Raw genomic sequence first — 246,416 nt, 5'->3', positions numbered from 1 at the left:
TGTCTTTTTAAAAACAACATCAGTCGAGTCCCAGTTCGAGCAAATTTAAAATCGATTGGGACGGCGCTCAAACTTTTTAAGTCCAGGAGAAAGTCTTCCAAGAAACCGACCCCTCTTAACAAAAATTCACCGATCGTTCATCAGTGCCAGATCATAAAATGAGTCAGACTGCATTGAGCCAATTCTCGGAATGCTCATTTGACTAGTCGCTAAAAAAAAAACATTATTTTTCCGAGTAATTCGATTACTAGAAATCGTTTTTTAATGAGTGATGATGTCGCATGCTAGATACTTTTATCTATTTACAACAACCTGCAGCGGAACTTTTATTCCTATTTTATGATCGTATGAAAAACCCGATGCACTGACTGACTCTCCTTTTTTTAATAATCCGGCCCGGATGTGAGCGCCATGCCGAGCCCGTCTGCACGTTGCCATGGCGTCGGTTGCTGCTGACGTGATCAACCGAGTATGAAACCAACATGGTGACGGGAGTGGCACTAATTGTTAGCTTTGCCACACGAGGGAGAGCCGAGGCATCATTAGGCGAGGCGTCGCAGACACGCTGGCGAAATGTCAAGGGAGGTGCGGGTGGCGTTGCCGGGTAAACGCGCGCACACTCTTCTGAACTTTTTTTTTTTTTGACGCACGCTCAATTTGCAGCATCGTTTGCAGCTGAGCGTGGCGTCGGAAGCGGAAAAGGTCAAGGGCGCCGGGTTCTTGTTTGTTGGTAACAGAAAAGTATGATGATGCTGCTCAATTTGGGAGGCAAAGACAAATATGGCCATCGGTGGCTTGGCACACGCTCACAGAGGATCCAAAGAGAATCCGGAAAAGGGGGGGGGCTAGATGTTCCACAGCAATGGCGGACACGGGGTGTTTGGCAAAGGTGCCCGAGTGCCCGCTCACTCGCTGCAAGGCCAAACAGGGCAGCTGCGCGAGCTAGCTAACAGCCTGTGACCACGCTAATGATAAGCCATTCTGTGATCATGAGGCTCTACGGTGGTTCTGCACCGGCCACCAAAAACTTTACGCCGGCTAGACTTAAAAAAGACAAAAAGACTTGCTGAGAACTTTTGGAGAAAGTGAGCGAAACAAGAAGCGTCCGTGGGCCGCAGCCCTGTCGGCGCAGAGAAAAGTGCCTGCGAGGTGTCTGTAAATCAGAATCATTACAGCGCTAACCTCCGATCCATCTTCATCCCAGCGCGCCGTGAGAAAGCATGGGCAAACAAGCGGAGGAGCCCGCCGCAAGTCGGCTGTGGAAATGAGGTGGGGCGAGGCCGAGGTCCGCTCGCTGCTCGCCGGCCTCCCACGCCTGAATCCGAGCCCCGCCCAAGGTTGAAGGCTCCCCTTGTGGATGTGTGTTGCGGCGCGGCAATAAGAGGTGACTCGTGGGCCGATTGTGATTTATGTGGTGGTGGGTTCGGGTGAGCGGGACGCGGGCCAGCCAAGGGGAGAAGATGGATCCAAAGTGCGAGCGAAGGAGACAATCTGATTACGGCCTTATACCTCCTTTCATCTTCATCTTCGACACTCACTCTTCCAACAGGCACCTCCTCCCTACACTTAGCCTACGCGCCACATGTTGCCATGGTAACAAGAAGCGCCAAACAGAGATGAATACGTAGGATGTGTCACATTCCAGACATAGTACAAGATATTTTCTTCTTCCCACTTGTAGCTTAATGCTAACAAACAATGCAAAACGCCATCAACGGGCTAACAAATAGCATTTTTGGTGCCGTACGTAAACAGAAAATACAATATTCACTAGCGCATATTCTTTATCCTCTGCAAAGAGGAACGATTTTGATAAATAGCATATTTTTTCCCCTCAATGTTACAATTAAGATTTAATATGCAATACATATTGCATTGATTTTTTTTTTTTACAACCACAATTAATCTTTATTACGACAACAAAAATGATTGTGGTATTATATATCAGGCTTAGCCTAACATAAAGTCTAATGCAAGGTATATCTGGTCGTGAACCAGAAGAATTCAAGAGCACACAATCTTAAGTGCTTTTGAGTTGAATCAACAATAGAAGTCAAGCCTGTGTTTGATATTTGAGGTGAGAACATCCACTATGTGGAGAGAAAAGGCTAACAATGGTTCCATTTGCTTCTGGGCTGTGGAACAACGGCAAAGAGAAAAAAAAATGGTTTGACACGTCTACAATTTACACTGTTCCAGAGTGATGGGCACACCATGTTAAGAAGAGACAACCAACACACCTTCCCTGACTGATATGAGACACATTTCATATGACTTGTATTTTTTTCCACATGTTACAACACTGCCATCAAGTGGCGGTATGAGGTAATGGCAAAAAAAAGCCCTGCTTTTGGTAAATGACTTCATTAAAATAGGGGGGGTTGAATTAAACTTAAATTAAACAGCAAATATGGCAGAGGGGGGGCAACTGAGGAGATAATTTACAAAAATTCACATCCCGAAACAAAATGTAAAGTTGCAGCAAGACTTGTCAAGTCTAATTTTCAACTAATTCCACCAAACTTAATAAGATGGCGAAAAAGGTCCCCGGATAAATTTAGACAATAATGTACGAGTCACATGGGGCAAAATGGGGGGGCGACATAAGTAACAATGTAGAAGTCCCATTAATACGTTCCATTATGTGAGGACAAGCACGCTGACTTGGAATTATTCTCTAATGAATGCAAATTAGCTTAATTAATGACCTCATTAACATAACTTCTTGTGTTCGATACATCACAGAGACACGCGGGACATTAAGCAGCTCAAGTGGCCCCTCGTTTATTCTGGTCCCGGCTAATCTATATTGCATATTTCTATCATCCCCGGACGGTGTCGACCTGTCATCCCGATAAGAAATTGACGGCACATTTGCCTCCCCCGTGGTTAATCTTCGCAGGCTAATGTTAGTGTTTCTAATATTAGCGCCGAGAGGAAAATTATCAGTTAATGGTTGGGGTCAAATGACTTATTCTGGAAAGGTGAAATATTTGAGTTATTTTTAATTGCAGCTATTTTATTATTTGATACTTTGTTGTAAATTATGCAGTGTATTTTGTCATCATTTCATTGTTGCAATGGCTATTCCCCCAATAATCAAAATGCAAATAAATAAAGAGAACTACAATATACTGACTCCCACAGCTCTGAGTAATTACATATTCAGGAGAGTAATTTATACACCAAACAACTCAATTTATAGTTATAAATTTGAAAATAATAGTCAGGTAGCAACAAATATTTGACACAATGGAGCCTTTCCAATACAATTTCAAGGTCCCTTTGCAATGAATAGAAAATCATAGTAAAAGTTTATTTCTTTTGCTTGTTTGTTGATGTTTGAAAGCACCACTCTAGTTATAGATAACGCAAAAAATTATTTACAAAATAAGTGGGCAACTCACCTGGGCTGAACTAATGATGACTTGTACAGCAGTGCACTCCAGTGGCGAGATGTGGTACTGTACGAAAGAAAATGACAGTTCTATTAAGTTATTCTGGGACTAAAATCAACAAATTTGACAGCACTATAGTGATATAATCCGTAAAGAAAAAGCATAATGTATAAAACAAGTGGGAAACTGACCTTTGACTTAGAGTGGCTGAACCGACAAGTCTGCCCTCCTGTGGCAACATGTGGTACTGCAGGGTGAAACAAAAAATTACTTCTATTTTGTTAGCATTCTAAATAAATTAGGAGTCCTGGCATTAACGCAAATAAATTTGATAACATAGACATTTTGGATTAATTAAGACTGAATGGTGTTATGGTTGAGTGTTGTGAATAATAATAAAATTTACACACCTGTTAGCATGTTCGGTGACAGCCACAAAGGACACAGGAAACAAAACATACCTTAAATCCGTTTACTTAAAAAAAAAATGTACATCACATTATGCGTTACAATAAACGTATGTTTTTTTTTGAAAACCCAGCGGTTTTAATTGACGTCACTGTACATTTGTATCCAAATTCAACAAACCACGATAGCGAGTCAAAAAGAAGGAAATGAAGGTAGTCGTGTAAATTAACGTCTGCCTGGCACATAATAGCACACCAGACAGTATCATTTCAGCTCCATAAAACAGAACTGACATTTAATTTTACCTTTTGAGTCACATTGAGGCCATTTGCCACCAAGCGTGGCGTCTCCCAAAGGCTTTGGAGCCTGTCGATGCGTTTCGGTCTAAAGTGCCTAGAATAATTATGAGCGCAAATTACTTTTTTAGTTACTTCAAAAACAGCTCACAGTGTTTCAGTGAGTCATTAAGTAAAGGATATTTCAAATAAAAATCACGTAAAAATGTCAAATCTGACTAGTAAGAAAAAAACACGGTATTGAGCGGTAATTACCTCCTGGCTTCCTATTGGTTAAAAAGCAAATCACGTGATCGAACGAGAATTAAACTACTGCAGTTGTCAAAACTCCCAAAACGGGAAAAGGAATTCAAACTGCAAAGAAAAAGAAATCAAAATAATTTACAAGCTAGTGTAAACATGAGCTTAGGCAGAACATGGCAGATAAAACATTTGGCAAAAAAAAAAAAAAATTAAAAAAAAGAAATAAAACAACATGATACATTCTGTGCTTCTCATATGAAACCAACAACAAAAAGGCTTCTGGTAGAAAGCTTTTAAGACGACATCCAATCACATCGTGCTAACAAGACAAAAAACAACAATAAAAAAATAAAATGTCACTGTACGAACCGGTCAATTGCATGTATGGCAATATCATATCCAGTTTACTCATTTCCAAAATGATTTGTGCAACCTTGACATTTTTGAATGTCCTTTTATGTGGAACCTTGGGGTTTAGCCATGACTTAGCATCATAAATATTCAAATGTCAAGGCCTTTTTTTGTGTGTCTGAATCTGGAGGGGACTAATGACCTCAAAACACTCAACAGAAGCCAAGTTGAGTTTGGCAGTACATTTCCACACCTCGGAGGAGTTAAGACCAGCTTGACTCTTCCGCAAAAATTTCTCTGCTGTTCAATCACCGCATTGAAAATGTCCAGTTGAATGACTGTCATAATAAAGTGCAGGGAGAAATGGAATAAGAGCCTATTTAGTACCACGTTGTGCTGAAATGAGAGATGTTCTCTGTTGTGCTCAGTCAGTCATCAGTCCAAACGGGTAAGAAAAGGCATATCTGGACCAAAAAAAAAAAAAAAAAAAGCGACAAAGTAGTTTGACATTTACACAAAAAACACCAAAGCAAAGCGACCGTGAACTAAGACAAAGGCTTTGTACGGTACACGCTTGAGATCAGATAAAACGCTTCAAAAATGGTCAGTTGAGAATTTTTCCTTAAAGCTCCAGTCATGACGGTGAAGACTCACATTACTGGAAGAAGATTTTAAAACAAAAAAAACAATTTTTGTCACACATGCAACACGCACACAAGAGGAACGACACTGAGGGACGCGGTCAGTTGACCGGGGAGGACCAGCCTCCCCTCGCTAGCATTGTGTTAAATTAAAAAAACAAAATGCGCCCAGGAAGAAGTGGGATGGCAGTCGCAGCTTCGACGGTAGGCGTCTAAATTTCAGCAGAGGCGGCGGCGGCGGCGGCTGCCGGTGGCTTGCTGGTGGTGATCACCTTGGTGTACTGCGTGAAGATGGCCTCGAAGGCTTCATCTCTGTGGATCATGGCGCCGAACACCAGCGGCTGGAGGAGACGGGAGAGTCAAATCTATCATTCGCGAGCGACTCTTTTTTGCTTTGGTATCATCGGCCCAAAACGTTGAAATTAGTTTCTTTAGCATTGTTCATGTATTTTAATGTCTTGGTACCTTCTGAGTGGAAGGAGTTGCGATTGAGATGCCCATTCCACTTCCTGGTAGGACAGAAAGCACCTTGTACTGGAGGAAATAAAAAATAAATTAAAAAAAGGTTAATTTCAACTTTCAACTATTTTTTTTTTCCAAGCAGTCGTCACCTTTTGTATGTCAGTAATGTCCACCAGTTTGATGACTTTATTCTTCTTGGAGGAGCCCGACCTGGAACTGGAGCTCTCAAAGCACAAGTAACTGGAGGACACACAGAGAAGGTAGCATCATTAATGCGTCGTTTCTGTGTGGCACTTTGATGAGAGTGGGGAAGAAAAAAAAAATCCTTGGAGACATGTTCTACTTACTTCTCTGTGACGTACAGCATCCCGTTCCTGATGTAGTCGGTGGGCATTTTTCGGTCTCGGTTTATCAAGCAACACCTCCAGCCGTTCTCGCACACTGCCGAAGCATTCAAAAATTAGAAACCGGCTCATAATCCCGAGATGCCAGTCCGCAGTGGCAGACTCTCACCTGGCAGGGGGCGCTCTGACTCAGACAGGTTGAAGACCTCATGGAAGGCGCCCTTCTTGGTGCTGTGGGAGCGGCCGGCATCCTCCTCGCGGCTCACGCCACACGGCACCGTGGCTAAGCTGCCTCGGGAAGCCACGGGCTGCACCTGAACACGACAAAAAAAAAAACAGGAAACAAGCCCTTTAAAAAGCATCTCCGTCATCTTCATACATGAGCTTTTGTGGTTTATGGAATTATTTAGAAGATACACGTTTTCTTTATATTGCACTGAACTCCCTATATGATTTTTAAAAAACAAAATCAACTAAAACGACAACTAATAAACACTAAACTAAAAGTAGCAAGGGAGGAACTATCGACCACCAATTCCCATTGACCACACTCGGGCAGAGGAACCAAAGGGAGACACAGCAAAGGCCCTACCTTCTCTGTGGCAGAGAGCTGAGAAAGAGAGATAGAGAGAGAAAAAAAAAAGGAGAGGACAACATCCTGTGACTGAGGCCACGACACTCATGCCTGTGATACCCAGAGACGACCACAGGGGGCAGTAACGAGAGGCAGATGATGAAAAATAGAGTAAAACAAATGTGAACATTTCTGACATAACACCTTTTCCACATATGGCACCTGAACTGATTTTTTTTAAGTGCTCATAATTAAAATAATAAAATATTAACACGCTTCTGAATTATGTAACCCAACGCAGCCGGATTGTGACGCAACCACAAAGCCTTTCACAGGTACACACCTGATTAAACGTCAGATATTTTTTTTTTGCATTAGCCGACAGAAATGAGAAATGGGAATAATCCCCGTTGGCGGCATTAGGCATATTTTTTTCCACGGCTAAGCCCTTTCAGATGCTCTGCAAGGTGCAAGGGGGCGTGGCCTACCCTTCGAGACACGGTGGCGTTGGTCCGCTCCTTGAGCTGGGGGTCGGTGGGGAGGCTGTTCCACACGATGTACGGCGTGTCGTACTTGTCGCGCAGCTTGGGGCAGCTCTTGAACAGGAAGTCTATGATGAAGAACTTGATGCCGGCGTAGAGGCCTGAAAAGGAGGATTACAGTGTGAACGCGTCGGAATAAAGCGCCTCTTGCTTTTTTTTTTTACCCATCATGAAGCCCATGAGTTTGTACGGCAACACGCAGGAGGTGATGAAAGCCACCCACAGGCAGATGTACAATTTGCGGGTGCTCTCCGGCTGCACCCACATGAAAAGGCTGCAGGGAAGGGAAAAAAAAAAAAAAAAAAGAAATCACAACAGATGTCGATTTTCACCACGGCTCGGCAGGAAGTCTTAGTAGAACGCGCAACTAGTTCAACTTACTTTTTTATCTTCTCTAAAACGTCCGCCATCTTCCCAAAAAGGTTCTGTGAAAAGAAAAAAAAAACTAGGTCAACAGCTTGCATTTAAAAGTTACAGGAGATTACTTTGCAAATAAGATGCTCGATAAATCTTTCATTATCTACTACACGATATTGCGCAATTGTTTCGTTTGTGGAAGCACCTGTGCTTTTTGCGCAACGTCAAGAACCAGTTGAAACTTCTCGGACACGGTCAGGTCTTCCTTTGGGGGATCCTGAGGGGCACAAACAAACCACGAGGCTCATATTAATAACAACAGCTAGCATGCTAGCTTGTGACATCACACACGAGGAAAACAGCACCTACCATGGGTTCAGAGACCTCAGGCACAATGCTCCACTGTATCCTCCAACCTCTGCAAAAAAAAAAAAAAACATCAGCTTCCAAGTGTCACTTCCAGACGCATCCTTCAGACGTTACCTAGCGATGAGGTAATTTAAGGACAAGCGCAAAATGGCCAGGAAGAGGAACATGGGGAAGGCCCAGCCATGCCAAGCAGCATTCATGTAGATCTGAAACACAATTAGACAAACATATTTTAGGTAATCCAAATAAAAAATAATAAATTGCCAGTGATGCTCACAATGAAGGCGATAGCTGAGGTGTAGACAGAGTGCCAATTGGATAAGGCCGAGAGGTTCCTTAAGAAGTTGGTGACAGGCCGAGCTCCTCGCTCTGAAAGAATAAATATGATTCAACTGAAATCACGATATAGAATATTTTCCAAAGATGGCTGTCGTGAGTACTTACTGAGTCGCCTCATGTTTTCTGTCAACCTGGACGGAGGGGGGGGAGACAAACACGGAAACTTAGAATGCGCAAACAAAACAATTTATCCTCAGAGCGACCATAAATCTGCTTGAAAAATCAATAGTGGACAAAAGCGGAGACATGTTGGCATTACTCGCCGGCTCCTTCCCACCTTTTAGCACTTAGCGGTTCCTCGGCCTCCACGGTGCTCTCCTCGGGTTGGAAGCGGAAATCTTCTATGTAGACGCCGAAGCGCTCGTGCAACCATTTCTGCAGCCGCGAGCTCCACACTTCCTTCTGCTGCTGCTGCTTGTCCGCTACCACCAAGAAAAAAATTCTGTTGTATTTAACTTTTCACACTTAAAGGTGGTCCGTACAGAAGCTAGCTCAAAACATGCTAAAAATAGCAAACGGGATTCTTGCTATTGTGCATGTCCTTCGCTTGATGATGTCAAGAATAACCCGGACTTCCCAAAAAAAAACTTCCCTTTCCTCTCCCGCTTTCTATCTCACACACACCTTGTCATTTCCTGTTTGGATGGACTTTCCCTCCAAAGCTATTTATTTCTCCTCCCTCCCCCCCTCCCTCGGGGGCTTACCTGTTCCATTATTAGATGGTGACTGTTGTTTTCTAGGAGGTTGCGGCGGGGAATCCTCCAGCCTGGGGGAAGTCAAGAAAAAAAAAAATGTGGAAATGGATTTTTTTTTTTAAATATTTCACTTTCAGTTAGCATATATGGCAAAACAGAAACGCTCCCGCTCGTAACATTCCGGAAATCTCCATACGCTGTATCTAGGCCAGCTCAGTCGGCTGACGGCGTTAGTGACTAAATTTAACTAAGACTATTCTCTTCCCACATGGAAACTTCCCCGCGTGACCAGAACGTTCTATTTTTAGCCGTCAAGCTCCTCCGACGCCTCCTTCGCCATGGATGTTTACTACAAGACAATTCCAAACAGGACGGGACAATCTGCTGAACTGTCTTGGACGTTCCACTTTGCGTTTCCGTGCCGAGAACATAAAATCTCCTTTCAATATCTTGGTTGAAGACCTACAATTAGAGTGTTCAATATATTTGGAGCCGATTAAATATTTTCTGCCAACCACTTTGGCTCATCAATTAAACACAGTCGGAGGTTGCTAATGCTAGCGACGTAGCGGTGGCCGATAAATAAGCACCACGAGCGCTAAAGTGGCTTTTAAGTATGTGATAAACATTAGCATTAGCCACAACATAAGAGGCCTTTCATTTTGCGCAATGGTGAGTTTTATTGGCCGGTTAAGAGGCTCGCATTAATATTAGATGCGTTCCATTTGCGGCGTATTTGCAAAACATGGCTAATTCATTGTGCTTTATCGAGTTTTACAATCCAATTTTTTTTTGCTGATCTTGAATAGTAAAAAAAAAAAAAAAAAAAAATCCGGTAAACACGTTAACTCCCATTGACGTCCTTAGTTGCCATTGATTGATGGTTTTTTTACCTGGATTTAAGCACGTCGCCCATCTTCTGCTCCAGGTCGAGGCGCTTGCTTCGCTCCCTCTCCAGTTCCTGCCGCAGGGAGTCCACATTGGTCTCCTCGCGTAGCTTCCTCAACTCCTCCTCTGGAAGACATTAACGAAAATCTCATGATACAAACCCCCGATTTCAAGTCCTTTCCAAACTGTTTTCAATCCAATACAATCATTTTGGAATTGGACGCCACGTTCCTGCAACTCCAAATCACGTGACGCAGAAGCCCGGCTTTCACCTTTAGCTCTGTCCCATTAAGCCAACCCACCGGCCTCCGACAGCGAATGGTCTCGGGTGTCGGGACTTAGGAGAACAGCACGGGCTGCGTTTCCTCTCTGTCCTTTGTCTGCCGACTAAAGGGATGCATGAATATTTAAGGACGGAAGGCAATAAAGTCAGAACAAAAGAGCAAAACCCCCCCAGGGGACAAAGTGCGGGTGCCCTTTATAATATCGCCGACAAATAATAAGGCTTTTGGTTTTCGAAATGAACTTCAAACATTTGATACCGATTTTAATCATGGTGGCTACTTCCTTTGTTGATGCCAATCTATGAGCGTGCCTAGAGTGGAAAGGTCGTCAAAGGGTTCAACGAGCTAAGCAGCTTAGCGGTGGCTAGCTTAGCGGTGGGTAGCTTAGCGGTGCCAGGAGAGCTGCGGTTGTTAGGTAAACCTATTAGGAAATTAGCGAACTGGAGTGAGGGAACCAGGAGTCGAACCTGCTCTAGAACCGAATCCAGATCTTTGTATCAGATGTTTTGCTTCTAAAAATCAAGTCTGGACCATGAAAGCGCCAAACTTACTTTTGTGGCTCTTCAACCTATCGACCGCTCCGGCGTAGAGCAGATCGAAGCTATCAAAGCTGAAGTCGTCCACCTTGCACACCCCCATCCGCCTCTGGAGCCGACCGCTCGTCGGGACGCTGGAGCGGCCCGGCAGGGAGGCCGCTTTGGGTCGATCTTGAAACAGATCCACGGCTGCCCTTTTCGATTAGCACGTCCCAAAGTCCTTAAATGCCATCATCTCGTTGAATCGACGTGATGGAAGACTGCTTGCGCTCAGAAACGGACTGAGGAACTAGAGGAGGGGGGGGCCCACTGGAGGTTGCGAGAGGTGGGGCCTGCACCGTAAGAAGGCCTGGAATTTGTAATCCATTCCAAATATTGTTCTGATAACGAAGCGGACTTTTGCATCGAGCGCTTTTCCAGCAAAGGTTTGGCTGGGCCTCAAAAGAACTGTGAGAACTTTTTGCATTCAGGAACACGGACAAAGGCGCTTTTCATGAGGTGATGCTGGGAGGTCATTAAGGTTCATGGAGACAGAGGGAAGTCTCAGCGCACAACTTGCCGTGGCTATGACGCAATCGGGCTTTATTTTATCTCGTGTCTGTCATTGGCTTCTTACGTTCTCCCAGTGGCCTAAATTCCACTTTGTCTCTTAGTTTCACTTTGTCGCCACAAGCTGCTGACTGCACTCGTGACACGAGCGATGTTGTGCAAGCTTGGAGCTTCACGTCTACTTGTTTCCACCAACAACACAAAAACAAAAGGCCACCCGGGCTTATTGTTTGCCAGAAAAGCATGAGGGAACATTTCCAAGTAAATGATCAAATTTTGAGGAAGGCTGTGCACTGTTGCACATGCAATCGAGCTTAAAAAAAAAAAAAAAAAATGCCGCACTAGTGTACAAACTCGCTTCATCTCTGACCTTCAGTTGCACTATGATGCTCCACGGCAGCAGTGTGTGTGTGTGTTTTCATCCCAGCGTGAAGTGGAACAGCAGCTGGGACACCGCATTGATCGGCCGGGTCAGTATAGAACGGCGTGCTCCGCCGCAATGAGCGCGATCGCTTTCAATCAGCTCTCAGAAAGCAACACTGCTCAAACCAAGCCGATAAAAAAACTAATTTGTGGCTCACATAAAAGGGAGTCATCTTCGACACATTCGTATGCGGCAAGCGTACGCGGCGGCGGCGGCGTTTCGGTCCTATTTCAAATGAAGCTCCGCCCCCTTTTTGTTTACACATAGCTTTTCATCACGGTGGTTAATTCATTCAAGGTTACAGTGAGGCGCCATCGACGTGGCTAATGCAGTTTACGCTTTCCTGTAAGCGCGGCGTGCTACATTGATCCGCCATCGATTGTTTTTCCCATACGGTGCTCGACGCCACGCTAATCTGGTATTATCGTACGCTTTAAAATTCTGATAGTTTCTGTAATTAGCTAATGTCATTGCAAATGGCGGAGGGCGGCTCAAACAGGAAGACACCTTGATCAAAAAATAGAACGCAGCGGTTGGAAAGAGGAAAGTGGGGGTGGGTGGCATGACACCAGGCGTCCGACCCGAGCGGGAGCAATTCAATAGGTGGGCGAGGAAACAGGAAGTAAACGCTAACCCAAGGTCAACAAAAGTCACAGCTGACACCTCCAAGTGTAATGAAATCCTTCCGAGTTAAAATGAAAAAAAAAAAACAGAAGTAGGCAACATTTATGGGATCTCATGTCCACATGGTTACGTATTAACCGATTATAATAGCCCCCGGCCAATGGCGAGCAATGGCAAAGGGAGGGCATGGGTCACCGTGTTCACACACACACACACACACACACACATCGTTTCGAATGGAAACTTATGTGTCCCGGTGTGGGTCAGAACACAATACACCTCGGAGTGGGGTTGTTTGTTTTAGCATGCAGCGTGGGTCCCGGGATTATTTTAGGAAGGAGAGCCAAAAGATGTGTGAAAGAAAGCGAGAACGCGCCAACGCCTACACCTCTGACTCGGAAAAATAATTATTTCGCTTCAATTTAGCCATTGTAGCTTAAAACTTCGTGAAGACAAGTGTGTAATCGCCTGCCGCTTCCACAAGAGGGCGACATAGCACTTTTTATACATTCGACAAGGCTTGGTTCCTTTACCCCTGGATGCCAAACGATGGCACCGAAGCACTATTTTTCTCTCCGCCAGTGCGCAAAACAGCTAATAGGTGAGTTTTCCAGTGAATAATGGCAGCTGTGACATCTCACAGACATAAAGTAGAGCCATTGAAAGCAAAAGCCTGGTGGAGACAGAATACCCGAAAGAGCTGTCAAAGTCAGCGAGAAAGATGAGAAGCGAAAAGAGAAGCCGGCGAGGAAGGAAGACGAGCCCGCAGCGTGCGTCTTGACAATAAATCGGGCTCTTTTGGCTCCGGCAGGAGGCATTATGAGGGGGAGGTGAGGGGAGGACATAGCCTGAGGTGCTCTCTCGCTCTCACATTGGTCCCCTTAATAGATATGAAGTGAAGAAAAGGGAAGAAAGGATGGACGGTCCATTATAGGACGCTATATAGGTGAGACGCTACACTGGATCGACATGTCACAAAATGGCTGCCGGGCTTCAACTCACTTCCACATAGTTTGTGATGACGCCAACTTTTACGCAGAATACTCACGCAGAAAGTGTTTCTCCAGTAAGGCAATTTCCAAGTGTCCTTTCACTTCATTCAGTCGTTCCGACTCGGATCTCTGGAAGTCCTGGATGGCCGCTGCCATGATGGGAGACCCTGAGCCAGCCTGTGGAAACAAACAAAAAAATATCCATGCAGAATATTGAAAAATACATCCCCATCTTGAAATGTAAGGCTTCCATTATAAAACATCTCTCAGGATGGCTTTAGCAGACGCACACCGAGTGACTCACACTAGCGTTTCCTCTTTCCTGGTTCAGATCTAGCCGGGAGGAGAGAAAGAGTAGGATTCCCCGTTTTTTTTTTTTTTTTAGCAACAGCGAGCGATGAGGGAACGTGCAAGGCGGGGAAAGATGGATGCTCGCGCAAGCCACCACTGCAGGGTGATGCGCCGCACGGCTCCTTTAAGAGGAACACACGCTCGCGCACTGCGGAAGCTTCACCCTCGCCGACAAGCAGAGCCAGACAGGCAGCCACCCGCATTTGGGGAGGCACGCTAAACAAGTGAGGGGGGGAAAAAAAAAAAGGAAAAAAAAATCCCCATGCCTGAAATATGGATGAAAAAGCATCACCTAATGAGGTTGCCGCGGCGTTGGGGTATTAATAGCGATTGTAATTTCCCTTTTCAATCAATTGGCTGCTTCTGCATCAGCGGAAAGGTTACGTGAGGTCGAACCTCGCCTCGCCGTCTCCGAGGTGAATATTCTCGACACTTGGCACAATGCTGAGCTGGGTTTTCTGAGAGTGAGTCATCGGCATGGTGGCGTAAATGATGCGCTCCCCGATGGGCAGACACACTGGCGCGGGCAAAACTCAAAATACAATTGTCGGAATTCCGCCATTGATCATCTAAAAATGGGCGTCGCGTTTCGAGGAGCACCTACGGGGTCTCGCGGAGGCTCGTCGTTGGCCGGGCGCTTGGGCGCCACCTCGTCGCTACATTCGTTGTCGGAGGCGGGCGGCGAGTCTCCCAGCTCGGGGAAATCGTCCCGCGTCCTCGGGCCTCGGAAGCGGATCTTGTCCAGGCGCTTGAGCATGGTCAACACCGCGCACCTGGGCTTTAGCTTAACATGGCGGACGGCAACCCTGTTGGGGGGGAAGACGGAGCAGAGTCAGCTTCTTAAAGTCGGCCTGCACAGGATGTGCGCGTGTCGGAACCCGTGACAAGCGTATCCTTTTAACCCGCCTGACACGTCTGTGACCGCAGCGCATCAGTTGGCCTCGTTTCCGTGGCGGGAGAGATTGCAGACATAACGTCTGCGTTGTGCTATCGTGCTCTATTGACTGTTGACAAACTAGTTCAGCCTGTCCATCGGGAACAAAGATATAATACATGAAATAGCCGGGGCACTAAATTTGACCAGAGATAAGTCGTAGCATATTCCACTCCAGTCCTGTAGGTGGCAGTAATGAAACAAGAGCTCCAAGCAGTGAAAAAAATATTAACTACCGGAGCTTACAATTTAACAATGTTCAATTATTATTTTATGTATTTATTTGAGATTGTGTACCTTATTTTAGGATATAATCTCATTTTTAAATGTACACAGCTGGAAAATGGCCACTCCAACAACACCTTACTAACTAAAAAAAAAAAAAAAAAAAAAGGGGTGTCCATTATTTGGTCCCAATCTGATGGACGACAAGAATAGTCCCACTCATTCACGCTTCTGCTGCAACCTCCTCTTGATATGACTTGAACTGACGCTTATCAAACTTTCATGTCCTTATATAATACAGCGGCTCGGAGCAGAATAGAAATATAAACGCGGAGACTTGCCGATAAAACGTGTGTACCGAGACGTACCTGAAAGCAAACAGAGTCTAGTCGAGCATTTCCCTATACGATAGTAGCAACCTGTTCAGTTTTTAGAATTCTGTCAACATTCCGCACCCACGCAGGGGCTGCTGTGACTGCAGCTTCAACTGGTGGGCAGGCTGATGAAGACATCTAAAAATTGACAATTAAGAAATAACTTGTCGCCATTTTTACTCATGATGTGCAAGTCAGGCTGTGTAATCTTCTTCCAATGACCTGTAGTGGCCTTGCAGGTCACAGACGCTGCAGTAGCCAATCACAGCCGCTCGTGGATTACATGCTATAAAAAGGCACACAAGAACTAAACCTGCCCTATATTAAAGTGTTAAAAATAGAATACAGCATATTGTATTTTATTAAAGAAATGGCGGGGCTTCTAATGCAACCCCTCGGGGGGGGCTACGTCAAGATGGCTGAGCAACTACAAAGTGTGAAAAGGCAACACCGGGTCCGTGGGATTATTTTAGTCACTCAGCACGACATTTAGTTTTCATAAATTAATTAGTTCTGCCAACTGGAATGTTGCGATTACATCACCGAGGTTACGTAAACAGCGATGATCAATAGGTTGTGAACAGCTGGTCAATTTCTCAAGTGGAATTTACCAGACTGGACAACCCAAGTTGTGTTCAGATACATATTGCAAAATACAACAAATCTCACAAAATGTTAAGTATGAGTCATCATAGTGATTGAGAGTCGAATTTGGTTTTCTTCCAATGTCAAGTGGGAGTACGTTTTCTCGGAATGCGACAGGGAGGCGTCCTGTCATTTGAACCATCCGACCTTCCCACGTGTACTATTAGGCAGCACAACACTTCAGAACAATCTGCACTTTTATTTATTTATTTTTTTTAAAGAGACTGTAATTGTACAAATTTATATTGCAATTGCATTAATATTTCTTATATTTTTATTATATATTATATTATATTATATTTTATATATATATATAATATATATATATATAATTATATTATAATATAATTAATTTATATAATTATATATGATATTTTTTTATTTTAATATTTCTTTGGAATAATTTTGTTTCAGTTTTTGTTTATATTATATATATATATATATATATATATATATATATATATATATATATATAATAATATAATTAATTATATAATTATATTATATATTATATTTTTTTATTTTAATATTTCTTTGTAATAATTGATTCAGGTTTTTTTTTATAATATTTTGTTCTGTTTTCCATAATTTGCCAATTTTTCCATTTGTTTTGATTCAGATTTTTCAAAATATTTTCCCCAGTTTATTGGAGGTGGGTTATAACACTAAAAAAAATTATACTGTATACCAAAAACAATACCGTCCCACCAAAAAAATATTAAAAAGAATATTCCATATAACATTGTATAAATGTAATTAATTAACTAGGGCGTCTTGGAGGTAGACGATCATTGTTTTGCTGCTTTTAAACCACCACAGAAGGCCAAGATAGCATAAATTATGATACTATTCCCGTAGACGTTTCATTTTTTTGTAAACAATTTCAACAATTATAAATTACTTCATTTTAAGCGCGCATGAAAACACAGAAACTTACCGTCATTTTATCAGGTTCCGTAAACGCACCACGGCACGCGCCACAGATTAACAACCCCCCTAAGTGCGCATTTCCAAATAAAGTGTGAATAAAAAAACATATTTGCTTACCCTGCTCGCAAATCGTAGCAAAGTTTCATGAACACTGAGATTGGCCTTCGTTTATCCGTCAGTACACCTGCTGCTCAGGACGTCCAAATCCACGCCAGTGTTGCGGTGAAAAAAAATAGCTGCTCCCCTCACTCAATACATCACGAGAACGTCAAAAATGGAGCCTCGTCTCTTTTTTTATGTGTCCTAGCAGATGGAGACAACCAGGAAACGGCGGTGTCGTCCCTCCACCCGGGAGCGAGAAGTGCACCGTTAGCCTTAGCCCGGGGCTTGCAGCGGAGACGCTACCTTCTCCTCTTGTTGCTTTCGCACTGGTGACAGTGAGGGAAGGGCCGCGGAAGTGACGTCAGAGGGGTGTCTTAAAGGGGCCTCGCAAGGGAGGGAGGGATACCCCACATGAACAACAAGTCCACAATTTGTCAAATAAATTAAAATTAAATTGATATTAGTCATAAACGCACTCAAGTGGCGTTAATCAAAACCACTGATGTTTTTGAACACTTGTTACATTAAATCCAGGGTTTGTTATGCTCATTAGATCGATCACAATGGAACGGGAAAGGAGATATGATCATTCGGACCCATGGCCGCAAGAGGGCAGCATCCCGCCTTAAAACTGAAGTGTAATGATTTTTCAAATGTTTTCCACAAGAGGGCAGCATTGCATTTAGAATTATAAATTATAATTTTTAAAGCGTCGCTCTGTTTAGTGCGGATAATATAATTTGATACCTGAAACTAATTAACCAAATAAATGCACCAATAACAAACATAAGGTGCACTTATATTTTTTTCCAAACTATGTGGAGATATTGGTCGCCATGGCAACAAACGCCCCAATAGGCTTGCAATTTGACCCAGCCTTCTAACCTTTCACATAATACGCTTTGTGGCAGCAGACAATATGCGTGCATGAACAGTATCTAGTCAAATGTGAATTTTAGGCCAATTTATAAATACTACAGACCTCATTGATAATCTGCTGCGTGAACTCTGGAGAAAAATTCCACTCGTTAACATGCTTGACAATATCTTAGGGCTTACCTCGGAAAGCCGGCGGGCCTCGTGTGAGTGCTCTGAGCTGTGGGAAAAAAAATGCAAATAATGTCGAACAGCCTCATAACCTTGTAAGGTAACGTTCTTATCTGCACTGATATTATTCTTTCATTTCTAGAATGGCACACACACACACTCAAGTACAAATCCAACATATTTAATTTGACCGATTTTGAACTCCAGTGTCATAGAACCATAAAAAATAAATATACATTATGTTACAAAATATTTCCAGTGTCCAAACATTACAAAAATGACGTATTAACAATATTGATCACACAGGCAGAACATAGGCGGAAACAAGACGAAGGCACCTTTGTGAGCGGTAAACATAACTTCAAAATTTAGCTGCGAGGTGGATTTGAACTGGAGAATCCCGGTGAGAACGGGCAAAATCTTCACGACAAGTGTGAGAAACGGCTTTATAGTGCTTCAACATTTCCATCCTTCCATAGTGCTCTCTTTCTTTCAACTTAAAATCCATTTGGAAGGCTTCGGCGTTCATCTCCTGATCGTTCGAGTCATCGTTTCCCCAAACTTTTTCATTTGAGTTCAAAAAGTGAAACAAAAAGGAGCACTTGTTTAGTTGCCTTCCTTGAAATCCTATTGGACTAATGTACCAACGTGTTTCCTACAAGTCACATTTGCAATACATTCCAAGGGGAGGGGGGGGGGGGGGGCGTCTTCATCTTCTTCAGTCTCTTCTCCCCCTTTTAATCCTCTGATGCATTTGGCACTCAGGTTCCATCCTCTTTTGTTCCCTTTATCGTTCCTTCTTTCCTTCTACTGGCTAATACTGATCTCCGGAGAAAGGCCACCGAGAGATGGACGCGGGTCTCCCTGGGTCCCGTCTTCTCTTCTCATAATGGTGGGCTGGTCTGGATGTCCCTAACAGGTCAGATCGAAGTCTCGTTACTGCCACTGTTAACATGCGGGGATTTCAGGAAGGGGAGGGGGGGGGTGCACAAAACATGCGGGGTGAATGCAAAGGGTTGAAGGAAGTGGTTATGCGGGATGTTATGAAAACACGTTAGCATTTAGCTTAGCGTTGGGAAAAGGCTGGGAAGTAACTGGGTGGTTATTCTTTTGCATACCACTAGAGGGCGCTACTCACTCTGAGTCTGTGCCGTTGCCGCCGTTGACCGCCCCCGACTTCAAGTGCATGGCCATCCCGCCGTTAGTGTCCCGATAGACCCCCGCCGGCGATGAGCTGATGGCGATCTGCGGCCGCGACGGCACGGCCGGTTTGACCAGCGAGCCGTTGTTGCCGGGGCGACCGCCGTCGCTGGAGGCCAGCGAGGCCCGGCGGGATGACGGCGCCATGATGTTGACTGACGTTGGAGACGGGGAGGCGGCCGTGTTGTAGTTTGGTGGCGCCGAGGTGATGGTGGGCGAGTTGTAGTCGCTGAGCTTCTCCCGGAGACGGTTCTTCATGTTCTTGTCGGTCAGGGGGGGCGGGTAGCTGATCTTGTTCTTCAGGATCCCTGACGGAAACAGAAAGTTGTCCTTTTAAGTTCTTCACTTAGGACACAAGGTTAAAAAAAAAATCCCAGACCTTTTCTCTGTTCTGGCTGGTGGTTGCTGTTTGTTTGACCGGTCGGCGTCATGACCTCCTGCGCCTGCTTGTCTCGGTCCTGAGATGTCTCCAGCCTGTCCCGCTCTCCGATGTGGTTGATCTTGGTCTCCGGGTGCAGCTCCACGTTCACCTTGGTCTCCACACGCAGCCTCTCCGGAGCGCCGGGTTCCTCGCTGTCGCTAGCCGTGGTGGCGTCCGTCGGCCAGTACGGCGTCACGTGATTGGACACTGAGTCCACTTCAAAATTTAGGAGAACGTACTGCATGTTAAATAGGGCTGTTTAAAAAATAATCCGAAATACTTTATCCTGCATGAAAACACACCTCTACCTTTCGGTGTGCTATGAACCGGCTGCCTCTCGTTATTCCACTTTGGCTTGACGTCGATGTCGTCGTCCTCGCTATCCGACGAGTGAGACGAAGCGTAGGAGGAGCTGTTCTCCTCCAATGACAGCTCGCTATCCGAGTCGGAGTCTAAAGCCAGGAAGGACGGGCGATCAGATGAAACCCTCCGCTTGAATCTTTTCCAATCCCTTGGCACTCACCATCTGCCTTGGAGCCACTTCTTCGGAAGAGAGGTCCATCAAGATCTGTGTGTCCTTTGGCCGTTCCGGATGACACGCTGGGCTTCTGGCCCGACTCCTCCCTGCTTGGACCCAAAAGAAACGAAAAAGGATTTTCTTAAGATTGATGTCTCGCATTCCATCCTCTCCACCTGAAGCTGAGGAGACTCTGGCTGGAGGACAAATACGTTCCTGGCGAACCAACAGACAACTATGCATGCGCGTGTCAGTCATAAATTGCTCCAACCTCATGCCTACATCGACCCCACTAGCTCGCCTCCGGTACCAGGCGGCACGCCACGTACCCCCCCCCCCATCCATTAACCTCTGGGTCATCTCATATTACCCAATGACAGATTTATGAGCACAGCCCTATCTAATACCTGTTAAACCCCCCCAGTAAGGAATCCGAAGCTACTGAACGAGTATCCTGACTCACTTTGATCCAATCGGCAAAAAAAAAGTGAGTTTGTGGTGTGTTAGTGATTGTGAGTCATGCATGCATAAGTAGAAGCGGCCATGCGGTCAGTGTACCTCCTGAGTGCGTAAGCCAGGTAGCTGCTGCGGCTCTTTCCTGACCTGAGCGTGCTGTCCAGGGAAACGTTGGACTCGCCCCCGGCGGCGCGGTACATGAGCCCGTCGTCCGTGTTGTTGCAGTTGAGGGAGCGCTGCAAACCACCGTGACTAGTCAGTAAAAAAAACGTCAACAAAAAAGTCGAGAATGCGAGCGGTTCCTCACTGTGAGCAAAGAAGCCCGTGTGGTGCCCGTCTCATCCGGGAGGTTTTTCTTCCCGGTGAAGATGTTCTTGAGATGCTTTCTCACATCTTTGTTGAAGATGATGTGGAAGAAGAAAATGAAGATACCCTGGAAATAGAAGGGAAGGAGTGAGGTGGTCCCAGAAAAACAACAAAGCCAGAAAACAGTAGGGGACTCGACATTGAACCCTGTGGAACCCCATACTGAGGTAATACACAATTTGGGATACAGTTAGAGTCGGGAGTCACCTGCAGACAACTGAAACCGGCAAACAGGTAGTGGAAGGTAAGGACGTCGCTGTTGACTGCCATCAGGCCGAGCAGCCAGGTGGCGCTGATGAGTAGCAGCAGTAGGAAGGCCATGCGTAGTGCTGGGCTGAAGAGGGATTCACAATTATTTTTAATCAGCAATTTTAAGGCCAGATTGAAATATCAAAACTTACATAGCGCCTGACTTTTCAACCGCCTTCTGCCTGCGACCACAGGAAGCCTTGGCAGCCAAAATAAAGATCACAATGTTCACCTATGGATTAAAAAAAAAACATAAGTAATTCTGAGCTGATGCTTTGCCACCACGTTGATTATTTGAAGGCAAAAAACACACCAAGACCACGACAAAGATGGGTCCCGCGAAGCTCCAAATGAGCGTGTCGTGCACAGACAGCCAACAAAAATCGGGGTTCCCGTAACCTTGAGGGTCCAAGCCGACAGCCAAACCTAAAACCCGAGAAAACCAATGTCGATACACATCCCGGATGCTCGTTCAAGACAAAATTTTACCGGTGATGATCGCCGGGATGCCCCAACCCATGGCGTAGTAGAACCTCATGTGACCATGGTTGATGTTGCGCAACTCTGTGAGCATGCGGTAGATATGCAGACCTTCTACGAACATCCACGCAAAGGTGCACATGTAGAAATAATGCAGGAGGATGGCGATGACTGTACAAACAAACTGCAAAAGAAAGAATTCAAACAGTCAAGCTCTAGATGCATCTGGAAAGTACCAACAATGACCCATTATCCCCTCTGGAGGTACAAAGAGGTCTTATCTCCATTAGGGTGGACTAAAAGCACTTTTAAATCCTACTCTAATACCTCCCCAAGACTAAGTGTCCAACCTGAGAGAAAAAAAAAAAAATAACACGACACATGGGAGAGATTTATCAGGTTGAATTAGAATGCTTGCCTCAGGGTCTACCGCCGAGGCCTCCTTTAAGAGACAGGTACCAGTCGCGGCATGTCTCCAGGGAAGTGTGTGTGCGTGTGTGTGGAGACTTCAAAAGTATTCCGACATCTTATGATCCAACAGTGTGTGTGTGCACGGTGCCTACTGTAAACGTTCCGAGACATTATTTGACTTGAGACCGTTGTTTTTATTCAAAAATGATTTATATTATTATTTATTATATATATTATTTATATATTATTTATATTATTTATATTATTTATATTATATTATATATTTATTATTATATTTATTTATGTTATTTATATATATATAAATATATTATTTTAAGTTTAACCACAAAAATATACTTTACTTGAGACCGTTGTTTTTATTCAAAAATGATTTATATTATATTTATATTATTATTTATTATATATATTATTTATATATTATTTATATTATTTATATTATTTATATTATATTATATATTTATTATTATATTTATTTATGTTATTTATATATATATATATATATATAAATATATTATTTTTAGTTTAACCACAAAAATATGCCAAAGAAGAAGCAGGGGTGGCGCTACATTGGGGCTAAGGGGGGCCTCTACCTCCATTTTTAGAATTTTTTTTTTTTTAATTGTTTCCTCACAACAAATCAACATTTCCTCTCACCGGATTGTCCGTCTGATTGATCCCGAGCAGGAAGACGAGTTCGGAAAAGAAGAGCGCCGCCACCAGGTTCCTGTGAATAACGTGCAGATTGGAGCGCAGTCGGCGGAGCAGGCACAGTAGGATCAAGGTGAGCAGGAGCAGGAACAGGGAGACGGACACTGTGGCGTAGGTGACGATTTTCAGGGGGAGAACATCGCCGTGCTGCGAGAAGAGAGAAGTGAGAAAAACTCGCCGGAATATTCCATTGAAATGACCTCGGTACCTCTCGTTTGGACACGTCCATGAGAACGGCAAAGCTGGTCATGTGGTTACATTGACAGCTAATGTGGCTGTTGTTCCTCTCAAGCACCTCGCAACCTTTGGAGGACCAACCACCCGTCCCTCCGATCCTAAACGCACACACACGTGTTAACTCAGCATACCAACGTGGGATTTTCGGCGTCCAACGCACGCGATGGAGTGGTTCCAGAAGACGCAGACGGGCTTGGTCCTCTCCTCTGTCTCCAGCAGCGAGTACTCCAGAGTGATGGGAGGGTCCAGGACCAACGGGAGAGGGGGACCCTCGCTGTGGACCGTGGCGCTTACAATTGCTGTGTTGATCACCGGGCGGTTCGGGACTCTGAGAGAAAAAAAAAATCCTAAATTATTCTGATCTATACACGGTGAGAAGATCCAGTCTACCTTAGACTTCTGCGATCCGGGTCAAATCTTTCCGGAAGCAGCTTCCCCAGCGATTTGTACACTATCACCACGGCAACCGGGAGATGGATAGCGGACTCCAGATGACGCCGGGTTCTGTCATACGAGGTGTGGCCCTCCACGAGGGGGGTCCCGGTCTGGGCTGCAGGCGCCGTTGTAGGCTCCGCTAATCGATGTGAAGAAGCGACGTAAGCACAAATGACGAATCGAGGTGAGCGTTTTTCGTACCTTTGTGTCGCTGACCGAGTAGATTGAAGTGAGGGAAGTGAATAGAGGATTCGAGTTCTTCTGAATATTCTTCATCGATGTCATGGAAGTGGGGGAATGTCGCCTTCTGGGGGTCCGACACGTCTAGGTAGTCCACGGAAAATACTGGAAGGACAGAAAATGGAAGCGTGGACAAAAGTTGATGAGGTCATAATGTCTTATTATTATTAAAAATAAAAAAATAAAATAAAATAAAATAAAATAAAATATAAGTAAAAATTAATTAGTACTGCTACTCACTCATGTTGTCCGTGACAATGGTGAAGGGTTTTAGGTAGGTTTTCCTCACGTTCCTCGCAAGAGTATTTGCATAATCCTCAAAATTCCGAAGCAGGTGGGCAGTCCCGCCGTCTGTCTTCTGGATTTGCTCCCAGTGCCCTTTCGTGTCCGGGTCCAGGATGGCACTTCCGGCTCGGATCAAATTCTAGTTGAGGGTCAATTATGAAAACATCACTCAAAAAAAAAAATTATTGTATTTTTTTTATTAATTGTCTCCCCTACCTCGTTGAATTCGGCGTCCTTGGAGGCGGTGAGGTCGAATCCCGCCTGGCGACTCTCGAACTGCAACACGTGATTCAGCAGCTGAGCTGCCGTCTTCACGTCGTTTCCGTAGTAACTCCTGGCTTCGTTGGTGGCGCCGTGGAGCAAGCGCACGATGCTCTTCGACCGCTCGCCGTCCATCCTGGAGGTATTTCGACGTAGCTCTTCATTCTGAACAAAAAGCAGATCATTTTTAAATAACAGTAGTCGGAGTTGGATATTGCTTCGGGTATTTAATTCTACATTTTGCGAAGTAATCACCAGTTTCGTGAGCTGAGCGAAAGAAGCGGCAGTGCAGTTGAACAGCTCGGGCGACAACCAGCCTTTTTCGTCGCTACAATGGCGAACGGCCGTTCCTAAAACATAGACGATTTAATAAGCACATTAAATTCCGTGAAAAAAAAAAAGACGCTTTAAGTGTCCTTGTTTTCATTCATGGCTGAATGTCAGGGAACAAAGTCACTCAACAAAAGTGTTGTCATGGCGACGTAGCTCAGCAACTCACCGATAGAACCTTTGGGACAATTCATGGCGGCCGGGCGTCCAAATTTGGTCTTGGGCCACCAAATCCCGGAGTCAAACGCTTTGGGGCAGCCTTCGTACACCACTGTGGGAGGAAGACACCAGAACAAAAATGTCCCAAATTCAAAGTCCCCGCACGTTCGCTAAGGTCAAACACTGAGCTCCAGCGGCATTCTTCTTCTGTCTTCCATTCAGTGCTACTGTATTGTACCCGTTGCCAAGAAAGCCCAAACGGCGAGCTGGCTTCTTCTGCTTGACTGGCCGGCGACAAAAGGCGGAAAGCGAGCTCAAGCGGCAGATGTGAGGGACACTTAATGTTGTGTACCTTCGCATCCGTTGGGTGTGACTTCGGCGAAGGGGTTATCGCAACGGTTGCATTGGCGGCCAATGACCCCGCCCTTGCAGGGGCACTGGCCGGTGAGCGGGTCGCAGGTTCGAAACTCGGAACCGACCGAGAAGCAGTCGCACGGGTAGCAGGTGTCTTCTCCTTCTGGTCGGTAGTGGTTCTCCTGCGGCGGGAAATGTTGACACACAGTCAAAATAATAACTTTTAAATCATAAAAATAAATATAATAATAAAAATAACGAAATTAAAATTATAAAAATAATCAAATAAAAATAATAGAAATAATGAAATAACATAATAAAATAGAAATAATGAAATAACATAATAAAATAGAAATAATGAAATAACAATGAAATCTAAATAATAACTTTTAAATCATAAAAATAAATCTAATAATAAAAATAATCAAATTAAAATGATAAAAATAATCAAACAATCAAATAGAAATAATGAAATAACATAATAAAATAGAAATAATGAAATAACAATGAAATCAAAATAATAACTTTTAAATCATAAAAATAAATCTAATAATAAAAATAATCAAATTAAAATGATAAAAATAATCAAATAATCAAATAGAAATAATGAAATAACATAATAAAATAGAAATAATGTAATAACATAATAAAATAGAAATAATGAAATAACAATGAAATCAAAATAATAACTTTTAAATCATAAAAATAAATATAATAATAAAAATAATGAAATTAAAATGATAAAAAATAATCAAACAATCAAATAGAAATAATGAAATAACATAATAAAATAGAAATAATGAAATAACATAATAAAATAAAAATAATCAAATATAAATAATAAAAAAAAAGTAAAAATATAAATAAAAAATAATAATAATAATAAAAATTAATCGCAGTGATCATACCTTACAGCGACACTCTCCCGTCGTCTTGTTACAGTCGTTATGAAATCCCCGGCTGATGTTGCAACCGCAGGGGCCGCACACGGGACTGCCCCACCAACCTTGAGGACACGATTTCTCCACTCTGGTTTCACACAAATTTTTGCTGTCACGCCATCGCATCAGGTTAACGTATCTCGCGTACTTACTTGTTTTCGCAGTACTGCCCGTAGTAGTTGTGCCCACACTCGCAAGTATAACCATGAGAGGAACTGGGCTTGCGAGCGCAGGTGGAAACATGCTCGCACGGGTTGAGCTGACAGGCGTCCACGCACTCGTTTCCAAAATAGCCTTCAAGACAAAACGCAGATGAGACGAGATATTTTGGTTGGGATGCTTAGTAGCGTACCTGGGTCGCACACACACGTGTGTGTGCTCCAATCATCGCTGCAGTGGCTGTTCTCGGGGCAGATGTTGGCGTCGCACGGGTCGGCCAGGTCGCAGCCCTCCTCCACGCGGATCTTCAAGCCGCGAGACATGATCACGTTGGCCACGTTGGTGGACGTCTCGCCCATGCGGACGCCCTAATACGGCAAAGTGTTATCATCCAACGTCGAGTTAGAAATCTACGTTTACTCACCTGTATGCAGCCGACAAATCCTTCCCTGACGTGGTTCCCCTCTCCAGGCAAACCTCCGACATGAAGAGTTTGAAGCTTCAAACCCGGCAAGTCGTTCCCGATCACCACTGACTTCTGTTTAGGAAAACCACGATTAAAATCCCGTACATTAAAAACCAGATCAGCCCAAATGCTACCTTGTACATTCCGTGGTCCAAAGAAACAGCCGCCACGTATCGGAGCGCCTTGCCATCCTTCACGCTTCTCAGCTCCACCAGTAGGTGGTGCCACTCCCCGTCGTTGACTCGAACTTGCGGAAAGCTCAGCGACGCCACTATCTGTTCCATGAGCAGCACTTCCATTCTCACCTGTTGCTCGCTCACCTGTCCCGATAAAAATGATTAAAAAAAAAAAAGAAACGGAGAATTACGGTTTTAGGATCACCCACCATGAGGTTGATCGTGGAAGAGGTCCCGGCGTTGGCTTGCATCAAGGTCCCGGCTGGTTGCCGCGTCCGGAACATGAGGCCCATGTACCAGGGGATGGCGATGGTGATGTCCGGCTCGCTCCACGACACCAACGCCTTGCCGTCAAAGAACTGAGGCGACGGCATCACTGTTGGCAGTAACGGAAAAATAAGCGATAGCAAAAATGCTAACGTATAAAACTTTTCTGAACCTTGTTCGCAGTTCCTCCCGCCGTAGCCGGTGGGGCAGTCGCAGCTGTACGTGTTCCACTTGCTGACACACACGCCTCCGTTTATACACACACCAGGTGTGCAGAAGTTTCTCTTTGCAGGGCAACCTAAAAAAAAAAATAATAATAAATACCGTAAAGGTTAAATAGCATTCAATCGAGTGTAATTCCACCACGTTAAATGTGACCGACCTGCTGTGGTGCCGTTGTTAGCGATGTAGCTCGCCATGTCTACGGCCCTGCTATCGATGCTCAGGTTCTTCATGCAGCCCACAAAATCTCGATTTCGTACCGGGAAGTCCTCGGGTAAATTGGGGACGCCGCCGAGTAACAGCGGGCCGGTCAAGTCCAGCGATCTGTAAAAATAAAATAAAATAACATAACATAACATAACATAACATAACATAACATAACATAACATAACATAACATAACATAACATAACATAACATAACATAACATAACATAACATAACATAAAATTAAATTAAATTAAATTAAATTAAATTAAAATAAAATAAAATAAAATAAAATAAAATAAAATAAAATAAATAAATCAATCAATAAATCAATAAATCAATAAATCAATAAATAAATAAATATACAGTGTGTGAAACTGCCAGTTGTGTTTTCTTCCCACAAAAAAAAAAAAAAAAGCCAAGTGAGGTAAAGGTCTTAAATTTGTCACAAGGCTAATCTGCTAGCATCACAGCAACAAGAGTCAGATTGAGCATTGTAGGTCAAGTAAGACGGATAGGCCGCTTACTAAACATCAAACGCCGACGGCTTAACGGAGATTTAATGTGATACAATAACCAACAAAGAAAGCTTTAACCTCTGAATACTCAGATGTTTGCATAAACGGTGCATTCTCAGGTCAAGATTGGCTCAGGCAGGATGTATCATGTGTGAGGAAGTAATCAAGTATTTATTTAAGTCACGTCTTTGTGTGTGTATGATTTTACTTTTTCTGTCCGGTTTGCGTTCCTTGAGCGGCGCACGAGTAGTTCCCAATCTGCTTCCCGAATCGGATCGCCATGGAGATGTCGCAGTCGTCAACGGCAACCACTGCCACTTTCTCTCCGGATGGTCCGTGGGGGATCCCCAGGCGCCCGATGTTGGGCTGGAATAAATTAGATTTTTTTTTTTTTCAAAATAAAATAGCTTCATTTTAACCTGTCGCCCAATCCTTCTTCTCTTTGGCCGAGAAAAAAAAGGCCCATTGTTACTCGCTCACACCTACGAGTTACAAACTAGGCTAATACCTCCAGCGGGACTTGGCTAATGTTGATCTGCAAAAAATGTGAATCAGCTTAGAAAATAAGGCTCCCAATCCATTTATTTGTATTATTTTTTTTAAAAATATCAAACATGAGAAGTTTATGAACAACTCTAGGCTTGGGAATTTAATGTTTCCTCTAATTAACGTGCAGGATTTGCCGAATTGCAATAATACAGTGGCTATTTTTTATTTATACGAGAAGTGGCGCTATAAAAAAAATAAAAAAACTCAGCAGTCCTCTACATACATGGGATTAGAGTAATGAGATACAGGCGGGGCTGTAAACAAAAGAGAAGGGTGAAAGAAAAAAAAGGCAAATATAGAAAAGGCCAAAGCGGGCAAGTCTGGAAATGAGAGCCTGAAAGACAAAAGTTACCAACTCCCCAGGGTGTTTTTTTTCCCTCCCAGGAAATGACACACTTTGTGCCGCCAGGAGCAAATAAACCAATCAAAAATCCGACAAATGAGAGGGGGGGGAAAGTTGAGGAGAAAAAAAAAAATACAAGGGTTGTGTGACCACCTGCAGAGAAACATGTCGTGTCAGCGATTAGGATCTCAGCATCCCTCTTGAGCTCAGTCAAGCGAGAAGCAGATGAGATGAAGATGAGAAAAGCAGTAGGAAGGAGGGGCGCACCGTAACCAAGAGCAGGACTGGGGGGGCAAATCAAATGCTGCCTGCTCCCCCCCTCCCTCCCATGAGACTATTGACCCAACGGTTGAAGATTCCCTCTCTCCAAGGTGTCATCTCCAGGGGCGATGCTATGACGACGCACTTGAACCCCCGCAGCGAGCCACAAAAGACCAGCGGGGATAGGGGAGGGGCAGGGGAGGGGCAGGGAGGGAAGGGTGTGAGGACGCTACACGCCGAAATGACATCACAACAAACTGCGGCCAAACCACAGCTACAGCTGCATCTTTGACACCATCAGCTTCCTGTCAACATGATGAACCTGCCAAGTCGCCTGAGGCCAGGATTTATTGAAAAAAAAAAAAGAACACAGATTGGGTTTCATGCAAAAACACTTCCACGGGCTTGTCAAAGAGGCATCAAAATGAGGGACTAACAAGCTGGGAAAGTGTGTGAAGATGAATAAAAGGAAGGAATTTGCAGAAATGTGTGTGTTGAACCAACGGGTGTGTTTACGTCCGAGGAAGGAAGCGAGCGGGCCGCAGACGACCACCAACTCCCGTCTGATAATAAAGGAAGAGTTTTATTTGATTTGGAGCGACCGAAGGAAACGCCATTGTTTGGTGGACTCTTGGAAGATTTTACACAACGTGATAAGGATTTGGCGTCTCGACACACAGGTTAGCGTGTCAGATCTTCGGCAACAAGCTCATGTCCGCATTACCTCACCTGCCCCATGGCTGTGTAAACCTAGAAGTGTGAATAATTCACACGCACAAAGGGCTACAATGTCCTACGTTCAAGACTATACGTTACTTGCTCGAGCTTCTACCCATCAGCGTAACAGATGGATGGCGGCCATTGTCGGCGGGAAGCTTTCAAAGTCGCGAAAGAAATGTTCGGACGGTGCGAAACACAAAGGTGGAGGTAATCGTATCCTCTTTGGAATGGCGAAATAAAAGTTTTACAAACTGTGATGGGCAAGTTCAAAAGATAGCAAGCTAGCTAGCTAGCTAGCATGAAAACTTACATTAATGAAACTCCAATTGTGAATTAGTTTGTCCAGTGACGGGTAAGTTCAAAAGATAGCAAGCTAGCTAGCTAGCATGAAAACTTACAACTGTGAATTAGTTTGGCAAGCAACAATGACTTTTAATCTAGCGACAAGCTATCTGAAAAGTTTTAAAGCCACTGTAAACTGTAAGATAAAACCACATTCCCAATCTCTGTTTATGTTCGACTGCCATAAAAATAGTCTTAATGGCGCTCGTGTCAGAGATAAACAATATAATTGGGATGATTAAAAAACAGATAAGCGTTACTACAAGGTGAAACACCGATTTGAAAGCCAAGTAGCATTCCGAGAAAAGTCCACAAGCAACTTCCAAACCAGAAAACGTCTAAACTACATCCTCTACGACATGCGAGTCACCAGGAGGGGGGGGTGGAAAAAAAAAACACCAGGTCAAGAGGTCAATGGTTACCTCCTTCTGCGTAAGCTCCAGCCAGGCAGTATAGAGCGGGAGCCGCAGAAGCCCGCTGGAGTCCACCAGACTCCCCCCGTCCTAGCGCAAGAAAGAGACACCACATTAGATAGACGTGTGTTTATCTCTGACGAGCCTCCTTGGAAAAAACAAAAAGCTCTCTTCAAAGCCACAACTTGACGTCATCGTCTCTCCTCTTTGTATTTACGTGGAGCTTATAAAGTCGTCACTGGGATGCAGTTAAACCACCAAATAAGGATCATTCTTTTCCTCAGTTTTATTATCCGGCAACTTTTCAACACTCCAAAGAGCACTAACAGAAAGCCACAACTAATAAAGCACATACCGACGGTATACGGCTAGAGCTAGCTTAAGTATGTTACGCCGTATTGTGAAGTCACTTCACATGTACAGCATGTTTTGGGATGATTAAACGCCTCCCTGAAGCAACATGCAAGTGAGAGAGACCGAGAGGCCAGCGAACAGAAGAAGCAGAAACTTCTGGTGATAAGACTCGTCTGGGAATTTTCGTATCGCTGTACTGTATATGGAAATTTGGACACTCCAACTGTTCGGGATGGCGACAACAATGGCAAAATCCTCGTCTGTTTCCACGGCGACCCCTCCTCCCTTAAACGTTTGACCTATTGTTTTCGAGTCGAGGCACCCCGGGGTTTTCTGAAGAGTGGGTCTAATAAAAAAAATTGAAAAAAGAAAGGGAGGGGCGGTCGTGGTGGACTCCCTTGCGCAATCTTTAACCGTCTCATCATCTGACCCACTAAATCACCTTCTGTGCGTGCGAGGGCGCTTTGTGAATCATTATAGGGGTCGTTAACACATGAGTGGACTCGTGGGATAAGCCTCTATTCAAAACTAGCGAGCACTTTTGAGATTTCCATAATCATGAGTATAGTTTTTGGGTCAACTTGCTTGTTTTTCCAGGTAGGTGCCATTTAAAAATGCATCCATCTCAATTTTCCCATTTTAGGCTCCCAGCATTGGAACAAAGTCAGCGTTATCTCCGTGGGGGAGGGGGGGGAGCTTGGCTTACATGAATCTGGCTTACATCATCTTCAGAAGTCGCCTTTAGGGCTTGGCAAGATGATATAAAAATTTCGCGTATCTTTTCGTCAACACTATTGTGAACCTTCTGCTGTATACGTTTACAAAAAAAAAAAGCCCTCAAGGAAGCCATGGCTTCTGATCGTGAAGATGGTCAGCCTCTGGGCGAACGTCGGCGGCTTTGTAAATCACTACGTGACATTGTTACGGATCCACCCGTTGGTACATGTGATTATATACTCTGGAAGAAGAAAAGGAGCAAAATAACAAAGCGAGGAAGATGAGGGGAAAAAGGAAAACCACGCCGAACGGGGGCGGCCACTTTGTTGTTTCCAAAGCTGTAACCATAACACGACGCAGTGCCTGTCTCATTCCACACGTCCCGACAATGAGCGCTAAAGTGACCCCGCAGCTAACACGGGATCGTCGTGTTCGCCACTCATTCGTCACGTGAGATGAATGCCGGCCTGTCATGACCGGTGAAAGCTCCTCTGGTTTGCGACAGGCGTTCGTGAAATGTGAAACCATGGTCAGAAAAAGTTAAAAGAAGAAATATTCGCTCAAAGCCGCTGGCGAACGGGATTAATTCCCCGCCGCAACAATGAGGCACTCTCAAGAAGCCATGTTGTCCTTCTTGTAGATTTTTTTTTTTGTGAGTAGCATATATTGAACTCTGAGTTACCTCTCATTCCCAAAACTTATTTGAGCTGCAGGCTCTGGAAATTTATTAAGAAATTAACACCTGACGTGAAGGAGAAGCTTCTCCGATATATTATTACACCGCAGATACATGACGGCACTTGATTTAAAAAAAAATGGCAAGAGGACCCCCGTGAGAAGAAAACTGAGAAGATCCACACTACCTTGTTGTAATAATGGAGCTGCACCGAGTGCCATCGACCATCACTGACACCACCTGGGATGAAGGGGGACACGGTGGTCTTGGTCTCACCTGGAGATAAAGCAAAGAAATTTTGAAATAGTGGCGCCCCAACTTGACGCCAAATCACTAGTTGGGAATGGGCGGTATTTGTCTGCGCTGTCAGCGTCTCTGACTTAAGCAGAGGGCAAGGCGCAAGGACTGATAAATTACTTTGTTTGTCAAAGGCAGGAGCGGCCCCGGGCAAGAATCCACAACCCTGACAAGTGTGTTATTTCGTGTGTGTGTGTGTGTGTGTGTGCATGTGTGTGTGGTTTCAGAGAGCACATTTGTCAACAGTAAAATCAACTACTAAATATCGGCATTCCACAATAAGGCTAACTCAGGTTTAATCCTGAGTCAAGAAAAAATTTAAATGTAAACAAATAGTTACAATACATAAAATATTTTTTTGTAATTAAGAAAAAAACTGAAAATTACAACATACTACGTTTTAAATTATATTTCATAATTGGGATGTTACCTAAAATATACAATTGTTTGGGGAAAGCGGCCTAACCTCCAGAGAAGGTGAGTTGAATCTGCTCGTCGATAATTTCCAAAGCGATAAAGTCGTGTTTCTCATTGAATCGGCCGTTGTAGAGGAGCAACGCGTTTCGTTCTCGTGTTGCAAACCTGGAAATACACACAAAAAAATCTTATTTTGCTTTAAAAAAAAAAAAAACAGCGCAAAAATGTCAGCGGGTTAGGGTTAGGGTTAGCATGAACGACGCAAAAACTTTGCACTGTAATCTGTCCCAATACTTTTGTCTCTGTCCATCTTCATGATGGAATGTCTCTTGAAGAAAAGTCATTAAGCGAAAGCCGGAAATGTGTAGCATATGGGTTTTGGACAGGAAAGCTGCCCCCTCCCCCTAGTGTTCATTAGATGACGTTTGCCCGTGCGATAAAAAAAAAAAACGGGCGAGCAAAGTTCACGTGCGAGCCGTTTGGGAATGCAAGGTGAGGGCAGAGGAGTCAACCGGCAGATGCCAGCGAGTCAGGAAGTCGGCAGGGCTGCAACCAGACGCTGATAAGGGAAACCCATCACAAAGACTTTCCTGTTTTGAGGGCAGTGCAAGTTTTTTTTTTGGTTTCTCACCGTCACACCACTAATCGACTCCCATTATTATTGCTCCAACTTTCCTACCTTTGTACAGGAAGCAAAACAAGCAAGAATGTTCTATTATGATACCAACAGAGTATGTCTCTTATGTTCTTTGTTCCCATAAAAATAATCGTAAAAAATCAAAACCAGCTTGATCAAAACGACGAGCAACTCACATGAGCGAGATGGTAAAGTGAAACCTTTGCCGCAGACCCCTGAAGGTGACGAAGGACTGTCCGGGGAAGCTCCGCGTGGTCATCTCACAGTACGGTTTCTCGTACTCGCCGGGGAGACACCGGCACGTGAACCCGCCGGCCATTTTGTTGACGCATTCGCCGCCGTTCTTGCAAACACCTGGGACGCAGCTATCCGACGAGGCGTTCACTTCACAATGTTCGCCTATAAAAACAGAGATTAGTTGGACCGAGACCTTCTGAGAAATTTTTGTCGAACAGCCCAGACAAGATCAGGACCCCCAAACCTTCTCCAAGAGCCTGGAACCAGGTAATGGCCCTTCTCTCTACGGTATAATCCCATTTTCCATGGGGTAAATTATAAGGATCTATTTCCTTGTTATGCGGAAACCTGAGAAGAACGCTGTCATCGAGCCAATTATGAGACAGTGATGGTTCCAAGTGTTGAACTGTGACCTCCAAAAGAGGAACCGTCACTTGTTTTTTTGGTACGCAAAACATACTTGGGGGTATGAGTGGGGAGAGGGGGGGCAGTGACAGGTATAATGGGATAATGAAATCAGATAAGATGGAGGAAGAGAAGGAAGGACAGGCCGATGAAGGGTGTCTCTATTAGAGAGAGATACGGGAGAAGAGACTGTCGGGTATCAGGTGAACACGGGGAAATATTCCAGAAGAGTCTCTCACCGGTGAAGTCTTCCCGGCACTCGCAGGTGTAGCCGCCCTCGCGGCTTCGACACCGGCCGTTGTTCTTGCAAGGCCCCGAGTAGCAAAGGTCGATCTCCGTTTCGCAGTAGTTCCCCGTGAAGCCGACGGGGCAGCGGCAACGTAGCCCGTTGATGGGGTGGATGGGTCGGAACAAAACCGTGTTGGAGGCGATGAAGGGCGGAGAGCTGTCGAACTTGAGCACCGATACGCACTTCATGTAGTTCTCGCAGGGCTCCCGCAGGCAAATGTTGTCGTCGAACGGCAGAACCTACAAAAGGACGGAAATTTTTGTCTCTCGTGGTATTTTGTCCGAACGTAAACTTACCTCCTGAGATGATATGAGCCTGAGCAGAGTTCGGTTCAGGTAAATCTGCTCCTGCAGTTCCTCCGAAGGAAAGAAGGTCCCCTTCCCGGGGCCTCCACCAGGCTGCATAGCCGAGAAGGTGACGTTGAGGATGGAACCCTGCACGTCCGTGTCGTTCTGGATGTTGAACACGAAGACGGCGTCGGGCCTGGTGGAGAGAACCGCCGCCACGCCGTCCACGAAGAGACCGAGGAGAGGCGACAGGAAACGTTCCTGGGACATGTTCTCCAAGCGCACCGTGATGCTATTAGTCAACATGTCGTCGGTGATGATGGTGACGCGGAGGGTGCAGAGGGCTGAGGTGGTGTGGAGACCATCTGGAACAAAACCATGACGCTAAATAAAATAGATCTCATTGCCTGCTGGGAAAAAAAAAATGTCTGGATTGAAGGTACAAGGTGTCACGATACAAAACAATCAGCACTTGTGTCTTTCATGTCCAGGTGTGTCTTACATGGATCACATTACATTTGTGATGTTCCCATCTCCAGAACAATACTTTCCACATCAGCTTTATGTATTTCGTGTAATTTGATCCCGTGCATCTGGTCGCATACCAATTACTGAATGTTGGAGGGTTACCAAAAGGCCTCGGTGACAAAAAACGGACAACAGGTGGCGGGGTCGGCATGAAATGGATCAGACTGTTGAGGCGGACGATTGCCGTTATGTCCACACTCTGTCGATGCGTGAAATAAAAATTCTCCAAGGTATTTGGAAGCTTTTAAGCGCATGCCGGGGCAACAGGTGGCGCTGTGGGGGGTTGGTGAGGTTTGGTGCCTTGACACTCTTAGGTCAAGAATTATTATTTTTTCTATTTTTTAGTATTAACAAAAGTTAATACAAACAAAAACAAGCAACAACCCGCTAATTAAAATTAAGTAGATGGATCTTCTCTCATTCCGGGGGGCCACCTGGGCTATTTATAGAGCCCACCAGTTGCTGACATAGCATAACACACACATGCAGAAGGGATGGGCTGAACCATGGAACGCACGGGGTGGAAAAACAGAAAGGTCACTTTTGTAGCATTTAAATAGATATATCTCGAAATGATGTCATTTGTAAGCACACACACATTGAAGGCCGTGAGGCTTCGGTAGCAGCTGTCTGTGAGTGACAAACACACTCCACATGTGCACGCATACATTTTCTATACATAATGCATTCCCTGCATGGTTGTCTTTGACACACATAAATCTTCGCAATTAACCCCGTTGGGATACGGTATTTTCCACGCCCGAGCACCACAGGTGAAAATCCGTGACATACCCGTAACTCTTTAAATGTTCCCGTTTAACATGTAAAATTAATTCATGTATATGTATTTATTTATATTGTATAATATAAAGATATTTTTATGTATATATTTTTAAATGTGAATTTAAATTTGGTGGTCACTGCAGTGTAAAACCACGTAAAATTTTAACACGTAAAATTAATTTATGTATATATATTTATTTATATTGTATAATATAAAGATATATTTTTGTATATATTTTTAAATGTGAATTTAAATTTGGTGGTCACTGCAGTGTTAAACCACGTAAAATTTTCACACGTAAAATTAATTTATGTATATATATTTATTTATATTGTATAATATAAAGATATATTTTTGTATATATTTTTAAATGTGAATTTAAATTTGGTGGTCACTGCTGTGTAAAACCAACAAGAGGTGTTTATTTAGTTTGCGAGCAAGATAGCCGGTAAAAAAAAAAAAAAAAAAAAAATACACAACCACTCTCACATATTTGTACTTGACTATTACCACACACACACATTTAGTTTTACTGTTGACATTTATCACAATAGTAGAAGCGAGCAAAAATGTTAAACCCACAAAAGAGGTCGTGACATTATTAAAGGCAGGAAACGTATTGTGGAAGAAAAAAAAAAAAAAAAAACTCTGTTACAGCACAGTTAATTATTTTACAGAAACTAAACAACAGGATTTTCCTGTTTCAGGTGTTTTAAAACTTTCTCCGCTGGATTCCATTGGTAACATTTAAATCAAAACAAACTGAAGCAGGGAGCTGCTTGCAGCCAATCACAGGAAGGAACTCAAAAGACAGACGTGAGAATGTCAAATTAAATGGTCATAAAGATCAAGCGACTGGAAGAATTATGTCTGCAAGTGTGACCCATATATCAGCACACACAGCTGTTACCGTCCAATTTCCTCTTCAACACCTGCAAGTCTTCGGGGGGGGCAACAAGAACACCCAAGTCCCTTCTCCATTTTTATTTATTTTTTTTACTCTCCAAAAGTGTTGACTGAGATGTCAATGAACGCAGTAGCGGCGTCTCATGGAGTTGATGCCGTACCCAGCCAAACTTTTAACCTTTCACTTGACAGGCGCTTGAATTGGGCGCCCCTCGGCCGGTTCGGCGATATCGAGTGCCAGCTGAATGGGCCTCTCACAAGCAAATCTCAGACAAGCGCACTTTAAAGCGGAGCGCTCGGGAGGAGATCCGACCTGGCTAGAATGTCGATGTGAGCAGAATGGCGGCACTGTTACGACTCAGACCGACCACAAACAGTATGATAATCAATTCCATATTTAAAAAAAAATCCAAAACACTAAACAAAAAACATTTTCTATTTTACATAATACAGCTTTTATTTTAAATATATTTTTTTAATTGATATTTAATTCATAACCTTTTACTGTTATTTTTTTCTATTAATATATCCGCAATTAAATTGGGATTTTTAACTGCAATTTTTTTCTATAAAATGCTCTTTTATATTGTAATTTTAATAATGTCAGTATTTTATTTTAAAATAAATTCATAAGAAGATTTTGTCATCTTTTAAGCTAATTAAAAAAATTCTTTATTAAATACATTAATCAATATATTTATTTTAAGTCTTTTTCCTAAATAAGCTTTTTTTTAAAAAATAACTTATAAATGTGCACAGCCACTTTGCATGTGCAAGTGTGTGGTCAACTCCCCCCCCCCTCCCCCACCCATTATAGCAAGGTGAAGAGTCAAACGCTCCTTCCTGGCCCACAAAGGAAGCCGACCACTCAACTATAACCAAGAACCCGGGCAAACAATGCAAAGACCGCAACGCCTAATCAGTCGTTAGTCACACACCACCGAGCTAAATCACCGCACTGACACGCAAATAAACATGTTCACAACGATACAAATGCACTAATCGGACCTGATCTGGTTCGATAAGCTTAAATAGTAGCTTTGGAGGTGGTGGGGGGGGGGTCTCATGATTAAAAGTTCCCTCCCAGGTTGAACTGAGCCACCCAGCCATGAATGGACTAATCGGAGTCAAGGATCTATTTCACTAACACCAGATCGAGTCTTCCGCCGATTGCTGGATTTTTTTTTTCTTTCGCTCCACTTGCTCAAAATAAGCAAAACTTCATCAGAATTTCTTTTTGTTTTCTACCTCCACCCTTCATTCCAGCTCTTTGTGTTTTCCTCTCCTTTTCTCCAAGGAGGTGTCTGGTTACAGTTATTGTTGGTGCTGGTTACTGATAAATAGGGTGCCTGGTTACCAACTGGCACGCCATTGGCTCCATTCAACAAAGCGCCTGGGAAGGAGGCGGTATGGTCGGGATGAAGGGGGGGTCGTCGTCACGGGAAACGGCGAGACTCGTGTCGAAATGCGCTTCAATAGAAAGTCGAGCGGCTCCTCAACTTGTTTCGGTTGGACAAAGCTGAGGAGACGCTGACCCTTCCGACACCCCCGCAGACACCTGCTGAATAATCCGCCATCTTCCTAGTCAAGTGACGGTAGCTGGGAAGTGTCAATTCAAATATTTGATTTGGGTTATTTCAATTTGAATTGTGAAGGTGAAAAAAAAGCAGTTAGGGATTCCAAATGATGCTAGTGGTATGGGTGATTCATGGCGGCGAACAAGATCAGGCCAGCCCGTGTTGCCTTGTAAATCCGCCATGTCGCTCTTGTAATGTGTGTAGCATGAGACGATGAGTCACCAGTCGGGCGAACTGAATTAAAATCCCAGTCTATGTTTGTCCAAGTGGGATGTGTTGCCACTAGATAAGCTCCGTGCTACATGTGATGTAATAAACTGAACGCTACAAAAAGTGGCTAATTAATCCGAGCTATTTTTGAAGCAAGATTAAAATCACGAGAGCGTGTTTTCTGTTTCTTGGAAGCCTTCGGCTAGAAAGCAAAAGAAAGTCGGTAAAAGCCTTCTAGAACATCACACTTTATGTGTGGTGAGTTTGAATGAGATAGGGTCATTCGGAAAACAGCTAAATCGCTAATTAGAGGGTGTGCACACTTATGCAACTACAAGTTATTATGTTTTGTTGTTTCAATTGAGTTGAAGAAATTATAAGTCAGATAAATAATGGAAAAAAATCAAATATTTCATCTAATTTTTCACAAAATAACGAGAGGTTGATTTTATTCGATTAATTGTTCAGCCCGAAGCTAATCGAACGATAGTTTCTAGCTCCTGCAAAAGGCAAAAAGTTATTTTGAAAAAAAAATTGTCGGGCACGACTGAGATTTCAGAACTCCAAGATGACCCACGCCGCATGTTGAACACCATTTTGGAGATGACACAATTTTAGCTCATGTTGTCAGCTGTTTAGCTGGACCGAGCCAGCTGGTAAATCACGCAAGCATGAGCCCAAACAATGACTCCGACAATCATCCATTCAGTCATTAAGTAAGTTAGCGGGGCGGCCGGTCAAGCGGAAAAAAAAATCCATCGATTTAATCGTGCTTATGAGTCGAGAGTTTTAACGCAAACACACATGTCACAGCGGGAATCGAACTCACGGCCAATCTGCTATGACAAGAAGTCATTTTTTGATGGGGGGGTGTTGAAAAGGTGAAGTGGAGGAGAGAACTACGGCACGCTTGAGTGGAGGGGAATAATTCCCTCTCACCGGGAACGTCTTTGAAGTCCGAGGGGGGGAAAGGGAATGTGAGGGTAAAAATAGAAGCCCCCCTACTTCTTTTCCTTCCTTTTCTTCCCTCCTCGCCTTCAATCACCAGGCTGCTTCTCTCTTATTCACAAAATGCGGTGGCCATCTTGTCACTTGTCGTTTTTATCCGTCAGGGTCACCTAAGTGTCAGCGTTGTGCTCCGTGACACGGCCGGCGAGAACGTGACGTGATAATGAGTCAAGAAAGGACATTGAACAATTATTATCCTGGAAACTATTCCGTGTTACTTCCACCTATAGGGCAGAAGTGAAATTGCAGCGAAAACAAAATGACCATAAACAGTCATCCTTATCATGAAAATTTAGACCAACAAAAAATTTATTACAAATATTTTTTGTCCATAAAACTAAAAACCAATTTTCTTCAACCATATTTTACTGACACCTACAGGCCTGGAGTGGAACAGCAACTAAAACACAGTTAATATCTATTTTTCTAAATATATTTTTTATCTATTTTTACATGTTATATTCATATGCTAAAATGACGTACATCACTCACCATGTACACCACATTATCCTGACACCTACAGGCCTGGAGTGGAACAGCAACTTAAACTTCAGTTAATATCTTTTTTTTTTTTTTTAAATTTCATCTATTTTTACATTTTATATTCAAATGCTAAAATGACGTACATCACTCTTGAATTTACAGATTCGAGCGTGTCACTACACTAATGTTCGTTCCGGCACATAAAGATAAAATTTTAGGACGCCATGTTGAGTCTGAACTGTTTTAAAACCATCCTCAGCATTGTGACAAGAATTTGTCAAAACTAATGTGCGAGTGGACTTGGACCGAGACTTGACAAACTGCAGTGTTCCTCACTGAAGGTAGCAATTACTGTCACCGCATGGCGTGGCTCATCGTAGCATCACAACTTTTCACTCGCACGGTAGAACTTAAGATCTTACCAAGAACTTAAAAAGATGGAAAAACCTCCAAATCCATCAATAAACCAATCATCGCATGATTTCCAGGTGTCTTCCCTATCTCAAAGAGACAGACGGGTATCACCTCAAGCTTTCTTCATCAGCTCCCTAGCTTGATCCTTTCAAAGCGTAGAAGAACGATAAATCTTTCGACTTGCATAGACACGCCCCAAAGACGAGACACGTTTATAGTTCTTCACACCATCCATCAGAAAAAAGTTTTGAAAAAATCAAAAATTAATTGAAGGGGGTGTCATGACATGTCTGAATCCTTTTTCAGAAGAGAAGCAACTTAAATTAAAATGTAAGACCACCAAAAGGTAACTTCCACAAATCGAAGCAACTGAACTCTGAGTTGTTGAAGACATTCCAAAAGGCTTCTTCAGTTCTTAATAGTAGGTGTGGAGTTCCCAAAAACCACAGCTAGAACTGACTTTAGAATTAAATAAACATTTCGGAGAAGAGTCCAATTCCATTGTTTCATCTTTTGCGGATTTCCACGACTAAAAATCTACACGGACCAAAAAGCTTCCACGTTCATCTTGTTGTCTTAGTTCGACCGTGTCCGATTCACCGAATCGTATTTACCACCACAATGAAATTCTCATCCCGGCACATCTTTTTAAAAAAACCAAACAGTTCGTCATAGGAGCATGACAGCACATGCACGCACGTTTTATAGCCGCTTCAATTATAAGGAGGTTTCTTGACATTCCTGTGGTGGAAGGCTTGGTGATCCGCACACAGGCCGCCGAGTCCTCAATGTGGGTGGCTCGACCCGTCCGTAACTCTCCAGCACGATATGTAATTAGAATCGGGCCGCCGTTATATTCTAGTCAAATCCAGAATCAGAATTCAGTTGGAGAAGCTATGATCCATCAGGAAGACAAAGAGCGTATCAGTTACACAGCGTCAAAGGTATGTACCCAAAGATTCTGTCATCGCTTTGGTAATAACAGAGCATTTGAACGCATCAGCCCCTCCCCCCCCAAAAAAAAAGGACATGAGTGACTACCATGTGCAGGAATGGATGGGCATATAACCTAAGAAGAATCATGTGCCTCCAGGCTAAACCGCAACAGCTCGCTTCTTGTGTTACACCGAGCTGACATCAGTGTGCAGGAACAATAACGGAAGTAGGGATGTATTAATGGTACGAACTTCGGGAGTCCTATTTGACTCCTACAGGGATGAACGGATTCAAGAACATGAGTGACGGCATACTTATGACTGTCTGGAAGTTAGCGAGAAGTTATTTTTCTTGAAGGAACCAGCCGCTAACTTGATAAAGAGATGTGGGATGACAGACAGCAGCAGGCAACTCATTTTCAAATTTCTCAAGGAGACAGAGAAGCATTGTGGAGGCTGCTTGAGCCTTGACAATATGTGTCAGGAGAATTGCGGGAATCTAATTTACACCGTCCGTGTCCGGATTTGAGAAGATAAAAACTCAAGCGGGAGGATAAAACCGTATCTGCTTTGATAGATGTGAAACTGAAGACATTTTTGGAAGGGTTGGGCGCTGGATAAAAGATGCAAAGGAATCCGGGTGTGAAATTTGGCCTCAAGGCAAAGACGTTCAACTGCCATCTAAGGTTGACCAGACTCAAAAAACATCTCGAGTCATTCCTGCCGAAATAAAAACGTCACCTCAAAGTTGTCCAAAGCGGAACCTAATACATCTAAACGTGAACTCCATTTTTGAAAAGCTAAAATATGAAGCCTGCAGGGTTGGATAGAGGTTTCAAAAAGCTGCCTGCACACCTGTCACCGACATTTCTCCGTGGAGCTCAACGAGAAGATCAGCATTTAAGCTCCAATTAAAAACGCCGTCATTACACGGTGTCAGCTTTCATCCCGACTTGATCTTTCATTACTGGTCTACACTTAAAAATTAAATCACTGACAGATTAATAGTCTGAAAAACCATTTCAGAAAAATCCAGAACCAATAAACGGTCAGTGAATGTCCCACAAGCTGTTATGGAAACAGTGGTCAGTGACCGAGCTTGTCCAGAGTCTTTCAACTGTATGGGTGCTCCTCCCTTTGAGACAACAATCTCATCACCTCAGGGTAATGTCTGCTCGCTAAGAGTTGAAAGGTCAAACCAGTAGCGCAGATTCTTTAAGGACATTTTTTAATTCCTCATGTCCAATACGAGGATTATTTTTTCTCACACTTGTCATTCAGTCTGCCGACATACTGTAAAGTCAGCCCCCCCTCCCTCCTCCTGCTCCCCTTGCCATTACTTAACATTCCTCCAGCGAGTCATCACGCCACGTTTGTAATGTCACACTCGTGAAGCGCTTACAGACCCTTTTTTTGAAATGTTATCAGCAACAAAGAAGACCACTGTGTCGTTGGAGTGAGGGCAAATATATGTTTCGGGTTACGACCTTTTGGGATCTAAGTGGGGAAATCAGATGATCCAGATAAATTTATGGTAGTTAAAACCAATGAAGGTAGAACCTTCGGAAAACATAACCGCCCTTCCCCACCCTTCACCTTTTCCCCCTTGGCCCTTACGTTTGCAAACAAACAACGCCGCTCTTTGAAATCCCCACTGCAAACACGCTAGCATGACGAGACAACATCTCACTTGAACATCCACTTTCCACCAAAACGAAGATTTCCCGCTGACCCCTTGACCCTTGCACAGAAAATGGATACATCCGGGTTGTGGTGTTTTAATTTCAACCCTGGTCTGTAATTGAGTATTCAGACAAAGTCAAAGAGTGACCAGGTCACTTAGTATTTACACTTCAAACCTGCAGCCTGAAGGCAAACTCACTCTTGGTGTATTTGAAAGAAAAATACTTTAAAATACCAGCGTGTCGAGTTTGGTGAACTTGTTTGAGCAGACAAGCATGCAGGAACATCGGGACGGTTAAACCAAAGGGAGGGGTCGGTAATGGTCCGTGAAGAAATACAGGAATACCCATGACGTTCTGCTGATTCAGAATTTCAAAAATGTCCAGTTCATTCAGGACACACATTAAATTCGGAGTTTTTTGTGAGGTGTTTGGCTTGACATCTGTTGTGGTCAGCCCCCTCATTAGCAGGACCTCCATCGGTTGGAGGTGAGAGGTTGTGTGTAGAGCAGTTCGGGGTCACTTTGATCTCACAGGTGGAACGCCCCGATGTCCGGATGTATTGGGTCAGAACATTTCTCTTGACGTCCAGACAGTAAAGAAAACAGGAACTTTCTGAATACGTGCCAAGAATTGAACAACTGGCAAACCTCACAGCATATCAGCAATCTCAGATACCACCCAAAAAATTTATTTGTTGCTCTAACGTCTTCGTAGATCCCAAACGTAAAGAAGGGAGTGAAAGTGGTAGAGGGGGGGGGGGGGGGGGTGCCTATTGAGACCAGGAAAAAAAAAAAAAGCCGAGCTATGCAACTCCTTGAGAAGGATTAAAAGGCAAACCAGATGCATGGCAGTCAAGCCCCACAGGGGGAAAAGAATGGAAGGGAAGGGGGGGGGGGGGAGGTGGCACATGTAGCAGCACGTCATCTTTCAACAAGGCCATAGAGAAGAAGATCAGAAGACAGTAAAGCATCAATCACTGCTAATTTTTCAAAGTTGACCAAAACTTCCACCAGGTGCATGCAAATATTCCAAATCCATAACTTTACAAACCAAGAGTGGCAAGATGCATTACAGTGAGGAGACCTCACCAGATTGTTATCGCTTCCAGAACCCCTCGGATGTGAAATTCGACGAGCTGAGATAAGGGCTTGAACAAAAAAGAACACAGAAGCCTTGGCTAACGGGGGACTCTTTTGGTCTATCTCACGAGTACAGATGGGGCAGTGTTGTGGCTAGCTCAATGTGTTAAGAGAGTGTATCTCAGGAGAGATAGCAAGGAATTGTTCTGGGGGGGAACATTCCCAGGCCTTATGAGCACCAAAACCACCAATTTCAACTCATTCCTAATATCGAAATTGTGTCTTTACCCTCAGTCACCCAGAAAGATCTAGAAGGAACTGGGAACGACCCTTTGGGACCATCATGAGGTCATCACGGTTGTCAAGGATACACTGTCAGCTGTTATTGACAAACAGGAGGGCAAGGGTGGGGGGGTTGAATCAAGTGGGGGGCTATAAGGTCTGGAACTATTGAGGTCAGCCTCCCTCACCCACCCCCTGGACCCTCGATGGGTTGTCTTTAAGGGTAATAAAAAGGACAGTGTGTCTTTTGTTTGAGACAAAGCCGGGGAGCTAGTCACTTAGCAAAACAACACCACTGCTCAAACAAGGTGAAAGACTTCCACCACCTGATGTGTGCATGATACCACCACCATTGTTTCAGTTCCTTAAGGGTTCTTCTAGGCGGTTTTTGAATCCTGACCCGAAGACCGAGACTGTTTCCCATGCTGGCATTGCTCAGCTTTTGGGAGGAAGTAGATGACAAGAGTGAAGGAGATCTAGCTGGGTTGGGCTGTTTGCCAACTTTAGCAGAGAGTAAGAAAAGGGGAGGGGGTGGGGGGTAACATGAAGGAAGACAAAGGAGGTTGAGCAAGCAGCTGTCAGCAGATGACTGGCTAGTTTATTCTATCGGGGTATTAGATTGATCCCATTTGACTGCCTGATTAATGAGACTTGCTACACTTGTGTGTGCTTGCTGGTTGAATGGAGACGTCCCCATGTTTGCACTTTTGTCTAATCTTTAACTCTTCAAGCGCAAAGTCTGCTTCTGGAGCTAAACAACAACGAGTTTCCCGTGAACTAAAGATTTGACACTCAAAGTCGAACGAGAAATTACGACCGTAACAACAAAGCAGCAATGTGGAAGCCCTCCAAGTAGCGCATTTTACGACCTCAACCATCCACCTCGACACAATACACGCTTCACCCAAAGCAGCTGAACCGGATCACGCAAAGAGCCTGCAGCGCACTTCCTGAACCGTACTGTCAAGACAACAAAAACCTGCCGCTGGATCAGTTAGCCTAACTCGGACCTTCACCACATATTTGACATCAAAAATATCAACAGAAATAACTTAGGGGTCTTACCGGTGACGGAGATGATCATAGGTGCCTCCAGCGGCCTGTCATTGTCCAGGGCCTTGTTGAGACGCAGATCCCCGGTGTCCTCATTTAGCAAGAGCAGATTGAGCTCATTCCCGGATTCAAAGGTGTACCGCAATTTATCCGACACATCCGGGTCATGAGCCGGTACTCTCCCGATTATTCCCGATGGAAAACTGTTGGACTTGTTGGTGATGTAGTTGTTGAAAATGATGTCAAAGTCCTTCAGCACCGGCAGGTTGTCATTCATGTCCATCAGACGAATGTGTACGGTGGCCCGGCTCACGAGCGGAGCCGAGGTGGCCTGGACCACTATGACGTACTCTGTTCTGGTTTCGTAATCAAGATCAATGAGGGAGACGAGGTCGCCGTTGAAAATGTCCAACTCGAAGATCTCTGGAAAGTTCCCTTCGACTATTTGGTACATTATCTGAGCATTTGTGCCATCGTCAGGGTCTGTTGCGGTAATCCGAGCTACAACGGACCCGACGGGAATGTTCTCCTCTACATCAATGAAGAGCTCATCCTTTTCAAACACTGGAGCATTGTCATTGATATCCTGGACTACCACATGTATGGGAACAGCTGCTTTTAAAGGCGGGACTCCCCGGTCCACAGCAAAGGCCTTGAGGTCGTACACAGGAACGTTCTCCCGGTCCAGCTTGCGAGCAGTTCTGATGATACCGGAGTACTGTTCAATGAAGAAATCCCCATCTCCATCGTCTCCACCCTGGAATGTATAGCTCAGTCTGCCATTGGAACCGGAGTCTCTATCAGAAGCAGAAATCTGGAGGACGCTGGTGTAGATAGGTGCATCTTCAAACACGCTCCCCTGGTACATGTCTCGAAGGAACTGAGGAGTATTATCGTTAGCATCCTCGATGATAATCTCCACGTAGGTGGTGTCGGATTTCTGAGGGATGCCATTGTCTTTAGCGATGATGGCTAAGGTGAAGGAAGCCTGGTCTTCGTAGTCTATCTCCATTTGGGTGGTGATGACGCCAGTATCCGGGTCGATTTTAAACTGAGGGACGCTGTCCTCCATGATGTATGTGATGCGAGAATTTTCTCCCGTGTCCTCATCCGTCGCGCTAATCACCACCACGGTGGAACCTACTGGTTGCTCCTCGTTGAGCATCACTTGGTAGTTGGCGCTTTGGAAGACGGGACGATGTGTGTTGGCGTCTGTCACGTTAATAAACACCTGCGCGGAATCCGATCGTGTTCCGTCACTGGCTGTGACTGTCAACACATACTGGCGTTCCTGTTTGTAGTCCAGGGGGAGGGCGAGGGTGATGAGACCACCACCGCTTTGACTAGTGATGGCGAAACGGTTCCTGGTGTTGCCGCTGGAGATCTGATAAGTCACCACACTGTTGACGTCCCGATCGAGAGCAGTCACCGTGAGCACGCTGGTCCCCACGATGGCGTCCTCGTTGATCTTCAGCGAGTAGACTTTCTCCGTGAACGTGGGGACGTTGTCGTTAACGTCAAGTACCGTGATGGTGACGCTGGCAGAGGACGACATCACAGGGACTCCGTGATCTCTCGCCTCCACCCCAAAGCTGTAGAACTCTGTAGTCTCCCGGTCTAGTTCTTCAGCGACTGTAATCCACCCGGTGCTGTTGTTAATGGTGAACGGAAAACCAGGAACGGTGTCTGTCAGACGATATTCCAGCCGGGCGTTCTCCCCCGAATCGCCATCGATCGCTTGAATATGGATGACCGAGTACCCGACGGCGACGTTCTCCAAAACAGTCGCTTGGAAAGGTGTGCTAACAAACATGGGGACGTTGTCATTCACATCCACCACTTGGACTACCACCATCCCAGTCCCGTTGATCAGAGGAGGCCTTCCACCATCTTGTGCCTTAATCCTCAGATTATACTCCCGAACCATTTCATAGTCCAGAGGGTTGATAACGTCAATCACGCCAGTCGGGGAATGAATGTAGAACTGACCTTTAACATTCCCGCTGATGATGCTGTAATGAACTTTAGCGTTGTTCCCTTGGTCTTTGTCCGTCGCCTCCACTTGGATGACTTTGGTGTTGATTGCCACGTTCTCTGGGATCTGCACGACGTACCTCTTTTCACTGAATTGAGGGTAGTTGTCATTTTCGTCCTCCACGATGATATGGACGGTGGCGGTGGCTCGGCGGGGACACGGTTCTTTACCCTGATCGTCTGCCTCGACTGTCAGCTGGTAATACGACCTGGTCTCCCTGTCGGGTCGCTCTCGGATTCTCACCAGGCCGTTCCGTGGGTCGATCTCGAAGATGGAGTTGTCGCCGTTGAGAATTTTATAGATCATATTAGCATTAGCGGGGGCATCCTCGTCGTTAGCTCGGATGGTCATCACTTCGAAACCCACTTCTACGTTCTCCCGTATACGAACTCGATACTCTGCCAGCTCAAACACGGGGCTGTGATCGTTGGTGTCACTCACGGTGACGGTCAGGTAAGAGGTGGCGTATCTTCTCGGCGTGCCGTTATCGCTAACAGTCACTTTAAAGACATGAGTGTCTTTGACTTCTCTGTCCAACGCCTGAATGGTTGTGATGCTGCCCGTCTGAGAGTCGATCGTGAAAAAATCATTGGACCTTCTGTCAAACAAGGCCTCCATGCTGTACTCCAGCCTACCTGCCTCGCCGTCATCCGGGTCGGTGGCTTTGAGGGTGATGACCTGTGTCCCGGCCGGTTCATTTTCAGGCACAGACACTTGGTAGTTGGGAAGCTGGAATTGCGGGGACGTGTTCACCTGCCGCTTACCTCTTCGGGCGGACTCCCCACGAACAGTTTCCAACACAGATCCATGTCTAGGCAATTTTCCAAACCGCAATGTGAGCAGCAGACGGAGCCGGCTGCCGCCAGAGGTGTGCAGGAGACATTCCAAATCCACTTCGGGCTGCGCTCTCATGCTCTCGGGACACAAGTTATCAGCGAGAAACAAAGCTCCATGTCTAAACAGTGCAGCCAAACGTTGTCCCGTGCACATTGTGTCCAAAAAGTCGCTTTTTATTAAAGAAGGAAAAACTTCTGCAGCATTGAACAGCAAATCACCCGCAAGAAGACAAGAAGTTTCCTCCAGGTTTAAATTATGCTTAATATGGATGTCAGGCTTGCTTGGAAATGTCTTTCTCCTGTATTTAATAAAGCAGTCCTGCCCGTGGACGAACACGTTCAAATGTGTTAGGATCACATCTCCAGAAGTCAATGAGGTGCTTCTGAAGTGCACGGGCGCGGGGTTGACACGCGTGCGCGCACACTCCACACTTCGAGACAGTTCAATAATTCCACTGTGCTTGCCGATTTGGAAAAGACTCCGTGTGGATTCGGGAGACCTGTCAAGTTTATGCGTCCATCCCGGTCCAGCGGACAGGTTCGCCAAAACGCTCCCGGGTTGTAAAGACTCCGTGAGGTGAAGCTGCAAGCACGCCACGGGCGGCGCGTTGAGCAGGACCAAAAACCAAATCCACGCGCTCCACAGCACCATACTTGGCAAATAATAAATCCTAGTGAATTGCAGTGAAACTCATCCGAGGAAGCCTTCCCACTCCCGGCGTCGCGTTCGACTCTTATCCTTCATGTTGGAAGTTTCATGGTGGAAAAAGACTGCGTCTCCATAGTGCCGGTGGATCCACGGAGCGCACTCCAGGCTTACGTAGTTTGAAATGAGTACAAAATGGCTCCGCAGCTCACCCTTTTTTCCACACCCTCCTCCTCCTTGAGGAGCAAATTAGCATAAACCTGCTGGGTTCCCCACTGGGATGCTTACAGAGGGGGGTCTTCACCCCTCCCTTCTTCTCATGGAGATTTAGGAAGTGTCTCTGACCGCAATGCGCACAAGTGTATTGTTATGACAATAAGTTGAGGTAGCCTTTCAATTCCTTAATGCACTTTAAAAGAGCTTTGCAGCCTTTGTAACTTGACTGAAATGAAAAAAGTTCTTCAAAGTGTATTGAGGAAAAAGTTTAATCACTTTAAATAACGGCAGTGTTCTTTTTTAGGAAATTTACCGTGTGGATATGTTTGAAAATGCATATTTTTAAAAAATATATATATTTGTTATTGTTCGGAAATTGTAATGTGCAATCTTATGAGGCTCAAAGTGAAATATGACCTTTACAATTTACATTTACCGTGTACAGTATTTGATTTCATCTAATTAAATATGAAGCATGCGACAATTGAGTCCAATTGAGTTTATCTTGTGAAACAGCACCACGCTGTGGACAAAAGCTGCATAACAACTCTTTTTTTTTTTAACAAGTTGCTTTTTATTTGCGTTTTATCTTTTATAATAGCATTACATGCTTTAAATCTGCATTATATTTACAGGAGAACTTGTTTTACATTTTGATGCCGTTTTCTATAAATACATTTATGTATGTTTTTGTCTTTTTAAAATACAAGGCCGTGTCATCTGACAGGTTCCGGCTTCTTCTTTTCTGTACTGACCCGAGCAGCTGTTGAACGCTGACTCCGCTGGATGGTAAAGTCACTGGGCCCCAACTGGGTGATCTTACCACTTCCCAGGCACTCGTCACCTTTGTAGAGCACTGCGAACTGAGAGAGGGAGTTGCTAAACTCTGAAAAGAGTTGAAAAGTTGCATTGATTTATTTTTTTTTACCTGTCCAGGCGTTAAAGCTCTGAGCGGCTGCGCGAGTGAGATCCACACAGAGCCGTCCATGTTAAGAGTCACGGTGCAGGGAGCTGGAAAGCACACAAAATCATGTTAACTAAGTTTTTTTTTTAATTTTTTATCAATAAATATACACACTTAGCGGCATCTGGTGGATGAAGCGGAAATGGCACTCCATCATCTTAGTCCGGACCAGTTGGGGCGGAGGTTCCTCGGCGATCCAGTGGAAGCGATCCGTCCGCAGGATGTCACGGAAAAGAGACGGGTGATTGGTCGACGGCGCCTGAGGCCAAAGGCATTTGAAGGAATGTCGAGGGAGTGAAATTTTAATCTGACCGCCTTACCACCACCACATCGCCAGTATTGATATCCTTGTCCACCACAAACCAGGCATCCCTCTGTCCCCCAATCCGAGCCCGCTGGCCTAGTGTCAAGGTGAACCAGCCGTTATGTGTGCCCATTACACTTCCATCCTCGATGGATACAAAGTTGCCAGGTTTAGGTTCAAGGTACTGGGGGCAAAAAGATTTTCATTATGAAACAAATCTTGAGCATCTTAAGTTGCCAAGGAAACCAGAAACGCTCCCTTACCTCCAAAATAAACTTTTCAAAGTTCCTCTCGCCAATGAAGCAGATGCCCATGCTCTGAAATAACAAATTGGGATGAATGAAACCTAAATTTATGCGTGCTTTTATTTTGACTCACCTCTTTCTTCTTCAGCACATGGTGAAAGCCCGCTTCGGCCGCCATCTTTTTCACAAAGTCTTTGGTGAGACCGGAAAGCGGGAACACGGTTTGCCGTAGGGCATCCTGGGAGATCTGGCTGAGAAAGAAGGTCTGGTCTTTGACCAGGTCGGCCCCCTTGTGGAGTCTCACGGCTGCAAAGGGGGTCAGAGCGATGAGGAGAAATCAGGTGCAAAAAATGGGAATGAAGAGGGAGGGCACGTACGGTTTCGGAAGTCAAATCGATTTCTGAAGAGCACGAGGGGCCCGGTTTTGGGGATCTGCTGGAAAACCTCCTCGTCTTCCTGCGAGGTCCTAGCATAGTGGCCGGTTGCCATTGCGTCAGCACCTACATCCCCAAAAGAAAGGTCAGAAAATGCATTATTATTATTTATTTTTTTACCCACCCATATTGTAAACTAGAACATACCTAGAGTTATGATTGCATACTTGTGGAAATGGTTGAATTTGATATGCTTATTGCAGAGTATATCTGGGTTGGGGGTCCTTCCTTTCTCGTATTCCTTTAATAAATTACTGAAAAGGTGCAGAAGATCATAATTAGACAGGCAGGAAAAGGCAATCATGTATATTGATCTTTTAAATATACCTGAAAACCTCATGCCAGTATTCCTTAACATATGACACTTGATGGAAAGGGATGTCCAGCATTTGGCACACTTTGTCTGCATCCTCGCAGTCTTTCTCTGTGCTGCACACCCCATTTTCATCCAGGGAGTCCCAGTTCTTCATGAAAACCCCGGTCACATTGTAGCCTGGAATGAGAAACATTCAAGTTGGTACTGTTTGGTAATGGTAGTGCTGTACCTAATAAAGTGACCTGTCAATGTGACTTACCTCTTTTCTTTAGCAATAGGGCCGCGACAGAGCTGTCGACGCCGCCCGACATGGCACAAACGACGTGCCGTATAACACCCATCTTATTCGACTAATTGCACTTACAAACTTATTAGAAGTAAAAGAAATTGCCTTAAAAATTAATCAGTCACTCAAGAGCACGGCCATTGTTGTAGTCCGTCGCGGGTAACTGTCCGGCTTGAAACCACAGTCATGGCGGAACCTTTCTTTCAGAGGAGGGGACAAATATTGTAACACCATCGAGTAGCTGCACGTATTGCAGTCTTTATGAATAAGGTGAGTGAAATTTAATGCCTCACTTTTGAGGGTTTTTAAGGTGACCTATTATTTATTAAAAAGTTTTGCACAGATGGGTGAGGTGTCCGCAGAGAGTATCACCCTGGATCTTCTATTAGAAGCCAGGAGACAGTGAGGAGCAGCCCACTGGGTGTCATCAAGACCCCCATGATCCTCTGGAGCCAGACCACCCTGCCTGTCAACAATGCCCAAAGTATCCATATTAAATTAGAGAACATGCAGAGAACAGGTAAGAATGTGCTTTTTTTTTTTTTTTTTTGTTACTAACTTTGATTGAGCAAATCATTTTAAATTACAGGGTCTTTTAAAATTCGAGGTGTGGCCAATCAGTTTGCCAGGAGGCAGACAGGTGGCAATTTTGTCACCATGTCCGCAGGGAATTATGGCAAGTCCTTTGCATATGCGTCAAAGCACTACAAGTCCAAAGGCAAAGTGGTAATGCCGGAAACTGCCCCCATGTCCAGATCGGCCCTCATAGAGGTTAGAGGTCATGCACATGACACGTAAATGAGTAGTTTACTCACTTTTCTTTTTCTTGTCAGAGTTTTGGCGTGGACGTGGAGCGAGTTCCTACTTCCTGTCTGATGAATGTGGTGAACCGTTGCGTCCAGGAGGACGACATGACCTTCTTGCACTCCTACGATGACCTGGATCTCATCGCGGGACATGGAAGGTACACTCGATATAAAACGCATCCAAGTGGATGAAGTTTAACCACATGTGTAGTTTAGGTCTGGAGGTCCTGGAGGTGGTGCCAGAGCCTGATGTGGTGGTGGTATGCTGTGGAGGAGGGGGGCTGCTGGCCGGAGTGGCTGCTGCAGTCAAACTATCGGGATGCGACAAGACCAGAATCTACGGCGTGGAACCAGAAGGAGGTAAGAAGAAAATGTCCTCCAATTCGAAAACGAGTACTGATGGGAATGCTTGACTTCAGCCTGCACCATGTACAAGAGCTTCCTGGAGAAGAAGCCGGTGGGCATGGACACAAGTAGCATTGCGTCAGGGCTGGCGCCGCCATTTGCGGGTAATGTGAACATTTTAATTGCGAAAAAATAACATTGTGCTGCAACGAGGATGTTAAAACGTGGATAATATTCATGAAAATTACTACTTTCCTAGCGATACATAATCTTAATATGACCATCATTAGGTACGCTGCCCTACGAGCTGTGCCGGCGCTATGTGGAGGAAATCATCCTGGTGAGCGACGATGAAATCAAGATGGCCGTGTCCACCCTGTACCGAGCGGGTCTGGTGGTGGAGCCGTCCGGTTCGGCCGCCTTCGCTGCGATCGCTGCGGGGAAAATACCTCGACTTGAAGGAAGCGACGTCGTGTGCATCTTAAGCGGGGGCAATATCGGAAAAGACGAGCTCGGAAACTTCCCAGATTGACAGATGTGTGATTCACTCAGTCGTAGAATCACTTTTTTAAATCAACATTTTATTACAAATAAAGGACAATGGTGACAAGTGTGAGCTACATTATATCCTTAGTGGCCATTCTGCATATGACTGCATCTAGAAGGGTTCCACACTTCTCCTCCTCTGGGTTGATTTTGTAAAGCTAAAAAAAAAAGAGAATTGGAAAGATTAAAACAATAAACAAATGTGTCCATTATCGGACAGTACCTTTTTAATTTTTTCAAGGTCTGACAACGATGATATGTCCTCCACTGGAATCTGGACTCCATCCACTTTGGTCACCATGTCGCTCACAAGGTGGGATTCTTCTTTGGTGTGGACCAAGACCACCAAGACGGTGCCGTCACCGTCCGAGATGCCAAATCTTTTAAAAGCCTCTGAGATCTGCACAAAGAAATATTTGCTCGGATCCAAACAAGTAGTTTGTATGAATGAAGAGCAAACTTACATTATTAGTAGGTGACAGGTTGAAGATGATCTCTGAAAACAAACTTCTTGTCTTCATTTGATTATGTTTGTGTAAGTGCACAGCTTTATTTGCAGCCACCAGCACTTGGAAAGGACTCAACAGCTAATGCAAAGGGAAAATCAAATTTAAAAGCGGAATGGGATGCATATTTTAGCAAAATTTCAACTCACCATAGTTGGCTTGATCAGGGCACCTTTTATTTTCCCCTCCATGGCGTTTTGCCGTAGCTCAGCGGCATTTTGCACGTCTTTAAAAAGAATTTGCGTGACATTAAACTCGGGGTAAAGTTCCAGCGTCTGAGATACATGCATTTTTTTTTTAGATTAATGATGAGCACAATAAAGAGAAATTGACGTCGCACATGAGGGGAAACATAGGGGGACAGAAAATACCGCAACACCGGAAGAACGCATTTCGGTCAATCTAATTTACAAAAATCATTTTGTTAAAATAAAAATTACATTCTGAGCACAATTGTAAAACCTTACTTGAAATTAGAAAGGTATTTTCAGCTTAGTTATATGTTAATACTACGTTAAAACACGTTTGCAAAAAAATATCTCGGATAAAACTTCTACATGTTGTCACATCGAGCCTATTTTTGTGACGGACTACTCGCCGTCAACAACCAAAGCGCTTCCGTTTTGTACCTCCAATCCAAACAATAGGCATCTCCTCTTACTTTTAGGTGCTTTTTCAATCGTGCATATTCTAGTAATGCGGATAAAACGAAAGATTCGCATCATTCACAGATAGTTTCCACTAGCATTTGCATTTTACATCGCGTTTTGGAAAATGGATAAATATGAAGGCTACATCTTCACCGCATTGTGCAGCACCAACTTTCTGGTGTCCTGCTTGCTCTTCTCTAAAATCACCCGAGAGCAACGAGAGCCTTACATGGATGAGATTTTCCATGTGCCCCAAGCTCAAAACTATTGCCACGGGAAATTCAACCAGGTAGGTAATTAATCCTCTTTAATGCTATAGTGACTAGCGGATTACTGAACGGAGCTAATCCGGGGACAACTGAATTAAACCACTTGATTTCCCACACCCCTAATTCGATGGAAAGATAGCCAACTCACCAAATGATTGATGTTCTTCTCTGAAATGCAAACATAATAATTTGAGATAAATAACTGATAATTATGGATACTTTTGATGCAGTGGGACCCGATGATCACCACTCTCCCGGGCCTCTACCTGTTCTCCGTGGGGATCATCAAGCCAGTGGTGCGACTGGCCGACATGACGGGTGACGTGGTGTGCTCCACGGCCATGCTACGCTTCATCAATCTCCTCTTCAACTGCGGCAATCTCTATCTTCTCTACCGGCTCATTTGCAAGCTGCACCCGAAGGAGAAGGTGAGTCGTGAATCTCTAGACTCAAAGTTGATTGTAAAAGGGAAAACCTTCTCTTCCAGACACGAACAGCTGCTAGGCGGATCCTCTCGGCCCTGTCGCTGTCCACCTTCCCGGTGCTGTACTTCTTCAACTTCCTCTACTACACGGACGCCGGCTCCACCTTCTTCATCCTCTTCACGTACCTCATGACGCTGCACGGGTGCCACAAAGCGTCGGCGCTGCTCGGCGTCTGCGCCGTCTTCTTCCGCCAGACCAACATTGTGTGGTTGGCTTTCTGCGCCGGCACCCTGGTGGCCGGCCACATGGACGAGGCGTGGCGGGCGGCGCATTCCAAAAAGTCTGACGACAAGTCGGCCGCCTTTCAGGTCCCGTTTTCCCTCAGCGGCGCCAAACGGGTTGTGCTTTTCAGTCTGGATTTTTTCACTTCCGCCGGGCACCTGAAGGCGGCGCTGCTGGCGGCGTGGCCCTACACCTTGGTGGCCTCCGGATTCTTCTTCTTCGTGTGGCAAAACGGCGGCGTGGTGGTGGGCGACCGCGCCAACCACGAAGCTTGCCTCAACTTCCCGCAGATCTTCTACTTCCTCTCCTTCACCCTCTTCTTCTCCCTGCCCATCACGCTGTGTCGTCACCGCGTGCGGCGCTTCTTGCAAGCCATGAAAAAGCAGCCCGTCCTCTTCCTCGTAGCCACCGTCGTCTCCGTCCTCCTGGTGTGGAAGTTCACCGCCGTGCACAAGTACCTGCTCGCTGACAACCGTCACTTCACCTTCTACGTGTGGAAGAGGTTCTTCCGAAGCCACGAGATGTTGCGCTTCCTCCTGATCCCCGTGTATATTTTTGCCGGCTGGCACTTCCTGGACTCCCTCAAGGCGCGATCGCTCTTCTGGAGCTTGGCGCTCCTGACGTGTCTCCTGGCCGCCACAGTCCCGCAGAAGCTCCTGGAGTTCCGTTACTTCATCGTGCCGTACCTGATGTACCGCCTGCACATGCCGCTGCCGTCCCTGGCCAGGCTGGCGCTGGAGTTGCTGCTGTACACGGCCGTCAACGCCGTCACCATTTACGTCTTTGTGGCCAAGACGTTCCGGTGGCCGGACAGCGCCGCCACGCAGAGGTTCATGTGGTGAACTCAATGGAGGAAGGAGCAATGAGATTGGGCGGGAAGCTCAAATGGTTCAATGTGAGACTGCACGACATCATGTAATTCATTTTTGGTGGCTTTAGTTTTATTATGGAGACCAATTAGATTTTTTTTTTAATGTGTCAATCAAGGAGATATTTTCTATCCACTGTGTTGATTTGAACTTTTTTCCCCAGTATACATTTCATGCAAATTCAGTGTTTGTTTTTTTTCTATTTCATTTTCTTTTTATGTCCAACTAAATGCTTCCTATGATTGCTGTCATAAATAAAAGGAATGAAATACATTTTTAAAATCTGTGTTTGTTTATTAAGTGCTTATATTTGATTAAACTTCAAATAATAGTATTATTGTAGTATTTTAAATATATAATTTATGATGTCAATTACAATATAAAGTAGGTTTAATTTTATGATAAATCAGTACCACAATAAGCCACTGTGAGGTGCTGTTGTACAAGAATTTACAAGAAGTAGTTTAGAAACTGCGGACGGTGTCGTACCAAAGAATCAGTACCAGAATAAGCCGCAGCGGGGTGCTGTTGTACACGAATTTACAAAAAGTAGTAGTTTAGAAACTGCGGACGGCGTTATGCCAAAGTTTCGCGTCACCTACACAACATCGGCCTTCAAATTAGACCTTGAATTAAAATGCTTTTTTTACGATCAGTTAAACATTAGCAACACTCACAAGGTTTAATTTCTGGTTATTAAGTAAAAGTCGGTAATGATGCAGGTAAGTTAAGGACATTCTATAGATATCGTAGTTACGTGTCATCTCAAAGCAAGAAAACAATTAAAGCGGACGAGAAAAAAAAATCTATTTATAAAAGAACCGTGGGAGTGCAGCGGGTGGAAAGGCTAAATGATGTGTTTTGATTTATTTTTCCTTTAATGGCACAGTAATTATAAAAGCTGCCTACGGCCATTTCAGTCGCCTGTCGGGAAAAATCAACTTGGAAAAAGATTTTGGAATCGTACTGGATGTAAATAATAGTATTACGTCACGATTTAAATGAAATCCTTTGTATTTTTTTATTTTTGTTCAAATTCCAACCGAGCTCCAACTCTTCCAGCGTCTCAGCTGCGCGTTGCTAAGCGACAGGCCGTGTCAGGAAGTGACAAGCGCACATAATTGCGCCCCTGTTTGACAGACACAGCGCAGTGTTCATTAGACATCACGTCTTTTTTTTTTTTTTTGGCTCTATGAAAAAAAAAAAATCTTACTTTTGTCTACACTAATCACCATGTAATCATTCCAGTCAAGAGTTGAAACGATTATCAGTCATCGGACAATAATGGTTTGTTTTAATTTCTAACTAATGCTCTTCAGCTCTTCAGTCTCATGTTGCTTCTCAAAAACGCATTCTCCCTCTCGCGTCAGATGTTTGATTGACAGCGATATTAGCACCTTTCTCTGCTTTGCACCCCCCTCCACACCACATCCTCCGCGCTCCTCCATCAATCGAGCCATCTCCTCCCCTGGCTTCAAGGGATGCTGGGAAAATGAAGCTATTTATGGCAACCCGAGGCACTCCAGCTTGGTGTAAATACATTTTTTTTGCTTACGCACATTCTTGATGTCTATGTCCATCACTGTAGCACGGCGCAATATCGATTATCGGCATAATAACGATAACACAAGTCTTGGTTAAATATCAGCTATCGCTTTTAGATCACGATACAAGTATATATAAAAAGAATTAGAAGTTAGCGTCGAAAGAATATCACAATTTGACGATATCACTTTCCAGTATCAAACTATCATCAGATACATGCCTGAGTATCGAAGATATCGTTCAAGACGATATTTAACATCAGCGTGACACAGATACAAGATGCGAGTTATTAATTAGAATGATTTCAGCTGTCCCGATATTTGTCTCCTTGACTGTTTGTCACATGACACATCTCCGTCGCGTGCTATAAGGCTAATTCAGTCCAGGGCTACAAAATTGACGGCCGCCCCGACGACATGTCTTAATATACGCAAGTGGCACGATGGTGACGGATTGGATTACGTGATTAAATCCCGGCGTGACACCAACCCGATGACAGTTTCCCATTTCCCGTCGAGGCATTCGCTCGATGAATAAAGCTCAGAGAATTTACCATGTGGAAATAAATGTAAGTTGAGATGATCGGCAGCTGATCCATATGTTGCCAAAATAGCGGGAATGTAAAAGTGTGACATTGACGGAAGTCTAACGTGGTCAGCATGCTTAAATTCACACATGGTATCGGCACTTGAGTATCGGGTCTGATTAATTTTGCTACCTTGGTGTTGCTTCATCTTTGGATGCCATCTGCTGCCTCTCCAACAATTCTCCTAAAAAACAAAAATACACGTTAGTAATGAAAATCAAATTAAACAAGATCCAACAGTAGTGCTGAGCTCACCTATTTAAGTTTGCGATTTTATGACAATCACGATGGCTCATCTCAAAAGTGCCTGCCGAGTTATTGCCAGCCCAATCAACCTCCGAGGGATAAACGCAGAGTATTTTGGTACTTCATATCTCCCCGTGGGGGTTCACATTCCCTCTAATTGACTCTCCAAGCAGGCGTCGACCTCATTCACAGATTAATAGCACTTTTTCATATGAATATTTATTTAAAAATCCATAGTTCAATACAGAAATAGTCATCTATCATATATAATAAGACAATCAGTATTCAGCCATGCTTTCTCCGATTATTAATCACTGTTTAAAAAAAAAAAAAAAAATTCCACTTCTTCAAAAATAAGTGCAAAGAAATCACAACACTGACGCAAAATCATTTCTCGAGAGAAGGCATCGCACAATTTCCAGAAAAAGATCAGTTAAGGCCATTTTTGTACAATTATTTTTCATATATTTCCGAACACACAGTTGTATTGAAAAAAATAATTGATAACGAACCGGTGCATCCTTTGTCAAAACTGTACATGCAAACGTAGTGCACATTGTTCAGAAGATATGACGAGCATACGATATATTATTTGGATCGCTTTTTAGTAAACAAAAGTCTTTAGTGTGTTAAACACCTCACGTTATCATTTGTAGAAAGGCAACACGCGCACATACACACAAGTTGAGCTCGTATGAAATCGTTTCGATTAACAGGCTTGGAAATTTTTTGTATCCGAGTACATTCTTTTCACAAAATATGAAATTAGGAAGATTTGAAGAAAAATTGGATTTTGGAGCTTATTTTTTGTCAATTTCAAATCGCCGTAAAAATATAAACGACAGCTGGCCGGGTTAAAAAAAAAAAAAAAATGGTGGCCTTCCTGGAAGTGACAGTAAAAATAAAGTCAACTCTGAACCCCCGTGGCAGAGGATCAAAAACAGATCGGATTTTTCCGAGGGCTGTAATGAGCTCCTTTATGCTGACCTGCCGTCCTAATGATGTGGGAACGCAGTGGGCGACCAAATACAAACACACACGTGTCGGCCATGTTGGCACTGCTACAATAGAAAAGTGTCACAATTTGGCAGTTCACACTATTTGCTACCATAATCAATATAAAACAATAACGGGTTAGCAAGATATGTCATATTGGTCCCACAGCTTGAAATTAATATAGAAGGAGGATATCACATTTTGATCATCAACGTTCCATCAGACACCGTTCATTCGCTTCACATTGAAGGACAAAAATGAAAAGACATATTTTTTTTAACAAGATGTGTATATTCTTTGCGTTTTTGACCACTGGGCTCTTTATGCTCAAACAACGTGAGAGGAGATGTTGTGGTTTTGAACATGAGAAGTGAGATTATGATGAAATGATAACACAAAAGTACGTTTATACAAACCCCCGAGCATGTGGGCATTACTGCCAAGGCCGAGAAGAGACAGAAAACAACTGTGTTTCCATTCATTAAGAAAATAATAAATTAAAATCGAAGCAAAAATTGCACGCAAAAAGAAATCCTCAATTTTGATTTTTTTTTTCTTTTTTTTTAAATTTTTAAACAGGACCAATAAGTATAAATGCCAAACTGTATGGATTAAACTTGTATTTCAGAAATTAATGTGTTCTAATACATTTTTAAATTATTAAAAAAAACTTTTTGTATTAATTTTTGTATTAATATTTGGGAAAAAAATACACTTTTTTTTTTTAAATCCTAAAACAAAATCAGAATTTGTTGTTGCACAATTAAAACCTTTTCTCAAAAATAGGCAAATTTTTACAAAACATTTTTTTGTGGCCATAATGTTTAAAAGTGTAAAGCTGCCGATTTTCTGGTGCAATCTCCCGGGTAATCTTCCTAATAATAATTAAAAAAAAATATCAACCGTGGCATTAACCTCAGAGGTATAGTCGTGTTTAAAATGCAAAAAAAAACATTCTGATATGCAAAGTAGAAATGAATGGAAACACAATCGAGCGGGGCGGGACCTTGTCCGAGGAAGACGTCACATTATCGCACACTCAACCCACCTCGGGACAGACGCATGGTTGGAAGAGGTAGTGCAGGGCCGCTTCTATGCATGCACGTGGTCCGGGCTACACTCATGCAAAAAAAAAAAAGCTTCAGAAAACACCAGTAGAGTACGGTACGGCACGGTACGGTACACAAGGGCTACCGGGACCTGCACTGCTGAGACCTGACGCACATGTCAGGACGGATATAAAAAGTATGAACAGTAAAAATTCTTACTGTAAACAGTGGGTTAGTTTGAGAGCAAGACAAACAGGTTATAGTTATTTACAGCTGAAATGAGCTTTCCGTGAGATTCCTTCTTGTCGTCATCCCGTTTTTTTTTTTTTCCAGGAATGCTTGACAGTGGAAGTAAACAGATAGGATTTCTCCCCCCCCCCCCCCCCCTCCGAGTCCAATCTCCCGGCCCGGTAAGCAGCTGTTCCAGAACCACCGCGATAGAGCGACTTGGAAAAACCCGCAGCCCGCAAAATCAAACGGATTTCCTTTTTTTCATATTTGAGTTTGGATGGGTTGTCCCGGAGGTGTGTAGGGAGGCGGGGCGGGCGCCGGTTTGATACCGCGGGTCCTCATGTAGGAGAGGAACTGGTCCGGGATCTCGGCCAAGACGTCTTTGGCTAGACGGGCCATGCTGAGGATGTGGTTCCCCGTCCGGTCGATGTAGTCTCGGAACGGGACGAACTAGAATGAAGAAAGTATTTTGGTATTTTAAAACCATTCATTAATTTTAGAACGCTGAACCGGAGTCGGGTCTCAGGTCTATGTTGGCAATAATTAATTAATTTATTTTTTTTAAATGAGAGAAGAGTTTGATCTATGTGGTAACAATCATAACAAAAATAATAAAAATAAATAAATTAAAAAAAAGCAAATAAAAAATAAATAATCATCATAAAAATAGTACAAATAAATTAAAAAAAATAAAAATAAAATAAATAAAAATAAAATAATTAAAAAATAAACAATAGATACATTTTTAAAAAGCAAATAAAAATAAAATAAATAATTGGATTTGCCCACTCGTCATTTGCTCGTCGCGTTAAGTACAGTAAATAACTCCATTGCGTAACTTCGCTGTCGGTTACGAAGACGGAGCGACGAGACGATTCACTTAATGAGCCGCTGTCACCGACAATTATAAAGATCATAAGGGAGACCAATTTGTGCTGGAAACCTTTCGCCGCCAGATGCCAACTTCGCCGTGTCAGCGGGTCTTATTAGTTTCCCGATAACGAGCGCCGCGATGGTGAAGCTAAAACACATACCTGAACGATATCTCTCTCTGCATATCTTCCTCGGGATGAAATTCGGACCTCGTCGCCGTCTAATTCAATCATGGCTGATGGGAAGAAAAAAAAAGAAGAAATAATCACAGCCTTTGTCAATCAAGGCTTTTCTTACCATCAAATTCGGCTGGTCCAACCCCCACGATGATGATCGACATGGGCAGACAGGAAGCCTGAGGAAAAAAATAATAATATTCATAATAACGAACCCTGAAGTCCACCGATAAAAAAACGTGTTGACCTCAGCCTACAGCGATGATCTTTTTTTTTTCTCTGTAAAAGGTCACATATCAAGCTAGCCGACCTCTAGACTCGGCCATGCGTTTTCAATTTTTTTTTTTCCACCATATATTTCACAAGCACACGGGCTTCCCTCGGGAATACACTCGACAGTGATGGAGGAGATGGATTGAGGGGGCTGCCAAGATTGCAAAACAACATTGCATCATTCCCCAAAAAAAAATTCCAGTTCTAGTTTGAGCTAAACCCTTACGTTGACTATGGACTCCTTAGTCTGGGCCATGTCTGAGATGACGCCGTCGGTGATGATGAGCAGGACGAAGTACTGCGATCCGTCCTTCACGGATGCAGCATATCTAAAAAAAAAACTACACTCAGAATTTCCCAGTGATTTTTTTAGCTCCACCTCATTATTTATAAAAACAGCAATGAAGACCAGCAAGCAGTTGTTTTGTTTTCTTCTTGCCTTCCCCGCTGAGTAAATGTCATGTGATTCCCGCCTCGCCTCCTTCTACTGTGGAGGATGTTAATCTGCCGAGTGTCGATTCGACAGCTCAATAAGGCTTTTCTTTTTCTCCCGTGTTCGAACGACCTTTCGACTCAAGCACTTCAAATTAGGCTCCCTCACTTTTTTTCAGATTGGATTTGTTCGCACGTTACGCAAGAATATTTTGTGTAATTGATATTTACTTATTTGAGAATGCAAAATATGAGGAAATTTGTACCTGGCGACGTGATTAACCACGGGGGAGAAGTTAGTTGGACCGTAAAGTTGGACCGACTTCAAGCTCTGGTAGTAAGCTTCCATCACGCCGTCGATTCCTGCACAGTAAGGATTCTGAGGGTTCCCGTTCTACGTAGAAAAAGAAAAGATGATCAAGGTTTTTCCTTTTTTTTGCTTGATCGATGAGTTGATTTGTTCTCACCAAAGCAAATTCGTGGGAGATCCGTCCGTCAGGAGGCAGTTTGGCTCCAAAACCGAGAGCGGGGAACATCTTGTCGCTGTCGTAGTCTTGAATGATCTCTCCGACCGCTTTCAAGGCCATGGCGTAAGCGTTCAGCTGGTAGGGGCTCATGTAGTGGAGTGAGGTGGGTTGGGCTGGGTTACCTAGACATGACAACCAGGTCAATTAAAATTCATTAAAGCCATCATTTGAAGCTTCAAATTTGCTTCATGAAGCAGTTTTTCAAACAGTGCCATCTAGAGGAGTCAAAAATACAACTGGTTCATGAAGCAAATTTGAAGCTTCATTTTCTCATGATGATCAGGAGTAAAAAAAAAAAAAAATATTTCAATTGAGCTAGTTAATAAGACTCACCGTTAGAAGCTGTGAAGTCAATGGCCACCGTGAAGTTAATCTGCGTCCTTAGAAGACAAGGGCAGGGTAGGGGAATCATTAATCAACAACGACCTCGTTTATCACCATGTAAACAAAAGTCTCGATCTAACGAGCTTGGCCGAGAGTGCAAACCAGAAGGTCCTTCCTGCGGTTTTAGCGGTTAATAGCAAAACTGGGACCTATGGTTTCGAAATTAGTGGAGCGGCTGGATGTGGTCAGCCTGTCATCGTTTTTTTTCACACCAGGCATCAACCCCCACCCCCTCTCCCCTCGCCCAATTCTCTTCTTCTGTTCACTGCCACTCCAACACAACGCTCACATGTCATCTCGCGGTCGGAAGCAGCCGGCAGCTTCATCTTATTTGTCACCTCAGCGGGTCAGAAGAAGTGGCGGCTCTACAAGCCATCAGTCGTGCTGACTGGACACTCATTGGTCCAGAGGGGGGACGTCAGGGATGGACTGATCAATGTTGCCAACTTATTTTTTTTTTAAATTGTACAGAACTCACTCAGAGGCGGCGACGAAGAAGATTAGAAAAACACATGTTCAGGGGAGAAATAAAATTCTGACAATGTCTTCTTGAGGAGCTTTGAGAAGCTCTCCTCAATTATCATGATGGGGACCAGAGGGTCTTTTTTTTTTTTTTTTTTAAGGTCTGTCATAATAAGACACAACAATTCACTGAAGAATAAAGGCTTTGCATGCTCGGAACACCTGCGGCGTCGCTGGACGGGTAGGCCCCACGGCGGTTGCTAGGCAACAACAGTCAGCAAAAGTAGCCAGCGTTTACCTTGGCTGCCGAGCAATGTTGACTTTAATTACGGCTTGCCGTCTTGCTTCGTCACGTCGGGCAGGTGTTTTTTTTTTTAGCGATCCAACTTTGATTTTATTTTTGAGGGAAACATAAAAGATGTCCATGCGTTAAGAAGTTTAACTGTAGCGACAGGAGAATCTAATTTTACTTGACGGGCTTTTCAAATTGCAATTCTACCCCCCCCCCCCCACCGCCCACAAATCTTTGTTCTGCCTCTTCTTCCAAATGACATCTCCTCACAATATGTTCGCTTTCCTCCTCGCTTCTATTCCGGTTTCAATTCAGCTAGCAAAATAAGGGAAGGGGAGGGGGGGGGGGAGGGGGTGACAATATCTGTCACCATGAGTGACAGAGCAACCATCAAAGGCGCAACTCGGAATGAAAGATATGGCCAACAACTGTTCATTATCACCCGAGACCCTGGTGAATAGAAGCTTCTTTGTGAAGAACCATGGGTGGTTCCAAGCGCCTTGAAAAGAATGGCGACTTGCTGCAGATTGAGACGAAGCCTTTTTTTCAAAAATCAGTCATTTATGCTAATGCAGCCAGCCGATCGCGCTCCTAATTAGGTCCAAATGAGCAATTAGCTGATTGGGTTGAAGCACTGTAAAGAGCTGCCAATCAGAGAAGAAGAGAGCAGTAGGGGAGGGGGGGGAGGCGGCACTAAAGGGAGATAGAAGGAAATTTTAAAATAGACACACATTGGGGATTTTAGAAAACGGCTCGAGTGATTTTTCTGTATTTGTGTATGCAAGCGTGGTCATGTTTGTGTGAACAAGTCGGCCTCCATTATGCCAGTGGACCATTACGCTCCATTTAGGTCTCAAGCAGTGATACACCACTTGGCACTTTATTGGGTACTTGCGAAGAGCGAGAAAGAAAAAAAAAAATCTGGTTTGTGGAGAAAGACCACATTTCTCCATTAGGACTTTGGAGGACACACGGTGAAGGTACGCACGTGCCGGGCCGGGAAATGAACAGCGACTTGCTCAGTGACATTCACTGTGTGCATCCCCTGCCATGTGAGTCAATAGCATATTGATTTCTTTTGAGGACCTCCATTGTTGGAAATCAACGGGATTCAATTGAGGTAGAACAAAAGTAATGGGACAGCCCGCAGTGGTTTCGGGTCAATAAAAAAATTGGTCACATTTGGTTGATAGATGAAGATATTAAATGATCTCAGTTGGAAGTCGGCCTGACTTTGGCTGCATGGGAATATTTGCGAGGCGTAATTATATTTGGCCGACAGCAGATGGTGAGGTTATTGACCGGCGGCCGACAGAGCTCATTGCGGTTTTGGAACGGGTCGACAAAATATATTTAGCATTAGTGGATGTCAAATGTAGAGAAAACTGACGAGGACCACACTGAAGTTTTTTATTGTCAATGCCAAAATAAATATCTTATAGGTAATAAAAATATAGCAAATGCATTCACCCAGGAATGCATCCTGTCATGTTTTCAAATTTTAAGGACGGACTTTCGTCTTCTCACGCCTTTCTAGACTTCCCGTTGGTGCCGCGGCGATGTCAAAGTGGATCAGGACTTGCTGGAGTCTGGGAATCCTCCACATTGGACCTGTTTGTGGAAAAGCACTGATTTAACTTCCGTTACTACCTTCATTGTCATTTACACCATCACCGGAGAAGCAAGAGAAAAGAAAAGTTCAATAGTGGTCATTTAAAAAAACAAGAATGAGTTTGAACATTAGCATTGCGCTTAGCATAGCGAAACAAACAGCTGTACATTAAATGTATTGGACTTTAAAGTTAAATACAACTGAACCACTGGGGGAGCTAGAGGGGGGCCAGCAGGGGCACTGCCTCCCCCTGAAATAAGCTTGTATAGGTAATATTCCAATTGCATGCAGATATATGTAAATATCACTTACCGAGCAGCTCAAAATTCGTCCATCTTGAAATTTTCCGGAAAAAATTAAATCGCCGTGAGTCAATACGAGTTTTTCTTTCAGGCTATTTTGCTATGTGCGTTTAGTGGAGCTCTGTCGGCCACCGGAAGACGAGGAGAATGCGGGTCATTAAAGGGATACAACCCCAACCATTTTGCAGGCGGCGTTTTTAAAATAAGACGCGGTCCTTCGCTTACCCGCCCTTAATGTAGTCCAGGAAGGTGACTTCGATATCCACGAGAAACGACAACAGTGTTACCTTGGGAGAAAAAAAAGAGGAAAGGTTAGATCGGTGTCAAAGATAAACTGACGATTTTTTTGTTTTTTTTACCGTTCCAGAGTTGAGGTATTTTTTCTTTTTGTCTTTCTTCTTTTGATTTACCACCTGAAAAATAAAATGTCTTTAAAATACACATGCAAGCGGAAACAACAAAGTCACATTAAGTGTGAAGGCCAGGAGGAAAATATGGCTTGAACACGCAAAGAGAGTTTTTTTTTTTCCCCAATTTAAAAATTGCATTCCGCTACACGGCAATATCGGTTGGAATTCGATTAAGTGTTCAGCCCTAGCGGAAAGCTCATTATCGTTAATGGCCACTCACTCACCTCGTAGACGTTGAATTGGCTCTGCCCTCGGGATAATTCTCTGTAGCTGGTGCTGAAATCTCCAATAAAGTCATGACTGCGGGGGAAAAGAAAAAAAAAAAACACAAGTCACTCCGACAAGACGTGTGCGGGATAATTCATGCGATGTAATACTCGGGGCTGACTAACAATTTGTAAAGCACAAAGAGTTGTATTGAAATTTTCGAAAAATGTCATTGCGCTCTCTCTCAGAGGAGATAAATGGCGGTGCTGAAAAGAGGAGTTTCAATAATAAAATCCAAATGCTTGTTAAGCTTTCAATTTGTGAACAAGCCAGAAAAATGTGACTATAACAAAAAAAATCTGATAGCTTTATATATTAAATTGCAAAAAAAAAATGAAAATTAAACAATAATAATACAAATAAATAAATAAATAAATAAATAAATAAATAAATAAATAAATAAATAAATAAATAAATAATATTAAATTGGAATTGATGATGTGACTTAATTTTTAAAATGACATGGGCAATATTTGTGAAAATTAAATAATAATAATACAAATAAATAAATAGATAAATAAATAGATAAATAAATAGATGAATAAATAAATAAATAAATAAATAAATAAATACATGATATTAAATTGGAATTGATGATGTGACTTAATTTTTAAAATGACATGGGCAATATTTGTGCAGATGGACAGCTCACAATGGCGGAAAATTCTCCTCGAAATGTAATCACCCGTCCCAACCCCTGAGACTTAACTGTGATCACATATTCATTTGACTTCATGATGAACTTTGAAGACACGTATATTACCTCTGTGGTGCAAGATTTACCTTCCGTCTCTATCCCAGTCGTACACCTCAACCTTGATTGTTCTGTGTAAAAAAAAAAAAAAAAAAAAAGAATGAGCACCTGCTTCAAATCTAAATGAGATTTTTTTTTTTTCTGTTGATCCTGATGAAAATCATTCCCGCAGTGCTCCAGGCGCTGCCGAAGCTTTTGTTGTAAAAAGGCGACGCCATTAAATCCTGCCAAATAAAAAACAAAGGCATCTATTTGCTTGCCGCGTGGCGAGCGACGCTCATTAAAACGGGAATCATGTATCATCGCGTGACTCCATTTGATGGAAAAAATGCTAATTTCTTTTAGCGGCGGCGGCACGGCATCCATTCGGCAGTTTATCTCCATCTCCAAACAGCTGCATCTGCCGTCATATACTCGTAATTCATCGATTTCCGGCTTACGAGGATCTACTGTACGCCGTGAGACTCGCCTGCCCGAGGCCGATATTATTATCGTGGTTATCTCTCAATATTTCACGAGGCGAGGAACAGAAACAAACAAGGATGAAGAGAGAGTAGAAGCGAGAGAGTGAGGACGTTTATTAAACGAAAACCGCGGGTGCTTCTAATGAGGCTTGACTTTGTTTTTACTGTAACCGCCGCGCGACTCGGCTCCCTCGAAACAAATTGCATCTAATTGAAAACACCCGAAGCCGAAGCCTTTCTTCATCCTCCTCGTCTTTCAATAAAGGCGAGCGAGTCGAAACCCGAAGCGGAGCTAATGGTCCTGGGAGCTCGGCGTAGGCGGCCGGATGAGCATCATTACGGGGAAAGTAGGTATAATAAAGTTAAGGAGCGGGGTCCTCATAAACCCGCATATTATTTTAAAATAGATATTTCTATGTCACACCCACAACGGCGCATATTTGGAACGATTGAAGTAGTTTCTCGCGCCACACAAGGCGGCTTAGTAGTTTCCCGAGATTAGATGAGTTCTTATCTCACATCACAGACGCGACACAGAGGGAAGGAGTGAGAGTGGGTCCACTTTTGGTTTCCCGAGTAACCCATTGATAAGGCCTAGCTTGACTCCGCCGCGCAAATAATCCTATTGTGCCCACAATTGCACTGTACTAAAGCGCTGCGGTGCACTCCTGGACGAAAAAAAACCGGACATATTTCCCTTTATGTCGCACTTTTCATTTGGAGAAACGGACAATGTGTGAATGCTTCGTTTTTTTTTTTAAAGTTTGTTAAATAGTATCAGCACCAGGGACAGCGACTCTCCAGTTCATCTGATTGGCTGTAAAAAAAGTTCACACCCACCACGGCGCAAAATGCTCGGCTTACCCTGATTAAATAAAATCCTACTTTTCAATATTATTAAGGTTTTTTTTATTTTATTTTCAAAGCCCTCCCACTGTGGATGACATTTTTTCTCCAACAACTACACTCCAGGACAAAAAGAGTCTAGAGGTTAAGAATAATAAAAATATGATGAGCATTTTCACGTCGTAAATGTCATCTGATATCAACTTGAATCAAATAAATAATGCCATTTAATAACTTGACATTTGCCTAATTAAGCAATGCAGATTTTTCAAATAGATGCCGCCGGCATACAAATATGTTTTTTTTTTGCGCTCCGCTGACTAACAATTTCCTTGTTGTCAGAAATAACAAGGTGTTTCCCGACAATGCATCGGATTACATCGAGAATGCGGCCGTACCTGTCGTAATCGCCGTTGCAAAGAGCCCGAACGGGGATTTTAAAAGCCTGCCACACTGGGTTCAATGTGTTCTTCACCACTTCTGTTTTGTGGCAAATGGTGAACCTGCAGAGAGAGAAAGGCTATAAAAGATTAGCGGGGGTGCTAAGTCAGTTAAGTTACACAAGCGAGAATATCGCACAACCAAAATATTTTCATCCTCAACTCACGTGCTGTCCTCGTTGCTCCTGTAGAAAACCAAGAAGGGGTCGGACTTGCCGAAAAAATCCTTCTTGTCCAACTTGTTCCCGCAGAACTGCATCATAACGGACTCCTAGTAAACACGCAACAGGGACAAGGCATAAATTAATTTAATTTCCATCAATTAAGCGAGGAGCATATTCAATCATCATCTCGTCCGCTCACCCTGCAGTTGTTCAGCTCCTCGGCTTTCACGATGATCGTGCCGCATTTCTTGCCGGTAATGCCTCTGTAAACAAACACACCCATTGAAAATAATAATAATAATAATAATAATAAAAATCAAGGTTGCAGGAGATCTTGAATATGCTAACGCTCAAACAAACTTTTACCAAGGACGATTGATACTTGATATAAAAAGTCAACACATATATATTATAAATTAAATAAAATGTTATATTAATTATATTAATTATATATTATATTATATATATAACAATTAAATAAAATTGTATATTAATTATATTAATTATATTAATTATATTAATTATATATTATATTATATTATATTATATTATATTATATTATATTATATTATATTATATTATATTATATTGATGTATATAAAGTGCAGGTTGAAAGCAAGTACTGTCCCTTGAAAAAAATGTGAATGCACTAGTTTACTCGAAACAGGCACACATTCATAGTCAACATTTCGATGTGGTCACAAACGGTGCTCTGTTGTGAGGGCGTGGCGTTTGCGGCTCCGGTGTCCGGTAAAAGGCGAGGCAGACGGTTGAGAGGGAGAATAACGACATGGAAAAGTGCAAATGTGTGCACCCCCACACCCCTCAAGTAAACATCGCCTTGAAGGAGAACTTGACTACTTCATTAAAACACCCAACAGTACACCGCAAGGACGAAAACAGTCTAAAGGTGTCCCCCCCCCCCCTTTCCCCTCCCGTCCCGTCTGCAGTTGAGTAAATAAAATCCCTCTGGCCTTTTTGTGATGAGAGCACAGGATATGACAAGCATGTACGGGTGACAGCAGCTTGTTGTCAACTGTTTTTTTTTTTTTTTTGACAAGCTTTTGTACTGTGGCACCTTTGAGTGCCCACAGCGACATGTCACCCAGAGATTCTTTCACTTGCGGGTTTCAACAACTATCATCTGTTTTGTTTTTGTTGTCGGGTAAAATCTATGTGAGGGGAGGGGGACAACTAAGTTGAAGCAAGCACACTTGACCTCTTTTCGAGAAATGTCTTTTAATAGTGGGAGGTGGAAAACTATCCAATTTTTTTTTTCTATATTGCAGATTTTGCCTTTTTACAAATCTAGCCATTGAAAGTAAAAAAAAAAAAAAAAACGAATAAAAAAAAGAGTCGAGAGTATAAAACGACTTTGTTTGTGCCGCTAAAGACGGATTTAATTAAAAGCAAGGAGCGACTTTGGCTAAGTGAGTAATAATTACAAATATTTCCACTCGGGTCATGTTGACGAAGAAATTTAGTTTCGACACGATAAAGCGCTGCTAAGAATACTTTCCGATTGTGAGCATGCGAGAGGGAGAAGTAGTGAATCCTCTAATCAAGAGACATGGATTTGCAATCAAGGGGGCTAGCTTGAGACAGGTAATTACGTTTTTGGGCTGCGCAAGCACAAGCCAGGACAACGATGCTACCTTGTAATCAGCGAATGGGAGCGTAGAGAATACCAACGTGCTTATTTACAAAAAAAAAAAAATTCTCCGCATACTGCAGGACCTCGCTTGACTTCCAAACCAGACAAATGTGTGCTCTTGCCGGTAATTCTATTTTTACTATATTTTATTTATTTAAGAGACTACACAGACTGCGGGGCCGGGGAGTAGCCCAACCTCGCTGTGGGTGAAAAATAGAAAATAATGTCATCAAATGACAACGGTATAAGGACGTTAGACCGAGTGGGAATGTTTTCGGTGATGAAAATGCAAATTTTCTAAGCCGGTGTCTCGAGAGGCGCTCGCAAAAACACGAGTGCTCTCATGCAAATTTGCCCGAACAATGAGTCGGAGTGACACGTTGGAGTCGTTCAGACGTGAAGAGTCAAAATGGGGCCCTCGCGAGATCTATTAGCGTCGCGTTCAAGGACTGTCGTCTAGCCGCGATAACCACATTAGCATTGACCGGTCAATAAGTTAAGTTTAAAATTTTTGACACCTGTCAACAGTTGTCACCTCATGCCCAACGGAACCAACCGGAAATTGATTGAACAAAGAAATTAGCCCTAATTAGCTCTCATTAAAATACTCAGAGATTCCCCCTGATGTGTTAAGCAGCAGGTGTGCGCATGACAAGCCCCAACACACACACACACACACACACACGGGAAAAACATACAGAATTATTAATAGACCTTGACATTATTGGTTATCCTTCCCTCAAATCAAATGTGGCATTAAAAAACACGGACGGCATATCAAGTCTCACCACCTGTGTGACTTGCTTCATCTAATTTAAGTCAATCATCTCAAGACTAGCACTTTTTTTTTTTTGCGATTAGCTCGACTGTAATTATTTTATTATTTTATTATTTTATTATTCTATTATTTTATTATTTTATTATTATTTTATTATATTATTATAATGATTGTGATTTAGGGCTATACAAATAAACTTGACTTGACTTGACTTGACTTGACTTGACTTGACTATTATTTTATTATTATTTATATTATTATTCATTATTATTTATTATTATTATTATAATACTTAAGTATTGCTGAGGTGGACTCACCCAAGAGGCTTTTCTAAGCGGCTGCCCAAAGATCCGACGGCTTCGCCTAGCGTACAGTAGGCCTGGCCCAGAAAGTCCTGACAAAGAAGAAGCAATTTTTAAAAAGCGCATTTACTCAGTATTCAGGGGCAAAAAGCTACTAAAGAAACCTAAAGGGCTTGCCGCCAGATGGGCCCAAATGGTTTCGTGGACCCCTTTGTGTTCCCTATTGGGAGATAATATTGGCGAGAAGATTGAGTCTTCCTCCCACTAGCCCTCGCAGCTGCCCCGCTCGGCTCCTTTACGGCGAAATTAAATTCCATTTTCGCAGTGCACATGATGAGACTTTGCATTGGAAGAGACAGAAATGCAGGAGAGGACGACAAAAATAACAGAAAAAAAAAAATCACTGCCAACCCATTTCATATCTTTGACGTCTATAATGGCACTGATTGAGGAACGTTTATGTTACGTGACGAAAAACGGACCGTTTGCAAATCTATTTTTAGCTCTGTAGGTTGGTTTTACGTATTTCAGAGCGGTTCTCACCCGGTTCCCCAGGTGCATCCTACACCTTTCACGTTAAAACCTTCTAATGGATTGGCTCCGTGGCTTCTGCTCCCCCCCCTCCCCTTTCGGAGACCCACGCCATCTAAGGAGGGCTACCCGGCGAATGCGCCGCCTCCTCCGAGCCGTCGTGCCTGTCTCTTCTTGTACGGGATTATTGATTTCGAGATGATGTGATGGCGAAGGAGGCGGGGGGGGGGGGGGGGGGGGGAAGACAGATTGAAGGAGTGAGATGGCGAGAAGGAGAAACAGAAAGACATTGATAGAGGAAAGAGACAGAAAAGCCACAGTGGGGAAGAAACGATGGCTCGGAATTTGATTTTCTATCATTACCTTCGTGTTAGGAGAGGTATTACGATGATCTATCAGCGCAAATTAGGTTTAACCGCAGTTGCAGTTAGTAAAAAGAGAGAGAGCGCGGCGAGAATTGTCATTTTCCCAGATAGCAACAGCAAATTGTCATTCATGAAGACGGACGAATTGATTATTGAGATTGCGGCCAAAAACAAAATAGACATATACAAATAAAAATGGCGGCTGATGGACTGAAAACTAGCGAGGTTACTTCATAGGTGTCAAACCTGAGGCCCGGGGGCCAGGTACGGCCCACCATATTATTTTATGTGGCCCGCAAAGACAAATTGTACATCAACTTTTTATTTCTATTCATTTTTTTGAAATATTTTGGAAGAAAACTATGATGCGGCCCGCGACAAAAATGAGTTTGACAGCCATGGTTTCGGCAAAGTCACGTTAATCATGCTAACACAGGCAACATATTGTTCCGCTAATATCTTCTTGTTTACTTAAGAGTCTTCAAATGGTGCAAAGAGTATTTTTCTTGAGTACATAATAAACATACTCAGTGTAATGAGTAGATTACTGTTGTGTGGCTGAAACTAATGGCCGTTATTAGCAAGAGCGGCCCGTCACGAAAAAAAAAAACCCAACATGATTAGATAAGAAACAGAGTACTCACGTGTTTTGATAAGTTAGCGCTCTTGGAGTCGACGTCGTACCTGCGTAGAAAGGAAAGATTACAATATGATGGGGGGGGTGACAAGAGCGCAACATGACGGGAGATTGCAGACGGATAACTGGGTCAAGCAGCTTGTCACCAGCAATGGCACGAAAAGTGGCGGGGATGCACTTGGCGGTATCACTAGCCCACTAAACTGACACTAAACGGACTAATTGGATGTCACACGTATGATTGTTGGGTATCATCTATGTTCTTCTGTGCAACGGGGGGGGATTTTCAATCGGGTATTATCCGCACCTCGATCCGAGTAATACCTGCCAAGAGAAAGATTTGCTGGGAAATAGCTCGCTAAAGTGCAGAGGCTACTTGAAAGGATTGGGCGCAATCAAACAGGCCATTTGCTCGATAATCGGAGATCATTTCACAGCAAGTGAATTCCCGTTTGTTAAAATTTGGCCAACCTAGCACAGACTTGAATATTTTTTTATATCTTAAATAAATATTAAAGAAATTTAATATATAATACTTAATTAAACTAAATAAAAATGTCATTGTTATAAAATATTTAATTAATTTATTTAAAAATATGCAGACAATTTGGTGGCCTTTCCCTTTTTTTTATTTAAATACATAAAAATCTGAAAGCGTCAAATGCTTCTCCCTGTCTACTTTTATATCGCAGCCATCATACTCAGGTCACGGTTGTTATGGTTACCCTCGCCACACTGTGCATATAGCCAGAAACACGACACACACATAAGACCCCCCCCCCCTGAGGCCTCGAGCAACAGAGTGCGACAGCCGAGGTTAGCTGATATATGTACGCTACGCTAATCCATGTATACACAAAACGAGACACGCCCCTGGGACACATCCCCATGCTGTTTTAATTCACGTTTGGACGAAAAACAAGAAGGAGAGGAAAATGGCTCCAATCGATTGACCTTGAACCCGACAATCGTTCCCAACTGCCCCACTTCAATGCTATTACAGGTAACGCGGGATTGCGCGTGACGGCCGCCGAAAACGAGAAGCTATCGGGTCGATGCTCGTAATCGAAAAGATGGATGCTACATAGAACTGTCATTCGCCGCGGAAAATAGTCATTACCTTGACGGGTGAGATGATATTTTCGCCACTCTTATCGAGCGGGCGAAAAAGGCAAGACTTTCAATCAAATCTGAGCGAGGGATAAGTTTATGAATCCCGGCGGGTACGTCGGCACGTCTCCTTAGAATATAATTAGTCTGTGTCTAATAAAATAAACCTGGCCAAATGCTGCCGTAATTCAATGAGGGGTGGAATTGGAGATGGGAGGGGAGGGCGAGGGCGGGGGTACCTGCAGGCAAAGCAGGTATAATTCATTTTCCACAAAGTCCAAATAGCCGGTGGGCTCTGCTCAAACAAAAAAAAAAATCTTGTTGAACCGATACCATCACCGAGAACGTTTACTTACAAGTCAAATCGAAGGTTCTGCCGCTCTTCGAAGAAGTAGTCCAAAATGAATTTCCGCACAAAATCCGGATTAAGCGTGTTGTCGATCACCTCGGTTCTCCCAAACTGAAATCCGAAAAAAATCCAGATTTGAGACACTTGATACCTCAAATGGAACTAATTCAGCCAAATAACATAGCGAGATAAGTGTTTTAACAGGCCATTAACGAGAGTGGCGGTGACTCATGCGCATAATTTCAGGGAGGAAAAGTGGCTGGTGAGACTATTATACCAAGCGTTGGAGTAATCAATGCCGAGCGGCTGACAGATCATGTCAATGAGGGTCAGCCAAGCTCTGGTTTGGCATTTAGCGTAGCTTATTAACAATGCGCGCGGGCGACGGAACTACTCAGAGCCGTGAATAACCGTAAATGATTGCGCCGAGAGATTTAGCCTCTCATTACCATTTATGAATTTGAATACTTATTGTGGGCGCATGTGCGCGGATGGACGGACGTGTCTGGCGTGTTGTGTTGTTGAACAAAATGCTAATGTTGTAATGCTAATTGTAGCTAATGCTAATTGCTCAATTAAACCGTATCGTATTAAAACATTTCTCATGTTTAAGAAAATAAATGTGAGAAAATAACAATTAAAAATATATATTATTAAATGATTATTTAAAAAAAATATTTTGGTAGTTTTTCTTACCCAGAATAAACTTTTTTATATTTTCTAGAAAATAAATGTGAGAATATAATATAATTGTAGCTAATGCTAATTGCTCAATTAAACCATATCGTATTAAAACGATATTATTAAATGATTATTTTAAAAAAAAAATATTTTGGTAGTTTTTCTTACCCAGAATAAACTTTTTTATTTTTTAGAAAATAAAAAAAAAGAAATGTGAGAATATAACACATTTTAAATATATTATTAAATGTATTAAATGATTATTTAAAAAAAATATATTGATATTATTTTGTGAGTTTTTCTTACCCAGAATAAACGTTACAAAAATTACAAAAGTGCACGTGGCCTTATATATATATAAAATTGAAGACCCACCTCTCTCCATTCCTTGTTGCCCATGCCTTGCGTGTAGAGGACGCAGACTGAAAAAAAACACAACGCGACATTAAAACCAAAGATTCAATGCGTGTTGACAAGCGATGGATGTATAACAACCTGCTTCCCGTCGCCATTACTAAGAAAACATCAAAGCCTAACAATCTACATTTTTACACAATGCCGCAATCACACACGCACTTTTCCTGGAAATAATCTAAAAGCGAAAATAATAGCCCTTGCTTTTTGATGTTATTTCATGTGTATTCTATTTGCATATTGGTAAAAAAAAAAAAAAAAATGTCACGGATGGAGTTTCAAGTTGCTCTTTTCCCCGTCGGGCCGTTACGTCGCCACCGTTCCGTTAATCCTAACTGTCAGCGTCATCACCTTGTCATCCGGGTTGCCGCCAACGTGCTGACATGATTGTGCCGTGTTTACTACTCGCTCGCCCCGCCCCTCCCCTTTGTTTACATCTAGTGTAGCACAGAAAAACAAATAATTCAGGCGGGAAAGGACCACTGGAGTTTTCAATCTGCTAAAATAACATATGGCGTCCCTCAGGGGTCAATCCTTGCACCCCTTTTGATTAGCATTTGAGATCTAATAAGTGGGGGAATCAACATCTTATATCTCAGCAAGAAAAACGAAAAAATAGTCTTACTTGGGTCCGATTTGGAGAAGGTGTCTCTGTCCAGCAGGTTTCTGTGGAGATGGAAACAGATGCATGATTCAGTTTCTGCTTGGCTCACGCCAGTGAGTGGATTTTCACACATGGACTATTTATGTATTCCGCTCACCGCGCGCCGCCGTTACCATAGCTCACCGACTACTTTGCCAACTAAATATATTCGTTTGTTTGCACTTGCCGGCGGACAAAAGAGATTTGCAACTGATGGACGAGTAAGAAAGAAGAAGCGGAAGGAGTAAATTAACCGGCTGGTATATGAATGTGGTATGTGAGCTGAAATGATGATTTCTAATTTGAGGAGAGAGTGATGGATGATGGTACTTCATTTGCTGGAGAGGGGGAAAAAAAAAATATTCAAGGATCTTGCAGAGTGGGGTCGCTCCATTGTCAATGAGGTTAAATCAGTGCAGTGCGGAAAAAGCTTTGATGAGAAGTGATAGTTATGTGGAACGGATATTTCAGATTATCTACAAAGGTCCTTTCACACGACCCATCCGAGTTATTTTTTCCAGAAGTGTAATGAGGTCCAAATCTGCAACTTGATAGGCTGAAATAGCGCCCCCTAGAGGCTACCACTGGGAATTTACCAGAAATGACTTTACAGTGTGTTTAATAACGCAAAATTAATTTTCATCTGATTATTGATCAACTGGCCGGGTGTTAGAATATGAGGTTATCGTCCAATCGGTAGTCAGTATCAATCTTGACAAGTTTCCCACGCCAAGTCGGGGGCGGGAGGCGGTTGGGGGGGGGGTTCAGGGACAAGTTAAAATCCACATTCTCCCCCCTGCAGAGCATATTTAAAGCTCCACGGTGTACGAGTGGCTGCTGCTCAAAGCGCATCAGGCGTGGTGGCACTCCAAATGGGCTCCTGGGCTCCCCTTGTCAGTGTGTGCGTGTGTGTGTGTGTGTGTAATACATTTTCAGGATTTCCACCTCAGAGGATAACTTGAATGATTCATCTGGCTCTCTCTCTCTCTCATTCCTTCCCTGTTTTTTATCCCAAGGCAGGGGGCGGAAAACTAAAAGCTGCCATCCGATTCAGACAGGTCTGCAGGGATAAAAGGTGCCCGACTCAAATCGTTGTACGATTTTTTTCGGGGCCTGAAACGTTGACAATCAGGGAAAAAAAAAAAAAAACATGAGCAGTGATAACGTGGGGGTTTAAACTTTCCGATGGTTCTTTCACTTTTTTTATTATCGCTCATGGTCAACAAGCCCGATTTAGAAATCCTGTTTAAATGTCAAATGTTAAAATATTCTGCAATCTGCATGAATGCATGGCATTGCCCTTTTCGAGCACTCGCTTATACAGTCACCAAATAAAAAGGGGCATGATGATTAATCGTACATGGACTTAGCAAAAAAAAAAAAAGACATGAGCTCATTTGTTTGCATTTACGAGAATGTGGAAAGTCATCAACCTCCCCGTTGACGTGTTAGTTACAAGCACTGGATTAGTCGTACCATCGAGACGCACTGGAGCTGAGTCACCCTCCCCAAAAAAATGCTTCACACGCAAAATCCAAGTCTGCATAAATTCCCATCATCATTTTTGTATGATACCTAATGTTTCCCCAAAGGGTCGATGGAGGCCAGTCGGACTAAACTGCACCCGAAAGCGACGTGCCAAAGGCAATTAAGGTAAAAGCCATCGACGCAGATGTGCGGCGAACATGACGGATGTGCAGTTTGCCGTGTGTGCGTGCGCCGAGATGTTCTCTTGGCTCTCCCCGAGCCTTGTCAGGAAGAATTAGGGCAGCCCTCTCGGAGTAGCGGAGAGGAAAAAAAAAAAAAAAAACAAGCTGCTGATGCTCTCCTCCTTTTTTGGGGGGGGCTTGAGTTGCTCATCAAATAGAATGGATCAATAAAAAATGTGTGATGGGAGGGGCAGGTACTTGTGGGGGTGTGCTCGACGGCCTGTTGCGAACATCGAAGCATGCCCAGTTGGGTTCCCTCGTGCACTGCGTCTCCAAGAATATTTCTGCTCTGTTGCTAGGCGCAACTAAGTTATACTGTACAGCCAGCGTCACTATTTTTAAACAGAGGTAGGGAACCTTGATGGCGAAGAAATTAAATGGAGGACAAAGTTCTAGAGCGGCGTATTAGCACCTATCTTATGAGCATTGGCATTTGAAGTTGGCATTTGCCCTTAGCTGTTAATTGTGGAGTTAATAGAGCCGATAAAACAAACAGATCGCGCTTAATGATGACAACGATGCCATTATCGCTTTTGCTGATCTGACATGGTGGAAAGGCGCCCGCTGATAAACACGCGTCGCTAGCTAAGGCGCGCCACGCCATTTATAAATGTTTGGGTATGAAAAAGATGATTAACTATTCCCGATAGTCCTCCAGGCTCCCTCCCGCATGTTTTAATCACACTAAAAACAAATCGGAGATAAAAAAATCGCAAACATTTGTGGGAAACCGTGCTAGCGCTAAATGGAACAGTCCTAAAATATGTTGTTCCTCAGGGGTCAATTCTTGCACCCCTTTTGATTAGCATTATGGAAGCAATTAAAATGAACTCAGTGGATGAATCAAAATGTCCTTCAATTAAACTAAAAAAAATTTGTTTTGAAGAGCAGCAGCCATTTTTTTTGTGAGTTTGACATTCAAAATTGAGTACGTGCTCGCAGTCATACTCACAAGGTGAGCATGAGTGTTGAACTGGATAAGCACTAGACCGTGGACAAAGTGTGTGCATGCTGTCTCTATACTGAATGTGTGGAAGTCTATTTAGTTCCGTCTCCCCAGATCCAACTTTTTTCCAGGTCACGGTCGAATTGCCGGCCGAGAGAAGGAACTAGAAAATCCCTTTTTTCGCCATGAGGTGCGATCAGAGCAAAATATTCTCCTGGAGAAATGTGCCACTTGAAATTGAATGACCTGTCTGCTACATCTAGCTAGCGCTAAGTTCTTCAATGAGAAATATATTTCAATGAGCGCGGTTTTTCAAAAAAGATAAAATAGCTCAAAGTGACGATACTGGTCAGTATGTTGCCATGGTAACCGTCTAGCTGTAAGTCAATATACCTCAATTATTTCACATCAAGTGCCGCTATATCTCTTGAAAATTGTGAAAGGCATGGAGGTTGAAGTCCAGTTCAAAATATTTCTACATGAGGGGCATCATCAGATGATTTATTAACTTCGCTGAAGTTTCGCAATACACACACACAAACACTAGCAAATCAGTCAAAGGAAAAAGAGCAACAGAGGGAAAAGGGTCGATTGTAATTTCCTCCCGGTGCATAAATCTTTACAGCCTTGGGTTTGAAAGGCAAAAACCTGATTACACAACACTATTTGTGCCTAGCAAGACAAACGCACATAGCTCTCCGCTCGCAATCCACCGTAAAACACAATGGACCAATCCAAGAGATCAATTCGTGGCCGCCTTGAAAAGCTTTCTTCGATACGCTGTAACGCTCTCGGACTGATTGCCGCTGCCTTTTGTGTTCTCGGTCAAAACCAAGCGAGCTCCCTGCTGCTAAGGACCACCTGTAAACAGACGTGGAAAAATTTGCCACGCATCCTTTTGTGCGTGGAGCTGGCAACCGACGCAGCTCTCAGCGGGCCGCCTCCCAACGTGACGCTTTTCCCGTATTGTTTTCAAAAAAGACGACCATTAGTGAAGCTCTTGGAGGGCTACAAAAGGTCAATACGATTCTAGAATGAAGTGGGCGAGAGCCACTTTTTAATGATCGCTAACAAAAAAAAAGCCTGAATTTCAAACCTCACAAGATTTTATTGTGTCAACAGCAATACCGGCATGTTTTCTTTTTCAACTGATATTTTTTTCGACACCGTAGAGAATATCTGAGAACCTGCGTGTTATTATTGTCAACAGCTACAAAGTTTGCTGACAGTGCTAAGCCCCTGGCACGAAAGTCAGAGAGAGATGGGGGGGGCGGGCTGACAGAAAAACATTTCCTCAGCGGTGTGAAAGAAAAAAGAAAACTGTCAAGAAGCCAACCAAAGAACAGCCGATATATCTCTTTTTATAAAATGCAACAGTGGGGAGGATAAAAAATATATTTTACCGAACCAGATTTTTCATATCTAACCGTAACGCTAAACCAAGTTAGCTTTAAAACTCATGCGTTTACGCGGACGGCTACAATCGATGATAAAATATTTGTACTCGAGGCCGTTCTCCACAACAGAGTCCCCTCGGCCCTATGAAGCAGACAATAACTCCACCTCGGAGTAATTTAATCTTCACTTTATGAGTGACGAATAGCTTTTGTGCACTGCGCTATTGCAGCAGCTGCAAGTTGTTAGCGGAGGAGCATGCTAGCTTAATTTTCTATTTTTACCCAACAGTACAATTTTTTTTGTGTGTATATAACTTTAAAATGGAGGGCAGGGTCCGGTGAGTGACGTGGGAGTCAGAAAATGCCATTGCGGGATTGGCTGTTGTGCGCTTAGCTTAGCATGGCTAACCATTAGCTTGTGCCCATTTAGTACATTTGTTAGTCTGTTCATTAAAGTGATAAAACCGGCGCCCCGAGTCTATTTTTAAAAACTAATGAAGGCGTTACAACCGGCTCTAACTAGCAATATAAAATTAGCAAAGATAATTAGCAGCAATACAGGAAGTAATATCAACTCATGTTTTTTTTTAATTTATTGGCAGATTACACCGCTGTGTTGTCACAATATAAATCAGATTATTATTCCACCAAAACAACCTGAACTAAAGTATACTTGGTTGTTTTGTCCGTACTTTACAGTCAATTGATTTGAGCTAATGCTACTTCTCGGCTATCGATCGGCATAATTTTCAATCCCCGTAGAATCAGAAACATTATCCAAATGTTTCGGTTGGATTACTCAATATTCCCAGCAGCGGGCCTCGCTCTCTCCACACTCAACCAGGCATTCAGTCCATTAATTTTGAATATGTAATCGATAAATAGAAGTCAAGAGATGATTCATGTCGCTTTTTGCCCAAGGTTTTCTCAAAACGGGCGGAATTTTCTTTGGAAAAGTCCCTCGTGGCACATTTTTCGCACTAATTAGACGCCTCTGTGAAATACAGATATGATCATTTGTGTCACGCTATTAGCCCCATTATATTGATATCTCTCTACTGAATAAGATTTTGTACCCCCTCCCTATTGTCACCTCGCACACAATAACTTCAAAACCTGCGTAACCATGGAGACTTTGTACACTGGCTGGTGTGAAGAAATAAAAAACACGACATTTGTAGAGCGAAGGCATTTCAGCGCTGCCTCAGGTTGGAGGTGGGTGGATGGCCACCAAAACAAATCCGACCCCCCACCCCCCACCCTACCGAAGGGCTGGGAATCCAGGTGACTCAGACATGAGCAAATTCATATAATCTGTCGGAACGTAACATCTTTCTCAGAAAGGCAATGGCTATTATTATTTTTTCTCGTACTTGCTCCAATTCAGGTCGAGAAGAGGAAGCTAGGTGACAACAAGCAGAGGCAGATCGAGGGATTCAACCCCAGATCTGCAGACTGTGAAGCAGAGATTAGACATCCCACGACAGAACTCTCAGATATGACAGAATGACGAGGGTATAAATTGTAAAAGAGATTAAACTCGTAAAATGTGCCCTTTTATTTGATAGGAATAAAATTCTTAATTGGAATTCCATTCGGGAGCCGTCTGGAAATACATGAGACGTAGCAAATTGCTCCAAAAGCATCATTACACATCCAAAGGCAGCACAGTAGATGTTTTAAATATCAACTTTAAAGATATTTAAGGAATATTCTGTTTTGTTTTCCATCCTGGAAAAGCCACTGGGCGTGTGTCCCATTCCCCCCTCACCGTGCCCCAGAGGAAATCCCCACCCAAAGACATGTTTACAACCGAGGTTAAAATCCACACCATTGCATCCTTCTTTCTTTTCAATGTCACAAAACACGCCCACGTTCCTTCTGTCCAACACATGCTCATATTTTGCATTTCAACAGCAGAGCTGCAGCAATGGCAGCCAGAAAACGTCACAAAGACTTCATTGTTTTGACTTTACTTTCGCTTGTCCCGTTTATGACGTCACGAGTGCTAGTTTTGGAAACTTGTTTGCGACATTTTTGTCAACTTTAAAGGAGGTTGAATGACACACGGAAAGTTGACGCCATTGACGAAGAACAGAACGGAAATTGTTATTTACATGGAAATATTCTTACCTGCAGGAAACTGTGATTTCAACTTTGGTGGCAGGTATCGACGCGTTGAGCGGGTCGAACTCGCCTATCGACGCCATGCTCAAGAAACTGTTGTTCATCCTGTCCCAAAATTGAAAGCAAAAAAAGATTTCACGCCACTTTGCTGTTCTGTTGTGGTCCGCCCAGTTTTTCTCTCCTCAGCGGACGGTGGCGAATGAGCTACGCGGTGGAATGTGAGCCGTCCCCGGCGTGAACCAAAACCAGGGAACCGCTGACAGATGACAGCTACAGGCTGGGGAGTTGTGACGTCACGCCACGCCACGCCCACCTTTTTTCCGGCACTTCCTACACACTTAAATTGTCAATTTTTTTTTAAGTAATAAAGTATTATTATGACGATTAATAAGTACGTCCAAGCTGGATACGTAATCTGACATTATGACATTTCTCGGTAACGGGGAGGGAACTACTTGACGCAGCGGCGGAAGCAAACGTCGGCATGCAGCCAAGAATGCGCGCTCAATTAGCTCCTCATCACTTTTTCTTTTATTGATTCATATAATTGAGAATATTTTTTATTAGATATATAAATAGATGAATGTGTTTTCAAGTATGCACAAAATACAGAAATATGCACTGGATTAATGCATATTATCGTTTTCCTGAAACATGTTAGCATAGCAGCTAACACCGAATGTGCAATCCTGTAACTTAATTAGTAATACTTAATTAGTGAACAATATCTTACAATTTTCTATTACTACAAATGCACATAATCTTGTCTTGCCATGCTATTTTTTTTTATTTCTGGAATATTTCTGCTTTTTATTTCAAGACACCAATTACCCATCCTGCCCTTTGTTGTTTACTTTTGCTGTGCATCTGATTTAATGAACTGAAAATACCCTCCCGCTGGCATAGGATAAAAAGACCGTGTGATGAATGCGACAAGACAAGGAGGAGTGTGATATTATGAAGATGTATTTGTTTCCTGAAGAGCTTAATGATGGGAGCACTCGTGTTGCACTAATTAAAACAAAACAAAAACAAATGTATTACACGACAAACAATGCCTGTCGAAACTTTTTCCTCCTTTGGCTAAATTCCCAATACGGAATAAAATGAAGGCATGTAAACATATACCAGCAGACTTTTGAACTCAACAATGATCAAACCACTGAATCATAATTCAGCCGTTGCTTCCACGGACATGCATAATACATGAAGCTATTAGTTGAGAATAAATTGCACAATTATTACACACGACCAGAGCAGGAATTCCATTCATCTTGTGATTTGCCACGGAGGGGCACGTGCACATTTACTCGTAATGTGTTTGAACGTTTGAAGAATGCAGCTTTTTTTTAAAAAGTCCATTAAGATGTCCAGAAAAACGAATGCGTCGGCTGTGAATGTGAGCGCTTCCTTAAGCACACATTTAATTTGACAAAAACTCATTTGTGGTGAAATATTCGGGTAATAACCCGGCAACTCGGCTATTTTAACTACACAGCGATGGAATATAATTAACAATGAAGGTCGCTGGGGCCTCGTTTTAATGCAGGTTACAAATGACGCTTCTTGAACCCTGCAATGAGAATCTCACAAGGTAATGTAATGATTAATAGACCAAAGTTGAGACTCTTGAAAGAAGAACATGGAACAGAAGCTACTGTACCTCTTGAAATTGCTTTTCAATTGAAGGTTGCCTGGACTACGAGGCGTTCGGAAATCCACTGCGACGTTTATTTTTTATTCTCAATCCTCAAGTGCCTGGGCAGATAATTATTTTTGGATATTTTCCCAGGATTTTTTTTTGTTTGTTCCACCCATCTCCTGTAAGAAACACATAATCCCCATTTTTTCATGCATTTCTTTTTCTACAAACAATAAGTCAGACATATATCCTTGAAGACCCCCCCGCCCCCCCATGCCTAGCTCCGCCAATGCTTCTGACCTTGTTTCAAAGCTGTTCTTACAACCACTACTGCACTCACTTACTCTCGGATTCCACCTCGGACATGTCTATTATTGACCTGCTCTTTTATTGAGCGTCAAGTAGATGTTTGCTTGCAGGCAAATCCCAAGAGCATTTATTCCCAAATTGTTTCTTTAAGGGGAACCATTGTGTTATTTTACAGGTAAGAAAACACCCCTCCTTCTGATGATCCGGGGGAACGTGTGATAATCCAAGGAGGGGGTGTTCGGGTGTGCTGCGAGCTACACCATCACGGCTCATCAGTTCTGGTCATAAAGCAGCGTGAGTATTTTTAGCCGCAGGATTCACTCAGTGGGGAGATAGAAACCAAAGGGTGGATATTGACCCAGTCCATCTGAACCTTGCTGCTTGCATCTTTTTTAACTGGCTCTTAATTGGATGTTTGTCTTCTCATTTCACGGCCGCCTTGTGAACGCTTCTCGCTTTGATTTTGTTTTCATACTTGCTGGCATAACACTTCTAACGGTGTTGAAATCTTCATAGATTAAATTGATGGAAGTTAAATTTTTACTGTGCTCTGCTGAAACTTGATCACCGGAACAATGAATGTGTTATTTCTCTTGAGTATGAATAATTGGATTAATAAAAATACCCAAAGCTTTTTTTTATCTTGTAATGGAAGTTGGGTATTAGTTTTGATATGCCTTGTCGCTGCATTTTGCTGCCACCATGTGGCTATCAGACGTTAATACAATTACAAAAAAAATGAGTAATTTGAAATTTATTCTCACGCTGCAGCTTCAGTTAATCAACAGGAAAACATCGACAATGATATTCACACTTAAATGCTACAAAAACAACTCAGCAGTCAGACAAGTGCAAATGAAAAGGCAGCTGATAACTTTTTTTTTTTTTTTACTGACATATCTTCTTTTGACCAGTACCCACCCATATTTAAATTTATATCACATTTTCAGGAAGATAAGAAATGCCTAACTTACCAAGATAAAGACTAGACGGGGGCGGTGAGCTGTAAATTAAAAAAAATAAAACACTCATGACAAGTTACATTGCACGACACAATGCATGAGAACATAACGGATTTTTTTTTTTTTTTTACTGCATTAAGGCTACAGATACTTGATGGACACAGAAACCTCTCGGCCATACAAAGTATATAAAAACTCGTTTACATAATAATAATAATAATAAGACAATGCAGCTTCAGTAGTATTTTGGTCCTTGGATTCACACAGTCAAGACTAGGAAAGAAACACACGGAAAATCCAAAAATGTTGACCATCCAGCATTTGGAAGAAGAAAAAATAAAATCAATGCAAGCGAGTAAAGACTAGGAGGATTTGAACTGAAGCAGAATCATAGCTGTCAATGGACTCCATCCTCGAGAGATCCTTTGGCTTCCCAGATCTTCACTGTTCGATCACTGCGAGCAAAAAAAAAACAATTAAAAATTATTTATGAGTGACAGAAAGACATTTAAGACATGACTTACTCGGAGGCGGTGAATAGATGACTGCTGTTGGTCGCCAGGCCGTTAATAGGGCTGTCATGGCCTTGGATGTCCCCTAGGGGCGCTAGTGAGTCGACGTGCCACAGCCGGAGAAGCCCACCTCTGCATCCGCTGAGTAACGCCAAAGTGCCGGGAACCACGCCCAAAGCGCTAACCCAATCCGTCTGGGAACTGACTGACTGCTAGAAGAAAGACCCGAGACTCAATTTGGAATTTTCAAAATGATTTGATGGGCCGTTTCAATCTTACCTGCAGCAACCGCCTACTGGCTAAGTCCCATTTTTTGATGTAGTGGTCTTTGGAGCCGCTGTAGAGAACGTCCCCATGCAAGGCCAGAGACTCCACGCTCTCCTGATGAGCGGGGTCCAACGTGTGGCAGGAACCGATACTCCCCTGAGCTCCTTCTGTCACCTCGAACATCTGGCAAACATCAATTTGTCATTTGCTTCATTCTAAAATCGTCGTGAGATGGTTTTGAGAGCGTCTCCTACTTTAATGTGATGGTCTTTGGCGCCGGTGAGGACCAGGTCTTGTCCGTTACCTAATTTATCGACCGTGAGACACGTGATGGTTCCTAAATGGCCGGTGAGCTTCCCGGTGGAGGCGAACCTAGCTCACAGACAAAAGTCAACGATTAGCATCAGTGTTTTGACCCGTTTTAATAGTTGATGGTACAAAATTATCCCTTTTAACACCAATGACGTGAATTTCCATCATTTTTTTTATGGGAATAGCTGGAGTATAGTATTTTACAAAATTTGAAAAATTGTTACACTGGTGAATCACTGATGTTCTGTTGTCAAGATGGCGGCGCGTGCACACGCAGCGGCCACTCTCTGTCCCGTTCGGTGTTTTGTGAGTGTTTACTGAGTGTTTGTCTGGCAGTTTTGTGTGTATTCGTCTCGTGTGATACGTCGTGCTACTAGTGCGGCGGGCATGTTCTGCTCAACATCGGCGGAAGTGGGTTTTATGGCGTTCTGGACTTTGGTGTGGAGAGATTTGCTGCTGGTGTTAGCGCTCGGACTGCTTCGTCATGGAGCGACGCCGGACTGGCCTGCTCTTCCTCCCCCGGTTGGACTGCGTCCTGAGCTCGGACTGCTCCGTCCTGGAGCATTGTTGGGATGCGTCGGCAGCGGGTCTGCGAGGCAGCGGAAGAGGGGCCAGCGCGGAGACGTCGGGCCAGGCTTGCGGCCAACCCAGCTCGCCCATTCGTGCCTTCCATTCTCCTGGCGTACGTTCGTTCGCGGGACGACAAGATGGGTTGCGTTCGCCTGATAGGATCCACGAACCGGACAGTGCGTGCCTGCTGTGTGCTCGTGTTCACAGTGGCCTGGTTGACTGTCATCTTACCGGACTCTGCTGTGCATCGGGAGCGGCTAGCGTGCTATCACGCTTATTGTTCATTGATGTTGACTTCTTATGTTATTTTTCCTGTGTTGTTTACTTGTATGTGCGTTGTGAACTCTGTCTTGTCACCCTGGGATAGTGAGAAACGTAATTTCGATCTCTTTGTGTGTCTTGACATGCGGAGGAATTGACAATAAAGGAGACTTTGACTTTGACTTTGACTTTGATTTACCGTAATTTTCTGACTATAAGCCGCACTGGACTATAAGCCGCACCAGCTAAAACTTCTGATTGAGGGTTCAAAATTTGTAAAATATAGTGCGAAATTTACGGTAATGATAGATTTATGTTTTTAAAAAATACATGTTAGACTTACTTGCGGAGATCCCACATGCGGACCGCATTCCCGGCAGCAGCATACAGGAAGGAACCGGCGGGATTGATGGCGATCTGGTTAATCTGACTTTCCCCCGGAGGGATGGAGAAACTCCGGTTTGAGGAACAGGTGTCGCCCGTCGCAACTTGACCCGAAGCCCTAAAGCAAGCGAGATTATTATTATTATGACGAATATCTTGGACAACGACGGCCATAACAGAACTTACGTAAGCGTGCGTATACATTTTGCGCAATCTCTTATATCCCATACTTTGATGTACGCATTGGAAACGGTAAAGACCAGGCTGGAGGTGTACCTGTAATATCAAAACAGACTGTAGTCTTTGAAATAATTGGAAATAAAATACATATTTAATGATTGATACCTGACTGAGACGACGCTGCTAGGATGATCCGCTAAAGACATGATCTCTTGACCGGTCACCAAATTCCACACCTTACACGTTCGATCTAAAGAAAATGGGACGATGGTGTACTTTAATTTAAAAAAATAAAAATAATATTTACCTTTGGATCCTGTAAAGAGGAGATCTTCGGTGACGTCCACACTGAGGACAGGCTTGGTGTGTCCCTCGGCAACGTGGACACATTGAAGTTTGGCCGCCCGGCTGGTCTTGGGCGGCTCTATGGGGCTGATTACACCTCTGGAATGAAAGACAAAAAAATAATTTGCCATTTAAAATAGATATTATGATTTATTTGAATAAATAAATAAATAGCCTACTTACAGTGGCTAACTTAATTTAATTCCAATCGGCGAAAATTTTTTCAAAATGAAATTTTCTACTTTTTCCACTACTACGATACCAAACAAAAGTAAATAAAGAAGAGTACCTATGGCTGTCAAATACAGAAGACTCATCCAATCTGAAAAATAAAACCAAATAAAAGTGTTGTAATTGCCTATGTGAGCCACAAGGGGGCGACAAAGTACAACTTCTTACGCTCGCGTTTTAGCGTTCCCTGATGTAGCCGTTGGAGTTTCTTGCATTTTCCTGCGGGTAAGAGGCGAGCGCTCAAGCTGCTGCCTCTCAGCGCTGCTTATCGGTGACCTCGATCGGAAGCTATCGGAAATCAAAAGTGTGACGAGTCAGCCTGTCTGAAAGGAGCTTTTGCGTTAACGCTTACACGCCGGCCGAGCGAGCCGAGATCGAAGACGGGGATTCGCGGCCCGGATCCGGATCGGCGAGAGGAAGCAAAGGACCCGAGAAGTCGCCGGTAGACGAATCGAAGGGCGAATCTCCCGCGGTGGCGTAGAGAAGCTCCATCTGGGTCGCGGTTCTCCTCCGAGCCTGCGGCAATTCAACATCGATTATTACATAACAAAATATAATTTGGCGTGATCGTGTCGCTGTTCGCCACCTTATTTCTCGGACGGGAGTCGCTACAAAACTTCATCAGATCGGACGGCTGTGCGCTGAAACGATATCAGACTTCGATCAGTAGCTTGATTTCGATTATTTGAATGTCCCCAATATTACCTTCCGTCTGCAGCCGGGCTGGTGTTCGACTCATCGCTGCTGCTTTCGTCCCCATTCTCTAGAAATCGGAAAAAAATAATTGACTTGATTCCTTACAGTGGAAAAAAAATGCGGGTTTAAAGCACAAAAGAGTAAAAAAGGAGATAAAGGTCACACAAAAGGGAAACAAACAACTATTAAGAAGTTGAAGATACTCTAACAAGGGGTCACGATGAATCGCACTTGAAGATTTCTCCCAGCTCATTTGCATATTTGAAATCTTGAAGTTCTCGAAACACTATTACTCACCTGGTGACAGGTAACCTAACTCTTGAGTTCACACCAAAAAAAAAAAAGACAAAAAGAAATCAAATTGAAACCCGAATAAAGCTCACAGCTCAAAGTGAAGCTTCAAACTTGCTTCATGAACCAGTTGCAGTATTTTTTGATTCCTCTAGATGGCACTGTTGTTTTAAATGAAGGGCTTTAAAAATAAAACAAGTGCAACTGGTTCATGAAGCTTCGTTAAAAGTCAAAAGGCGTGCTGACCTTGGAGAGCGCTCCCCAGCAGTGCATCCAGCTCGGGGTTGATCTCAGCTTTCTCCTTCAACATGTGGAACAGCAGCTGGTTCTGCGTGGCGCTGTTGATCTCCGTCTGCTTCAGCCGACCCTCCATCACCTTCAGCTGAGAGTCCTTCTGAGCCGCTTGCAGACCCTGCGAGGAACACAATTTTGGTCCGATGCTCCACTAACATAACAGGAAGTCCTTGTCACCTTATTGATGGCCATGGTCATGAAATGGTCCAGAAGGAAAAGAGCCTCTGATAGATTACACGAGCTGACCACCGCCGTTACGTCCACGGTGTTGCCTTCTTCCTACGACCCAAAAATAATCGAGTATGTAGGTCCGTGAAATAGTGAGATGTTGCACCTCACCTTGGCCTCCTCCATCTGCATGATGTTAGCCTGACAGTCCGCGATGCTGTCGTTGATGTAGTCGATGTTAGCGCTCAAAGATTCCAACTCTTCGTTCAAGGGAGTCAGCGAACGCTCGGCGTCCGGGGCCGCCTCCGCCGCCATCTTGGTTTTCTTCCTGGACACTCGCTCCCGACGCTTGGTTAGCTCCTCTCTTTGCTTGAGTGGTAGCGGGAGTTTAAATATTGGGAGCTTGGATTGATTAAGTTGAAATATCTGACCTTCATGAGTCGATTCATATCGGTTTCCATGTTGGAGATGGTCATCCGTTGCATGATGATGTCACTGACCCGCCGCTCCAATGATTGCCATTTGACCCTGGCGTTCCGGCTCAGGTATCTGCTACCTATAGGCGAACTCCTGAAGGCAAAGAGTTTTTTTCTTTCCCGATTTTTTTTTTTTATGCTAACAAAATAGAGTCGAGTTTCCACACCTGGCGCCGTTGGACGTTCCCGAGGAGTACGGCCTACCCGGGGCGCTCCGATAGAACGGTTCCGAGATTTCGGGTAAGGTGACTTTCCTGCTCGCCTTGCCCGACACCGGCCTCACCTGCCGCCTCAAAGCAGTCACCTGCAGTTCAGAAAAAGCATTTCAGTTCCAATGACGAGGAAAAATAAAAGAATGTTCTTACTTCTTCGTTCTTCCTACGAAGAATTAACTCCTGCTGTCTCTTCTGTGCCTCAAGTTGTTTTACTTGATGCTGTCACACAAAATTCAGAGATTTAGTGAAAATAGCTCCCCCTAAAGGATGATGTCCGCCATTACAATCTCAGGTTAGCATTTAAATGATTTTATGTCCCGACACGAGTTGGGCACCTCAGATCTTCGTTGGTCTTTCTTCAGAGAAGCAATCTCCCTATTCCTCTTGCACTCGGTGGCTCTGTTACGTTCCTGCTGCTCCTTCATCTGACGCATTAGTGCCACCTAGTGGACAAACGTATATTTCAACCAGCTTTTTCTGCATTAACTAGTCTAAAAAAAAAAATTAGCAAACCTTAGTCTTCTTCATCTCTGTGACATCCAGCTGCAGTTTCTTGAGCTGCTTCTCGTACTGCGACTGGTTCTTGAGGAGACGAGCGTGCTCCTTCTGAGCGGACTGGAGCTTCTGCAGCTCCTTGTTCATGGAGCTCAGCTTCCTCTCGTACTCGGCCTTGATCCTCTTGGCCTTCTCTTCCGTGCAGGACTCTACTGAACCTGGATGGTGCAATCAAAATGTATTAGAGATGTGCATTCCGTTTTTTTTTTTTTTTTTCTTCTCACCCATGTTGTGGAGCACTTTGTCCCTCTCCTGCTGCGTGTCTCGGATTTTATTCTGCAGCATGACCAGCTTGTGCTCGTACTGCTGCTTAAGCGTATGGAGCCGCCGCTGGCTGTTCTCCAACTCGTCGATCAGCTTCTGCTTGATGGCGATCTCGCACGTGATGTTGGCCAAGTCGGCCTGGACGTCTTCTACAAAATCCGTCCGTCAGATCACGGCTTGGTCTTATTTTATTTTTTTTACCTTTGTCATCTAGCTCCTCCGCGCCGGACTCCTCGGACGTCTCCTCCCCAGCCGAATCCGAGTCGTCTTCATCGCCGTCCTCGACTTCCTCGTGGTCGCTTCCCTCCTTGTCACGTACAACCAAAATGACACTTTGGAGTGGATAAATATTTTTGTCTTTGAACGTACCACTTCTGCTTCGTTGCCGCCTCGTTCCTGATCATTGTCCGGCGTTTCTTCTTTAATAACGCTGGAGGAGAAAATTGTTTTTTGTTAATTGGTGGCTTGATTGTTTTGACACGAAAAGGTACATGCAAGTTAATCAGGAGCGGATCACGTATCATCACTTTATGACAATCACTAATTTGTGATGCCACAGATTAAAAGTGATGAAAGAGGGATTAGACAGGATTTTCGGGAGTGCAAAACCACCTGTGCGGGAAAAGTCGGAGATTAGCAGTCATTTGTCGGTGATGAGGAAAATCCACTGAAATCCTTCATTTCAATTACTTGGCTTTTTTTTATTGAAAACTGTCTTAAAGGTATTTTTATTTATTTATTTAATATATTTATTCTGCATTAATTTATTTTGCAAAAAAATAAATGTATTTAAATTGACCATTTATTATAAATTTATTTAAATATATTTATTTATTTATTCCAATTTAAAATCAGAGCCTGTAATTGAAAGGAGGTTCAGGTATTTGTCCCCCCCGATTCCCTGGATGGGATGGAGCGAACCTGCCGTCCTGTTGCCGATCGTCCTGCTGGGATTGCCTCAGTCTTCAGGAAGGGGGGGGGGGGGGGGGTGAGGATTGGCGGGGGGCAGACAAGTTTAAGTGAGGGAAGTTTGCAAGAGAGCAAGAGAGGAAGAGAAAGTGAGAAGCAGTTGCAAATATGGAGATATGAAAAAAAAAATATTTGCTCATGGTCCCAGTTGATGAGCTGTTGCTATGGTAACACACATCTAAAACAGATACCTCTTTTTCTTCTTCTTCTCCTTCTTCTTGAGCTTCTCCAGGTCTTTCTTGGCCATCTCAATGACGTCGTTGGCTTCTTTCTCAAGTCCCGGGGAGAAGGAGGCGGGGCCAGCGTACAGCGACGAGCGAGTGGAGGCACGTGCCAGGCTCTTCCGCAGGTTCTCGTTGAGGGCCTCGCTCTCTAGAAGTTTGGCCCTGTCGGCGAGGAGAGGAAGTGATTCTTTGCATGGCGGTCTTTTCAAAATTGTGAGTTGTGGTACCTGAGCTCCTCGATTTCCTTGATGTAGTTGTGGATCATGTTGGCGATTTCCTCGTTGCCTTCACCTGAAAGCGGAAATCAATGGCGGTAAATCAAATTGAGAAATGCCGATTTATATTTCGTAATTCTCACCTGCTTTGGCCAGTGCCTGATTGGCTCCATCACTGAGGATTTGCGTGAGTCTGCTTCGCTGGGCGTCGATGGTCTCCTGCATGGCCTTCACCCTCACCCTCAAATTATTATTGTCCGTTTGGAGCATGGCGTTCTCGTGGACCAAGTCGTTAATGCCCTCCATGCCATCCTCCCCGACCATTCGCTTACCCTAATCGAGACGGATGACTGTAAATTCCATCTGCTCATTTCTTCTATAACCAGGACGTCCCTCACCGTTTTGTACTCCATCAGCTCCATCTGCAGACGGGCCATCTCCGTCCTCAAGGCGCTAATCTGCTGACTAGCGCGATCCTGGTTCACCATCACTTTATTTTTGATGTTCCGTGCCCGGTTGGCGTATTTCAGAGTGTTCAAGGTCTCCATGAAGTCGCGGTCGGACGGGCTGATGCAAGCGATCATCACCGTTTGACTGAAGGAGGTGAAAATGATAATCACGTTGGGGGAACGGAGCTCTGAAAATGGCGGGTGATCGCAAACCTGTTCCCGCCGAGTGAATCTTGCAGAAGACGGGTGAGTTTGGAATCTCGGTAAGGCACGTGGGTGGAACGCTTACTCCTGTCGCCGAGAGCGCTGATTACGTTGCCCAGGGCGAGCTGAGGCAACAAAAAATAAAATGTTATTTGAAGAAAAAATTGATTAAAATATAGATTTTTAAAATAATTTTAAAAATGAGACAAAAATATTTTTTTAGAATTTATAAAACTAATATTTTAGGCTTTTTTGTGTTTTTTTAAATAATTTATAATATAAATATTCATAATCAATACACAAAGTAATTTAGCCAATTAATCAAATGTCTCAAGATGATTTTTCTAACCAGTCCACAGTTGATGGAGATGCCTTCTTTGGCCCGGTCGCCGGTAGCTCCGGTTCTTTTAAGCCTCTCGGAACCGGCCAGGTCTACAAAATGAAACTTGGCCGACAGCGTCTCGAACTCGTCGATGTCGCTCGCCTGACGGTTGTCAGCCGCGTTATCCTGGAAGACAAAATTCACGTGAATCGCTGAGCTAACACGGAAAGCGAAGTTCTGCTCTTACGTTATCGGGTGAGCACATTCGAACTTGGCACAGGTGGATGGTGAAGATAGCGTGGGAGCGTGAACTCTGCACGTTCATCTGAGTGCTGGCCGTGGTTCTGGACAAGGCGCCCAGCTTCAGACACTGGATCATCTACATTTTCCACAAACATCATTATTACCCTAAAAATTTAAATCCCAATTCTACGTCTCACCAACCTCAGCCGCGGAGTTGACGCTTCGCGTGGTGACGCCGACCGTGTAGATGCCGCCGTTGGCGTCCTCGTGGATGCGCACGCTCGACCTCTGCCTCCTGGCCTCCACGTCTCGCGTGGCGTCAAACAGGTCCACCACCTCCTCGTTGTATAGCTACAATGTCAATTTAAAAATTGATCCAAAGTGCAAGCATATATTCTTTATCCTCTGCAATTTTTATATAGCTCCTGTCAACTCAGCAGTTATACTGCCCCCTGGTGGCTGAAGGAATTATGTACCTCCAGGAACTGAGCATTAATCTTGAACTCGGGAACGGGCTTTCCCTGCTCGGTGGCAGCCTGCCTCCGTTCCTCGATGCCCCGGAACAGGTGATTGACGGCCCTGGGAATGATACCCAGCTCGTCCTCGCCGATGTTGACGTCGAAGCCGGTTCCCATGGTGTACGTCTTCCCCGAACCGGTCTTTGGGGAGAACAAAGGGTAGTCAAGGTATGCTGACTCCGCCCCTTGTGGTCATGGATACGGCACTCGCCATGTTTTAAATTGCAAAAAAAAAGCACGATATTTCTCCGTTAAATAAATAAAAGCAGTGGCGGGGAAAGACGGGGGAGGATGGGGTGGTCGTCATGGTGATCTCCATGGAATGCAACATGAGGGGTGCTCCCTGCTGGATCCCCTGAAAGAAGTGTGTGCGTCACCTGTGTGCACGGATCATCTGTCTCGTGTGTGAAAGGACTACTTGACGGGAATTCCGGAAGAATAAAAGGTGAGGCACTTTCTCGTTTGCCTCCCCTACCTGTCCATAAGCGAATACGGTCGCGTTGTAACCCTCGAAGCAACCCTCGATGAGACTCTCCGTGCAGTGGCCGTAAATGGCGTCCTGCTGGGTGTCAATGTCGAAGACAAAGTCGTACGTGAAGGCCTTGTCCTTGCCCAGGACCACCTGCGGCTCCCCGGGCATCACGTAAGTACAAATATGGCAGCCTTCGATCTTCTCTCGGGCCAGCTGAGGACGAATCCTGTTGGGGGAAGACAAATCCAATGAACTGTTTACTATTTTCTACTAACAGAAATATAAAATCACCTCTAATATATATATGTATTATATATATTAAACTCTGAGTGGTCTTGTTAGAGAGGACCCAACGAGTCCAGTTGGACTTCATTCTTTCTTTGAAAGGCCACAAAAACCTGAATAGAAGACTCGCTGTTCACACGAGAGTAAACAGAACCCGCCCTGGATTTCATTAAGAATATGTTCCTTCTTAAATAAATGACATCATTTCCTGCTTGGAAAACTCTCAACCTCTCACGAATGAAGCCACCAAATGAGAAAATAATGATTAATATTTTGGCCGCATTCCAATATGTGTTTGTGTGTATATTTGTTGGCGTTGTGGCCATAAGGGGGCAGTAAAACGCAGACATACAGTCCATTTTTATTTGTGTGTATGGAAGGAATATTTTGATGATGGTTCAACCCAAAACATTTTTTTTCTCCACAGGCGCTAACCGTCCGTCTCGGACACACACACAGAGTCCTTGTCCGATGTTTTTCCTGGGAAATCCAACACCGCTGCACCCTTAACGCTCACTCTGGCCCTCGCGTGCACTATGAAACAAGTCACATACTAACTGAAAAAAAAAACGGTAAAAGTAATCTGACAGATTCACCCAAGTGGAAGAATGAAAAAAAAAATACTTAAAGCCTCATGCGGAGAGGATTAAAGGGATACTTTTACTTCCCATTGTGAATTCCTGAGGAGTGAACTCAATTTGACTGCACTCGATTAGGGCTGGATGATTTTGAAAAATAAACTGCACATTTTAATTGCAATTTTTTTTCTAGGTGTATTTTTTTTTTTTTAACACACACACACTGGCTTTGACTACCCCCCCCCCCCCCTCCAACAACCCATGAAAGTTTCTCAGGCTCATTATTACGATTACAATGACAGCCTCAGAAACAGGACACTTCTCGCCCTCACACGAAAGCCCGGCGGACAAAAAAAGCCACCCAAACTCTCGAAAATGACGAGCAGAGAACCAACGATGACATCATACTTCTGGAAAGAAGTGCTGATCAATTGCAGAGGTGAAGTCACACAATGTAGGTCATCACTTTGCAGCATTGGAATTACGGACAAAAATATTGGGACATTATAAGACTGTGAAATGTGGAGGACACTATTTGAAATGTTGTCCGGAGGGCTCAGTGTAGTTTTGTACATGATGAGACACACCAGTGCATAAAAATAAAAAATAAAAATTGCCTGTAGGTCCACCACAATGTTGCTGTTATGTAATAAGAGCATGAAAATAAAAGGGGTTCTTTCAGCGGCCGTCTGCCACCGGTAGGTGGAAGGATAAAAAAAGGTGAAAAAGATTATTTCGTGACTAAGAGATTACCCCAAAATAAAATTGCTCACTATTAACGCTTACTTTAGTGAATTATTGGCAAAAGATGAAAGGAAGGAAGTATTATGCTGAGTCAGCGTTGTCATTGTTATCCTCGTCTTTAAGGTCATTGGATAGGAAGTAGAAAAGACAAAAAAAGTAAATTATGATGATTATTGTGATCTGCACCATCACATGATAGCAGCTGGCAGATGGTGAGCAGCCTGCTTCGCTTCAGTTCGCTTGGGTTGCTTCATAAAAATTCATTAGGGACACACACACCACACACACAGCGAGAAGGTGCTTAGCCTGGAATTGACAATAGAAAATATGTAGCTAGCTAGCTCTTTATATATATATATTGGTGCTACTATTTGTTAGCACGTCCCACTCCTGCAGAAACGTGATACGTTCTGAATGCTACAAAAGAAGACATTTGACGCAGCCCCGGCACAGGATCAATTATTAAAAGAATGGCGACGGGCAACTTTTGACTGGACTCTGGACGGATTGTTAAATTTCTTCTTGTGGAGCTTCTTTTTCATGAGTAAACATAGTTATGTAACGAGCACGATGACACATTTCCTCAATTTGTATTTTTTTTTCGGATTAGGCCTTTGCAGGTTGAAGCAGGTGCTGACTGTTAACACACCTAACTAAACTATTAAGCTAGGGAGAGGCACTATTAGGTCACCATGGAGATTTATTTGTATGTTTAAAGTAGCTACTTGATGTTCCAGCACAAATCAATTGACTTTTGAAATGTTAATCTTATTTTTTATTTAACCACAAATTTTTTTGGAGTGTGTACTTTTTTTTTTTACAAACCAAAACTTGACCTCATCACACCTTTAGGTTGAATGAAACAGGGTCACATGACTCCTCAACATGGCTGCCATGCTTTCATTGATACTATTGATGACAATCGCCAGCGGGCTTGCTTGTGCGAGTCCCAGCTGATTTGTGTTGTTACTGTTTTGAAAGCAACCTGAAGACGCGCCCTATAGCCCGAAGGTGCGTCTGCGTGGAGAAATCAGTGCAACTTATGCAAATATTATATTTCAGGCATTGTTGTATCTGGTTGCACTGTTGTGTTTTGGGGTTTTTTTTGCAGGTGGGAGTAAGAAGCATCCTTACCTTAGTGCGACACGCACCGAGCTCTCATCCGCCCCACCGCTCATTGTGCCCCGAGGTAGTCCACTAGAGTCCGGTTAAAAATAGCCCCCTTTCCCCTTTATCCTCTTAGAAGAAGAGGGAGCGCCGTCTTCCCCCACCTTCTCCTCCTTCCTCGCGTGTCCGTGGAGCTTCCATTTGTCACTTACTGTGCAGAAAAAAAAAAAAAAAAGATCCAAGTCTTACATTCAGTTTTTAAAGATCATGGAAGGGATGGTCTTCCATTGTCATCTGAACCTGCATGCGCCGGGTCCTGCGAGATCAGCGTGGAAGAGATCCACCAGACGGCGTGCGAGTGGGAGGGAGAAGGATGGAGGGGGAGTTCGGGGAGCGAGTCTGTGACGTCACAATCTCCTCCTCCTTTGTTGGCTCCACAGTCGCGTTTCCCCTTTCAACTTTTCATTACACCTTTATCCTTAATCTTTATCGTCTACAGGGGACAAAAAAAAAAACAATACTGTGTTACCATGAAATAATAAAACGTAATCATTACGTATATCATTATGATGTATTTTTTTTTTTAGGTACAATGGCCATCAAAAATTGCAACAACAAAAAAATAATTCCAAGTCTTTAAAGTGTGATCAATCTGAACAATCAAGCTGTAGACCAAGAATCTTCCGTAAGTATTTTTATTTGGACTAAATGAAAGCGCTGTTTAAAAACCAAAAAAAAAAACAAAGGCGAGCTCTTAGCTGCATAAACCGTTATTTGTAGGGAAACGCTGCCACCTTGTGGACAAACTCGACTATTGCACCCAAACAGCACATCGTCACTAAAGAACTAATTCATGGCCTAAAAATACTTTCTTGCTCAACTCCAGAAAATCTTAAAATGTAATAAATGTGCGAGATGAGCAGTTTTTCAGCAAATTGTTTTATTAACAAGAAAATACATTTTTGCTCTTGTTTAAAATGAAAATACATCAACTCCAATGCATGCACAAGATTAGGTAAACTGGATGTCCGGTCCCAAATAATCTAACACGCTACATGCACGGTTAGTACAGACAATTGTAATAATTCGCAACTTGAACAGAATACATTGAATTCCCAATTTACAAAAAAAAAAGGATGACTTATGTGCCGATTTGTTTTCTGAAGGGATAAAGAGCGACCATGCAATAAAACATCACCTCCTTACAAGTCGAGGCATAACTAAATAAAGTTAGACTTTTGTGTTAATTTTATAGGCACTACTAATTAGATTAGCAGTAATAAAACATTCTTATTCAATCAGCGTCCAACTGTGTCAAGCGCGCCCTCTGTTGGCAGTCTGACAAAGAACGTGTGAATCTTGTTGCCATGACAACCCACGACCTTGTGTGAGACTATCAAATGAGTGGAGTATAGAGCCGCTAATACTAATATTAAGAAGATGACACCCTCATAAAGTCGCATAGTGGCATCAGAAGCTCACAGTGGCATTAAAACGCCAATAAAAGTCACATTGTGTGGGAAAAAACTCAACTAGCAGCGGCCGAAATCCTGAGCAGGGCAGCATTTACAATTCTTGTTTAATTAAAAACTGAATTTGGGATGAGACTGATTGTCCGTCATAACCAGCAATCTGGAATATCTAACTTTTTTTTTTTTTTTTTATTCCTTCCGGGAAATGCGGCTTCCTGGAACAAAAGTCAACTTGACTGTGGGACTCGAACTCAGATTGAAACAAGGGCGGGCTGACTTTAGTTCTCCAGGGGTCACGTTTGAGTTGATAAGGTTTACAAAAAAAACATTTTGGTGCAGAAGTAGGAATTTCCCTTCACGCCTCATTACAACCAGCTTCCACCACCAGAACGAATATTGGATTCTTGAACTGGTGGTCACATGACACGCATGCGAATGAGCTGCCCGCTCAGCAGGAGAGGGGGGCCTCTTTCGTGCATTGTGTTTGTTCGGTAAACCAAAAGGCCCCCCCGTGTAGGGGTCAGGCCCTGCGTCATTATCCGCTACAATAACAGATTGTTGTCGTCGTCAAATGGATTGGGAAACCGGAGTTTAAAAAAAAGAAGTAAAGTGCTATGTTAAAAACAAATGGATCAATTTGTGAAATGAAATGGAACTCTGTGCTCTTCTCTGTTGCCTAAAGCAGTGGTTCTCAAAACAGAATTCAACCCTGGGTCCGTAAAATTGCAATAAAATTCGCGCCATTTAAAAAAAAAAGAAACGCATAGCCATACATATGGGGAGCCGATAAAACAAAAAGAATTTAAAAAATCACTCCTCCCTATTTCAGCCAATTAAAATTCATCATCTGACATCCCTGCCCAAGTTAAATGATTATTTTTAGGTGTATTCAATGACAGTTTTGTTGTTGCAAAAGCAAGGTTGAATATAAAATATTGCTTTTACTGCCACCTTGTGGCGACGACCTTGAAGTGAGGGCAGGAGTGTCAAAAAAAATCAGGCCTTGTTTGGAAAAAAAGTGCATGTGTTTGTTTACTCAACTAAATAAGTTTTTTTTTCTTCTAAAAACATTTGACTAACTATTATAAGGGTGTACGGCTTTTTTTGATCTAAAAACGACTTTGTTCGCGTTTTAAAACGGCGTGGCCGAAAGAGCGGCGACGGTCAAACCCCAAGCGTCACTCGCGGGCGGTTCTGAGCACCGAGTCGTCTCCCAGGATCTTGCAGAGCTCGTGCAGGCGCTGCTGCATCTCGGGGATTCCGGCCAGCTGGCTCTCCAGCCGCTGCTTCTCCTCGGTGAGCGAGAGGCGCGTGGCCGTGTCCAGCTGCTCGAAGCGCCAGCCGCCCTCGCCGTCGAACTGCAGCAGGTGCGTGTGGTACTTCCTGCCGGGGTCAGCGAAAGGGGGTTAACGGACGGACTTGTGGAGAAGGAAAGATGGCGGTTTACCAGAGCGAGGGCCTGTGCGTGATGGACAGCAGGGAGATGCCGGCGTCTTTGGCCGCCTGGAAAATTTTACCCTCCACGTCGATGCTGACGGCGCTGGTGCACTCGTCCAGCAGGGCGTATTTCGGCCTGACGCAAAATATTTATTAGCCGAGTCATCCTTACGAAATCTGCGATGTCCTTACTTGTGGTAAAACATGCGAGCCATGCCCATCCTTTGCTTCTCGCCTCCGGACAGCACGTCCTTCCAATCCAGCTCGGCGTCCCAGCCTGAACACCGACGAGACATTTTGGCGCTCTTCTAACGTTGCGTAACTGATCGAGGAATTTGCTCGTGCGTTTTAAAAAACACTCCGGCGGCCACAATCGGGCTCTTTGTTTAGGGGATAGGCAAGGTTTTGAATTACCTCCTTCCCTGGTGACGATTTGGTTGAGGTTGACGATATCCAAGATGGCCTCCAGGTCCTTATCGTGAAGTCCTCTGGCGGACATGTCCTCCACTGAATCGGGATAGATCACCTGGTCCCGTAGCGAGCCCATAGACATGTAGGGCCTGGAGACAAATATTTAATTAATCCAAAAATATTTTTCTCCTCATCAAAGCTGGCTATGACTAATCTCTCACTATCGGAAAGTCTTTTATTCATTTCCCGTGGGCATAAAAGAAAAAAAACAAGATCAAACAGAAGCTAGCTTTACACAACGCGCGAGCGCAATTTAGCCGCTGACAACCTTTACGCTCAAAGTAGTTCAATATTTATTTGAAAGCTCCTGTTACAATGGATTCGATTACACAAGGGTTCACCACTGGGGGGGGGTTAAACAATGACGATAAGCGGAAGTGTGTGTGTGTGTGTACCTCTGTGGGATGTAGAACATGTGCTGCGGGGAAGGTTTGTGGAGGCGCCCGCCGTACACGGGCCACAAACCGCTGAGGATGCGGAAGAGGGAGCTTTTACCGCAGCCGTTGGGGCCCGTGATCAAGAGGTGCATGCCCTCGTCCACCTGGAAGGCAAAAAAAATTATTTCCCCGAAAAAAATAAATAAATAGGTGATCCCACCTTAACGTTGAGGCTGGAAACAACGACGTCCCCATTGGGTGTTATAATCGGAACGTTTTCGCACACGATGCCGTTGTCCACGTCGATCACTTCGCCTGATATGAGAAGAGGAACGGTCAAGAGTTGAGATCATGGCCGTCATGATGGAGCGTGTACCTTTAATCTCCAGCGGCCCGTCAATGTGCATCCCCGGTTTGCTTTTCTTGTCTTCTCCGCTGTCGGCGGTCAGGGACGAGCGCTTGTAGACGCCCTTTTGGACGTCCTCGAACACCACAAACATGTTGTGGACCCTCGCCGTGTAGCCCGCCAGCTCTGTGACCTGTCCCACAAATAAATATTAGTCTGACCCCGTAGCTCGTAAAGTTCAAATGCATGGAGGTCGGTTAGGTCATGGAAACCCTGTCGAAGAATGTCAATCAAAAATAATCATTTCAGGTCACCTCTTTGTAGGAGGACATGATTCGCTCAATGGCGTCAGCTCCTGAAGCCAGAAGGTTCCGGGCGGTGGTGAACGCCTCGGTCCTTTCGCTCACCATCCGATGCGGGTGGCCGTCAGCTGTTTCTAGAAAAATCCAAAAAGTCTGTGAAGACACTGGAGTGAACACTGATTTTTTTTCTTTTCCTCACCGCTGTCGGCGTAACCGGTGGCGGTGATGATGGGCACGGCCACCATGACGAGGCCGCTGGCACTCCACACGTACTTCATGAGGAACTGCTCGATCATGATGTACCAAAGGCGCTTGGAGAGGATCAGGTTCATCTGTTGGGCTAGCGCGCCGTAGCATTTCTGGAGTTGCCGCATCTCCACCTGTCGCCGAGGAGAAATCAGTCACCAACTTGATTGCATCACCGTAGAACCGATTGGACTTACACCGTGTCCCCGATAGAAGGCGATTTCCTCCGCGTTGGCGATGATTCGAGAGTGCACGTAGCGAAGGTAACCCTTCCGGTGGGCCTCCTCGGCCACCAGCTTCCCGAATTTAGGAGAGCAAGCTCGGAGGACCTTAGCGGTGGCGAAGACGACCAAGCCGGCCAGCAGCGTGGGCCCGCTGGCGTTGGCGTCGCGGGACCGGGCCGTCCGGATGAGCGTGTAGGAGGTGAGTATCACGTCCAGGATTGGCTTGGTGAGGTTGGAGTAGAGATGGGCCACCGACTGAGAGAACATCATCACGTCCTCCGTGAGGGACTGGTCCGGGTTGGCCAGCCTCCCGTCCATGTTGCTGACTCTGTAGTAGGTCTGGTCCGTGAAGTAGGTCCGGTAGGCGTGGTTCACCAGGCGGGTGCGGAAAGCCAGGGCCAGCTTGCATTCCAAAAAACGGATGACGCTGTTGACGAAAGTGGCGGGGATAGCAATGAGGAGCCATTTCATGAGCTGGATCATGAAGCTCCTCGGTTGCTTCTCCACGATGGTCTTCACTATCTTGCCATCCAAGCTGGCCACGTAGATAGACAGGAAGGTCCTGGAGATCAGAGTCACAGAGTGCAGGGAAAGCAAAGCGAGTTCCTTGGACAGTAATTTGGGGAAAAGAATTTTGGCAAGTTCCAGGATCTGCTTGAAGAATTCCGCGTTCACCCCAGGGGACGCCTTTGATGCATAGGCAGCGTCTTTGAACGAACACGCAGATCCGTTTCCAACTCGTCTTTCGGCTTGATTTTTGCAGAGCTGCCTACAGATAACCGGGTAAAGTGTTTTGATGCCGTAGGCAGCAGCCGCAAGAAACACGGCTCGCTTGGCTACAGCCGTACGGTCCCATTTCACTTTGGACGTCGCATTAAGGATGTTGGACATTTTTAGGATATTAGTCGGCTTTTATGGCGGTCCCCCAAACGCCCATCACCTTAAATTTACTCACGGCGTCGACGTGAGAAGAGAGACGGTCCTCAGACGGCCGCGGTGAGGCGAAAAATAAATAAAAAGACGGTCCAAAGACGAACCGCTACATCCTGCTCGTTAGCTTACCCCCGGCATGTAGGCGAAATGTTACACTTCCGGGTTTACTTTTCAAAATAAAGCACAATTCCCCCAAATGACTACAAATGCTTTTATTTTGCAAAGCAATTCTGTGTGGCCTTGGATGGTTTCCGCCTCTTGTGATTGGGTGCAGTAAAATACGTCGTTGTCCGTTTTATAGCGTTTATATAAACTAATATTTCATAATATTGCAAAATACGCATTAAAGTTACATTAATATATGACCACAAGTGTTTATGAACGATTCTAAACTCGCGCAAGTCTCCCGTACTCTACAGTTAGTAGAAATTGACTTAGCAGAGACATTATTTTGATATTTTTTGCTGACTATTTTTTGAAAATGAACTGGGTAGGCGGGTCGAGGTAGGTTAATTAATGTTTAATTAAAACGATAATAGCTTACAAATTGTCGTACTAAGCATACCTGTCCAAATTCCACACAGGAACCGGCTTATGATTAAAAATGATACAAAAAAGCAGCGGGTAAGACAATTAACTTCCTGTCACATTTCCATCTTAATTTTATATTATGTGATTATATCTTTCCTTTTTAGGAATTCTTTGAAAAGAGAAGAATGCAAAATAAATTGAAGAACCTGGAAGTTGCTACACCTTCCTCTAAAGTCAGCTCCATCGCCAGTATGGACCTTGTGACACTGTTTGTGGTCAACCAAATAGCTACAAAAAAAGAGCTTAAAGGTAAAAGGCATTAAGTAATCCATTTTGTCCACTTATTGTGTACTAGTCTACTATACTATGATGTCTTTCAGATCCTGCCCCAGTATCAGTTTTGAGTTCCAAAGGAGGCAGGAAGAAACCAAATGTCAACAACCCCTTGGTGCTACCTATGAGTCCCGGTTCTCCATCCCAATTGATTCTAGTTGAGAGCCAACCTCAATGCAGGTATAAAAAAATGGGATGATAAAGTTGTTTTTATCACAGCGAAGTACTCAGGGAAAGGTTAACAATACGGAAAGCACTGTACATATGCAATCTGGTGTTAGACACCTTTGCCCTGCATTATTTATTTCCCCCAACAGACTGCTAAAATGATGTAATCAGATTATCAGGATGAAATACTGCCCAGTCATGCTGTAAACCTTGACTGCTGCTTTGTTGTTGTTGTTGTAGAGTTCAAGATTACCCCGCAAAACAGATTATCCCACAAAGCTTCAAGATTCGGCAAGTAAGTAGCAAAGCCGTTTTATTACATAAGGGGAAAAGCAGGCATACTTTCAAGGAAAACCACAATTTTAAAAATGCCCCAAAATTTACATATTGCAGCAAAGTAACCAAAATAATCCAGAGAGGATTTTTTTTTTTTCTTCACACCTAAGTATAATTTTTTTGGTAGTGTTTTTATGCTATCTGATATAAAATTACAGTTTGGGCGCCATCTTGTGGCTGATATTGAAGTAAGCTTTGGCGCCATCTTGTGGCATTTACTTGACATTGAGTAAAATAACTTTTTTTTTCTATTTTAAGCCGTCACCAGTTGCAGAGTGCTCCTTCTCAGACAACATAGCATCCGATTACCTGTCCCCCATAGCGGAAACCTTCAACCCCTTCTCATCCTCCTCCTCAGGTGTGTATCTTCAGGAGTTTAACAAAATAAAAAATAAAAATGACACATTGGATTTATCGCTGCAGGGAGAATATTTCCCCAGGAGGAACACAACCAGCCCCTTCCCGGCTGGTCCTTCACACCTTGGGAGACATCGGATCAGAATACGGTAGCTTCAATAGAACATCACAAATGAGATATGAATTAGAATCACGATTTATTTTCCTTTCAGCCGTTCCATGTGCCCGGAGGGTTGGGAGAAGACATCGTCTGGTCTTCAAACCCGGCCACACCATCAGGAGCTTTCTTTGGAACCCCAAAGTAACAATTTGACCACTTAAGGCCCATCTGAAATGAGAGAAACTTTTTTTTTTTGGTGGCTACAGGTCATCCATTCATCACCCGAGATCCGAAGACACCTTCCTTAGCCATTTGTCTCAAATGGAGCCCCCCACCCTGGACTTCACGCTAAACCCGACATGGAGCGAGCAGCCATTTGAAACGGATATCTTTAAAAGCGATACAAATAACGACTATGAAACTGATGGTGAAAATGTTTTTCACAAATCATTTTGTTTTGCAAAGAGATCTTAACAATCCTCCTTAACCCTTTAGCTTTTCTTTTTGGGAGTGAAGCAACAAATATAAGTCCCAAGGATGAAACTTCAATCCAACCTTCAACCCCACAGTAAGTACTTTAATCCAATAACATGAATATTCACGTCTAACACTTTTTCTGTCCAGAACTGTCCCTGAGCCACAGCGAAACGACATTGGAGCCCAGGTAAAGGAAGCAACACTGACACCTAGTGGTGAACCATAATAACAAAATCAGATTACGTGCATTAAAGTGGTACCATAATTTACGTGTGCTCCAAATGATGTATTTTTTTTAATTCCAAAGTGGCAGCAGTGAACTTCACACCATCCCACCACATTTAATTTTCTATTTTTAGCACAGGAATGTATGATAGTACCACTGTAATGAGTCTCATGTCTCATTCCTTCACAGCTCCCCAATTGCAGTTTTAACTTCAGTAAGTCCACCCACCCTCCTATTCAACACATTCCTCCCTTCATCCATTATGCAAAAGTTTCTTCTCCCTCCTTGCAAGCATGCCCGGAATACCTAATGAACGGTCGGGGGGATTCGCCAACTTCCTCTTGCAACAGAGGTTACCTGAGTTCAGCCTCCAGTGACGACCAACCCGCTACGGTTTGCTTGAGCAATAACCGACATATTGTGAGCCAGTCCTCATTTTAAAATTAAATTCTTGCTATTCATTAGAGTGAAGATCATCCTGTGGGATTTCCTCAGAGACGAGCGGCAGGAAGCAACAAAGCACCTAGTGAAAAAAGAGATACGGAAACTCAAACCGTCCACGAGTCCACTTCCGAGAAATTCGACGTTGCCATTCAGTGCAGCTTGCTCTCCGATCCTTCTCCATCTGTTGTGTCACTACAGCGAGAAGCCACCAGGGGGCACCCTAGCTTCATAGAATCTCCTTTCGAGCGAGAAGCAAAGACTTACATGAGGCCAACCCTGTGGGGGAAGAAGAAATCCAACACTTTAGGAAACCTGAATACAAGTCATCAAAGTAGCAGGAGAACGATACCTCTTCGGGACATGTTGGGCAAAATCGATAAAAGTAACAAATCAATTCAAGACCAATAAGTAAAATACTGTTCTACTAAATATGTCATTCTTCTCAATAGGCATGCAGGAGAGCCCCTGGAAAAAGATCCCACCGGATGAAGCAAGGCCGGAGGCCACCACCACGAGGGCGGGGGGGGAAACACGACAGGAAATAGCTGACATTTTGCTCCTGCTCAAGCAGAGACAGGAGGAGTAATGATAATAAGGGCAAAAAAAAAAAACCTTACCTGTTCTGTGCATGCTGTTCTAATTAAACGTTTTGTGTTAACCTCCCGAACCTCCTGAAATAAAACTCCAAAAAGCATTTCCCGATTCACCGCTTTATTTCTTCCGTCTTAGACGCACAGACGATATTTTTTCCTCTTGTAATAGAATAGAAACTCTAGCAAAACATTTTACAGCTCAGACAATTAAATATACTATACATCGCTCTATCCGTCTCGAAAAGTGTAGTCACGTGAAACACTGCAAGATATACGACAAGCGTGTGGACAACTGCGAAAAAAGGCTAACGCAACACAAAGTGCAGCCGATATTGCACAACTTGGAAACGGAACGTAAACCGGTTCTAAATTGAAGTACCATCCTTAATTAATTGCACTCTGGCTCCCTCTAGTGGTACAAGAAATAATTACATAAATATTCGAACTGTGCATAATGTTACCGTAGTTTAAACGTCTATTTTTTTTTTTGCATTAAATCTTTCGGAATTGTTTTCAAACATTAATATAAATACAATCTTGAACATTCACGCGCAATACATTTTACTTGAAATACAACAAGTTCACCATAAAAAAAAAAATGGTGCACTCTCACAACAGAAGACGCCAAATTCTAACTACGGGTCATTATGACACACGGGTCAATTTGATCTGTTTGCACAAAAGGCTGTGGTGGAAGACAGAAAATGAAAAAAAAATAAGATTGTACACAACCGGATGAAATACTGCACTTCCAAAAGCTTTCGAAGCAAATGAAACATCACCAAGGAGAAGAAATGAGTTCCTCATAAATTAGGGGGGGGTGGGAGGGGTGAGCATGTTTAGTGCCACTAGTTTTCAGCTGCCCACTCTCACGACGTAAAAATAGAAACCGGGAGCTACTCCAAATAAAAAGACGGCGAGTGTGCTATGCTACGGAAATGCTCGATATGGATTTGCCACAACTTGATGTGCAATATTTGTTCAAGTGTCCACGAGGGAAGAAATTACAAACATATTTGATACTCGTCTCCAAATTTGGCGTCGATTAGAACATTCACAAGGTCGACCGGAGGCTCCCAACCAAAAATATAACATCTAATCAACGTCGGATGCGTCGTTGTCCGATAAGTGGTAGTTTGACCCCTTGACCCGGATGTATTCCACCTGCCGCCCCTCGTCCGAATCGGACGCGCCGCACGAGCACAGCCGGTTCTCGAAGAGGGCCTCGATCTCCTCCAGACGGCGAGCTTTGGTCTCGGGTAGGCAGCCGTAGATGAAGATGAAGCCCAGGAAGGCCATGCCGGAGTAGAGGAAGAACGCTCCTGCAAGGAGGCACCAGGAGAATCAAATGTCACGGCACGTCAAGGCGAGAACAACACACTGACGGAAGTTTAATGAAGCAGATGCTATCTCTAATTTCCCCGCTGTTTAGCAACAATGACATTTCCCGATATAATTAAACACGTCGTGATCATCAGAGACAGCCAGCGTTCCAGACACAAATGATGTCGGGAACATTTGCCAATTGTCGGTCGAGATATCGGGAAAGAGTCCTGAAAAAGTACCCGGCTTCAGAAACAATATGATCGTATTGATTCATCGTATCTAGCTGACCATAGTAGGTGAAGTACTGCGCCAAATGGAGGAAGGTAAGCGACACCAGCACGTTGAAGGTCCAGTTGACTCCAGCTGCACACGCGTTTCCCGTGCTCCTCGCCCACAATGGGTAGATCTCAGAATTAATAGTCCACGGCATTGGTCCCATTCCTTGAGTGTGGACAAACATCTCAAATGAAACTCCAAAAATGAGCAATTGTAGATTTCCAGTCATGTCTTACCTGGCGCGAAAGCAGCCAGGTAGAACATCAATCCAAGTAAGACCACCCATGAGAAGGAGGTCGGGCAGTAGTTGTAGGCCCAGTAAGTGTGTTCCCTCATCTGGCTGGAATTAGAACACCTAGTAGCATAATGAGAGGAGCTTTATATCCTTTAGGTGAAGGTAATCCTCCGCCCTCCACAGCATACACACCTGCATCCTGTGACTCACCTGCCCCACGCCGCCTGTTCGGTGGAGGCCCTATTGACCGGCACGCAGGAGGAGGTGAGCAGCGCCGAGCCGTTTTCGCGGTAGCAGAAGCCGCAGGCGGGGTCCAGCATGCAAGGCTCGCACAGTCTAAAACATGTGGGAGTCATTGATTCTTTATCCTCTGCGAAGAATCGATTGCTATTTTTGACTCACTGATACTTGAGGCAGGTCGAGTTAGCCATGGAGGGGACTAACGGGTGGAAGGTGACCGCGGGACTGTGCTGGGCCGATAGAAGGAAGCCCACGGCTAGCAGACACAACCCGAGACACGTGCCTGTGCAAAAAGAACACTCAGGGGTGTGCTCACTTTTGCTGCCACTGGTTTTGTCTTACCTACGATGCTGCCTAGGGTGAGCTTCCGCCGGCCCACTCGCTCCACCAGCCAAACGCCCAGAAGAGTGAACAAAAAGTTAGTGAGGGTGGTGAGTCCCGCCAACCAGATGGCCAGACGGTCATCCCGCACTCCCGACATCTGCAGGATGGTGGCGCTGTAGTACCTGCCAGCCACACATACACACAAAAGGAGTCTTAAATGGAGAAAAAATTAAGGTTGTGGAAGCTTCTTGCCTGTTTTGCGACACAGACAAAAAAAAATCTAGACCCGACCAGCCAGGGAAGGAAACTGATGAGAGCGACAAGATGTTGAGACGGAGCGGTGGAAGGAGGGAAAAAAAAAAAAGTGTGAGACAGGTGACGGAGAAGATGCCATCACCTTGTTAGGATCATTCATAGCAATACAGACACATCTCCGGCACATTTTCTCCCCACTGAAAACTCTGCTTCTTCATAAAATGACAAAAGGGGAAGGGCAAATTAATAGCTGGAGGACATTTGGTATCTTTTAAGCAAATAAATTCTTTCCTTTGGAAAGGTAAGAAAGGAAAAATTGCCCGTAATGGATGGAGGTGTCAAAATGGAAAATAAATGGGCTTTTTTTTTTCCGATAGTGGGCCGTCTTGAATATTATCTTGGGAAGTGGTCTACTTTTTTTTTTTTTTTTTAACGCATGCAGAATGCATAATAAATATATATATGTGATAATAAAAAAAAATAGACATCTGAAAATTTGCATGACGCACATTTGAGCACTTCAAATCTGAAACGTGCTTCTTCATTAATGACATCTGCTCGTTGTGTCATAATAATAATCCTCATTAAAATTTTCTATTTGATTCCACTGGAAAATGAAGAGGAAGTGATTAAACCGCTTAAAGAAAAGCTAATAAAAAAAATTTAAAAAAAAGAAGTCCAGCTTGGATTTCGTTTCGGGTCATGTCGACATTTCCAACGTGACATTTGTTTGATGGATCATCTGCGTCAAAGACCAGATTGAAGAAATCACTGCTCTTGATTATTAACTTCCTTTATTTTATTTTATAAGAAACTTTGGAAGATGGAGACTATATTTTTGTTGTGATGTAATGGGCTGACAACCTGATAGATAGTGAAGACCTCAGTTGGAGAAGGTAACAACCAAGCGCTGGGTTCACGCGGGTTTACCTCCCTTCAAATTTGGCGTTAAAAAAAAAAAAAATAGGCGTCAAAAAAGGGAGTCGAATCAAAGCTGAGTCCCGCTAATGAAACCCAGAGGAGATCACACGGCAGAACGTTAAGAAATAACAAGACGCCTGGAAAGCAACTGGTTAATTGTCACACATACAAATGTATGTCTGGCTAGACAGAAAAAAAATCGGCGAATAATTGAAAGATGCATGAATAATTCAATTCACCAGAAGGAAACGAATTATCGAATGTGATAGCTCAACTGTGAACCGTCACGCAGGATTTATTTATGTTCTATTTATTCACAGGATTATTTTGGGGTTACCTAACATGCTCTACATATAAAATATAATAAAATATAATGAAGTAAAATAAAATAAAATCAAGCCAAATCAAATCAATTAAATTAAAATAATACAAAATAAAATGAAATAAAATGAAATGAAATGAAATGAAACAAAATGAAATGAAATGAAATAAAATGAAGCGAAATAAAATGAAATAAAATAAAATGAAATAAAATGAAATAAAATGAAATAAAATGAAATAAAATGAAATAAAATAAAATAAAATAAAATAAAACACATTTTGAACATCCACTACAAACCAAATGAATTCCTTGGCCTCATCTTGATGACGCATCAATATAAATGGATTACCACAGTGGGGCGAATCAATTTAATCCATACGAGAAAGAGAGAGAGAGTGAAGAAGGAGGAGGCTAAGTCTGCTCGCAGTGAGGGTCGAGATGAAGATAAATGTACAATTATAGAAGCACACAGTCCATCGACCGCTATTCAATAGGACACAAACACCATTTGTGACAGGTGCGATGTGTCACTTCTCTTAACAGCAACCTAAATTCTCCTCGGCTAGCTCGTCAGTCACATTCAATATTGCAAGCTTTCTCACACACACACATGCTCATGGCGGTGTGTGTAGACAACAATCCGCAGCGTGAACCACACAGGCGTTAAAAAAAAAAAAAAAAAAAAAAGTACGAGCGCACACGCACTTAGCCCATTGCCTTTGCTCTGGCGGTTGCTAGGCAACAGCACACATCCCCAGATTGTTTACAGAGCCGGGTAATATAGTTCATCTCCAAGGGGCGGCCAGACAGACTTAGATGGGAAGATATAAAGAACAAAACAGCGGATGGAAAAATAAACGTTCGTTTTTTTCCTGCTGCGTTATGAAACACGTTGCGATTTAATAGCGCGCCGCTAAACTATGTGCATCTGTCTCGATGGGCTTATCGACTCAATGACATTTAAACACACTTCAGAGTAAAGTTGCAAAAAAAAAAAAATACCCCAAAGTGCCCGACAGTACTCACATGACCGTGTTGATTCCGGAGAGCTGCTGGAACATCTGGAGGCCGCAGCCCACCAGGAGTGCTCGGCGCGTGGGAGGATAGGTCAACATGCGCCAGATCACCGGGCCATCTGGAGACGTACGAATTTGCAAGATTCAATATAAATAAATAAATAAATAAATAATGGATAATAAGGTTAGCATTGTTCAAATGAAACTAATCAAAAATAGCAATACACAATAGACAGTGACTTTTCCTGAACTGTCCATGGTGCTGATTGCTCTCACTGGGCTATATGGAGACGTACAAATTTGCACAATTAAATATAAATATAAAAATAAATAAATAAATAATGGATAATAAGGTTAGCATTGTTCAAATGAAGCTAATCAAAAATAACAATACACAATAGACAGTGACTTTTCCTGAACTGTCCATGGTGCTGATTGCTCTCACTGGGCCATATGGAGACGTACAAATTTGCACAATTAAATATAAATATAAAAATAAATAAATAAATAATGGATAATAAGGTTAGCATTGTTCAAATGAAGCTAATCAAAAATAACAATACACAATAGACAGTGACTTTTCCTGAACTGTCCATGGTGCTGATTGCTCTCACCGGGCCATATGGAGACGTACAAATTTGCACAATTAAATATAAATAAATAAATAAATAAATAAATAAATAAATAAATAAATAAATAAAAATGGATAATAAGGTAAGCATTGTTCAAATGAAGCTCATCAAAGATAATAATACACAACAGAAAGCGATTTTTCCTGAACTGTCCATGGTGCTGATTGCTACTTTTTCGTCTCATTTTTTTTGTCCCAGCTGCGCTCTTATCTCAAGCGGGTAATTACCACTCCCGCCTCTCAACCTGATCTCCAGACAGCATGCCGACAAGCCCTCTCCTCTGGGGAACCCGAGTCTTAATAAGATGGGAGAGCCACCGGACAAGTATTGCGAGTGGAGGAGTTATGGAGGAGGGAGGGGGGGGGGGAGTTGCAAGAACCCAACACGGACGCATCCGCTCAGTAATGGCGTCAAAAAGGGGAGCAGCTGTGTGTAGGAGGGCTCGCTTTGGAGCAGACGCCTTTCGAAAGGGAAACCCGGACACACAAAGACGTATAAGTTTCATAAAAGCCTTGAAAGTTTTTTTCAAACTAGAACATTAAACTCATAAATCAGCGCCGTCGCCCATTGCTGGTAGAAATATTACCCCAAATTCGTGTAAATATTTCCCATGAGTCTGATACTGTCGTGTGTGTGTTTTTTAAAATTATTATTAACACAATATGAAGAAGCTCTGACTGAGAAATCGGTACGCTCACGAGCCATTTCCTCTGACGCTAACCTGGCGGAGTATGATCGCTTGATTTCCTGCCAAGCCGACCGTTATCGTATTAGCCTCGAGGGATATCAAGATTTATGTACCCGTGATCAGCTATTCACAGCGGACCATCTCATGAAGAAGAGCTTCATTTGCTCACACGAACGCACTTTATCGATCAAACTGTGCTTCTTTTTCCCAAGCCCTAACGAAAACGTGAGCTCGAGGGGCGACATTAAACACACGTGCATCAACTGAAGTTAATTCACACACAGCTTCATTTCCTCCACCCTGCTGTAATTCAATCAGATGAGATATTGAAAGCGGCTGGATGGCGGCGGTGAGATAAAGAAAGAAAATAGAAGCCGCAAGCGTCGTGATTTACGCGGGAAGTACAGCTACATATAATTCATGCTAATTTTTATACACTGGTAGCTGATGCTAACCAATCAAAGCACAGGAGGACCTCGAACATGTCAGAAATCAAAAAGCCATAGGAGGCAACCTGTCACTCTTCCCTCTAATTATTTCTCCCTCTGGTCACCTCTTCTCGTCTCAACTTGTCAGAGTTGGACCAGGTCACCTCATACTCAAAAGCGGGGGGGTCAAGACTCAGGCTAAACTAGGAAGGAATTCTTAATTCCATTATTCCAATTTCAAATTAACCGCAGCCAGAAATAGAAGGTATGTAAAGGCAAGCTGGCTCAATATTCCTTCATCCATGAATGTCATCCTGACAACCACATAGGGAGGAATCATGACCAGATCAGGCTTGCTCAATTATTCACGAGCTGGAGCGTGCCAGAGGAGAGAAGAGTTCGGAGAAAGTCGTTGTTTTCTACGCTGGTTGACTGAGTCTGATTAGCTTGGGGGAAAAAAATTATGATGCCCCTTTACAACAACGCAAGGCGGGAAATGTGAAGTACAAGGTACTTATGCATGACCCCTGAGGCACGCCAGAGAGGAAATTACCATGTCAATCTGTGACTGTTAGTTTTTATATTCTTTTTTTTTAAATCCGCGCCACACAGATTTGTAAACAAAGCCGAGGAAAAACACTCGACCGTAACGAAAATGATAGATGACAAACAATAGTGGGAAATGACTTCAATCACTAAAGCAGATGGCGCACATTCAGAACGGCGACAATCTGTGAGCCAGTCTGTGAGAGGGCGTATTTAAAAAGCATTCTGATTGGCAACATCTGCTTTTTCAAATTTTCAACGAGCGTTGCTCACTAGTGGAAGACGTTTGCGACCCTTGCGGGGAGATAAATTGGATTTGCATTTTATTTTTTTTTGAAAGCCTCAATGTGACCTTGGTGGTGGCTTGAATGAAATCTTGATCAATGACTTCATCATGCATCATTCCTTCCATCGTCTTTGCCTTTGTCGAGGCGGCGGATCAAAAGAGGTCATTCTGTCAAGTCCGTCTCCTCGTCATTTATCATCGAGCAACTCGACTAAATCGGTCAGGACAAAAGGAGTAGTATTGCGATATTATTTTCGTATTGATTACAAGGGCTCCCTCTTGTGGTATGTTAATGAATCGCTGTTACAATTCAGTTTCAGGGTGAAACAATGTAAAAAAAAAATCTATTTTGACTGCTTTTGTAGAAAAGTACCTCTGAAGGTTCCCAAAAGTTTGGAAAACCTCCAATTTGTCACTTTGAATAATCCAATTACTGACTTAACAATAGCACAGAGCGAACAAGGCCGGAATTGAATGTCGGTGCCTTGAACGTGACACAGCTACGTTGAACGCATTTAGTCGAAAGTATTTTTTTCCCTCCAACTCAAAGAAAACAATCGTCTCAATGCGTCGTATTGATTTTTGTTCAACAATATGATAATGAACACTGAGCACCCAGAAGTGCCTGCTAATATCTAAAAGATCAATGTCTATAATGAATAGGCAATTGATGGCGGCTAGCAATAGCGCTAAGCTGCACAAAAGATTCATCGGGAGCGATTAAATCGGGTGTTTATTCACGACAGCGGGAGGTCGCTATGTTTTGTCATCCCGTTATTGAAAACCAAGAGCAGCAGTGGTCTCATTATGATTTCTGTGTGGATTTAAACAGGCTTGAGGTCCACTGTGGAGTTTCATAAAAATGCTCAAAAGCTGTGAATTATTAATAGTCAGAAGCTCCAGCGAAGGGAGACGGTAAAACTCACCGACTGCATAAAGATGAGGCGTGTCCGGAATTATCAAACGTTTGTCAAACGCATTGCTCAATACCCAGAAACAGAAATCAATTGATTAGATTTCAGGATTGATAACTAAAATTTTATTCTAAGCTAACTGGTCACCGACATTAAAAATTTACTTAAAAAAAAAAAAATGCTTTGAAAATTAAAATGATCTCAAAAGATGTCATTTCAAGCTATCCTGAAAACATTTAATAATAATAATAATAATAATAATAATAATAATAATAATAATAGTAATTATTATTATTATAAAATATTAAAATAATAAAATAATAAAATAATAAAATAATAAAATAAAATAATAATAAAATATTATTATTATTATGATCATTCTTGACTCGAGGGGCTTTTGCACCAGCGTGGAATTATTATTTTGGAAGGAAAGGATCAGACGGGGATATGCACTTTAATCATCAGAGGTGAGAAAGAGAGAAAAAGATGGGAGGGGGTGTTGTTGCCACGGTAACGGGCATGGTGAAAACATGCATGCCCGCACGCACTTTATTCATAAATAGACTATTTGGCCAATCAGATAGGAGGATTTTAGTCTGAATGTCTCGAAGGCAGAGGTTAATTGCGAGCTTTTGTGATGTGAAATGTTGAATCTTAACAGCACGAGCCGCGGTAATGAATCAGGAAAAATTCTTCCATTAGAAAAAAAAAAAATCACCAGGTTAGCGTGACGGGGTGTTTTAGACTTCATAAACGCAGAGAAGCATTTCAAAGTCCCCTAAAGCACTTTGAGGGAAGTACACAAAATAAAGTAGGAAATTAAAGCGGCAAATTAGAGAACGCAAAATAGTTCCACCCTGGAATCGATGTACTTTGGAATGTAATTGCTTTTCTTTAATGGCTTCGAGGTGTTTCGGCGGACGAAAAACAATACAAAAAGTTTCTTGTTCAAATAAAGCAAATTACAAGCTAAATGCGTTACACAAAAAAAAAAAAAAGCGACAAGCAAACAAGAACCGTTCCAACACAGTTAACTGTACAGAAATCCAAAATGGCGACGGGAACTACGGGAGGGATGCCGAAATGAAAAAGAACCAGCTGAGTACACAATGAGCCTGCTGCCACTGTGAGTGTGTTGTTGTGTGTGTGTGTGTGTGTGTGAGTGTAATGAAGGTTCCTCTTCACTGCAGGCCACACGGCCCCTAGAGGATGTTTGGATGGCACTCCTGGCAGACACATGGTGTTCTCAGTTGTCAAGGTTGATTAGATACGGGATGAAAGTGATTCCCTCGCCTCTCCTCGGTGACTGGCCACAGCGAGGGGAGTGTGTGTGTGTGTGTGTGCCAAATATAACTAAAATGGCCGGATTACTGATCACATCGTATATTGCACATTAAAAAAAAAGTGAAATACAACTGAACTGAACTCAGAATTGAAGACAGATCCTCACCTCCTCCACCGTCTTTCTCCTCCTCCTCGATGCTGTTCTTGATTCCGTCGTACTCCTCGTCGATGTTCTGGTTGCCTCGTATCTGGCTGAGGACGCGTCGGGCCTTCTGGGTGAGTCCGCGTTGGATCAACCAACGAGGGCTCTCGGGCAGGAAGAGGAAGCCCACAAATTGGAGCACGGCGGGCAGAACCGACAAACCCAGCATGTACCTGGCCGAGCGGAAACAGCGCCTTCAGAATTGTTCTATTGTAATCCCGCGGGAAGCTTTTAACTGGTGGCGAGCAACGGGTGGCTCATTAAAATTAAACCCTGGGGGAGAAATGTCAAGGCTTAATTTAGACCCGGGAAATCGCCTTAACATTGACCCTGCCATTTAACGTACGGAATAACGGATATTATAGGCTACACAACAAACTGATATAACCAATCAGAGACCAGTAAAACTGTTCAAATGTTTTAAAAAGATCAATAGTAATAAAAAAATATTATCTCTATTTTTTAACGTGTAAATTGTAATTTTATTTTTATTTTATATATATTTTATATATTTATATTTTAGATATTTATTTTTTATTTTATTTTATTTTTCATTTTAATAATGAAATTTGCGGCAGGCCGTATCTGGGCCCCCTAGCCTCGAGTTTGACACCAATTAATTAGCCCAATTCACAATTACATTGATGTGGAACCTCAATTTAACGATTTAAAATACCCCCAAAAATTGAAAAACATCTATTGGCCCGGAAGCAAGTCGACTGTGTTCACTCCCACAACGGCGCAGTTCCTAACTGAAAACACCTAGCAAAAAAAAAAATAAAAAGTTTGACTCCATTTGGCGCTGTATATTAAATCCAAACTACAAAGTAACAATTTGCCGTGTCTGGACAGAACAGACGTAACCCAACACACACTCAAAGCTGAATCACTGAACGATTCTCTGAAAACCTCTTGGCGTGCACTTAAGCACACAATCAAAGTTCAACAAAGAGTGTTCTTGGAAATCCCCCAAATTGGTCGACAGTCAAGTACAAGATAGGGAGACTAATTGAAAGGGGCGGGGCGGTCGTGAAAATGAAAAGTAGTGCTGACACGAGCGACTAAATCTCAACACAAAAAAGCTTTTCAACTCTGCAGGAATCAACTTATGATTCAGGAATGACTCTAATCGTCCATATCGGACGTGAAGGGGAAATGACGATTTTTATCTACGCTGACATTTCACAACTGAGAATAAAACATATCAGATAAAAAATATGTGCTGATGTGGCAATTTTCTGCCTCGTGGATACGTTGACATTTGAGTCCCGAGGGAGATCTTCTGGCATTTGATATATCATATATATCGGGGCGCCCCCGGATTGAGAGGATTCGGTTCTGACCTCCATCCGTCACGTTGGACGTAGCTGAAGGCGCCGTCCACCAGACTGGCGGTAAACTGGCCGGCGGTGATGAAGAGGGTGTTGACCGTCACGAGTTGCCCGCGTAGGTGCGGCGGCGAGGCCTCGGCGATGTAGACGGGTACCGTCATGGAGGCGATGCCTGACAAAGAGAGGGGAGAGAGTTGGCCATCTGTTGCTATGGCGACGCCGTCTCTGGAAATCAGCCAGGACTTTTGAAATAACGAATCCAAGAATGGGAAGAGGATTTGAGACCCTCGAGGACCAGATTTGGACACCCCTTGGCTGAGCTAACAATTGGCTAAGCTACTGACTAGCATACCGTGCTAGCAAGCGGAAAGTTTTTGTTAAATCAAAGAATCACCAGAATTTGTATTCTATCTTCTTTCCCGTTTTTCACCTTCACCCTTCTTTTCATTTCGTTCAGATTCCGCGGCGGACCGCCCGTTACCAGCCAGACGTTGACTAATGATGGTGTCCGTTTCGCTTCTTTTCCGAGAGCAAAACACGTACGAGCCAATACCGCTGCCGCCGGTAGAAAGGTCAAAAGTCACTTGACATTTTCAGCGGTGGTAAACAAGAGAGAGTAAAGCTGTCTCTCCGTGGAACAGCACCATTCATCCGTTTTCTGTTTTGATTCTATTAAGTGCTTGCTGGATGCAATTAGGATTCCAAGACAAGGCAGAAAAAACGAGCTGAAACTCTCCGGGATGAAGAAATCGTCAAATCGACAAAGGAGGAGAAAAACGGCCCCTGAGTGGTGATTTAATAAAAATAGGATCTTATGTCCAGTCCTAATCAAATTTGAGAAGAATTTTGTCTCAAACTGAATTTCAATGAAATATATGTCTAGGCTGATAAAGCTCATCAGTACGGCGCTAATATATCGTTCTATGCAGAGGAAAAATAATATATGACTGTGAATATCTTTATGTTGCTACACTTTTGCTTAAAAAGGTCAACATAGATGTGATTAGCATTAAGCTAGCAAACGGAAATGTGTTTTTAGGTGCATTTTTAGCAATTTAAGCTATTAGCAATTAGTGTCACGGTTGTTTTGTTCATTTTCCCAATTTGTGTTCCTCCCCATGCACACCTAATCTTTTATTCAAAGTATGCAAATCTACCGTTAAGATAATCGACTCCTTTCAAGATGGTTATTAATTTCTTGTCAATCACGGGAACATGCGAACGTGCTCGTTGAAAAGGTCATTTAACAATAACTGACCCAGGGGATGACAAACCAGAGGGGAGCAAATCGAGACGAGCAGGACTTGTGACGTTTCCTGGTTGGATAAACAGTTTTGGCTAGTCCAGTTCAGAAATGCTAAGATGTTGCCGTCTAGGTTTTGTCATGTAAATGTGAGAATGCAATGGACAGTCTGGGGTCAGAATAATAGCGCGGCATGAAAAATGTTTCCCTAATAGCATCTCCGGCGGCTAATTGCGGTGGCGGAATGTATTTCCTGTTCCATGCATCTGCAACTGGAAGATGTTGATGAAAAGGAGAACAAAGAAAATGACCCAATAAAGGGCTTGGTGGATTAGCTGGAAATCATTTGGTGAGGAGATTGTAATAATGTTTAATTCCAATCAGTGCATTTGATTAAATATTCTAAGAAATAATAAATATATATTAAAATGCAGTATATATGTATTTGTATTCATTTTATTCCATATTTTTTTTAATTAAACCAATTTTTAAAAAAAATGAATGAAATTGGCTCCGTGATGTGTTTGTATGCAGAATTAGCGCCCCCTTGTGGAGACACTCTAAGTTAGTTAAATGTAATTTGTTGTTATATTTAATGGGGCGGGGGTGCTTTGCACTTCCTACCTGAACCTCTTAAGCAAGAGACATTAAAATGATTTGGGGGGGTCAAAGGGCAAAGATGGGGTGCCATTTGTATTCATAATTAGGAGCGCCACTGCATACATGTTATTCTGAAGTTTCTTGATTGCAAAATGTTTTTAATTGTTTTGTTGTTAACTCTGGATCAACATGTGAATTTGGAATCTATTTGAGCAACTTTTTTTTTTAACTTTGCAACATTTAACAAAAAACTGTTCACGTGCAACAAGGTTCTCACCGAGTCCCAGTCCGACGATAAGCCTCCCCGCCAGGAGCACCTCTTTCCCAGGGGCGGTACTGAGCACGATTCCGCCGACGGTGAAGAAGAAGCTGGCCAGCAGGATGCACACCCGACGCCCGAAGAGCCCGTTGAGGAAGGCGCCGAGGAGGGCGGCGACGGCGGCCGCGGCCACAGTACTTGAGATGAGCACCTCCTGCCACAAGGCGCTCAGCTCCATCTGCCTCTTGAGGAGCAGCATGGCCCCGGAGATCACCCCGGTGTCGTAGCCGAACAGGAACCCGCCCAGAGCGGAGAAGGCGGACAGCACGTAGACGAAACCCGGCGTGACATCCTGCATGAACTGCTTGCGAGCAGCTCTCTCCAGGTCCCCGGTGGAGGCGGCGGAAGAGGAAGAAGCCACCGGGGCGCCACCGCTGGAGGAGGAGGACGCGGCCACCTGCAGGCTACTGATGCTGGCGTTGGATGGAGCCTTGATGAGAGTCCGCTCCCCTCCGTCGCTCGCCTTCCTCCAGCGCTCACCCATGAGGTTGCTCATACTCCGCAGGTTGTAATCATGGTCCGCCTGCTTACGCGACATCAGGGATGCGCAACTCCAAACACTTGACTAAGCGACGCTTTTGCTTCGCTCCACTTTCGAATCTAAACTGAGCGGACGGAGCTGCAGCAAAGTTGCGCGCATCTCCTCCCCTGTGGTCCTGATGAGAGACGGAGAAGACAAGGAGGAGCGGAGCAGAGCACTTCGTCACCATAGCGTCGGCGTGACGCAAGGATGTCTTATTTTCAACCAAGAGTGGGGCGAGGGGGACCAAGTCTTTGTCTGATGCCAAAATAGAAACAGCACGTGGCGTCAAAACTCTAAAAATAGTCTCATTTAGGATTCACCTAGTATTAAGTATACGTTTTTAATAACACAAATCAAAGTGTTAATCATGTTTGTTAATCATTAGTCAAATTCTTTAAAGGAGATTGTGGCGTTATTTTGACGTGTGAGGGCACTGCCCCCTAGCGGACGTGGTAGATTGTTACCAGGATTTCATAGTAATATATATAATTTTATATTGATATTTTTTTATATTCTGACTAAACATGTGCAGCCACTTAGTCATCAACATGCCCCCTAGCGGACGTGGTAAATTGTTACCAGGATTTCATAATAATATACATATATAATTTTATATTTCTATTTTTTTATATTCTGACTAAACATATGCAGCCAGTTAGTCATCAACATGCCCCCTAGCGGACGTGGTAAATTGTTACCAGGATTTAATAATAATTTATATATATATAATTTTATATTTATATTCTGACTAAACATACGCAGCCAGTTAGTCATCAAAATTCATAATAATATATATAATTTTATATATTTTTTATATTCCGACTAAACAGTTAGTCATCAATATTTCCGATTAGGTAACTCTAAATGGCGTCCATGATTCTAGCAAAAAGCCTTTCTGTCCTTCATACTTATCATCATTATTGTCTGCCCACTCTCATATTGATTGGTCCTGACACGCAGTCCGAGTAATCTCTGCGGACATGCGGCGTGGCTAGACGACTACCGCCGAATGACATAAATGCACTCTGGAGCCAAGACAATCAGCGTTCGGACCGCTGAGTGCGAAAATGGAGAATGGGGTTTGATAATGGGCCATGATTGGGCTTGTCGAGGAGTGGCAGGGCTAAAATGGGAAGCGGAACTACAGTAACCTTTTGACGCTGTCGTGTTTAGGATGAGACAAGATTAAATAAGAATAAGTTGGACATGATTAGCTTCGAATGTTTCCAAAAGGTTACTGTAATATCCAAATTTATCAAGCATCAATAAAAAGCTGATGATTTGCATACAGTACGTTCACTGGCGGAGCTAGGATTTTTTTCCATGGGGTGGCCAAGGGGTCTGCAAAATATTTTTGTAGTTTTTACAAACCGAAAAAATTCTGAAAAAATTCTAATAAACATTTAGTGTTGGTACTCTACACAGGACGTGGTAAAATTTGGAAAAAAATTTACAAAAGTGACCCAAAAGTTAAATATGCTGTCTTAAAATTAAAATAGAAGAATTTGGACTTCCCACGACTCTCATTAACTCATTAAAAATAATCCCACTAATTTAATTTATGACTGGAGTTGATCCTACATTATATGTAAGCATGATTGGATTAAGTATGAGAACGCCATTGTTAGGATTGATCAATAGGGCAGGAAGACTTTGATCCGGCACGGGGGGGAAACACCCTGCCTTACAAAAGCGACTCTTCTCCACGAGAGGAAGGCATTTGAGTTTGCGAAAACAGCAAAGTAAAAGACACACGTGGGCTTTGTAAATAAACTTCACGCTGTTGCCGTTTGTTGTGCTGCGTACTTGTGAGTGAAGTTCACAGGGGGGTTGTAAAACCCCGGTTGTTTGCTCCGAGTCTTCCTGGGCTGGACCTTACCCAGGTAGAGCCATCATTTTTTTTTTCCTGTGTGTGAACGAGTACGTCGGAGGGGTTGTTTTTTTTTTTTCTCATCAACAAGCGTGTATGAGTGCTTAGGTTACTGATTATAGGTGATGTTATAGTTTGAGATAAGGTTCGAGTCCAGGCGCAAAGTCCTGCCAGGTACAACCAGTCTGCAGGCAACTCGTTCACATCCTTTCCATCCCTATTTGGAGCGCTGCTGATTCTCAGGGTAAGATTTTTTTTTGCTTTCTAATTACGCAAAAAATTAATGACTCATTAAGAATCGTCACTAGAAATTTTTAATGTTCAGTTGAAAATGTTGGTGCTTAGTTTACGATAGAAGCATGAAGTCATTTTTTGGTTGCACACAGGTTGCGTGAAAACACGGCAGCATCATGAGTGTAGAGTCCACCAAGCCGCGTGATGCTCGCTGCTCCAAGCTCAAGGTTAGTGCAAACAGACTCACGAGCTTGTTTAAATATCAAACTTACACGATTGCATCACTGAGGAAAATCTCATGCGCACTATTGCAAAAAAAAAAAAAACATGATTCGAATTTTTAATGTGATTTTAGATATTTTTGAGATCAAATATTTGAAAATAAAATTATTTTAAATAAATGATTAAAAGAAATGATTATTTTTGTGTATGTTCTTCTGTGTGGTTTTTAGCTCTTTTAATTTTTTAATTTTTTATTTTTTTGCACTGATCGGTTGGCACTTTTTAAATTTCGTCGTACATGTGTGACAATGACGATAAAGATCTATTGTATTCTATTGGTAATTAAAATTGTTAACAATATCTCTATTTTTTTAAAAAGTGAATTGACATCAATATGCGGACCACCTAAAATGACGTGGCGGGCGGTATCTGGCCCCCGGGCCTTAACTTTGACACCTGTGCTTTAAAGAATACACCGTTTACCGTCTTTTTACGTCTCGAATAATATCATGACTGTTCTCCAGCTCTTTCTGGCCTCGATGGCCTTTGCGTACTTCGCCAAAGCTTTTGGTGGCGCCTACATGAAGAGCTCAATCACCCAGATCGAAAGACGCTTTGACATCCCCAGCTCTCTCATCGGGGTGATCGACGGCAGCTTCGAGATGGGTTCGTCCACTCATTTCTTTTTTAAATTGAAAAACGACCACTATCATACTAGCGTCTTCTCTTAAAGGAAACTTATTGGTCATCGCCTTCGTGAGCTACTTCGGCGCTAAGCTCCATCGTCCCAGACTGATTGCGATTGGCTGCTTGATCATGGCTGTTGGCTGCTTCCTCATTAGTCTTCCTCACTTTCTTCAGGGCCCGTCAGTACGCACTTTTGTCTAAAAACGGTTTTATATTCAAAAGACTGACCCCGTCTATTTTTTTTAGGTATAAATACGAGACCAGTATGACTCACGGTACCGATGCTAACAGTACCGAGAGCATCGCGCCATGTTCGTCCAACCGAAGTTTGACCGATGACGACGAACCAGATTTAGCAGCCCGAGCAGGTAAAGCAGATAGCGAGCGATCACTTATAATATCGATAACTTCCTGTTTTTATTATTTAGATTGTGAGAAAGCTGCCGGTTCGTCCATGTGGGTTTATGTGTTCCTTGGGAACATGCTACGAGGGATCGGCGAGACCCCCATCATGCCTCTGGGCGTTTCCTACCTGGATGACTTTTCCAAAGAAGAGAACACACCTTTCTATTTGGGTTCGTTGCTAATATTACGAAATTTCAATGTAATATTCTAATGTATACTTTCTTGGATATGCCAGCCTGCATCCATACGACGGGAATTCTGGGCCCCATGTTTGGCTACATGATGGGGTCCTTCCTGGCCAAGATTTACGTGGACGTTGGATTCGTAAATTTAGGTACTCTTTAACCCACGTTGGTGGGTTTACTTGTCCTTATCATGGTCTTCAGAGTCCACGCCATGCTCAATAAAGAGGCTCAAAAACCAGTTAACCTTTCTCGTTCCCAGATACCGTGACCATCAACTACAAGGACTCCCGCTGGGTCGGGGCATGGTGGTTGGGCTTCATCGCGACTGGCACGATTATTTTACTCTCCAGTATCCCCTTCTGGTTCCTGCCCAAGTCTCTTCCCAAGCAGGGGAAGGAGGACCAGAGCAAAAGTCTAGAACTCAACGCAGATGCAGAGCAGGATCATTTTCTCCCGGATCAGGATCATGAAGAGAAAGAAATGACGTTCACGGAGATGGCTAAAGGTAGCATGCAGTCTTACAAAAAAATTTTAAAGAGGAAATTTGAGATATTTGGAGGATTAGCATGTTCAATTATTAACTGATGGACTTTAAATAACATGCAGTCTGGGCTAAAGTTGAATGACCTTTGAAATTATACCAGAGTTCAGTTGTGGATACTTAGATAAGTCCAAAAAGTGGGGAAAAAAAGTTTCTGGGACAAAATGATGTAACAACCTCAATCTTCTAGAAGATACAATGAGTATATGTTCTTGAGTATCATGGACTGTCGTTCAATTTTCTTTTCAGATTTCATTCCATCTTTGAGAAGACTCTTCAGAAACAGCATTTATTCCTTGATGATCCTCACCTACCTAGTGGCCGTCAACGGTTTCATGGGCATGATCACCTTCAAACCAAAGTTCATGGAGCAAATCTACGGCCAGTCGGCCTCCAAGGCCATTTTCGTCATAGGTAGAGTCCACACAGGATGCAAGCTAAAGGGAACAATGATGTTATTGAAGGGAAGTGTGATTGTGTTTCTCGGTTAAAGACATTGTTGGGTAACACTTATTCGGGTCGGTGGTGAGAAGTTAAGGAAACCCTACAATTCCTTTCTGCAGGTATATTCAACTTGCCAGCAGTGGCCTTGGGGATCATTACCGGAGGTTTCGTTCTGAAGCGTTTCAAACTGGGCGTGATCGGGGCGGCCAGGGTTTCCATAACGGCGTCAGTCGCCTCCTTTTGTCTGCTGGCCGTGCAGGTCTTCCTTCGTTGTGAGAACGCCGAAGTGGCCGGCCTCACCGTTACGTATGAAGGGTGAGTGACAAGGACAAATGTGCCGCCATCTAGTGGTCGATGGTGGGATAACCCCTTCCGGTAAAGGAAAAAATGACAACATAGCTGTTAGCGGCGTCATGAAATCAATTATTTCCAGAATCCCGGATTTATCCTACCAGCCGCAGACATTGTTGTCCCAATGCAACGCCGGCTGTTCTTGCTCGATGAAGCAGTGGGATCCGGTCTGCGCCTACAACGGGATGACGTACGCCTCACCCTGCCTGGCTGGGTGTCAAACGTCCTCGGGCATTGGAAAGGAGATGGTATGAGAGAAAGGGTTGCCATGACAACAGCCAACATCAGTTTACACCTGGGTTCTTCTTAGGTGTTCCATAACTGCTCCTGTGTTAGCCAAATGATCCGTCCGAGTCAAAATACGTCAGCGGTGTTGGGCCAGTGTTCCAGGAAAAGCGACTGCGACCGGATTTTTAAAATCTACATGGCTCTGTCCGTGGTTGGTTCCTTCATATCGGCGTGCGGAGGCACCCCGGGGTACATCGTGCTGCTCAGGTCCATACAACGAGACTTGAAGGCTCTGGCTTTAGGAATGCAGACGCTGATCGTAAGGAGTTTGGGTGAGTCTTTTCGGTTTTGTCGGCTCTGGTGTTGTAAATAAATCGGGAAAGTCAAGGTCTGTGAATCTTTTCCAGGTGGGATACCTCCGCCGATATATTTTGGGGCTCTGATTGACCGGACCTGTTTGAAGTGGGGTACCAAGCAATGCGGGGGCCGTGGCGCATGTCGATTTTATGATGCCGATGCGTTCAGGTACTGTGATATTTTGAGGGAAAATCAAAAACGGATGATTTTTAAAATGAAATATATTCCAGGTGGACGTTCATGGGGTTGATCACTGGATTGTACTTCCTGTCCAACATGATGTGGGGAGGCTTGTACCGGAAACTCGTGCAGAGGCAGAAGAAGTTGGCATTGAGGGAGCAAGCCAAGGAAAAAGAACGAGAGGAGAACAGAGTGAACGGACATGCTAAAATCAACATAGCCCAAAACAAAGACGACACAGAAAAGGAGAGTACCATTTAAAGAATCGAGCTTTGGCGTCATCTGGTGACATTTTGGTGGAAAACCATTTGAAGTGAGTTTATTAGGAAAAGGTGAAAAGATAGAAAATGTAACAAACAGGAAACGGGAGAATGAGGGGGTAAAAAAAAAAAACACCCCAAAGTGTGTCATATTATTTCGTTACAATTTTTGCCTTGTTACGCAACATTATGAAACGAGTGAGTCAAGACTTGAACGTATGAACTTGAATGTATCACTCAGCATTTTTGTAATTACTTTACCGGATATAGATTGAGTCAAATGTATTTGTATAGTGACATCATTTCTTTTTTTGTATGTATGGATTGTTTCCTTCGAAAAAAAATCACGATTGTTTTCCCACATGGTTTGGTTTTTATTTTACTGTAAACAAAACGTTGGCGGTTTTTGTTTGCTTTGACCTCTAATATACTTTAGGATTTGTTAATAGTCATGATAACCCACGTTAATATTTTACAGGAGTGTAGATAAGAACAAATGGGGTTGCAGTGCCATATTTCACCAGCAGTGGGGGCACTTTAGCTTTAAATCTTAAATACTGTAAAAAATAGCAAATAATCAAAATGATTATTAAATGCCAAAAAATAAATCCTATTAATAATGAGTATTTTACAAGGGTTTAAAGTGTAAAGTCCATTCTCATGGGTGAAAACACTTAGGAATGTGAAAATTCTTAATCCTAATCCTGGGATGTTTTTTTTGGGCCAATTTTCTGTGCATAGAAAACAAAAAAGGGTCAAAGCAAAAAAAGTAAATGTTAAATATGAGTCGGTGGATTTACAGTGGAAGTTGTTACTCATCTTCAAATGAAATATAAATAGTTTTTTTTTGAGTAAGAGGGTTTGGTCTGGAGTTCTAAATAATCAGACTGCTCCACCTCTCCTTACTTGTTGCTCTGCCCTCCTGGAGGCACTTGCATGCCTGTGGAATAAAAATGTGCACAGCCTTTTGTCTCGCACCACAAGCGGCAGGAGAGCAACTCTGGCTCGGCAGGTCCAATTTTTTTTTTTTTTTTTTTAAAACCCGACATGGCCGGCAGCCTCGACAGAAGGGAGAGTCTCCCGAGATGAGCCTGAGGATGCACTAGGTACTGGATTCCATTTTTCATGTAAATCATAAGGTTCTAATTCTCTTTTGCCTACTTTTTTATTTATCCTTATGATGTGGATGATGCTTTCAAGTTTTCACTTCACAGCTAGGCATTATCGAAATTAATCGTTTAAATATCTTGGTCTTGATTAAAGACCGTATAAATGCGAATGGGCCTATTTGACTCCTGTTTTAATCTGATTTATAGAAATACTCAACTAAGAAAAGAATTGAAGGTTAGTTAGTCGGAAAAATTTAGGAAGAACACATTTAGTCTTTCAAGAACTTTCAAGTGACAATTAACGAGGCTTTTACGTGGATTGTTCTCTTTGTTACCGAAGAGAAAAACCCAGTTGGAGTTCCATGCAGAACAGCAACCTGAAGTGTTGAAAGCCCAATTTTAAAGATGGCGGAAACATTTGAGGACAGAACCAAAATGACCAGCCAGCAGGCTCTCTACGTCTCCAACGGGGACATTAGCAAAAAACGCCGGCATGGTATCTCAACTCTCAAGGTATCGTTTGAGATTTGTATTCCAAATACGGTTACGTAACCCTAAATGATATCAATTTTTGTCTTTCCAGATGTTTATCGCAGCGTTATCCTTCGCCTATTTCTGCAAGACCCTCGCGGGAACTTTCGTGAAGAGCGCCATCACGCAGCTCGAAAGACGTTTCGATCTCTCCAGCTCCCACGTTGGCCTCGTGGACGGAAGTTTCGAAATGGGTAAAACCAATTGACGAAAAAATACCGCAACTCGTTTCCTAACTGGATGCCATTTTCTTTCCTGGAGGAAGGCAACTTGTTGTTTTTAGCCGTGGTAAGCCATTACGGCGCCAAAATGCATCGTCCGAGACTCATCGCTGGGGGTTCCGTTCTTATGGCCGTCGGGGCGCTTCTCACTGGCTTGACGCACTTCTTCATGGGACCGTAAGAAAATCCCGGGGTAGACACTCATTGAAAACTTGATTGACCCCTTTAAATAATTTAATTATAACCTAAGATATTCCGTTCCAGCTACAAATACGACACAGTCATCGCCGCCTTCCAGAATGACAGCACCATCGCCTGTCTCCGTCCTGAGAACGACGTAACCCACGAAATCGGACGTAACACGTCACAAGGTAAATCTCCGGGGGATTAATTTTCCTTTTAGTCCCACCGAGCAGCAACATTCCAACAGAAGACTCACTTGAAATCTCACTAGAGACGAGTTAACAAATATTTAATTCTGAATGTCAAAGCCTGGGCTTAATATCCGAATACTGGCTACGTTTCAACAATTCCGGGAATGTCCTGGCAGACGTGCTCTCATACAAACACACGCACACGGCGTGATTCCCGAAGGTTTCGACTTGAGGGTCACGTCCATGACACCTTCAGTACGTCAACTGGTCGTTTAACCTTGACGAATCAAATCACTCCTTTAGAGACATGAGCTAGCAAGCGGTCAAGCTAGCTTCTATGCTAATAGCTTCTACTACATGGTCCTTGAAACTGTCTTCTACTAATCGGTTGAGTGTTTAGTGAGTCACAGTTCCACCAAGACCTCCTTTTGAGTTCTTGTGTCTCCATACAGCCTGCGAAAAGGAATCCAGTTCCAATATGTGGATCTATGTGTTCTTGGGGAACGCGTTACGGGGAATCGGAGAGACTCCAGTCACACCTCTGGGCATCTCGTACATCGACGACTTTGCTAAAGCTGAGAACTCTCCCTTCTACATCGGTAGGTGATTTTTTTTTAATCTCTTGATTTGAACCACGTGATCAGAACGTTTTCTCGTTTGGCAGCTTGTATCCAGACTATTGCTCTTCTTGGTCCTGTTTTTGGCTACCTCCTTGGGTCCTACTGTGCCAATATATACGTTGACATTGGGTTTGTTGATTTAGGTGAGTCTGAAATTTGGATACCAAATGGATTGGTGGATTAAGGTGACATCTTTAATACATTTCAGAAAGTGTAACCATCTCTCCTACTGATGCTCGTTGGGTGGGAGCTTGGTGGATGGGGATGCTAGTATCCGCCGGCCTCCTGTTCCTCGCTAGCATTCCGTTCTGGTTCTTCCCACGCTCGCCCGAGCTTGAAGAGGACAAACCCGAGGCAGAGATTCCTAAAACAATGGATTCCCCCAACGACAAGCCTATCATAAAATCAACAGAACTCGCCAAAGGTTTGATGGAATCTCATTTTTCTTACCGCTAATTTATGTAACAGTTTGATCATCTCAATCTAGGGTTCCTTCCCTCGTTGAAGGACCTGCTGGGTAATCCCATCTACTTCCTGCTCATTTGCGGCAGCATGCTTAAATTCAACTCGCTCGTTGGCATGTTCACCTTCAATGCCAAATATATCGAGCAGCAGTTTGGACAATCGGCATCCAGAGCCAACTTCCTCATAGGTAAGACGATATTTCTTGTAGTTGGAGATTTAACTTTTAGGGACACTGAAGATATATAATCTTAATTAGTTTGTCTTTATAAGCGCAGGTAGACAGATTTGTTACCTTTCCGTGCAACCATGGCAGCTCCAAAAAGGTCAAACATTGGCCCGTTCTCACATAGATAATGGATTCTCGGGAAATAAAAAACATTGCGCAATGGAACTCAAGTTAATATTATGCTCCAAATCAGATAAGGAAGTCAAATAACATCCAAAAAAGTTGATCCTTAATTAGCCATGTTTTTATTCCGTTTTTATTTGCAGGGGTTCTGACCTTGCCGGCCGTTGCCATGGGGATCTTTCTGGGAGGCGTGGTGATGAAGCGATACAAGCTCAGCGTCGTGTCAGGGGCTCAGTTCTCATTCGCCGTGTCCCTCGGGGCTTACCTCCTCATGTTTCTCAAATTCGGCACCAAGTGCGACAACATTCCTGTGGCTGGTCTCACCGTGTCTTACAATGGGTCTGTACTTATACAATCATTGGTCCGGTACTCTATAATTAATCGTCACAGTAAACTAAAGGAAATACAATCTGTGCATTTCCGCTGACAGGACGCCAGGAGCGTTACACGGAGGTCAAACTCTCTTCTCGGAGTGCAATAGCAACTGTTCGTGTTCAGCAGAACATTGGGACCCGGTGTGCTCAGATAGCGGCATCACCTACATTTCGCCGTGTATGGCTGGATGCCTGGACTACAGCGGATACGGCAAAAAAACTGTAGGACCTCACATTTTCTTATCAGTAGTTTACAGTCGAAGAATTCCCAAGTTCTAAACAACCATAGATAATGAAATTGAATATCCTCCTACAGGTGTTCCATAACTGTACTTGCGTGTCCGCTTCGTACCCGGCGGGCAGCAGTACTTCGGTGAAACTAGGGCAGTGCCCCCAAGCCAGAAGCTGCAGCCGTAGTTTCAGTTCCTACATGGCCGTGTCGGTTCTCAGCGCTTTTATTAGCTCCCTGGGAATCACGCCTGCTTACATGGTCACTATAAGGTGGGTTTTTGATTAGTGATACGTTGATATTCATTGATATCTACCGGATTTTCCGCACTATAAGGCGCACCTGATTATAAGGCGGCTTTTGAGAAAATTTGAGGTTTTTAGGTGTGCCTTATAGTGCGGAAAATACGGTAATTTTTTTTATTGCTATTACAGATGCATCTCACCGCGTCTTAAATCCCTCGCGCTGGGTATGCAGACTTTGATTATCCGGGTCCTTGGTAAGAATAAAATTAGTTTTATTGATGATTTGGAATGGATGATTGATGATGTGGTTTTTTCTATAGGTGGAATTCCAGCTCCGATTTATTTTGGGGCATTTATTGATATGACGTGCCTGCAGTGGTCGGTTAAAAAGTGCGGTGGTAGAGGGGCGTGTCGTCTTTATAATGCCGATATGTACAGGTATGACATCCTAAATATTATATATATATTTTTTAATAGATGGGTTTATATTATTTTTATTAATTTTATATTTATATTGATATTAATTTCATAATAATAATTATATTATTTATGTTAATTAAAAGTATAGTAGTAGTATAGTATTTTATTTATATGATTTATTTTATATATATATTTATTTATGGGTTTATAGGTCTGATGCCACTGAACATTTTGAGTGGGTGAAATTGAAAAAATATTCACAATTTTTTTGGACAAAATAAGGATATGCGTTCAATATTTTAGTGGAAAAATATCCATGAATTTAACCTCGTCCTATTTGCAGGGTAGTGTTCCTGGGATTGGTTTCGGGTATCGGCGGCGTTTCCTTTTTCTTCACATTCGCCGTAATAATCCTCCTCCGAAAGCAGTTCCAGAAGGACGAGTATGAGCGCTGCAAAAAACAAATCAATGCAAAAGCTTCCAAGGATGTCCAGGGAGTTCCCAACAATGGTTTTGCCATTGAACGCGTCACCAGCGAGGCCGCCGAGGACGACCACAAAGTAGTACAAAAGGTCGAAGCGGAACATCCGGTAAAAAAATCAACGATTGTGAAAGTAACTCATTTGAACACATCCCAATCCAAATGAAGTTTTAGCCTCCCATACGCTAACAGTATTATGTATTGAAATATTTTTTATAGTATTAAAACAAAGTTGTGAAATGTCTTTGTGTCTTTTTTTTTTGCACTAGACCAAAATTTAATGACATCCCCTTTTTTTAATACTTTGTTATATTATTTCTAAACATTACAAATCTTTGTAACATAATGGAAACACTGTTGTTTTGACCCCAATGACCTTAGTTGCGCAATCTCTCTAAATAGGAGCTTTCAGTGGCCGTGTCTGAATTCCACGAGCTCGTTAATGCGCCCAAAGATCTTATATGCAAAATAGATATGGGTATTATATACATTATACGCTGTAAAATGTGCCGTGAAAATGGCATATTTTTGCATATTTATACATCAAACCTTCAACAAAACATCAGCCCACATGAACAAGGTCAGTTTTTTAGCGAAGGGTTCGTTTGAAGCTAAACAGAATTGGTTTGCGAATCTTTTCAAAATAAAAAAAAAATAATATAGTTGAGGGTTCCTGTAATCAATTATTCTTGTTGTGACTTGTCTTAATAAAATAATGAGGCGTTCTTCATTATTGATGATGGTAATAGCACGCTATTCATAATTTATCACCAAGTAAAATCCAGAGGGAAGCAGGAAGGGGCAAAGTTGAGGCGACGGAAAACTTCACAAAGCATCTGGAGGTGCATCAACCTTCCACTGAATTTTTTTTTTTAGTTTCATTCCTCACACGAATGACAATGACGATGGTGAGGTATGACGGATTGCGGCGTGTGGGTTAGGGTGAAAGGTCGTGCCTTACACCCCCGCCAACCTCCACCATCTCATTCATTGTGAATGAATTTTTTTTTTTTTTTTTTACAGCTATATTTGGAGACGTGATGTCACAAGTGGCTTGAGTGCAACGCGTATAAATGTTGGCGCGTCGGGAGACGACGTGGCAAAGCTCTGGACTGCTCCACGAGAAATCCTGCTGCAATTGGCATCACCCGCACGATGTACGTACGTTCATTAGCTTCGTGATATACTATATATATATAAATAGATTATGAATTTACAAATGTTATAATTTCATATTTATTTGTTATTTTGTGTGTATAATTTATGGATATTTTAATAGAGTATGTTTAAATACTTAATTATACTATTGAAAAGTGATATACGGTATATATTTTTACTGTATAATTTTTCTGTAAAATTAGTTTTTGTTAGAAATGGCTAAAAATTACAATTTTAGTTGGACTAAATTGTTCAATTATTACACTGATTTGTTATTATGGTATAAATCTGGACTGTTTAATATTTACTTTTTTTATTTTGATTAATTTTCAATATTCTTGTACCCCATATTAGGACAAAAATATTTCCTTTACATTTTTACTGTGATTAAATATTGAGTAATGTTTATATTTATTTATTTTCTTGACTTTTTCAAATATTCGCTTGTTGGTGTTAGTCCAAAAATATTTTGTCTTCACTTTTAGGGGAAATAATAAATTAATAAAATCTAATTTCTGTCAAATAAGTGGTAGTTGGGTTTTAAATGATATATTAATTTTTCTGTTTGAAAATATTTGACGTTATGAAAGCTTCAGCTGATGATTATTCACGTTTTACATGTTTTAGTCGTAACTGGGACACGCCTCTTTTTTTTTTTTTTTTTTTCCCGCAGATAAGTCATGTATCATCCGAGGGTCCCTGCGCTCGTCTTAATTCTGTTTGGATTGCTGCCATGCATCGCCGCTGCTCCGAGCAACAGGTGAGAAAAACTAATTCCAATATTCTATTTTGCAATAAACGTCATATGAGATGTAGGCGTATAAGCGGAGGTCAACGCGTCGTGGAAATTGACTCAAATTGTGCCGGTCTGAAAAGATGTGAAGTACAAATGGGGCCTTTAAAGTGGCCACTTTTTCTTCTCCCCCTGGGGACGGTCGTTCCAAGAGGCGGCCATCAACTTTCTGAGCGATACCATTTCTCATTTGTGATTCAGGCACTCCAGTTCCAGCTCATTCGGCGAAGAGGATAGTCCTCGGCCTGATGACCGAGAATGGCCCGCGTTCCCCTTCTCCAACCCCTTCCTCGGGATCATGGCCTCACGAGAAGTCCCGGATAAAAACAGGTGGATTATCTCTCGAAGTTGATTTGGTGTTTTAATATGGAAAGGCAATCTTTTTTTTTTTTTTTTAGCCACATCATCCAGAAGAGAAAATGCAACACGGCCACCTGTGTCACCCAAAGACTAGCGGACTTTCTGGTACGTTCCAGTAACACCATCGGGACGGTGTACGCGCCGACCAACGTGGGGTCGGCCACCTACGGCAAGAGGGAGCTACTTCTGCCACCTAACTACTACTTTCCTCTCTAGTACTCGATAACCAGTATATGGTAACTGTACAAAAGTGTTTTCGTGCTTTTCCACAGTGGCATGATGTGAAAATAAAAAGAATAAAAAAGCGGAATCGAGGTAAAAATCTGTGGTAAATATTATTTATGAATATAATTTAAGGAGGGAAATGTCATACTGTTTATATTTCCTCACTTTACTGTAAATATTTTAAAATTCATAATATTAGTCATAACAAGAAGTCCAAATGAATGATGAAATTGATATGTTGTAATATTTCCCCTGGTTTTCTTTAACCTTACATTTGGCAGAGAATGATATCTATATTTTATTTTTTCATAATATCAGCCCGCAAACAATATCTGTAGATATAGCAACAAATCTCGAACGGTTGTCATAACAGTCTACTATTTTAGATGGATGTTTTTATTTGCGCTGGGTTAAAATATAACTTTCATAACACAATGCAGACGACACGGAGAAATATATTGGATGCATAAAAAAAAAAAACGCCACGTCCCTTCGGGGAGCAGTTAATCCAGTTTGTTACGCCACTGTGTGTTTGTATTTGAGTCAAGTGTCTACTTCCTGCAGGCTTTATTTTGGGTAGCATCATGAATATCAAGAGGGGAAATATGATGCACAAAAATATTCAGACTCTAACACCTACATGGTTAAAATGGACATAATCATTTTCTGGAAAAAAAATAATAACATCCAGGTCAGTTGATGACTTCAAGCAAAAAAATAATAAATAAATAAAAAAAAAACACAAATTGCATTGCACTTCAGCCGCCATTCAGTGTGGAGTTGTTTATATCACTATGCTTATGTAGGCTGATGAAAGTGTTATGTCTAATTTTACACTGGTGGCCCCATTAATCTCTGACTTTACAGGTTCACTGTGAATAATGAGAAAAATAACCAAAGGTATGCTTTTTAATCCAGGAGAGTGTGGCTAGAGATAGAAATGGATGATCTTATATATTAATACACTGTGCAATGCCATTTTGAATACACACAGTTAGTCTTTTTACATTTTTAATACTCATTTGTATGTTAAATATGGGGAAAGAATGAATAATATACATTACATGGTAAAATATTAATAAAATAATATTGAAAATGGCAATATTTTAATAGTTTTGACAAACATACAACATTTTTGATATATTCAAACTCCCTTTTACTTGAAACACTACTAGGAAGTTATGTTTATAATCCCAATTTTAAATCGCGTATGAGTCGCTCTTTACCAGTTGCCGTAGTTTTTTAAAACGCTTTTATCGCTTGCCGTAGTTTATGTAAACACGGAAGTAAATATATTTTCGCCCTGCTACCCGCGTGTAGCCTTATAAAAACTCGTCTAATTTACCATAGGACTATTTTAAAACACATTTAGTGAATAATTCCTGTCTGGGAGTTACGTATTATCACCCTGAATGACCTGGAGATATATTTTTGAAGCGCATTCTAGCGCTCGTTTTACTAAATATTAGCTTGTTTTTTACCATGGCAGATAAAATATGCAAAACGTTCAAATTCATCGTCGTCGGAGGTGGCATCGCGGGGGTGACGTGTGTTGAACAGGTGAAATATTAGCACAAAATATCAATATAGCCGTGCTAAGCTTGTACACGAATTTCTAAATATTAGTTTTGTGTGTGTCAACAGTTGTCATACGGTTTACCGTCAGCTGACGTAGCTCTGATTACCGCTGGCCTTCAGATAAAGACAGTCATCAATTATAAACAGGTCAGAAAAACATGGAAAAACTCTGATCTTGCTCCCACACTTTATCTTAAATGTACACACCTCGCCAAGTGACGTTCGTTCCTCATGACGCGTCTGTGTGATTCCAAAGGTGGCGAAAGTTCTGGAAGAGTTTGATGTGGAGGAGAAACCAGCCAGTGTCCTGGAGGAGAAATTCCCCAACTTGACCGTTATTCACTCGGCTGTTAAAACATTGTACACACAATCACATGTAAGGTTTAGTTTTTAGTTTTTGTCAAATATAATATAATGTACGCAGCAAGTGCTTAGCTTCCGATTCTGTAGAACTCCAGCCACGATGCTGATAAAATGTCTCCCTCTTGTGGGAACATGGGTACACTACACCCCAAAAAAACAACATCACTATAATAATAATATATATATATATTTTTTTTTTGCAGTTGGTGGAGACTGCAGATGGAAACATTTATAGCTACGAAAAGCTTTGCATCTGCAGCGGGGCCAGACCGAAGCTGCTAACCCAGGACAGGCCATTCGTGCTGGGCATTCGGGACACGGACAGTGCCCAGGTCGCTACCACCGTTTAGAATCTTAATCAATAAGTGTAACTTTCTAATTCAACACACTTTTGTTTCAGGAGTTTCAAAAGCAGTTAACTCAAGCCAGGAGGATCGTTGTTGTCGGAAATGGCGGGATTGCCTTGGAGTTAGTGTAAGTATGTCTTGATGATGCCACAAGAGGGCGCCAAAGCAGTCTTTTTTGAGTGAAATAAGTTATCAATCGTGTAGGTACGAGGTGGAAGGCTGCGAGGTGATCTGGGCCGTGAAGGACAAGGCTATTGGGAACACCTTTTTTGACGCGGGGGCGGCCCATTTCCTCATCCCGTCGCTGAGCGCCGACAAGCCCGAGCGGGCGGCCCCCTGCAGGAGGGCTCGCTACACCACAGATGACCCGAAAGCCGGCGAGCTTCAGACCTTCACTTCAGGTCTGGATTCTAATGTTTTTCTCATCCCGCCGCTCACATGTGCCGTTGCTTCCAGATCGACACTCACGACGTGGCGCTGGTCCCACAGAGTCCGGCAGCGCACTCGGTCCAGACTGGCACCAAGGACTGGTTCTCAAAGGAACCGAGTGGGTGAGGGAAACGAAACTTTGAGGGATTATTTATGTTGGATGTAAAAACTTCTTGACCCTTTTTTGTCCGTGTTGCGATCAGGCGTCCCGCAGGGTTTCAGTGGAATATCAGTGTGAGGTGGAAACGATCTTCACCTCTGAGGAAATGCTCAACTCCCAATCCCAAACACCAAAACCCGATACTGGTGAGAACTAGATCTTCACTCAATATAGAAAGTCTACACACCCTTGTTCAAATGTCAGCAGTTATAAAAAAAACAAGAACATATCATTAATGTAACTGATAAAATGTACAGCTAAAAATGAACAACTGATCATGTAGTTGCGAAAGTGTGCACACCCTCTTATAAATAGCATTATGGCTGTGTTCCTAGCACCCTAAATAGAGTACGGATGTTCTAGTTGCCTTTTCCTGACATTCTCCTCTTACTCCAGAAGTAACCTGGCCCGTTTACGTCCTGCTGACCAACGGCAAGACATTCGGCTGCGACTTTATCGTGAGCGCCACGGGCGTCACGCCCAACACGGAGCCATTTCTTCACGGCAACAACGTATGAAGACTCATTAAATTTCTTTTTGGAGTCTTTTTAAGTCACTAAAGGACAGAAGCAAGTGCAACCAGTATTTTGTGTAAATGTTGTTAAGTTCGCTCTGGCAGAAGACGGCGGCCTCCGAGTGGACGACCACATGGCGACATCGGAGCCGGACGTCTACGCCGCCGGAGACGTGTGCACGGCATGCTGGGAGCACAGCCCGCTGTGGCAGCAGGTAAGCCAAGGTCCAATATAAGAACCCGGACGCCGTTACGATATATTCCGCTTGCTTTCCAGATGCGCTTGTGGACGCAGGCTCGTCAGATGGGCTGGCACGCCGGCCGCTGCATGGCCGCCTGCGTCCTATCCGAAGCTATCGAGCTGGACTTCTGCTTTGAGCTCTTCTCACACATCACTCAATTCTTTAACTACAAGGTATGTGACATGTTTTTTTATTTTTTGTTGAGTACTTACCGTCATCAAATATTTTTTTGTAGGTGGTTTTATTAGGAAAGTTTAACGCGCAAGGCCTGGGGTCCGACTATGAGCTGCTACTACGCTACACCAAAGGCCAGGAGTATGTCAAGGTGACGTCCCTCAAGCCATTGCAAACTTAAATCAGGAAATGGAACATCTCCTTTTTTGGTTCCAGGTGGTTCTGCAAGGCGGCAGGATGGTCGGGGCGGTGCTGATCGGTGAAACCGACTTAGAGGAGACCTTTGAGAACCTCATCTTGAACCGGATGGATCTCACGCAGTACGGGGAGGATCTGCTCAACCCCAACATCGATATCGAGGACTACTTTGATTGAGCGAAAAGGCAAAAAAAAATAATTCTAAATGTGTACATGAAAAGGACGTTCGAGTTCATGTACTGCAAGTTAATGAGTAATGAGTCTGGTTTAATTAGACTTGCAAAGGGGTGGAGCGTTTTCAGTAAATTTCCATTGCAAGTCGAGATGGAAAATTCAATTTATTTCCACTTTTGAAAACTAGCTGATACTCAGCTCACCTGTCTTTGTGGAATAAAACAAAACCTTTTGTTGCTATGTAGATCACATTTCAATCAAAACAGCTCCCCCTGTATCTCGACAAACCTTTTAACAAACAAGGTTATTATTGTTCGCCGGGACATGTTGCTCTTGGCGATGTGTCTGTTTGAAAATCCCCCTGACGTGCTCGCTTTAAAAATAAAAAAAGACACGTGGAAACATTGACGTATTTAAGCCGTTCAAGTTAAGAGTCGTACTGATTTTTCCACATTTTGTTGTGTTTTGGTTCACATATTTTCCAGGTCAGTGGTTAAGGTTGAGGTTAGCGCTAAGTTGTGACAGTGTTTGGGTTCAAAGTAAGCTAATCAGTGTGACGATAGCGTACACACAGGAATTAGGTTAATCTTGATTTATTTTCAATTGATGATGTCACAAAGGGCCGTTTGACTCCTCTGATGAAAAATCACATGTAAACGTTGTTCTTATCCAGCCTGCGGAACCACAAGGTCTTATTGTGCTGATAAGGGAACAGGACGTATGATTTTGGCCAACGTATGCTGTTTCAGCATATTGACATATTTTAATTTAGGCTGTGCAGAGAAAAATGGGAGGTTATGTCATTTGCAGATGCATCCTGCATTTTTTTTTTTTTTAAGGGTCAGTGGGAACAGTAGTTAAGACAGAGTTAGGAACATGCATCTAGAAATAAAATAATAATTACAGGTATTAATGTCATTGATTGTGTGACGTCATACATAGGTCCAATGTAAATCCACGTTGCCTTATCTCATTTGCCCTCTGTGCATTGAAAAGGAACAATGCACAAAAGGGGAGTGCTGTCGATGCAGACAGTGCGATCCATTTACGTAAAGTGGATTTGCCGTCACTATCCGCCCGCCTACTTGGCTCAGAGCAGCTGACATTTTAAACGTCCAGACTTTGACGCACAGCTCACCCCATTCGAAGTGGCTTGCGGATGTGACGTCATTTGCATAGCGCATTAACGCTTTAACTGGTGTACGCTTGTGTAACAACACTAGGGAGTGCCGTTAATGTTACGTAACTCTCAAGATATCAGTTATCGTTCTTTTTGTCTCCTAAAATACTAAGTGTTATTTTAATAGGCGTATTTAACCCTCGACAACGACGTAAACGTGGTTTTAATCACATACATTATGATATGGATGACAAGTGTGAGTGCTTTGGTCTTTAAATCGGTGTACGCTTGTACACTAATCAAGCGCTTCTTCAAGACTTCAAGACCATAATGCACCGGGAGACCTTTTCCCGGTGGTGGGCGGGGTAATTTAGAGAGGCGTTGCCGCATTCGGTCGCCACTCAGTGACTCTATATGCAGCAGATCTGTCACGCGCTCATCATACCTTACTTGCTTCTCGCACGTATTACTACCTTGTTACGATAATAACATCAAAATACAAATAAAGTATGGCTAACTACATTCACGTACCCGAAGAGGCTCCAGCCGTGCCCAAAATAGACGTGATAGTTGAGGAGAGTGACTACAGAACCGGCGCACTGAAACTGGTCAAGGAGCTGAGACCGAACTGGAAACCCTCCGAGGTCAAAATAAAGGTGCAATTTATGTCTTTTTGTTTTTAATCCCTCTTAAAAAAACCGCCTTCGATGGTTATAACACAGTGACGCTAGCTTAAAGCTCCTTGAAGCGCATCCAAGATAGCGGAGTGGCTCCAAACGACAACCTCCTTATTAAAAATGGCCACTGTAGATTTATAACACCGGAAAATGTATCACCGATGAATTTATAACAAAATGTTACTTGTAATAGTGGGTTTTATTACAGTCGAGATGCGGGCTAATTATTCTTGGCCTATAAGCATCTGCGTCACTTCCAAGTCACGATCGAAACCTTCGCGAGCTTTCGGTGGACAGCTCCAGTCGGTCACTTTATTAGGTACACCCTCTTAACCAGCAACTCGGGTTCTTAAATGTTACAACTTATTATTTACCTATTGCCAACTAGTTTGATGTCATTTAATAATATTCTGTCATTATATGTCGCTGCCATAATTGTTGTCAATTATTTGGGTTATTATGTGTATTTCCAGGACCACAATCAGAATAATAGAGAATAGTAAAAAAAAAAAAAATATATATATATATATATATATATATATATATATATATATATATATATATATATATGTAAGTGGAAAAGTGCCTACAGCACAGAGTCAAGTTTGAATAGATTATTTAAACCGTTGCTCTGTTTATTTGCCTGAGTGTTTTCAATTATATTTACATGATAATATTCCTGAATAAACATGGAGACTGTTTTTCCACCTTCAACCTTGGTGGTTATCCATTAAAGAGGTGGAAGCTGACATGCATTTTTTGCACTGCCCCTCAGACACAGTTTTGTTGTGACTGGGGTGGGTTGTAAGGGATGTCAACACAGGATTGGAACTGGTCACGCGCCCTCACCCTTTTTTTCCCCCTATCTTCATGAATGAGCTAGTGAAGAGCAAAACTCAGCAAATACGTCCACATGAAAATAAAATTCCTGTCATTCCCAGTCGGTGCCTCATAGTGGCAACAATTACAAGGGCTGGTATGTTGACCCCCCCACCCGACGCAGAGCAGCTCTAACAAATGCTCCCCGGCCTCAATGCAAAGAGGCGAGAATGCAGTCCAACTTGTATGTTCTGTCAATATTATGCAACATGCGTGATAAAAAAAAAAAAAAAAAAAATGCAGACATGTTCAGAATTGTTTTCCTGTTCTCCAGTTTTTTACTGATGGCATCACTAATAAGCTTCTGGGCTGCTACGTGGGCGCCGCCATGCAAGACGTGGTGCTGGTTCGTATCTACGGTAACAAGACGGAGCTTTTGATCGACCGCGAGAACGAGGTGAAGAGTTTCCGGGTGTTACACGCTCACCGCTGCGCCCCGCGTCTCTATTGCACCTTCAACAACGGCTTGTGCTACGAGTTCCTCGAAGGCGCCGCTTTGGAGCCGGAGCACATCCGTAGCCAGCCTGTATTCAGGTATCTTTTATATTTTCACCAAAAGCCACACTCCGTTTTTTTTTTTTTTTGGCGTTCATGAACTCGCATTGCTTTTCCAGGCTGATTGCCAGACAGCTCGCCAAATATCACGCTATCCACGCCCACAACGGCTGGGTGCCCCAGTCGGACTTGTGGCTGAAGATGGGCAAATATTTCTCTCTCATCCCAAAGTTCTTCACGGATCCGGAGAAGAATGCCAGGTAAGGCTGCTAGCAAGTCACACGCTAGACCATAATTTAAAAACATTTGTCTGCTAGCTTAATGCTAACATATAATGTAAAACAGCATTGAAGTGCTGCCAGAGATTAGCATTAGCTGAGATAATGATTTGCTTTCCCTCCATGGAACACTAATTAAAACATCGAGTATGTTTTCAGCTCCAACTTTTGAGTTGAGTCACATTTACAAAGGTAATGGCGCCTATTGTTGCTAGGCTATTTTTAGCGCCACGCCAAAGGAGTGTTTAGTGTTTGAGAAGTCTGCTGGCAATAACAAACGATTGTGTGCGTTAGCACCATAGAGGAATCCAAAACAAACACCGACTATCTACTCAGGTGCTCACGTTGCCAAGGAAACAAATAAAACGGATTACTTTCTGTCTCAGGTTGAAGACGGAGGTGCCCAGCCCGCATTGCCTCCGAGACGAGCTGGTGTGGCTGCAGCAGAGCTTGTCGGTGCTGGGCTCGCCCGTGGTCCTGTGCCACAACGACCTGCTGTGCAAGAACATTATCTACAACCAACAGGCCGGTGAGTCATTGGCGCACGAGTGTGCATCTTGTAAAATTTGCTGAGTGGCTGCTTCGAGTGAAGCGTCTTCCCGCCTGCTGCGTTTTTGCTCATTGACCCTTTGCCGTGTAGTCCGAGGTGGTTAAAAAGTGTTAAACTTCGCCATTGACGTCCATTTTGTCGACGAGGGGGCGGGGCCTGTCTCCCAGAAGGAACAGCCGAGACAATGGAGAGTGTCGAACTTCAGGCGCCGATGCTAAAGTATGCTAAAGTGTTTGATATCAAGGAAAGCATCTCAAAAGATGGAAGGGGGGTCGCGTTTGCGAAAAAATGTTGCGTGAAAAGGCAACAAGGCGAATTCTGTCCGCGAGCGAGTGAGCATGTGTGAACGATGTTTGCCCCAACCTTTTCATCTGCTGCGCAGGGGGGGCTATAGCCACTGCCTGGAGGTGTTCAGTTGTGTCCCGCTAGGACCCACTCTCCACCTGGTAACCCACCTCAAAGTGTCTTTCTCTCTAGTCCAGCACCACCTCAAAAAAAAAAAAAAAAAAAAAAAAGGCTGAGGGGGAAAAAAAAAATGTCAGGGCAAAAAAAAAAAATGTTTTCAAAAGTCCCATGCATTTGGTTTCCCTGCAAATTTGAATTGTGTTACAACTGGACATGTCAAAGCAAGGGTTTGTATTTTGAGAGCAAGCTGCTTGTAACCGAATGCTTCCATTCCTCACATTGCATGCAGCAGATTAATAACTCAAAAATACAAATGGCTGACATCTGCATGAGGCCTTCGAAGTCAGTCTTATGTAACTGCACTTGGCCCTGAGGGCTTTTTTGTCTACTCAGTAGATTTTGTGTCTCGAATTCTCTTTTTTTTTTTACTGCTCCACCTTTTAGGGCCTCCTTCTGTCATATTCCCGTCCGACCAGTCTTGGCAGGCGTCCCGGACTTTGCATGCGTCCAAAGCAAACAGCCTCCTCTTTCTGTTCTTTTCCTCTTTGCAGATAACTCAGTTTGAGAACATTGTCCGTCTAAAACCGACTTTAAAAGCTTCTCAAAATGCAAACTCAACGCTTGACTTTTTTTTTTTTTTTGGTAGGGGGGGGGCAAGTAAGAAAACCAATTGACAGTCTGACATTCTGAGTTATCAAAGGGATTAAAAAAAAAAAACATTATCATCTTTTTGCATGAGTCATCACAACTCTTGTGTAAACGACACCGCTTGTCCACGCAGGCAACGTAAAGTTCATCGACTACGAGTACGCCGGCTACAATTACCAAGCCTTCGACATTGGGAATCATTTCAATGAGTTTGCCGGTGAGTCTCGTCGAACAAAATAAAAATTCATTAACAAAGTTAAATTAAAAAAAATTTAAAATTGTGTTTGTCCGCAGGCTTGAACGAAGTGGATTATAGCCACTACCCGGCGAGACCTTTCCAGCTGCAATGGCTGCGTTCATACCTGGAAGCCTACAAGGAGCACAAAGGTCTGAACGATCAGGTGACAGACAGAGAAGTGGAAACGCTTTACGTGCAAGTCAACCGCTTCGCCCTGGTAAGTACGCTCTGATTAACGGACGCCCGATTGCTTTTTATGCACCCGGTTAAAATGCATTTCGTCACTTATTGGGTGAACTCCAATTAATTTTATGGCTCGGGATGACTAAGTATGGCACAAGAAGATGCCGGGGTTGTGGAGGTTGAAAGGAGGACAAGCGTGGAGGATGGGCGAGCGGCGGGATTGTGTTTCAGGTGTTTGTCACGGTTGCCACGGTGACTTTCAACTCCCTCGTGTTTCGGGTGTTAGCAGCAGTCGCCGTGGCGACCCTAATTCTCGCCGCCGTTGTCACCGAGGCGGTTTCCGATGACAGGGACGGCCGACCAAATGGATACAGGAGAACAAAAAAAATGTGTCGGGATGGAAGAAATGAAATAGGAAATTGAGAGATGTTATGATAAAGGCCGCAAGCGCCCAACCCTAATCTTTTTGTTTCATTTCTGGCAGGCATCACATTTCTTCTGGGCTCTTTGGGCTTTGATTCAAGCCAAGTTCTCCACCATTGACTTTGACTTCTTGGAGTAAGTTGCTTTGCACTATTTACTGTAAACCTGACTGACGTTGACACCCCCCCCCCTTTCCGTTCTAGATATGCGGTGCTGCGCTTCAACCAGTACTTCAAGATGAAACCCGAGGTGGCCGTGTTGAGCCTACCCGAATAAAAAAAAAAACACGCCCCCACACAACCCGCCCCTCGCCCGACCCCTCTTGTTCCTTCCGCGCTTCCTCCAGGCCTCCAACGCCCTGCTCAGTGCCTCTCTTACAACGAGCCTAGAGCGCCCTCTGTGGGCGCACGCTGGTAAGACTTTTGCGTTCAGTGCCTGGTTGCGAGGGTGGCGCGTCAATCTTAACGGGTTACGGGAGCTAGCTCACGCGCCATTCGAAAACCCGTTGGAATGTGAAGCGGTTATTTCTGTTATTTTTGGACCAGCATCGTTTCTGATGTGCCCGGAATTGCCATCCAGTCATCCGCCGCGTATGCTAAGGGTCGAAAACGAGTCGGCCAGGTTTTGCATTCCGTGCTCGTTGAAATGGGAGCAATCAGATGAGACCAAAACCGCTTTAGTAGTTGCGATCGAGAAAAGTGCGACGTCATCGGGGAGACAAAATGGCTGCCATTGACACACGGACCAACAGACAGAAAGCATTTAAAGGAGAAGCTTGTTGTTACTTTGCCACAAGCCGGCGCCAAAGGGAGGCTTCTTAAACCTAGAAAAAAAAAAAAATGCACATTTTTGTTTTATTCTCCAAACTACTCGAGAATCTTTTCCAGAGCTGCGTTTCACACGTTGCAGCAATAATTTCAGCTTTTAAAAAATGACTTAGGGCTTCCTGAGCTGCTAAAACACAGAAACGCAATGTATTGATTTGATCACGACTGGATTTTTTTTTTTTTCCCTCCCACTTTCCCATGTTCATTTTGCACTGTTCATCTTCCACAGTTGAGATGTTTAAGTGTTGGTTCGCCACTGTGCTCTTATTTTCTACTCGTCCGGATGGAGAAATAAGGTCCATCATTTATTTATGCCAGTGGCAGAGCAGACATAATGTGAAATCACAAATCCATGCACATACGTTTTTGAAATGTGAAAAAAAATGCGTCAAAAGAAGAAGTTACTGTCACAATTTTGGAACTACGGTCAAACACATCATCTAGTTGCATGAAGTTTTTTTTTCTCATGTTCCGTGGCCATTGTAGTATATTGTTTATAATGTACAGCAAACAAATGTAATATCTTGCTTATTTGAATCTTTCATATTAAAAAAAAGGTTATTAAAAACTGAATAGAAGTGAAAAAGGCTGACTAAATACTGTAAACAAACCTAGAAAAGAAATAAAAGAGTATTTACGCTCATATCTGCTGTGTGCATTTCTTTACATTTATTTTGCATTTTTGCTGACACCTATCGTCTTCTGCAGGAAAATGTCAGCAACGCCTCAAGTCACCACAAGGTGGCAGCAGAGTCATCAAAACAAAATCGGATATCAGGTGCGACAAATGCTAATCAACTTTCACGTACGTTTACGTACGGAATAGAAAACTAAGAATGTAATATACGTTTTTAAGAGAGCGGCCACACCACTTAATATTATTTTTTTAAATGCAATTGCCTGTCTTGAGTTCGATATGAGACATTTTATGCTCTGAAGTTGTCAACAAACATGCAACCATTTTAGGAAAACCGAAAAAAACGAGGAAAACGAGTGATGAATCCGCAGACGAAGCTTCATCAAACGAAGTGCTCTGAACATTGCTAAAAGGTGAGTATTCACATTTTTGGATTTTTAACTAGTTCTTGTGCACAAACTTCGTGGAAAACGCGTTATGTAATCCTGGGAGTCCAATTAAAAAGCAATCAAAACTGTTTTATCGTTCTCCAGTAACAATGTAAGACCTACTTTTTGTCTTCAAGCGAATGTTTTTATTATTATTATATATTCAAACAATTATAAGGGTGCATTGCCAACTCACTGACTATAATTACATTAATTACTGACTTGTTCTCATTTACAAAAAAATCCAGATCTATTTTTGCATGTACAAAATATGCTGAGGTAAAGAGTGAAATTAGTAAGGCCCACCAAATCTTTTTTTTTTTTTTAAGACCAATGCTTTGCTAATTCAGAATGTTTAACTGCTAATTTCTTTGCCTTAAGTTATAATGTGTTAACTTGTATATTAAGGAAAATATATTTATTATAAAAAAAACACTGTGCTATAATTTTCTGATTTTTAAAAGAGCTAATATTTGGTCTGGTTGGACAGTAAAGCTACTAAATAAATCTCAAGTAATATTTCTCTTTCTGATTAATGAATCAAAATGTTTCTCATTTAGGCTGGATGAAGCTTCGGTGCCAATTTTAATCTGCTGGATGACATTGTCTGAAATACCCCACCCTCAACGGGTGTGACACTCCAACCATCACGTCAAAGCCGAAAAGGTAAGCAGAGCTGCATTACGACGTGTCAAATCAGCCTCGGCTAGCGGCGTTAGCTTTTAAATCAGGGTTAAAATAGTTTCCATGAGTTTTTATATGCTTTTCTATAAATCCAAATGACAACGCGGTGTCATTTTCCAAGCCTTTTCATCGGCGCAGAATTCCGACACAGCTTGCCAAGGGCGTCTCGATGAGGAAGCGAAGCATAATGGGAGAGGATCAGAGAGCTAAACGAGGGGGCTGTAAGATACCGAGGCAGATTAACGGCGCTTCCCGCAACGCAGACAGCTGCTCGTAACCACGTCGAGTTTAAAGATTTCCCTCTCAGATTAGCGGCGGGCGCTACAATGCCCGCGCAGCTGCCCATGATACAATAGCGGCAAGTGGGAGGATGAGCCCCCCCAAAAAAAGCAAATCATCACAAAAGGGATTGTCGGCTTCAAACGTTTTCCCCTCAGGATCAAATCGGGCTGTTGTCACGTCGCCGGTTTTGTTTTTCACTTTAGGGCCCGGAAGCTCAAATGGCGCTCATCCTACGGAAGCTATTGTTGTTCCGGGGGGGTGGGGGGGGTGGGGGGGTCTTATTTTCACCAAATATTGTTGACTGGCATTCTCAAAAAAGCGTCGAAGCCCTTTGTTGCTTATTGTCAACTCCCAGACAGCAATTATGAAGCAACAATTAACGAGAATTCGATTGTGCTTTCATCAAAGGTGGCAAAAAATGTCAAAAAAGTTCACCGTTTTGAAAAATAATATAATCATAATTTTTTTCACTTCCTATTTTGAAATTCAGCACTGCAGGTGCACTCAGGCAAAGATGCAAATGAGAGGGAAAAAAAACATTTTTATTTCCAATTCATGCATTACCAAAAAAAATCTTCTCAAGGTGCACCGATCACGATATGATCCCTGCACGTGCGCAACTAAAAAAACCCACGACCCGAAAGTAGCCATTAGCTAAAGTATCCATAATTACCCACATAAAATTAAAGTGTAGGAGTCGGGCTATATTTACGTACAATTGTCATTTAACCGCAACTTATTTTTTGGTGGATTTATTTCTCATAAAAGACCCCCCCCCCCCACCTCACCACCAACACCCCCGCCCCGGCATTTTCACCATACTTAGTGAGTCAGTTGGACTAATTCCTCAACAGACGAGCTGACAGATGAGTTGTCTAAAGCGACAGTTTCTATGGAAGCATTAGTGCCCCCCCCCCCTCTACACACTCCCCTTCGTGTTTTTATTTATTTATTTATTTTTACACCCATTCTGCTTGCTTTTATCTCATTCTGGCGTGCATGTCAGAAGCTTTTTTTTTTTTTTTTTTTTTGACTTGAGACAGAGAGGGATTTATGTATAGCAGCCAGATTTGTCACCGATGCTATGGTCAGTAAACACATCGCACACAAACGTAAAAGTAAATCTCACTTAATGCACGCTGTTTCGCTTCCCGGGAGAAATCAGCATCGGTAAATAAAAATTGTATAGATGAGATGCTCTTTTAATAATTTTTTTTGGCTAAGGGAATCGCAATTTTTGAAGCTTGATTTGTTTTGGGCAGATTTAGATAATAACGCTCAATAGATCACACAAGGAAAGTTTTTTTTTTTAGATTAATGCCCAAAAAAATCTAGTGGTTGTGCCTGCCATTCTCCAACTAACCGATAGATGTCAGCAATGCCCCGTTTAAGAGCATCTTTTGTATTTGGGTGGTGAAACAGTGTGAGAGCATCTCAAGTACTTTGCAGTTGGAGACGGTACAGATGGCAGGCCCTGAACGCAACACTTCTCCACACATTTCACTCTTCGCAGAGTGATATCAAAGTCAACTCAAAATGGAGGCTGTTGCCATCAACTTGAAACAAATTCTCACACTTCCAACAAAATTGTATTGTGAGTGAAGTCGCTGTGGATTTTTTTTTTTTTTTTCTTTTTTGGTCAGCGTTCAAGCACAGATGTCCCCCCCCCCCTTTCCTGTATTTGTATGTGTGTTAAATAAAAACTCACATCCTCTTATAACATTTCAGCTGTGGATTTTGATGGATAAATGCTCACAATTATAAAGATTTAAATCCAGATTGCATTCAGACACTTTTTTTTTTATTTATTCCAGTCTAAATCGTGGATTGAAAAATTAAAGTAAATAACAAATGTCCCAGATTATATCACGAGTGAGCCTGAAACGGCATTATCGACTTGTCCGTTTGCCCACAAAGTGTCAAAATTAATAATGCCGTGTATGTAATAGAATTCAAGTGCCCTTTGTACTCGCACAAGCTTACGTCAAATTTCCCATGTGGACACAAACTGTAAATTAAAGTGTACAGATTACTCCAGTGATGATGACACACTGAAAGATCATAATGTCCCCAACGCTATAGCTGCTCCTCTTCTACATATATATATTTTTTTAAAAATGCACATATGTTTGGATTACTTCAAGTCTTCCAAGATCTTGAGGGAAAAAAAACTATGTCCACATGGGATTGTATGCAATTTAATTTAATTCTCTTTAACTGTCAGTGGATGTTTGAGTTTTCAACTTCGTAAATTTCCAAAATTAATTTTTAAATAAATACAACTGGAACTGTATTTTATAAAACCATGAGGGAATGTCAATGTAATAAATTATTTTTTTATTTAAAGATATAAATTACAGGCATATTATTTAACTGTTATAGAATACTTTTTTGTTTTTTACAAATTTTTCTTTGCAGTTTTTATATGCTCAATATGACGTCTTTTATAAACATATAAATCTACCAAAAAAAAAAGTCCACCTTTCCTTTTTCGCCAATGTTAAAAGCGCTAATATCACTCATCTGTTGGAGATTTCTAAAAGCGAGACTTTCAGTTAGCGAGGAGACCCTGCTCCGTAATTATGTAAAGTGCCTTGAGATAACTTGATAATTGGCGCTGTGGAAATAAAACGGAATTGAACGTTAAGCACACATCCAGTTTTTCAAGGTCGTCAAAGAACTTCAATGTACTTTTCCACGCACAAAACATGTTTACACTCGAGTTTCGGGTAAGTAACAAGAGGTCATGTGTCCCCCCCCCCCCCCCCTCCCCTCGGAGACCTGGCCTTGTCCGATTGGCTTCGAGGAGTTTACTTTAAAGGGTGGCAGTATGCTGCTTTTTTTTTTTTTTACTCTCCCCCCTCCTCCTTCTCACTCCCAATTAAATGCGGTATGCGGCGCTCTCGAAGGCCATTTGAAGTGTGTTGTGTTTGCACGCGGCAAAGTTTGTGTTTGCGTTGCATTCATCGACACATAGAGGTCATTCATTGTGCTAGCGTGCGGGCGGGCGGGCAGGTGAGACCGGCCCCCCTATCTGTTTATTTTCCATTTGTGTTTGACCTCCCCAGCCCAACAACTTTTCCGTGCAACTCGGACCATTTAGATGACTCAAAATAAAAAAAAGTCATAAAAGACCGAAAGAGAGGACGAATGTCATTGACTGTGGGTTTTGTTTTTTCTTTGGAAAGAATGGGAGGGGGGGGAAAACAACAAGACGGATATTAGCACCTGGACTCAAATGTGAAAGGGAGACGTAAATAAAAGCGAGTTTGAACTCAATGAACATGCATTAGTGGCCTAGAAGTGCTTTCATCAGACTTCCTTTTCAAACATGTTTTCACATCCCCTCAGATGCAACATCACAGCCGCAGCGAGGGTGACGCTGCCGAAAGAGAAAGTCTTTATTTGGTCTCAAATGGGTCTCATCTGAAATAATGAAGATGTCCTTGAGAAAAACAAAGAGCCCCAACACAAAACAGGCTTCCATCCCCGGTGATGGAGACGCCTGATAATTGTTTTCTAGTCTGCTGCTGCTCTGGAAATGAGTTTGTTCTTGTTCTGGGGGGGTGATTAAGCCGGACCGACCCGGCCTGCCTGTTCTCATCTTGTTCGCTTACTTTCCCTGACATCGCCATTTTCGACATAAATGAGAGACAGTTTCATTTACTCTTAAAATCTCTCAAATGGCGTTAAAAAGTGTCATTGTTTATTGTGATGGCTAGCATAGTGGTTAGCATGTCTTCCTCGCATTTGGGAAGCTTTGGATTTTAATTATTCCGATTTTTATTTTATTGGGATTTTACGTACCGTATTTTACGCACTATAAGGCACACCTAAAAACCTCTAATTTTCTCAAGAGCCTTATAATCCGGTGCGCCTTATAGTGCGGAAAATACGGTAAGTCCATTTTTATAAAGAATTTATATTTATGTTGTTTAAAATATCCGGCTCCTTAAAAGTTGCTAGCTAATGTTAGCATGTCGATTTTAGCTAGCAAGCAGCTCTCAAGGCAATTTTTTAAAATTATTTGCCAAAATACTGCTTATTTTCAAATGGATTTATTAATTACCCAAAATTAACTGACCCCGAGCTCATCCACTACCAAATAAAACTCGTTTTTGTGGGCGTCATGGCCGTCCACTTCTTCCCTGGCATTGAGCGCTCCCTACTCCCTGGGTTCCACTCCAGGGATCCAACAGTCCCTGGAGAACCCGTCCAAACCTCTACGTAGCTGGCTCCTAATGGCTTCCCCACTGCGTCGCTTATTTAGAAAGATTTTTTTTTTTTCTCCCGGTGAAATCTCAGTGTGTCATTACAGTTCATATTCTTAATTATGCAGCAAATGTCCCCGCGGGAATATCATAGAGGCCACTACTCGGCAATCTGTCCATATGGTACTTCATTAAAAGTTTTCTTAAGAATAAATTGCATTCAATTCAATTAAAATCGTAATGTCATAGCAAAATAATGGTGCCGAGCCTCCTACGACGAGCGGCTTAAAACACACATACCATCTATTCTATGTGTTTTGCAATGGGAAAAGTGGAACCCCCCCCTCCACAAAAAAAAGCCCCCTAGTAGAAAATATGCAAAAAGCAAATATCACCAAAGCCTCCTACATGCCACCAAGCCCCAGGCTGCAACTGCGCTTGAACACTCGAGCTATTTCCAGATTCCACTCTTGGAAATTCACACCATGACAAATGAACCATTGGAGTTTCGGAATTCCTATTTATCTGCCGCGCGCAGAGCCACTTGATTTGGGTGTGAAGAATAAAGGAATTATACGGACACACACACAGAAAAAAAAATAAAAAATAAATCAAGAAAACAGACGACTCAAGGGATAAATGATGGGGAAAATAAATAGACGTCTGCGTTGATCAGATTGAGGGCGTTTTGGGTGGGCGTGTCCTTATCTGGATGTTCTCAGGGAAGAAAAAAAAATAGCATCTGATATTAAGCGTCCTTATCCACAAATGTACTCCCACCAAACCCTGCGGGACGATTTCCAAGAAAAGACATTTCCCTTTGAACGCCGTCCATCGATCGCGCCACCATTACATTGTTTTTTTCCCCAGTGTAGTACCGCGTTGTGCCACCACAGCAGCACTGAGTCCATCATGGAGATTAACAGCATAATTAAGAGGAAGAGGCAGAGAAGGTCCCCAACCAGGTTTATTATTACACCTATGCTAAATACGTTAGCCCATCTATGCAGATTCCCATTATTTATTAGCCGCGAGCTAATGTTTTTTTAAAAAAAAAAAACATATATCATCTTCCCAACCTGCTTCCATGTGACAAAAAAAAAAAAGGACTTTGCGAAGTAATTCTGTCGGCCGCCAGACGTTGACTCCACATGTTGACGGAGGTTGGGAAGGCAGCGATGACGTTTCCCCTCCTTTCACCCTAAAGCGTAAACAAAGTGTTTTTCTTATTCGAAACACACAATCTTGGCTCTGGCGTGGACTTGGCATCGGCACGCGTTGGTGTGTGTGTGTGTGTGTGCTGCTCAGTCAACCTCACTTGACAAGCCCCTTCGACCAGCAGCCTACAGGTGATTAGCGTGCACTTAAAAAAAACACCGGTGGCGTGTTGGTGACACATTTTCGAACCTCATTTTAAAAAACGCACTTCATGTGACCTATAAGACTCACAACTTTCTGCCAACATGCAAACATAAAAGTTTTTCCATATTTTAATCAATTTAAAAGTAAAGTTGCTGCTAAATGCTAACTTAGCATAGCTCGTCTTTATTACCAATGATAGCAAAACAATTATAACAGCGACAAAATGACAATATTCTGACATTTTAGTTCTCATTTTTCGGAGTTCAAATTAATCATCCAGCCCACCCCCACCTACACACACATGCATGTTTTTTTTTTCGTATTGTAAGCGACAACACAAAAAAGAAGTTCGTTTTGCGACCTCGACGTGCTCCCTCGCCTCCGGGGGGTCACCAATATTTCAACTCTCCTTGACATACGTTTGATTCAAGCCCACAGGAAGTACATTCATATTTTTTATTTTTGTCCAACCCACCCAAAAAAAAAATTACTGTGCGTCTTATCTTGACAAGTATGTTTGCGCTAGTTCAGCGGGGTTTAGCCGCCTTCCAAACTTTCACTTGGATGTGATGTTGATTGCATTACCACATGAACACGCATACTTGGACATTATCCCGTTCCCTTGGGCGGACTTTTTTTTTTTTGGGGGATGAACCTGCCTCCGGATCCTCCTGCCGCTGGGAAAGGCATCCGAGGTACCGGGAGGACACCCGGCGGCCCAGTTTAGCCTCCTCGTTTTGGGTTCAGGGCACCTGGATGGCTGCCCCTGACCTCCGACCTGAGGCGTTAGATAAAGACGGTTTCCGCTGCCATCTTTTTTTGCCCCCCCGCTTTCATCCACATAAACTATTTGTCCTTATTTTCGGCATGTTTGAAGATAACATTTTTTTTTTCCAAGTCAAAAGCAAATAAGTTAACCTCAACGGACAAGTTAAAGCTTGCAGCTGTTTATTCGATTTTGACATCAAACAAGCAAACATCCACTTTTTTTTCCGTCCTTTAGAAGTCATCTGTAATCGTACAAAAAATGTTCCAAAGAACCTTGTACAAAGCTGATTTTTTTTTGTACATACATGATTTTTTTTTCAGCACAAATGGTGAAAAAAGTTATTCATTAGGTATTTTTTTATTTCATTATTTAATGACTGAAAAAAAATGGATAAAATGAAATGCTGCTCTTTGAATGGAATCGTTAAAAAAAAAAAATCCAATCTGTCTTGTCGAGAAGACGGAAACTTTTTAGGAAATTGGCACCGATGGCAGACTTGTCACAAACACCAAAAATGATCCATCTGTTGCTCTTAGTTCATTCATTATTGGCACTATTGATCACAGTCGAACCCAAAAAAGTGAGAAAAACAAAAAGTCGACTAAAAAATAAGACGAAATCCTCGCCAATATTTACCGCAAACTTTCCGTTTCTGGAAAAGTTTTCCCTCGAGCGCATTCAACACCATGTCCACTTAACGACACCTCGTTCGTTGCTTCTTCTGACTCATGTCACGTACAAAATGTACCGCTGTCAACTCAACTCGTCAAATTGTCCAAATGTGGAAGTACGGGAAGCTGCAAAAAAAAAAAAAAAAAGACGCACTTGTGTGTACGTGTGTGTGTGTGCATATGCATGACTGATGCACACACACACACTCTTTCTTCTTGTCTCATTGGCAGGCTCATGTCCCATCTGCTCTCCAGGGGAGCTGACAGAGAGATAGTTGTCATTATAGAACATCTCCACACACACACATAACACACACACTTTTGTCACCACGTTTACTTTTAAGCGGCCCAACTTCATTCTTCTCCGCTAATTGACTGTCATAACGGCGACGGAGATTAACTCCCAGCATGGATGATAAAGGGGGGGCGAAACAGGCTGGGATGAGGGTCTCATGCCACATTTATTTGTTATTGATATTTACAGGCAACCTCCCCGTACACTCGCCCCCTCCCTCCCCGGTTCGCTCATCATCGCCCGTGAGGATTAGCGTCGAATGGTAGGCAGGCAGGCTTACGGCGCAAGCGAGCCCCTGTCACCATCTCCCAGATTAGCCGACGCTTTGTGATGGGCTCGCTCGGCGAGACGCAACTTTGTCTACCCAACACTTTGAGCTTGAAGGAGCACGTTTTTATTTTTTGGAGTGCATGCTGGGTGGTTTTAGCTTTGGAGGAAAAAAAAAAGATTTTGTATTCTGATCCCAAATGATTTACTGGGATGTGGGCATTAGTTTTTTAATATATATAAATATATATATTTTTATTAAGTTTAGTTTTTTAATATATGGAGCATTAGTCAAGCGCAAGATTTTTTTTTAATGTATTTGTGCAATAAATTGCAATTTTCAATATCTGTTTAACCTTCTTACAGTAAAATAAATGAATTTAATATTAATTCTGAAAGCCCATGTATAACATTGACAAAGATGAAAACTATCATCATTTATTTAAAGCATTTGTACTTTTATATTATCAACAAAAATGTTTATTTCATTTTATTTTTCTACTGTTTTGCTAGTATAATAACAGATAACCGCTAACATGCTGTCTGATGATCATGTTCTTTCTAATTATCAGCTTTTTTTTGTTTTTTTTTAAATATGTTACATTATTCCAATCATAAATGCATGTTTGGGCAGAAAGTGAGAGTTTTGTGTGCATTAGCGACGTGCGAAGGCTCACATGAGTCATGCGTAGCACCTGGCGCTAACCGAGAGTGGCAACGCAACTCATGAATATTCAGGCCTTTTCGAACTCGCTGCGAAAACGTCCACCTGATTCGAAATGATAATACATTAAAACCTAGCTAGCTAACTTTGCAGGGTTAAGTCAATCCTGTCACGATTTGACTTATTTTTCTTTTTATTCAGGCATTGCACAAGCTCCTAAAGTTGGTCCTCAAGGCAGCTACGGTTTAAGGTAAAATGAAATTTTGACTTTCCTTTCTCTCGGGTTTCATATTTCAGACCATGTATTGTATATTGACAGTTTTTGAAAAAATCTACACACCCTTGTTGAAATGCCAGTATTTTGTGGTTGAAAAACTGTACAGCTCCTTGACAATGAGACTGCCACCTACTGTAGTGGATGTGCAATTACACGTTATTTTAGTACGCCCCCCCCCCGCAAAAAAAAAAATCCCCGCACCTATTCTTTTGAAATGATTTCTTCCCTCCAAACTCGCTCTGGTGGCATCTGTCTGCTTCTCCCCAGCTTGTCTGCGTGTGATCACTTCCTCTCCGACTCTCCTCCGCACTTTATCTCCTTGCCTCCCCCCCCCCCCCCCCCGCCCCCCCAATCCAGACCGGCGCTCGTCTCCCTCGCTGCCAACTCACTGTCGCTGTTAACTCCCATAGCATCTTATTTATTGCCAAAGCAGATTGTGTTTGGAGGGCAAGCAATTAAGGGGGAGGCAAGCTCAAAACTGTAATGTAATTTTGGCCACAATATTTACGGACAAGAGAAAGAAGTGAGGGGTGGTCTTGGGGCGTGGGGGGGCGGGGGGGGGGGGGGTGGAGTCGCTCACTGAGAAGGGCTTAAGCGAGCCGAGTCAACACCGTCGAGAATAATGATCCCCAGCGCAGATTTAGCGGGACGGAATCTGGCACTCGGCTAATTACGAGAGGCCAAATGTCAAGCCTGCTCGCTGTCAGCTTGCTTTCCGTCGCCGTCTCCCGCTTTCACTTTTGCGACCCCCGCTCTCATTTTTGTAACGCCGTAAGTTTTGTCATTTTTTTTAGGAATCTCGTCAAAAAACATTTCATGAGATTTGTATTTGGGTTTGACTTGCAGTACCTGCTGTCACCAGCAGAGGCGCTATATATGTATATATGTGCGTGTATATATATATAAAAAATATATATATAAAATCTCGGCCAAACTTTCCTTTGCATTCTCTCATCTGAGATGCAGAAAAACATTCGCAACAAAAACATTCGCAACAAAGGCAAGACACAATTTTCGAATGAATAGCAGAATGGAGATGAAAAGCATAACCGTCGAGCTAACGTCGTTCCCTCTCCAAGAGGTCGCGGGGCCTGTAAGCGTTTTTCCTTCCACTTAACAAGACGCAAGCGCTCTAATCAAATATCCGCCAACAAACACCTTGGCTGGGTGCTTTTCAGATCATTTCGGCTGTTTGAAAATGAAATTATTCCGCATTTGCGCTACAGCTGCCGGATACAACAACAAGGTGACGGAGTCAAGGTTTTTTCTTTGGCGTACTGCGCGGGATAAAAATGTCACATTCAGTTTGTTTAGACACCCTGCTTTTTTTTTTTTCTTCTCCATCGCTGGGGTCAGGGCGAGGTGAGGCTAAAGGTGCGACCGCTAGCGCTTAGGCGACGTTCTCCGAACGACCTCACGGCTAAGATATCCGCCGCCGAATGGAATGAGCTTGCCTCCGACTCGGAGCGAGCGTTGAATGGCCGGTTCAAAAGGTGAGCGCGGCTCATGGAAAGAAACGAATCCCCCTGATGAAAAAGGTGAACGGATGGCGGTCCCAAACGCCAATAGCAATCGTTGCGGCGTGTCGGTCGTGCTCCCAATTACTCCGGTTCAATAGACTAGTTCAAACCCCCCCCCCCGCTACTGTACTTACGAAAACCTCCTCATAAAAGCGTACACCAAATCTTTCGATGTAAACAAACTTTGTCCTTTGGCAAGTCACGAGCTTTTAAATTTCCCGTCTTCGCTTGACTTTATCGTTCTTATCGTTGTGTATCAGAGATGAAGGAGTTGCAAGTCATCCCCCCCCCCCCCTCGAGTGACGGCGATAGACGGAGGTGATCTCGGAAAGTGGGGAACAGTACGGGGCGTGGGGGGGGTGGGGTGGACCCCTAATGGGCACAAAGACACGTATATTCTCACACACACACACGTGTGTGTGTCAGACAGAGCCCTGCGGTCCCACCTTTGACACTAAGCTTCCAGAAGCAGCAACTCTGGCTCATCCCGGCTAACACAGACTGGCAGGTGAGGCTAAGCAGCCCCTCTCTTCTCCTCCACTCTCCTCTCTCCTTTTCTTTCCTTGACTTTCACCTCTATTTCGGATTCCCCATCTGTTCATTCTCTCGCGCACAAACCGACGCCAACTGAACCCGCTCCCCCCCTCCCTCGGTGGCTGCGGGCTGCAGGTTGAACTCATCTGTCAGGATCAGAAAGGGGCTGGAGTGACGGGAGACTCCTGTTCCGGCAAGATAAACAGCCAGCGCAGATCAAAAATATTCTCTCCGAGAACACACACGTGTATACGGGAACACACACACACGCACGTACAAAAGGCGTCGAGATGCGGGGTGTTAGCGCCTTGTCAGCTTAGAAAAAAAAGGTGCAGCATTCCAAATTCAGGAGGCACCTTGTTATTTATGGGAGGGCGGGGGGGGGGAGGAAAAAAAAAAAAAAAAAGTTTGAATCGGACCAAAACATTTGGCGGGAGAACCGAAACCGAAGTGACAAACACATTTTTGGAAGCGCCTCAGAGACGTTGAGTGAATATCGCGACGAGAACATTATTTTGCGAGTTTGGGACTTTTTTTTTTTTTTTTTTTTTAAATGTGTTGATTCGCTACCATCTGGCTGGAAGGTACACGAGAAACGGTTTCCAAATTATTTCTTTTTTTACATTTAAAAAATGACACACCTCCCTCACGGTGTGAAATCTGAGATGGGTGGAACGATTAATCGATTACAAACCGATTATCAACTTCATTTGTTTTTGATTTACATATTTTAATTTATCCAAATGCATTTCAGTTCAGAATATAAATCAAAACATTAGCTTTTGCTAAGGAAAACATTTTTTTTACCGATTTACCGATAGTCGGAAGCGACAAGGACGTTATTCTTCTGCCGTTCGCTTGAACTGAACATCCGAGCGAGATGCCAAGATTCCCAAATGTTCCATTTGATGTTTGAAGCCTCGAGTGGGAAGAAATACGGAGAAAAAAAAAAAAAGAATGAGACGGGAGGGAAAAGAACATTTGCGAAGGCCATGCCAAGTTCGAGATCTGCCAGCCCGCGAGGTGAGCGCAGTTACATTGTGGGAGTGGGACGAGATGGGAAGGGGGGAGGGGGAGGGGGGGGGGGAGTGGTGTCAGGTATGTCTCTGTTTCTATCTGAGCGCTCCAACATGTGCTTTCTTTTTCCCGGCTGCTGCTCGCCCGGATAACAAATCATTCCCTACAGCGCCTTCTGCTAACCTCGTCATTGCGCTTAATAACATTTGGAGATGCTAAGCTTGTAAATTAGCAAATCTGGACCGAGGAGATATTATTTATGCTTGTCTCCTGTCCTGAAAGACTCGTCTTGATGGGTAAATTGTGCTTAATTCTTGAAGGAAGCCTTTTTTTTTTTTTTTTTCCCCCTTCTCTATTTTTTTTTTGCTTCTTTCGCCCCAGCGTGAGATGAGATTAATCCCTTGACAACCTTTGCGGGCGCACTTCAAAATTGCTCCCAAATGTCACCGCGAGATTTGCAGAGGAGAGGAAACAGGCGACGTATGTATAAAAATGGGGACACATCCAACATCTTCACACACACACACACACACACACACACACACACGCACAATGGTGCGCCCCCACACGTACTCCCACCATGTTACTAAAAGACTGTACATTTAAACAATGAACAATAAATCTTAAATTTTAAAAATTTAAAAGTAAAAAAAAAAAAATGAAAGGTTTGTAAAATTATGAAAAAGAAAATTTAGAAGAAGAAAATTCAGTTAAAAGTATGAAAGTAGGTTTGTAAAATTATGAAAAAGAAAAAAAAAATGCTGAAAAAAATTATAAATTAAGAAATATGTAAGTAGGTTTCTAAGGTTATGAAAAATAAAATTAAAAAAATTAAAAGATCAACAATTTAAAGTAGGTTTCTAAAATTATGAAAAAGACATTTTTTTAGAAGCCCTTTTTGAAAAATTCATCTCTGGTTTTAGAGTCTATTCGTTCCAAGCGTCGCTTCCCGTGTCACTTTGAACCAAGAGTGTTTATCTAAGTAAATCTCCAGGCTCATTCCCCCACCTCGGGGTCCTACTTGACAACTTGACCAGGACAGATGGGTCCTGGTCCCCATCCAACCTCCCCGGAATCCCGACCGAGGGGGCGACGGGGCAGAGGGGGCGATCGCTTTCCTAAAGACCCCGAAAGGATTTTGCGGCCATAGCGAGTGTCAAGCCTCATCCGTCGTTCTTTCCTCCCTTTCCTACCTCCTGAGGTTTGTTTATTCCCGCGTGCCTCCCCCCCCTCCCTCCGGAAAAAGTCATGTTAGTACCAATCACCACAAAACTAATATAACAGTTCTCAACACCAGATATTGAAAGCAAAGAATTATTTCAGTATTTTTTCGTCCGCGTCAAAGCAGAAGCGTTTTGAGGTCCGATTTTTTTTCTCGGTTCATTGTCCTTGTCTCCACCAGTCACAAGGTCCAAACTTCTTTCAGCGATTTTCTTTTGTGCCTCCGAAACTTTTTACCCAGCGATAAAAGATGACCGCGTCAGCCGAGGTCCTAACGTCGACGTTTGTCGGCTTTCTTGGAAAATCTGTCGTCACTGCGCCGGAAAAAAAAAAAAAAAAAAGAACAGGATGGTTTTAAAGAATCCATCAATTGAATAAAAAATTCTTCTACGTGTGAACGTGTTTGTTTGACACAGGTACACCGCGTCTGTCGCTGTCTGTATGCATTTGACACTTCAGCGAGCTTAGAAAAAAAAAAACGTCCTTCTGTACTGCCGTGTTTATTTACCGAACAGTTTGCCGACGACGTACTTCTGTCCGTTAAGTGACAGTTGGCACGGCGTGAAGAAAAAGTGGCACAAGGCTCCATTTCAAGACTGATTGATTGGCAAAGAAACACAACACTGCTGTTAATATATTCGGAAGAAATAATAATCCTTCCCAAACATCGTTTTCGGTCAAGCTATTCTACAGAACTGGAGCGTTCTGGCTCGTTCTTATGTCAACGTCAAGCTCCGTCGGCGTTTATGGGCCTGTGTTCATTTGCGGTCACGATCCGGCTCTCCGGGGCCTTGTAAAGTACGCTCGGCACGAGGCGGGTTAGCTACGCTCAGGGAGAGTCGATGTCTCGCTCCATAACGTGTTTATATACCTCGCAAAATATTATAGTAATATTTAAGAATTATAAGAAGACCTCCTCGCAATCCATTCAGTCTGTAAACTTGCATCCCTAAAAACAAAATGGCTGACTTCCTGCATCTTGTTAATTACGGGCTACTGAGAGTTTTTTTTTCGTGGGTCTTTTCATGGTGGACCTGACCACCAAGTTTAATGTCAAGTCATGAAACCGACTTTGGAGACTGGATTTTCTTGGAAGGACTCGTGGAAATTGGCAAAATAGCCCTTAAATAGCTGCTTCAGATAAAAAATGGCCGACTGCCTATGTCTTTTGAAACATTCATTTTTGAGACTTTTTGGAGAGTTTAAATGACTTCAAATGAGTCTTCTAAATGTCGAGTCAGCATTCTCAGTCCTTAGAGCCTCTGCTGTGTTCCTCTATTTCATTTCCTGCTCGATTCACTTTAATCATCCATTATTCTGCAGTCAATCCTCTTTTATGAACAATTACCAACAAAGGAGCGTGGGTAAACAATACCGCGTCGGTTCCATAGTATTAATACAATCCCAAAGCTTCCACTTCAAATCATTAAAAATCACCTTTGTGCCAATAAATGGCTGCCAAAATGGAGGATTTTATTGTCCCCAATTGCACTCGTGGCTAACGTGGCATTTTAAACAATCACTCTAACCGCCCACCTCCCCCTTCAGACTTATCTTCAGGAGTTATGGCCCTAAATCTACTGGTAATACAGAGATCACTGAGGATGTAATCCCCGAGAACATCAGAATAAATCCATGGCTAGATCCGCTACGTGCAGACTAGCGGTCGAAGCCAGCCAAGGCCATTACGGCGTGGCCTTGGCGAGAGCGCCGAAGAGCCACTAATGGGTCGTCTGTGGACTGACATTAACGCCATTAGGACACCTCCATCCAGGAAATCCTTCTTACCCTCGCGGTACAGTGCAGCAGCTGTTACAAATTCAACCGTAAATCCCTCGCTAGCATGATGCTTCCTGTAGCCTCGTCGTCGTCGCGGGGGTCATTCTGCAATTGGACGACATTTGGGAGGGTTAGGGTTAGGGTTACATTTCAAAACTGCATTTTAAAGATGTCAGTTATAAATGAAAGTTATCAAATTTGAAGCAAAATACTGGCTTTTTAATTCTGAACATGGCTAGCGTCCCTTTAACATGCTAGCTGTTGTACCTGCTATGCTAACTTCTATCGCTATTTCAACTACTGTTTAAAATGACAATGAAGACCAACTAAATCGTAAATCAAGAGGTTTTGTACGTGTGTTATCTGAAATTTCACGGAGGGAAGAAAATGTTGTCCAATTTTGGATTGTCCTGGATTTGTCCCAATTGCCAAAAGTGCTAACAATTCCAGCCCGGGGGAAGGAGCAAGCCGGAGCCAGCTGGTGCAAATGTGGTTACAAATGCGTGCTGACAAGTTTTTTCTGTCCGCTCTCGTCTGGGAAAAATGAAAATAATGCGCAAAACAAAGCAAGTTGGTCTCAAGTGGGATTCAAAGTCAACTGTCAGGACACATGGCTGTCAGCTGTGGCTTTTGGCACCCGTGTTCTTGCCGCGTGCCGGAGAATTCTTTGTGGCGGCGAAGAAGCATCCAAAGCTAAGAGACAAATAAACGGGCTTTTAAATCTTGGAGCCAACTGAAGCGACCGAGGCGATGGAATTAAAATTACAAGCCTCCCCGCTCTGTCTTTCCAGGGGCGAAGAGAGGGGGACAATCTCCGAAATTTATCGGGGGGGGGGGAGGAAAAAAGGCCCGGCGGACTCGTCGGTTTCCTTGGCCGGACGACAGTTTCCCGGCCTGGAGGGGTCAGCGGTGGGCTGTCTGAGAAGTTGGCAGCTACCGGAACTCCAGCGGGGGTTGTTTTTGAGGAGAGGGGGGCGCGGGGGGGAGGCGTCTCGTGGCTGCTTGGCATGCGACGGACACCGACGGCTTCCAAATAGCGACGCTCCTGCCAGGGCCCACCGAGCTCTCACACATTACAGCACACAAGCACAAGCGCTCCAGGCCCGGCACTCTCCCTCCGCCCCTCCCTTCGGAAGAAACCCCCACTGGGTGCCTTATTTATTGAGCCCAATGTAATGTTTCACAACTCTCAATACTCCAAACAATTATGTCTTACGACACGGGCTGTCGGGAGAGTTCGTCCCGATAGGACGGACGATCTCCCTCCCGAGTACGTACTTCCGCTCGTGTTTGCGTCCTTGACGACCTTTCGTACAGCAACTTTTTAATTCGTATAAATTGAAGTCTTTGGTTTCTTATGCCTCTGAGTTTCATCTCGCGCCCTTCCCTAATCCCGCCCTCCATTTGCATTTGCTATCCTTTTACCGACTTCCTCCTTCGCATGCTCGTCTGTTTGTTTTACCTCTGGCCCGTTTCTCATGTCATCCCATGTCCCCCTTTTAATCCCTCTTAGAGCGTCCTCGCCCATCTCCCCGCATTTCCCCCTCGTCCCTCTGCCTCTCCGCCGTTCCGTATCCCTGAGCCGATTGCCCCCCCCTCCACCCCACCTCGCCGGCAGCCCCTTGTATTCCCTGTCTCTCCGCTCATCCGTTTATCACTGGCCCTTGTTCCGCTAATCCCCGAGGGTTTTGTTTATTTGTGTTTCGAGTCGTTTTTACAGCTTGCGACTGACCCCACCTATTTTCTCGCCAGTCATTTGAACAGCAGGGCTGTTTTGCAGCTACGCCGCCAATTAACATAGCATTAGCATAATATTTGCATGTGTGCATTAGGGTGTTGATGGGAAGAGAGAATAACAGCCCCCCCCCCTCCCGTTTCTACACGGCCAACAAAATGATATACATTTCATGACGTTAAAGCGCCCACGGGCTCCACGCGGCGAACAACATGTTTTCAAGTTTGCTGTGAAAAGTTCGGCCCGCCGCCGGTCCACCTACACGGCGACAGCTGACGAGCCATCAGATCATTTCCTCTTATCGTCTCGCATCATCGTCTTAATGCTTCCCGTGAAGTGCATCTGCACTCTCGTCACCTCTCATCATATCCAATAACGGTAAATATCGTAACGCGATTCCGCAAAAGACTTTAATCACCGACGTCGTCGTAGTTGTTTTTCACGGCCCGGTCGTCAAACTTCACTCCACGCCTACCCGCGGTGAGGAAAACCAAACGCTTCCTCAATTCCGCGTCGCCCATCTGTCTAGTACAGGTGGTAAACATTTGCCAGGAATCGGACAAGAGTTCTGTCAAGTTGGTCTTTGAAGGATTGGTTTGAAATGGAAACGCTCGTGCCGCTTGTCAGACACTTTTTTTGTGGGTCTACTCTTGACTGACCGAGTGTGATTGTGTGTTTTTTTGTGGGTCTGCACATGATAGACAACTTATATGATAAGAGAAACTTTGGAAAATAGCCTAACTGAGCTGAAAATTGCTCCCTCAAACCAAAACCTTTGATTCCCAGTGTCTATTTAAACTTAAAACCTTGAGGCTTTTTTTGTGGGTCCACTCATGATCGACTTCCAATTTTATCTTAAGTGAAACTTTTCTTTGAAAAACCAAAGTCACCAAGAACCCTGTTTCAAACCAACATTGTGGTATTTTTTTTTATTTAGTTTCACGTTTTTGAGACTTTTTTTTGTGGGTCTGCTCATTGCAGACTCTACTGACAGATCAGTAAAAACGGCTTCTGTGTTTGAGTTCTTTGAGGGATCCATGAAATGAACAAAAAACGGCTGCTTCAAACCAGAATAGCAGACTTCTTGTATTTTTTTTTGTGAATAGCTTCTTGAGACTTTTTTTTGTGGCTCTACACACAATAGGCTTGTATACCGAGTTTTGTGTTGAAAAGTGAATTACAGAGTGTATGAATGTTATTTAACAAGGAGGAAGGCTCACAAAAAAATTAATTTGATGGACAGGGAGTCCAGGGCAAAAGTAGGCCAGCCAATTGCAGTGAGAGTGACGCGGCAGAGACGGGGGGGATACCGAGCCAGCTTCTTGGCTCCTGATCCGGGATCAGACACCCCGCGGGCCTCGCTGCTACGTCGAGCGCCACGCCTGTCCCTCACACGCCGCCGCTCTCGTCACGTTAGGCTGTCGCTCAAATCGGTGACACCGAATATGTGCTTGCTCGACCATATTTTCATTTTGAGTATAGCTTGGGTCAAAAAAAAAAGCCTTGCCGTTTTCAGGGTCACAACTCAAGTTGGATCCAAATCAGGGTTAAACAGCACATAGCACATTTGATTCCGCACTGCGGCGTCACGTTATTTGGTTTTTATGGCTTGAGTGCTTGTTTTTTTTCTGACTGCAGACCGTTTTATGGACTCTTAATGCATCATTCACCCAATATTAACGGCTTTCCTCTTCAGATGAGCACTGACGGATGTTTTCGCAGCTTAGCTACTTCCCCGGAATCATTTATTTTTTTTACGAGATGTTTATGAATGCGTCGCGTTTTTTAACGACCCGGCGCATGTCACGTTGTAGGATGGCTGATGAAGCAAGAAAGGGGAGGAAGAAAAAAAAACTAACGTGCTTAGGGTATGTAATTGTTTTTTTTTTTTTTCACACGGAGCCTATTCTAGTTTACTCCAATTCAAAATAAGGCAGTTTGTTTGCTCTGTTAAATTAAATTACAAAAATGAAAAGGACAAATTGTTGTTCGAGTAAAAGGACCAAATTTAAAAATTAATCAGCCAATAAATCGGTTCGCAAAATGTTTTGAAAGATAAATATCGGAACCTCCATCGACTTTTAAAAATAAAAAAATCCATCTCGGTCAGCCTGTTTTTTTCGATCAAATTTTTGTGGGTGTGTGGAACCGATTGACATTATTCCTTTTATTATTGCCTTGGATTTTGTACAACTTGGTTGTAGTTTCCACTAACAGAGCACAAATTATTATTTTTTTTTCTCCATCATTGCTCTTTTTTTCCATAACGCCACGGACGGGTCCTTTTGGCCCAGGCTGCTTCGCCTCACTCAACTAGCTCTCCTCTCGTCACTCGCCGTAATCCCTCCTCCTCAGGAATACATTAACGCCGCAGCCTTAAACTCCGCTTAGCTGGCGGCTCAGCGTCACAGCACATCCTATTACCGACTTTAAATCATTAATGTGACATCGTTTTCACTCCATTTTTTTCCCCCCTCCTCCCCAAACACCCACAGTTTTCTTCGCGCAAACTACCCAAAAGGATTTTTGTTTTTTCATCCGAGCAAGAGAAAAAGTTCAAATCAATGCAAATGCAAATATGTGCCCACTGTAATAGTTTTTCCCGTTTTGTTTCAACTATTGTGATGGAAATAACCGAGTGGATAATTGCGCTTTAAGGCGAGCTAACTCCTACGACGCACCTTGGGCTGTTTGAGATTTAATCTGAGAGTGTACGTCTAACAATAAAAAAAAAAAAAAAAAAAGGGCGGGGGTGAGATTTGAATCCCCTTTTCTTGCTTCTCAACTATTCAGACATAAACCTTTTTCTCAGGTTTTTACCTTCAGGCTGCCTCTGAAAAATTCATCACGCCCAGAGAACAACTAAGTCCTTCACTTACTGGAGGACTTGCCCATCTGTACTCTTTATTGCATCAAAAGGGCATTTATGTGTGTGTGTGTGTGTGTGTGTGTGTGTGAGGCTATGCTAATTAGCAAAAATCATCTTCTTCCGAGTGCTTTCAACTGTGCTCCATGTTTTGTGTGTGTGTGTCGATTGGCAAGCATATGGACGTAGATGAGGAGGATTTTTCACCAGCACGTTGAGTGGGGTTGTGTGTTTTGCAACCCACGGAAAGTGGGAGCATCAATTAAAGATTTTGACTTTTTAAATTTTTTTTCTTATAGGTTTCTATAAGAAGATTTGCGGTGAGTTAGGATTAGTTTTCAAGCTGTTTTTAAAACTTGACATTATTTAGGAAGGGGGACAGACAATAGAATTAATTGGAGATAAAATTTAATTAAATAAAAAATAGTATAATAAATAGTAAATTAGAGATGAAATTAAAATATATTTTTTAATTATTAAAAATTAAAAATTGACCATATTTGGGTCCACAAGGCTTCTGCTGATTATTATTCTAAGGTCCAATTGTAAATTCAAAAAACAAAAAATAATGAAGACCAACACACGGGTTTTACCGAACACATTGCCGTCTTTATTAGAGCCTCGTCTGGCAGTAATACTGAAAAAAAGTGAACTTAGAACAGATGGTGGTGGTAGCCCACAAATATTTTTTTTTTCCTCTTTTTCCCCCCCGTTCAATTTTTCATTGTTTCTTTCATAATTTTCTTCATTTTTTTCTTTGTGAGAGTACTGCGATGCGACTTCACTCCTGTGGCATGGATAAACATCAAGAAAAAAGAGACCGAGGAAGAGAGAGGAGAGAGAACAAAAAAAAAAACAAATATACAACTTATATTACACTGTGTTATGAACAAAATATAAATCTATAACTCTATGTTATATTTACATAATTATCTTTCTTGATTCTTCAAGTTGAGATGGTCAGATATTTTATTTTTTTTCTGTCGCCGTTGTAATTTCTGACTTGATTTTGAGCTCCACTCATGACTTTGATTGTCTTAAATAATACGATCGCCTTCTTCTTCATTGTCGATACGGGGAGGGCCGACCTTGCCAGCAGGGATGATTGACGTCCTAATGCCCCCCCCCTCCCACCTCCTCCTCCTCTCCCCCTCCCCTCCCCTTTCTCCAGCATCATGGCGTGATAACAGGGCTGGCTGTACAGCAAAGTCAAGTCATGAGAAGTCATGGCTCTGTGGAGCTCAAAAAAGCAACTCCAAAAAAATAAAATAAAAAATAAAAGTCTCCTGATGGAGTTTAAGATGCCGTACGCACGCAGCGGAACACCATTGGGGGGGTAAACACTGCTTTCCTATGATTAAAATAAACCACTATCACATAAAAACAAAATATATGTACAGGATTTAATCTAAATGTAAAAAAAAAAATAACGTAAAGACAGCATAGGACTTGTTTGGTTGTTATGAATAATCTCGTGTGTGTATGTGTGTGTGTGTGGAGTCCAGCCAATGATGTTCCACTGCGTATCCGGCCGAGCGAGTAAACATCGGGGCTTTTGGGAAAAAGAAAAAAAAAAAAAAAATCTTCACATTATACATTTCGAATAAGCATTCCAAATAAACTTCATAATAATTATAATAATAAAAAATATCATGTTCTTCTTTTCTCTGATGAGAGAGTCTGAGTGCTTTTTAAAAATGGTCCCCCCCCCCCACCCCTCCCCCACCGGTTAAATTTTCAGCTTGTCCGAGGAGGATTAATACGAAACGTGAGAAAAAACTCAAAAGGGAACACAAAAATTTTTTTTTCCTAATACCTACAGGCTAAAATAATCTCATAAGAAAGCCAAGATTGAGAAGAAAAATAAATTATACTGTACATAACTTACTAAACATAGCTGACCGTCCTTATAATTATTGTTAATAATATTAGAATAGAGGCAGTTTAGAGAAATAATAAAAATACAGTTTTCAAATACAAAAACGGAAAACACTGACTGGCGGCCCGCTGAGTTCAGCGGGGGGAAAACACATAACAGTTGTGTGTGTGTGTGTGTATTTGTGTGTGTGCATGTGATAGTCGACGAACAGCAGTTAGTTTCTTTTTTTTTTTCAGCACAGAAAAGGGGCTCCTCACACAAACACACACACACAGACACACACACACGGTTGCGTGGTTCAAGCTCTGTGGAGGGTCGGCGCAAAATGACAACCGGGTGGATTGTCTCGCGAACACAGTGCTTGTCGTCGTCAACCCACAAAATTATAAATTAAAAAAAATAAAAATATCCGTCCCTCCGTCGCCGTCCGGTAGCTTGAAAAATCTCTCGTCGGAAATAAATCGGGGTGTCTTTCAGGTGCTTCACAACAGACGAGGAGGGGAGGGGGGGAGTAATGTCTCTTTTTCCTATTATTATTCAAACTTAGCACAAAAAAAAAATAAAACAACAAATCACATTCACAAGCCACTTATTGGCACCGTGTACCTGAGTGAGAATATTATAGAACCGAAAACAGGAAAGTTTTTTTTTCTCTCTTTTAAAAAGTGTTTCTTGAGAAAAAAAAAAAAAGGTCCGCCATTTTTAAAGTGTCATCTGTTTCGGCCCGTGACAGGTCCGCTGTTTTGCGACTTTTTTTTTTTTGTGTGTACAAATTGTTTGATAGGTCGCTTCAAGCCCCGCCCCTCCCTCCCTTCTTCTTCTCGGGAAGTGTCGGCGGCTGGCTGGCTGGCTTTTGTCTTCCTCCCAGATTTTGTAACAGTCAACGTGAGTGACAGTCCGTCACTTCAGCTGATTGGTCGGACGCTGGTATCGGGAGTTTAGTGGGAGGGGCTCTGCGAAGAGTCCGCGGGGGAGAGGGGTGGGACGGTTCAGATAAGGGGTCGAAAGGTCGATCGGACGGCGCCGCCGCTCCTATTGTGCGATGTGATTCTCGTCGCTGGCGTAGTCGGCTTCCTCGTCCTCGTAGTCGAAGTCGTCGTAGACGTCGCCGTTACTGTCGTCCAGCCGTAGCTCCTCCTCCTTGATGCGGGGCTCGTCGCCTTTCAGGCCGCCCAGGTGGGACGAGGAGTGGTGGTGGTGGTGGTTGGCGTTGGGCTCGGGGCTACTCGACATGCTCGAGTGCTCCGAGGGCATCTGGGGCGACGGCATGCCCGCCATGGAGAGGGCGCCCGGGTAGACCACGCCCCCTGACGATAGCGGTAGCTGACTCTGCTGCCTGGAAAGGAAAAGCCATCCGGTAAACGATCGTCTCCACGCGCAATTTGATTTTGTCAACTCACCCCACGCTGAAGTACTGCCTCATTTCCTGTCTCCGGGAGCGCATGATGGCTTTGTACTCGCCGATGCGTAGCTTCTTGCCGTCCACCAGGCACGTGCGCTTGGGCCGCGGCTTGTACTTGTAGTCGGGGTACTTCTCCAGATGTTGCTTGCTGAGGCGCGCCTGCTCCTCGTAGTACGGCTGCTTCTCCAAGTTGGTCATGGCTTTCCAGCGCGAGCCTTGGAAAGACGGAAGGTTGTGGTAAATGCCCAGCTCCAGTAATAATGAATAAATATAATATATAAAAATGATCATGATAAAATCATTAATAATAATGATAAAATAATAATAATAACGGTGAATTCCCATGATGCCAAATTACCCAGAGCAATTAACGAAGCAGGACAAATCGTTAGCCGCTAATGATGACTCATTATTACCAGAACAAAATGAGGGAGGGATGACCAACAGGCTTAAATCGAGCCCTCCACTCGGGGAAAGGGGAGGGGCGACAGGTAAGGCCCTGTTCCTGTGGATCGGAACCAAGCGTGTGCCTGTCCCCCCCCCCCCCCTCTAGCGCAGCTTCATATCTGGTCTGAATTTGCTCTCGACTACTGTATGTTTAATGGCTAAAAGCTGTCAGCACTTGGCCGTTCTCATCTGTTCTGCGATCTGTTAGCAATTGAGGCCGAGAGAGATACAGAGCGAGCGAGGGAGAGCCAAAGAGAGAGAGAGAGGAGGCTTATTAAAACCAGATTTGCCTCCGTTATAAAACGCTTAGGAGCTCTTTAAAATGTCAGGGCCGATCCCGGCGGTCCGGGGGAAATGTCAGGCGGCGGCGCGTTGCTTGTTTAATGCATAATGAATTATATCATCATTTGTCGGAGGCTCGTTCTCGTTTACACGACACCGCCGTTTGGGAAGAAATCACTGCAAGTGTCTCCTCGGTGGGAAAAAGACAGATTTTTTTTCCAAGATCCAACTTTCTCTGAGCAGTTTTGAACTGAGAGAGCTGGCTAATAAAAAAAAGGGCTTTGACGCCAAATAGGCAATTACAAATCTTGATGTGTTGCAGATTTCCCGTCTTTTCCGGGATCAGCGTTAATGACTTTAACCGATTTCTAACACGCGTGCTTACCGAGGATCTTGCTGATGTTGGAGTTGTGCATGTCAGGGAACGCCTGCAGAATCTTCCGGCGCTCATCCTTGGCCCACACCATGAAGGCGTTCATCGGCCGTTTGATATGCGGCTCGCTGCTGCCGCGACCTCGGGCCTCGCGGAATATCCGAGAGTCGGACACGCTCGGGGAACCTAAAAATTGCGAGAACATGAGGTTTTTTGAATTCTTGGAAATTTTCCTGAGTTGCTTACCGTCGGAGTCGCCGCTCATGGTGAAGTCCAGCATGGCGTGGCTGAACTTGTCCTCGGCCTGCTGCTTCAATTGTTGACTCAAACTCTCCAAGGCCGCTTTGTCCTGGTCACACAAGAACCCGGCAGGCAATCAAACACAAAAATCCGCCAAAACTTCCACATCGGGAAAGCGAAGCGACCTTGCAATCACGCTAATTGTCCAAAAAGCATGTTTTCAACGATTTAAACGACTGTTTTGGATTCGCTGCCACCTGCGCCAGCCGAGCGGCGGCGGCAGCTCTCAGAGGGTCGACGCATTAGCAAGAGAGCGAGGCCACGCCGCGCAACCCCCCCGGGTTTTTATTACGGCCAATAAAAGCCTGATTTACCGCGCATTTACATGCTTAATGTACGCTGGAACTTTTTTTTTTTAGTTTAATTAGAGCAGGAAACAACCTAGTCTTCTAAAACAACCTCCCCAAAAAAAAAAAAATCTCCATTTGTGACCTGACTAGATAGCGAGCATGCTAATCACACTTGTTTTTAGCTCCAAACACTTTAATTGTCGCCGATCATTTTCACTTAAATCGAAACGAGAGTCGTTTATCTCGCTGGGGTTATCTGCCGAGAGATTTGGAAGAATTATCGGCGTGTCAAACAAGTGATCAGACCTGATTTCCGGACGGGAAAAAAAAAAAAAGGACATAATGTCTTCCAAACGCTCTGATATTAAGATTAAATATTTTTTTTTTTTACGGGAGGGGATGAAGAGGGAGACAGAGTGGATGGCAGCCTAGTCTGACATTAAGCCCCAGCGCCGTACACCAGAAAAGTGGATTGAGCGGCTGACACGGGCGCCGAGACACAAAGTAGCGACAAAACTAATCCCTCCCGGAGTGTCACAGACGACTCTGTTGTCGCCGGGCGAAAAACGGAGGGGGGGGGGGGGCGAGCCGGAGTTAACAGCTTTGAATTCAGGCATGGGAAAATAAAAAGTCGTCTATCTATGCTAGCGACCTAGAGTGACAGCTAAATAAAGGTTCTTCCACTAGATGGCGCCGTTCGTTTACCTTGTCGGCGCGCCCGTTGTTGAGTCCGAGGCTGCTGACGGCCGCCACTTTAGCGTCGAGCACTTGCTGCTCCCGCTTGAGCTGCTCTTTCATTTGCCGGGCCTCAGCGAACGCCTTGGTCACGGCCTCGTGGTCGTTCAGGTAGGCTCCCGAAGACAGAGACGACAGCAAGTCTGCTAGTACGGGAAAAAAAAACAGCCACTATTATTTCTTTCATTTTTTTTTAATTTCCGTTTTTAATGAAGTGAACGTAATCGGTGTGTTTATGTTTAGAGGAGGCGGGAGTTTTTCAGCCAGAATAAATCTCCCCTTTAGCCACGAGGTAAAGACATTAGCATACACTTGAGGAGGAGGGGGAAGTGAGTCACAATGCGCCCCAAGATGGCGTGCCTTCAAACCGCCTCCGTCCATCCCCGCCTTCAGATTACGCACGTACAAATGTGCATTAGAGTGCCTCGTCGTCCAGAGGCGCAACCAGGTAACCCTACCGAGTACCCCGTCGCTAACAAAGCGCCGCCGCTGGCTTTTGCCGCCTTTATCTACGCTAAGCCGCCCCCGCTAATGCCATCTCAGGCCAGATTACCGGATTCACATTGGTAATGACAGCGCCGTGAACTCTTTTTACAAAGTCTGCACGTAAAAGCGGGCCTAAAGATGAAGGTGATGGAATTGGGTGGCAGTCAATTTTAATCTTAATAAAAAAAAAAAAAAAAAAAAGCCCCGCCATGTCAATGTGTGTGTTCCGATGACACTGATGCCAAGTGTGTGTGACCCACATAAAAGGGGGCGGGGCTCCATTTCACCACGCACATTTTACCCCCTTCTAAATCTCTCCCGACAGGAGAAAAGCATTTTGAGCCACAAAAAGGCTCACGACAGGACAGGGAAACTTTCGTGACACCAAAAAAAAAAAAAGTGTTTGAAATTGAAGGCAGTGACAGGCCTTCAATTTGACTCGAGATGAGAAAATGGATAGACGTGCCTCGAGGTCTGTTAGGCCAAAAAAAAAAAGATTATAAGAGTGACACAATCCAGAAAAATGGCCACAAAGATGGCCGACATGAAAATGCTATAATTATTTGCGCCAATAATATTCTTCTAAATTCATCCTAAAAACGTCAAACCCGACCCGCGGCCGCATCAAAACGATCCGCATCTTTTCCAATTTATCGGCCCCGCCAATCCCCTCGTGAACTCGCAACAAGACCCCTAATACGCTGATGACCGGCTAAACTAACCGGCAACAGATGGAGCCCGCCATCACAAAAGCGTCACAAACTTTAAACACTGTAATCCATTTTTCCCGAACAAAAAACATCTGGGAGCGCAAATCCACTAATCTGATATTAAATCCTCCGATTTGTTGAAAAACAGTGAGATTAGCCAAGAAGTCAGATGCGGAGTGGGAGGGGGGGAGTGATTGAGTTTGAGCATTTGACTTGTGTGCTGTCATTGTGTCATTAACGCTGAGTGTTTGCGCTGTCCTGGCTCATGTAAGAGCCTTGTCTAATCTCATTGCTGATACCTCCTGTCTGTCATACGTTGCCTCGCTTTATTATTCCCCCCTCCCCGCTTCAAAAAAAAATGGAAGGGTGTTAATCCCCCTTCCATCTTTCCGCCTTCCCCCCCATCGCCACCTCGTGTCTCTCTGTCTCTTTCAGTCACTAATAAACACATAACAATGCAGCGGGGCCCCCCCAAGGCAAATAGTGACACGGGCGAGGGGAGGGGGAGGGGGCGAGCAACAACAACACAAACACATTAATTATAGCCTGTTACATATGTGAAGTATTTGAACTATCAGCGCGGCGTGAAAAATGGATTAAGCGCACAAAACGGTGATTCATTGATGTCGTGTTTCACGTACGCGTGTGAGGGTGCATATGGTCGGGGATGATTACGCCGCCGACAATGGCGCCACTTGCAAGGAAGGGTGCTATTTTGGTCATGTGGGCCAACAGAACATCCAGGAATGTTGCATTTCAAAAAAAATTGGCTGCGTGGCTCCAGCGAGACAATTCAGATGTGCGTCATGGAAGCGTCAAGAGAAAGAAAAATCTGATTTATACATAGAAAAAAAAAGTGTACCGTATTTTCTGGACTATAAGGCGCACCGGACTATAAGGCGCACCTTCAATGAATGGTCCATTTTATAACTGTCCTTATATAAGGCGCACTGGACTATAAGGCGCACCATTAATGCATCAGATTTTTAATCCAAATCATCATTTTATCTTTCTTATTTCAACTTCAGACTCAACAAATGACTTTATAATCACAAAATAATGATCCATAGTCTTTTTGATTCATGATTCATCGTCTTCAGCAGCCCACTTATGATTGGTTTCATGACACAATGCTTCGGGTCAGTTTAAATTTAGGAATTTGGTCCATATATAAGGCGCACCGGACTATAAGGCGGCTTTTGAGAAAATTTTAGGTTTTTTGGTGCGCCTTATAGTCCAGAAATATATATATATATATATATATATATATATATATATATATATATATATATATATATATATATATATATATAAATTCATTTATGTTGACCAACCTATTGAGCTGACTCTGGCCGGAGGTCCTCCGATGCTGGAGGGGGCGACACTGTGCTTCATGGAGCCGGCGGGGCCCAGCTTGGCAGCAGCGGCGGCAGCAGCAGCGGGGACCTGTGGGGAAGTTGGGGGGGAGTTGGGTGACTTGCTCTCGGATGCCTTAGGCTTGGCCGACAGGTTCAGTGGCTGTGCACCCTCACTGTCCTGCAAAAACCAAAACAGCACAGTGTCGCCCGCTGTGACTAGAAATTTGGGTGCGGGAGACGGACCTTCTCTCCAAATCGGGAAAATGGAGCCCATGCATAGCGATTTAAGGCAAGCCTTGCTGGACAGTTGATTCGGTGCATGCCACTGCCCAAAACGCGAGGGGGACGAACGGAACATTCCGGTGCCAATCACGGACAATCGCATGCAAGACAAGCCAGTCCGGTTGCAGTCAAGCCGTACATGCCGCATGCAGGCAAGGCCTTGGACAACATGCACAAAAGATGCTCTCCCTTGACCTTTGACCTCTTTCAACAAGCCGACTCATATTGTTGGGCTCGTTCTTCAAATCGACGGCCATGGCAACGTCACCCCCTCCCCTTCTGTTGACCTAATCCAATCGGGGTGGGAGCTTCCACGTGACAGGAAGCCAAGAGGTCACGGATGTAGTCCGATCATTCCGTATAATTAAAACGCCGCTACGAGAAGGTAAAGTTCAACCATTTCATCTTTAAATGAAATTTCATTCTCCTGGAATGGAGACACTCCGTTTTTTTCCCGTGCAGTAATTAGTCTAATTGCACAATACGGATGGATTCAAGTTCTGTACTGTATCTGGTCGGGGGGTGGGGGGGGGGGTATCCACTCATTAAGACCGACTTTCTCTGATTGGCACTCCTTAAGCCTTATGAGCCCCTCACAACTCAATTAAGCCCGTCCAATTAAGCCCCCCCCGTACTATGTGCTTGCATGTGAGCGCCACTTTGGCTACGCGTGTGTGCTCAGGCCTAACCGGATTGTCCTTCATTAGGTGCGTCAAGGGGGGGGGTTCACTAAATCACCCCCCCCCCCCCCCTCCTCCTCCAAAGATGTCTTCAGTGAGACAATGGGCCGAGAAGGAGGACAGGATCTTCTCAATCCTGACCCATATTATTGTAGGCTTTGGCTAGGGAAGGCGTTTGAATATTTATTACAAATAGATAATGCCTCCCTCCCGTACAGCGGATGGGGGAATTTCCTCCCCGAGCCAAGGCAAATCCCACGGTGGGAAGGTGGCCAACCTGCATTATGCCACTGTGGAGGAATTAGTTGAGACAGTCAAGCTGAGAGGCTTGGACCCACTTGTTGTGTACGCGCGAGAGCGAGAGACATTGTTCAACAAGCTCTAAATCTTCCGAGTGTGTGTGAGGCCTCCCGAAAAGCTTCTCAAAGCCTTGGAATGTGGAATTAATACAATTGCTTTTGTGTCTCTCTTGGCTGATGAAACGGGAGCGGGATTCCAGACCGTGTGTGTGCGGGCTGCGGTTTATGATTGCCACCCTAATGCATTTCGCTCGTCCGCCTTCTCCAAACTGGATGTGAGTTTTAGCGTCATGTCTAATTGTATTACAATGTATTCTCGGGCACTTGAGATTTGATTGCAATTTACACAAAAAGCTTGAAATTGTGTGTAGAGCCGTAAAAATGTTCTTTGACTGGCCATTAGTCGTATTAAGATTTGCCACGTGTAACTAGGCGGCGCAGTAACTCATTTAGGGGGGGAGTGTTGGCCCATGAATAGCCCCCCCATGATGCCGGCACTGCAATGATTTATTTTTAAAACAAAAAAATTAAATGTATTTTTTTTTTTTTCTGTCATAGAGATTTAGGCTGCAACACTGGTATTTATATTTTAGTATATATTTTTTTTTTTTTTTAAATCAGAAAAGCAGGTAAACCTTTCCACATTAGATATTAATAATAATAATTTTAAAAAATATATCTCAAAAGTCTGATGTGCTAGAAAAATAATAATAATAAATAAACAAATATAATTCTTGACTAAACTTAGCCCGTTGACCAGTGTAATTAATTATAAATTAGAAATTGCTTGTATTTGTTAATATGCCAACTAATAGTCAGAATAACGATAAAAAAAATTGTTCTCCAAAATCTCGAATTAGGTCGAATGTGTTGTCGAGATGTGTCGCCACTTTCTTGTGCTCCATATGGCGCGTCCGCCGTCCACCCAAAGAGGCACTCTTGCGTATAAGGAGTCTGCACTGATTTGTGCTTGTGTCTTCTTCAACACCTGCGTGTGTGTGTTGGTGCGTGCACGTGTGTGTGCACGCCCCAGTGTCTCACCCGAGGGTAAAGCACTTAAGTGATGTGTGCCTGAATCCAAACAGCTGTGAGCAAAGGCAGGCAGCGGGTCTCTAAATGACTCCAGACCTGAGACACAACCCACGGGGGGAAAGGCACCTCTGAAATATACATGTCACTCACCCAAAGAGCGAGCGAGCGAGCAAGAGAGAGAGAGAGGAAAAGGCGGTAAAAGAGCGGATGATAGAAAGGGATGAGCACAGCGGTCACTTGGCCATTTGGGCTCCGCGGGGCCCGCCGGGGTCCAGGCGCATGTCAGATAGGTTATTACGGATTTTCCGCCACAGGCTGCAGCACTCTGGGGTCAGCCCAAGTCCATATATATGCTAATAGCGCCGTGCCGTCAGGATGTGACCCTGCTTGTTCTCATGAGAATTTTCAAGTGTGTGTTTTTTTTTTTTTTTTTAGCTGCATTCAATACTGAAGGGAAATCGGGAATATGGAGTTTACGAGGCTTGACCTCAAAGCGCACGAAGAAAAAAGAAATCACTATAGCTGACAAACATCGTAAATTGTGATTTGAAGGCACACTTGGGAGTCCTGCAATCCAAATAGCTGATAGATTCCAGAAAATCACAGCAAAGTGTTTTTAATAATCTACACTGGTGTCTCAATTTATAAAACATTAAAATTTTTCAATACAACTTTTAATTTTAATCTCAGGAAAAGAAGAAAACGTATAAACGCACGTATGGTGGCAGCCAATAGAAAAATAAATGTTTAAACTTGGCTAGCATAATGCTAACACACAATGCAAAATGCCATAGACGGGCTGACAATATTAGCATCAATGCTGCGGTCGTTAGAAGGATTATTAATTAAGCAAACCACATTTGAATATTTAGAGGCATAGATTCTTTATCCTCATATAATATCATTTTTGAGACACGTTGACATAATAGAACGTTCTCATCGTAGAGTGGTGCTCGAGTTTTCCTTCTAAAATCACTTTGGCCCTCTTTGTCGGAGCGAGTTTTTGTGTCTGTATGTGTGTATTTGTGTGTGTGTTTGTACGAACGGGCCCCAAAGGCCGAGCACATATTCATTGAATTCCACTCGGATTCCCGCCGCCGCCGCCATCGGCCGGCCAACTGAGAAAATGGCGCAAAGAGCAAAACGTCCACGCTGCGTCGCTCTCTGCTGACGTGCTGAGGTTTTATCAGCAAAACTTGATTATTTGAGAAGTCAAGAAGAGAAAAAAAAGCGGGGGACCATGCGCACGACACATCAGGAGAAATATTTTCAGTGTTTGTGTGGTCACGCAAGAAAACGCCGACTTTTCGTAATTTACAGCAATCTTGTCGAGGCCAAGGATGCAACTCGGCCAAAAAAAGAACTAATTGAATTTTGGGGCTGTTCCATTTACCCCAAAAATAAATTTTGTTTTCTGTAGTAAAATTAAAAATATATATATAATTGGAATTTAACACCAATTTGATTGCACCTAGCGGCTTTTTCCGCGTTTACCACACAAGTTGATTTTTTTTTTTTTTTTTACCTTGGTCTTGTTTGGCTGCGGGGAGCTACGACTCTTGTCGCTCTGCGCGTGTGCGTTGGTGGGCGGGGAGTGCGTGCCCAGGTTGGCTTGGGACGCCAGGCCGTGCTGCTTGGCCCCGGGGGAGACCTGCATGGCCGCCAGCTGAGCCGCGTACAACTGCTGCAGTGTCAGGAGAAAGAGAAAAAAGAAGGGGGGGGGGGGGGGAGCAACGACATGAATAAATGAATACCGCGGACAAAAAAGAAGACGAGGTCGGCTAAAAAGCTCAAGAAGAGGAGGCCATTAGTGGCCGGGCTTGTTTGTGCGACACAGAAAAGGGACGCGACTACTTTTTCCTTTGCCCCCCCTTGGGAGCGACGCTAACAGCCTCTCTGACAGGCCCCGAGATGTCCCCTGCAGGTGCACGGCGGGATATCGAGGTCACGTGTTGCTCAAGGTGACCCCTCCCAACCCCAAAAAAAGTTCAAACTGCTGGCAAACGACTTTTTTTCTTCTTTGTTTTTATTTTGGGTAATTAAATCAGGTTTATGGACGGAACAAAAAACAGATTGCCACCATTATCTATGTATTGTAATTAAATGGAATTATTAAGAGTCTTCAAAATTGCGCAAGACTCTTTCAAGTGATTTAATAGAAATTTCCGAGGCGCCTTGTCGATGAATTAACGTTTCTTTTTTTGCGGGAATGAACAGATGTGTGTTTTTAAAAAGATTGTTATTATTTATTTCGGATTTTGTTTTCTGAGAGGCAGCTTTTTCTTCTCCTCCTATTTTTTAATATTTTTTTTTTCTGGTCTATAGTTTAACTTGAGTCCTTCTGTTGGGCTTTGGCGGCCGGCCACCGGCGTCAAACAAAGGCTGCTTTATGCAAATGGCCGCCTTTGCTATTCTCCTCCTTCTCTTCCTCCGACAGCCGCCGTAACTCGCCATCCCCATCCGCTGTCTCCGTACAGACATTTTGTCTCTCTTTTAGACAAATAAGACGAGCGAGTCAGAATGGTGGATTTAATCTGCTGCTTGTCACCGGCAATATTTGCTGGGAGCTCCATAGTAGAAATAAAAAAAACACAGGTGTCGGAACTTACGGCAGGGCTGAGAACAGATCAGCTTCAATGAAGTGCTCTGTGTGGCTCGCCCCTCCCCTACCCGTTGCCCTCCCACCGGCCGCACCCCCCCTGAGCCAGCGCACCACGGGCGCAATATGTGTGTGTGTGTCCTGCCATATTCGGACCAGTGCTTCAAAGGCCGCTTTATTTGCGGACTGAATTGAGTTCCATTACAAGGCCAGCTCCCGTCACTCAAAGCTTGCTCAATGGGCCGGCGCACAATCACACACACACACACACATGTGTGCGCTACAGAGGGCACTGCCGAGCACGCCCAAAGCGTCGCCGCAACGGCGTGCATGTCAACAAACAGGAATTGACAGCGCAAAGCCTCCTGGGTGGACTGGAGGAGCACAAGCGCGGTGACACACACACACATACGCGGTGAATCAACAAATGAGAGGGGGGAAATGCAATCATAGTTGTTGGATGAGAATAAGGAATTTGAAATGTCACTCCTCAGACACGTGTGTGTGGTGCGTTTGAACTGTGACAACCATCTCCTCGCTTTTTTTTGCGTCTAATCCCCTATGAAACATGTGTGTGAGTCTCTGGACGTGAGCTGTGGTAGACAGCAGATGTTCAATACGTATCCGGAAAACCATATTGGTGCAACTAGGTTGAATTTAGAGGAGGAGCTTCATGCAGTTCTGTCTAAAAATAAAAAATAAAGTGCGTGGGTGGCCATTTTTTTTTGCGTGTGAGATGCTCCTCGGTCAATAATCTGCGGTTCTAGTCCGATTACCAGCTCCCCCCTGCTCGCTCTTTGTCGTCAAGTGTCCGGCGGGCGCTTGAGTGAGGCGGCTATTATTTACCCCGACACTGAAGACCATTGTGCCCCAAAACTTCTAATGGATTCCTCGCTGTCTGTCTTTCCGTCTGTCTGTCCCGCTTCCTGACCGCTAATGTGGTCTCGTCGCGGGGCAGAAATAGAAAGAAGCCGCCAAAAGAGAAAATTTTTGATACCATGTGATCATATCGGATGACGTCTCTTATCGCCCCGCCCCCTTTTCCCCCTTCATCCGCCGGCCTGTCTGTTGTCCGCCTGTCGTCCATTCCTCCGGTGTAATCCAGGACAATATGTTCCAACATCTGCCTCTCCATATGATGCCTGACCCACGCCATTGACCCTCTTTAAGCCACGCACAAGCACACACACAATTCGCCTCTCGTTCCTCACTAAACGACTCCATTTTTTTTCCCGTGAACACACACACACACACACACACTCCTAAGTGCATTTGTATCTGCCGGTCTCGCTTGTCCTTCTCGGCCCATTTGTGTGGATAATATCAATAATATCAAGGGTCAATAAAGGGGAGGCAGATTAATACAGTCTAATGCACAATGTCACACTCGCCCCCTCCCACCCCAGATTAAGATGCTAAATGCCAACCTTGTCCACTCGGTTGCTTCGCAAAAAAAAACGTTAAGCTGCCATTGAGTGTGAGAACGACTCGCAGAAAGAGCCTTAAATCGTTTGGAGATTAATAATTTTTTATTTTTTTTTCTCCGAACAGCAAAGCACTCAAAGGACACTTTCTTGGTATTATTATTATTATTATTATAGCTTTCAATGGATTCGTTTGAAAAAAAATCTCAGCAAGAGCTCACTCGACAGTCTGCATTTTGATAAAAAAATATATTAGTCAGCCTTTTACGTATTTTCGCGGAATTTCAAATTCTCAAAACCGAGCCTTATTGTAAAAGTCCGAAGTGGATGTATTTATAAACGGAAAAAATTTATTGCGTCGCTATGGCAACCTAAAGAACCAAGACTTCCTTTATCAAGTGAGATGATCCTCTCATATTTAGACTTGGTGAGCCCGGCCAAATCTCTGACAAAGCCTTAATCTCGATGTAGATGGATGGAAGATGTTTTTTTTTTTTTCGGGGGGTGGGGGGGGAGACAAAGCCGAGATTTTAAGTGACGGCGGAACATATGGGCTGCTAGATTGTAACAGTGATCTGAGGACAGTATCAACACACACACACAAATACACACTCGGGTGAGCCCTAATGAAATCTGCGCTGGCGCTGAGAAACGTTTGCGCTGATAGAATTTCACACGGCTTTTCTATTTCTCCCCGTCGTGCCTCACATATGGGCCCGGCGGCGTGTTTGGGCTAACAGGTGCGCGGGTATCCTACGATAGCACCGCTTGACCTTACGGGGTCGCGATGTCTCGCGGGGTCATTTTTGCGGAACGGCGGTTAAGATCCATACCTGAAGCTGAAGAGGGCCCAGGCCCGGTGTGGCGGCAGCTGCCGCCGCCATTGTTGTGGGGATGAGCTGCAGAGGGTACGGGTCACCTGTCCAAAAAAATAAAAAAATATCAGTCATGCAGTCCCGGTTTGACAGTATAAAATTCTGATAGCCAATAATTTAATATTATAATAATATATTAAATAATAATTATTTATTAGTATTATATTTATTTTATTTTTTTTAATTAATTTTATTTATTTTTTATTTACAGGAGCGATGACCTCTCTGAAGCTCAACTTTAAAGGTAAGCTTGCATCAAATTTTACCCCCCCCCCAAATTTTTAAAAGCCGACCTTCCCGTTTCCCGGCCCACGAACTTTCTCTTTAACTTTCCCGTAAGAAAAAAAAAAAACGCAAAGCCACCACGACGGGGGGTTTCACCGGTAGCTGTTAAGTCTGTATTTTTCGCTTGCCCTCCAAACCCCGCCCCTCCCATTCTGTGCAGCTGTTAAAGCTGCCCTTTGTGTGCGCGGCCCTTAATGAAAAGCTTGATTGTGTGTCTTCCTCCCTTAATACCCTCTGACAAAGAACGGCGAGGTGAGTGAGGGGGATTCTGATAAAGCGGGCGGCGCTCTTGTCATTAAGAGCCGCCGCCGCCGCCGCCGATTGTGCCACTTTCCTTTCTTTTTTTCTTCTTGATTTTCTTTTCAAAACTCTTCTATCATCATCTGCAGCTCACTGGACACTCCATTAGGTACACCTGCACTGATTCATACTGAGTAAAAAAAAAAACAATTCTGCACATGTTCCTAATTTTCCGACCATCCTACATCTCGTCAGGGCTGATAAATGAGGAAAAAGCGTGCAGGTGCAGATAGCTGGAATTTGTTGAAGGCGAGTGTGTGTGTGTGTGTGTGTGTGTGTGGGGGGGTAATTGTCATGCAAATTAAATTTAAATGCGTTAAATGAAGTCCCTTTAAATCCTTCTTCTCCGCCATCTTTGAATGTTTTTAAGATTTGAAAGAGTACAGTCACCTTCCCATATCAATCTGATTCTAAAATATATTTCCAATAGTAACAAATTTCCCCTGATAAAATAGTTTTGCGTATTAACAACGCGTAGGAGCCGCGATGAATTTTTTTGCGTTTCGTATATCGCAAATGCATCGACTGTCTCGTGCGTGTGTGGGCTGCGTTGGAAGCCCGTTTTGGCTGCGGCCCGTGTTAATGTGAGAAGAACCTGGGGCAGGTCACATTACGCTCCTCCCCCCCCCCCTCTACTTTCCTCACCCCCCATGGAGCATTTTATTCCCAGCATCTCCTGGCAAGTGTCTCTTTTTCGCTCTCCCTCTTTATCGTGGTAAACAACACATTGCCACACAGCCGGAGCGTGATCGCCAAAAAAAAAAAAAAAGTCATGTTGCTTTTATAAATCGAAAAATAGAAGACAAACGGTCGGCGCCAAGAGTGAGGGAGATGAAGATAATTTCAAGTTTTTCTTTTCAATGCTACTTACTGCAGCCCGGTTTGTAGTTGAAGCCGGGTGGCATGAGGAAGCCCTGCTGGGCCGCCGCCGCCGCCAGGGTCCTCTGGTCCGGGGGAAAGACGGGAATCATCAGCGGCGGGAGTTGGCCCTGGACCTGCTGAGGATGGAGGGAGGGGCGGGGAGAAGGAGGGGGGGGGGGGGGGGTATTGAAACGGTAGCATTGTTTTTTTTTTGAGTAATCAAAATTCCCATAATTTATATTCATTGACGTGATGCATTCAGGCTCTCATGGACTATTTGACATATGGAACACACACACGTAACATAAAGACACACACACGCACTCAGCAGCTGGCCTTTTCCTTTTTTCCGATTTGAAAGATGATGTCCTTCCATTGAACGCGCTCGCAAGTATCGGCGGCGCTCTTCGGCACGCGGCCATGCGACTTCACAAGGTTTCCGTCGGATTTTAAAAGAAGAAAAACTCCGATCGGGCGTCTTTGGCAGAGTAACCAAGAGAGAGCGAAGGAGAAGAGACGGACGGGGGAGTCAGAAAAAGAGAGAGAAGTAGGAGACAGATGGTTGCACAAAGCAGCTCGCTGCCAAAAACAACGCACAAAGGCTCGTGTGTGTGTGTGATGGACGGACGTACAGTTTTGAGATGGGAGAAAGGTGACAGAGGGACGATTTAAAAAAAAAAAAAAAAAAAAAGACGCAAGCTGCTTCTATGGAGAGAATAGGACGCGGAAAGTGATTTTGGCCGTCCCCACTTTCAAAATGGAATCTAATCGTTCCCATCATCAAAAATCATTCTTCCCCCGACGCCCTTCGATGAGTAAACGGCGGCCATTTTTACTTTCAGGTGATTAGACCTTTGACTCGGGTCCCAGTGTGTGCTTTGACGCCGGTGACATCCCTGAATAGGATAATAGGCAGGTAATCGCCTTCTGATGTGGAAAATGGATGTGAAATGCCGGCGCAATCATAAAGACGCGCCCGTGGTATTATTCAGTCGCATTTGAGCGATATGGCCACCTGAAGTGATTGTCGAGTAGTAAAACACTTGTGCGTTTGTGTGTGTGTGTGTCTTCCTCCCGTGTGTCGGCGTGCCAGCAACACTGTAATCAAACTATCCCAGCTCAGGGGAATAGTGCTCTCTTCAAGCGGCTCCTGTTTACAACCCCCCTCGTCGCTAAAAAAAAAAAAAAATAATTACGCCGCCATTTTTTTGGGTTAAGCATAAACCACGCGATCAGAAAGCGAGAGGCATTCCAGCGCGGCGCCCGGACAGGCCCCCCGCGGGGACGAATCACAGGCAGAACAGTTCCGCTTTGCCTTTCAGGCCTAATTGGACATATGCTGGAGTGGAGCTGGCTTGAGATACTGTAATGCGCCATAGGGAGGAGGAGATAGGAGACAAGGAGACATTTTTTTTCGTCAGTAAAAATATCACATAAGATAGCTCGTCGCTGTCCTCTGAACACACGTTTAAAAAAAAAATAAAAATACTCGCTGGTGCACAATAGATGGGATTCTCCACAATGGAAGATCTAGCATGAGAGAGGAGAGAATAATTCCCAACCCATATGTTGCTGTAATAATAGTCGACTTAACAGCTGCCGGGCTGCTCAGTGGCACCAAAGTCACGTGGGTCAACAATCACCCGACGGCTTAAGTATGTGGGACTTCTTCCAAATTTCCACTTGTCCCACCCCAAACTCACCATTTTAATCGCAGAAGATGCCATTTGTTTAGCTTAACCCGTGCTGGAATAATTGATTGATTAAAAAGGAGTGCCCCAAGGCTCCCCTTTAGATACCCTTATATTTAGAATTAATTAAGACGAAATGTTTTGCCGTATGAATCTTTTGAATCAGGAGTGCTGGCCAATTCTTATTTAGGAGTTACGGAACAAAACGGAATTCTCCCCTGAAAGTGAGAGTTTGACGGGAAGGAAAAGAGCCGCTTGTGTACGAAAGCGAGGCCGGGTCTATCAGACAATCTCCACATCTTGGAATATAAAGGCGCATCTGAAAACAGCAGGCACTTTGGGGAATAGCACTCTCCTCAGCTTCACTTTCACATCAGTCCCAAAGTGAACATGAAAACCTTACAACGGCACAGACAAAAAAAAAAAAAAAAAACATCACACCGTCGTTTCTGTCGACTCTGAGCGCCATTGAGAATGAGGAGCTTTTAATCTTGCCAACCCCCCCCCCCCCCCTCCTCCGCATCCAAAAGCCATCAAACAAACCGAAAAGTCGTCTGAAAGAAATACAAATGGACAAATGAGAGCCCGTCAGGAGAAAGCTTCAGCCTCTAATCAGTGTTAAATGTTTGCAAAAGGATCTGGAAAGAAAGTGAGAAGTTTCACAGGGCCACCGAGGACAGGAGGAATCGTCCTGGCGAGAGAAAGTTCTCCGCCGCGGAGAGAGTGAACAGAATGAATAAGAGAGGGAGAAGGCGGCGCGGCGCGGCGTGGCGTGGGGAGCAAGCGTCGAGAATAATTGGCAGCCGACGGAGACCGCGTTCACCAAGCGCCAGGCGGCACAGCTTGAACTTAAAGCGCCGTCGCGGCATAATGAAGATGTGGCCGCTAATTAACATATGGGGTGCGAAACAGGTTGGTTGGCACGCGGCGTCCCCCCCCCCCCCCTAAAAAAAAAACTCCAAGGTAAAGTTATTATTGGGGAGTAATTAGCTCTGTGAAGTTAATGCGCTGAACAATAGCTGCCAGCGCCACGCAATATGGCCCGCATCTGAGCTCGCGAAAAAAAAAAATAGCCTCCGCTAAAGTGCCAGTCCCTCAGCTAAAATCTGTTAGCGGCCATATGCTTCGGCAATTAATGCGAGACCTGGATGACCTTTTGCTGAACAGGGGAGAGAACCAATAATTAATTTGAAGCGTCTCCTAGCGCTCCATTTTGCGTACGGACGATGCTAACTCCTAGCTAACTTGGGACAATTCCGAGTCGCTAAATTCCACCGGTCGTTGTTTAATGGGGGAAGATTAAACAATTATCCGGGCGATTGGGTCAGCTGTGTGTGCGCTACGTGTGAAAATGAATGAAAGTCTTTTTCCGAGCTGGCGGCCGCGTCGGGTCGCTCGAGCGATTGAGTTAGCAACGCAGGTTAGCCTTAATGGACAGCTTGTTAGCCGCTGTCGCCGGCGCGTCTGGCCTCTCTTAAACCAGTCAAAGCATCAGGTGGCTTGACTCATTTTACCAATTTTTTCCTCGCCCCTCCGCCCCCTATTACGCTTTCTCGTCTGAAGCGGCGAGCGAGTGGACGCTTGATGAGATGAAAGACGAGGTAGACGAGGGGAAGTTGAGACGCTCTAAACCGTCCGTTTTGCTCCGGTGACTTTTTGATTCATTAGCCGCCTGCGACTTCCTCGCCGCCTCATCCTTGTGTTTCAATACACCGTCGGCTTCTATTCTTTCACGCTTTCGACATAAACCCCCAGACGCTCCGCAGGTGAGGCCCCTTTCATCCCCCCCACCGCGCTTCCCGGCACGGCGGCCACCGGGGGGAGCCTCGGAGACAAGTCGCCTAATTAGAACGAGAGAAGACGAGAGGGAGAACATGCTCACCCTTTCGAACTTAACAAGGAGGTCCCTGGCGGGGGTCGCGAGGAAAAAAAAAAAAAAAAAACACGTGTCGCCATGCGCACACATGGTTTTTGGCCTGAGAAGAATATAGCGTCTAAGAATGCACAAAGGAAGGATCATTTTACACCCGCCGGAGCTTAGAGGATAAATCTCGATTTAAGATTAGCGTAATGAGGGGCCGAGGGTATGGTTATGGTTACACGCACGTCTAGTCGGATTTTTAGAATCTATAGTTTAGTTAGCCTCAAGCCGAATCAAGACGGGATTAAGTATACCTCGACTTATGACCGGCCCCAAAATGGGAGGTCTGAAATGGAAACGCTGACCTCGAAGTCACACATGCAGTCTAATAATCGGATATTTCAGGATAATTCCAGGTAAAAATCAATTAACTCAAACCTCAAACAACTTCGGAACACTAACGATCGCTTGTACGATGAACACGCTCGCTAAATAGTTGTGTGTAGCTAAATTCCGGAGCTATGAAAAAAAACGTCGGAAAAATGGCCTCCCTTCCATGAAGATGTGTGCCATCCTCTTGTCGTTTCTCACGAGCTTGATCGTTCGTTTTCATTTCATCACCTCGTCCGAGTGGATGCTTGAAAGCATTCTTGGCGGGGCTTCGGGGGGGGGGGGGGGGGGGGGGGTTCGGGCTACACATGCCCGCTACAAACGGAGACACAAGAAGGGGACAGCTGAACTTGGCCTCGTTAGGGGCAATCACAAGGGGCTTATCGCGCACATGGTGAACCTGCTGCCCTCGTTCTGGCAACCCCATTGTATTGTGCGGACAATCTGGTCATGAATGATTAAGCGCCGCGTTTTCGCCGACACTTTGATCCCCCCCTGTTTGATCGCATCGTTCTGGAGATACGTACTTGGTCGCCCCTCTCGGATGCCTACAGCTGCCCTTCCCCCTTTGCGCCATGTGAGAGTCTATTGTTAGAGGAGGGGGGGGGATTGCACGGAGAGACGCTTGTTTGGGAAAAGGTTGCAAAGTCATGGGAACGGCGCGCTTTGTCTCGGCGGGGTCGTGAGGGAGTGAATCATGAGCGGACGTGTTTATAGCTACGCACACACAGCTGCGGCAAATGCACACGCCGAGGCGCGCACAATCCGAAACGTTTTTACTAACAACGCAATCGCCAGATACAAAAAAAATAGATGGTTGGGGAAAAAAAAAAGGGGGTGGGGGTTCTAATTGAACTCACACAAAGCAAATAAACACAAGGCCCCTTATCACGCTAACTTTGTATGGCTAACTCACGGGGGGGTTAAAAGAGGATGTGTGTGCGCTCCGTCTTGGACGGGGTGTCTCGGTCGATACAAAGCGGGTCTTTCTCAGCTCAAAATTCAGTGTCCTCTGCCTTTAGAAAAGCCCGGGCTATTAGTTCCGAGCCACCTGGACCAACATAGAGGCTCCACTGTCGCACCCAAAAAAAAAAAGGACAATACTTCCATTTTTTGAAGTCGCTTTAGCTCAGTCCCGCTTGGATTTGGACAAGACATCTGCCCCGCTAATATAGAGAGAGATTGGGAATAATACCGACTGAATAAAAAACAATAAGTGATGATGGTGTTAATACGATTACCGATCGGTTCTATAAAAAAAAAGCTGAGTCATCGCTCTAATTTGGCTCGTCGCTGAGCTAAACTACAAAATGACCTTCCACGCACGCATTTGTGCTGACTCACACGTTATGAAACATACATAAAGCGACATCGACACACACACACACACACACGGCCTCACCTGTATTTGTTGCTGCAGGAGGTTGATTTTGTGCTGCTGCTGCAGGAGCTGCTGCTGTTGCCGGGCAATCTGAGGGGACCAAAGAAATGGGACATTATTCGAATATACTCAACATAGGTCTCGGAGGCCCCGGCTTGCACGACAGAGGCGATGAAATATTAAAAAAAAAAAACGAGCTCATCTGGTCTCAGCTCGCAGCCAAAGGGTCAGCACTGTCGCGTTGACACACTTAGTGACACAAGTCCATCTGCCAATATTGTTGTGTCGAGACACACACTATAAACTGTCAAAACTGGAGCAGGAACATCTCGACTTTCCTATCAAATACTAGAATGGGTGTTTCCCCAGCTATTGTTGTGGAGCGATGGCGTACCTGGTCCTGCTGTTGCTTGGCCAGCTCCATCTGCTGCCTCTGTTTCTCCATCTGCGAGGCGGCCAGCTTCTTCTGCTCCTCGTGGGCCGCCAGGAGCTGCTCCCTCAGGCTGCTCAGCTGGCCGATCATGCCCATGAGTTGGCGCTCTTTCTCCGCCAGGCTGTCCGGTGTACCTAGATAAGGTGCGAAAAATAAGGAGGGAGGGTTGATTGGGGGTCCGCCGAGAGAAATTGAAAGTTCATTCAAGCTCGGCGTGAATAGAACGCACGGATGTCTTCTATCCGGAGGCCAGAGATGATTGTGGGAGTCGGGTCAGAAAGGGCAAGGAACAACAAAGTCGTGCAAAGCAGCGGCTTGTTGCTTCGTGTAATATACGACCGCTTTGGGCCTTTGGGGTCCCTTGGACGGAAGGTGTGTTGTAAAACCAGATGTTGACTCGTTTTTTTTTTCCCCTTCTTTCTGGACGATTACTGCCGAGCACATCCATCATTGTCTTTATTGCGTGATTTCCATTTGGAAGTGGAAACATTTGTCAGCAGGTTACGCAAACGAAAAATCGGCTCTAGTCGAAGAAAAAAAATCTGAACTTCTAAGAACAATAGCGGCTGAGGTTTTTGCGTGTGTGTGTGTGAGCGAGAGAAAGAAAGTGTGTCTGGTCTGTGTTTACCCTGCAGTCAACCCGCCTTCTGCTCACATTTAGCATGGCCTGACCTTTAACCCCTCAGATCCTGACATACCAGCTCCATTACACACAGACACACACATACACGACGACGTTTTCCAAACACACCCGCCGCACGAGGCCTAAATCATTCAACAGGATGTCGTTAAAGGAGAAGCACAATCAGCGCGGGGGTCCTCACCGCGTCTGCTCGTGAAGCTTTGCGTGTGTGACCACGACTACAATCGGCCATTGTTCCTCAGCCGCTACCTTAAAGAGAGCCGCATTCCTGGACCAGTCAAACCAGATGACGGCCGGAGAAAATGGGGGGTGGGGTGTAAAGAAGAAAGACGGGTGGAATAGAGGTGAAGACAATGTGCTACACGGATCCTGACCCGGCCTTTGACCGCCACGGGAAGGTGAGAGTCGTTCATTTGTCCTCTCGGTTGGTAGTCGCAAGACCCCGCCCCCCCTCGACATCCAGCCACCCCTTTGCTCAGTCTATCCATTGGCCAACAATGAACAATAAAGGCAACTGTCGGCAGCGCTGGCTGCTGGAAAAATAAACAGGCCGCTGTCCGAACGCACAGAACCACCTTTGTAAAGCCACAGAGACGTGTGTGTGTATGTGTGTGTGTGTGTCGTCCAAGCTGACCAAGACAAGAAAGGGTCCAGTGTTAAAAAACTGTTCAAGTCGAAGGGAGGCTTGAAGTGAGAGAGGATAACTTAAAGGGTACCGGGGTGGGGGTAGGGGGGTCGTAAAGGTGAAACGATGGATCAAAGGAGGCTTTCTTGTCTCGAGGGGGGGGTGGGGGTCAAACACACACATGCACACACTTCCACGCACATGCCCCGAACGCAAACACGCTTAAAATCGCACATAAACATTGGCGGAAAAAAGTGTGTGAAGATGAAGCTGCTTCTTTCTTCCCTTCGTCAGATGCGAAGCTTTAATCAGTAGACCGGAGCAGACGGAGAGACAAAGCGCCCCCCCCCTACCCCCACCCCGTATCCCGTCTTTTCTACAACTCCCCCGACTCCTCACATCAGCTTGTTTCTTCAGCTGCCGCGCGGAAGAATCGATCATCGGATTCGCCCCAGTGATTATTATCACCCCAAACTCTCGACGTAATTTCGTAACAATGCTTGTCGCGGTAGCTAATTAAGGACCACACCGTCCCACCCACGAGGAAGAAAAGAGACGAAAGCAAAAAAAAAAGGTCCGAAAGATGATTAGCGTGAAGCAAGCAACCCAGTTAGTGTAAATAAGTAAATTACGCTGATTAGCTTGATTCAAACAACATGGCGGAGCGTAACTTTGTTTTCCAATCGACAAAGCCTGATACGACTTAGCCGCAAAAAACTTCTATATCATGTCTTTGCCGTTTAGGGTGTACCTAATGAAGTGTCCAGTTAGGGTCTTACATAAAAGATATGCCTGGTCGAGAGACCAAAATACGGACTCCTGATTTTACCCCCCTCAGCTGTTGGTGTGTAGGACAAACGTGGAAATGTCAGCTCAGCGGGGAGCTGGAGAAAAAAAAAAAAAACTAGACGGAGGTTTGATCAATGAAGCACACCCTCGCGACAGTGACTCTTTGATTACATATTTGGCTTCCTAATGAAACGCCGGCGAATGTTTCTCGTCTCGTTTCTTTGCTTCCTGCATATTCTCGTCCCCTTACGACCCTTTGCCCTACTCTTGTGGTTGTTAACGAAAGTTGGATAAGTGTTTTTTAATAATTTTCTACCATTCCTTAGAATCAGATCCTTATATGGGCAACAGGACCTTGTTTCATGCCCTTATATGGGCAAAGGAGTCAGGTTAATGTCCTTATATGGTATTAGAGGGTTGTTCGTATATGGTAACGGGAAAAGTATTCATCCTCTCATATAAGTGTCTTTTGTTTTTTCATGACGTTTTATTGATAAAGGTTTCAATGTCCTTATATGGGCACAACAGGAAGATGTATTTTGCGACTTTGTCTTTCGGGTGTTCACAGTCGTTAAGAAGCATCGCGATTAATTGTAACGCAAAAGGATTTCCGATGAAAAATGAAATCTGCATTTAAAGTTTCCGGGGAATTTTTTTTTTTTTGCACAAAAGGACTTTATGTTGCTCATCCTGTCATTTAGATGTTCTCAGAGTCCTTCTGAGTCAGAGTCGTCATGAGTCACTTCTTTTATGACTCGGGTGTGAAGTCGCGCGACGTAACCTACCTTTAATTTCGCCAATGTGCCCTGAGCCCATGGCCAAAAGTTTGTCCTTCCAGTCCTTTGACAACAGCCTCTCAATGCTGGGAGCTTCTGTTCAGTGCGATGAAGGACACAAGGGAGGGGAGGGGCGGGGGGAGAGGGAGGAAGGGAGGGAGATTTAGTTGGCTGGCCAATATGACAATAAAGCACCTTTAAAGTCCATTTACTGTAATAAAGGCGGCAGCGGCTCAGCCTAATGGCCGCATCAGCGGGAGCAAAGTGAGAGAGAGAGAGAGCGACGCTGATAATCGAGCGAGAGGAAACCCGAGGAACAAAAACAAATGCGCGAGAGCGGGGAAAAATAGCGGCGCAAGACAAAGCGAGAGACAAGTGGAGCGTGCGGGGAGAGGAAGTGCGAGAGGCTTTTTGCCTCTCACCTGCTGCTAGAGAATCATTAGCCCCGTGGGCCCTGAGACAAAGAGGGCCTTAATGCACCCGCCACAATGGACACATTATCAGCCGGCCGTTTTGTTTCTCCGCAGAGCCTAGCTTGCGTGAGCGCACAAAGACGCCGGCCGCGCTGAAAAAGGCGCCCGTAACTGAAGGACCACCGGATTGGAAAGTTCGATTTTGCTCACAACAACATAAAGCGCATAAAACTTTGGTCTCGATATGCATATATATTAGTTGTGATGCTTCGTAATGCAAATGTTATTTACCAGGAGCCATCTGCACTTGGGATGGAAGGTCTTAGCACCGAGGGGAGCTTTTTAACATTATGGGGTGTACACACACACATAAGAAACCACAAAACAAACACACACTTCCTTCTTTAGTACGTAAATATGACTACGCCGTGCACACAGATGAGTCAAAAGTTTATTTGTCCTCGGATTATCTCCGCCCTACCACCTCATAAAGAGGATTGACAGATGTAAGGAGGAGAACATCGTCAATTCGCCTTCTGTACATTTTCTGTAATGTCAAATTGAAATGGAAAGTTTTAAAAAAACGATTATTTACATCGTCGCTTCGGTAGCTTCGTCCAACTTGCAAAGGTATGACAACACACGCATGCACTGGAGCGTGTCCTACATACTGCAGCGACCTCCCCAGAGACCTGAATCAGCTCCTTCTCCGCCGACTTAGTCCAAGCCGCTTTTTCAACTCGACGCCATTGCCCGACGGAGGGAGAAGGAGCGCACTGGCGTGTTTGCCGCCCTCTCTTGACAGCTGTCTCAGCATCACCCCCAACAGGTGCTATTAGCCCCCGGTGCTCGCCCGCTCGGCCCTCCCTCCCTCCTTTCTCTCGCTCGACAATGACAGAGGCTTTTAAGCCAAAGAGCTTTGACAAGTGAGAGGGAACAACAAATGGCAGTGAGGGTCCGTTTGCCCCACTCGCTCTCTCTCTCTCTGCCTCGCTTGTCTCCATCTCTAGTTAGTATTTTTATTTATTAACAGGGCTGCAGCCATTGTCCCAAGTGACAGGCCGGGGACCACTTTAACTATTAATAAAAAGCCAAGAGGCGCTTTCATTGTGCAGAGGATGGCAAAAAAGGGAACGAGGACAGGAGGAGATGAGGCGAAGAGGCAGGCCCATGTTGATTGACGATGGGGACCCGGCACGGAATGAACCCACGCTGACCCCTGATCCAAAAATGGACTGTACAGAAGTGTGTGTGACCTCCCGTCCCCAATCGGTATCAAAATAAAAATCCCCTACATTCATTTTTGGTCATTTTAGACACTTTCAAGTTCTTTTTCATTCGAGGCTCGAATTGAACTCGACCGTCGGTTGCCGGGAACCGCATGGTGTAAAAAAAAAAACAGCGCAACACTTTCCACACGCAAAAAAAAAGAGAACTCCCTTTTTTTTCTTTTTTTTTTGTGACGTCGAGCCTGAGTGTGAGGTCAGCGCCGTTTGTGCCCACGCTGGGGTGTGGGCCTTACTCGGGTGCGGTTTTGGGAGGATACCTGGCTTCAAAAATAACGGGAGAAATGATTTTCGTTTATGTTGTGTACTATATAAATATGAAAGTGAGCGAGAAAGGAGCGGTGCCATCTCTCGTTTCTCTTTCACACTTTGTATTGTTCGCTCCCTTTTTTTTTTTTTTTTTTTGCCCTGAGTCACCACAAGTGGCCAGCTCCGTTTTTCCCATTATCTCATATTTGTGAAAGAGGGGGGGTGGGACTGGTGAGGTGGAGGTGGAATGATGGAGGAGGGGGATGTGGAAAGAGAGTGAAAAAAGAGAGAGTCCGGGCCCTCGGGTGCACAACAAAGGGGCCTCTGTGCCAGCGCCAGACCCAGCCGGGTTCTGAGGAAGACGGAGGATGAAGACGGAGGAGGAGGCGGAGGGTCCACAGGAAAAAGGCCCTGGCTTTGGACCCCCACCCCTGCAAAAAAAGGGGAGAAAAAAAAAAAAACAGGCTCCACATTGACTTGCCTTGGCAGGCAAGATGAGGTTCTGACTACCCCACCTCCGCGCCACTCCTCCTCCTGCCACTTCCTTCTTCATCCTCCCTCACCGCCTTCCCGAGCGGAGCAGGGGTCAACGTTGAATAAGCAATTATACAAGCGGCGGCGGCGTTTGTCTAGCCCCCCCCCCCTCTCCCCTCGAACACTGAAGTATTGAGACGGCGGCGCGAATGTGACAAGAGGCAGACAGAGTATGTTTACGTACGATGGCGCGATTAGATTAAGAACCCAGTTAGGGCGAGACCTAAATCTTAGCCACTGTCATGTTGTTAACCGGTTAAGTGTGTTATCTTAACCAGGTTAAAGACTAAATCAGAGCGAGCGGCTGTGGTGGGTGCACAACATTTTGTTTTTCCTGGATTGGATCTGCATTCTGGATGCTTGTAGCCGTCGTCTTCTGACTGAAACATTTGCTTTGCAGTCTGGCTACCCCCACACCCAACGCCTTCCAATGGGCTCCCTTACGAAATGATGATGTTGTTATTTTGATGATCAATTCATGTTTGGTTGAGCTGGTCCATGTGTCTGGACACATTTCCATTGATTCCCTCTAATGGCGGTCCAAATGGCTTTGCCAAGATGGAAGGGGGGGTGGTAAGGAAGAGAAAAGGGGGGGCGCCAGAATAGAGCGCTTGGAGAGGGAGAACAGACGTAGCGCAAAAAGCTTTTTGTCCACCTTTGTGAGGTGAGCAGCTCGCAGTACCAATTAATGTCTTGTTGTTGTTGGGTGGGGGGGGGCGAGCGGCCCTTGGCAACAGTCGCCACGACGGCGGGGCCCCTGAGTAAACATCAAGAATCCCTCCGTCTTACTTTCCGACTCCCACTGAAACTGATGGGCACGAGACACAAGGGCATCCCGTGAAGTCCTCCTCGGTCATCCAAGTTTTGAGTCATAATTGGGCTCCAAGTTTAGTTATTAATAAAAAAAATGCTTGGCAGGCACCAAGGGGGGAGGGGGGGACACCAGGAAGCCCATACGCTGGCGTCTTAGACATCACTCATTAAGCCACGCCCCTTCGCAAGCATCTTACTGACATCACTCATTAAGCCACGCCCCTTTGAAGACACAAAGCTCAGTTAGGCGCACAGTTCTTGTGAATTCTAGCATGAGACGCTAATGCTAATCGTTGCCTCCAGTCCAAATCAAGCAGCTCTGCTTGACATGCGGCTTGATTGCTCATTTTTAAAAAGTTACTTTCTCGTAATATGCCCACTTCGTTTTCTATATCTTGCAAATCACACCAGCGCTAATATTAGCGACTCGGTCTCGCTAGCCCTTTAAATGTGACGTTGGCGGCGGCGGCGGGGAAAGTGAAAATTTCAGAAGGTGTCAGTCAACAATTTAATAAATTGAAAATGCATTTATCTGCACACAGAGAGTTGTGCCCTTCACTCGGCTTGCCTTTGCCTAACAGATGGTGTTGTGGGTGCTTATGTCCAATTTGATTTGAACCAAACGCGCAGCCAATTCTGATACTGGCATGAAATCTCGGAGAGCCCGATCGGCGCACACGCACGCACACACGCCCGCGCACGCACTGGCAGTCGGAAATAGCAGCGGCGAGGGCGCGACATTGCGAAAGAACGATGAAGGGCAAAAAATATAAAAAATCTGGAGCGACATTCGAGAAAGTCCACGGCTAACTTTGCGGCGACAAACATTTTTCCCTTCCTCGCATTTGTTTTTTTTTTCCCCCAGCCAAGCCGATTCAAATTAGCGATGCTATCTCTCGTGCGATGTTTTTACAAGGGAGCCAAAATGTTCCGTTCACACACTCGCCGGCGCACACGGCCCGTTTTGCCAATTACCGCGGAATATCAAGATATCATCGAAACGTTCTGTGCTCGACTTACTCGGACACCGAACGGCTAAAGTTTAATTTTGTGGATAAATACTTGCGCGAGGTGATGCGGGGTTGCCATGGCGCCCACAGGTATAATTTGTCCATTCTTAACTTGATATCAAATAGTCAAACTGTTACATATCCACATTTGAATTTCAACTCGTCTAAATCCCGTCGGAAAAAAAATTCCGATGGCTTCACCTGAGGTGACAATGTAATAGTCTGGACATTCTATTAAGGCACGCACATCTCTTCCTGTCAAACACATCTTGTTAAAGTAGGCCGAGGCGTGCATGCGTACACACGCGTGTGTATGTGTGTGTGTAGCTCAGGCCGCTGTAATGGAAAATGACACTTGCAATCTGTCTTGTGGCAATAACCCCTCTTCAGTGCTCTTGTCTCCACTCTCCACGTGCACGGACACACACACACACACACACACACGCTGTCACACTGCAGTGGCCCGCGGGCCGTCCTTGTCACTGCTCGGCTTTATTGCATCACTTTAACGTGACAACAAAAGAAGACATTGTGTGTGTTGGGCCCTGACATGTATGGGGGGGGGGGGGGGGGCGGGGTATGGACGGAGTCGGCATTAGCAAGACAAGAGACCGACGGCGCTAACGCGCACGCACGCTGGCGTTTTCTCTAGCGAGTCGTGACATTTTTCGTCTGCCTGTCAAAAGCGATGGCGAAGAGACGGACAAGCGCAGCAAGAAGCTCTTGACACAATTGTGCGGATTTGCATTGAGGCCTTGATTTGAGATATTTCATCCTAGTGAGAGTTTTTTGCAGCTATTGTGGTCTGGAAATTTTTTTTTGTGTCGCTCCCTCTCAGCTTGTGTTTGTCCCGTCAGACAAAAATGCCTTGTAAAGTCTTAAAGGAAGAAAAAAAAAAAAAAAGGGCGGTATTGTCCCGCTTCAAGATAAGAGCGACGGGCATGTGAGAACCATTAGACCGACGGCAATGAGTCCAAACAGCGCAGGAATGCTGGGCTGACTAGCATGTGTGTGCTCTGAGCTTTTTTTTTTGTCGTTTTATTTCCATGGGAAGATGATATTTTATAGGTGACGGGAAGAAGCCAGGGTGATGGCAAAGCGGCTTCCATCTCACTTAAGCTATCTGTAGTTAATGAAAAGGCAGATGGGAAGAGAATTGAAATTGTATGCTATATTTTTAACATCCACCATTTTTTTGTTGTTGATTTGTTTATGTGGAGAACTACAAAAAAATGTGTGTGTGTAAAAGTGTGTCAGCTTAACCGACGTGACCTCCCGAACAAGTGTCCAGTTGTGTGAGCGAGCGAGCGCGGCTTCTTGAAAACCGGATCACAAGACTGTCCAGTGGGGGGGGGGGACTTCCAATGCACGCACTCACAAGATTTTAGTTCGAAAATTTGCTGGAACGTAGCGGAAAAGTCGAGCGTGGCATTTTGAATTCAAGGGAAGGTAAATCGAATTGTCAATAGAAATTAATCGGTTCCCCAAAAAGTTAATTAAAGTTAATATGAAGAGATTTAAAAACAGATTTGAGCATTTTTATTTAATTTTACCTCTCATTTTTTAATTAATTACATTATTTGAAATTAAATACATTTGACCGTTTATTTAAAATGTGTATTTTAATGTTTGAAAAGTTATCTGTTTTCCAATATTTTATTCCGATTTTATTTCTGCATCATCCGACACTAAAGAAATCACAGATGTGCCTAATATCGCAATGTTAATACGCACTGATTTATTTTATTTCCGTACACTGCCGTGATGAATTGTTCATCGGCGCTATCGTAAACAAGGGGACCTCGACTGTGCGTTAATGATCAGCGAGGTATCATGTCACACTCTGCCACTGCGGTGTTTTGGAAAGGCAACACAAAAACCCCACCTGGGTTACAAGCGAGACTGGCGTGCAGCAGCTGATTTGCTCCGTCGGTGTAACAATGAGCCAAGAGGACCTGCATGTGTGTGTGCATGTGTGTGTGTGACAGTTCCAGCCCCAAACTGACTGGCATCTGGCGGCGGCAGTTGTTTTAACAGCTGAGCTGACAACATTAATCCAAACGCACCCAAATCAAAAGGAGACAACACCTGTTCACTGCTCCTGAGCCCAGCCGAGGGTGAGGAGGTAGGGAGGAGGGGTGGGGAGGCAAGCCGGAGAGTGTGCTGGCAAGAGGAGTGACGGCTGGGATCAGAAAGGAGGAGATGGAAGGACAACAATCACTCCAGAAGACGCACTTGAGGGGAGGATGGGGGAGACTCGAGGTTCTTGTCTCCCAACATCTGGCTCAAATAACGCCTGGGCGACACCCCCCCGCGGCCCCGCCCCGACAACACCAGCATCTTGTGGGTGCCGCCCTCTGACCCCCACGGCCAGGGGTTAATTTGTGTTCGGACCCCGTGGCTTCAAAGATGCTCGATGGAGTCGTGGTGGACCGCTCGGCTGACTTGTTGCCGCTCCCCCCCCCCGCACACTCGAGCTGTTTCAATATCCCTCCCCCCCTATCAAGTTAACCGACGGATAAAGTTTGGTGCAGCAAACTCATTAACCTTGAAGCTATTATGCACCCCCCCCCAAAAAGGAAAACATTCCTCTGTGTCTCTCCATGGTAATGGGGGGGGGACGGCAAAAGGGGGGGCGGAGTTATAAGCGACAGACAGGCGAAGGAAAACAACAACAGAGAAAAGTTTCGACGAGATAAATTGCGGATTCCCTTTGATTTGATTGGAAGACGAGTCGGTGAATGCAAGTGAATGGAGAGGGAGTTAGGCGGGGGGGAGGGAGGGGGGGGACTCCGCCGAGGGGGGCCCTGTCAATTATTTCGGGATCTGTGTGACAGGCGTCTTTTGTGCGGGACACCCTGACATCCACTTGCTTGGAAACACATTCATACCATCTGAGGTGATGCACAAAATACACATATTGACCCCACCTGGCTGGTCACCAGAAATGACCACACACACACAGATACACACAAACACACACACACACATACTCAGCATGCTGCAGGACACTCACACTGTGACTCGTCCACAATAGCCAAGCTTGGAAGCCTTGGCTGATTCATGAACCTCAAGCCTTTGTCCTTAACTTAATGCCACGCCGGGAGGCACACACACACACACACACACATTCGGACGGACCATCAGGAAAACCACGGGACCCTCTCTCCTCTCTCTAAGCCCCTTTATTCTTCTGTATCGGACAAAAGCTGTGCCACTGCTTTATCCCAACACACACACACGCGGACATACACACTATTCATCTCCTCGATATCGCTCATCTAGACGGAATACCGGTTTGAAACGCTTTCGAGTGAAGCAATATCGAATTGTCTTGGAATTGACACCGAAATAATCGGGGCTCGTGTATTTTCAGCCACAAATTGCCGCGAGTTTAAAAAGTTGGATACGCCGTTGTTATTGTTTAGCATGTGCGCTAGGATTAAGAAAAGTAAAGAGGTGGGGGGGGGGGGGGGACTGATAGACAGATGAACGAAATCCTTCCACTTATCAAGCTCCCCTTTTTTCCCCTCCTTTTCTTTCTTCCGCTCCTGCTCCTTGGCAGAATGTATCCGCCCTTCCCATTGTCACCCAGTGGAGTGAACGGAGGCGTGAGGGAGCCGCGGCCAGTGTGTGCTTGTCTGGCACAATGGCCTCGCCTAAGTGCTGTCCTATAAAATGCCTCAGTGCGCTCTAAAAGCAAGCCCTTGGATCCCTCACTGCCTTGGACGTAGATGAAGTGCAGTGTGTGTAAGTGTGTGTGTGTGTTGTGCGACATCTGTCATTGACTTGGCATTCTCAGTATGGAGACTGCTGCCTCGAAGCGCTGCGAAGTACGCCGAGCCGTAAAAAAAAAAAATGGAAACGCCATTGCGCTTGACCTGCGAGGTTGCTAGCGTGCCTGTAAACCTGCTAAGGAGCATCTAAAGTCTCAGGTGAAGGCCGTAACCCTAACCCTCCCTCCAACCAGGATGATAAATAAACCCATCCGTCAATTTTAGCGCCTATGCTAGCAACCGCTAACCAATCAATCCATGAAACTATATTTACATATCTCACATATCCAGTTCAGCATCCATGTGGACCTAATTCCCAATCCGGCATTAAAATGCATTTATCTAAGCATCCATCCACGAAAAGGACCAGCAGGGTTAAAGGGATACCCCAAGGGTCTATCCTAGGCACATGTTCATTTCGGTCATTTCTCATCGCCTTCTTGGTTTCTTCCACCCTGTTGCTCTTGAGGTATGTATCCGTGCACCTGGGTTGTCGTGCGGTGTGTGTTCGGAGGGTAGCAGGTAGTACGGGGAGTAAGATGAATGGCGAGCAGCAGAGCGCGGTCGGGTCGGGTCGGGTAGGGCCGTGGGGGACGACAAGGCTAGTCATTTATTAGCGTACGTTAGCAAGTAGAGCAACGCTGGCCGCAAACGCGTGTGACATCTTTTGTGCGTGTGGTCGGCTGCGAAGTGTAGCTCAAGGCCAAGCTCTACTAAGTCCGGCCGGCCTCTCGGTTTCTAGATGTTTATTGTTTTTTTGACCCATTTTGCGCCGTTAATGCTCCTCGGAAAAAGCCGGCGCGACATTGATCCAGCTGGAAGCGATATGTGCGCCGAGCGCTAATATTCCAGGCCCTTTCATAATGATTAAAGCCTTCATTAAAATTTCATCCCAACCTGCTGTTTGCCGCTAATGGCCTTTGTGAGCCGCACAGCCAAACAATAGCAAGCCGGGCACAGAAGAAGGATTTTTATCCGGCCTTCAATACCGCCCCTCGCTGTTTTCCCTCTCTCTCATCTCCCCACTTTTCCCCTCATCCTTTCTCCCTCGCCGGTTTTTGTGCGCTTTTGTCGGCCCCCGTTTCATTTGAACCCGGAGCCGATAAAACTCCCGGTCGTCGTCGCCGCTAATGAAGACGTTTTAGATCTTAAGTCTCCGCCTCTTTTATGACACATTCGCTCTCTCTTTTGACCCTTCTCTCTTTCAATGTCCTGGCTGACTCATAAAGATCCATTCTTTTGTTTCCCCCCCCCCCCCCCCTCCCTGCCAGTTCATGAGGTCCAGTGAAGCAGCGAACAACCCAAAACACACCTCAATTACAGCTCAGCTCAACAAACAGCGGTTCATTTTTTTCCGTATGTGTGTGTGGGTGTGTGTGTGCACCACAACAGGCCTCCCTATCGACTGGAATAAAAAAACAAGCAGACAGCAAGAAAGCGGACCAGCGGCGGTCTCGACCGCATTGAAAAACCGAAAGAAAAGACTGAAAAATAAGGTTAGCACATCACAGCTTGAAATGAAAGCCTGTTGATGCACCGGGAGGAAACTATAGATGCAACACACACACACACAAACAAACACCGAGAAAGGGCGGTAAACACTCTCGGAGTTTTTCTTTCACTGCACTGTAACCTTTCGGGGTTCCGAATGTCACGAGAGGCTGCGGAATAACACGAAGCTGTTTTCGTCAAACCAGTAAGGCCAATAAAACGTATTTATACCAGGAGACAGACACCTGTTGGTGATCTCCTTATCGCCATTATCGCTATTCCGTGGAGTGACTTAATCGCCCGGTTATCTGCCAAGGGGTAATTAGAGTTGGCCAAAGGCTAATTTTAACTCCAACTGTCCTGTCAAAAGCCGAGACTTCATCTCGGACGCTAAGGGGCGCGATGACGTCCACGGGTAAACAGCAAAGCCGGTAGCCATGGTAACAAAAGTAGCCAGCTCGGAAAGAGGAAGCCCGGCTGACCTTCTGGTTCATTCTTGATCAGCTCCTCCATCTTGCGTTGTTTCAGTGTGTCCACCACGTCCGCCAGGCTCCCTTTGCGTCTCTCCGGGGTCCCCAGGGCGCCGGCGCTCGAGCCTCCGTCGCTGCACGGCCGGCACCCGGCGCCGCCTTCGTCTTTGCCCGGTGAGGTAGCATTGTGCAGGGGGTAAGGGCTTAGGGAGTTCCCCTTGGAGCCGTCCAGATCCTGAAGGCAGGGGGGGGGGGGGAGAAAATAGTCATTAGCATCATGATTTCCCTCCAAATAAGAAATCTTGCCATTCTTTCTTTCTCCGAGCCCCAGCACGCTTTCATCCCTTTCCATTTTTTCCCCAAAGTTAGGCCACACTATTCTTCACTGGAATCTGCTTTTGACTGACTGACTTGGAGGTACTTGACAGAACGAGCACATGAAACAAACAAACGAATAAAATCATCTCGGACGCACGCTAGCGCGTTCAGTAGCTCGGCTTTGAGCGGCGTCCAATGTTATTGTACTCGGAAGGCAAGAGTTTCGGCGACGCTACTTGTAAGACTCTTAATTTGGAACTTTGTCAAGCTGTAAATTTATGGAAGGACTAAAATCACAAAAGAGCCAACAACTAGATTGACGGCTACAAAATAGCGTCTCGCAAAGTTCTTTCACCTGTCAAGAACTTTTCCGAGCCTCGAATCCAACCAATAAATAAAACCCAGGATTAATTTTGATCAACTTTCGGATCGGCCACTCGCAGGTCGTGACAGCTTGAACGGCGAGTACAGTCCGAGCTTTCAATCCAATCAAGGTGGCATTTGTTTGGACGACTAACTTAAGACCTTCTCAGCCCAATTAAAAGTGACACTGAGATGGCGCTGCGAAACAAAGCATGCCAACGCCTCCACCAAGACGAAACCACCTGGAACAACCTCAAATTCGACACCTTGATTGGCAGAATTTTGCAGAAAAGAATCTTTGGTTGTAGCCCGATTGTAATGCCAAGTTTTATTAAAAGCCAAATTTGATGGGATCATTCCAGGGCGAGGTTAAGTGAGTCAGTCAGTCAATCCGCCAACCAGTCTGTCAGCTCAGCTCTTTGCATACAGAAGAAGGGTCAATGGTCCACGCAGTTAATCTTTGGCTAATCTCAACGCCGGGCGGCAAGCGACACACATCCCGCCACGTACAGGTGCACGTGACGATGACGGAGCTCACCAATGTGTGTTTGGGTGGAGATCGCTAATGATTAACTTGCAACCCAGATCACAGTCCACATCAGTCATCAGACGATAACCCGTAAAATGACAAATAAAATACCCCGTAAATAGGAAATCCTCCGACGTCAGATTTTAATATTGACCGAACGGGTGCGGCCGAGCCATTATCACTTGGAATTCCCCACACTTGACCGACTCGCTGTCTCTTGCTTCGATCGTGTGTTTTAACACTCTGAATAAGTCAGCACGCTCAATAATTCATTAATTCTCCCAACATTCCTGCACATGCTTGGTGCACTCAGCATGATGTGGTTAGTGTGTAACTTCATGTACAACCCCTGAACATACCCCCAAAAAAAATGTATCGAGAATATTGGAGGCGGAGACACGCGTGAGAGTTTTGGCGTGAGCAGTGGCCAACAGCAGCTTTTGCTGCAGTGGGTGAAAAAGTTTCTGGTTGCACGCTTCCTTCTACCCTCTCCGGTTGTACAGATTAGGCAAATTCACACTTCAAAACGAGCGTCTCTGTGATTACGAGTTGCATCATCTCCAGCGCACGCCATGCAAATGAAAACAGGCGGAGGCAGACTGGTAGGAAAGTGAGAGAAGGGGGCGAAGGAGGGACGCACCGGGGGGTGGGGGGGGAGAGCGAGAGAGGTGATGTTATTAGAGGAAATGAGCGCGTTGACAGAGCGAGGAAGCGGGGAGGGAGGAAAGGAGGCATCTTGAAGGCAGCGGTCACACCTGTCACATCCCATTTATCTAATCCAGCGCCTACTTAAAAGCGACGCCCGCTTTCTTTCGAGAAAGATGTCGTGCAAACAAAAACAAACAAGAATGAGAGAAGTGTGCAGCGGCAGGGTGGCGGGGAGAGAATCCCATTCTGGGATGTCGTCTCACTCGGAAGGTCATTTCCCGGTGGCGGTGAATTAGCGGGCAGTCGTGACCCCCCCCGTGTAGTACCCCCTCCCTCCATTAGGAAGCATTACATTATGCATGCGTGAAGTCGGATAGACAGCCTCATCCCGAAGGCTACGGAAATGGAGTGCGTAATCCATGCAAGTGACTTTGCATCCAAGACAGAAGATGTTCCAAAGCGGTGTCAGTCAGGTGCGCCGCCGCCGCCGCTACGGCGCTGCTCCTCGGCTAATGCGATTTGTACAACTTTTTCCCCTCATGCATTTATTCCCGTGCTTTTCAAACATCCCTGCTCTCTCCTCCTCAGCAATTTATGCCATTTTTTTTTTGTTTGACACCCAGATCGCCCCCAGGTGCGCTAGCGCGGCCGTGCGCTAACGCTAGCAGCCTAGCGGTGTGGGCGGTTCTGCTTTTAGTTAGCAGATGTCGATTCTCTTCCAAACGAGTGGAACCAAATCTTGATCCCTTTACTGCCTCTGCAATGGAACCGAATTAGGCAACTTTTGTCTCGAGCTCATCTGCTTTCAAAACACTTGACTCTTGCCAGAGACCCCCCCCCCCCCACACACACACACACACACACACACACACACACACACACGCTCGATACTTATGCTTGACATGTCCCGGGTTGTACAAGGTGCATGTGTGAAGAAATAATATTCGTCGTGGATCAAGACACGGACAATGTGACAGTGGAAACAGCTGCTCGACTCAAACACACACACACATACGAGAATGTCACTGATCGCTCCTGCAGGGAGGTAAAAGACTTAGCGCCACGCCAGAGCTGCCAATCTCCCGACACACTCGGCAGCCAAGCACACACGCGCGCTCGTACGCACACGCAACAAATCTCTTTACATTCCGTGGCTCAACACAGTCAGTTTTGACTCGGAGCTGAACTGGATTGAATCTGGATCCGATCTAGATTGAGCAGCAGTGTGAACACACGGCATGTAACCCCAGATCACTTTAACCTCATCGTCTCATCTCGAAGATAATATTAAGATGCACAAAAAATATGCGCCGTGCTAATTTATTAGCGTGTCGCTGGCATGTGAAATCAACCGCTGCTTGGTGTTAAATCTCTCCGATTGTACCCAGCGCCCTTGAAAAATAAATTTGGGTCATGTTTGCGAAATAATTAGCGCCAGCATGTTTTAATTTTTTTTTGCAAAGATATGCATAACACTAACATATAAAAAAAAAAAAATCCCCCCCCCCCGCCAGCCTTATTTGATGTGCTATTCCCTCACCTTCATGATTGAACCGCTTTTTACAGATCCACTCGCACAATTACTTGCAATAAAACAACCTTTTAGCCAGATTACAATTATTCAGAAGCTATCATAAACGTACCGGAAGCTTCCAATAGGAGTATATTTAGTGTAGCAGGTAAGCAAAGCTGCAGGGCGAAAGGGACGACGAGGTCGATCGAGCACTGTAATTGGCCCCGCCCCCTTACAGCCTCACTTCCAAGTCAACCGGCCGCCCAAGAGCCATTCACTCCCCCCCCCCCCCCCCCCCCCCCGTATCGCTTTTACGCCTATTGTCCTGAAAGGGACAGTGACCCCCTCCCCTCTCCCCAGTCCCCACTCAACCCACACTCTCGTAGTAGCCCTCTCGATTTCACTCTCTTGGAGTGGAGGAGAAAACAAAACCAAAACGCACAGACGCCCTTCTGCTGTGAGATCAAGTCCAAAAGTAGTTCTGTGGCGTCACAATGGCAGATTTGACAGATTGTTGTCGAGAAAGGAAGCAGATCTAAGAATGTTTACCTCTGGTGCCAGGACTTTGGTTTATAGTCGGGCACATGCAGAGTCCACAATTGGGAGGGGCCCGCCGCCTAATCAGTTGACTAATTACCAAATTAGCTCTCTATTATAGCCACTGAGCACCTTTTCATTGTTTTACAACACGTCGGTGCGAGGTTGTGTTTTATTGGCGAGGACACACAAAGAACTCCTAAAAACAGCCATAAAATTTGACCAAATTTTGGTTCACTCCTTACCGTGTTGTTGGGGGGGCTGTCCAAGGTGCGGAAGGGGGGCGAGCGCGGGGACACCTTACTGCAGTAGGAGGCCAAAGGGAGGTGGATCACACCACCCAGTCCCTCGCTCTCCTCATCCTCCACTCGCTGTCTGCTGGTTGCTATGGTTACCTCTCCATCTGTCCCCCCATATGGAGAGGCTGGTCGCTTGGAAGACATCCTGGGAGCCAAAAAACAAGGAGAAGGAAGGTAGAATGACAGAGAAGAATTATTTTGGGATTCGGACGGTATATATAGTATGTAAGAAGTTGTTCTAGTGCCTTCCGTCCTCCTCAGGTACTTTGGGAAATTGGCCTCCTCGGAGGACATAACAAGTGCGCATCTCCAAGCAACCGCTAACAATGAAGTCGTTTCGAAATCCAGGAGCTGAGACTTTTCCATGACATAAATATTCAGTTTGACTTCAATGATGATTTCATACGTTAGCCCGACGGCTGCGATCCTTACAAAAAAAAAAAAACATCCATCAAGTACAAAGCATCTTCTTTCTCGACTACTTTGAGCGATCCGTGCGAACGTTCATTCAGGTGAGAGAACAAAAACCTCCTTCAGCTCTTTGGCGGACCTTCAAACACACTCTTGCGGTGTGTTTACGACGGGGGCCATTCAACGTTTTTCCAAAAGACGGGGGCCATTACTGCAAATGAAGCCCGCTTGCTCCGCCATTGTGCGGGGAAATCACCATGCTATGACAATGGGCTTTCACAGACAGAAGAAAATAATGGACAGAGAGAGAGAGAGGGAGAGGGGGAACAGTATGAACACTGACAATAATATGCGTTTATGAAAACCTCTGGACAATAGGGGGACTGAAGGAAAATGGCTAGCAACACAAGAGCCCCACTGTGTCAATTTGTTACCGTGGCTTTGTTCCCTTGAAAAGAAGCAAAGGATATAAAGCCACATCTATTAGGTGAACTCTGTCTCTCGCAAGGTAAAATTTCGGCGAGGCTGAATAGGGATGCGGTGACTATGCAGCAATAATAGAATTTAATGTGCTTCTCAGCGTCGGCTGAGTGCTTTCAGATGCACTTGTCAGCCTTGAAGCCACTGCGACGATGACCCTGGGTAATAGGCAGCTAACGGGGCTGGCGACCGGAGAGGTGTATCTGCGGGATTGGTAGAAAGAACCAACGGTTTCTGACTTGCTTTAGCTTCTGATCTTTTCCTCTCGGTCGGTCCGCGCTGAAGTGATTAGCCTCGATTGGATTTCTTTTGGACCGAGTGTCTGGCTCGGCGCCGACGAGCAGCCCCTGTTACTAATTCGTTGCTTATTTACCTCATGGCAGCCAAAGTCAAACAATCTGCGGGGAAGGGAAACGTGTGGTGAGGGGCAAAGTTACGGCGCAGACGATGGATGTGTCATTCAGTCGTGTTTTCGTACGTTGACGGAAATACGCTTGCTTTGACTTCTCATAGGCCGGTTTCAGTTTCGGTAGTATATCACCACCTGTCGCTTTGGCCTGTAGAATACGACTTTCCTAAATGTCACCAAGTGACATTTTTGGGATCCCGGAGTGCGGGAAATGTTATGTCAACAAAGCCCAATGTGCAACAATGAACATATATAAAAGTCCACACAAATTTCGCCGCTTGCAAGTTGCGTACGATTACGGACATTATAAGTAAACGGAGTTATTTCTAGATAATGACAAGTGGGTCGGAATCTTTGTCTTACTCCATTCACACAAGATCCTATGTGACCCAGCTGTGCAAACCAGAGTGCAGACACACACATATACACACAGACGCACAACAGAGGCCCCAACACTGCAGGTCTGTCTTCATCACTGCCTGTTTACTTTGCCTCCCTTCACTGGCTCACACTGAGGCCTTTTGTTTGGCGCACACATACACACACACCGACCGACACACACGTCCCCTTGTGTCGCGCACACACCTCCGCCTAATCGTAACCCTATGTACACACGCGCGTACGCAGCCGGGGTCACCTTTGAATCACCTCACACACGCTCCTCCATCCGGGGGTGAAAAAAAAAAATGGGAGGATTTGGAAAACATATTTTAGTTACGCCGACGGAAATGCTGGGATTAACACTCGGCCCCTCCCTCGCCTCTTAATAATTAAAAAAATATTAGCATCATTTTTGCTGCTAACATGTCAAGCACAAGACTAAAAATCAAAATCGATAAGCCGCCAAAAATAAATAAATAAGTGACTCCAAACCTTTTGAACAACTTAAATGACAACGCATCCCTCTATGTATTTTTAAACATCCAATCAAATCAAAAAACACGCATCTAATCGGTTGTTTGTCTCCTCCGTTACACAAACTGACGGCCGAAACGCACACACACGGGCTCACACACACAACCGGTGACAGCACTAAGCTGAGATTAGAGCGCCACTTCCCCCTTGGCTTTTTTGATGATTAGCGGCTCCTCCGTTAAGTCGCTCTCATATCACATATGTCCACTGCCGCTAAGTCACTAATCGCAACGGGGACGCGCGTCCATTAACCGGACGGGTAATCGCCCGCGGACGACGGGATAACCATCTCCGGGCCGGTTCGCCGGGGCCCCCCGTAATCGAGTCGTAAATACACACACGCGTAGAAAAGTCAAGGAGTCGGTCTGGTGCGTTAGCGCTGGCTGCTAACATCATCATGGCGCTAACTGCTCTTGTTAACTCCTATTCAGGGGAGCGTGGGAGCCCCCTCTGGAGAATTCCGCACGCAGTCAAGTGCATGTACAGCCTCGCTTTAGATTACAAGCCGTATTTCTGCCGTGACACGAGCGGTGCATCCCGGACGCGTGCGAGGTAGGGGGGGTCGAATCCCTAAAGCGTTTTTTTTTTTCCTTTTTGATTGTGGAACCGGGTTGCCAGTTGAGGGGCATATTTGAGCCTGGAGCCTTTTTGCATCTGTGTGACACCTCAGCCGGGAATTTAAGCCCCCTGATGTCCCTTTATCCCATCTCGACGTCTCTATCCGTCCCCCCTGGTGTTGTCTTACTTACTGTCCCCCCACAATCAGCTGCTTGCAAGAAGGTCACCACTTCCCTCCCCCTTAAGGAAATTGTCTAATATCTATTTATAGCGGCGGGCAATAATAAACAAAGTGGACAAACTCAAGCAACAATCGGAATATTTCAACGTCCCGAGTCAGACTATTTATAAGTGCACTGTAACATTTTTGTGCTCTTAGCAATGCATGCTGGATTTTCCCCTGATCAACGCTTTAAGCAAAGTCAGTCCTCACACACACACACACACACAAAGCGTCCACTGTGTAAGAGGTACGAAACTGGCCCCGCCGTTAGGCGACAAAAGGCGGGAAGGCACTAAACTGAATGTCATACACACGCAGGAGGGACGGTCATGTGTGTGTTAAATTCCGTGTGTGTGTGTGCATTCGTTCAACATAGGAGCGAGCACTCTGTCCCCGGAAAATTGAGAGAAAATCGACATTGCCACATCACTTTAAAGTCCAGACGAGCGAAGACAGCGCGTGGGAAAATATCGAAGGAAGAAGACAATGTGTGTGTGTCTGAAGGGATGGGGGTGGGTGGGGGGGGTCGAGCGAACGAGCGAGGGGGCTTGTTTGAAAGGAGACAGACGGAGAGAGGGAAAAGTGCATCCGGTGGAAGGCATGCACTCCCCTTCTCGTCTTGATGTTTGCGAGGAGGGGGCGAGTAAGCGGCACGGTGTTTATTGAGCGAGCGAGCGACTTTTTCCATTGTTACGCCGACTTTGCTATTTGTTAAGCAATCCATGAAGGAGTCGCGACATTTGTCTCGCTGTCATCAACACGTTCACACACATGTGAGCTCATTCGCCGAATGACACACACACACTGGTTGCTCTCTTTCATTTGTCCCTCACTTTTTTTTGACCTCCTCCCTTTCTGGCTGCTTCACACACACACACTCATACACACACTACCTGGAAAGACAGAGGCTTCATTGTGGAGCTCTGGGAGGGACCTCGCAACCTCCAACACTGCCTCCTATTGTAGGCCGAAGGGACCGTGTGTGTATTGGGGGGGAAATAGCGGAAGACCACGACGGCGGATGAATGTTTCCGAGAGTGACTTTTAGGACCCCCCCCTCCCCTTCCTTGCTTAGCTGAACTTCGACACCGACCATGTGACCCCCCCCCCTACACTTGGTTCCTCCCGTGTCATATGACCACACGTATCAATCCACAAACACAACCCCAAATGGCCCCGATTTTCCCCCCTACGGTCAGCTGACTTCACCCCTGTGGTGGGTCCGAAAAGGGGCTCAGGGGGGGCCGGGGGTCTTAGTATTCTCCATTGGTATTTTTTTTCGGACTCCCTCCTCCTCCGCGGATGGAGACACGGTTATCAAGACTCTCCGGGGACGAACAATATGGCCCAGAGACAATGGCCTCCAGTCCAAATTTGTGTATGTGTGTGTGTGGTAAATGAGTGTGTGTGTGTGTAAGAGAAAGTAAGGGAGGCCGGGCGAGGAGAACACACACAGATCACTTTAATCTCCCCCGTTTAAAAAAAAGCACGGCAAGTTTTTAAACAGACAAAAATACAGGTCGGACAAATCCACCAAACTTTCCCCTGTATTTTTTTAGTGTCTTTAAAATAACAGAGTTGGAAAACTTTAAGAAATAATTTTTAGCGTCGGTTTAAAACTGCCAATCAAAAGAGGGCCCAAATAGAGCGGTGTGAAAAACCAGCAACACCCCCCCACCCCTTAACGCCATATTGAAAAATCCCCCCCCCCTCCCTCCGCGACCCCTTCCACCTTTCTACCTCTTCTTTCCTCCATCACACATCCCCGTCTCACTTTTTCTTATCTTCCAATAACTTTTACAAAGTTTCCCCGCACGCTAAAATACCCAATTCTGACAAAAAATGTCAATTTGATTTCCAAAAAACAAAACACAAGTAACGAGAAGAAGTGTGACGAACCCGCTTACATCGCGAGGCACATTGACGAGGCCCGACCAGAAACTCCGACACACACACACACACTGATGATGGAGTGCATTACTGGAAAGCAACGACTTTTAAGTGCTCCCCACTTAAATCATTGTAATCCCCGCCGTTATCTCTATATATTCCCTTTTAATCCTTTCAATTTTTAATTCCTTCCCTCGCCGTTGTTATATTTCTCTCACCCGCCTCTCAATCACTTTACCCGATTTGATTATTATTTTTTTCCGCCGTCATCTAAATGTGTTTTTAATTCTCGGGGGCCTGTAAACCCCCCCCCACCCCTCCCCTCCCACTTCTCCGCCGCCTCCTCTCAACTACTGTTTATCTGCGAACAAAAGATTAGTTTCATGAGGCAAAACAGACGGAGACTTACTAATGCAATAAAAGTCACGCAGAAGGCACGGAGGGTGAGGTGTATTAAAAGCGCGGGTATTACGATATTAAAACATTCATCTGGCCTTCACGGGGAGCTGTGCGCTTATTGCACTTGTGTTGACAGTGTGGCAAAAGGGCAAAGTTAGACGCTTCGCACCTTTAAGCGATTAGCATACTCGGGAGGAAAACAAGCGCATTGGACAATAGGATTACAACGTGGGATTAAGTGAAAAATAAACCCGCCGTGGGGTAGGGGGGACAACTTTTTTTTTAAAAAAGTAACAACCGCAGGAAAATAATCGTTGCGATAATTGCGGTGAGATTTTAGAAGAAACGCACATGATGATCTCACAGGGGAAGTGAGATGTAAATAAAGTGATGAAAGTGGAGGCGAGGTGATAAGCACTTCTCAGTATTCATTCATTCATTTCGAAATTTTCCACACACACAAGTTGACAACGTCCCGCCGCTCGGTCCTCGCATCAGCCCAAAAAAAGTGTGTGTGTGTGTTTTACGTACCTGTTACACTCCTGAGGTAGCTCAGGCTCAGTGAGCATGCTGGAGTAAGGGTCCGTCTCTCTCGACAGCAACAACATAAAAGAGTCCCCCAAAAAAAATACTCGACTGACTGGACCGGGTTGGGTAGGTCTCCCCTCAGAACAAGACGGGACAGGAGTGATCCTTCACACACGCCGCCGATTCTCTCTTTCTGTGTACGACTGTGTGTGTGTTCCTCGCTCGCTCTACTCACACACTTTCAGACTGACACCCTCCCTCCTCCTCTCTTGCGCTCTCTCTCTCTCTCTCCGGTTCTGTGCCGCTGTCCCTCCTCTTCTCCTCCCCTGGCTGTAGACTGCGAGATCCGGCTCTTAAAGGGCCAGCAGCCGAGGTAGACTCGCTGTCATCCACGAGGGAAAAGTCCGGAGGGATGGTTAGTTCCTCACATCCAACTGTCATGATGACAAAGTGGATGGTTGACAGATTAAAAAAAAAAAAAGTATCGTAGAGTCGTCAGCAAGATTCAAAGCGAGGTCAATAACACACATTCACTTCCTGTCGCATTTGCGGTGAGATTTTAATCTGCAAGCGAAGCGATTATTAATGCAAGAGTGCAAAATTGAAAAAAAATAGCAATAGTATCGACAGGATGAGGTGAGGTGTGGTGATAAGCTCACACCGGACTCGAAAATATTTCTGGTTACATAACTCCTCGAAACTTAAAACACACATTAGCAAATTAGCAGTTGGCGTCGGCTAAATACTGTCCAAGATCATCTAGCAAAAATGTTCAAAGGCCGAGGAAAAAAAAAAACAACGTCCTGTTTACATTCTTGCTAGCAATGAAGGTGTCACATGGTTTGTCGTGACGCAATTTGGGATGTTTTGATCATCAATCCGGTTCAAGACAGGTTCCAAACTGATCATCAACTGATTTGGACCTTGGGAAAACCGGCAGTCGATCGACAGGTCCAGATTTTTCTACTCGGGCAAACATCCCAAAAACGATTTCACATTTCTTCTTCTGAACGGGAATGCAATTTGAATTCTTCAATAAAGAGGCCAATTAATTTTTCTTATAGGTCACAGAAAGCCTTCATCCATTTTCACGTCCAGGTTTAAGAATACTTTGAATAACGTTTTCCCACAAATTCAAATAATCCGAGAACCGTCCTTTTTATTCCGATCCCTCCAGAATGAGTCAATTGATTCTTCTGTGTGCATTTAATTTGCTTATAAGCAGACAGCTGAACACTTTCAACACATGCCGGCCGGCCGCTCTCATGCATGAACGCACACACACCTTAACCCGTCAACACACACCCCCATTGTGTCCTCAGGTGTGCGTACTGTACATGTTGTGTGTCAGGGGTGCACGCTGTTCTTTGCCTCTTTGTGCTGTCACTCATTATTAGTGGTGTGTGGTCTGCATGTCACACATACGGCCAATCCAGCTATTGTTCCAGCGAGGGGAGAGGAAAGCGGAGTTGACAGACTGCCACTTCTGTAATACTTAAACACACACACAAATGGGCGGAATGGGAGGGTGGGAAGCCAGTTTTGTCACTGTACACTTAAATTCGGATTGCATAATGAAGTGTCGGAAAACAAGACCATTGGATTGGTGAAAAAAACAGAGGTCAAGGTTCAAATCATTGGGCAGCCAAAATGAAAAACGAACGAGCACCTTACACGTGGTTCCTAAAACCGACGAGTCCGACTTCCTCCCCACTCCACGGGCAATATGAAAAATGCCAAAGTCAACAACAATCAGGTGCATTCGTTTTTCTATTTACTTAATCCAATTGACGGTCAAATGGGAAGAATACACTCCGCTCCGAAATAATTGAATCACATTCCACCACTAAACGGGGTATTGATTGGGAACGGCAGCTCTCCTTGACCCTGCAAAAAAAAAATAAAGCTGCGAAACAAATGATAATCTCATTTATGCATTAGTTTACCTTAGAAGAGATTTTTTCCATGATTAGGGAAATTCATTCAATTTATTTTTTAGTCGACTAAAAAGCACACACAATAAAACCGTTGATAGGGGACGAGGACCCTAACAGCTGTAGCGCATTAGGGGCGCAGGGAGACGGCCCGTAAACAAACCTAGCTAACACTCGATCTCTTGCACACAAATGATCAGAAGGTTCTCTGGAGAATCTTGAAAATAATCTGAATGAGGAAACTTTGACAGTGAAGTTGGTTTACGAGATGCGGAGAAAATGAGTCATCACCTGATTTTTAAGAAAATAAATAACCTTATAGTTGGAAAAATACGGTTGCCACTATTTGACAAATATGCAACAATTGCCGGTGGTGCGAACGCTTATCTCCATCCTTTGATATCAATACCTCTCTTCGAAGTAGCGGAAGAGCGAGCGGGGGGGGAGATGTGGGCGAGGGGGGGGCGAGCACGTCCTGTGTGAAGTCGGTTTATCGTGGGTGGACAGTCGAGAGCCACATGTGAAGGCACGAGTGGCGGGCTATTAAGATAGAGGCGCTATCTTTTAACGCCAGCGCACGGTTAATCCCGAAACGGGGGTCTCCGGACACTCATGGTCGTATTCACTAGCGCGCTAATCCTCTTGCTAGCACTTCCAAATATGGTCATGCTAAGTGCAGTGCGAAAAGGCCTTATGGTGGACAAAACATTCTGCCGGGGAAAAAAAGTGACGACAAACTTGCACGGGAAATTAATTAACAATCTGCACGCTTTGTGCGAATCTTAACTCATTACTAATTAGCCGGATTAGATTTTGTTGTTGTTGTTTTCCTCCCCCCCCAACGTCCGTCTCGTCTCGCTCTCTCCTTGAAAACATGAAGGCGGTTAATTAGGCTGCTTCTGGTGTCGTTTGTTGGTATTGTGCGGCTGGAGTAGACAATGCAAGAAGCGGCGGGGTTAATGGAGAGACGACAACTGGAAAGTGAATGATTAACCGAGAAAAAAAAACGACAAAATTTGAATACAGCAGAGTATTTGAGGTGCTAGCTTTTCGTGATTAATATCGAAAATACAAATACCGGCGACCAATCCAGGGCGTTTTATCGCATCGCTAACTAGCAAGCGCTGCAGCGGCCTTCGTTATGTAGATGTTCATCAACCCAATTGAAACGTACTTATGGAGTATCTTTTGTTTCCCCCCCCCCTCGGAATCTCAAAGCTGTCAAGATTTTCAGTTTTGGTCTGAAAAGGGGGATTTGGCAACTTGCTTTTTTTTTTTTTTCCCTACATGTTTACGCACCAAATCTCCGCACTTTGTGTTTCCTCCACGTCAAAGCACAAGCTCAACTTGGATTGATGCGCCCTGGCAGTAGTGTACTTGCTCTCAGGGAATAGGACAACGCGTGCAGGAACAGGCGCAAAAAGAATCTGGAGTGAGAAGGGGAGTCTTTTGCTGATTTTCTACACGGGCTTTGTGGTCCTGGAAGGCTGTTTAGATGTTTTTTTTTTTTTGGAAGACTATTGGGTGAGAACAAGAGAGAAGAGATTGCGCTATCCACTGCCTGGGGGCTCCGCTGAGCCGACGCGTTTTTAAGCCGCCACTGTTCCTTGCCTAACAATAACGCCCACTAGTTTTAATTTAATTCTGTCATCTTTTAAATAATCCACTTCCATTTTCTTCTATGTCACAGATGGAAGAAAATCTAATCTTATCGCATCCACGCAAGAGTACCTCCTTCCTTCATCACCCCCACCCTCCCCCCCGATAGGGGACAATGTGCGCTTACTTACTGTTGCAAGAATGCAGGAAGGGAAAAATAAACAAGTTGCCAGACATCAATTTAAAAAACAAAAAGAGAAGTCGACTTACCTTTCGTAAAGATCCAAACATCACACACGGCGGCTGCCCACGGTAAGCAGCATGTAGCCTACACCCACTCGCCATCATTACCCGAACACAAGTCAGCGCGTTCTTACGCCGCGGACGATATTTACATGGATATTTACATCAGGCCCGACGTCGCGCTCGGTCCGCATCCCTTTGACGCGTCCCACTTTGACTCCCGACCATTAACCATCACCGCGGGTACACCCGTCCAGCAGGCCACCTGACGACATTAGCCGCGTTCGGGGCTTTCATTTTCACACCAGCGTGGATAATATCGGCCTTATATTTCAAATAGTTGCCGACTTGTGGAATCGGAATTAAAGTTTACGCTTGGAAGCAGCGTGGAGTCAGACGAATGGTATCAAGTGGAGAAACCCGAGGAGGAATGTTTGGTAATATAAATTAATCCGGTTGCTTGGACACAGCAGGGAAAGAATTTCCCAAAAAAAATCAAGAATGGGCAGGCAAATTTTAAGATTTGGGTGATTCGAAGGAGTTTTTATTTGGGAATTTAGTCATAATCAAAAATAGAAATATAACAATACAAATTGACAAAATATTGTGTATATTTTTAGACTGCTGATTTTTAAATTGAAAATTTTGTATGATTTTCTTTAAAAAAAAAAAATCACACATATATATATATTTTTTTTAAATAATCTTTAAATTTCACAAATTCTGGATAATTAAAGCGCCGTAAAAACCTCCTACTATGACATTATATGATTTCATATTACATACCATATGTTGACATGTTTAGTATGTGAGTTTATTTAAACATCAAAAATACAATTGTGCATATTGTTGCCCCCCCCCCTCCCTTTTTTTTTTTTTTTTTTTGTTCTCACTGTGGGAACACACTGGCACACAGATGGTTAAGCCCACCCTTGTGATGAGTGGGCCGGGTGGGAGGTTGAGGGGGTTGGCGCCGCAGATGGCACAGAGGGCATCGCCAATCGGTCCCCGCGACCGCACAAACGTGCGTATCGAGAGCTATAATCGGTGCGGGAGGTGAGGAAGTGATAGAAGATGTGGAGGTGGGTGCGCATTGTGCGCCGCCGAGCACGTGTGAACGCCGTTGATCTGGTGTGTCACACAAAAGCCGCCGGATGCTCGCCGCCACCTCTGCCCACGCCGTGACACAACGAGAGGCACGGCCGGGCCTGCCAGAGGGTCCTGGCAACGGCGTGCGTGCCACTCTAATTTCGTCTACCAAGGCGCTCTTTTGACACGGAGGCACAAATGCGGCACTTGGGGCGCACCTTTTTCACAGACGGAAAAAGACAATCCGCCAATAGTGACGATTTCGAAATCATCGGATTTTATAGGATTTCACAGGAAGTCTAGATTTAGAGTTGTACCGCTTTGTGCAGGAACAGACTCGGCAGAGGCAGAGAAGGTCCCCAACTGAGCTCCAGTAATAGTCGTCGTTCCCCCAAAGCAGAAAAAATATCTGAATATGTTCTGTTTTTATGTATTCCTGCGAGTGTTGAAGTAGCAGTGTTAGCTTAACACTGATGCTAATTTTGTTAGCCTGTCCTGTTTGCTAGCTGTTACGCCGGTGACTTATTTGTAATCAAGTTTTATTATAACATTAAATGTATTAGTTTAAAGTTTTATTTCAAATAATAATCAAAAAGAGGCAACACTGTCAAGCAAAAACACGATTCGTCCCCTTCGATCTGTTTGCTAATCGGATGCCAAGTCGTTAGCATCTGACAAATGGGCTTTTTTTTGTTGTTGTTTTCCAGGAATGGATATTCTAAAATAATTCCATCAAATCTTTTGATTGAAGTCCATGCAGGAGAACAGAAGGTAAGCAATGTTTTTTTTTTTTTCAAATTGTGTGTTTAATAAGTTTAAAATCTTGATTTCCCAATATTGTGGATTTTTGGGGGTGGGTCTGCAACACGAGACAATAAACCAGGTTCCACCAAACTCATAACTCACCTGCGTGGTGGCACACAAGCACAATACATGGAAAGCAGGTCATTGTGAAGGTACGATTACGACCTGACCCAAGCAAACAAAACACACACCGGTCCCCCCCTGCCCCCTCCCCCTTCCTCTCTCATTAGGAAGACCCTACCATGAATCCCTAATGGATCATCCTTTGATATGCAATGACGACTAATTCCCTCCCGTGTTCCGCTCTCGGCAGACAGCGGCGTCATTAGACCACCGCGCCATCTTCATCATTTAGCCCCGCCACAAGTTTTCAATCTTTACCTAAATTACTGCCCTCACTTGTCATGTAATTAGAACAATATTTACATAAAAATATTTGAAAGATGTATCATTAAAAAAAAAAAAAAAGGCAATAAGGTGATGCCTAATTTACTCGTGCCACTGTTTGTCTGCATAAGTTATTCTACCAAATCATGAGGGAAAAAATCGATGAGAAATACGGTATTATTTCGACTTCGCGACTCACCTCCCACTTCCCTGCCGGTCTCTGTTTGTTATCAGTCTATTACTATGTCCGCAGTCCATTCTGTGGCTATTAAACATGGTGAACGACCTCACCCCTGCTGACCCCTGCCCGCTAATGGCGCAAAAACACACTAAATGAAAGTCAGCTGGCCGGGGATGGCACACCTCCCCCTTTTATTCGAATCCATTCTTACTCAACTCAAATCATTCGTAGACATAATAAAAGCGAGGTTTTGTGAGTCATTAGAATACATTTTAAAAGTATATTTTCCCCCCCCCCTCCCAAAAAAAAATCCCTATGGATTTTACCGTATTGAGTCCGAAGCAGCTGATGTGAAAAGGCTTGTTTCTTAGAGACGGAGGCCATTAAACGCTAGCGACCGTTTCCACGGTGACCACTTATCACCGGTTCATCAGTCAGTCACGGGTGAGAAGCAGAGGCTCCGGTCACCTGAAAAGAGCAAACCGATTGATCGATGACAACGAAACATTGGTTGGACTTTTGAGTTGACTCTGACAAGCTACTTAAGTTTCTTAAATCAAGAATTTCAGTTTTTGATCATGCTAATATTCATGACTACTTTAATGGGTAAGTACCGATACCAGGTATCGATACTAGTATCGACAGATAAATTGCTATCTTGGAATTTATTATTGTTATTTTTGCAAGGTAATTTTAAGTATAAAAAGTGTTTTCTGCATTTTTTGGGAATATACAAATGTGTCGTTTTCCCTCAGAAATATTCCGTCGGCTATCTCAGTGAATTATGTCGACTGAAAATTTTTATTGGTGCATGGCTGCCAGTGTTTACCCTGCAGATATATTTTGTTGTAAAATAGTCTAGTTAATGTATTACATGACTCGTGCACAACTTCTGAAGTCTAGAGCGGCGGTAATAAAACTTCCAATTGTAATCAGTAAAGCAAATCTGGCCATAAAACGACTGTACAAATCGAGTATTGTATTACAGCACTTCTTTTTTTTTTTTTTTAATAACGATACGTTGATTGGCAGCAACATGGCGTGATTGTATTAAAAGTCCCAGTCGCTCGCTCGCTCGCTCGTCGCCGGCGATAATGAGGATGTTTTCTGTCCCGGGTTCAATCAGCGAGTCGAGCAGATGCACGGTGGCGTCGCAGATGTGCGCAATTGGAGTGACATCTGAAAGTAAAAACTCTCGAGCCTTCTTCGCCACGTCGCGAGCTCCTGTTTAGAAGCGATTTCCTGGCGGCGACGACTCCGGGAGCGGGAAAAATCTTTGGCACGGGCCTCGGCTTTGAAGCGTTTTGGAGGGAGATGACATGCGAAATTAGGAGGGAAGATTGTCGCCCTCTCCACTTTGAGCATTAAAGAGGGGGGAGGGGCTGTTTTTTTTTTTTTTTTTTTCCTCCCATCGTAAAGATAAACGCCACCGAGGGGGCACAGATTACCTTGTCTGCGCCCGTTCAGAATCTGTTCGGATCTCCAGCCGTTTGATTAAAGTTTTGTTTTTTTGTTTTTCTTTACACGCAGGTACTTCACAACTTGGTCCCTTCCAACTTTTCAAACGCCAATTGGAATCAAAAAAAGAGTCCATTTGCCAATTTAAAAAAGTCGTCCCTACGCCAAGAAATCATTCGTTCGAGACAACAGCGATACAGTAGACGAAAATCTTTAATTTGAACATATGGCACCATATCAGAGCCGCCATGTTTTTATTTCCCCCCCCGGTTATTATTTATTCCCGTAATTATGGTATGGATGTATCAGGTGTTTTTGGGCTGACGACGGCAGGAACCGCATCCAAAAAAAAAAAAAGTCTGAGCTTGTGAGTTGTTCTAACAATACAGTGTTTGCGAGATCATGTGGCATTAATAAAATTAAACGTAGGAGAAACAAACAGGGAAACTCCCCCCTCCCCTCCCGGACATCAATGCAAACGTATTCTTGCCCAACACGGGACTTCATTTGGGAATCTCCCTCAAGCAAACAGTTTAAGAACTTTGCAAGACAAAATGCAATTTGAAGAACAAAAAAAAAAAAAGTGTTCCTACTGTCTGAACTTAAATGTCAAAGAAAATCGAATTAAGGACTTGAATGATTTTTCGTGATGCAGTCTTTCTGAAACTGGAGATTCCCCGGATGACTTGTCGAGACCGGTCCCTAAGTTTTTGACTAGCTTGGATCTGTTGCTAAAAAAAAAAAATGTTGAGAGCTCACCATCGGGCTTTTGAAAATGACTGCGAGGCTGATCTACAGGGAGTTATATTGTTGTGCCCACGGGAGCAGATGTCGCTGGCACTTACTCAATACTTTCTCTCTCTCTCTCCATATCCTTTTTCTGTTTCTCTCATTTCTGGCCAGATGGAGAGATGCTCCTCGCTCAGGATCACAATGCTCGCGAGTCATGTGATCCACAATCTCGCTGTCTCCTTCCTCTCTCTCTGCGTTTTTGCTTTTGTCTCCCTTTTTTGATCGGCAAGCGCTCGCTCTCTCGCTTTCTGCCGTGTCCTGACAAAGGCGGACAAAGGCCTTTCATTTTCTCCGGGCCTTGCTTGAGCTCTCTGTTTGTACTGTACCAAACTGGGCTCCGGTCGTCATTGTGTTCCCAGGAAAAAAAAAAAAAAAGTGCTCAGCGGCCCCTGGGGCCCTGCACTTGGAAAGTATTGGGGGGGGGGGGGGGGGGGTTCCTCCGTGAGGTTGTGTTTACAGCACGACGGGAAGAAGAAAGAACCAAAGCGACAAAGTATATTATTTCATTAAGTGCTTTGGAGCTCGCCAAGGGATTGAGGACTAAAACCTTGCGGCTCTATGTGACAAGGGCACGACCTCCCACAACCTGGGAACTTCAGCCATGCATCTTGTCGCTTTCATGTGATAGCGGGAATACCCGAGGGTGGGGGGTTGGGGGGCGCTCAGTCAGTTTAAGCTTTTTAGTCAGGGCTCGATGAACAGAGGTGGCAAGATGGCGACAGGGTAGGTGAGGCGGGGATGGATGAGTTAAAGGGTGAGAGAGGGAGGGAGGGGGAGGCACCGTTTGCCCAAAAACCCTCGGAAAGACAGAATCGGGCATTGTCGCCCGGCTCGAGCTGGAGCCCATTCTGTTGATCTGCGCAGGATCCCGGAGAAAACAAAACTGCATTGTTCCCCGCAGATGGAAGCCAGTGTCTCCTGGGTAACAGCATTAATCTCCCCTTTTCTCCCGCTTCCTCTCTTGTCGGGCCCATAATCGGTGGGCTCCTTTCAGTCGCAGAAGCAGCCTCAAAGCCGGGGCTCCCTAACTAGCCTCCTAATTAGCTGCAATTACAATGAAGACAACATGATGAGATAATAGAAATTTGCAAAATAATGACATACCACGGGAAAATATTCCTCCTCCCCGAGCACAGATTTTTTTTTTTTTGCCTTTCTCTCCGTGAGAGGCACAATAGAAAGCCGGGGCCCTTTTTCTGAAAGCGGGGAGCTCAGAAAAAAAAAAAATGGTGGCGTATTATGTGCCATAGAACCCTATTGTCTGCCTTCTGGTTGCTTCAATCAACAGGCCATTGTCTGGCTGCTTAAATCAAAATGACTCAAATACAAGCTCTGTAATGATGCCCTCTAAGCAGTGCATACTGAACAAAAAGGAAGAAGAGGGAGGCAAGAAAAAAAAGCCGCAAAATAGTTCAGGCGAGATACCGGACAAATCATAAGAAATCCAACAGGAGGTCTTCTTAGATGAAATTCAGTAGAGGGGAAAAAAAATCCAAGCGGCAGACTAACAGAAAGAAAGACGTGAGGGGAGGGAGAGGATGGAGGTAAACAGCAGGTGGTAGTCATGCACAGAGCAACATTTTAGCATCTGTGATTGGCAGCAACGAGTCAAACGGTGGACCACGGGCGCCGTTGGGATTCGTACCTGATCTCTTTCTCATCTCTCAGTCTGTAGGAAATGAATACCTTGGAACGACTGAATCATTTGGGAATCAAATGAGAATCGAACGGGAGTTGAATCACAACTCCAAAAGGTCACAGGCAACCCTTAAAACCAACCCCTCCCGAACGGAATCCCGCCGAGTAATTAGCGCGCGTCAGATAAGTTGACAAGCTCGTTAACGCGCCGCATCATCCGATACCGTCGCCTTTTGTTTTTATCTGCTTCGGCGAGGAAGTTAGCGAGCTAATTAGCATAATTACAAGTGCTGATTTATATGGCTGTAATTAGCAGAGATCGGGGTGGCGAGGAGATTCGCTTACGCCGCGTCGAGAATTTATTAGTGTTTTGTAGAACTTGACGTTAGGTACCACGATAAGATTATTAGGATAGAACCAGTCCTTAACAGCGATTAGATGTGACGGAACGTGCGCGAAAAACGACATCAAACGAAACACAAGTCGTCTCACGACTTGTGCTTAATTGCGGCAGACGTTCACAGTAGGCCGGCGAATTAGTCGCAGTTACCTCGTGTCATTACTGTAAAATCCCCGCGCCTGTACAAACACACACACAATGAACGGGTGAGGTCAGATGAGGGTTAAAGTTCAATCCCGGGTTTGGGAAGAAGTCATTCCAGCCAATGAGAATCAGCGGATGGTACGGACAGATCTCGACGTATTAACCGAGTGGCTGCATCCCACGCAAATTCACACGTGGCGTGTTTGTCGCGTTTTTCCTACGTGTGAAGTAAGTCCCAGACTGGGCGCCTTAATTAACATGGCGCATACGACTCCCACCGGAGCTGTCTAATTAGACATCAGCGTCGGAGACGTTCCGTAATTACCTGACGGGGCTCGACGTGTTACACTTAACTAGTCTCCCTCTCGCGTGGCAGACCGCTCGGCTCACACCGCGTCTCGTGTTTGGCAACATATGCGCGTCGAGTGCCGCATAAGCGACTCATTTGTCTCGTTCGCATCTTGTTTTATATTCTCTTAGACGGTCAAAGTTGCCGAGAGGCATGGTTGTCTTCAGATGTGTCACGTACTGTTTTCAGTCGCTAGCGATAGCATTACCCTGGCGGGAGTTCACCGGGATGAATGTTTAACTCAATGACACAAAAGATAAAAAATTTTACAGGTGTTACCTTTGATTCACACGGTGGCAGTGTTTGGAAGGAAATTATGATAGAAAGTAATTTTAGAACCGTATTTTTCGTACTATAAGACGCACAGGGATTTTAAAGCGAGGCTATAACGAGGGTTAGCTTTATCGTAGGTGTAACGTATATCCCGTATTGTTTTCCAATCCGGAGAATAAACGACAATATTTTCCACCGCTGTCCTTCAGCCTAGACAACAATAACAGCTTAAGAGGTTACAAAGTTAAAATCCCACAGCGGCAAAGTTGAAATATGACCGCTTATGGAAGCAGATAGAACGCTAATGGAATCATGAAGCAGCTTATCGTGTGAATGAGAACAATAATGAGGAGACAAAGCGGAGACAAATCCATTGTAAGTGAGGTGGAATTATGTCGGCTCAGTGGATTATAAAAAGGCCTTGATCCAGTGGGAGTTGGGAAAACATGGCTTCCATGCCCACTTATTTTCGCACAGGCGCGCAGATACAACGCAAATATGCGCGCCGAATGTCACAAACACGCTAATCCGCGCTAATATCGCCGCACGCACGCGTACTCACATATGCATGACGTTACACAACGTGCGGACCGAGACGTCAGGCCCCGTGATAGCCACTCGCGCCGGCAGATAATTGAATTAATTCATCTGAGAAACAACTTCACAGATTAGCGACTTAACTTTTCAATAATAAGAAAAAAGCCAGCCGAGCGAGATAATTGCATTTGTCTCAAATGAGGGCAGCCGTCGAAATGTATCGCGTATGTGCCGCCCGGCCGCCGTTTAAACCCGCGCACGCATGCGTACGCTAACTCTGAGACATTTCCAGAGTTCCAAATCAAGAAAGCATCAATTTGGCATCCGTCCCGAGGACAAATTAAATCAGATATTTCTAATTGTTTTCAGGGTGCAGTGAATTAGTCAATAGAATAATATCAACAGACTCGTCGAGAAAGGTACATGCTAGTGGAAAACCGTTAGCGTTAAACCGCTACATCGCGATGCTCAAGTTATATCCCTTTTCCTCGTCATCATTTGATCGCATTAGCCTCGCCGACTTCGATAACACAAAGATGTTTTGTTATGCTAGCTTGTTGTACGCTAACTTTCTTCACATACTGATAGCATTAAGCTAGCAACTTCTCACTATGGCGTCTCTGTTCGTACAAAGCTTCTCATTCAAGGCCTGATGGTTTCTCTTATGTCAGACCTAAAACGGACAATGGCGGCACCGAAACAAAAGGCAGTTTATTAGGCCGGGTAGAGAGAGAGAGAGAGAACGAGAGAGGCAGACAGAAGAACGAGTGGCACTCTGACATTCCATTGTGGCTGGACTCACATCTGGTGACCATGTGTGACCAGAGCAGCAGGGCTAATGATGGGCTTCCTGAGGCCAGCTCAATTAGGCCAGGCCTCTCCGGACTCCCAGAGAGCGAGCGAGATTTGGATGTTCACTCGGGTCTACTTTTGACATTTTATCCAACTGTTGGTTCTGGTGGTCCACCGCCCAGTCCTGCTGCCATTCCGTCCAGTTCCAGTGGCTTTTAATTTGCTACGCACAGGAAGTTGCGAAAATCGGAAACCCCAAAGCGCTAAATTACTCCGAGCCATAAGCAGAGGAGGAGACAATTGCTATTTAGGAGATCTTGATCTTAACATAATGGGTTCAACCTTCAACGATGTCCTCCAGGCAATATTTGTCCAGTTGCATTGTTGTGAGCAACAATAACGGAATTTACTGGCAAACTTTTCACCCCGAGGAGATTCATCGTGAAAACCCCCAAACCTGATAAACAACAAGAAGTCTGTGTGTCATAAAAGGTTTTATTGGGCACGATTATTCTCCTAATCATGTGTTTGCGGTCAGATGTTGACGATTAGCACAACACGGAGGCGTTCTGATCAACTCACGTGATTATTAGACTGATAAACCAAAAATTAAATCGACTTTTTATCACGTCATATATAAATATGGGGCATCTGGAACCCCGCCCCCTTTTTTCGTCTCTGCAACTATGAGTATCAATATTTATGATTTCTCCTTTGAATTGATCAACAAATATTTCGCCCGCTCGGACGCCCGTTTGATTGATTTACGTCTTTTAGTCGTCAGAAAATAAAAACCCGTTAACCTTGAGCCGCCAAACGGCTTTCTGTCGGCGTCGGAGGAGATATTAAGACGGTGATTAAGTGAGATGGATGCCGCTTTAATTCCCTGACAAATAGAACGGCTCGTCGCTCTTGTTTAATCTTCCGTCTTCATTACGGAGCGAGACTCGAGAGGATGTCGCCAAAGGAAGGCCGCGGGAACAAAGGACGTCATCAAGGATGCGCTATTTACATGTTTTCTTATCTGGAATGGACTTCAATGGATGAGACCAAAATGCGGGGAAAAACATTTTTCGATGGTCAGGATTGAATTGCATGGTCGATACATTTTGCATTCCGCCGTTAGCATACAAGACCGCGCTGCGTTCAAGAGCGCTTGAACTGAAGCGGCGTTCTTGTGCGAGGTGTTTTTCTGTTTTAATCCAAGGTCCTCGCGCTCTCACTATGAAATATAATCAACACAAAAGACAGCGTGCAATAGAGACGGCCATTTTTTTTTTATCCTAGCCTCATTGTAACCTAAACTTGTCATTGGGGAAATGTTTGGAATATTCTTTTTCTTAGTTTGAATAAAGGCCTATACAAGACTCACAATGAGAAAATGTGCATATTCAAATTTAATTTCCAAGTATCTCACAAAATCCTTTGAGCGGTTAAACAAAGAGGAGTTGTTGCCGGGCAGTATTTACTTTAATAGCATGTACGTACGGCACCGCGTGTGCAAAAAAAAAAAAAACAAGGCCAAGTAATTGAGAAAATATTCTACAACGCCACAAAATATTTTATGTGTGAGCAAATCTACATATTGAGACATATCAGCTCGTCTCAGCTCAATGGCGCAGCACTAATATTAGTCCCGTTTTTTGTCTTAAGGCTTCACAGATGCTAATTAGCATTAGCATGTGCTTTATAGCTACTTTCCAATGGTTGCTTATGGGGATGAAACGGCCCCCGGCGTGTCACACCGACATTTTGACATATCTGTGCATGTCCTAATTGCACGTGTGTGGGTGTGAATATATACATGCCAACGATATGGGGGGGGGGGGGGGGGAAATCGTTCTTTTAATCTCGTGCATCTTTTGCCAACGTCTCGGCCTGGTGTCCCACAGCACAAAGAAAATAACTCCGGCGAGGGAAAGGGATGTCGTTTGACTCTCGAGGTGGCGTTAAAGTCTAGTCGTTAACCCGCCATCAAAGCGCGGCCACGCTTTTTTCCCGTATTCCGCCAACGGGCGTGCTTGATGTTTAGGTGTCAAATTGGTCAGTTTAATGTCTAACTTAGTGAGCTGCAAAGGAGAGAGAGAAGATAGGAGGGGGCAAGTGGAGGTGGACGGCCAGATGAATGCCGCCCCTGTTCCTTAAACACGTCCTGCGTAAACAGGAAGTCCAGCTGCATTCTGCCCCCCCCTGTGAATCCCTTATACCATGGATGGAAAGTCTCCTCCATGGAAAAGGTAGACACTTTCAGACGTGCGCTTCCATCGTGAAGTTAGTTGGAAATCTGGACACGCAGAAACCCCCTCAGCGGGCCCTAATCCCCCTACTCCTTTAAGAGAGTGAGGGAGTAGAGCGGAGGAGAAAGGAAGCATTGTGACGGGAGACAGTGCAGTAAAAAGAGGAGCGTACAGTACCAAATTGAGGTCGTGGCAAGACAATGGCTGCCCTTCACTGGCTCATTCACGCGCGCTCGCTCCACACAGCTCTATCAAATGCCTCTTTCTTTTCTTCTTTGCCCTCTCTTCTTTCTCTTTCTTCCCCCCCCTCCCGAAACGTCCGCCTTTCTTCTCGCAAAGGGAGGGGATAATGAAACGCCGGGCCGGCCCGGGCCACTCTGGCGCGCCGCCGCCTTTCTCGATGGCCACCTTCGCATCATGCGCACCTTCTCCTCCCACTGCTGTTGTTGTTTTGGGCTGATGTTATGCGCAACAGGAAGTAGTTTAGGAGGAGCCCAGCTATTATCTAGTTAGCGTGTGTGTGTGTGTGTGTGTGTGTGTGTGTGTGTGTGTGTGTATCCCTTGGGTTTGAAAGATACTGAGAAATAATCATGCTCTGTACAAAGCAAGTTTGGGTGAATTAGAACGGGAAACATGAGTGGAGCTCTTTCGACCCACCTAATTAAAATAAATTAAATAAATTAAATAAATTAAATAAATTAAAATTCCACTAATCGAGGCAGTGAATCGATTTATTTTAAGGTATCGAGGACTTCTGGGACCGATACCAGCCGCCGATACTTAAGGCAAAACAACAAGAAATCATGATGGAAATTATTTTTAAAAAATTGGAGATACTCATTTCGGTATGTTTTCATAAAATAGACTATCATAGACGTAAAGAATAATTAAATGGAGTAAAATGACATAAAGTTACCTATTGGATATGGGGGTGATTAAAAACCTGTTTCCGTTAGCAACTCTTGCATGTTCAGCTGTTCGGGCCCAAAAAAGATGAGCATGATTATGATAAAGGCTTGGCTTTGTTTGACAACAGATGTCTCATTTAGCAAGTCTCATATGGAGGACTGCTTGTGATGAACACGAACAATGGGGAGATTTGTGGAATTCACAGTATGACATAGAAATATCTGAGAATTCCTCGGCACATAAACAAAATTGAAGTGAAGAGAGCAGAAGCACCTCGGGGCTATCGGAGCCACAAAGGCTGGCGATCCGCAAACCTAATTTGCCTCGGCAAAACGAATCATTCCAAATTGATCGACTCGACCCAAGTGGTGGGCTTTAACCGATTTATCGGAAGACAGGGATTGGCATTGTTATACGAAACAACAGAAAAATTGTCTTGCGACTCCGACCGAGCCGATCGGGACCTCGCTTGCCCGAAGGCGGGAGCACATGATGATTTTAAGGTAATAATTACTGTCCCGCTGGGAAAAGATTGTACTGATCTTTTAATGGTCAAGTGCTTTTCGGTGGAAGTCATGTCGATTCGCGTACAATGATGCACGCAGTAACATTTGCGCCGGCCGCAAAACGGTTTGAGCATGCGGATACGCACGTCGTCAAAATAGCGACCATCTTACCGTTCAGCCGGCGTCAACATTTTTTTTTTCCCGCCGATCCATCAAAGATCCCATGGAACCAAACGAAAAGTACTTTTAAATTGGAAGGATTCAGTTGAAGCTAATTTAAAAGACTGAGGCGCTAACGCTAGCGGCAAATCCGCCCGGCAACTCTCGTGTCGTAATTACCCGTCACCTATGCGCGTACGGGACAACACTCGCGCTTGACCTAGCATACGACAAAACACATCAATTACATAAAGGGACAAAAAGCCGACCCTCAAAGCTACCCTACCTGCGACTCTGATCCCCTACGCTAGGCTCGTCTTCTTCTCCGGCTGCCGGTAATTACATGTGGGCCTACGGTGGGTTTCGGACCATTGTGTCCCCCCCCCCCCTACACACACACCCATGGGAATGTGGGATGGATGTGCATGGAACGACCTTTTTGATTGGGGTTAACAGCAGCCTCATTTGCATGAAGAGATGGGGGCTTTCATTAGCGAGAGTAGCAAGGCCTCAGGTACACACACACACACACGCTCGCACACTCCCAGGGCAAATTTTTTAACCTTTATAAAAACACACACAGGAGCTTGTGTTTATTTATTTTTTGTAGTTTATAAAAACAATCCTCACACATTACTAGTGGAAAATTATATTGAGTATTTGTGTTGTGAGGCTAATAAATTATCTGGGGAGGTCCAAACCTAAAAAAATTCGGGGAGGCAGTGCCCCTGAACCCCCCAATTTAGCACCGCCTGTGGAACTTACAAATATTGACTTTTTTTTACTCCCAGCTCGCTTCATGAAACTAACTCCAAAATCAACAATCTGTTATTCATCAAGACTTTTGCTGAAACGTTCAAAAAGATTCCAATAAACATATTTTGCCGAGCGTGTCGTGGAAGCAAACAGAACGAGGCCACGGCAGACAGCCCAGCTCCGATCTGAAATGGAGTCACGCGACAAAGTGGACACTTCGCTCAGTGACACCTACAAATACCCACGCACACACACACGCACACACACAATGTCCTGCGCTGTCATGTATAATTCAGCGTGTGGCCGTGGCGGGCAGATGCCTCATCCCCGGGGGGGGGTCCCATCGTGCCATTGCAAGGATGAAACATTTAACAGCACAAGACAATTTAGAACACAAATAAACAAAAAAGCTTTCACGGCGAAAAAAAATTGCATGCAAGCTTAAAGATGCATTGACACACATACAAATAACGACTCAGGTTTGCTTATCAACTGTACTTCTGAGCGTCGCCCATTTTTTTTCCTCTTTTAGCTCAGCGCCAAGTTAGCATAGCCCAAACTGTTGGGCTGCGACCAAGACCAATAATTACAGCTTGTCAGAAAGAATTAATTGTCTCATTCCTCATAAAGACGTGTAAAAAATTACCATGTCATTATGAACGCCGTTGCTCTCTGGAGGCCCCGGCGAAAAGCAAATTGAATTTTCGGAAATTTCCCATTGCGACGGATAAATAAGGATTGTCTGCGAGGGGAGGGGGGGGGAGCGTGTGTTCCTTATGGCTTTAGGTAGCGTAATGGCCGTCATAACATTTTTGATGGGCTGCTATTGATAAGCATCAACGCGCCGGCGCGCACGGCGTTTTGGCGGACGCCAATTAAGATTGCGAGCGCGGCCATCATTTTTCTAAATTGATTTTTTACTGCTTTATTTGTAATCTCCCTTGTGTAAAAGCATTTGTGCAATCGAATTTTCATAGCCCCCCTGTCAGCCATCACTCAAATATACGCTTGTAACAATTTCGAGTTGGCTGGCGCAAAAAAAAAATTGCTCTTGTACCGGGGTTCCTAATATTGTGACAGCAAAACAATTAGCTGATTTCTGATGCAAATTCTCTCAGCGGGATTTTGCTAGACGTCATTCAAACATGATGCAAGAGTGACACGCGAGTCACTATCGCGCCAAAAGGGGAACTCCCGCGCAATGAAACAAGCGCACCCAAAAACAGCTCATCGGGTGCGCCCTCTTCAATTCGACAGGGACTTTCCCGGCACGTTATACCGAATTCTGATCCTATCGAAAACTATCGGGTGGTGTCCACTCCTGGCCAGACCGGAAATAAAAACCGATTATAAATATGAATGACCTCATAAAAGTCCTCCATAAGATTATGAAAAGCACTCAGACCACAAGGGGATGTTTGCTTGCCGTCGAAAATTACGACATTTCTCTCGGTTCCGTCGCTTTGATCGTAATCAAATAGTTTGAAAGCATTTCCTCTTTGGCGGCTTATTGTCAAAACACGTTCGAATCAATTGTGACAGAAATGTGTTCTGGTAGCAGGACGCAAAAAGTAGACATGATGAATTTGACACCCCTGATACCAACCGAAACAAAACCCGAGACTTCCCAAAGTTGTTATTCAATAATCAATCCGGTTTTAAAATATTGCCCCCCAGCCACCCAAATCCAACTTAGCGCCGCCCCTGACAATTTCTGATCACTGACTTTTTATATCCGGTCCTGGAAAGTTCTACTCTGCACCTTCCCCCTAATTCTTCCATCTATAAATACGTCGGTAAGAAAAGCGACGAGCAAACGTGCAAAACGACAGTCGACCAATGAGCAACAGTGGCGTATTGTGCCAGCCGAGCCAAAACAACACTTCCACGGCCATTACTCCCCATGGAAACGGCGGAGCGTGTTGTGGCACACATGTGATGATGTTGTTCCCGCGCAGTGGCTCGCCTTAGACAATAAGCTATTTCAGGGCCAAATCACTGACAAAAATCCATTTTTCCACCCCACTAAAAAAGATCAGGAACGAAGGGGAGGGCGAACGGCGGGGAGCAAAGCTGAAATCAAATAAACAGCCGGCGCGCATCTCCCTTGTCTCTTAAGCTGGATTTATCTCCGTATTTTGTCATCCTTCTAATTTATTCCCCGCAACCTGCTTACAATTACCGTCTTTTCAACAACTGGGGAGATTGCGTGGTATGAATTGTGCGGGAGGGGAGGGGGGGGGGGGACTGGCATGAAGTGGAAAAGCTACTTTTTTTTTCTAGATGATCCACTTGATAGCAATTCATTTTCTCCCTGGGTTGTCGGCAAAAAAGAAGGCGATGTAGGACAACCGGGCGGGGATGGAGAGAGCGAGAGAGAGAGAGAGAGAGAGAGGAAGGGAGTGGGCTCATCATCTTTACTTGTGATTACAACACTTGGCAAGCTCTGCCCTGCTTGTCTGCCTATTGCCTTACAAATAGATTAGCGAACCTCGTTGTGCGCGGCTTCTCTTCAGATTACGGCTGATTTATAAATCGCGACGATCAGATTCGGTGTCGGAGGAGATGTAATTTGGGGACAACCCGCGCGGTGGGTTTTTTTTCAAAGCGGAATGTTCGGGACTCATTTCACACGTCTCGTATGAAGGAAGTTTTAGGAGTCAGTCGGCGGTTAATCCGCCGTTGTGTTCGATCATCTCGGGAATAAATCGAGGCAGAGGGGAGGGATTGGAAAGTGGAAGCTTGCAAATCCACTTATTGTCTTTAATCCAAACTTCATAAAAAGACAATCTGAAAGTGGATTTTGACGTCATTCACTACTAGTGACGGATGTAGACGTCAGTTGAACTAATAGTTGGAGACAAAAATAAAAAAGTTGAGTTTTCTCTTCGGGTTTATTTTGGCCGCGTTGTCGACGGGATGATTGGGTTCACCGTATTTTGAGGTAGAATTGGGATTCAAAGTGCAACGGGGAACAAAAAGCGCAGGAGAGAAGTGTTTTAAGTAGCCAAGCCTGTCACTAGTTGCAACATTAGTTCCATTGGCTCTGCAAGAAGTGTTTTGTTTACCGCTGGAGTATTTGTTCCTCCTCAACAAATAATACTCAAAGCCGAGCCTCCATTAAGCTCAACACAATGGCTTTCTCTGCTCGCAAACTCTTATGTGATGGAAATGTGTTTATGCTGCCTCCACAGTATCTCTTGATTGAAGAATGGCTGCTTTGAATGGACCTTTAGATTCTTTTTTTTTTTTTTTCCTCACAACGGCAAAATCAATGCACTCCGTTTTCCTCTCGCGGCGCCACGGGCTTCTTATGATCAAACGCCGCATCGTGTTCTGCCACGTCTGGTTCTGATGCGCGACACACAGTGCCGCTTTTGTCCTCTGATGATGCCATTCATTTGCACTTTGTTCGGGCGTAATAAAGGATGCTATTTTTAAGTCATTTTCTCATTGTGGCATGGTTATTCTTTGTCCGGGTGCATGTGATGCTTTTTGTTTTATGGATTTTAGTTCGGCCCTTTGAAATCAGCCTGTTAAGATCCATTTTGTGCTTTGTGCAAATTAGTAACAAGAACAAAAGTCTTAGCAGTTGTCTGGAATGATCCGAGGAAATATTTGGAAGGCTCATTATGAGTCTTAACAACCTGAAGTCAGTACGGGTAACGCTGAATCAAACTTTTTTCAGATGTGTCTGAATAATAGCTGCAAAAGAAATTATTATTATTATTATTATTATTATTATTATTATTATTATTATTATATTTATATTATTTATATTTATTTAATTTATAATACATACATATTATTTATTATATTTGTATTATGTCACTTAATATATGTATATATTATTCTTATAATACATAAATATTATTATTTATTATATTTGTATGATAGCATTTTTTTTCATATATTATTATTATTATTTTCTTGATATGAGGTGTCGCACTGCATGTTCTCAACCATGACCTTCATTCTATTATTTTCGTACACAAGAGGGGCAGTATATTGACCCAAATAGAAATTTAAATACACACATTGAGTGTTTGATTAAGTGACAATCTAGCGGAAAGGTGTATTACCTCACGGGATGCTCGGCTATAACATGGCCGACAATTACCATGGGTCATCCAGGTACAGCCAAACGGAATAAAAGTGCCTGTCACAACCAACTAATAAAGTCCAGGGAGCGTGCGCACAACAGAATAACAGAATCAAAATGGAAATTAGTTTATGCGGGATGCTCGCACACAAATCGTGACCTCCGAGTGGCCATCTGAAGGAATTTTTCCTTGGTGTAATTGATTGGATTACAGTGGGGAGACAATGGAGACATAGAGGAAGGGTCTCGACCCGGACGTTAGGAAAGCTATTGTGGTTGCCCTCAGATGATTCGGATCAAAAGCTTTTATTCAGTTTCCGGGAAAATCTTGAGAACTTTCCCATCTGCTGCTATTGTCGGACTGTAACGTCCGTAAATGTCAGATATTTGTGAGTCTGTTAGGATATAAATAAGCTAGCATTGGATGAGCACCCTAGCTAGCTCTGTTCTTTTGGTTTCTAGTCTTAAAACATACATCTCAGTAGTAGCAAATGTCAGAAATAAATATAATAAAGGTCATTTTATCATCTTTTAACTATGTGGACCTTCAATTGTGCCGAAAATGAAAAAGAATTGAGATGAACCACTCTTGCTATTATTGCCACTTAAGCTAGCTGCTACATATTTAGCATTAATGTGACAGTCTAGCATGCTGCTGTTTTAATGACATAAAAAATAACGTCAAATAAAAACATCACTCAATGTATCTTGTTAAAAATTTAAAGTGTAAAATAATTTGCCTTTTCCCCCAAAGTGTTTCCAACGAGACCATTAAAGGTCCCCCGCCCTATGAAATATATATAAAATGCTGACACAGTCCGAATAAATGTGAAGCTTTGTGACGTTTAAAGTGGAAAATATTTCCAAAGCACTCCACACCCTTTTATAATTAGGGGAGTCGCTGCGTCCAGTCAAATTCATTTAACAGTGACATTATTGTTGTTCCACCTGTATCAAAAGGATTATGTCGAGTCTAATACCAACCATTATGAAAGCTTGAATGCGAGCTTGTCTCGAAAATAGTCTCGCGTGGGCAAAAAGCACCATTGAATCCTTGCAATAATGCCACATTTATTCATTGATTGACCTAATTAGTTTGTACTGGCGCCGTATTCAATACATGATCATGTTAACAACAATACGCGCATATTATATGAAATAAAGGCTTTTGGAACATTGGACGGACAATGAGACGTTGGGTCCAAAGGTGTCACCGTGAACCACAGCGCTCGACAATTGCACAATGTGCGACATTGGACTATTATATTGTTTGTTACACGGACAAGGACACGTCTCGGTACCTTGACCTCTTCCTCAGCGCCGGCCAGTTGCTATTCAAACCGAGAGCTCCTTTTTAAATGATGTCGCTACTTTTCTTTGGCAAGTCTAAATCAACCCGGTAATTAGAATTATATAAACAAGGACGAAGGAGTACAAATTCTATGCGGTCTTTGTGAAGCGGGAATGGGCGGCTTGCGTTGCTAATAGAAGTCAATAAGAACACCAGATATGCGGCGGCTACGAAAACCTTGCGCGGGCCTTGAAATAAATACGCAAACATGTGACAAACTCACTCGACAAAAAAAACATAATCTCATTATGGAATTTTTCGAAGCTCTCCGACAAAAATTGTATTGGAAAATGTGTTGATATGGTAATTGGGGAAAATTAAGATAAGATTTCTCCACTGTATTTGTTGTTGACATATTTTTACGGATGAAAATGTCATCCCATGTTGTGAGCTAGCTTGTCAAATTGCCAGATTGTGACATCACAAGCAGGCTAATTTACATAATAGCCCCCGCCCCCCACATTTCACAACACCCTGCAGTAAAGTGGCGTAAGACAAAGTTCAGGGGGCTCGTGAAAGATCCTTGGGGTATTCCAAGGAAAGCAAATTTTCCCACTAGTAACCCCGAGTCATTTTTATTTAATCAGTAATCATTAAAACCAGTGATTTGTAATATTTATTTTGCTCAGCCAGAGAGAAATCTGCTTTTTCTTCCTTTCCTCCATTTTTTTTTTTTTTACCATTAACACTGCCTCGCCAATTAGTGTCTTCTCAGCAGCCCACTTACGCACACACACGGTGACACCCCAGGGCCCCGCACAACCCAAACAGCATAATTAGACATCCCCTAAACAAAGCACACACTCTGTAATTACTCTGTAATGTTACATAGCACAGGGGACTAAACAAAGGCCATTTTCTTCCGGATCAATCAAGGCGCACACAAAACGCACCCGTATGACATTTCTATAGATTTTCACCCAAGTAGCGAAATTCTCCAGGGGCGTCATGTCGATGAGTGTCTCCGCATTGGTCTGTAAGCACTTGCCTTTGACCCCGATGGTAGAAAAACAAAAAAAAAATAGCTCTTGGTTTTCTTTGCTCCACAAACAAATAGAATCTCATCAGATCTTCATCTCCAGAATGGAACACGACTAATTCTTTCAGACGTAAGCACGGATTCTTTCGCTTATACGATTGTTGACAGAACTGTACCCAAAATTCCAAGCGACATCCCCTCCTCTTCTCTTCTGACCTCCTTATCACTCCCCCCCCCCCCCCCCCCTCCCTCAATTTCTCTGCCTCCCAGTCAGTGCGGATGTTTCTCGAAGTCCAGCGGCACTAAATTAAATCTCTGTTCAAGTAGTGTGAAATCACATTAGATCTTAATCAGGAGCCATTGTGTTTATTTTATGATGGCTGTTAATTTCTTTTTTGTTGTGTTCAGTGTAAGTGGAACGACTTTTGGAATGGATTTTCACAGCGCAAATCAAAACGGCTTTTTTGGGATTCCTTCTTTTCCAGGACTGATGCGGAAAAAAAATATATTAAAAAATAATCTTTTTTTTATAAGAATTGTTCATTTTTATTTATTTTTAGGATTTATTTGTGTCAATAAGAAGACCGCAAACACCTGGTACATTCCGGTCCTGGTCTCCGGTACCGTCTGTCAATTTTCATCGTTCTCGCCACCAAACGCGGTCAAAGCGAAGAACCGCCGGCAGACAAAAGGACACAGAAAAAAGTGAAATTATTGATTTGGTGTCAGCGTCAATTAGAGGGAAGAAAGCAGAAGAGCAGCACAGCGAGAGGTCGAGACTGAAAAGGACTGAAAAGAGCTGTTGAAGGACTGAAAAGAGCTGTTGCTACAAAGCTAATGGAAAAAAGAACAACAGATTTATCTCCGGTGGAAAATGGAAAAGAAAATATGATTTGAATGACAGCGTGGAAGAATATTGCGGCCTTTGCTGTCACTGTCGTGACTTTATTTATCGCAAGGAGGAAGCCGGTTGAATTCTTTGGAATAACAACTTGATTATGTCGTTAGCTGTTTTTCTCCTCACCATTTATTCCTTGAACGAGAGTCAGGTGGTTTGATAGTTAAAAAAAACGATCGTCTCTATTTATTTGGATGTAGCAGATATTTTTTTTTAGCTGTCACAGGCACTTGCAACCCGAGCCGCGTCCGAGCCTTTCATGCATGCATTATAAAAGCTCCACCTGAGTCAAATTGTGAGTGACAGATATTGAGGAAGCCAGGCGCCGTATCGATCTTCTCCTCAACAGTCACCGGTGAAGAAACGAAGAGTATGGCTGAGTAAATAACCTGCGATGAAGTGACGCGACATCTCCACGCACTCGGTAAAGGACGCAGGGAAAATAAAAAAAATGCAACAAGTCAGACTGGACGTAGCGGGTGCACATGTGTTGGAAGGGCAGGGTGAGGATATTGTTATTTTTCACATGATGTGTCACACGTTGCAATCGCACACGCACAGTAAGACAAACACACACGCCGCGTGTCACTGCGCATTACCGCTTGCTTTCCGCCGCCGCCGCGTCCAGACAATGACAGGCAGGCAGTAGCGGCGGCATAATGAGAGCGAGCAGGGGCCTTCGCTAACACACACGCAAGTTCCACGTGCACACACACACCAACACAGAGGGCAGTCGGCTTCACTCCGTCCCCTAGCCTCTCAATTACCCAGCAGGCTTTTAGTGCCACTCCGCTCCACTACAGCAAATTACCCAGGGCCCTGTCTCACTTAGAGACCTGTGACTGTGTGTGTTTGAGTGTGTTGGTGGTGGCTGCTTGACAGAGAGCAAGCGGGAGAGCCACTGTGTGTGTGTAAGAGTGTGTAGTGCTAAAGTGAATGGCTTTGAAACAGTGGCTGCAGCCCCATCAGGAGTACATGAAACGCTAATAAAAGGGCTTGAATGCAACCGCCTTTTGGCTAATATTGTTGCACGAGTACGTGTGGTGCGCTCGTGAGTCACTTGGGTCAGTATCGGTGTGTTGGTACTTGAAAAAAAATGGTTTATATTTCGGTAAATGAAAAGTTACAGCTAATGACTAAAAGAGAGGCAAAAAAAATGGCGGTTTTGCTGTTTGATTATCAATTAATTGATTAAGGTGAGCACAGATTTGTGGTTGTCATGGCAACGACCCACTCTGAAGTCAAGGCTGCCCCCTCGAAACTGAGCAATACTTTGTCCCCCTAAAACTACCTGGACATTTTTTTGACTGAGCCAAAAAAATGGCGGTTTTGCTGTTTGATTATCAATTAATTGATTAAGGTGAGCACCGATTTGTGGTCGTCATGGCAACGACCCACTCTGAAGTCAAGGCTGCCCCCTTGAAATTGAGCACTTCTTTATCCCCCTAAAACTACTTAGACATTTTTTTGTCTGATTTGCTGCTAATTCCGGTTCCGACTGGATGTGCATTTTATTAGCATGTTACCTTCATTGTCCAACACGTGTAATATGAGAGTGATAATTAACCAGCACCTTCTGGTCCTGGTGCTGCGGTGACACACCGAGCGAGAGGCCAACGGAGAGGCCGGAGGAGCGCCAGAGGATCAAAGCACGGTTCTGTGGCCGTGGACCCCCCTCTGTGCTGAGATGAAACGTGGCGGCTGCAAACTTTAAAGACTTCCTGCCATTAGTTTGGACCTTGTCCCCCTTTAACATCCACCACCCCCTGAAAACTCACAAATACAGAAAACAAAAATGCCCACCGAGGGTGCGGGAGACACCTCCACCTGGACCGAATTACATCGACGGTCTTTAGTGTCCCAAACGTCCCCACCTGACAGACTCCCCCCCTCCGGCGCGGTCTGATCGTCTCTTCGGGCAGTCGGCGCACGGAGGAAGCTCACCACGGGCTAACAAGGGAGGATCAAAAGGGAACATTACCATGCTTCCCCTCTTCATCTCACTCCCTCTTCCTCACAAGCAATAAGAGGCCTGCCGGCTGCCCGTCCTTGTGCTTGTTAAGCGGTGACAATAGGACGTGCCCTGAGCCAAGGAAATGAATTATTTACCCCCCGCTTCCACTTGTACTCTTGAAAGAAAAAAAAAACGTAGAGGGAAGGGGAAAAAAAAAACATTTTCTTGTTTTGCCATTGAACTCACGGCTCTTGTATTACACGCACTCGCCTTGTTCTGTTCTGCAGCCTTAGATGTTAAACGCTCGGAATAATTCGCTTCTCTGCTGTCGGCGGGGATATTCGTCCTCGTCTGGCCGCCGTGGCACACGAGCGGCGAGGTGGAAAAAAGTACTCACGCTGTGTCCTTAAGTAAAAGTAGAGAAGGACTAAAAGTGATTCAACTCCCGTGAGTCATTAAAACAGGACGAGAAATTTCAATCAGGTGTTTTGGACGATGAAAAACATGCAGCGGCCCTTGAGGACGGGATTTTTTTTTTATACCTATGCTTTAGTAATGTAAAGTATTCAAATCTTATGATATTGACCACCAGGAGGCGGTATAATACAGACATGCATTATACCCAAAGAAGAGTTTCGCAACTAAAAGGAGTATATTCCTGTGAGTAAAATGCAAATGCTAGCGTTGTTAACCTGTCTATGGTGTTTTACATTGTGTGTTAGCGTTAAGCTAAGATGTGTTTTGGAGTACAATGAAGAGGGGGGGGGACTCGCCAAGGGCAACACAGTGAAAGGGCGACGATTTGAAGGTACAATAGGTGCCGCTCTTGCGTGCGCCTCCTAATTAATCTGATTAGAAAGAGACAATTAATATCTCATGAGTACCCCCGGGGGGGGGGTGCGGCCCAGCTTTTCTCTGAGCTGGCAGGAGCTGACACGTCTTCCGATGTCCATGCAACTTCTTTGCACAATTCAATGTGCCCTTGGTGAAGTGGCTTCCGTAATTATTTCAACCCTCGTTCCCCAATCACACTTTTTTTCCCCTCATCAGGATTCCTCATCGCGCTCATTCCTCCCGGCTCGGCTTCCTGCTCCTCCTCATTGTCTGCTTATCATTCGCTCTCGCCGCTTGCTCTTAGGGGCCATAATGAGTAGCTTTGAAACAAGTGTAAGGGTGAAGGGGGGGGAGTAATGGTCACCTTGGTAATGATGACGGGTGGGCTCACCTCATTCCTGTTTGAATAGTAATGTGAGGGCAAGTTTTTCCAATTTCTTCTATCAATACTTGGGGGGGGCACAGTGGGCCTTGTGTGGGCCCCCAGACAATCCATCTCTACCGGTGAGGGGGGGGTCAGGGAAAGAGGTGGTGGGGGGCACATGAAAGAGCCTTCATTAGCCGAGCCCAAAGACTCATATATTTCTCACAGGGCATAAAAGGCCATTGTAAAAACGCCCTCTGTTCCCTTTCAAACATAAAACGTGTCAGACGGCACAAAAGGATTCCAGTCGCAAGGATCATTATTGAACAAGCCGGCGAGCGGCGAGAGAAAGAGGAAAAACAAGAGGGGAGGGGGGGTCACGATTAGAGGCCATGTCCGCACCAGCATTTGTGTAAAAACTGACTGTAAAATGACTTTTCTGGTCTTAGGTTTTTTTTTACCGTCATTGTCAGCGCCGATGTTTATCCGGAATAATATTTTCAGGGTTTCAAGTTTCTGACTTCCCGGTGTGTGCAGGAAACCAAAGTGAAGGGAGCATCTGCGGCTGAAAGCTCCTCTTCAGAGTCCTTGGGACGATAATAACGACGCAACTTGTCTTTTTTATCAACCTCGCAGGCCCGCCGTGCTTTTGTGCCAGCTCGGACCAAACAGAGCCCCCACAATGCCGCTCCGGCTCTCCGGATTTCAATGGCTGCGGCGCTCCCGCCTACCGCCGCCTGAATGCGCCCGACGTGACCCTGCGCATGACTGGCAAAGGACCTCAATTACTGGTAGGTTGCCACAGTCAAAGGTGTCTCCATTTCACGCTAGGCAAACGGGGCATTGTTGGGCTAGCAAACCGCCGCGCTCATACGGGAGGCCGTCCCTTATGAAATATAACCGTCGTTCCGAAAGGAGGATATCAGTGCGGGGACTCCCCACAAAAGCGGCTGATTGAGATTGACCCCTTGCTGTATGCCGCCGAGGGACAATGCCGTATCCCTTACAATGGCTCTTTATGCGGGGAGATACAAAAGCAATGAACTCCTGATCCACCCTTTTCATACAGCCGGGAATTATTTTCAGCTTTTAAGGTAAAAAAAAAAAAAAAGTCCGCAGCCATGACCGGAACGGAAGCGGCGGTAAAAAAATGATAGTGGAGAGGAAACGCAAAAAGGTGACATGATAAAGAAGAGATGTTACAAGCCACGGATTTGTACTGCCCAGCCCCCCTAAGGTAAGTTTTTGAAAACTAAAAAAATGTATATCCTTGCCCCCTCCCCATGCTCCCAGCCCACCCCTGCCCCAAGGAAAAAAATCCTAGCTCCGCCACTGGTATCTTTTTTACAGTCTAGGGTGAAAATATAAACTATCATTGATAAGTAAGTCAGTGATAACCAAAATCCGGATCATTTTTCCTCATCAGGGTCTTCATATAACTTTCCACCTGCATTGTTTCTCAACCGGTGTATATTTAACGCCTTATCAGCAATTCTGGAGAAGGAGGTCACGATCTTTTTTCAGCGTCTCCGCAAAAATCAGGTGTGCACATCCGACCTATTTATGTGCTTGAAAGACAACACAGAGAATCGGAGGATTCATGTAATGAGGAACACTTCGTTGTACTCAAATGGATCAAGTTGTCCAAGGCGGCTTAGAAAGACTCATGACATTAGTGAGCGAGTAGAACAAGACTTCATGTGCTCAAGGAGGAGAGACGGACGGACGGACGGACGAGTGATGACCTGCATAGTATTAGTTGGGGAACAGGATTACTCGGAGGGGGCGGGGCATGAGTGCGTCATGACTAACAGCTGCTTCATGTGATGCAATCTGGGAACAAACACACGCTGAGAAGTCAATAACTTTCTCGTCATGTACCACGCAGATTTGCTGAGAAGGTATTAACGATTCCTCTAAAACAAATTTCCAGCTTGTAATAGAAAAGTTTTTTTTTGTAAGAGCACCGACAATCTTATTGATGTCGCTGGAATCCGACAGCCAATCAAAAGCGAGCTCGATGTAAGATTTAAAATCAAAGGCTACAAAGAGAACAACGGGCTCATTTAGGGAGGGCAGAAGATCAGAGTGACCTAAGGGTGCAAGCAGACATCTTGTCCTTCTTCACTTTGATATTCAAATAGGGCCAGACAATGATAGACTGAATCTTTCGGCTCACTTTCAAGCGCTCAAGAGAATTTTACATAAAAGTGCGACGCCGATGCAGTGACAATTGATCTTGATAAATGATAATGTGGCTAATTAGCAGATCTATATTTTTTTTCGTCTTATCACGGTGAGAAAATAATACGTGGTGGGTCAAACATTGAATTGTTGCTGTTTGGCCTCAGGGCGTATGACGATAGTATGGACATGTGATGGAGAAACATGCTGTGTGATATCTCATACGACAGGCTTGACCAAAAGGAATTGAGTTGTGATTGCCCTGTGGTTGTTCTTTGCCTTTATAGCCTACCACGTGCAAATGATATCGTACAAGGCAACGTTTGTTTGATGTATGGAACAGCTGAGCAAAAGATACTTGAAGATGATTGAGTGGTAAGGCGTTAAATATATTTATCACGATGATATGTGTAGTTTTTTTGGGGGGGGGGTCACAATTTTTTACACCCTACATTTGAATTAGGGGAGAAAATGCTAATAGCCTAGCCACCAGAGAAATGTAGCGCTCTAAGCTACGATAATTAGCTACTTCATCAAAGCACATACTATGAAATGTTTTTAGTTTTTTTTATGAAAGAAATAGTTTTATCAGTATTTTTGACGTATAGTGAAATTAATTATTTTCGATATCATGAATTTATTTTGAGATACGGTTAACTTGATGTTCAGGCTAATTTGCTTCATTAGCCTACGCACATATTTTTAACTGGACTATCCAAAATTTTTAGAATCGAGCCATTCTACCGATTATCACCGATTAACTGATCAGATGAAAATGTATCTTGAGTTTTTTGATTAATCATTTTAGTCCTAAACTATGACACTGGAGTACACTGTATGTTTTTGTTGACTTTGCTTTAATTAAAATTTCTATTTGAGATACTTTGTCCCGTAAAAGACCATTTCAAGTAAAGTTTACGTGAAGTGATTCCAAGTCAATCTTAATGTCGAGACAATTTATCTCAAATTTGCGCCACTTCTGTCAGTTGGCTTAAGGAGAAGCAGATTCTATCTGAGTCGGGACTATGAAAGCTTATCGGGGTTCTGCAGGAAGGGGGGGGGGGGGGGGGTCCGCAGACACCTGTTGCAAAAAGAAGCGAAGGCCTGATAAGACACTAAGATGTTGGCACGAGTTGATTTAGTCGGACGTCGTTCTTGAAAGTGCTTGCAAACTAAGCGCATTTGGTTTATGAGAAAAAGTGGAAAGCACATGTGCGCAGAGGGAGGTTCATTGCGATAATTACCAAGCGCTCCCAGTTGCATCCGCCTGGCGCGAGCTGGTGGCGAGCCAGCCGACAACATGTACCGAAAAACAACAGTCACTGTGCTGGCAGCGCCGCCACTCTCTCTTTTTCTCTCGCCGGCTCCATCTGTGCCACTCTTCTTCGGCATCTTTCTCACATTGCTTGTTTGTTCCACCCCTTCCTAAAAGTCACCTTTTTTTTTTTCCCTCTCCCACTCCTGTTCCCACTCCGAGGACATGTGCTCCGGGGCGAGGTAGCAGGGTGACAGAAGCCGGACCCTTTGGTGCCGCCAGTTCCTTATCTCGCTTGTGAGGGTGCTGTCGTGCTTGTGTGTGAGCGGGCCGCTGTTCTCGAGGGCATAGTGAGGTGCGAGAGGATGATGCACTTGATATACTGTGAAGAGAGGAGGAAGAAGTGTGTGAGAAAGAGAGACGGAAAAGGGGGGACGACAGGCCACCACCGCCAAGCCGTTTGTGCTGACGACGCCTCCTGCTGGACCCACTTCAGCCGCCCGATCGAGGGGTGTTCAAAATACCCCAAGTGTAACCCCAACAAATTAGCGAAGCAAAAAGAAATCGGAGCAGAATTCACCACCGTGACATCGGATCGAAGGGCAAAGGTCACACTGGATTAATCGGGACTTTTAATTGCAGTTGATTAAAACAAAAAAAATCGTTTTATTTTTTATTAATAAATAAATACAATATAAAATATATCATATAAAATATAAATACTAAATTGATATAAAATAAATAAATAAATTGGTCAGTCTTTTTATTTCAAAACATTTTCCCATATTATTTACACCGGATTTTATTTTAGATGAAAATACCGATCAATGAAATTCGATTGACGCAAGTGAGGGGTTTCAAGAGGGCTCCCCGGTGTCATGTGATCAGGCAAAGGTCTTGTGCCGCCCGTGCCTGTAGCCGACAGACAGCGCCGAGCGCTCCGACTTTTGGACGGGCGCCCTTTTTGTGTGCGGCACAGACGCCGAGCAGACATTGCACAGCCGTTGCGTGGACGTGGAGGCCTCGGGTCGCCGCTACACCGTTATTAAAAACAGTGTGATAGCATGTGGGCTGTTCCCTCTCTTCACCCTGTTTCTTCGCACTCCTTTTTGCCTTCTTGAAATGAATCGGCAGCTCCTCTCCGAGCCTCTCGCTTACTTCGGAGCGGCCTCTACCTCCCACTAAAGCTTTGTTGTCAATTTTCCATTCTTTATTAACCTCAACCTGAGAAGAAATCACATCCTTGCTTTGAGTATTGACCTCCTTGCCCTTTTTCCAATTATAAGTCGACTTTCAAGGCTTTTTTTTTTCTTGGTTGTCC

The 246,416-nt window shown here is 44.2% G+C and overlaps 17 protein-coding genes and 2 long non-coding RNA genes across 48 annotated transcripts; 10 read left to right on the top strand and 9 right to left on the bottom strand.

Annotated features, from left to right (window-relative positions):
* Window positions 1-3,856: 3,856 nt before the first annotated feature.
* gramd4a (GRAM domain containing 4a) lies at window positions 3,857-17,217 on the bottom strand. 2 transcript variants are annotated; one of them, XM_049761066.1, is made up of 19 exons: window positions 16,893-17,217; window positions 14,272-14,473; window positions 13,373-13,493; window positions 9,913-10,033; window positions 9,029-9,090; window positions 8,602-8,746; window positions 8,430-8,455; window positions 8,263-8,354; window positions 8,100-8,191; window positions 7,986-8,034; window positions 7,822-7,893; window positions 7,641-7,684; window positions 7,424-7,533; window positions 7,206-7,360; window positions 6,313-6,457; window positions 6,147-6,240; window positions 5,949-6,039; window positions 5,803-5,871; window positions 3,857-5,678 (listed from the first exon to the last, which is right to left on the bottom strand). In XM_049761066.1, the coding sequence occupies exons 1-19, from the start codon at window positions 16,919-16,921 to the stop codon at window positions 5,550-5,552; spliced, it is 1,848 nt and encodes a 615-aa protein (XP_049617023.1). In that variant the 5' UTR covers window positions 16,922-17,217; the 3' UTR covers window positions 3,857-5,549. The 2 variants fall into 2 exon arrangements, with proteins under 2 accessions (XP_049617023.1, XP_049617025.1); XM_049761068.2 differs by lacking the exons at window positions 13,373-13,493; window positions 14,272-14,473; window positions 16,893-17,217 and adding an exon at window positions 10,743-13,364.
* Window positions 17,218-18,089: 872 nt separating this feature from the next.
* celsr1a (cadherin EGF LAG seven-pass G-type receptor 1a) lies at window positions 18,090-49,615 on the bottom strand. 15 transcript variants are annotated; one of them, XM_049760916.2, is made up of 37 exons: window positions 45,909-49,615; window positions 34,962-35,317; window positions 34,616-34,904; window positions 33,911-34,133; window positions 33,147-33,262; window positions 32,571-32,659; window positions 30,646-30,726; window positions 28,217-28,374; window positions 27,446-27,609; window positions 27,236-27,361; window positions 27,006-27,172; window positions 26,755-26,940; window positions 26,579-26,692; window positions 26,348-26,522; window positions 26,148-26,289; window positions 25,963-26,083; window positions 25,053-25,236; window positions 24,711-24,812; window positions 24,449-24,561; window positions 24,167-24,376; window positions 23,906-24,089; window positions 23,627-23,770; window positions 23,381-23,564; window positions 23,151-23,318; window positions 22,962-23,088; window positions 22,700-22,900; window positions 21,623-21,797; window positions 21,447-21,559; window positions 21,286-21,365; window positions 21,092-21,218; window positions 20,826-20,951; window positions 20,621-20,754; window positions 20,069-20,172; window positions 19,848-19,997; window positions 19,504-19,761; window positions 19,063-19,432; window positions 18,090-18,869 (listed from the first exon to the last, which is right to left on the bottom strand). In XM_049760916.2, the coding sequence occupies exons 1-37, from the start codon at window positions 49,417-49,419 to the stop codon at window positions 18,845-18,847; spliced, it is 9,297 nt and encodes a 3,098-aa protein (XP_049616873.1). In that variant the 5' UTR covers window positions 49,420-49,615; the 3' UTR covers window positions 18,090-18,844. The 15 variants fall into 15 exon arrangements, with proteins under 15 accessions (XP_049616873.1, XP_049616871.1, XP_049616876.1 ...); XM_049760914.2 differs by having other exon boundaries at window positions 18,090-18,836; XM_049760919.2 differs by having other exon boundaries at window positions 18,090-18,836; window positions 19,854-19,997.
* Window positions 49,616-50,179: 564 nt separating this feature from the next.
* On the bottom strand, window positions 50,180-52,361 carry trmu (tRNA 5-methylaminomethyl-2-thiouridylate methyltransferase). The gene is made up of 10 exons (XM_049760676.2): window positions 52,152-52,361; window positions 51,904-52,069; window positions 51,724-51,830; window positions 51,520-51,642; window positions 51,276-51,448; window positions 51,161-51,214; window positions 50,914-51,081; window positions 50,708-50,852; window positions 50,558-50,640; window positions 50,180-50,492 (listed from the first exon to the last, which is right to left on the bottom strand). Exons 1-10 carry the CDS (start codon window positions 52,231-52,233, stop codon window positions 50,346-50,348), a joined length of 1,248 nt encoding a protein of 415 aa, XP_049616633.1. The 5' UTR covers window positions 52,234-52,361; the 3' UTR covers window positions 50,180-50,345.
* A 160-nt stretch (window positions 52,362-52,521) lies between these two features.
* srr (serine racemase) lies at window positions 52,522-54,080 on the top strand. Its single transcript, XM_049760677.1, is given in 7 exon segments — window positions 52,522-52,570; window positions 52,573-52,698; window positions 52,768-52,949; window positions 53,012-53,142; window positions 53,196-53,344; window positions 53,404-53,493; window positions 53,620-54,080. Coding segments are annotated over 7 exon segments (969 nt in total). The 3' UTR covers window positions 53,862-54,080.
* Window positions 53,858-54,760, bottom strand: tprkb (Tp53rk binding protein). The gene is made up of 4 exons (XM_049760678.1): window positions 54,531-54,760; window positions 54,340-54,462; window positions 54,099-54,275; window positions 53,858-54,033 (listed from the first exon to the last, which is right to left on the bottom strand). The coding sequence occupies exons 1-4, from the start codon at window positions 54,669-54,671 to the stop codon at window positions 53,947-53,949; spliced, it is 528 nt and encodes a 175-aa protein (XP_049616635.1). The 5' UTR covers window positions 54,672-54,760; the 3' UTR covers window positions 53,858-53,946.
* A 213-nt stretch (window positions 54,761-54,973) lies between these two features.
* Window positions 54,974-57,158, top strand: alg10 (ALG10 alpha-1,2-mannosyltransferase). Its single transcript, XM_049760675.1, has 3 exons — window positions 54,974-55,320; window positions 55,531-55,728; window positions 55,788-57,158. The coding sequence occupies exons 1-3, from the start codon at window positions 55,156-55,158 to the stop codon at window positions 56,847-56,849; spliced, it is 1,425 nt and encodes a 474-aa protein (XP_049616632.1). The 5' UTR covers window positions 54,974-55,155; the 3' UTR covers window positions 56,850-57,158.
* LOC125992086 (copine-8) lies at window positions 56,996-84,143 on the bottom strand. 2 transcript variants are annotated; one of them, XM_049760672.2, is made up of 21 exons: window positions 83,857-84,143; window positions 77,654-77,694; window positions 76,990-77,036; window positions 75,941-76,044; window positions 74,482-74,521; window positions 72,957-73,033; window positions 70,407-70,470; window positions 70,211-70,314; window positions 70,002-70,106; window positions 68,323-68,364; window positions 67,497-67,572; window positions 67,222-67,275; window positions 67,088-67,149; window positions 64,144-64,190; window positions 63,751-63,932; window positions 63,550-63,677; window positions 63,078-63,180; window positions 62,700-62,757; window positions 62,564-62,637; window positions 59,140-61,979; window positions 56,996-58,005 (listed from the first exon to the last, which is right to left on the bottom strand). In XM_049760672.2, the coding sequence occupies exons 1-20, from the start codon at window positions 83,952-83,954 to the stop codon at window positions 61,791-61,793; spliced, it is 1,695 nt and encodes a 564-aa protein (XP_049616629.1). In that variant the 5' UTR covers window positions 83,955-84,143; the 3' UTR covers window positions 56,996-58,005; window positions 59,140-61,790. The 2 variants fall into 2 exon arrangements, with proteins under 2 accessions (XP_049616629.1, XP_049616630.1); XM_049760673.2 differs by lacking the exons at window positions 56,996-58,005; window positions 59,140-61,979; window positions 62,564-62,637; ... (3 more) ...; window positions 63,751-63,932; window positions 64,144-64,190 and adding an exon at window positions 66,345-66,559 and having other exon boundaries at window positions 83,857-84,141.
* LOC137839841 (uncharacterized) lies at window positions 82,877-84,257 on the top strand. The gene is made up of 2 exons (XR_011086181.1): window positions 82,877-83,007; window positions 83,111-84,257. It is a non-coding gene; the product is annotated as an uncharacterized lncRNA (long non-coding RNA).
* A 2,283-nt stretch (window positions 84,258-86,540) lies between these two features.
* LOC125991912 (kinesin-like protein KIF21A) lies at window positions 86,541-99,480 on the bottom strand. Its single transcript, XM_049760248.2, is given in 36 exon segments — window positions 86,541-87,218; window positions 87,288-87,487; window positions 87,555-87,725; window positions 87,797-87,914; window positions 89,029-89,187; window positions 89,256-89,345; window positions 89,415-89,499; window positions 89,557-89,693; window positions 89,884-89,916; window positions 89,994-90,113; window positions 90,178-90,341; window positions 90,412-90,466; window positions 90,531-90,588; window positions 91,059-91,224; window positions 91,284-91,385; window positions 91,446-91,643; window positions 91,706-91,910; window positions 91,912-92,054; window positions 92,116-92,184; window positions 92,301-92,408; window positions 92,479-92,678; window positions 92,745-92,933; window positions 92,986-93,091; window positions 93,154-93,214; window positions 93,706-93,747; window positions 93,945-94,139; window positions 94,205-94,268; window positions 94,336-94,525; window positions 94,591-94,786; window positions 94,855-94,970; window positions 95,195-95,353; window positions 95,415-95,546; window positions 95,612-95,761; window positions 95,887-96,069; window positions 96,404-96,626; window positions 99,142-99,480. Coding segments are annotated over 36 exon segments (4,689 nt in total). The 5' UTR covers window positions 99,186-99,480; the 3' UTR covers window positions 86,541-87,160.
* Window positions 98,283-99,377, top strand: LOC125991915 (uncharacterized). Its single transcript, XR_007489492.2, has 2 exons — window positions 98,283-99,018; window positions 99,119-99,377. It is a non-coding gene; the product is annotated as an uncharacterized lncRNA (long non-coding RNA).
* Window positions 99,481-100,034: 554 nt separating the features above from the next.
* LOC125991913 (ATP-binding cassette sub-family D member 2) lies at window positions 100,035-105,088 on the bottom strand. Of its 2 annotated transcripts, none has more exons than XM_049760249.2 (10): window positions 103,963-105,088; window positions 103,719-103,899; window positions 103,532-103,653; window positions 103,248-103,410; window positions 103,092-103,186; window positions 102,890-103,035; window positions 102,438-102,583; window positions 102,216-102,300; window positions 102,034-102,159; window positions 100,035-101,969 (listed from the first exon to the last, which is right to left on the bottom strand). In XM_049760249.2, the coding sequence occupies exons 1-10, from the start codon at window positions 104,878-104,880 to the stop codon at window positions 101,765-101,767; spliced, it is 2,187 nt and encodes a 728-aa protein (XP_049616206.1). In that variant the 5' UTR covers window positions 104,881-105,088; the 3' UTR covers window positions 100,035-101,764. The 2 variants fall into 2 exon arrangements, with proteins under 2 accessions (XP_049616206.1, XP_049616207.1); XM_049760250.2 differs by having other exon boundaries at window positions 103,532-103,647.
* Window positions 105,089-105,147: 59 nt separating this feature from the next.
* Window positions 105,148-108,491, top strand: LOC125991914 (uncharacterized). The gene is made up of 15 exons (XM_049760251.2): window positions 105,148-105,426; window positions 105,507-105,546; window positions 105,618-105,762; window positions 105,834-105,966; window positions 106,195-106,249; window positions 106,549-106,648; window positions 106,714-106,796; window positions 106,860-106,948; window positions 107,014-107,174; window positions 107,243-107,315; window positions 107,372-107,411; window positions 107,640-107,664; window positions 107,743-107,843; window positions 107,916-108,276; window positions 108,344-108,491. The coding sequence occupies exons 1-15, from the start codon at window positions 105,404-105,406 to the stop codon at window positions 108,478-108,480; spliced, it is 1,566 nt and encodes a 521-aa protein (XP_049616208.1). The 5' UTR covers window positions 105,148-105,403; the 3' UTR covers window positions 108,481-108,491.
* A 97-nt stretch (window positions 108,492-108,588) lies between these two features.
* Window positions 108,589-133,752, bottom strand: LOC125991909 (proton myo-inositol cotransporter). 2 transcript variants are annotated; one of them, XM_049760243.1, is made up of 11 exons: window positions 133,627-133,752; window positions 121,834-122,531; window positions 119,726-119,885; window positions 118,347-118,555; window positions 113,413-113,521; window positions 110,907-111,070; window positions 110,727-110,847; window positions 110,535-110,660; window positions 110,326-110,444; window positions 110,102-110,254; window positions 108,589-109,809 (listed from the first exon to the last, which is right to left on the bottom strand). In XM_049760243.1, exons 2-11 carry the CDS (start codon window positions 122,411-122,413, stop codon window positions 109,583-109,585), a joined length of 1,968 nt encoding a protein of 655 aa, XP_049616200.1. In that variant the 5' UTR covers window positions 122,414-122,531; window positions 133,627-133,752; the 3' UTR covers window positions 108,589-109,582. The 2 variants fall into 2 exon arrangements, with proteins under 2 accessions (XP_049616200.1, XP_049616201.1); XM_049760244.2 differs by lacking the exon at window positions 133,627-133,752 and having other exon boundaries at window positions 121,834-122,536.
* LOC125991908 (solute carrier organic anion transporter family member 1C1) lies at window positions 123,093-129,468 on the top strand. 2 transcript variants are annotated; one of them, XM_049760242.2, is made up of 14 exons: window positions 123,093-124,512; window positions 124,655-124,729; window positions 125,249-125,390; window positions 125,458-125,590; window positions 125,658-125,779; window positions 125,840-125,986; window positions 126,052-126,150; window positions 126,261-126,506; window positions 126,792-126,956; window positions 127,106-127,301; window positions 127,420-127,585; window positions 127,648-127,897; window positions 127,973-128,090; window positions 128,153-129,468. In XM_049760242.2, the coding sequence occupies exons 2-14, from the start codon at window positions 124,679-124,681 to the stop codon at window positions 128,361-128,363; spliced, it is 2,046 nt and encodes a 681-aa protein (XP_049616199.1). In that variant the 5' UTR covers window positions 123,093-124,512; window positions 124,655-124,678; the 3' UTR covers window positions 128,364-129,468. The 2 variants fall into 2 exon arrangements, with proteins under 2 accessions (XP_049616199.1, XP_049616198.1); XM_049760241.2 differs by having other exon boundaries at window positions 125,658-125,986.
* LOC125991907 (solute carrier organic anion transporter family member 1C1) lies at window positions 129,337-134,024 on the top strand. The gene is made up of 15 exons (XM_049760240.2): window positions 129,337-129,468; window positions 129,812-129,984; window positions 130,055-130,196; window positions 130,268-130,400; window positions 130,488-130,594; window positions 131,050-131,196; window positions 131,262-131,360; window positions 131,426-131,641; window positions 131,705-131,869; window positions 132,175-132,370; window positions 132,462-132,627; window positions 132,722-132,906; window positions 133,069-133,133; window positions 133,200-133,317; window positions 133,643-134,024. Exons 2-15 carry the CDS (start codon window positions 129,877-129,879, stop codon window positions 133,944-133,946), a joined length of 2,151 nt encoding a protein of 716 aa, XP_049616197.1. The 5' UTR covers window positions 129,337-129,468; window positions 129,812-129,876; the 3' UTR covers window positions 133,947-134,024.
* Window positions 134,025-135,591: 1,567 nt separating this feature from the next.
* Window positions 135,592-137,450, top strand: LOC125991911 (islet amyloid polypeptide). Its single transcript, XM_049760246.2, has 3 exons — window positions 135,592-135,698; window positions 135,933-136,061; window positions 136,130-137,450. Exons 1-3 carry the CDS (start codon window positions 135,619-135,621, stop codon window positions 136,305-136,307), a joined length of 387 nt encoding a protein of 128 aa, XP_049616203.1. The 5' UTR covers window positions 135,592-135,618; the 3' UTR covers window positions 136,308-137,450.
* A 145-nt stretch (window positions 137,451-137,595) lies between these two features.
* On the top strand, window positions 137,596-140,897 carry pyroxd1 (pyridine nucleotide-disulphide oxidoreductase domain 1). Its single transcript, XM_049760245.2, has 13 exons — window positions 137,596-137,876; window positions 137,961-138,041; window positions 138,151-138,270; window positions 138,461-138,589; window positions 138,658-138,731; window positions 138,809-139,005; window positions 139,061-139,155; window positions 139,237-139,339; window positions 139,590-139,705; window positions 139,800-139,922; window positions 139,985-140,122; window positions 140,185-140,274; window positions 140,340-140,897. Exons 1-13 carry the CDS (start codon window positions 137,799-137,801, stop codon window positions 140,496-140,498), a joined length of 1,503 nt encoding a protein of 500 aa, XP_049616202.1. The 5' UTR covers window positions 137,596-137,798; the 3' UTR covers window positions 140,499-140,897.
* Window positions 140,898-141,993: 1,096 nt separating this feature from the next.
* On the top strand, window positions 141,994-146,744 carry etnk1 (ethanolamine kinase 1). The gene is made up of 8 exons (XM_049761593.2): window positions 141,994-142,271; window positions 143,446-143,705; window positions 143,786-143,926; window positions 144,331-144,473; window positions 145,681-145,764; window positions 145,842-146,002; window positions 146,453-146,526; window positions 146,595-146,744. Exons 1-8 carry the CDS (start codon window positions 142,125-142,127, stop codon window positions 146,665-146,667), a joined length of 1,083 nt encoding a protein of 360 aa, XP_049617550.1. The 5' UTR covers window positions 141,994-142,124; the 3' UTR covers window positions 146,668-146,744.
* A 22,280-nt stretch (window positions 146,745-169,024) lies between these two features.
* Window positions 169,025-214,372, bottom strand: sox5 (SRY-box transcription factor 5). 11 transcript variants are annotated; one of them, XM_049761582.2, is made up of 15 exons: window positions 213,991-214,343; window positions 208,121-208,319; window positions 203,980-204,202; window positions 193,935-194,021; window positions 191,054-191,226; window positions 190,681-190,749; window positions 185,347-185,470; window positions 183,849-183,934; window positions 180,518-180,676; window positions 176,676-176,877; window positions 174,116-174,291; window positions 173,067-173,169; window positions 172,833-173,006; window positions 171,717-171,933; window positions 169,025-171,652 (listed from the first exon to the last, which is right to left on the bottom strand). In XM_049761582.2, the coding sequence occupies exons 1-15, from the start codon at window positions 214,065-214,067 to the stop codon at window positions 171,349-171,351; spliced, it is 2,373 nt and encodes a 790-aa protein (XP_049617539.1). In that variant the 5' UTR covers window positions 214,068-214,343; the 3' UTR covers window positions 169,025-171,348. The 11 variants fall into 11 exon arrangements, with proteins under 11 accessions (XP_049617539.1, XP_049617537.1, XP_049617538.1 ...); XM_049761580.2 differs by having other exon boundaries at window positions 185,347-185,473; window positions 213,991-214,341; XM_049761581.2 differs by having other exon boundaries at window positions 174,116-174,288; window positions 185,347-185,473; window positions 213,991-214,339.
* Window positions 214,373-246,416: the final 32,044 nt, after the last annotated feature.

Source organism: Syngnathus scovelli, chromosome 22 (genome assembly GCF_024217435.2).
Source record: "Syngnathus scovelli strain Florida chromosome 22, RoL_Ssco_1.2, whole genome shotgun sequence".
NCBI lineage: Eukaryota > Metazoa > Chordata > Actinopteri > Syngnathiformes > Syngnathidae > Syngnathus > Syngnathus scovelli.
Note: the sequence above shows the minus strand (reverse complement) of the source record. Positions and strands in the feature narration are given on the sequence as shown.

Bases quoted from the DNA above. Each gene is read 5' to 3' on its own strand.
- gramd4a (XM_049761066.1), bottom strand. From the start codon at position 16,921: ATGAAACTTTGCTACGATTTGCGAGCAGG. The intron at 8,747-9,028 runs GTAAGCCCCCGA...TCTTGGTGGTAG, and splicing joins ACCATCTAATAATGGAACAG to CGGACAAGCAGCAGCAGCAG. The intron at 6,458-7,205 runs GTAGGCCACGCC...TGTCGTGTTCAG, and splicing joins ACGCCACCGTGTCTCGAAGG to GTGCAGCCCGTGGCTTCCCG.
- celsr1a (XM_049760914.2), bottom strand. From the start codon at position 49,419: ATGGTGCTGTGGAGCGCGTGGATTTGGTTTTTGGTCCTGCTCAACGCG. The intron at 26,523-26,578 runs GTGAGTAAACGT...TTGCCGTATTAG, and splicing joins GATTTGTCGGCTGCATACAG to GGCGTCCGCATGGGCGAGAC. The intron at 21,560-21,622 runs GTAAAATTTTGT...CTCGGGTTTTAG, and splicing joins CATCCCGGCGATCATCACCG to GTTTGGCTGTCGGCTTGGAC.
- trmu (XM_049760676.2), bottom strand. From the start codon at position 52,233: ATGGGTGTTATACGGCACGTCGTTTGTGCCATGTCGGGCGGCGTCGAC. The intron at 51,449-51,519 runs GTACGTGCCCTC...CCCCCTTTGCAG, and splicing joins TCGATTTGACTTCCGAAACC to CCGTGAGACTCCACAAGGGG. The intron at 51,082-51,160 runs GTAAGGGAGCGT...TTTTGCCCCCAG, and splicing joins TTGAAAAGTTTATTTTGGAG to TACCTTGAACCTAAACCTGG.
- tprkb (XM_049760678.1), bottom strand. From the start codon at position 54,671: ATGCATGTATCTCAGACGCTGGAACTTTACCCCGAGTTTAATGTCACG. The intron at 54,276-54,339 runs GTAAGTTTGCTC...TTCTTTGTGCAG, and splicing joins ACCTGTCACCTACTAATAAT to ATCTCAGAGGCTTTTAAAAG. The intron at 54,034-54,098 runs GTACTGTCCGAT...TTTTTTTTTTAG, and splicing joins ACCTTGAAAAAATTAAAAAG to CTTTACAAAATCAACCCAGA.
- alg10 (XM_049760675.1), top strand. From the start codon at position 55,156: ATGGATAAATATGAAGGCTACATCTTCACCGCATTGTGCAGCACCAAC. The intron at 55,321-55,530 runs GTAGGTAATTAA...CTTTTGATGCAG, and splicing joins GCCACGGGAAATTCAACCAG to TGGGACCCGATGATCACCAC. The intron at 55,729-55,787 runs GTGAGTCGTGAA...CTTCTCTTCCAG, and splicing joins AGCTGCACCCGAAGGAGAAG to ACACGAACAGCTGCTAGGCG.
- LOC125992086 (XM_049760672.2), bottom strand. From the start codon at position 83,954: ATGAACAACAGTTTCTTGAGCATGGCGTCGATAGGCGAGTTCGACCCG. The intron at 63,933-64,143 runs GTGAGTCTTATT...TGTCATGTCTAG, and splicing joins TGACTTCACAGCTTCTAACG to GTAACCCAGCCCAACCCACC. The intron at 62,638-62,699 runs GTAAGAAAAGCC...TCTTCCCATCAG, and splicing joins TGGACCAGCCGAATTTGATG to CCATGATTGAATTAGACGGC.
- LOC125991913 (XM_049760249.2), bottom strand. From the start codon at position 104,880: ATGTCCAACATCCTTAATGCGACGTCCAAAGTGAAATGGGACCGTACG. The intron at 103,900-103,962 runs GTAAGTCCAATC...CCTCGGCGACAG, and splicing joins CCTTCTATCGGGGACACGGT to GTGGAGATGCGGCAACTCCA. The intron at 102,160-102,215 runs GTAAGGACATCG...ATTTTGCGTCAG, and splicing joins GCTCGCATGTTTTACCACAA to GCCGAAATACGCCCTGCTGG.
- LOC125991914 (XM_049760251.2), top strand. From the start codon at position 105,404: ATGAACTGGGTAGGCGGGTCGAG. The intron at 105,967-106,194 runs GTATAAAAAAAT...TTGTTGTTGTAG, and splicing joins GAGAGCCAACCTCAATGCAG to AGTTCAAGATTACCCCGCAA. The intron at 107,316-107,371 runs GTAAGTACTTTA...TTTTCTGTCCAG, and splicing joins ATCCAACCTTCAACCCCACA to AACTGTCCCTGAGCCACAGC.
- LOC125991909 (XM_049760243.1), bottom strand. From the start codon at position 122,413: ATGTCGCGTAAGCAGGCGGACCATGATTACAACCTGCGGAGTATGAGC. The intron at 118,556-119,725 runs GTCAGAACCGAA...CCGCTCGGCCAG, and splicing joins GTCCAACGTGACGGATGGAG to GTACATGCTGGGTTTGTCGG. The intron at 109,810-110,101 runs GTCAGCTAGATA...GCCTCCTTGCAG, and splicing joins GCAGTACTTCACCTACTATG to GAGCGTTCTTCCTCTACTCC.
- LOC125991908 (XM_049760241.2), top strand. From the start codon at position 124,679: ATGAGTGTAGAGTCCACCAAGCCGCGTGATGCTCGCTGCTCCAAGCTC. The intron at 124,730-125,248 runs GTTAGTGCAAAC...ACTGTTCTCCAG, and splicing joins CTCGCTGCTCCAAGCTCAAG to CTCTTTCTGGCCTCGATGGC. The intron at 126,507-126,791 runs GTAGCATGCAGT...TTTTCTTTTCAG, and splicing joins GTTCACGGAGATGGCTAAAG to ATTTCATTCCATCTTTGAGA.
- LOC125991907 (XM_049760240.2), top strand. From the start codon at position 129,877: ATGGCGGAAACATTTGAGGACAGAACCAAAATGACCAGCCAGCAGGCT. The intron at 131,361-131,425 runs GTGAGTCTGAAA...AATACATTTCAG, and splicing joins CATTGGGTTTGTTGATTTAG to AAAGTGTAACCATCTCTCCT. The intron at 132,371-132,461 runs GTCTGTACTTAT...TTCCGCTGACAG, and splicing joins CTCACCGTGTCTTACAATGG to GACGCCAGGAGCGTTACACG.
- LOC125991911 (XM_049760246.2), top strand. From the start codon at position 135,619: ATGTATCATCCGAGGGTCCCTGCGCTCGTCTTAATTCTGTTTGGATTG. The intron at 135,699-135,932 runs GTGAGAAAAACT...TTTGTGATTCAG, and splicing joins GCCGCTGCTCCGAGCAACAG to GCACTCCAGTTCCAGCTCAT. The intron at 136,062-136,129 runs GTGGATTATCTC...TTTTTTTTTTAG, and splicing joins GAAGTCCCGGATAAAAACAG to CCACATCATCCAGAAGAGAA.
- pyroxd1 (XM_049760245.2), top strand. From the start codon at position 137,799: ATGGCAGATAAAATATGCAAAACGTTCAAATTCATCGTCGTCGGAGGT. The intron at 139,706-139,799 runs GTATGAAGACTC...AATGTTGTTAAG, and splicing joins CATTTCTTCACGGCAACAAC to TTCGCTCTGGCAGAAGACGG. The intron at 139,923-139,984 runs GTAAGCCAAGGT...CTTGCTTTCCAG, and splicing joins ACAGCCCGCTGTGGCAGCAG to ATGCGCTTGTGGACGCAGGC.
- etnk1 (XM_049761593.2), top strand. From the start codon at position 142,125: ATGGCTAACTACATTCACGTACCCGAAGAGGCTCCAGCCGTGCCCAAA. The intron at 145,765-145,841 runs GTGAGTCTCGTC...GTTTGTCCGCAG, and splicing joins TCATTTCAATGAGTTTGCCG to GCTTGAACGAAGTGGATTAT. The intron at 146,003-146,452 runs GTAAGTACGCTC...CATTTCTGGCAG, and splicing joins AAGTCAACCGCTTCGCCCTG to GCATCACATTTCTTCTGGGC.
- sox5 (XM_068649683.1), bottom strand. From the start codon at position 214,067: ATGTTGTTGCTGTCGAGAGAGACGGACCCTTACTCCAGCATGCTCACT. The intron at 173,170-174,115 runs GTAAACGAACGG...TTGTGTGACCAG, and splicing joins ACAACGGGCGCGCCGACAAG to GACAAAGCGGCCTTGGAGAG. The intron at 171,934-172,832 runs GTAAGCACGCGT...CGTCTTTCCAAG, and splicing joins CAACATCAGCAAGATCCTCG to GCTCGCGCTGGAAAGCCATG.